Source organism: Corvus hawaiiensis, chromosome 13 (assembly GCF_020740725.1).
Source record: "Corvus hawaiiensis isolate bCorHaw1 chromosome 13, bCorHaw1.pri.cur, whole genome shotgun sequence".
NCBI lineage: Eukaryota > Metazoa > Chordata > Aves > Passeriformes > Corvidae > Corvus > Corvus hawaiiensis.
In genome coordinates this window covers 6724670-7002948 of record NC_063225.1, presented here as the reverse complement: position 1 = coordinate 7002948, position 278279 = coordinate 6724670, and the positions used below count along the sequence as shown (strand labels likewise).

The window sequence follows — 278279 nt, the reverse complement described above, 5'->3', positions numbered from 1 at the left end:
TCAGGGTTTAGGCAAGGCCAGCCTGGCAGAGCGTCACCAAATCCAGGCACAACTCTTTCAGACCAGAAAGTTGCTGAAAATCAGAATATCTGGTGATATATGCACTGCTGAGCTGGAGAGGGAGGAGATGGGTTTATAATGCAGCAGAGAGAAGCAGCACAGATGTGTTGAGAGCGAGAGATACTAATTGCTTACATATTTAAAACAGCATCTTTAGTCTGAATGGGAGGCACCATTAAGCAAAACAGAGCTATTAACTGGGGCCACTTGGAAAGCTGCCATTTTCCCTTCTGTGCACGGCTTTTTGCATCAATTCAAAAGTACAGTGTGATACACTGTCAGTGTTGTGTGATTCCTGCCGAGGTGCCTTGCACCAGGATAAACCTGTCCATATGTACAGGGATGCCTAACACTGGCATTGTGTATGGGAGGGCAGACTCAGCACAAGACTTTTCTCTTTATCTGGATTAAATGGTGGAAGGAATATGTTATGGCCCATGTGCTTTCCTGGGGATTCTGAAACTCTTGTAGAAAGAGGAGACAAACAAATCACCATTACATTTATAGGTAAAAAATACAACGCAGGTGAGCCTGGTACAATTATACTGTAGTATATATGGCAAATCTACACTCCAGTATACAGCTTTCATGATAGAGCATATTAAGGACCCTGGGGAGAAAGTGATTTTAGGTGGTGTAAGTAGCCCCATAATTTACCTTCTGCATAAATCTGAGAAAAGCCTCATTTTCCTTCTGTTTTATTCATCTTGGACTCCTTTTGCCCACCCTGTTCTGGAGTTTCAAAGCAGTGTGACTGGCCTGAGGATGAGGAAACAGGCTTTGAGGTGACCTTGCTGGTGCAGGGACTGACATTGGGGTTTCCCGAGATGCAGCGGGGCAGAGCACCAGTCCCCTGTGATTCAGGAGCACCACACTGCAGCTGGCTTCTCGTACACATCCTCGAGAATACAGATGGAGATATCTGCTCCTGCATCTTTTTCAGCTCCATCCCAGGTGGTGTTTCAGCCTCTTTTGTCTGATCTTTGTGTTTCAGTTGCCAATCACAGTGGCGATGTGCAAGAACAGAAATCTCGATGGAGGCTGAGCAATAAGTGGGGGGATTGTTCAGTGCACAGTGGGAGTTGGTTTGCCTGGACAAGGACTCTCAGGGGCAAGGTCATCCTATCTGCTGAGATGCATCTTCTGCTGAGGAGTAGCTTTTCTTAAAAGACACTCTGGGATTTGGCTCTGCTCCTGTGTAAGTCAATGGAAATGCTGCTGTTAACAGAAATTGAAAAAAAAAATCCTCCTTGCAGGGTGAGCTGAGAGTTAAGCTTGATGCCCTTCACTGGAGAGCTCCATTGCTAGAGGCTCACACAAAGAGCTCTGTGAATCCTCTATTTGGTGTCATCTGTTGCTTTATTTCTCTGAAAGATGTAGGTGAAAGAAAAAGGTCATTCTTTGGCTGATTTGGCTTCAGACACGGGGACCAGGACCTTGAAGTGTATCTGGTTTGAGGTGAGGAGGCAGCAAGCTGGATGGAAGATGCAGGAACAGTGCAGCTTGCTGAATTATTTTGTAATCAATTAACAAGGCTGTATAACACCACCAAGTGTGACTCTGCGACGAAAACCTCGAGATCTTGTTGCACTGCTGAGGGCTAAATTCTGCACAGTCAGGAGTCTTACTGCAGTGATAAAAGGAAATTAATATAATAATACTGACTACAGAGAGGACAGTTTACTCTGCATTCACTCCAAGTCCATCCTTTACAGCATCCTGGCCAGATTTGGGGGAGGAGCAGATAATCCACCCTGATAATGCACCAGTTTCATGCATTGCTCATTATCCTGAACTGCAGACTGCTTTGGAGCAATTGCCATAGTTCCTCAAGTGTTAGTCATTCTGCACATTCAATTCACCATGAATCTTTACATTATTCAGCTTAAACAGGTGCATAAATGTTGCAGGATTGGGTCCATAAGCATCCACAGCCTCAATTTTATGTCTCATTTGTAAGATGGGTTGCAGGAAGATGAGAGCAAACTGTCGCAAATAGACTGTTGTGGTAGAGTAATATATTCTAAAACAGAATAAAAGCTGATTATATCTTCTAGTTCCTAATAATTTGAGGAAGTAATTCTGTATCCAGAACATTTGCAGTAAATACAATAAGGTCTACTTAAAAAAAAATAAAATCTTAGCATAACAGCTAAAGTAACTGCACCAGAACAATATTGCTTTTTCTGCTTTGTAAGGAGAAGAGAAAAGAAATGGCATTTTTACGTTTTCTTTTGACCTTTGAGAAATATCAGGAATATGTAATAGCCACACTCACCAGCAATAGCTCAGAGGATTCAGAAAATAAGAGTTAAACACCTGGGGACATTTACAAACAACTGGCAGAGAGGTGATGAATTTAAGATGTGGGTATGAAAGGCACAGATACACAGAGAGTGCAAAAATAATACATATTTTAAATGCTTTTAATCTATGTGAGAAGCATCACTGAGGTGGGTAGTGACTCCTGAACAAGCAAAGGAGAGGCAGGGAAGATGACCCATGAGGTCCCTGCTATGCTGTGGCAAATGCTAAGACTGGTGCAGCGAGAGGTCTCAGGGGACCTTTCTCCATCAAATTCCTAATGCTGTAAAGCACACATAACCTTTATCGTATCTGTCAGCCAAAATGAGCAAAGTTTACAGCCCGTTTTATACAGCTGAGCACTGCTCTGATGTGACGCACGGGCACAGGAGCCTGTGGTACCCAGGGTTGTCATTGTCCATCGTGTCACTGCTGACACCAAACCTGCCTCTCGCTGCTTTCGCCAGCACAGCCCTCCCACGAAAGACAGGTGACTCCCAAGGGCCATGAAGTGTCTTTTCCTCCCCAGAAAGTTCACTGGCAGGAAGGAAGGATGCTGATTCAGTAGGTTTGATGCACTTATCTACTCCTGAATGCTCTTGCTGGTCTCCACACTGAGCAAGGTATTGGAGACTACCACCCCAGCAGCGCTGCTCATGGATGGAGGATGCTGGTAACAACTCAGCAGCTTCCAGAGCCATCAGTCCCCTCACCTGGCTTAATCTACCCTTGGGTAGATGTTTTCCAGCTGGATCCTGAAGTGGCTATGTCCCTTACTGAAGTGCATTCACCTGGCTCCTGGAGGAGCTCCCAGACACTGGACAAGCTGTTTGTCCGTGGTTGGGGAATATGAATAGGGCTCTTTTTTTTTATCAGCAGAGGGCACAGAGATGCAGCTCCAGCAGAGGGATTTACACCTGTCCTAAAGTCAGTGAATCTGAATTTTGCCACATTACAGGGGTCCATAACTTTCTGTGGTCCATAACTTTCTGTGGTCCATCCCCTATTGAAATGGGTAAAGAAGCATCCCCTGGTCCTCATCTTCTAGACAGGAAGGGAGAGCCTTTACATCATTGGATAAAGAGCCAAAACCCTCCTGATTTTCTCTTTTCAAGGATTTTTGCCATTAGAAGGAAGATGCCAAGTCTGTCATCTTCTTTGTACCCAGAGTGGTGTAGCAGCAATAAGAAAGCTTTGTTGTTCACAAGAAAGGGAGAAGAAAATTAAACAGTATTAATTTCAAGCTCTATTAGGATTTTAAGAAAGTAAAATCAATAGAAAAGGATGGACTCAGTAGGGAACGTGACCTTATCTTCCCAGTGTCTGAAGGGGAAGTGCACACAATAGAGAGATAAAAATACATATATAAAACCAGATCAGTTTCTTTGATGTTGTAAAAAAAAAAAGAAGTTAAAATGCTTACGTGAACTTGCATCACTTGACTGGCATTTAGAAGCATCTTAAAGATAAAAAGAACAAAACCAAAAAAAACCAACCCCAAATCCATCAAGTAATCCCCAAATCGCACCCCATCCATTAGTCCTTTCTATTTCTTTCTCTCCTGCACTAAATTGTAAAAATGGTGTGATCCATGCAATATTTCATCAAATATGACTCGCTGTTGTCAGAGCAAAATGTTTGATAAAAAACAAGAATGATCTTTCTTTTCTTTTTGGTCAGATAAGCTGGTTTGGATTAATAAAAATGCCACATTCACAATGATATCAATAATTTGCATGTGAAAAGCCTTCCACCTGGTAATGAAAACAATTTTTCAGTTTTGCCACCACTAGTCAAGAGAGATAAGGTCTGCCGTCCTCCCCCTTGCAATTAACCACAGACACACAAAAAAGGGAAAAGGGAGAAAAAAGGGAAAAGGCAGGATATGTGTGACAATTGCAAATTGCCTGTTACCTGAACCTGATGCCAAGGAATTGATATTTCCACCTGCAGCTGCACAGCTGGCTCACTCCTACAGCCTGGTCCTGGTGCCTGCCAAGCCGGGCACCTCCAGGCTGGGAAGGCAGAGCTGGGTATGTGTTTACATTAAATTTGTCCACCATGTTAATGGCATTTAGGGGAGAAAAAGCCCTCCCTAAACCAAGTTTGCACCCCCCCTTTGTGGTTAGCAAGCCACTGGGTGGCAGTGCTGTGTGTGCATGGGTGTTTATGTACGCACACATAATAGAGGGGCCTCTCTTTTTGGGGGGTGTTGTGAACCTGGGTATGTTTTGCTCATTCTGTGAAGCCACTGTGATGCCCAGGGCAGAAGGCAGGAGAAGAAAGATGTTTCAGCTTTGAAGAGTGTGGACAATTGCTTCATCTCCATGGGCCTGTGCGGAGCTCCGCAGCCAAGGAGGTGTGAGTGTCCAAATGCCACTCCCAGTGTTGGCATTCCAGACTATCTAAGCTGTCCCAGCCTTTCCTTCAAACCTGCACTTGCAGTGTTTGTCTGGCACAGTAACCAGAGGAACAAAGAAGCCTTTTGCTGATAGTCCTGAAACAGAAAAAACACAAGACTCCTCTCTGTTCTCTGCTTCTACCCTTACCCACATGCTTCACCCTTTTTTTCCCACCTCACAGAGAAGTATTTAACCCAGCAAGGCCGTGTTTTCAGGGACTCAGAAGATGCCCACGTTCTCGGTGTGTATGAAGGATGCACATTTCTTGCACACAACCAGCAATGATTTGAATTTAACAACACATCCCCCCCGAAATAATTCCAAACTGATATATAATTCTCACTTGTAATTCTAGATTTCAAGTGGCTGATAAACAGATAGAGGGTTCAAATGCCAAACTGAGACCTTAACAGTTTTGAATTTTGTTTTTTATCTCTGATTAAATCTGCTAAGACGTGGCATTTCTTTCAGCTTTGTTTCTGCAGCACCTCCAGCACGGTATTCCTGCATTTCATGGCCCTCAAAGCACAGGTCATATTTGACTCTAGTTTTGACCTGTTTCAGGCTGGCAGGTTTGATTAGTCTTGTCCTATACTTGACAGAAAACCAATTACTCTCTACAGCCATGTTGAGGAGGTAAATCTACCTAGTTTGGATAAACAATCTTACACGTAGGATGAAGGAACAAGCTGTGTATGGGCACTGCAAGGTGTGGGAAGGGGTTTCTTGCAAGAATAATTTGAGATTTCAGATTGTTCCCACCTGTGAGAAGTCAGAGTGAAAAAGAGGGCGGGAGGTGACAACACAGGAATAGATAAAGAAAGGGAAATCTTTATAACCCTCCTTTGGGCTGTCCAAGACAGCACTGTTAACCACTCAAAAATCTATCACCTCAGTGAGGAGGCTTAGTGAGGAGTGACCTGAAGCTCTCTTGCTTTTTCCTGGGTCTCTAAGGGTGTTTTGGAAAACTTTGATTGAAATATTTGCAAAATGTGCAGGTTACAACAGCAATTAAAACAACCAAAAAAAGAAAAGAAAAAGGAAAATTCACATGCACACATGGTCCTTTGCAAATGAGAACTTTTCTGCCAGGAAAACACGAGATCTGACAATATGTTCCATTTAGCAAAGATGACAAAACCTAAAACGGTAACATTAAGAATGTAACTTTTTCTTCTCTCCACCTCTTGCTAACAGCTAAAAAACTGCTGTGCAAAAGGCCTTTAATGTGGAGCCTCATTTCAGCTCTAGAAAGGCACTTGATTTCTGTAACTACAGTGACTGTCGTTCTGCCCCCCATCAATAATAAATGCTTTTTTTCCTTCTCTTTTCTGCTAGTATTTCTTTCTCATCCTTCCTGGCCTTTGTGGTGGGCAGAGCCACCGAGGGTATTGCTTAGGCTTTGAAATAAAGGGAATTTTGAAAGAGTAAAGTAGGGCAAAAGGATTTCCCCTGAAGAGCTCTAGCCAGAAGGTGCAGGGAGAGCATGGCCCCCAGGTTAGATCCTCCTGCGAAGCAAGAACGGAACTTCTTGGCTAGGACTCACCAAGAAAAAATCACCTATATTGATCCCAAAACCTCTTAAGGAACTGCAAACACCCCAGTCACATTAGGAGCAGCCAGGACAGGATTTTTTCAAGATCATACTTCCCTTCTGGGTTCCAAAATTGAACTTTTGAATACCTGATCCTCGTCGTGCAGCACCACAGACTTGAAAACCCACCTCTGTGGGAATCTGATTTGTCAGCTCAGCGAGCACATTCCCTGGGAGGGAAAACTTCAGTGCAGCTTGTGCCAAAATGTGATTTTTGCTCTGATCTGGGATCATTAATGTCCTCTGTGGTGAGGAATATGAATGACCTGCTGCCAGATCACACCTAGCACTGAACACCCGCAGCAGGGGGGCTGCATGTAGCACTCCTTACAGGCTGAAGTGCTCTGTACATATGTAGAAGGAGGAAGGAGAGAGAAAAAGAGCCAGTGTGGAGGAGAGCAACCACAGGCATGTAACAGCCTCCCTGACCTAGTGATTTATTTATGGCAGTCCTGGAGGGGAAGAAGCCATACAAAGATCATGAGCCTGCGTGCTGCAGTAAGTGGTGTATATGTGCTTGCGTGTATTTAGCAAGCAAGAGTACAAGGCACAAAATCTACAGAGGATGGGGAAATGCTTCCACTCCCTGCAAGGTTTTTGAATGATTCGAGTCAAGCAAGGGGAGAGGTTTATTTGGAGGAACACGAGAGATTTCCCTTGCTTCTTCCTATAAATGAATTACAGAGAGATTCTTGGTTTTACTTCCTTGACAAGCCAGGGTGTTTCCTCTCCCAGCTCACACCTCACCGTGCCTCACTCTTGGGCTCGCCAGCAACTTCAGGGGCTCTGCAGGGAGTTTTGGGTGCTGAGAGCCCACTCAGGTCTATAAAAGAAAAGGCTCTGCCTGGAATGAGGTGCCTGAGAGAGGTATTTCACAGTGAGCTACTGTCTCCAGGGTAGGTAAAAAACAAAAGGAGCATTGCAGGCAATAGGCCTCCAATACAGCACAAAAAAAGCAGAATCTGTGTCAGCTGAAACCAGTTGCAATGTTCATCGGCCTGACAAATACCTGCTCTGGCAGGTGGGAAGCTTTATGAAGTACAGTATCACACGAGGGGGCTGCACAAAGGTTTACTCTGCACTCACTGATGCTGCCTGGTGCTGAGGCCCTGCAGCCCTGGGGAAGAGCCCATCACTGTGGGCACCATACATAGATGTTATCAAAGTGGTTCTCCTTCACTTCCCACTGGAGTGAGCCCTGATTCCACCAGGATGCTGCAGCCACCAGTGGGACCGGGAGCAGCACAGCAGGGGCTGCACTGTGCATGGGGAGACCAGGGGGAACACGGGGTGTTTGGTAGCACTCATCAGACCTTGCACACCACCAAATATTGAGCCCTAAATGAGAACACAGTGTCACTTTAGAGCTCTTGGCTCTGTTGTCTAAATTAAACCTCATCAGAAATAGGATCTTAAACAAAAGCCTGCAACACCCTCTTTGGTTTCTGAATTTAGCTCCTGCTTCAGCTTCAGGGATTTCAGAACCCTGGTGGCCTGAGCTCCTGGAGATCTGTGGGGACGCAGAGCACCATGTGTCCCAGCTGCCTCTCCAGCTGTGTAAAGCTGAGGGTCTGATGGGTTGAGGAAGGCTCATAAGCATCATTAGGCTTATCCTGTACAGGGCCAGGACTTTGATGATTCCTGTGGGTTCCTCCCAACTCAGCATATTCTATGGTTCCATCAGCATTGACTTGATTTGAGGAGCTGGATTTGATTACTCCAGGAGTGGACTTAATGCTTGGACTTGCATCTCAATCAAACTTTTCTGTCATTCATAGATTCTAGTGGAAAAAAATAATCTCTGTTTATATATGGGAATATAACAATCAATCAAACTTTATAGCTCCTGTTTCCATTCTAGCAGCTTATAACCACATAATAAAAGCATATAATGAAAACATCATAAAAACACACAGTAAAAACACATTCGCCATGCAAGTATTGCCATCTTAACACATCCTGGATAGAAATGCTGGAGAGTTCTTGAGGCTTCTGGTATGTACTAATAGCCTCCATAACACTACATCACACTCACCCTTCCCACTTGAGGAGTGCTCTCTATTTAAACAGCAGTGGTTACGGAAGATGCATGTAAATGTTTGGATTCAGCAAATTAAGAACATGAAAGATCTCCAGAAGAATTTTGCCTTCCTGGCTTTACAAAGTTAGTTAGAAGATTCTGTGAGAAAAGCCTCTTCAGCTGCTTTTGTTGTATTATAGCCCTTATTGGAAAAGCTGCATGAGGTGGGTGTTGCATTAACACTCTTCTTCCCTGTGGTTTAAATTAAAGTTCATCTTCACAGGCAGTCCTCTACTTCACTTGAAGGATGCAAACAGCTTGTTCTGCCTCCCTGCTCTTGCTTCATTTCCCTGACACTTTTCCATAAATCCTTGCTCTAGCAGAGCATGGTTTGCTCACTGTGGAGGAACCAACGCCCTGATCCTGCAATAGGGGAATGATTCTGCACCCTGATAAAAGGTATTGGTCCCTGCTAACTCTGCCTTGCACCCAAGCTGCTGTGATTCATCCCAGCTGACTCTCAGTGTGTGGCATTGACGTACCAGTGGTAGGGCAGTAGCACTCTTGGAGTTCTTTTCCCACCCCATATAGCAGAGACTCTTTTGTCTGGGGAAAGCTGCTGAGGTCAAAGCCTTGTGTGGCTGGCCAGTGGACTTGCCCACTTGTCCCTTCACGTGTTTTCCAAGTTCCTCACGAAGTTATTTCAGTGAGTGAATAAACCAGAAATTAATCATCAGTCCTATCACAGTGACTTTCACTTCAATAGTGCCAGAATAGTCACCTCTCACTTTAATAAGAGCCTCTTGAAATCTTCTCACTTTCAAAGATTTTCATTTCGGTTTGAAGCCAGCATCACAGTAACACTGTGGACCTAATGGCTCAGCTGCAGGTTGATTTTAGTATTTTTTTTTAAAGACACAGATGTTACTGTAATATCTAAGCTGACTGAACCTGTTTATCTTAGAGATTAAAGGCAATATAGTTCCCAGTTTTTCCCAGCTGCTTATTTTGTGGCTTTGGGAAGCACTTTGTACTCACATGGCTTTGCTTTTTTCCTCCATTACTTCCCTCTCCTTTGTTTGCTTGGCACTTTCATGCAGAGAAAGGGCAGAAACCTAAACTGGGCAAATGTGATTTGATCACAGAGCTGGTGGGGGGCAGGTGCAGTCAATCACACTGCCATGAGCGCTCTTGTGTGCGATCAGCTGGAGCTTGTCTGGGGAGAGCCCCCTGAAATGATGCCATGCAAAGATGCCACTCCAAAGCCTGTGATCCAGGGATACCTTTGCATGGACTCCGGATCTGGTGTAGCGTGTCAATACTCCCCCTATAGTTTGCAGATGTGTCAAAGCTAGAGGTTGGTTTACCAAAAACTGCAGATTGATTCAGCCGCAGAGCAGAAATTCCTGGCCCGAGTCCTTCAGTTCCTCTCATGAAACACAAAACCACCATCAGAGGCACTTTTTTTTTTCCAAGTTCTCAGCCTCTTCAGAGACACACACTAAATTAACCTGAACTCCCTTGGCTTCCCTTAATCTTACAAAAATGCGAGACACAAGCAACAGCATTACAGACGAAGGCAGCGAAGCTGCCCCCCTTACCCCAGCTCAGAAGTTGGTCCCTGGGATTTTAACTGTTCCTTTATCTACTGAAAAGGAATGTTGAAAAGTTTAATTGGCATGTAATGAGATAACTATAACAAGTTAATTAGTTCTCAATTAAATTGCGTTTACCATACGTTCTGAATATGTTGTTAGCAATTAACAACACCTAATGAACTTGCAATAGTGACTGAGTTTACAGCGATAAGAGAAATAATAATAATAATTCTCACATGTGGTTTCATAGAGCATTAGAAGCAACAAATGATTTAATAAGTATGTGGTTAAATCATCGTATCTGGTGCAGCCACTGGAAGGGAAACATCCAGGAAATTTATTCTGGCACATCTAGCAGGGTCTGTGAGGAAACAATTGGCTTTCAGGATGGGTCATCTTGGGGAAAAAAATTCCCTGAGAACTATAGGAGAACTGCAGAGGAAAAGGGAAAGCAGAGCTGCAGGATAAGGTGTTTCACTTTAGATATAAGAAATCATGACAAGAAGTTCAGGTTGGACAGGGCTTTGAGCAACCTGGTCTAGTAAAAGGTGTCTCTGACCATGGCCAGGGGGCTGGAATGAGATGATTTTTGAGGTCCTTTCCAACCCAAACCATTCTGTGATCCTGTGATGATTTAATGACAAAGAAAGGTCATAGAAAACAAATGGAATAAGGTGGAAACCCCTGCAGATGAAAGGAAAGGGTTAAATTATTTTCCAAGATCACTTCAGCAGGTGAGTATACTGAGAGCAATTTGTCTCTGTGCTGCCAGTTAACCTCCCCTTAATGCTTTGTGCCATTAGAGTGTCACACTGAACAGGCATTAGAAGGAAAAAACCCTACAAAGTAATTTACATTTTAATGAATTTTTAATTGAACCAAAATCTGTTGTTTCTGTTTAAAGATGCAGTGTTGACTTTGTGGTCTGTGCTGCTGAGAGCCAAGTGGGATCTTAATGTGATAAAAACAATGATAACGCTAAGCTTAATTAGGTTTGAAAGAATCCCTGGTAAAGTGGTGGGGAATAAAAATGTTACCTTCCCACATGGAAGCCAAGGAGGAGGCTAGGGAGAGCCTGGACCACTTGCCCAGCCTGGCTGCCATGAAGCAAGATCCAGAGCTGCTACTTCTTGCCTGTGTAAAGCTCAGCCTGTGGCCTGAGTGGGTTCAGAGAGACAAACCTGACACAATAACTTTAGTTCCTCCTTTTCCTGCCATCAGATCCAGCTTTAATGACTGGCAGGACGGACTGGGGTTTCTCTAATCACTTTCCCCTTCATAACAGGGTATATCAAAATGCCAAAGCCTGGCAATCACACTTTCCATGGCTGGGGCTTGGAGGCATGGGCTCTCATGCCCTTCTCCATCCTGAAGCATGTCCTCAGCAAAATAAACATATCTTCCTCTATGTATCCAGCCGGCCTAGGGCTTGGAGACAAGAGAGCTCACTGCACTTGGATTTAACCAAAAATGCTCCCTAGTATTGAGGTGCATGCATTTGCTCTCTCTCTGGGGTACCTGTGATCCCAATCCACACATTATGAGGCATTTTGTTGTGGTTTTAGTGTCTTGCACGGAGCGATTTGCCAAGCTGACCGTGGCACGCACTTAGCCAAGGAGCTCAGTGAAATGGCAGCGAAGCAGCTTTTTAACACTAGTTGCACATCCTCTACTTTCATCTTTCCTCTGGCTGCCTCTGCTCCTGGGAGGATTGCTCTGTTCATAACATGCTCACAGTTTCGCATAATTAAACCTTGGTTTTTTTAGTTATCATTTATTAGGTTATTGTTGATTTGGTTGTAGCATGAGCACAAGCTGAATACACCCCTCACCTCCACAGAGAGCCCGAGCATCTGACACTCTAACAAGCCCAAATAAAATCACAGCAATTGAAAACAAGCTATGGCAGCAGGTTTCAAAACCTGTTAAAATCACTTTGTGAGCTTTGTCTTCAATATCCTGCTGCTACTTAGCAGGTCCTGCTTCTTGCAGCAATTTGCTCCACTCTTGCTCTGTTATGACACTGAATTCATACTGCACAGGAGTCCCTAGCCTCAATGCTCAACTTTGAACTTTGTATTATATACCATGTTATTTCTGGCTTTTAAAAGTAAGGGTTCCCTTGACCAATTTATTTCATACCTCCTCCTGCTACCATGGGCAGTAATTTGGTTCCCTGTTAGCATGGGCTGGAAGTATATTCCTTTCTAAAGCAAGCAAGTTTGTCATTAAAAACATCTTTGCATGCATAGTGGGTGCAGAACAGTTAAGACCTTGCACCTCATCACATGCCTGAAACTCTCCTTATTTCTAGTTGGAAGCAAGGAACTTTTCACTGCTACATCAATTTTTCAACTGCTGCTGTTTTCGCCTTCAGAGGCATTAAACTCCAAACTCACTTTCCCTACTTTGCTGCTGTATCTGAGCTGCTTCTCTCTGGAGCTACTGAACAGAGAGAGCCACAGCACTCCTCACATTGCCTTGGCCTGGGAAATTATTCCTGCTTGCCCTTCCGTGCTTTGGAACAGCAGGAGCTGTCAGTGCAGGCTGCTGTTGCTGGGTGTGATCAGCAGAGCGGTCCAAGAATAGCCCTTGGTCCTGACAGGGCATAATCCCAGAATAGCTGGGGTGTTAGGAAGTTAGTAGAAGGGGAAAGAAGTCACTGAGAATTTTGACTTTCAAGCAGGGACACCAGGACTCCCAAAGCCACGTGTACTGAGAGAAGCAATGAACTGAGCACAGGACTCAGCAGCTCTTGCCCTCACACATCACAGAGGGGATTCACCTGCCTGAGGGAGGTTATCAGGACCCCTCTAGGCAGGGAGGTGCTGATGCATGTTACCTCTCCCCAAGAGCAGCTCTGGAAGGGGTCAGAGGGTTTCCAGTGTATTGTGGTCTCTCTAAACTCTTTTTTCATCTTGGCCACTGAGCAAGAGCAGCTCTAGAGCTGGAAGGCTGGGTGCAAACCCAGTTAGCAGGGCTGGGAAGCTCTCAGGGGACAGAAAAGATGGAGGAGAGGCCTTTTTACTCATCTCTCTGCTGTACTTGTACAGGAACTGTCACTCTCCAGCCCATAGGAACAAACTATCTTGAAATCCAGGAAACAGCTGTTAAATGACAGAGATGTCTTTGCGTTTATACGATGATCATTACTTAGCTCCTGCAAATAAGCTCCAAGTGTGGGAGGGTGCCACTTCATTTTGATTCTTCCTTCAGAAAGGGTCTTTCAACAAATTGTGTCGTCCTCCCCTTCTTCTCTTCTCTTCTCTTCTCTTCTCTTCTCTTCTCTTCTCTTCTCTTCTCTTCTCTTCTCTTCTCTTCTCTTCTCTTCTCTTCTCTTCTCTTCTCTTCTCTTCTCTTCTCTTCTCTTCTCTTCTCTTCTCTTCTCTTCTCTTCCCTTCCCTTCCCTTCCCTTCCCTTCCCTTCCCTTCCCTTCCCTTCCCCTCCCTTCCCTTCCCCACTCCCTTGCTGTTGCTGTGGGAAGTTAAATGTCAAGTCAATGGAATGATTTTCCATTTTGCCCTGACAGTTGCAGGCTCTTGAGGCCATCTGGATATCCTGTGGCCCCAAGTGATGGACCAGGCCAAGGGACCACTGTCTCCCTCTCAGATGAGCCTCAGTGTGTGCCTGGCAGGTCCTGGTGAGTGCCACAGCAGAGTCTCTGCTTTTGTGATGAGATGAAAAATAAATGAAAAGGAAAAAAAGCTGACTAATTGTCTTTTTGCATATTTAGATGACTATGGCCCAGGTCTACAGAAAAGGCTTTTCTGAAGTGAAGCATCTCTTTGAGATTGTTTTTTTACCATAGCTCTATGTAAAATCTCTCTGCTTCTCCCCCAGAGTTGAATCAGATCATTGATCTTACACTGAGAGCTTTGCCTCTCCCTTTTCACCTGCTCCTGCCTCTGTTCCACATAGCCTGGTAATGATTCTGAGATACAAAAGCTCACTGCCTTCCTCATAATGAGTCCACTTCTGTCACAAAGCCTAATTTTGGGTACCTGGATGGAAAATATTGTCCAGATCCCATTTATGAAAATGTCTTTAATTCTGAAGGAAGGATGATTTTGCAGTTCTATTAAGGAAAAATGAGGACAACAAAGGGAATTTAGTGCAGAAGGGCCTAGAAAAGATATATTCCACATGCTGCAGGCCACAAAACACTCTCCATCTTCTTTGTCTAACTTAATGTCTTCAGGGAAGAATAGGCTCACAATGCCTTGTGCTGCAGGAGGTCTCCCACCCTCCTAAGTCAGCATGTTTGGGAGAGAAAGGTACCTGAAAGATGGATTTATGTGTATGTTGCTGCGGTGGTTTAGGCTGTTGCCTCCTCCTCAGAAGGGCACAAGGACCTGGACCTCAGTTGCACCCAGGCAGGCTCTGGCATCCTTCTTCAAAGCCACCATTGCCACGTGTGAGAGACAGACCTGTTGCAGAAGAGGCTGAGGTGCTGAGCTTTGGCAGAGAGGCAGCAGAACAGCCAAAGGCTATAATGTCTTAAGCTGCTGCAGCAGGAATTCACCTGGCAATGCTCTGTAACCAGGAGGTCCCAGTGAGTAGGTGGCTGCACACCCATGTCCAGCAAGACTTAGGTCAATTGTGATAATTTTGTTCCCCAGCTCTGTAATGTGATTAGGCATAGAAAAGCTGTCTTTCTAAGTGGATGGATATAATTGACACTTACAGACATCAAAAATTCCTAGGAGACTACGAGTATGATCTTCTTTGAATGCAAATAATTCCTAGCACAACAGCCCTGACTTTGGTTAGGCCTAATGCAAATTAATAAGCAAAAGAAATTATATAATGGATGGAAGAACTTCAAAAAAACACCAAGAAAGTAGAAGTGATTTTTCAATAGCACACTTTCCAGGTTTTCACCAAGCTTCAGCTGCTTTTTGAATAATGAAAGAGATGAACAAGTGAAATACATATACTTGAACCACAATCCTAATTGAAATACATTATGGTCAAACAGGGTATGTTCTACAGAGGCAGAGATCAGTGTGATAAAACCAGGAACAAGATGGAATAGCGCTTCAGAAGTGTTTAAAAGCTCTTCCCATTCTGCAGGAGTGGCTCACATTTGCAAAACATTTATTCAAGTCTCGGTTGAAAATAAATCCTCGAACGTAGCTATGGTACTGAGAGGTTGCAGAGTGGCAGTGGCCTCTTTAATCATTGTCCCATTCAAGTCCTAATCAGGGCAGCATATGCAGGAACGAGTGGAAGGAGCTGAGAATTCACCTCCTCAGCAGGGTGAGTTTGTCTGTCTCTTCTTTCTAATTAGAATCTCTATTCAAATGTTAATCAGAAACCCCATGATTAAGGAGGATTAAAGAGAACACTTGGCCATCACTTCACTGATGTGGCTAAAGAGGTTGTTTTTCTTTCTTGTAACAAATAAGGGTGTTCTGCTCCTGGTGGAAGTCAGTGTTGTTTGATTCCACCTTAGCATCAAGGATGCCACCCCTACTCCAGAATGCTGCCGTGATGGAGGGCAGTTGTTTTACTTCCAAGACCTTCTGCCAACCATCTGAGCCGCACTGGTGCTTGGTAAACACTGCTGATGTGTGAGGAGTGATAAGGCACTCGTCCACCACAGCTGAGAGGAATTTAGGAAGTACTCAAGACAAAGATGGCCTGAGAGAAGGTCACAGGAATAATCTCTGCTCCCCTGACGTTTGTTTTGAGCTCACTCTGCGGTTATTCCAGTGCTTTAATAGCCTTCTTATCCTATCTTCTCTGCCAGTATAGGCTCCTAAATGGTTCTGTTTGGATTTTTCTTTAGAGAAAGGAAGAAAAAAATCACTGTCAGGGTAAGATGAAATCAAATTGATCTGAGACAAATGGGAGAAGCCAGTGAAGAAGTAGTCTTAAAACTGATGGAAATGGACATAACCCTGCAACTGGAAGGGACAAAACCACTGGAGAATACACCGGGATGACTCCAGACCAGGCAGAATAGAGATGGACCACAGAACCAATGGGCACTTTTCCACCCACAGTTTCTCTGCTTATTCGAAGGAAAAAGGTGCTACATGATTAGAGACCATGTCCTTCTCCAGTATCCTCTGCTGAGGTGCCTGCCTCACATGCCATGCCTTCCCTTGCCCATAATTAGGAGAAACAAAAAGCTCTCTTGTGTTTGTTTCTTCTGAGAAATAAGATCAGCTGGCATAAAAGGAAACCATTTGTCTAATGGTCTTGTATTTGGAAAAAATCTTTTCAAAGAGACTGTACTGGAACTGGTTATTCTTCCAAATACATGAAATGAATTAATTAAAGGTGACAATTTAAACAGAAATTTTAGTGCATAGTGACCTCATTGTAAGTCTGTATTTTGCTTTTACAAAAAGTTAGCTCCAGGTGAGGCTGCCCTCCCAAATCAAATGTCATAATGTAACCAAGGTCCTAACACAAAAACCTTTCTCTGAACTCTGAGGCCAGGGGAAACTCCCTGTATTTGCATATTTCAGGGGGGAAAAAAAAAAAAAAACCAACAAGAAAGAAAAATTGAAAGCAATCAGCTCATTTCTGATAGAGAATTTGGATGCTGCCTCCTGCATCCACGAATAATCCTCAGCATCCATTAAGCCCTGATGATTCATGACTGACTTCTCCAGCTGAGACACAGGATGGGTTCAGCCCTGAATTGCCCTCCCTGTCTGGAGGCATTTAACTCTAGGGGTGACAACACAGACAGCTGTGAGTATTTTGAGGCTGGCTCTGCTCCGCAAATTTAACTGTTGAGTTCAGCTGTGTTTCTGACAATACCAAAGCAGGCAAGCAGGAATTTAATCCTGCACTCTATATTGTATATGAAATATGATTGTTTGGGCCAAAAGAACTACCAGGGTCTTTAATTCTTCTTGGTATTGTAGAGGAAAGAAAAGTGGTGGCAACAATGGGCTCTGTGTTTGTAGAGTCCTTCCAGGCTGGAGGTTAGCTCAGAGTCATCAGGGGCTTCTGAAAATTAGGGGTTTTCAAAGCATCCAATTCCCATGCTGAGATGCTGTTTGCAGTCAATATCCAGCCCAAAACTTCAAATATCAGCTGGGCCTTCAGCATGCCTTTAGTCCCACTGATAGACATTCACATCTCAGACACCAGCACTGAAAGGATGACTCCTTGAACTAGAATCCTGTCCTATCTAATGGAGATAGGCTGTAATCTTGGGAAGCACATCCAAGCTGGATACATTTGATGTATCCAGCACGGACAACAACAATAGTGGAGGTCCCATGGAATAGACAGCTGTGTAAGCTACACAGACTCACAGTCTACTGACCCATGGCAACATCCACATCCCTCCACTGTCACAGCTCACTGCTACCTGCACTAGGTAGATTAAGCACAGCGCAGCTACACAGAAAAATCTGGGGAGAACTGGAATTGTAGCAAAGTGTGCCAGAGGGAAGGTGAGTAGGAAACAATTATTCGCTGCTCTTGCAGCAGAAGAACAAGGGATCATTACGTGAAGCTCTGAAATTGCAGAGTCAAGCAAATGAGCGTTTTGCACACAGTGAAACTGGAACATACTGCCACAGGATTGCATGGGGGCCGAAAATATTCATGACCAGGAAAACCTGTCAAGAGTCATTAAAAAGAAAGGCTTACACATTGCCTGAAGAAGTGCATACAGTACTACAGCCTGAAGGTGAAAGGGCACAAAGAGATGTTTCCTCTCTTCCTATAGAAAAAGCTTCTGCTGCTGTTCATTGTCAGACAGAAACAAGAGCAAAGCTGATGTTTGGTTCAGATGAGTACAGCCATTTTTATATCCTTATAAAAAATTGTTCTGTTCATGGATTTGTCCTTCCTGGGGAAGGTCAGGATCTCCAGATATCTTTTTGACAAATTTTGGAAACTAATCAGATAATCAAATATGCCTTTGACTGATGCTGAACAAGGAGCGTCTTCTTGGCTGGTGGCAATTAATCCCAAGAGTCCCTCCATAGCCTAATGGATTACCAGGACTCCTAAAGGTCATCTCCTACCAGCAGAGCTCTCCCAGGATAGATGGGCCTCACGTCAGCAATGCCATCCATGTCCTCACACAGCCAGGGAAGCAGTGCCTGCTTCTCCTCACACTCAGGGTCCCCGTTCCTGTCCCTCAGCTCGAGCCAGCAGACTGAGAGGAGCCTGTCTCAGCCTCACAGCTGCCCAGGTCCCTGACATTTTACTGCTGTCACCATGGCCGTGTCTAGGCAGCATAATTCAGCACTCTGCAGAGCTGTCTGAGCCAGCTCAAGCCAGGCAGAGTCTGCACTGTTGGTATCTGAACCACAGGCACGTGGAGCTCCCTGGCACTTCCCACCAATATTTCTACCCACAGGGCTACTTTGGTGTCTCTTGCACCTTTGCTTGATTTTAATCTCACAGTGATGAGGCCTAACATCCCCTTTGCACATCTCTGAGACTGCAAAGAATGACAGTGTTGGTCTGTGCCATCTCTGCACATCTCACTGCCCTCCCTGCCAGCCTCAGGGAGGCGAGGAACGAGCCTGGCAGGACCGACAGTGCACCAGGAGCGCAGACTGACAGCTTCAGTTGTGGCACAGCACCAGCCAAGTCAGGGGCAAAGCTCTGCAGGAACCCTCAGGAGCCCTGCCAGCCTGTCTGGTGCCACACTGGTCCCAGGTAGTCCAGTGAGCATTTCTGGCCACATCAAAAGCCCATGCTTGGAGATGCTGTGTCTGCAGCTTAGCTGAGTCATAGCTTGGGGCAACCTCAGGCCTCTCCTTGTGCTCACTGTGGCCAAGGGTGAAATACTCTCACTAAGGAGCTGGCTCTTCTTACTGAGATTGAGATCACCTGGTGCCACTTAGCTTGGGACACCCAGTAGCTAACTCTAGCACTTTCCTTAGGAAAGAGACTGGGAAAAGTTGAATTTCCTGTCTCTGTATCTTTTGCTTAAAACATGGCTTTGCATCAGAGCCTTTCCAGTGTTGGACACTTTGATCTGGCAATAAAATTCTCTTAAAGCATTTAAAATAAGAACATCACAGAGTTAAAAAACACCAAGGTTTTGATCTGAAATCATTACATTCCCACATGCTTAGTAACGTATTCATATTATTCTTTCTTGCTTCTTTCAGCTAATAGTATCTCCAGAGGGGTTCTTCCAACATCACCTATTTCTTGGCTTGAAAAGAAATAAAAATCCTGATTGATGATTGCAGGCAGACGTGATGAAAGCATTCCAATCAGAGGCACAACCCTGGTGCCTGAGTAATGGGTTTCCCACGCCCACAGGAGGCACAGCACGTACCAAGTGATGAGGTTGCTCTTCTAGCAGGCAAAATCCTGCACCATCAGAGCTACACAAACTGCCACAAGTTCACGTCACTGGACCAAAGAAAGCAAGTAGATAAAATACCTCCCTGCTCTTGTCTTTCCTCTTGTTAACATCCAGGCGGGAGCAGTAGCCTGTTGCAGTAGGTCATTTGTTTTAAGATTGCATTTGGCTTGACAGGGAGTCTAGACTGAAGAGAACTCAGTTAATCTGTCAAATTCCCATTGCTCTTCCATGCATCGAGCAAATCTTGGATGAGCTGGTGCCTCGAAGGTGAAGCAAGGAGGCTGAAGCAGAGGCTTTACTGCAGAGCAACCCAGAGGAAAGGTCCTGGCAGACCATGCCAAGACTCCTCTGGAAGCAGGGGAGGAAGGAACTCATTTTCCTCTGGAGCAGAGCTGAGACCTTTCAGGTCTCAGAAAGGCACAAAACCTTTCTCCAAATCATGAGTTAAAGGACTGGTAAAATTAAAGCTCCTCAGGCTGGTGTGAATGGATAGGCTTCTTTTTAGAGCAAGACTTTGCTTTACAAACGTTATAAAGGACATTTCTGTTTAAGGCACTGGGTCCTACCTAAGCCCAGTGGGACCTAAACTGGGTCCCTTTGCTGCTTGCAAAAATCAGCACTAAGAGAAAACAGCTGCATCTCTTTGTAGTGCCCTCCATGACGCTGTAATTCTCACTCCCAGGCTCATCTTTGCCACCCTCCTAGTGTGTCATTTTTTGGCACCTGCAGGTAGCCTCTGCCATGAAATGCTCACCACGTGGCTGCTTTCTTTTAGAAACATCCATTGCCATAGTCCCAGACAGCTCTGACCAGCCAACACAAACCCTTTTAGGGGTCACCAGGGAATTTGGATCCCCATCTTGCATGCCTGGTTAAGAAACAGTCAGCCCACCAGGTAGAGTGGTTCCACTTTTATGTCAGGCTCCTAACACTGAATCTGTAGTTCTTACAGCAGCAATAATCAGCCACAGAGCCTTGGAAAGACAGGCAGACCAGGTTCATTTTAGATAAGGGAACTGTGAAATATGACAGCATGATAGACAACTGCACGAGGGAGAACTCTTTCCACAGTTAAAGCTTTACTGACAAAATGCTGCAACTTCCCAGCAAGAGCTGCTCAGTCAGCTCCAGAGCTTCATCTGCTGTTATGCCTCAGCTGACACCTTCCAGGTGGGATTCTTCTCCAAGGAAAAGGAGATGGGAAGTGGAAGTTATGACAGATGTAGCTATTTTGGGGTAGAGAGCTCTGAAGGTCCTGGAAGTAAAGATGAACATGCCCATGGCACTGTGAAATCTGGTTAGGGTTTGTATTTGCTTTGTTGGAAGATGCCAAGCGCACCTTCAGCGAGGTCAGGAACAGGGTGTTCATCTACAAGCACCCATCCTCTGTCTTCTCACCCCATTTCTCCCCCCCACACATAAAAATGCACAAAATTTTCTAAAAATGGCCAAAGCCTGCTTCTGAGGGACAGTATTAAGTCCAAACCTCTGGACATTGCACAGGGCAGGGTGTACCAGCTTTATCCAGCTACTCCAGCTAAAGGGCAGCCTGCAAAAACTGCTGAGCACTGGTTCAGGCATGATGCTGGCTGAGAAGCCCACGCCTCTGTCCTGTATGATCCTGGTCATCCCTTCTCTGTGTGAGAGCCAGAGCTGGTGTGTGCTGCTGCACCCCTGAGGGAATGTGAGCAAAAGAGACCATGGAGGCAGCTCCAGACAAAGATTTTTGGCTGCATCTCTGAACACTCCTCTGCCAATGAAATATTTATGATGACATGTTGCCTAGCAATGACCAGATTGCCCTGAACAGGCAGGAGATAAAATATACCATGGGATGTGGGAACCAGGGAGAGATTGTGAAAGAGGGGGAAAAAAATCAAAATAAAACCAACTCCAAATGGGCACGGATTTTGCTGGGCTTAGAACCTTTTACTAGTAAGAGATGAAAAATAGGTTTTGTTCCATAAAGAACTGGATTGGTCAGACTGACTTCACCAGCTAGGTAGAAGTGTACAGGGATAAAAGCAGGCAGTCAGGAAGCTGTTATGTAGCTGTTATGCTACGTTATGTAGCAAAATGGTTTATTTTTGTCACTGCTTGGCGATGTGCGTCCAGACAGCACTGTCCTGTAGTGTTTTCCTTCCTCTCCTTGTCAAGGTGCCAAAGCTAATTAAAGTGAGCTGGGTCTATCTGTGAAGTGGGATTTACTGAAACAAACTAATCAGGAAGGCAAAAATAGCATGTATTTTTGTCATTTGGAGGGAATTGGTTGGCTCAGAAAGAGGATGGATGGGAGAGCCGAGAGCTACCGGATGTCGTCTGGTTTGCCATCTGATTCTCCTCAATCATCCTGCTGTATGTGCAGAGAACTCTCAGGTTGTTTACGTGTTTTTCACCTCCTAGATTTAACCCCATTTCCAACAAGGTGGAGAGCCAACAGGTGAGCCAATAGTGTTTCTGAAAAACAACCACTTTAAAAAAGCTGGTGGTGCATTTGCTTTTTTGGTGGTTCTCAACATAAAGAGGAGAGAAGAGGAAAGAGAGGAGTTCTTTTCCTGTGGAAAGAGATCATCTTGCAACAGCATTTGTTTGCTGGAGCCCTTGCAGAGGCCAGCTGTTAATAGATGGGCTACATGAGCCTTCTCATTCAATTTATCACCAGTCTTGCACAGAATGATTCTGCTGCTTTCACAAGGGCAGTCAATGCAACTACCTCACAGATCTAGAGCAGCCCTGATTGCTTGACCTTCCATTGCCTGGCAGTCTTTATTCTTCCCACATCCTTGTGGGGAAGGGATGCTTGCTTGCTCCATTTTGCAGATTTGAAGAGACGTAGTGCTTAAAGCCAGACAGGAGCTTTGCATCACCCAGCCTAACACGGGTCAGGACAGTTCATTGCTCACCTCAATTCTTTGTGCATGACTGATACCATCCTTCCTCAGAGCATCCCATCCCACCACCAAGCCGTGGAGACTCCTTGGAAAGCTTGATGCTTTTGGTTAAACCTCCTGGAAAACCTGTTTGATTTCAAATCAATGCATATCTAATTGAAAAAGTATAAAATATAAAGGGCAAAGATGGACAGCTGCAGGCAGGTGCATGGCAATGTGCCAGGGAGAAGTATGGGCCCCTCTCAGCAGGGAGGTTGTGGTGCACTGAGAAATGGTCTCCAGAGAGGTCAGAAGACCCAACATGTGATCCTCACTGTAATAATCACTCTGGAAGCACATCCCAAACAAACCCCCAAGTCTATGGAAGGGACTTCTCTGGCCAGACCAGGCGAAGTGCTGTTGGGGGGATCAGTGTTCTCCTTGCCAGGGCTTTGGCACGCTCATGGGCTTTGGTTCCAGCAGGCTCCTTCAAGCATTTTGTCAACAGCTTGAATTTCTGCATTGCTCTGGCTTCATGAAAGCTTTTTCAGCTTTGTCATTTTGACATTTCTCCTTTGCTGGGTTTGCCAGGCAGAGGTGACACAACACTCTTGTCTAGCTCCCAGCACTGTCTCTGCACAAAGCAACCCCCAGGCACCTGCCTGGGCTGCAGCAGTGTTTGCCAAACTTGCAGTTTTTTCCCTCAGCTTTTATCCAAAGCAGCTGCTTAGCTGGGCCCTTGGAGATATTCAGTCAACTGCTTGCACTTTGGGAAAAAAAATCCCTTTCTCCAAGGTGGGTGATCACTGTGGAGCCGTACAAAGGCATTGGGGTGTTTGTGTTATCCTCTCACAGCAGCTTTGGGGACAAGGTTACCTCACTCCCTCCCAGCTCTCACTAAGAGTCAGCGTGGGGGAACTAATTGCTGCCACCTTTAATGGGTAAACCAAGGGCTGTTTAATCTTTGATGACTGAGCAGATCTGGGAAATAAATTCAACAATCTTAAACACAACAAATTATATGGTCAAAAAGAAGCCGAATGCGATGGCAGGTCCATTGAGCTGCTGAAATTGAGGGGCCAGAACGTGACCCTCTCTCCTCCATCCAGATAAAAGGCTGTCCATCAGAATGGGAGTTCAGGGTGGGGCGATCACAGATGGCACATCTGTGTCAGGAGCCAGGCTCATCAATTACCATTGACAGGCTGTCACCAGCGAGATATTCCCCTTGACACAGAATCAGATAATGCTGAGTCAAAACCACGTCCTTCAGGAGACTTCAAAGGCCCCCACTTCCTGCCCGATGCTATCGCTGTTATGAGCAGCTGGAAGGGTGAGATGCAGTGAGAAAGCACCAGCTCCCTTGGGTTCAGTGGCTGGCTTGGCCAGTGATTTGCTGGATGCCCTTGGAAAAGCCAATTAAGTTTTGCTGCCTTGGAATTCTCAGTTATACAATCCAGAGCTGTACTCAAGCATAATTAACTCATGATCTGACCGCAGTTTCGGGCATGTGGTTTGTAAGAAGGAGGTGTGATGGTTAAAAAAAGCAGGAATTGAAAGTATTAATAGATTTTTAGGGCCTGAAACAATGACTGTGCTAATTTATCTATAGAGCATTTGTTAACCAGACCGCAGAACCTCTTCCAGCAGTATCTACACTGCAGGCATGCCTGTGAGTCCTGCCTGTGCATCCAAAGAGATGCTGAATCTTGGCTTAGACATCTCAAGTGACAGAGACTTCATCACATCTGCAGGTCTGCTGTTGAAAGGCTTATTTACCTGCCCCTCTAACACACACCACATTGGCAGTCTGAGCATATCCAGGATCAGCTCCCACTGAGATGGGATTAAAGAGCCGTAAATGTGAGCAATCTCTAACCCAAGTGGAAGGCTGCAGGCGGTGACTGAGCAAGCTCTTTGCATTCTGGTGGATAAACTGAATAGATTAGGGTTTAAGCCACTCACAATAAAGAAGGTTTTGAAGGTCTTAAATCATTCTCCAATTCTCTCCAATTGGAATTCTCTCAATTTTCCCAGCATCTTTCTTTGAGTTTTAGATGCCCAAACTGAAGAAAGGACCAAACTCATCTCACTGACCTTTCATTTACAGGTAACATTTCTGCACTACTTTTAATCTCTTTCCTTATTCATTCATGGCTTATATTTGTCCCTTTAGCTACAGCTTTGTGCTGAGAGTTTGTGTTTGAATGGTTTTCTACTGTGATGCCCTATTTCTATTCCAACAGAGTTTTTGAACACTCTCAGAATATCTGTTTTACAACCTGAGCAATGTTTAGACATAAGGGTAGGATGAATAACTTGATATTTTGATCTAAGATAATGTAACAAGTGCCCCCAAGTCAGTCTGAGTTGGAGAGAGGGAGTCAAATTCACAGCTGGAGTTGTTCAAACAAGACTTGAAAGGATACCCTGGATGGAGACTGGAATTAAATTTCAAGGTGGGGTTTCTGTTGGAGCACATCAAATCCGGCATTAAATGTGCTTTTTTCCTTTTCCTTCACTGTGGCTTTGAGCAAGAACCAGCTCAGGGAATTACAGGCAAAATGTTGCAGACATTTATTCTAAACTTTTTTTTGCTGAAATGGAAACGTAAGGAGGATCCCTGACCTGAGAGAGTAAACCAAAATATAGCCAGGGGCAGGTGAGTGTGGGATACCCATAGAGGAGAGAAGATGGACAGGGAGAACTGAGTTTCACTGGTGTACATGCTACACCTGTTCTTTGCTGGCATCTTATTTAAATAGAAAGTTGCTGTGGGACCACCAATGACCTCCTGTATATCCAATAAGGACCCATCTCAAGTGCCTGGCTGTGGGGTCACAACATAAGAAATTACCAAAAAATCTCTGTGTCACCAGCCTTTGGAAGTAAGTTAGAAATAAAACGTGTCCATTAAAAATCAATTTAAAAAACCCCCGCTGCTTCAACATGATACAGAAATTATGGCTCCAAGGAGCATCCATCAATGAAGCTGTTGTCTGTGGAGGAGGGCAGAAATCAGGAGAAAGGATGCAGGAAAGATGCAGGACAGTGGAAGAACATATTGAGGAATCGTCTCTGGGAAAAAATTCTGTGGGAAGTGAAGGGTTTTGGCAGGTAGAAAAAGGGGTTTTCACTAAACAGAATGTGAATGGTAAGTACCTAAAATGCCAGGACTTGCTCTAATGAAAAAACAAACAACAAACAAACAAACAAACAAAATAAAGAGATGCTTGCAGAGAAATCTGGAGCTGAAAACTGCTTGCTTACATGAATAACTAATTCCGATTAATAAATCCAAGTTAAGAATTCCATTTTCTTGTCAAGTGGATATATCAGGCTAAGTAGGATGGACAGTGAGGAAAGAGAGTGGGCAGAAAATAAAAAAAAGAAGACAGCATACACCGAGTGTGAGGTGTCAGATGGATAGACTAGAGGCTACACCAAAGGAACAACATTTGAGTGTTTGCTTTTGAAGTGAATAAATGGGAAACTGGGGGAATGGAGAAATAGAGATGAGAATTGTCCAAACGAAATGATGGCTGAAAATCAGGAACTGAAATGAGTGGAAAGGGAAGCTGAAGGGAGTAGGGACAAAATCCTATTTGACAATCAGGGAAAGAAAGACACAGTGCTGGCAGAGGTGGAAGGGAGAATTGTTGGCAAGGGTGAAAGGGAAGTTCCTCTGCAAAATCTTGTACTCAAAAATCACGATCAAAGATATAATGAAACATTTCTACCTCTGGGAAAGTCCCTGAGGAGCTTCATACAGACTTTCAGCTGCTGTGGTCAGATAAACAAACATCTTCTGGGAGGTTATGTATTGTATATTTGTATCAGGTGGGACAGAGCTGGACAGAGCAGGAGGCAGGGCCGTGATTTACTGTGTCATACATTAATAGTATCAAATTATGGCTCTGTGGTTATTGGGGTATATGGTGGAGTGTGTTTTACTCCTGGCAATAAATGTAGTGTTTGCCTTGGGATGTCAATCAATAAACTATCTGCCTTAATTGGTATCGATTTATTCATTCATTATAACATTGTACAATGAAAACCAACACTCCTGCATCGTCACAGCCCCTGCAGCAACAGAGCTCTCACCAAACCCGTTTTGCACAGCAAAACTCAGGGTTTCAGATGGGGACAAACCTCTGAAACTTGCGGTGATTCCAGCTCTCCCCATGGACACCAAGGGGCTGCCCTCCATCACTTCTGATTGCTACAGACAAGAGGCTCATGTTCAATTTTGCCTTTTCCATGATCCGCTGCTGAATGGGAAGAGAAAACCTCTCTCTCCTTTCTTTCTACCTCAATTCAGCAGTGGAGAACAAAGCTCTCCCTAAGTGGAGGTGTAAATGTGGATACCCTGTGGTTCCGAGGCGCGTTCGCAGCCTGCAGAGATGCTCAGCCGTGCAGTGATTGGCTTTGCTTAATAATGGTGACAAAAGCTCCTCATCCTGCCAAAGCAGCACTAAAACCTGCCCTGCACACAGGACTGGGTGGCAGGGGCAGTGCTGGGGGCTCATGGTCTCTCCCAGGAAGACACCTGGAGTCTGCTGTGCCATCTGTACAAGGTGAGTGGCTTTCATGCTGCTCTTGGCTCAGTGGGATGCTGCCACTGTAACAACATCTCCTGTCTTTTACCTGGGAGGAGGCAAAACACTTGAGTCAAAAGATTAACTCTGACACAGCTCAGAAGCTGCTCCAGAGGGCAGAAGGGATGCAGCAGTGCATCCAGCTTGGAGAGCATGGGCTCAGGATGGGGTGAGCACTGTTTGCTCCACTATGGCTCGCTTTCTTTTAAGTTAAAAATGATGACTGAAAAGCAGGAACTGTGAAATCAGTGGAAAGGTAACAGGGGCAATACCCTGTATGACAACACTGAAAGAAAAGAGGACTGATGGCAGTGGGGGGAGGAAGAATAGTTTCCAAGGGTTTTAGTTATAATGAATAAATAAAGAAATCTTTTTTTTGCTAATTCCGTACTTTAAACAGTGCTCATATAGAATACCAGGCAGTCCCAGAACTTATGGCATGATACAGAAAGAGGAACCTCTTTTCCTGTCTCGCTGGTACCCTCAGTCATGGCTTTGTGCTTTGTTCTGGGGATGCCTCTCCCAGACAGGAATGTATGTGCTGGCAATTAGAGTTAGCACAGACAATTACACTTCTGGGGTTTCCCTCTCGTCTCACCTCATCTGAGCAAGTCAATTAATCTCCCTGCTTCTCAGTTTCTCTGCCTGTAAAACAGATAATCATGTGGGCACCACCCAGAGTGGCTTAATCGAAGTGCTGGCATCTCCCCTGGCCACAGAGGTACTGTGGATTCTTTATCTGAAGCCAAGTAAAGCGCTGCTGTCTGACTGGTCATTATACCTGCCAAACCAGCAGCAGCCTCTGCCCACCCCTGGGATTTGCTGGGTCACCTCCCAGGACCTCCTGCCTGCTGTGGCTCTGAGCCATGGGAGACCCTGCTAAAAATAGCAGTGCTGGCACTTCATCTCTGGATGCTGCAGTTCATCTATTTTTCTTTTTTAAAGAGCTGATTTTACTGACATTTCTTTTGGGGAAAAAAGTGAGGAAGGGAGAGAAAGAAATAATTCAATTAGAGATGAAAATAATGGCCCCATTAGGCGGTCAGTGCTGGATCAGGCAGGAGGGAGGTGAACATGCAAAGTTCTCATGTTGGGAGGGAGGGTGTGTGGGGTGTGAGGGGCTCCCTTGCAAAAAGTGCCAGCGTGATGTGAGAAGAACAAGGCTGCAAAGGGAAACAGCCCCAGAGTGATGATGGAACTTGCCCAGGGTTGTGCACCACAGATAGGAACAATATCCATCTCTGCTGGGAGGACAGACCACCCCAGATCACTCTCCACAGCTCCCCCACCCTCACTGTTATTCCTCACAACGCTACAGAGCATTCCTCTGAGCCTCTTGAGCAGTGAAAAGCCACCCAGTTAGGTCCCAGGATGAAAATTTACCAACTAAACAACTTTTCTACTGAGGAAACTGCTGCAGACATGCCACATCCCTTCAGAAGGAGATGTCCACTAGTGCTGAATGTGCTGGTGGCCCTGGCAATGGAGACACTGGCCTGTTTGGAGGGGGATGGACGAGCTTAATCCGATTTCAGTTACGCTACCAAACGGATAGCGGCTGTTAATTACTTTAGCCACTAATTATTTGTATCACAGTATAACCCACGACCCTGAGGGGAAAAGTTTTGTACCCCAGTATCATATCTCTTGCATCAACTAATGACTCCAAAGATAGACATGTTTAAATTACAAGTAATTTCTACGTGCTTTGTGACAACTCTCTTTCCAGCATACGGTCTTTACATGCTTCCCATTTTTATGCAGAAAATGTATTGTGTTAAAGCTGGGAGAGCTTTTTATTGGGTATTTTTGGTATGCAATGAGTGCTTTTCTGGCACTAGTCCATCTTATGCCCACTTGGATTTTGAGGAGAGACTAAATGGCTCTGACATGAGTAGAGGAGGGTGAGCAAATGGAAGAAAGCATAATTGGAGCGGATGAACTTTTCAAGGCTCAAAGAGGACTGTAAGAAGAACCACTCCAGAGTTTGGAGAATCTCCACATTTCCCAACAACCTACTCCAAGAAAAAGGCAGTAGGTCAGCAGCTAGTGGTGGGTACACAAGCAGCACATGGGAGCTGTGTCAGGCTGGAGCCCTTCTCTGGAAAATCCTTTGTGCTCTCAGCAAACATCTCCTTCCACACAATACATCAGCCATCCTCCCAAGATTTCAAATTTTCATTGGAAAACCATAGTTTTTTTATGGAAATCAATTGGTTCTCATGATTTGTGGTTTAGGGGTGGGGAAACATCGATTTACTACAAAACAATAATAAAAAATGTCCAAATTCCCACCTCTTCTCATTTTCTCATCCAGTTCCCGTTAGTCTGTGCTCATCCATCTTAAAGCACAATAGGAAGGGTTCTTTTGGGTGGGGTTCATCTTTTTAAAATGCAACCCCAAAACAACATTCGAAAATCAGGTGCTGACGTGTCTGAATGGGCGTGCTGAGCCTTCAGGACAATTTTTGTAACAGGCAGACAGGTGAAAGGGAGAAGTCACAGGAGGATTCAAACGTCTCATAAAACGCAAGAACCAACCTGAGAGCTCACATGGTGCTGAAACAGATGGCTTTCTGAGAGGTAATCTGTTTTCTCAATTTGGTGCTGTGGAAGGCACATAAACATTTCCTAAGGAGAAGATGACTCCTTGTCTTTCGATAAAAGGCACCTGCCCTCCATGCAGCCACTACCTGAACAAGGACAAAGAGAGAGAAAACCGAAAAAAAAAAAATTATATAAAAATCATGTTGTGTTTTTCAAGTCTTTGTTGGAAAAAGGATGTAGAGAGGGTGAATATTCCTAATTATTATCTGAGCAGCATTCACAGGCAGTAGCTTTGGGGAAGCCTGTGGCAGGTTAAGAGAGCACATCAGCAAGCGCACACAAATGAGAAGGTACCTGCTCAAAGGAAAACAATGCATAAAACATCCTGCTTATGCAAATGTATGATGATGACATTACCAGGTGCTGATTAGAAAATAAATCTGATTTGCTCAGGGCCCTTTTTTTCAGCAATCCACTGTTTTTTAAAAGGTGTCTGGTGGCTGTAACCTTGGCTCATTCCTCCATATTTGGCTGTCCCCTGAGGTGAGGTCCAGTCATTTGGAAATCAGCAGAGGAGGGAAGGCTCCTGCTCTCAGGGTGTCCTGCAAGTGAGGCTCCAGGCATGGCTGGTGAACAGGCCAGGGTGGTTTTTGTGCTTGCCACAGAGGAAATGGCTCTTTATGCATCCTGTAATCTGAGTTCCTGCTCCTAAGGATGCTCACACACACATCAATTCCTCTCCAGCCTCGCCCTGAGCCTCTAGTCATGCAGCAGAGGGATAAATACTGAAACAACTTATAGAGTAGGCTGGTTAGAAGTTCACTTCTAGCTGTGTTTACAAAGGTTTAGAACTTTCCTGTTTTCTCTGCAGGGGCAGAGACATCAGGACATGGCAGGAACGCTCCATCTGTATGGGCTGCTGTGGTCCCAGTCACCAAAGAGCAGCACGGTCTCCTTTGATGGCATTCATTTCTAGCAAGATTTTTCTGATAAACGCTGGCCATTAGCACATCCTGCAAGTGCCTTTTCTAAGCCCATCTCTTCTTGGCATCCATGACCTGCAGAGACTGGTTCCTAGCTCCACAAATTGGCACCGGATCACATTAACAGATGGCCCCGAGTACGCGCGTGCCAGGACTCATTATGCACCTCTTTTTTTCTAAGAGCTGTGTATGGACTCTGTCCAAGTATGTGGCAACATCTCTCACATCTGGGATCACGGTGATAGCTCCTTTCTTGTATAACAAAGGTGTGTCTCGTCTGTGATGTGCTCCACAGTCCTCACACTCGAAGGGAGAGAAGCATCTGTCTGACTGGAGTAAACAGCTGTGCATTCCTCTTCTCCAGGGGTGAGCTGCTGGCAGCCACAACAAAACGCAGCTACTGGGATCCATCCAGTCCTCAGTCCACCCCCATCCTTGGTAGCTCTTCCCAGCCAAACACAACCTCAAATGTTCCCTTATCTGATATTCCTGTGGAAGCCACAGCACAGGGAAAACCGGGCACAGAGTAGGAATTTTCTGGCGAACAGCAGCAGGTGGCTGACAATGGAAACGGCAAATGGAGCCTGCAGCCTCCTTCCTTGGTGATACTCAAAAGCTGTGTGGACACAATCCTGAGTAAGGTGCTCTCAGGGATCCTGCTTGAGCAAGGAGGTTGGACCAGAATGTTTCCAGGTCCTTTCCAACCTTACCCATCTGTAAACTTGTGATTTTACTGCTCAGGGTGCATTGCTGGGGTTGCCTCTGCTGCAGAGCTGGTCAGGGAATGTCTTTGAGGCGGCAGCTAAAGGGCACAGACACCACGGCCCCGTCCTGATCCAACAGACACTGGTTTTGAAGCTTTTAGCTTAATTTGCAAAACTTCAGGTCTGTGTTATTTACCTGATGGAGAAAGACTCATCCCTTTGTCTTCCTGAAGATCATCATGACTCTGCTGCTGCCCCTTTGTGTCAACCACAATTTTTTTTCCTTGGGAAAAATATGTTGTGCACTGATCTGTCAGTCACTTCTTCAGGGATATGGAATCTATAAAAAAGAAAAGCCTGGTTTTAAATGACATGTCACACTAAACTGCCTCATTACCTCCAAAGTGAGATGAAATGCATTCTTTCTACGTATTATTTTTTCCCCTACTTCTCAGTATTATTCTTCATTCATGGGAATGATGTTTAGCCTGGAAGATTATAGACTGGTCATAACCAAAGAAAAGGAGAGAAAGATTTACTCCAATCATGTCAAAGGGACCTCAGTGAGTATTAACTGATAAAGCATACACAGGTCTCAGCACCCCCTCACAGCCTGCCTGTGAATTTATCCAGCTTGATAAATGGGAGCAGTTTACAGAGCAGGCAGAAATTGATACGGGAGAGGTTTCTATCTGGAATGCTCTGTATAAATTACTGGATGCTTATCTGTGAGTAATTCCCTTGCATATGCTAACTGTCCAGACACTTAGAGCCCATGGCAAAGACATTAGATAACCTTCGATTCGCAATTGCTGGGGGCAATCTTCAAGCTAAATAAATAGTTCATCTCTTTCAGACCCAAATGATGTATCTGTTTGCAAGCACCACAAATACTGGTCTAGAAATGGATACTTCAGCTATAATTTTTGAGCTGTCCTTCCTTTTGTTTTGTGCCTGCAATTTGTGCCTGCATTTTATGTAATTTGGCAGCCTGCTACTCCTGCCTTGCCTATTTTATCCATCAGGTTTCTAATGTCCCCATTCAGGTGTCTGTCAGGTAGATGGACAGTTAAAAAGATGATTTTTGATCTTTCTCTTTCTTGCCATACATGCTCTATTGAGGCCACAAACCACCCCAAGCACCTTCCTTTATTTGCCTGCTTGGCAATTTTGCCACAGCTCTTCCTTGCTACAAACTTACGTGCTGAGCTGAAAAGGAAATATTTTTCTACTGAGCTTTGCAGTCTTGAGATCAGAATTCATCTGAGCAAAAAGTGAGGCCAGGATGCAGGCAGGGTGAAAATCAAGCAGTCAGTACATAAAGACAAGAGCATTTTCAGCACTCAGACAGGTGAGTGACAAATATCATCCTTTTCTGATATAACTCCCCCACCCCACCCTAACACAGACATTGCATAGTGTTTGTTCGGCATCAGCCGAATTTATAGCTCTATTTTCTAGAAAAAAAATCACTATCTCTGCCTGAAAGTCAAAGCAGATTTTTTTTTCCCCCAAAGGAATTGCATTGGCACTCTCAGCCCATCTCGCAGCCCAGGGCCAACCAAGTGTAAATGAACCAGGAGGAGGAAGTTCATTGCACAAAGAGGAAACTTCAGGCTGCTGGCAGTGTACAGCAGCAGATCTAAACCAGATGGGTGGAAGCTGCTACTTCTCCAGCCACCAAGAGCCAAGCCAGGGATGCCCAGCCTGTTGTCACCCAGCTGCTGAGCCATGGAAAGTTTGTGCCTCACTGTGGGGGTGAACTGGAGCTGTGAACAGCACGTGGCCAAAAGCCACGGTGTGCTGGGACATGAGTCCCACATGGAACTGCTGTCCCTGCCTGGAGAGACACAGCCCTCCATGGAGGACAAGCACAAGACTCAGGGGGTCCCAGCTGCTGCCTTTGATTTAAATCTGCACCTTCAAGCTGAGCTGCAGTAAGTTGAACAAGATGGTCTGTACCAGCTTCCTCACCCCAGCCATGAAATAAACTGGAAATTATTAAAATCTTGAGATACTCTTCACCCAGCAATATTCTTTGCTCTAACTTTTGCTGCCTAACAAGCTGTGCTGGTAAGTCCAGTTTCCCAGTGAAGCTGGCTCTGTGTGTGTGCTGGATTTGTATTTCTCAGCTCTGGAAGAGGTGCTGATCCCATGCCTCATTCTTGGCATTGCCAGGGTCCCTGGCAGAAAGCTGTGCACAGATCCTTCCACAGGGGAATACTTCATTAATTGAGTGCTGACAGTCCTTCTCACTGGGCTTCTTTTCCACATGATAGTCAAACACATAATTTTTGCTCCTGAAAGACATTGCCTGCAATCCTGCACGGCTCGACTGCATCACACAGGCCCTAGCAGTGGCAGAAGGTCTGGAGCTCAGCCTGTACCTCTGGGGAAGGGAGCAGTTCTTCCCAACATGCAGCCAGGATCTTGTACAGATGCAGAGACAGAGATTGTCTTTTGATGATCTTCTTCCACCTTGTGGGTTTTACAGCCAGTGACAGCCCATCTCTGCTGGTCAGAGCCCTTGAATGCTGCAGGCTGTGGCACCATCTCCGGCTTGGCTGCCCTCTCTCTCAAAGCCAAAACTATCCCTTCCTTTCCTCAATTTTCTGTGTGAAAGCAGCACTCAGCAGCTGTCCAGAGCTGCAAGGCACAGCTAAATATCCGGAGTCCATACCTGCAACCAGGGGTATCCCACCCCCAGAATGGGGGTATCCCAAGGTTTTATATGGAGGCAAAACAACTCTCTCATGTTCAATGGCATCCCTGATATTTTGCAAGCTTTTTTTGGCTGCCACTGCACATGGAGCTAATGATACTGGAGAACTGTCAAAACTGAATCCAGCTATGCCCAGTCCAAGCTCAGCACGTGCAGAGATGGCCCAGATTGTTTCTCCCCACATCCATTACGGTCAGTTACACCGGTGCTCAGATTTACCTATTCACACAGATTTCTGAAATCCTTCGGAGCTTCCCCGCTATTGGGATGGCATTTGACTGCCCAGATGCCCAGAAGACCTGAGATCTTCCCCCTCACTCCAGCTGTGTTGTGAGCAAAGGCACAGCTGGAGGGAAGTCCAGTTGGGATGGCTATTGGAGGAGCTCAGCCCTCTTTGGCCTCTTGCCCACCAGTTCTTGCTCCTAAGAACCTGAAGGCAGACTTTACACCACAATTACTTTTTTTCATAAAAAGCTGACATCATTGATTATTAAAGGTCAGTGAAAGGAAGAAATATCTTTGCATTTGTCTCTTTAGCTGAAATCTGGGAGCTACTGCCCATCTGCCAGGGTAGTGCTGGACATAAGCCCAAAGTCCAAACTCAGCAGCAAGCTACAACCCCTCTAGATCTGGCCAGAGCAAATAACATCTCTTGCCACTGCTACATGCCTGTGATTTGGGTCAAATAAACCTTTTGCTGCATGCTTGCAACAATTTGCATGAATTTCTTTAGACTCAGGGTCCAACAAGTGTTCTGTGCAGAAGGGAATTGGGCACAAGTTTCTTTTCTCTGTCTCAGCAGAAACATTTACATTTCCATCTCACAGAAGAGAAAATCTAGATGCTATTTTTTCCTCCTCATGGCTTGTTGCAACAAGGACTCCTCCCTACTACCTTTCCCAGAGGAGAGAAGAGTTGCCTTCATTTCTAAATTTAGATTTAGTGAGTGCAAAATGAATAAGACAGCAGGGGAACCTAATCTGGTTAGCAGAGCAGCAGCAGAAAGCACAAGATGCTTGAGTACAGTGTTGGGCTGTGATTTCCTGTGCTGAGCCCACAGGAGCACTGGTTTTGTGGATAAACAGCTAAGTATGAATTCTGCAGGCAGTCCTTACTGCTGGTGATGACAGCAGAGCTGAATTTGGCCCTGGGCAAACACGCCTTCCTGCTGATCCTGCTGCTTGGATGCTGTTTATGAAGGGAGAAATAGCACAGGCTGGAATATATAAAGTTCTGTGTAAAACCAGCCCCTTGACACAGCTTGCAGATGTACTTGGCTCCCAACAGGCACCCTCTGGCCGTCCCTGCCATCGTCCTGCTCTTGGGTCTGGGAGGGCCTAGTGTGGTGCCTCTCTCCTCCAGTCCTGGAGCACTATAGAGCTCAGATCATTCACTGATTTAAAGCAAAATTATTTGCTGCATTCATTCAACTCCAAGATCCCAAACCAAGTCTATCAGCACACCTCAGTTTTGCTCCAGACCTGATTTTCCAAGTCCCTACTGATACCCTTCACTCCTGACTTGCCTTATCCTTATTATCCTTCCCATCCCTCACACCCCAAAAGGAGAGTGCTGCTGAGCTCAGCTCTCCTGCATGGCTGTACTGATCTGCGAAACACCTAAATGGGTAGGATGTCCTGACTTTTGCAGCTAGGGTTTAGGATTCTCAGAAAATGTTTCCTCCAAGAACCCAAACATTACAACCCCAAATTGCTTCGTGGAGGTCATTCTTGGGGAGTAGCTCCATGAGGAAAAAAAAAAAAAGAAAATTGCCACCATTGTAGCCAAAGTAGCTTCACTGCCCAAAAGTACAAAGAAGAATGTGTACACAGAGACAAAATATTCGGATTCCACTGCAGGGCATTTTAAGGCAGAATCAGCACCTGGCACTCATCAGAAATGGCAGAGGATGGCTCATGATGTTAAATGATCCAGGCACTTGCTTTGGTCTCATGTGAAAGCCGAAACTATCTTCAGAAACCATAAATTCTGCTAATCCTGTGCTGATGCCACCACTTTCTGTGGTGTCCTGGGGCTTCCTTAGAGGTCTGTGGACCAGAGACGCATAAAGGATGCACAGACTGAATTTCAAAAGCATCTCTGCTCCCACAGTTTCTAGTGAAGTCATCTGCAGAGACTGCAATGCTCCAATCCTTTCCTAATTAGATCAGCAGTCTCATCACCTCCTGAGAGGGCTTGGTATATCCTCTGGCTTTTAAAGGAATTCTGTATCAAAAGCAGAGATCCAACAAATTGGAGCCTCCTCAAATACAGAAAGAAATGTAAAGAAAATAAAGAGCTTCCCCCATCACAATTTTGAATAATGACAGCTGGAGAAATAACACTTGTTTGTAAATAACCCATGACCCTTTTCATCCAAAGGGATCTTGGTAGCAAATTAATCAATGCTTTTCTCTGGACATAGAGGGCATTAATAACATGCTTGGTCAGTTTTCTCACTTGAATTTTAACTTTTTCAAGGCTGTGACCACACATTCCCAGAAGAAGAAATAGATAAGGTTATCTTTAATTTCTCACTAAATTACAATGGCCTTATTTTTGAGGGATGGAGCCGATACTATTTATTTTTATACACACTTTATTTCAGGGGATGAATGCAAACAGCACCATCAATTATTCAATCAAGCATGGAGTTGGCAAATCAGCTGCACATGAGCAAACTGCTCATATGACCACGAGGGTCAATGATCCCCCTGTATAAGATATTTCTGCAGTATATAAATTAATACAAAAGGATGGATTTGTGTTTCAGTGTTCTCACATTGCCAGGTGTCACACAGATACTGCATGTTGATTTGTCATTGTTGGGATGAGGGTTCCTTTGTACCAGTGGCTGTAAAGATGACCCTGGATCTGTGGCTTGTAGCATTTGCAGGGTGAGCTGACAGGACAAGGGAAGGGAAACTGAGAAAAAGGAATTGTTATTACTCCCATTTTGTGGGTGAAGAGTGAAGGTCTAAGGAAACAAGGCCAGGTGGAAGCAGGTAAAGGGCCGAGAGGTGACTCCTGTGCTCCAGTCACAGTGTGTGTCCTCTCAAGAAGCTCTACAACTCAGAAATTCGGTGAGCAGCTGGGAAACTGCAGCTCTGTCCTCTCCACCTCCAACAAAATGAGTGGGATTAGAGATGCTCAGAGATAACAGGTGGCTCAGAGGTCACCAGGGAGCCAAATCCTCACATCTGTAAACCCTGTGAGTGATTTCTGTGCAAGCCAAAATGAGCAAAGAACGGTGAAGTGTTTGTAAAGATTTATATAAATGATGCTTGAATGTTTTCCTTGGGGATGTTCCTGCCCTTTGCCATGAATCTTCATACAAATGATATTTTTGTGTACAAGACCAATTGTACAAAGGCAAATGCTCAGAAATACGCATCTAAGTGAGGTTTCACTACAAAGAAATCTTTGTGGTGCATAAAAGTTGCAGTCCCTCAGAGAGAGAATTGAAGAAATACAATCTAGGTAATATATTTTGCAGACCAGAAAATAGCAACAAAAGGCTGGCAAACAGCCAGGTGCCATAGAAATGAACTTGAGGACTGAGATACATCACAGACTGTGTTTGAATAAGGAACACTGTCATAAAAAACAGGCCTGATCATTCATGAATAATACAGGACCAAGGGACAGGTCTGAATTTGTCATGTAAATTATTTACTGTAACTATGAAATGGCCACCTGTCTGGACTTGTTGCAGCATTTGAAACACAGCCCATTTAATAAAAAAAGAGAAAAAGTTGATTAAGCTGAAGAGGAACTTCTTTGGTCCTGCGGAGTAGCTCACTCCCGGCCTCGTGCACTGAGGTGTGACTGGGGGTGGGACCTCCACTGGGCTGAGCTCCCCTCGTTATTATGCTGGGGAGCACCTTCAGGGGGACTTTTTGCTTTGCTCTGCTGGTGAGGTCAGTGATGAGTTTGTCCATGGGGCCCAAGTTTGGGGCCAGGCCACCAAAGTGACCCCAAGGTATCCTAGACCCCTGAAGCCACGAGCAGGATGGTGCCAGGAGGCAGTGGCAAGACCCAGCTTCAGAGAGGAGTCTGGGTTTAGGCTTAGTGAGATTGTAACACTTAATATAGAAGAGTTGTGGATTTGGGGCAGAGATGTCTTGATTTGCAGAGGCACATCCTCAGTGGGATGGAGACGCGTCTGCCAAAGCCAGTCTGACCCAAAGCTGGTGAGACAGCAGCTCTTAAAAACACAGCATCTTCAGGGCCAGCATTAGCAGTTGTTAAAGATGGGATAAAATCTGCACTGGAAGAAGTCTAAAAGACATTTCTCTGGGTTCTGGATATGCCCTTCCATGCCTCCCCCAGCCTGTTCCCACCATCTCACCTCAGTCAGCTCCTCCATGGGGACAGGCAGCTCTGTGCAATCGGAGCTGGAAGACAGCTGAGCTGCTCAGGATCTCAGTGTGGTCTTTTGTTTCTTGGTTTTCTTTTCTTTTTTTTTTTAAACCTTTGGCTCTATAAAGTGCTTCCAAAAAAATCCCAGCAGATCAATAATGAACAAGAGTTACTTCAGAAAGCCACTCGGCATTCTTGTTTAAATAACTTCTTCTACTTCTCAATTGCCTTGTTTTTCCCAGGGTTGTCATAGAGAGGAAGATATTGATGAGTTGGTGGTGTGTGAGGGAGCATGGATGAGAGCAAAGTCATTTACTCTGTTCTCAAAAGCATTTATTTTTGACCTATTTATCTCGTCTGTGTAGCTACAGCATCCCTCTGCTCCTTCATGTCAGTTTGTTCATTGGGAAGAGCATCCTGCAGCAGAAGCAGTGCACAGACATGGTTAATGCTGCATTTTCTGGGGACTAGAGGAGTGTCTGTCATGTTTAATACATCCTGAGAAAGCAGACGCCTTGTAGCAGGCAAGTCAATAGGTTGTTTAGTTAGACACAGCTTCCGGAAGGCAAAACCTCATTTTCACCTCTCTAAAGAAAGGAGAGGTTTTAGGTGTCTGTGCATTAGATCTTAAGAATGTCCCATCAAAACACAGGCTGTTGCAAAGGTTGCTACCTTGTAAGAGAAATGTCTTACTGAAATCAGCAAGGTCTCTGCTCTCTCCTACGAGAAAGGAGATGAATGAAAGCAGGCAGTAGGTTCTAAGACTGCTTTCCCCAGGAATAGCCCGAAACTTTTCTTCCTGGTGCACTGCAGCCTTGTTTGCACTTACCTAGAAAACTGGAAAAGAGCTAAAAGGTGAATGATGCCAGGCCAGGCTGTCTCTGAGTTTTAACCATCAAAAGGCTTCTTCAGCACCAGTAGCATTATGAAAAGTGCAAGACAGAATGTATGATGTGGATCAAGAGCTACCCACAAACTCTAGTTCTCCTGGAAGCTACACTCTCTGTTGAAGACTTTCCTCTGGATATTTTTTCCTGCCCTTGCTGAAACAGAGCTTTATTTCCAACCCACACAACACACTTGTCCTCTTCAGGTCTCACAATTCCTCTGTTCACGCTGGAAGGCAGCACTGCCAGTGGAAGAGTTTTGACTGTAGCAGTACATTAACTAAACATCCTAATTAACTGATTCACCCTTTTATTGTCTCACATCTCCACTATCACTGGGCCTGCTGTGCTCTAACAATGCTTTAAAATTCTAACTTGTTTTTTTCTCCCCTGGCTTTTAAACACTCTCGCATTCCCATCTGCAGCTTTGTATGGGGATACACATGCAAAAACAAATAAACATGCTTCTAGCAGGCTCCTTCTTCTGAACACAGCCCCCAGAAGGTGGCTGCCCTACATGTTTCTAAAGCTTTAACCCAAACTATGACCACATAAATACAGCTACAGTGATACCAGGTAGCTAACAATGGCAATAAGAGAGCAGGGAAAAGAGGGAGGGAAAAGGGAACCAGCTCAAATAATATTTTCTGAAAGATGATCCTAAATGTTATTAACCTGATTCTCCCCTGCCATCAAAATTACACCAAGGGATCTCCAGTTCAATGAGATTCAGACCATGAAAGACCAACAAAATCCTTTCTGTTAACAAGCCCATAAACTAATGGCACTTGAAAAACTCAGCACACCAGGCTTTATGACCCGCAGTGAAATGGATTAGAAGTAATACAAGGGCAAAGAGGGTTCCCTAAAACCTTATCTTTAGCTACAAAGAGTGTTCCTCTGCTGAGCAGGTTTTGTTTTGCAGCTCAGCACCCTCTTCTGTATCTTCAGAGGCATTTGTGGTCCAGCAGCATGTTTCCATAATACTGGAAAAAAGTAAAATAAATCAAACAACTTGTCATTTCAAGAAAATGTTCTGGCTTCATCCAGAAGTCTAGATGTTTCTCAAGCTGCTCTGCTCCTTTCCAGACGCATTTGTAAGTTGTGTGGGTGTTGGCACTGGATGAGTGCTGTTTTCAGTGGGGAATTAGTATATGTCCTGAATGGTGAAGATATGCTTTGTATACACCCAAGGCTTGCAGGAAAAGGTCTCCAGGATTTCAGGTGAAAGCATTCCTAATTAATCTAAGGGGAAGGGTAGCATTCAGCATTGTCTAAGGGCTGCCACAAACACATCACCATATCAATCATTCATATCACTGGCTCAGCAGTCCCTTTCTTCCTGCATGCAAAGGGAGGGTTGGAGAGGTAAGTTTAATTCCAGAAGCCATCTCAAAGACAGACAATCAGGATGAGGCTCCATTCCATCCCAAGGATTTCTTAGACTCCTAGATTTCTGCTTGCTGACTTTCTCTACTCATCTGCTGGCAGCAGCCTGAGGACCTCTGCTCATTTTGCACAGGCCACCCTGCAGCATTTGGGGCACGTTCACTCCTCACTGCCATCCCGAGTCCACCCAAGAATAAGATAAAAATTTCCATCCCCTCTGCTCTCCCATCTCTCAGCAGAAATTTTCCTAACTTGCTGTATAATGAGACCATTTTTATTCTTTCTGGCCATCTCCTAAAGGTGAAAATGGGCCCTCTGCTGAGCTTCAGCTTCCCAGGCTCAAGGCTTTTAATGAAGACCCAAATTCCTTTATTTAAGGCCAGCAAGGTGACTAATGGACTAAACAGCCTGAGAGATGGAGGACTGGCTCTGCAGAAAAGCACCGTGGCAGCCAGCAAGGTCCTTGTGCTGAGCTAATGTTCACAACACCCAGCCGGCCCTATGGACCTCAGGCAGGGAGCAAACTCCCCTGAGCTGCACTTTGTTCTCCTCAAGCAGCTCTTTCACACCTACAAGACCAGTAAAAACACCCTATTTCTACAGCTGCCCTTCAGCTTTATGGATTTTCACTCCTAAAATAAGGGTTCTCCTACAGAGAACTCTGCATTCTGAAAAATCCAGGCTGGAGCTCTGCAGCCTGTGCTCAAAGGCAGTGGGACACGAGCAGGCTCAGCCCCTGAACATGGTGCTGCCAGTCTGAGGATGAGCCCTGCTCAAGCATCTTCCCATCCCCTGCTGGGAGGACCAGGAAGGGAAGATGCAAATTTGCAAAAGAGCAGCCACAAAGCCAATTTTAAAACCAATGTTGGCCTCAAGCTAACAGGAAAAAGTGCACCATTAGCTTTGATTTTTAAATACATTAGTTATTCTCTCAAAGGCTGGATCAATGGAAAAAGGAAACTGAGCAATGGATAAACCTTTAATTGCTTATAAGTAGGATTCATCCTCACACTGCCTGGCCAGAGCATGGCCTTCTGCTGGGTGACTGTGTGCTCCTGCATTCCCTCACAGCAGCTGTGTCTGCTCCCATGTCCCAGGCGACCACTAGGCCAGTCAGGCACTCCAAGTATTTTTCTGGTGGGGTCTGGATTGGCAAAGAGACATCTGTGAAAAGTTCCAGAAGGTTTATGTGCACTTGTGTTTCAAAATAGAACAAAACACTGAATTTCAGAATTTCCACAGAAGTGTAACGTTAAGCAGAAAATATTGTTTGAAGGCAATCAAAATATTTCATTTTGATAAAAGCCCAAATATTCCAATTTATTTTATATGCTGAGAGAATTCAAGCTACAGCTTCCCAAAGAAAACTTGAAATGCTCCAATCTCAACAAGATACTGTGAGTTTGAATGAAATAGCATTGAAATGGAGATATTCCCACAAAAAGTCGTAATTCCCTCACAGGGAATATTCTGACTGGCTGTATGTAGCAGTTTGGTTTTGCATTTTGCCGGCATAGCCAAAGGCATTTGTGTGGAAGGACACACATCTACCACAGGAGCGACAGGAACACAGAAACACCTAACTTTGCCCTGCTGTGAACAACATGGGATCCGTCCCTCTTCTCTGGCTGGCTGAGCAAGGCTCTTCAAAGAAGGTTTGTGGTACAGAGTCACAATCCTAAGGATGTGTTTTATCCATCCAACATTCTCCACTCTGCACCACCGGACTGCTCTTTGCAGTCACACACAACCGAGGGAACACCACAACCCAAAACCAAAACAGGTTCTCCCAAGCCCTCACAGCTCCTCCAGGCCACTCAGCCAGCTCAGGAGCACACAGATCATCTAAAGCTTTGGGAGCTGAGCAAACGTGGTGCAGAGCTAAGATCTCCTGTGGAGCTCACTGCCTGAACACCACAACCTTCTCCACTTGGAGCTCCCCAGAATTCACCACCGGTCACTGCCTTAGATCCAGCTCAGGATGGCCTGGGGTGGGCACAATAACATCAAGATTTACCCAAGGTCCTGGGACACCAAGGAGGAGAAAGATCAGAGAAGGTTGAAGGAGGCAGGTAAACTGATGCTGTTGATGTGACCCATCTGTGAGTCCTTTCTAATTAAAGCAGGGCTCACAGCACAGCCACACAGGGCCCTGTTGCTAATTAGGGAGGGCTGAGCACTGACACATTAGCCTCCCAGTCTCAAAACATTAACTTTACCAGGTGTAATATCTTCTGGGTGACATAAAGGTTAATAATCTGCATCCACAACAGAATTCAGCTCGGTAAATACCCAATTAACCAGATTCTGTCAGAGGTAGCAGCAAAAATGAAAGGTCTAGGACGGCTGAAGGGAGGCCCTGAAATGCTGGGTGTGATGTGTGCTGGTTCACCCACTGTGGGGGACAGTGGGGACCTGCCAGGAATGGACAGCAGACCAAACAGGAACGATTCCTTCAGAGGGAGCTTGCACAAACCTCAACACTACCAGGAGCTGGGCTGAGGGAAAGCAATGAAGTGAAATAAATAAGAGATTCTTCGCTTTCAACATTTAACAAAACATTTTTTTCCCAGCCTTCCTCCCTCATTCCTCCTGAACTATTCTCCAAAGCTCTTGTTGTTGGAAAGTGAATTCAAAGAAACAGTGGTTGGATTCAACTCGTATGCAACAAAATTGGTGGTTTTTTGTTGTTTTTTTTTTGGTGTGATTTTTTTTTTCTGACTTTTAATCTTTGTTTTGCTCACTGCCTTCCAGAAGAGGGAACTGGAACAGGGAAGGATGAAAAATGGAACAAACAAGGAATAACTGAATATTCAATTCAGTTGGAATGCAATTGCCTTATTTAACATCATTTTGTAGAAGCTCAGGAGAAAACTACCCTATGATACACCAGATTTGAAACATTTAAAAATAATGGGTCAAAGAAGTGCTTACTTTTATTCTGACCAGTACAGCAGCTGGAACAAGTGAAGTGTGTGTCGCTGAATCCTCAGCAATGTGTCACCCTCTCGGCCTGATCCCACAGCAGTGGGAGCATTAATGGAGATGGAGAAGCTTCTGCAGCTGCAAGGGCTCAGGGTGCACAGCAGGGCTGAGCCACTTCACTCAGCTGTTGCTATTGCAGCTAAAAGCTGTTTTTTTTTTTCCTCCACAGCTGAACTGACTCAAAGAGTGTGAGACACATTCATCACCCCTAACACATCCAGCATTTTCCTGCCCAAATCATGTTCCTTCTGAGCTCCTCCTCATTTTAGTGTCTTCCAGGTGTTCAAGTTCCTCTGTTGTGCAAGAATCTAGGATGCCCTTGTTCTCTCCTTCCTTTCTCCATTAATTAGACTTCATCTTGGCCCTTCCCCCAAACCTGCTTAACCTTCTCTGTCACAACCACTGCTTCACTGGACCTCCCCTCTGAAGGCACTGCACATGCACAGAACACAGTCACCCTCACTGTCATTTCTAGCAATCTTTCAACGTCAGCATCAGAACCTCCAACCTGAACTCTCAACCCTGCTTTTACTGAGACTGAAAACTTTCTGGGACAGTCAGAACACTAGCCCAGCCAGCCAGCCTGGGAGAACCAAAGAGATCATCCAGTGAGACAGGACAAGAATGAAAATAGTGTTTTTAATATCATTTACAGCAAACTTACAGTATGTATTTCACATCACATATTTCTAAACTGCTCATCTGGAAAATATAAGCTGCAAAAATACAGAACACAGTACTCAAAATATATCGAGCATGTGGCTTCTCTTTCTTTTTTTCTCTTTTTTTTCTTTTTCTTTAAAGTCAATTGTACAGTGAAACATTTCCTTTTCCAAACCAGGTTTTGGTTTACTTTGGAAGTGTTGCTAAACATCTGAAAAATTACCAGCAGTCAAACCAGCACAGTTCAAAGACCTTTCTGAGGCCCACTTTCCCTCGGGGACTGCAGGAAAACAGTGACCCCCAGCCCGAGGCAGGGGCAGTGGCACGTGGGCTCATGCAGGTCCCACGCACCGCTCCAGACTATTGGTGGAGATGCTCTGTGCAGGAAGAACCTTCTCCACAACCCACAAATGCTGCTCTGCCCAGGTGACTGTGAAGGACAGCAATGGTATGAGGGACAAACACCACAGACTGGTCTGGTACAGAGGCAGGTAAATAACTCCTCCAGTGCTGTGGATCTTGCCACAGCCAGGGCTCTGCAGGTGAGGTTTGAACCACAGCTGTGACAAACCGCATGCGGTGGTCTTGTTCTCCAACAAGACAACCAGTGTGGAAGCACCCTCCATGCACTGATGGAAGATTACATCCACACACCAGCTGCAAGCACTTGTCAGAGAAGTCCTGAGCTTCTGAAGCCCAGAGAAACTCCCACCAACAACCCTGCTGAGAGATGCATCAGGATTTGGAGGGCACATGGCAGGCCTGCCTCATGAAAATGCATTATTTTCTTTATTTACACCACAGAGAAAGAGAAGGATGGATAAGGGAGTGGGTTAAGGAACAAAGTAAGTTCCTAATATTCTTATTAGCTAAAACTCCAAGCCCCTCAATCTCTGCCAGAGACACAGAGGAGCCAGCTGGTTAAAGAACAGAACTTCTTTCCCAATCTGCCTTGAATTTTAAGCTCTCGAGTTTGCTCATCTGTAGCTGCCATTAAGGGCTGTCAGGGGTGGGGGATAACCAGGTTACACAGGCAGGGCATGTGCTGCTGGTCAACCCCTGCAGGAGGAAAACACGCAAAGAGAGATCAGCCAAACCAAAACCTCGCTGTTTCTCCACCATGCATGAGGCATGGCCAAGGACTGGCTGGGCAGTCGCTTCTGCTCACACACCACATCCAGAGCTGCTCTCCTCCTGCCTGTGTCAACTGCCCCCACTCCCTCCCCTCTGATTTCAGATGGTGCTCGTGTGTCTCATCTGCACAGGGCAAAAGGAATTTAAAAACAGCCTTACTGCAAACATGCCCCATCTATTGCCATTTATGCACTGCTAGCTCACATGACTCCAAATGTCCCCGTGCCTGGAATGTGATATAAGTACATACAGCAGGGAAAAAAGCATTTCTGCAGACTGCATTTGACTTGTATCAAAATCCTAATGAACACCACGTTTATTGTACTTGATTTACATGGTAGTCACGTATAATATAATACAACACAGCGTTCCATTTGCAGTGGTAGGCACTATGGGTTTTAGAAGGTCACAGCTCTTCCCCTGCTCCATCCCACCCCCTCCTCCCTATGGATGTGGTACCAAAGTGAACCAAGAGCTCCCTGTTGTGCGGCCCCAGCGCTGCTCCAGTTTCCCTCTGAACCTGCTCTGGGATGGCTCCTTCCCAAAAGCAGGTGAGGGAAGCTGCTTTCATACGTTAACACGGAGACTCCAAAACTTTGGTGGTCACAGACCACTGGCAGCCCTTAGCACTTGTCAGGGGCAGTCATGTGCAGCCTCCTCACCACGCTTTGCACCAAAACACCATGAAGGCAACGTGGGGCTGTGGCTGAGCTGCAGCCCCCTAGCACAGGGAATAGGCCACCCGTGATCACAGAGCACCGTTTGGTCGTGCTGCAGTAAGACTTTAGGAAAACAGCTGTGAGCCTCCAAGAGGGATCATCCTCCTCCTCTGATCAGGCAGGAAGCGTCACGGGTGAAGAACAGGGCTCATTTCTTCCTTTCAAGTTCACAGTTAGAGTTGTGAGGCACCAAAAATATAGCACTGTTTGCACTGAGGGGTAAATGCACTGGTACTTGTGCGATGTCAGAGTACACGACTTTCGGGAGCTGAGATACCCGTGGCAGGGGAAGAGGCCTTTTGCTGTCCCACCCACGGGCAATTCAGTTGGGAAGAACTAAGATATGTTAGGCCATATGCAACTCTCTTGATGCCCGAGAGGTTTCTGCTTCTGATCCAAGAGCTGTGCAAACATCGCAAATAAAATTTACACCACCTGCTTCACCTCAATACCCATCTGGTTTTGTCTGGGTTCATACCCTTCTGGTGTTTGCTCTCAGTAATTACTCAAATGAGTGCATTAACCGGTAGGAACACTGGGAGAGGCTGAGAATTTCAAGCATCTGTGAGAGAATGTTCCTGGAAAGTGGACTGGGAGTTGGAAGCCAGCACTTTGGCTGTCCTGGAGCACTGTGTGTCCAGCGGCGCTCAGCCCACTGGCACCGAGCAAGGATCCTCTTACTCAATTCCTAATCACGTATTTTTGAACTAAATATTTTTACTAATGAGAAAATTCCAGCCTAGGTAACTCAAGGAGCAGAAATATCCCCTGTGAGTCTTATGTCCATCCAGAACAAATCCCTGTGTATGAATTACAAGAAAGCTTTTCCAACTCCTCCAGACCACAGATGATACGCAGAAACGACCTTGCAAATACACTGGAGGCATTTTCTTGGTTTTCTCAGCAAGTTGCAAGGAAGAAATAAAAGGGAAAATTCATTCATGAAGTTGCTATAAATTATTTGCTGAGTTGGAGCCAACAAGTTTCTTATTGCTTTCTGCCATATGCAGACACCAACTTTGTGTAGAACAAGTCCAGCACTACAAACTGTTCAGGGTATGACAAATCTTTTCCTTTTTAGGGTTTAACACCCTGCTCTGCCACACTGAATCCAAATATAAAGTGGGGGAAACAGCACAAACTCGTCCCATCCCAAAGACCCCATTCCCTGGGGTCACTCCATTCATCAAACAAATACAGACTGAAGCAAAGCTTTGACAAGCAAAACAACATAAACACTACAAACATCCTAAAGTCCTACTTTTGCAGCCATCTAAATGGATTGCATCCACATGGCTTCTCCTGAATTCCCTGTGTCCTTCTGGGACCAAGCAGCTCAGAGCCAAGCAGCTGTGGCAAGACTGAAGATGAAAGAAAAGCAGTCCATGTTCGAACTCTGCCCCAGGAAACAGCAGTATTGCATCTGAGCAGGCAGAGCTTCCCTCTGCTCCCCTGGAGTCAGGGAACAGACAATGGCCAAAGATTTTACTTGGCATCACTACTTAATAAAGAAGTACCTCACGTCTAAGAACTGCCGAAAGGCCATTTTTCAGCAAAGCAATTGTATTAAGACTCAGATTAGCTAGAAATGTCAATGGAATAATAGAAAACATCGTTTGCAGCCTAGAAGTTATAGATTTAGGGTACATAAGCAGAACAAATGATAATATTCTGAACATATGTAAAACTAAGTGAGACCTGCTGGCATCCCAGACAAATTTAAATGCCACTCAGTAATTCTTGCTACCTTGTATTGGCTTGGTATAGCCAAGCTGTGCTTTGTCATCAGGGGAAGGAAGAACTGTGGCTGGAGAAAGGAAGCTGATGGTCAGTTTGGAAGAAACACCCACAAACCATGGGTCTGGTGGAGGTAGGGCTATCCAGGAGCACAGAAGGGTGGATAATCCTTTCAGGGACAGCGAGTGGCTCAGTTACAATGTTCTTTCTGCCTTGCATCAATCTCAACCAGATAACCATGGCTGAACCTGGCTCACACCAAAGGTTCCCATCTTAATAAACTGCTACCTATGTTCCCAGCAATTAGCTTGGCTGCCAACAAAACAGGTGAGTCACAGCAGCAGTGTGGGATGCTGGGAGAGGTGAACCCAGATTTAGGTAAGAAAAGCCAGAACCTCTAATGCAAATGGGAGCAGGTCAGTATTACTTCTTGTAATCAGGGGTGCTCTGCCCTGTGCACAGGAAGCTTGAGAGCTTTGCACATATTAATCAGATCTAGAGAGAGAACAACAACAAACCTGCTCCTGTCTGCAAACACAGTTCACATGAAATTAGGGGGATAGATGAGCACGGCGGCATTTAAAGGCAGAGCAGGAGTAAGTCTGGAAACCCTTGTGAATAAAGAACAAAGCTGTTATCACATCAGTCCAGTGAAGCATCTGCATGTGTCTTTTACACTGACAACTCCCCACATCACCTGCCAAGAATAAAGCAAACATCACACCAAGAACGCCCAAGTCTGAAGAAAATACCAAGCCCAACACACCCAGCTGAGACAAATTCTCACATGGCAGCAACAGCTGTGGCTGACTCGGGGGCTAAAGCTTCACAGTGCTGGTAGGGTTCAGGTTGTTGTGGGTTGGCTGTGGAGTGAAACTGCTGGTTGTGAGATGGAGTTGCCTTTCTGTGTCCCAGGACCTCACTTACTGAGAAAAAATGTGAGTCTGTCTGAGACACAAAGGTGAACCTTAAGCACATTGCCTCCACTGCAATGTGATGAACACAAAACTCTGATGGGGATAGGAGAGGGTCCAAATCTCATTCATTCCCTTAATTTAAATTTTTTTTTTTTTGCCAGGAAAAAGAAGTCAATGCATCTCAGCCATTTGGAAATACTCCAATCACTTTCCAAATGTCTGCAGACCATCAGTTCAATTTGGAAGCATTTTGAAGCGTAGCTAACTCAGATAATGGAAGCTAATTCCTCTCTGCATCTTTCTCTTCTCACCTTCTAAGCAGGGTGAGACCCAACCACAATTAACAATAGCAGCACTGAGGAGTTCAGTGCATCTCACAGGGGAATGGCAGAGGAAGGTCACTGTTAGCTGAATTGCCAAGAATGGAAGGTTTGTGATATTCAAGTGATAATTCAAGTGATGGACTTTTCAGTCCCACTCTACATCCAAGATGTGCTGGGCAAAGTCAGAAAAATGGATGATTTCTATATGTATTGAAAAAAGGTTCTGGAAATGCATCACCTTGTTAACAAGGATGCAAAGAAAATTATTCCAGTGTCATCTGCACCAGGTTTAGATTGGGGTCCCCTTTTGATTCCACTGGGGCTATGCCAAAGTGGGATCTGTGCAAGGGAAAGGAAACCCCAACCTGAAGTCATGCAAGGCAACTGGTCAATCCCAGAGAGACTGCTGAATCTCAAGTTTGTTTTTCCAAACGTCCCATTCCTTAGCAGACAGCCACGCAGGAACACAGTGCTTGGAAACACCAGAATAACATTTCTGCTGAGACTGAGGCCTCAACAAACCCCTGAATTTCAATGCCCTTGAATATGAAGGAACAATATCCACCATTGGATCTGGACCACACAGCTCAGACCATGTGCCCGTTTCTGTTCCTGGGAATGGGCATCTTTCTAACTCCATCCTTGTTTTTAAGCTTCCTGCACGGTTAAGGCAGTTGCAGGATGGGGGTGAAGTGCTGACAGGTGAAGGCCCATAACGCCATTTGGGAAGCAGAAGGATGTCTGACACCCTTCATTTGTTCTTCTATAACAAAAATTGGGTTTCAGGCAAAAATGGCTTGTGGTTCTGAACCCAAAATGCCTGCTGGTGTGGATGAAGGGTTTGGTCTGTGTATTTTCTTTAAACTAAAGCTCTGTTCTTAAATCAGTACCAAAGCACTGACAGCAAAACCCTTCACGATGCAGGCATCAGACCTAACCAGGGAAAAAAAAAGCGTGGCACTGGGGGCGGGGGGGAAAGCTTTTCAAAAGTTCCATTACCAAAAGAAATAAAATAACAATCATGCAGGAGTTCCAAGTTGCAGCTTAAAAATAACTAAGTAACCTCATTCAACTGCATCTCCCACACAAACTAAGAGAACAAATGAAAAAGGTAAAGAAAAATAAAATAGAAAATGTTATGTGCCCTGTTTCTATAACGCCAGTCAAGGGGGACTTTTGACTGTACCAACAAACCACAGCTTGAGAATGCTGGGAGTTTGTTTTACCTCATGTCAATCAGCATGCTATTCTCCTTCACCTTGGACTTTCAGAGGGGAAAATCATGAAATTGTGAAAGGGGTTATGAAATTTCAAGCAATCAGGCTTTTAGAAAGGTTCTATTCTGTGACATTTGTGTTCTAGTCTGAAAGTGTGTGTAGAGTATAAAATTATGAGCTAACATTTGCAAAGACAGCAGTCTAAGTAATAAATCTGCAGAATGAAGAGAACTGTATAGAATGATTTCAAAGGCTTATACTTGACAATTATATATATTTTATGAGACAGTTATGTACCCTGTGCCTTTTTTGAATTCATTGTTTTATGGATGCAGTATCTCTATTTTAGCAGACAGGATATACTAAACCCATGTAATGGTCTAAAAAGCATCATTTACCACCCAACACAACAATGGCACTGCATAGCTTAATACTTTTTTTTCCTTAAACTCCTTCATCAATTGAGTGATTCTTAACATGGCTGAAACCCAGGAATTAAATATCTGCAGTTACAACATTTGTCGAGTATTTGGCACAGTGGAGTTTATTTGATACACCCTTTTTTCCTGCCCTTATTGTTGCTGAACATGTAATTCTGTGCATAAATTACAAACACACATGTAAAGTCAGTCAGGTGGGAGCAGTTTGATGCACCACACCCATGTTGCAAAGCCTGGATAAGAGCAAAGTCTGCTAAAAAGGTGCTGAACATGAGTGGTGAATTATTAACCCTCTGTAATTGTGCCAGCTCTGGGGTGTCCACTGCCAGCAATGGACAAGGACCTGGGGAAGATCAGCCCCTCTGCCACCTGTGTGGAAGTGACACCCAGCATTTGACTCAACATGCCAGGTTACTTCTCTAAACATCCTCAAGTCCACAACAGCTTCAAAATTCACACAGAAAAGGAACTTTTAATTATGATGCTAACCCTTAAAACCCTTCTGACATTTAGTCCATCAGAAACAAGTCTGGTTCCTGGGGAAAAACTCATCAAATGCCACCAATTTGTATTGCTTCCCAGCAGGAATGTTTTGGAAAACAAAAATATGCATGCAAAGTAAGTCTGACCCCCACGCTTCTTGTAATCAGATGAAAGTTTCCCCATGGTTTCTGCAGGTTTAGGTAAAACTGCATTGCAAGAGCCAAGCCAAATCTGCTCCTGCATGGATGCTTTGTGGGGAGCTGAATGGAAGTTTGAATTGCTCAGTGCTGGCCAGCCTCTGCTCCCATTACCCAGCCTTCCAGAGGAACACTATTCCCACGTGTAAGAGCAAAATGCGGCATCCAGGAGAGGAGATTATTCCATCTTCCTCACACAGCTTCCACTGAAAGTCAGTGGAATTGCTCAGGTGAAAAGTAAAATACCAATTGCGAGGGTTGAAGGATTAAGGTCAGTATCCCTCTCGTCTTGTACACACACACACACGCACACACACACACACACACTTACTTTAAAGAAAACATCCACCACACAATTTCTAGATTGCAAATTATATATATATATATCTTTAAAAACTGGAGAGAACATAAACAGCCTCTCCACATATATATGTATTCACTGAGTCACATAGAATATGAAAAAACTATATTATGTAAATCATCATATTATCTGTAATTCTCCAACTGACAATTGTTTTTATAGAGACACAGTGCATTCATTCTCTTTTTTAAAAACATATTATGTGTCTTCATTGGCTTGGTAGCATATTAGAATGAAGGCGTATGGATAAAAATGCAGAGGATTAAACAAACCCCTTGAGTCACATCATGTTTGGGTGAATTAAACAGGATCCTTTCCCAAACTAGCATAAATAAATCCTCCTCATGGAAAAGTGTCAGCGATTTAAGGGTTAACATAGATTTGAAAATAATTTTAAAAAACATCTTATTAGAGGACTACACAGATAAGTATTTGGAACTCATCCCCCTTTAAAAATGACAGCACGTTTGGCAAGTGTGAGCAAATGTCTTGAACTCTACTGGGTTTGAGATTTGAGCGCAGCTATTCACAGACAGCCACAAAGCTGCAATCTGCGAATAAGCCTGGGCTGGAAGGACTTGGATACCCCTGACAGCAGTGCTCGCCACCGGGAAGGTTTCCAGCAGCTTTCAAGGTATTTATCGTGGACTCGTGGCTGGTGACAGAGTGTGACTGGTGGAAGGACTCCAGCACCGCTCCCTCTTCGCCATCGCAGACAGAGCAGGTTGGAGCAGCACCCAGCCTGGCCAACCCTGCAGGGCTCCACACACCTCATCTCAACTGGGAAAAACCTATTGCTGTTATCACCTTGCTGTTATCACCTGGCTTTCTCTATGCCTCGTGCCCAAGCCTGTGCCGAGCTCTCCGGTGAACCTCTGCAGATGCCCTCCTTGGAAGCTCGTACTGTCATCAAAAGGGCTGGTACCCAGCCACAAGGGCTCCCTGCTTTCTACATCACCCTGCAGGATGTCACAAGTGATCCCACTGAAAGATGCTGTCCTCAAGAATCCTGGCTGGGTCTGACTTTGAGAAAAAGACAAAAGTTTCCTGTGTTGCCGTTGCTGTTTTGCAGTTGTGTTTCTTCTTTCATTCGTGCTCTCTCCTTGTTTTTATTAAAAAGGACCCTTGTATTATTAATATAGTTCACCCCTCCACAGTCACTATAAAACAGACTCCATATTTTCACACCACTCATGATCTTCAAGGTTATAGATAAATTTTGTCCTATGTGGTTGATTTTGGGGCACCGAGTCCCGCCCCAGATTGTCTAGGGTGAGAGTAGAGGCAAAAAACTCACTAGTGCTGAGACCACCTTCGTGGTTCTTGATGTATCTTTTATAGTTTTTCCTCAAGCACTGCCAGGTGGTTGTGTACAGGATGAATGCAAAGGACTTGAGGGCGATAGCAATGCTGACATACAGGTATCTGTAGACCACGTTGTCGTACAGAGCGCAGGCTCCTTGCTCGCCACAGAACGTGCTCCAGAATAGACACGTGGAGTCAATCCCGGCCCCGAAGATCAGCGGAGGTGGGATAAAACCTGCCAAAATAAGAGAGACAAATCATGCTTTTATGATCCCTGTGATAAAGAGAGAAGACGTGACTGCAGTGAGTGGAAAGAGGGTACTTTATCAAGGTTAATAGTGCCAGCTGCAGCCTGTGATTCTAATTTTTAAAGTTCTACATCAGCCTAAATGAAGTCTGTGGATGAGCTTTTAGCTTGGACTTAATGTCTACAGAAGAGATTCCTGCTGATATCAACACGCAGCAAGGATCTTATTCAAGTTTGAGTGGCTTTTATTAAGCTTCTTGTTTGCCTAATGAGACTAAGTGGAGGGGTGAATGAAAGAGGAGGAGGACAGTCTTGCAGCTCACTCTCTGTTTAAACACTGGCAATTCTGCACTTTAGGGTGTTCACCTGAAGGATCTCACAACACTCAAGCACCTGAACAGCTGGGGCACTGAGATCCAGTTCTGGACTGTACCCTGACATAGCAAAAGCTTTCCTCTGGGTCTAAGGAGAAGAAACAATAGCCTCTAATAGATGTCAAAGATGCCCTCTGAAAAGAAGGGAAAATTTCAGAGTGCCATTAAATGAAATATCACAGCAGGACTCTCCCACAGCCATTGCAGCTGACTACCAATGACTGTTTCTCAATCATAGTTTGCAGCAGAGCTGCAATCTTAAAGCAAAATAATCACTCCAGTCTCCTTTAACTAATAAATGCAATGTTTTTCTTCTCTACTTTTCCCCATCCCATAGGGACACTGCAGCAAGCCCCCATTTCCCATTAGCCTGATGGCGATTAGGACATCCACGTTCCAGCTCGAGACTCCCCAGCCAGCGCACGTGCACCGAGTGTGCAGCACTGGGAAGAAAATGTGAACATTCTACATAATGTAACCATTTCTCTACCTTCTGCTGTATTTATGGGCAGAGGCTAGAAGCAAATAAACCCTGAAAAAACCCCTGACTGATAAAGTCACTGCTGTGGGTTAAGACACAGGAGCATTGCATCTACTGAAATCCAACAGCAGGCAGGCACAACACCCCCCTGACAGTATCAATGCATCTGTCTAGGTGCTGTGATGCCTGAGACTCTATAAATACCTGTGAAAGCAGACACAAGGACTGCAGTTTTTAGACAAGAGAGTGTTTAATCTTGGATCCAGTTTCATCATTAACCTGGATTTCCAGGCTTAAAGAAGATACCTTCCTTCAGCTTGTCACGAGCAAAGTAGTGACATTCATGACATGTATCCTAAGACTACAAATAAATTGGCTGTCTTCACTGTTTCCCTGTGGTAACTGAGATCTCTTTATTTTATTTTGTTGATGACTGGAGCTGTGCAGATTTTGTTTGATCTTCCTTTACGTTGATAAATGCAGGAATTAAGAAAGGCTATATGGGCTTTTGGTGCTCATTTTAACCAGTCATTAATAGCACAAATGTAGTAAATAAAACCAGATGATAAAGAAGCAAGACAATCTGTTTGTTAGAAATACTAGTCCCAGTCATCATATCTAAAAACATGTCTACGTTCTGGAAAAAAATACCAGCATCAGCTCTTTGTTCATCATTTCAATGACTGGAAATTCCAGGCTGGGCTGGTTCTGCTCCTAAGTTAAAAGATGCTTTTTTTGTTGAAACCTGTGAATAAATGCACACTCAACCTGGATTTTAAAAATTCAGCTGGGCTCCTGCCACAAACAAGCAAGAGGCTGTGCTGCTGACTGCAGTTTGTGTGCCCAGTGCTGCTGGATGGCACCTCAGGGGTAGCACCCAAATGTGGCAGTGACTGAGGAGCCACCTTCTTTCTGGAATAGCAGAAAACCGCATTTGGATCATAATTTTGAACTGAGAGCCCCTACTTGTTAACACGCTGAGACATGTTGACACAAAGCTTTGGAGACATGCAGGCTGAACTTCAGAGAGAGCTGCCATCCCCACCTGCTGGCTTCAGCTGGCCTGCCTGGTGTCCACGACAATTTGGCCTGGAAAGTGCTCCTCATAAGACTTGAGAAAGGACTTATTTCCCTTGAACTGCAAAGCTACTCCCATGTGAATGCAGGCATGGATGTGGATGTGAAAAACTTTAGCAACCAGTGAGTATTTCAGGTTGTTTTAGCAGAGGAGAGGACAAGAGACTCACAGGAGTGACTTGGTGCCCAGAACTCCTGAGACACGAGCTGAGGGGTTGCACGACACACCAGAAACTCCTCCTGGAACACTGTGGGGTTTTGTTATGTTAAAATAAGAGGCAAACAACATGAGCTTGTAGGAAAGAAACCTAAGGAAGTGCCCTGGTAAGCAGAGGCTCTTCTAGGATGCACAGTGAACACCACCCAAAAAGTGATGCACCCAGGATCTTAAAGGCCTGAAACTCTTTGCCATTCCAGACAATTCCATTCCAAACCTTTGGCTCCAATGGCACTGCTTTACTCTCTTCTCTGGGAAACTGCAGTAATGCTTTTATATGGAGACATTGTTAAGCTGCCCTCTCACAGCAGAGTTCCTATAAAATAAGATAATACATGCAGGAGGATACCAGGAGAATTCAGTCATGTTTCATGTTATTACAGTGAATATTAGAGAGAGTCAATCATGTTCTACCTCTTACTGCAAAGTGTTGCAAAAATTTCTGCTATATATATGTGTATATATATATATATTTCATTGCAGAAACTGTAGGGCTGCATAAAAAAAGGTGCTTCTGTCTTACTGAAATCTATTAGCTACTATTGCACCTTCGGGTCTCATAGCTCTTCCATTTAATTCTCTCCTTTGGTTTGAGAAGCAGCTATTACCACTGTCTTCTTAAGTCAAAGCTTAAAGGTGAACTGAAAAGCTTTTAAAATAAATCAGTAAAGCTATTCTCAAACCTCAGGTTGATAGGGGCACAATTTGGGTACCTTTGCTCACATGGAAAAGTATCTTTCTCTTCATTTTCTGTGCGTTCCAGCTACCTTGCTGATATGCTGCAGGATGTATTGTCTTATTTCATGGGAATCCCGTAGTGACAGAGCAACATATAAAGATTTGAGTTTAAAGTCTCACTACAGCTTCTTTACTGGAATGAAAAGAAGAAATTTGTTCAACTTAAGCATACATGTCTGAGCCTGGTTTTAGAGGAATTCAGGATGCTGCTATCCTTGAGAGGCTTCTCTCTTTTGAAAGGAAGAAACGAAAGAGAAAAATCTCTCCCCTTAAGTATTTTTCCTTTGGAAACAACAGCCCACAGCCATCCCCCTTGCACACTTGCCTGCTGACACTCCACATCCAGCCAGTCAGAGCTGAAGACAGGCCAAAATCCATGAGGAGCAGCACCAGCAGCTAAAGAAAATGCTGCATTTGCAAAGTTTGAACCACAGCTGACCCAGGTCATCCCAGAAACTTCCCTTTGAGTTATCTGAGCTCTGGGTAAGTTAACTTGATGGAGCTTTTTGTATGACTGCAGGTACTGCACCAAAACCAATGGGCATCTAATTGGCTTTGTAAACTGGTCTGGGAGCATCATTTCCTGTTCAGCTAACAGGGAATAAGGTGTTAAAAAAGTAAGTTAAAAAATGAGATAACTTATTCAAAGCAATGTCTGGTACTGCTGGATTTTCGGTCCTGTACTTGCCAGTGTCTTGCTGTAGCCCAAGAGATGGCACTTCAGTCTCCAACTCATTCCTTTGAGACCAAGGGAGCCATGCAGGGAAGGTGCTCCCTGTGCCCTGCTAAAAAAAGTAAATTCCACTCCCACAACATGCAGAAACCCTGGGCGTGAGATGGACCCACACAATGACGGATCAGAGCATCCCTGAATCACTGAGACTAATGAGCTAAAATAAAAGAGCTTAAAAATAGGAGCCACCTCTTCCAGAGGAGAGAAAAACTCCACCCAGAAACAAGCAGCATGTGAGCAACAGCCTGGTGTGTTCCCTTTAATTCATACCTGAGAAGCACATACTGGTCAGGAGGAGGAGCCATGTGCATTTTAATGGGATATTAACCCACAGGAGGATACAAGGACTCAGCCTGTCTCATTTTCCTGGTTTCCTTTCTGTGACACCCAAAGGAAGGGGCAAACCCACCATGTAACACAGGTCCTGTCCCTCAAAGGAGGGTGAAAATCCATATCCCTCTACTTCAGCAATATGCAATACAGCAATAATTCTGCAAGCTGCTGACACGTTAGTAACAGCTACAGAAGAGAAACTGGTTGTGTGGGACCATGGGAGAATCAGTCATTTCTCATGCAACACTGCATTTTCTTCCATTAGCACAACAAAATAGCAGGAAAAGTGCCTTCAGGAGCCTTGATGTGAAATTCTTCATGGAAAGGTCTTGGGCCCCAGTGTGTCAGACCCCACTCACAGCAACGACAGGTCTACAGGGACTAGAAATCAACTTCTTCATGTTAAAAAAAGAGTCTTCCATGAGGGAGCAAAGGTTAGGAGAGAAGGACATACAACTTTTGTACCTACCTAGCAACCGGAGCAGCAGGAAAAGCACCCCCAGAGCGTAGGACTTGAGTTCGGGGCTCACGGTTCTGCAAGGAGGAGGGAGGGAGAGAGAAGAGAGAGAGAGAAATCGATTCCTGTTGCTCTGCTTTGATTAACACACCCCGTGGCCATTCTGTGCTGTCAGCCAGGATGCCACCAGCACCTCTTCAAAAAGTCATTAATGGGGCTTTTCTTCTGCCTTCTCCTGAACTGCCTACAGCCCCAAAAGTAATTGCATCGGTGACAGGTTCAGGAATTAGCCAAGTCATTAATAACAACAGCTAATCTTGTCACTGGATGGGGAAAAATGGAATTCCCATCTCATTAAATCATTGTTTACAAGCTCCCTATCATGTTTTCAAGGCTCCAGATGTTGAGAACTGGAGGGAGAGAAAACTTTTGGTTCTGAAACTCCCCAGGCAAGAACAAGAGAGGGAAGGCAGGATGGTGGGCCAAAAGGTTCAGCCTGTTGATTCAAGCCTCCCAGTGAGAAGTGCTCGACAGTAGTGACTTTAGCATGACACTTTTTTTATCTTGGGAAGACAGTGTTTGCAGTGTCTTCTGCTATGGACACAACCACTGTTGCATTAAGTGCCATCCTTCAAAGGTGCTTTAAAAAAACCAATCACGGCAGGGGTGGTTCTCTGTATAAATACACTGGAGGGCCATCAGCCAAAACTGATAAAACAGAACCAGCAAGAGCTTTTAAGTTAAGACAAGACAATTCTGATCACCCGCCCTCCTTTCACACACTCATGGGCCATACCACATGGGTAAGACCACGCCATGGCTTCTGCATGAAGCCTGTGACCTTGGGATGAATTTCATCAGTTTTCAGGCAGACCCCCATGCTCTAAATAAAGCCTTTTTGCCAGGAATTATCTAACCTTGGAAAAATGTTCCAGTGGTTAATGGCTTGGCTCAAATAGGATTCTACAGTTGAGTGGGAAATGAAGGAAACAGAGCATTAAAAGTTTATTTTAATGAAAAAATAGATTACCACATGAAATATTCACAGTGGGTTTTTAATTGGTGGTGGTGTCCTTCCATCCACTTTTCTGTATTTAAAACCAAAGTCAATCCCCATACCTTAGGGTGCAGTAAAAATTGCTACCTGGAGACATCTCCTTTCCTCACCGACTACAGCAGGTGACTTGCTTAGACAAGACATTTAATTTGTAGACACTGAGCTCATTTTTAAATGACTATGGGAGCTGCCAGTGTCACTTGTCACTGCTCTGGACACCGAGAACACACTGATATGCCACAACTTTCTTTAAGCAACGGAAGATGGCAGCTGCAAGAGAGCATGAGGTGGTATCTAGCTCAGAGCTCTCCCCTGTACATTTGCTAGCTATCAGTGATTCTGAGTGAAGTTACAAATCTGGACATGTGAATTGTTTATTTCCTACAGCTTCCTTCCCTTTGCTTTCCTTATTCTCTGGTATTCTTCTTCCTGGCTGGTGCTGGGCTTATCTCATTTGAAGGCAACACTAAGATGTCTCCATGCAGGATCCTAAAGGTGCTGGCAGCTTCCTTGAACAAAGAACTCTTCAAACTTCAAATTGCTTTTGTCACAATATTTATCATGAGGAATTTGATTTCCCTTTAGCTAGCGGAGATGCAAAGAGAGAAATGAACTAGTAGGTGGAATATCTCATTTTGTATCCTGCAGGGAGACATGCCCTCACAGAGCTGTTCTGTCCAAAATCTACTCAAGAGTGTGTTTCTAATACAGACCTTATTGATTGAATTTTATTGGAATTTTCCAGGCAGCAGAATGGATCTGCTATTTATGCCTCTGGTTATTATTCTCAGTAAGTGACAGCTTGGACAGCTAAGTAATTCTGGATAAATGTGAGCTTATATATATATGTATATCATAAGGTGAAGTGTTCCATATGTCTGGAAATAACACAAGGTCAGTTCTTTGAATAAGCTACTTTTGCCCACCTATTCACATTGGTTTAACTCAGACATGTCCTTCAGACTTCCAAGTTCCTTATGTTCTTGGACTTGGTCCAGGGTGAGGGAAGTTAAACTCCAGTCAGGGAGGTATTCACCAAAGCTAGTCTTTGCCACAGCTTTTCATTTTTCTGTGGTTTCTATGGTCTTCAGGCCATCTCAAAAGGTGAGCCTAAGCCTCTTTCTAAGCCATTATGTGCTGAGAACATAGGGGGGCAATTCTGCCCCTCTCCTGATGCAGCTGTAACTTCCTCGCTTCCTGGATTGGAAACTGCACATCTGTATTTCCATGTTAATCCCAGAAGAACAACCCCTGCCACCATTTTCTGCAATGTCCCTGCAGGAATCTTGTCCACTTGCAGGCCCAGTTCCACCTCACTCCCTCACTTTACCAAAGGAGAGCTCGAGCAATTCCTGTTTTCTCTCTAGCAACTCCATACTGCAGGCTCTGAACTGGGGCCACGCCATGGCTAAGCCAGGTGCTATAAAGTGAAAAAGTGGCTTAGGGAGAAATCGGCTTGAATGCAGGCTCAGTATGAAATCATGGATCTGGGGACAGCAAGTTCGGTGTAAAGGGCAGAGGCCAGGAGCTGCGTGGGACCCTCAGCTCCTTGCAGCTCCTGGCCGTGCCCTACAGTCCCTCCAGCTCTGATCCCATGCCAAGAGCAGCCCCAGCTGATGAGGATGGTGACTGGAGCCCTACCTGATGAGGATGATGACTGACGGCGTCTGCGCCATGGCCCCGATCATGCTGCAGACACACATCACACACAGGAATGTCAGGAAGGCCTCTTCGCACCCAGGGCTGGGGCATTTGCCAGGAACGACGGTGGCGTTTTCGGCAGGGACCGAGGTGAGGCACGAACAGCCACTGAGGTTCTGCAGAGGAGCACAACGAGTCAGGAGAAGGGAGAGCTGTGATCTCCACTGCTGCCCTCTGCAGCAGGGCTTGTCAGCAGCAACGCCTAATCCTCTAATGGTCAATTAAATAACTCCTAAGTGCTTGTTGGAGGGGGGTTTGGAAATAATTTCAGGAGCGTCAGAGCTGACGCATGTTGCCAGCAAGGGAAAGCTGTCCCTTGGCTTGTTTCTTTTCTTCTGCTCCTTTCAAGTCTCTCCCATAAATGTCACCGTGACAAAATTATTACCGAGTTATACCTCTTTGGAGGAGAATAAAGAAACAATCTGTGTCTCTGTGACAAGGAAGATCCCCCCATTATGGTTCTAATTACTTTCTTATTTACCTCCGTCCTCTTGGCTGTTGCAGTTAGACTGAAGTACATTAAATGCAGGTAAATCTGCAGCCCTGTTCTTGGCTGCAGGTTCGGAGCCTGCTTCCAGCACCTCAAACCCTGGGAAGCCGCCACCCACGATGGGCACTGCAGCTCACCCCGAGCTGAACTACCACAGCCTGGCAGCACGGACACTGCTGGACTTCAGTGCACTCCAGGGCTAGTAAATGACATCTGGTTCAGAAGGATTTATGTTGAGCTAAAAGCTCAAGTCAAGCGAGATAAACTTTATCAATATGTGATCAGAAGGAGGGAGGAATGACTGCATTTTGCTTTGATCTCTCCACCAAGTGCAGGATGTGAAGAGAAGCTTTGTTTGCCAGTCACAGATTCAAGGATTTACTTTTTTTTTCTTATTTTCCAACTCGCCCTCCTGAATTTCTGAGTGGGGGATGTCAGTGCAATTAAGGCACACAATACTACCAAGAAATCCCTTAACGAATACAGAATGAAATGGTCATAAATGATTCATGGCTTGTCTTCATATACCCACTGGGTTTGCAGGTCACGTGTTTGTGTGAGGAGTAATGCCATAAAATACAACGTTGAAAAGCAGCTAAATCTCCTCCCCTTCCCCTCTACCATGTGCAAGCAGAAATTCCTTTGCTTTTCTGCAAAAGGGGTCCCCTTAGGACCATACAAAAACACACTTTCTGGTTCACTGCTTTCAAAGATAAGGATCAGCAGGGATACTACTCCAACCTTTCTGACACCAATCTCTTTCTTCTGCATAGGAGTCAAATCATTTTCTTCCAACTAAGTGCACAGAGGGCAAGAGACACCATGGTGCAGAACTCCAGGAGAGCTGGAGCAGACATGCAGGTGCCTTTCTGCTGGCAAGCAATAATTAACGTAACAAATTCCTGTGCTGTTAGAAGCTGACACCTGAAGGCTCCAGAATGGTGACAATTAGCACCACTGAAGTGGTGTTTGCACAGACAACAGGAATTTGTAGCTCCTGGCTCCTACTGCAGTGCACTGCTAGCCACCAGCCTGGACACGGCTCTGTGGATCAAAACCCAGGTAAGTCTGGAAAAGTATATACCTGCACTGAAATATCCTTGGACAAAACTCCCATCACAGCAAACACGCAGAACTGGGTGCTTATTTCCCATGGCTTCTCATCATGGGACATAAAGTACCTGTTTTGGGCAGTGGTGGGGCAGATTCTCCCTCCACCAGGGTGATTTTTTTACAAAGCACAAGGCAGATCCCACCTTCACTGCCTGAAAATTTGTCCCCAATTCCAATTTTTTGACCATTTTGCGTCAAGATGCTGGCCCGAAGCAGTGTGAGTGGTTTGTACCAACTACATCAGCTTGCTTAGCATTGCACCTCATCCTTACCTGGGAGATCTTTGATCTTTTATTACTGACACAGTATGCAACTCACAGACATCAAACAAGGCAACATCAAAGATGGAGTTACAACTTTGTCCTGTGGAGAGGCAACTTTTTGCTACCTGTACCAAACTCTTACAGATCCCCTTGTCTGCAATCCCCCTGCATCCAGCCACTTGTTATCAGAACCTTCTGCTTCCCAGCAAGCTGCACACCCAGATTTCTGTGTGCCTGTGAGGCTACACAGATGCAGAGTTTACACCTTTAACAGCATCCTGAGTTTGGTGTGATTATCCATGCAAATTACCCATGGTTTTAATTACTCATTTTTTAAGCCCTGGCTCTGACAGGGAAGGGACAGGCTGGTACTTCAATGCAAAGCTGTGAGGTGCCAGCACAGTAACTCCAGGCTGGAATTCATGTGTCTCCAGCCAAAATGCTGAGAGAGTCAATGGCTTCAAACAAACAAGATGCACAGTCCAACATGTGGTATGCAAGGGTCACTCCCAGGAATGGCTTGAAAGAAAAGTTCTTGGGGGTGCCAGAGCTCTGCCTACCAGCACTACCTATGGCTTTTTGGATAAGTGCACCTCTGGAATCACCTCAGTATGAGAGAAGGAACGGAGAAGAAAAAAATAACTGAGCTACACATTGCTTTTAGAAATTGTTCACAGAGGAAAAGTGAAGGGAAGCAGTCAGAAACGCACAATGTAGTAAAGTTAAATAAAGCATTCAGAGAATTTTATGTCCCAGTAAAAAGCAATCCTTGGCTCATCACAAGCGTATAACGTTCACAAGACCCTCCAGACAGGACATTACCTGGATTATGGGTTTAAAACTTGGTTTGGCAATTTGGCTTTGCCTCAAGGCCATTGCATGGCCAAACTGGTCCATAATTCTTCATAATGCCCTTTCCAGCAGATGCTATTGCTTCACCTGTTTGTGTTCAAAATGTTACTGCAAAAAACCCCCACAAAACAAAGAGATGAGAAGAACCCCAAGGATGACAACAAAAAGGCCAAATAAGAAGGAATGAGTAAGAGAGAGTGTGAGGGAGAGTGAGTTTTTTGCTGACAGGTTTGCTCTTGCAGAGCAGGAGGTCAGGCACCTGCAGACTGAAGGGGAAGAGCTGAATTTTCATTACCATGCTCCTTCCAGAGGAGCCAGAGCTTTGCTCTGAACTGCACAGTGAGGAGATCGCTCCCATGCTCCAGCCACAGACTAACACCAGCTGTACACTTGCTGAAGGCTTGGTGAACTGGTGAGACACAATTCTGTGTGCCTGAAACAAGCTGGTTCCTTGTTAAAATCATCCTGCTCCCTTCTCAGGTGTTGACTTATTGTGAGGAGGAGGAAGAAGAGGGGAGGAGGTAACACCTTCACGTGTCACACACTGATGTAGATCCTGGCAGGGCTGCTGAAAGCTCAAAACTGTGGTGTTTCAAAGGAATGCCTGCATCTCTGAGGCTGGGGAGAGAATGGAGGAGACAAGATGTTTAAGCAGGACAACCTCAGGTGATCTGGGCAGGGCTGCACAGCCAGCAGCAAGTGTCTGCTCAGCAGCACTCACATGTGCTTTGTCTCCAGGGCAGGAAGGGAGGTTTGATGTCTCCTCGAAGAGGACAGATGAAGCCATGGAGGGATAATTGCATGTGGTGAGCACTGATGTCCCTGCAGGCACAAACAGTCCCTGTGACCAGGCTGACCTCCCACAGACTCCACACAGAAGTGATCACCATGCCTGGCACAGCCCCAGGCAGGGAGCAAGGAAGCAGGAATCCCACCAGTCCCACCCACAGGAGCAGCAGGCACTCATTTTCAGTGTAACCCAGAAGACATTAACATTTCAGCAGCAAAAAATGAAAAAGCTGACTTTTAAGATATTCCCCACATCTTCTTTATACAGAGATAGTTTGGTCTTTAAGAGTTTTCTGAGGGAAATAAACTCTTAGATAGAGAGAACTGAAAAATGCAGAATGTCTTTGGATGGAATGTCTGCTCCCCTGACAACTGCCCTTGCTGCTGCCTCAGAGCAAAGCAAGGAAAGAGAGAGAAGCAAGAGGAATTAAAGGAAAGCTTACACAAGGGTGAATAAAACCAGAATCTGCTCACAACTGTCTAGGAACCAGACCCAGGGAAAGAGCAAGAGGAAAAAGACTAAAAGGATTGGGCAGGGCAAACATGGGCAGGTGGAGAAGAGGGGAGAAAGGGAGCTGCAGGATAAAAGAGAAGCTGGTTCCTCAGCTGGTCCCTCCTGGGCTAGGAATCTCCTGCAGAGGATGTGTTCTGCTACAGGACACTTGTGCAGATTTCCTATCATGTTCCTTGCTTCTGTGCTGAGGAGGAAGACCAGGGCAGGAGGATGTGAGATCCCATCCTGCTCCATGGGTGACCCTGGCCCCTGCTGCCAGAAAGAGTGGGCATTTATGGAGCAGAGTGAAAAACAACAGAGGCTCAGGCCCACCTGAGATGTGAGGTCAGCTTTGGGGGTGCAGCCACTGCTGGCTGTAGATGAGATAGTCTGTACCAGACACGCATGAACCTCACTCACTTGAGCTCACAGAACCGTTCCTACAGGCAAGAGGTCCTCAGGAAAGCCCACTCACCGTGCTGCTGCAGCCAGCAAAGCAGGCAGATAAGTATGTGACCCCATCTGCCCCACACACTGGAGTGAAGGAATCAGTTTGGCATTCACAGTTGTTATTGCAGGGGGAATATGGGTCCAGAGATGAGGTTGGAGTTGAACTGTAAGAGAAAAAGAAAAATAAATTAATGGACAGTGTGGTATCAGCCAACTTTTCCAATTGTTGGCTCACAAAGATGGCTTTGAGGGGGACAGTTAAGGCAAACACATTACAAAAAGGCAGTGGGCAGGCTAGCTGTGTTCCAGCTCTAAGAAATCCAGGCTACAGCCTCTCCTTGGGGACTGGAATGCCACGGCCAGTGTGCCTCTGCAAAAGAGAATCTAATGCAAGGCTTGGGCTGCCCTGTAACCTCAACAAGAAGCCCCAAGGAAACACAAAGAGATGCTGTGGAGATTGCTCTGTATTTTTCTGGAACACTGCAAGGAGCTGACAGGCTGAAGTTGTCATCTAAAGAACTGCCACTGCATACAGGAGCACTCAGAAGGAAAATACCGAATAACTTTCTACAAGTCCTGCAGGGTTATGTGGGCCTCATTTCTCACAGTAAAATGGGCTTGCAGCCACAAACACTCTCTCTTCACCATATCTGTATTTCCAGGCATCTAAAACCTGGTTCTACAAATTCCCGTCAGGGACTTAAATCAATGTACAAAGCAGTTCTCCCTTGGTGCTGGGAGAAACCAGACAGTGCCATGGACCTAATGCTATAGAGGTGGGTAGAGAATTAGGTCTGGCACATTTTGACTCAGTTTGATTGATTTTAGTGAAACTCTGCTGTCATCTGCAGGTACTGAACTCTCACAGTTGAGAGTGGCATGGAAACATCCCAAACTAAGAGCCCCATACAACACTGCCTTCTCTGTGCTTGCTCTATGGTTGTCTGAAGGCCAGCACTGCCTGTCGAGGACAGTAACATGAATTTACGTTGGTAAAGCTCCCTGAAACTCTCTGTGGACTCACTTGTTTCCATAGGGAACAGTAACCCCTGCCACAGGTCCTGTGTCGCAGCCCAGGAACAGGAAAGACACATAGCAAGCTGTGGACACCAGGTTCACCAGCATGGCCATCCTGATGGCTCCCAGAGCAGACAGGCTGAGCTTCTTCACCAAGAGACCACCCAGGAATATGCCCAGACACGCACACGGGATTGCTGTCATCCCTGCAAGAGGAAAAATCAGTTAGCAAGAGGCATGAGCAAGGCCCAGTGAACTACACTGTGACAGGGTTGTACTCTCCAGCAGGCAGATCTGTGCACTGGCATGAGGAAACCTTGTAATGACCAACTGCTGGAGTAGCACCAGGCTGGGGTTGCCCAAAAAAAGGAACAGATGCAAACGGGCATGCTGCTTTGCACAGAGGAAGCGGAATCTCCTGCCAGTTCCCATCCATGCTGGAGGGAATGCCAGACTTGCTGAGATTGGCCCAGCCTGACCTAAGCAGCAGCATCTCTAATGCTTCTTGCAACAGTCAGCACACAAATAAAGTCAAGAATTTTCCAAGGTGTGTGGAGGCTTTGGATGAGCTCTGCTGGTGCAACTCTCAGAAGTCTGATCTTCAGAGACTAGGCAGGAGCAGCATTTGAGAATATAAAATCTTCCTAAAAGAATTTTCTTTAACTGTGAAATGCAAAATCACTGCCAGAAGAGACTCCCATTCCAGTACAGACAGGAATTACCCCACTACACTTGTCTGGGGTCACTTTTACCCCTTTGCTGCAAGTTATACTCCAGATCTCACCCGCCTGAACTGTGCTTAGAAGAGACACCCAGTCCTGGCATTTCTAGACTCCCTTAAATGCCATGTGAGAAATCTGGTAACAACTTTGTTTTAACAAGTTGCTGTGAAAAACACAGAGGTATCCAAGTCTCCTTTCCCACTGTCAGGTCAGAAGCAGGATGTGCTCTGGCTCACGGGTGATGCCCTCTCTGCTGGCCACCCAGCTGTACTCACATGCTGACTGCCCAGCCAGCTCCCACCAAACAGCTTTTCCCCTTCTCCCACTGAGTCAACAGTGAAGCTACTTTCCTTTGCCAAACTTTTAATTTTCAGGAAAGATGGAACAGCCTAACAACTTTGAGATCTCTGGCTGTTGGGGTTTTAGTTTAGTCTTAGGTTTTCCTGTTAAAGGAATTTTCTCCCATATGCATGTTGCTAGGGGACAAATAGCTGTACTTAAGAAAGACAAAAAGGGGAGTGGGGCGGGCCTGGCTACTCTTTTGTCTACACCTGGGTGTGGGGACAGTTCGCTCTGAGCGTCCGGAGAGAGAAGCTGCAGAGAAAGGAGCTGCTGCTGCTTTCTTTTTGGCCGTTCTTTCTTCCTGCTGGAAACAACGCCGAGACCCCAAAAGCCGCTTTCCCTGCCCTGCTGGAGACCGGGCTGTGGCTGCCCTGCCCCGCTGCTGCTTCGAGCTTTCGCTACGCTGTAGCCCTGCTCGCCCTGCCTGCCTGGGCCTCCGTGGTTTTTTCCCATCTGGATACATCTCGCCTGCCACCCGGGATTTGCGTTCGTCCCTGCCGTTTCAGCCTGCTGTTCCTGAGAGTCCGGGATCGGCTGCCCAGCGGTTTGTGAAGCCTTTGTTCCATCCCTTCCCGGGATCCCAGGGCACCAGAGCCGCGGGTTTCCCGAGCTCGCTCCGGAGCGCCCCCTGCAGCCGCGGGGGAACCATCGCACCTGCCCTGCTCACCGGGAGCCGCCAGCGCCCCTGCCGGCTGCGAGCGGAACTGCACCCGAGGGGAAAGGGCCTGACAGCCGAGAAGGCTGGCACTGGGATTGTGATTGCTGTTACTGCCATAGTTGTTGTTGTTTTGTTTGACTGGTTATATACATATATATATAGAGTAAAGAACTGTTATTCCTATTTCCCACATCTTTGCCTAAAGGCCCTTGATTTCAAAATATAATAACTTGGAGGGAAAAGGGGTTATATCTGCCACTTCAAGGGGGGCCTCTGCCTTCCTTAGCAGACACCTGTCTTTCAAAACCGAGACAGATCTTGGCGCCCAACGTGGGGCCTGAGGGCATTAAGAGATAGAGGTGAAAAAGGAATAACAGTTCCTCGATAACTTTATTTTGTGTGCTGGATATTGGAACCTTGTTAGGCAGCACTATGTGGTCTAGTTTACCCTGGTTTGGGTGGCATGTAGCCGTGGCTATATTCTTCCCCTTTGCAGCTCCTTACTTGAGTATGGGTCCTCTGACTAAGGCTACCATTGCTGTTATCCAGCTTGCGTTATGGGTCGAGAAGGTGAGGAATTCATGGGTTTTTAACTTCCTCCGGAATGTGGGCACATGGATAAACAGCTATCACACACTGAGCACATGTTTTTGGGGTTATGTTAACAATGGTACCTTCTGTGAGGAAATGACACCAGGGGAAGTTTTCTCCCAACCCCTCAACCAGTTCTTTGGGCCCACCCCATCAATTTTCGAAGGGTTTAAATTCCCTCTGAATACTAACCATCTGCTGCTGATAGGCCTACTCTATTTAGCATTCAAGGATAAGTTGAGATTGGCTTGGATATCTACCCGGACACCAGCCCCAGAGACTAGAGATCCTGCCCCAGAACCTGACATGGCCCCAGAGAGTAGAGTTCCTACCCCAGAGCCTGATCCTGCCCCAGAGCCTGACACGGCCCCAGACACTAGAGATCCTACCCCAGAGCCAGAGCCTGCCACAGCCCCAGACACTAGAGATCCCGCCCCACAGACTGATACTGCCCAACAGTCCACCTCAGAAATGGACTACCCAAACTGGGTGGGGGTACTGGCAAAAGGGATGCAGGAGATGTGCCAAGAGATGGGTCAGGTGCGCCAGGGGATATGCCAGGAGATGGGTCAGGTGCGCCAGGAGATATGCCAGGAGATGGGCCAGGTGCGCAAGGAGATGTGCCAGGAGATGGGCCAGGTGCGCCAGGAGATATGCCAATTGCTAAGGGAATACACCTCCTCAGCTAGTGAAAAACCCTCTCCCTGCCCCAAAGAGGGTGAGTCCGATGGTGCAGCAGTGGAACCCACGGATGTTACAACCGTCCAGGCTTCAGCTGAACCACAAGGACAACCACAGCCAGCAGCAGTCGCCCCTGTGCAAAGGAGGAAGTATAAGACCAAATCAGTACGACCAGTTAATGATGATGGGCAACCAGGGCCCTCACAACCAGCAGGAGAGCCAGAGCCAGAAGTCATCACTGAGTCCCTGTCGCACGACAGTCTCCGTGCTATGCGAAACGACATTGTGCGAAGGGGGCGTGAGCCTTATACCACCTGGCTGCTTCGGGTTTGGGACCTTATGGGCACAAGTGTGCAACTGGATAGTGGTGAGGCAAGGTATCTGGGATCGTTGACCCAGGACCCAGGTGTGGACCAGATATTTGTGAGGGAGCCAGGGCCTCTCTCTCTCTGGGAGCGGCTCTTAATGAGTGTGAGAGAAAGGTTCATTCACAAAGAAAGAATGCAGGAGTATCATCATAGAATGCAGTGGAAGACACTCGAGCAAGGGATCCAACAGCTAAGAGAGGTGGCAATATTAGAGGTACTCTTTGGGAAGGATGGACAGCATGATAATGACCCCGATAAGGTCAGGTGCACAGGACAGATGATGTGGAACCTGGCAAGGCTAGGGCCATCGCAATACACCACCTTCATTGCAACGATTGATGCTGACAATACCCGAGAAACAGTGGGCTCTGTTGCCAACAGGCTCAGGCATTATGACAGCATGATCAATGGCCCGCTGAAAGCTCATGTCTCTGCTGTGGTCCAGGACCTCAAAGAGGACATGAAGGAGATGAGGAAGGAAATGAGGGAGGAGATGAGGGAGGAGATGAGGAGGGTCAGTGTGGCACCAGTGCGAGTCACAGGCCCCCAAGTCAGAGCCCGTCGTCCCCCTGCTAGAGAGAGAGGGTACACCCCACGAGCTGAGCTGTGGTTTTTCCTGTGTGAGCATGGGGAAGACATGAGAAGGTGGGATGGGAAACCCACCTCTGCCCTGGCAGCGCGGGTGCGTGAACTCAAGGAGGGAGGCACTAACCGAGGGGGTTCCGCTAAGGTGAAGGTAGCCTCAGCCTCCCGTGACCGAGCTGCCAGGTATTACAGAAGGGAGGATGATATGTCGGATCCCCTTGAAGGTACCTCGAGCATGTACGCCCAGGGAAAGAATGATAACCAGGGCTAGAGGGGCCCTGCCTCTAGCCAGGAAGAGGCACGGGAGAATCGAGTTTTCTGGACGGTGTGGATCCGATGGCCTGGCACATCAGAGCCACAAAAATATGATGCATTGGTTGATACTGGGGCACAGTGTACTTTAATGCCATCGGGACATGTGGGGGCAGAACCTGTATCCATCGCTGGGGTGACCGGGGGATCACAGCAGTTGACCCTTTTGGAAGCTGAGGTGAGCCTGACTGGGAAGGAGTGGCAAAAGCATCCGATTGTGACCGGCCCAGAGGCCCCGTGTATTCTGGGCATAGACTTCCTCCGGAATGGCTACTACAAAGACCCAAAAGGACTCAGGTGGGCATTTGGGATTGCTGCTGTGGAGGCAGAGGGCATTAGGCAATTGAACACCCTGCCTGGACTATCTGAGAATCCTTCTGCAGTTGGGCTCCTGAAAGTGGAAGAGCAACGAGTGCCAATTGCCACCTCGACAGTGCACCGCCGGCAGTATCGGACAAATCGAGATGCTGTGATCCCCATCCACAAGATGATCCGCGAGCTGGAGAGTCAAGGGGTGGTCAACAAGACCCACTCACCCTTCAACAGCCCCATCTGGCCTGTGCGCAAGTCTGACGGGGAATGGAGATTGACTGTGGACTATCGTGCCCTGAATGAAGTGACTCCACCGCTGAGCGCTGCCGTGCCGGACATGTTGGAGCTCCAGTACGAGCTGGAGTCCAAAGCAGCAAAGTGGTACGCCACTATTGACATTGCCAATGCATTCTTCTCCATTCCTCTGGCAGCAGAGTGCAGGCCTCAGTTTGCCTTCACCTGGAGGGGCGTGCAGTACACCTGGAACCGACTGCCCCAGGGGTGGAAGCACAGTCCCACCATCTGTCATGGACTGATCCAGACTGCACTAGAAAAGAGTGAGGCTCCAGAACATCTGCAGTACATTGATGACATCATTGTGTGGGGGAACACTGCAACCGAAGTGTTTGAGAAAGGAGAGAGAATAATTCAAATTCTCCTGCAAGCTGGTTTTGCCATCAAGAAGAGCAAGGTCAAGGGACCTGCCCGAGAGATCCAGTTCCTGGGAGTAAAGTGGCAAGATGGACGACGTCAGATTCCCACTGAGGTCATCAATAAGATCACAGCAATGTCTCCGCCGACCAACAAGAAGGAAACACAAGCTTTCCTAGGTGCTATAGGTTTCTGGAGGATGCACATTCCCGAGTACAGCCAGATCGTGAGTCCTCTCTACCTGGTTACCCGCAAGAAGAATGATTTCCACTGGGGCCCTGAACAGCAGCAAGCCTTCGCCCAGATCAAACAGGAAATTGCTCACGCCGTAGCCCTTGGCCCAGTCAGGACAGGACCAGAGGTGAAGAACGTGCTCTACTCTGCAGCCGGGAACAATGGTCTGTCCTGGAGCCTCTGGCAGAAGGTGCCTGGTGAGACTCGGGGCCGACCACTGGGATTCTGGAGCCGAAGCTACAGAGGATCTGAAGCCAACTACACTCCCACCGAGAAGGAAATCCTGGCAGCTTATGAAGGAGTCCAGGCTGCCTCAGAAGTAATCGGCACAGAGGCACAACTCCTCCTGGCACCCCGACTACCGGTGCTGGGGTGGATGTTCAAAGGAAAGGTTCCCTCCACGCATCACGCCACCGACGGTACTTGGAGCAAATGGATTGCCCTCATCACGCAGCGCGCCCGAATTGGAAACCCAAGTCGCCCTGGGATCTTGGAAATAATTACAAACTGGCCAGAAGGTGAGACTTTTGGGTTATCTTCTGAAGAAGAAGAGGAGCAGGTGACACGTGCCGAAGAAGCCCCACCATATAACGAGCTACCAGAGAGTGAAAGACAATACGCCCTCTTCACTGATGGTTCCTGCCGAATTGTAGGCGCTAGCCGGAAATGGAAAGCCGCTGTATGGAGCCCCACACGACAAGTTGCACAGGCCACTGAAGGAGAAGGTGGATCGAGCCAATTTGCTGAGCTCAAAGCTGTCCAATTAGCTCTGGACATAGCTGAAAGAGAGAAGTGGCCAAAGCTCTACCTCTACACCGATTCATGGATGGTAGCCAATGCTCTGTGGGGTTGGCTGGAAAGGTGGAAGAAGGCAAACTGGCAGCGCAGAGGAAAACCAATCTGGGCTGCTGAAGAGTGGAAAGACATTGCCACTCGGGTAGAGAAGCTATCCGTGAAGGTCCGTCATGTAGATGCTCACATCCCCAAAAGCCGGGCTAATGAAGAACATCGTAACAACAAACAGGTAGATCAGGCTGCGAAAATAGAGGTGTCCCAGATAGACTTGGATTGGCAACATAAAGGAGAACTGTTCCTAGCTCGATGGGCCCATGATGCCTCAGGCCATCAGGGCAGAGATGCCACCTATAAGTGGGCACGAGACCGAGGGGTGGATCTAACCATGGACAGTATCTCCCAGGTTATCCATGACTGTGAGACATGCGCTGCGATCAAGCAGGCCAAGCGGGTGAAGCCTCTGTGGTACGGCGGGCGATGGTCCAAATACAAGTATGGGGAGGCCTGGCAGATTGATTACATCACACTGCCTCAAACCCGCCAAGGCAAGCGCTATGTGCTCACAATGGTAGAAGCCACCACTGGGTGGCTGGAGACCTACCCTGTGCCTCACGCTACTGCCCGGAACACCATCCTGGGCCTGGAAAAGCAAGTCCTTTGGAGGCATGGCACCCCTGAGAGAATCGAGTCTGACAATGGGACTCATTTCAAGAACAGCCTTATAAACACCTGGGCTAGAGAACATGGCATTGAGTGGGTGTACCACATCCCTTACCATGCACCAGCAGCTGGGAAGGTTGAGCGGTGTAATGGACTGCTTAAAACCACCTTGAAGGCACTGGGTGGGGGGACTTTCAAAAACTGGGAGATGCATTTAGCAAGAGCCACCTGGTTAGTTAACACTCGAGGTTCCACCAGCCGAGCAGGCCCTGCCCAATCCGAACCCCTACAAACAACAGATGGAGATAAGGTTCCAGTGGTGCACATGAGAGGTATGCTTGGAAAAACTGTTTGGGTAAAGTCTGCCTTGAGCAAAGACAAACCCATCCGTGGGGTTGTTTTTGCTCAGGGACCAGGTTGCACCTGGTGGGTGATGCAAAAGGATGGAGAGACCCGATGCTTACCTCAAGAGGACCTTGTTTTAGGGTGAACTACCCATGGCTCTGTACTTGTATCAATATCAGCATGTATATTTGTATATAATTTAGGTAATGCATAGATTTATATGGTTGTAACATGTTAGTATGGGAAAAAATTCGGGGTGGATAATGTTGGGGTTTTAGTTTAGTCTTAGGTTTTCCTGTTAAAGGAATTTTCTCCCATATGCATGTTGCTAGGGGACAAATAGCTGTACTTAAGAAAGACAAAAAGGGGAGTGGGGCGGGCCTGGCTACTCTTTTGTCTACACCTGGGTGTGGGGACAGTTCGCTCTGAGCGTCCGGAGAGAGAAGCTGCAGAGAAAGGAGCTGCTGCTGCTTTCTTTTTGGCCGTTCTTTCTTCCTGCTGGAAACAACGCCGAGACCCCAAAAGCCGCTTTCCCTGCCCTGCTGGAGACCGGGCTGTGGCTGCCCTGCCCCGCTGCTGCTTCGAGCTTTCGCTACGCTGTAGCCCTGCTCGCCCTGCCTGCCTGGGCCTCCGTGGTTTTTTCCCATCTGGATACATCTCGCCTGCCACCCGGGATTTGCGTTCGTCCCTGCCGTTTCAGCCTGCTGTTCCTGAGAGTCCGGGATCGGCTGCCCAGCGGTTTGTGAAGCCTTTGTTCCATCCCTTCCCGGGATCCCAGGGCACCAGAGCCGCGGGTTTCCCGAGCTCGCTCCGGAGCGCCCCCTGCAGCCGCGGGGGAACCATCGCACCTGCCCTGCTCACCGGGAGCCGCCAGCGCCCCTGCCGGCTGCGAGCGGAACTGCACCCGAGGGGAAAGGGCCTGACAGCCGAGAAGGCTGGCACTGGGTTTGTGTTTGCTGTTACTGCCATAGTTGTTGTTGTTTTGTTTGACTGGTTATATACATATATATATAGAGTAAAGAACTGTTATTCCTATTTCCCACATCTTTGCCTAAAGGCCCTTGATTTCAAAATATAATAACTTGGAGGGAAAAGGGGTTATATCTGCCACTTCAAGGGGGGCCTCTGCCTTCCTTAGCAGACACCTGTCTTTCAAAACCGAGACACTGGCCTTCTGTCAAATTGTATTAAAATTCACTAGCAAATTCCTGTGTTGCTGGGGAAGGCAAGGCTGACTGCAGGGGATTGATTATTTTGGAAAACCAGGCCAAAACCAAAATATATTGATGAGTTTAACAGGAAAATAAACAACTGTCAGGAGAGCAGCTTGCAAACTCCTTGTTATGATATGGAGATCCACCCATTTCCTGATGTCCCAGTTTTTGACAGATCACTGCCAGCTGCCCATCTGGTGAGCTGCGGTCGCAGATCATCCAAGATCAACTTGCAGATATCTTAATTGGGTGCTGCTGATAGAAGGGCTGTCATAAACAAATTGCTGGGCCTGCCTGGGATGAGCAGCAGCAGAAAATAAATGAAGGTCCTGCCATCAGTGTCCTGACAGAGAACAAATGAACACTGAGAAATGTAGAACGTGAAATCATAGCAGCATGGAACAGTCAGAGAGAAGGGACGTTTGAAAGACAACCAAGCTGCACTAACTCAGGTACTTGAACTGCTCATTGCAATCTCGTCATTTCCAGGCCAAGGGGAGAGGAGTGACTAACAGGAGAAATTGGGCTTCCTAACCCAGATGGGGATGGGGTGCAGAACTGCACCAGAACCATGAGAAAAGCAGTTCAATGGGCCCCAGGATCACTTGGCAACCAACTGCAGCCTCAGGCAATCAGATGGCCCATTTCTGTGGCATGCAAGGCTCTCACACTTTCCTATCCTGGCTGTCCCATACCACTTCCCACAAGGGGTTGGGCCACAGGGGAAGTGAGGGCAGCAGGATGCAGTGGAGAGCACAGTCAAGGAGGAGGGATGCTGGAGGTCTGCTCTGGGCTCTGCAGCCATGGCACAGCTGAAGCCCAACCCTCCCACTCAGAGACACATTTCTACATGTCAGACAAGTCACTTCTTGGGCAGCCTAACCAGTGAGACTGGCAGCAGTTACCAGCCATGCTGAATGCTTTTAAATACCTTTGGATGCTGGAGGTTTGGTGCCCCCTGTGGTTACTCACCCAGGAGCTGGTTGGCAGATGAGGTGGTGAGGTTGAACTGCTGCTCCAGGTACTTCCCCAGGAAGGCAGCGAAGCCAGCCACCACCGCGATCTCCATGCAGGCTGCCAGGATGATGCAGGTGAACACGGGATTGGAGAGCAGGTGCTTAGTCACTTTGGGGATCACTAGGAGAGAGGAAAAAGGGAGAGGTGCTTTTGTGTAGACTTTACTTGAGGTGCTGGAGGTGCCTCTCTCCTCTCCTGAAGGGTAAACTCACTTCACATCAGGAGTAATTTCCTGTTCTGCACAGACAGCTGCTTGAAATGTGAGAACACCAAAACAAAGTGGAACACCCAAACAGTGCCATCTAAAGATTCAAGTACCAAGAGAGCGCAAAAAGAAATCACCTGCCATTATTTACTCTTACAGACAATTTTGAAAACTGGAAGAATGAGCAAAATTTCCATATTGCTATTTTGTTTCCCCCATAGGGAAGTCAATCAAAACCTGGCGTGCTCTTTCTTCCCCTTCTCCTTTCCCAACCTGCCCCCCATGAATAACGCTGAGCCAGCTGAAGGGTGCCATCAGTGCTGTATTCAGCATAAACTCTTGCAAGCTTTCAGACACCAATGAACCCAGCTCACATCTGGCTTTTCCTTCCCCTGCCATCCAGATTTGCTTCATTTTCCTATTCCAAACTAGCTCATTCGCTGATGGTCACCTGCTTGCAGCACACAGGGGTGTTCTCACAAGCTGAAACTCTCTGGCTTAACACGGCCCATGGATACCCACAGCACAAGGGTCCTCCTGCCTGGGACAGGCATATCAGTCTGTGTGTTCCCATAACCTAAAGCTTCTCCAGCCAACCAACGCCTTCCATGTAGACCCTCTCATCCTTGTTGGCTGAGAGGGTGGAAGAGGATGCGCTGAGCTGCTCACTGTCTAGGACACACACACACGGCTCTGCTTTCATAATCCCTTGGCTCTCCCCTTCCAAATCATCAGTGTCCAGAATCCTGTTTCCTCCAAGCCTGTCTCAGTTTCCCAAAGGCAAACATGGGTTACCCTACAAAAGGAAATCTGGCTAATGAATCAGATCGCGCGTTTTCTACTCCAGCGAACATTTTAATTATTGTCGAGATAACACAGCTTGAAGAGGAGAGCATCCCAGTACAGAAGAGAGCCTTGCTTTGTCTCAATACCTGGTGACTAATTTCTCCCTGAATTAAATGTGAAAATCATTAAGTTTGAAAATTACCTTGATGTAGTGTAGTGAAGCCTTAATAGACCCCTATTTTCATTTTGAAAATCCACCCCCCACGTTCCCTATGGTGCACCAGGGGCTGGCAGATGATGTTTCTCTGGTGCTGGCTTCTGTTTTCCCTCAGGGATTTTTTTGCACTGGCCTCAGCAGAGAATGCACAGCTCTTTGTCAAAGCTCTGCTTGGGTGCCCTTGGTTCTTTCTTGGGGACAGTGGAAAAAAGGGTTATAATTAGGTTTGATCTAACCTTTTCGGAAGAGGTCACTCCACTGTTTCTATCTCTTTATATCAGAAACGTTTTCCAAGCTATATAAAATTCTTGCTTCCTGAAGATTTACTGAACATAATTAAGGTGCAAGAGGCATAGTACTTTTTAGTAGAACAGGGGAAAAAAGAAAAGAAAAAAGAGAAAAAAAAAACTGTGTGGGAGGAATGGGGATGGGGGAATTCAGACATGGATAAATTTCAGAAGCCACCTGCTGCTTCCTTCAGTTCTTTGGTGGCCACCTACAGAATTTCCCCTTCTTGCCAGGAAAAATATAGAAAATGCAAAGGTGGACTTGGCAGTACTGAGACTGAAAAGCCATATTTAAGGTATTAATGCCTGTTGTGCCCCGGCAGTTCAGTTTGTTCAAGATTAATGGATTCCTTGAGATGTAGCTTTGTGCCAATTTAAATCCAAAGACACTAAGGTCTAGCTCTAACTTCATCCACCAAACAATAGTGATGACAGCCTGCCTTTTGCAGGAGGGAGTTAAAGATCACGGACATTTATTTCTGAAGTTGGCACCCAACCATCATGCACTACCAAGGTCAAAATCCATCTTCTGTGCTTGGGGTGGACAATGAAAAATTTGCAGAGTTATTGCAGCATCTCACACAGGAGAGGAACCCCTCACTTGCCTGGCAGTGCTGGGCTGCAAGTCACAGCACTTCATCACCTAAAGGGGCTACAGGAGAGCTGGAGAAGGACTTTTTGTCAAGAGCTTCTAGTGACAGGACAACGAGTAATGGCTTAAAACTGAAAGAGGGAGGGATTAGATTAGATAGAAGGAAGGAATTATTTACTGTGAGGGTGGTGACACACTGGCACAGGTTGCCCAGAGAAGCTCTGGATACCCCTGGAAGCGTTCAAGGCCAGGCTGGATGGGGCTTTGAGCAACCTGGTCTTGTGGAAGGTGTCCCTGTCCATGGTGAGGTGTCTGGAACAAGATGATCTTTAAGGTCCCTTCTGACCCTCAGTGATTCCACGATCTTTACCTCTCCTCCCTGTGAGTTTTCTGAGACAGATCCTGTCCTCCCCTGCATGCCTGACCACTGTCTACTGCAACAGGACTCTGTACCAGCAGGCAGGTGTGACACAAAACCCAGTGCAAAGAGTGCACAGACAACTCAAGCAGTGTCTGGCAGCCTCCACCATCTCCTCAGCCAGGGCCAGCTTGTTCTCTCTTTCATCTTCTAAGGCAAATGACAGGAGAATCCCCATGGAATTGAATACCCTTTCATCTTGCTACTGCCATTCGTTAAGATCAATCATTTGACACCTGCTGCTGCCTTATATGTCTCAGCTCTTGGGGTGAAATACCTCTGGGAAAAAGATTAAAAGTCAGCAGTGAAGTTTAAAAATCTTTCTGTAGACTAGAGTGACATCCTTTCAGCTGCCTGGCATATGGTGCTGGTATGGAGCAGGAATGGAAACATCTGATGAGGGACAGTGAAGCCCTAGGGAACACAACAGCTAAGGATGGTGCTTCTTCACTGGACTCAATCCAGAAGGAGTCATGGTAAAAGTCACCCTACACCTTACGGGCCCAAAGGTTACCTGAACACTTTGGAGCAGCAAATCTCAACTGAAGTCCATTTGCCAAGTGGGAAAAGTCTTTTGGAGTCCAAAGAGTCTCAAACATCTACTCAGAGAACCCACAGGCTGTACCAGACACAGCACACAGACAGACTCATCCTCCCACTCCCAGAAGGACGAGCTCATTTAACATCCTCATGCTGCTGCACCCGATATGCTCCAGAAACGGCAGCAGAAAAGCGATTCCCACTGCCCTGCCAAGATGCACTGAGGAGAACATGACACCTTTTTTCACTGCTGAAGTATTTTCAACCCAGCTCTTCAGACCATCCATGTGCAGCGTTTGGTCACAGGATCATCCACAGGCTGGGAGGGACCTGGGTGGATATCCCGAAGCTCTCCAACACCCCCCACCAACCCCTTGACTTCTGACCTTCTCACACTCCAGCAACACCCGTGCGTGCCAAGGCATCAAACATCCTTCCCTGTCTCCCTCTGTGGGGCCTCTGAGGGTGACAGGCCAGGGGCTTGACAAACGCACACACTTACGTTCACCAAGTAGCTTTGATTTGTCACTGCACATCGGGGAGTACCGGGGATAATTGGCAACCTCATTACACGAGGTTTAACTACTCTCCAGAAACGACAAACTATAATCATCACGTTGGTGCTTGAAATGAATTGTTTGGAACATTACAATCACCAAGGCCCCTGTTTCTGGTTGGAGCACCCTACAGAGACATGTTTTCAATTTGCAGTAAAGATGAAGAACACAGAAAGCAAAGTAATAAATTAGAGGGAGGTTTACAGCCCAGTCCACCTAGGACAGTGTGGTGAGAGAAAGGCAAAATGTAGCATTGAGCCAAAATACGACTTTCTACTACCCATGTCAGCAGCAAGCCTCAGATCTGAAGAGAAAACAAAAGGCAAAACCTCCACCTGGCTTGAGGAAAAAGGGATGAAGAAAACAGCATAGACAGCAAGAAAATACATTCTGGAAAGAGGTAGCTCCTGTAAAAGAGAATATGGAGTAAGGCAAGAGGTGCTGAAGATATCTTAGATAAATTCAATATGCTGAAGTTCCATGTAGCCTTGGCAAAATTCTCATGAAGGATATGAAGAAAAAGGAAGATACCTAAGTAAAAAGAGCCTTCCTGACAAGATCCAAGCTTGAAGCAGCAGTAACATGCTCAAACATGGAAAGCAAGTCCCTCTAGTCCATCGTCTTCCTTGCAGGAACCACATTTACTCATCTTCAGAGGGGGATATAAACCTCCCTCACCTGTGACACAGAAGTAATGGGAAAGCATTTTTTGGAGACAGGCTCTGCCAGCCTTCAGCTGCTGCTCAGCTTGGGCCCTGAGGTGTGCAGGCTGAATGGTGCTGACAACAAGATGCTGGTTTGGAAACAGCCACGAAGAACCTGACAACAATACCTGCACTCTCACGAAACACAAGCCAAAGGAAACTCAGAGACTGATGGGACTTGATGCCTTTTTTGATCACCTGCCACCTTCTCACCTCAGACCTGGGTTTCTCAGCAAGCCTTTAAGATGTTCGCAGGGGGACAAGACCCAAATCCAAAAAGGCATTGAAGTCTAAACTTGGACCAGAGCCTCACCACTGTGGCCATGAATGTGTAAGATGGAGCCCTCTCCAAAACGTTGTCACTATTGCTCATGAGAGTCAGCAGTTAAAAACTACTCCTGTTAGCCTTTAATCCTGCCCAATCCTATGAACTCCCACTGAGGATTACAGGCTCCCCATGGTCCAGGCCCTCCCTGCACAGCTGGGAGCTTTTGGCCTAGCACTATGTGTCTGCTCCCAGAGAGCACTTTGTGGGAGAGAAATCCCAGATTCAGAGCGGCTCCCCCCCTTAGATATTTAGCAGACTGGTACACAGAGAAGGAAGGAATTGAACAGAAGACAAGGCAGCTGTCAGCTGTACATCCCAGCTCTCCTACACTCTTGAAAATGAAGCTGGAAAGAAACCAAAATGTTTCCAAATCTAGGGAATTTGCAGTTCTGAAATTCATTTATTACACAGCGAGTTTGCTTTCAGTTCCTTGTGAATGAGCTTCTCTTTCCAAACCTGGAGGATTCCATATAAATTTCAACCCTTTTAGGGTTTTAATCTCTTCTGCTAGACAGAGTGGCAGAATGTAATGAATTTCTGTTTTAAATCATTGCAAAACAGAATGCTTCTAGGGCAGAGTGTTTCAGAGGTGTTAAAGATCACACCAAGGAAGCATTCCGAAATCAAATTTCATCAGAACTGGCCGCTCAATTTAATAGACATGACATTTCTGTTAAAAAAAAAAAAAAAAAGGTTTTAATGAACTATTTCCAAGCACGTCCCAGAGCAGGTGGTGTGTCAGAGGCAGCGAGTGAGAGGGCAGATGCTGGACAGACACGAGCAGAGGGCACAGGTGCCCCGACACAGCAGAGCATCTTCTCTGGCCCCAAGGAGCAGAGAGGTCCCCAAGGCACAGCAGAGGCAGGAAAGCAAAGCTTTTACCCCAGGAGAGCAGGGACTGCACAGCTCATGCCTGAAGTTCTCTCACAGACCACACGGAGAGCGCAGGGCTGGAACAACCTTGCCAGGCAGGAGCAAAGAGCAATGGCAGCATTTATCCAGACTTCTGCTGCTGTTAATCCTTCACTTCTCTGTGCTCCCAAATGGATTTGCTCTGCTGAGCTGAAATACTAATTAGGCAAAGCGGTGCAGCAGTCACGTGCCAGTTTAGCAACGGGAAGCAGCTCTCAGGACTGTCCCAAAGCTTTCCTGCCTGAGCTGCCATGCCCCAATGCAGAGCCCCCTGCTGCCTCTGCTACCTTTGATTGCCTCTCCACCTTGTGCCATTCAAAGGCACCACTTTCATTTCAAGTTTGCAGCTCCTCTTAAGAATGTTTCTTTTCCTGGCATGAAAATACCCCACAGGAAGAGATGCCAGGGCTTCCCAAAAGCTGGGCCCTCCCTCCTGCTTAGACCTTGACAGAGGTGTAAAAGATTGAGCATGTTCCTTTTATATTAGTCCTGGCTTTTTTTGCATGCCAAGGCTAGAGAAAAGCCAAAGAATCTCAGCCAGCCCTCCATCTCACTGACTTTCAGCAGAACTTGTGGTGTCTGGAGCATCCTCCCACGTGCCAGCCGTGCCACGTCTCTAGCTGACAGCCATGACCCAGCTCAGAGCATGTCCCCAGCTGACACTACCCTGCTTCCTCTCCTACCATGTCCTTTCTCTTGTGGCAGTCACTGCAAGGGTTGGAAAAAATGTAATAGAAAATGATAAAGCTCATTCGGTAGCAAAAAAGGAGATGCAGTTCATTCTCTAAGGATGTGCTTGATACAGAGGGTGTTTGCATAATCAATCCAGAGAAACAACTCTTCCTCCCCACACTTGCACGAGAGATGGACAATCTGCACCTCCATGCAGACATGGACTTACAGCAGGAACAGCCCTGCCCGGGACAAGCTGCAGAGACAACGCTTGCTAAGAATGAGGCACGGTTATAGCCATACAAACACCAAGGACCATTTCTGGTCCCAGCCCCTGGTACAGATAAGAAAAGCCCAGAAAAGCTGTCGTTGTCCCATCCCTGGAAGCGTTCAGGGCCAGAATGGATGGAGCTCTGAGCAACCTGGTCTAGTGAAAGGTGTCCTTGCCCATGGCAGGGGGATTGGAACTACATGATCTTTAAGGTCCCTTCCAACTCATGCCATTCTATGATTCCACAGATTCTGTTCAGCTTCACAAATGCATGCAAAATCTAAGGCCATATTAGGACAGAAGACATGACTATGCATGCACATATATACTTTTAAGCTCTGTATATAATTAAAAGTCCTTTTTATTCTAGGAAAAAGCCTAAACAGTCTTGACTTTCTCCAAAGGAGAATCAACAAATAGATTACAGATACTAGGAGCTGCCACAAAGGAATGCATACAGATATTCCAGCTGCTACGGAAGTAATGTATACCCACAGGAAGATTTAACCATCACCTGAAACACTGCTCCTCAGGAAGGACGAGGTGTGTTTGCCTTCCCTCATGGAATGTCTGAACATCTCCAGGCAGGCACTTCAGCCACATGACTCGACCACATTCCGACTGTGACAACAGTGGCAAGGGACTTGAAAGGAGATGTCAGCTACCAACCCCGTGTTGTCTGTGACAACCTCAAAGGAATAACTAAAAAGGTCATTCCTTGTCTTATTTGATGTGATGTAAATTTTATTTCAAAGTCCATCTACAAAGAGGCTCCTGGAATACCGACTGATCCAAAATGGGGTTACCTGCAGAGAGAGGACTAACATGGAGGACTGTGGTGCCTCCTAATGCAATCAATACTTGAAGCATATGGATGTGGCAGTTTCATTTCTCTACTTCAATGAGCAACAGATGCTCAGTGAACCCCCCATGGCCTCCCTGTGTGCAAGATGCTCAGCACCATCCTCAGGCTGAACTGCTGCCCCTCCATGCAGCAGGGATACGTCATATTCTTTCATTTTTCTGTATGAAAACCTGCAAGCATTTCCAGTGTGTACTCCAAAAGCTCAGTGGCCACAAGCAGACACTCTGATGTGTACACAACAAAAGCCACAGAACTATTCATATGGACCTACCATGGGAAAAGCCCATGCAAGAGAAAATCCTTGCAACAAAGATGAAAGGATGAAGAAATTAATTTTACTGACAGAGTTTCAAACTATTTATCCCTCTACTTTTCTTTTGAATTTCCTCATCAAGTCAAAATTTCACATCTTTGACCTTCCCTTAATGAACAACCGCATCAACTATTCAAGGCTTTTTTTTTTTTTTTTTAGACAACACTTTTTTCCCTGAAGTCTCTTTTTCCTTCCCACCCGCTCTTCATTCAACTCCCAATTAAGGTGACTGCACAGGGAGTAAGTGATTTTGTCCTCGTTTATCTAAATGCATCAGGCAGTAATGAAACTCGCTCTGCCACAGCAACAGGGAGTGGGAAGCAGCCACCAGTGCTACAGAAACACGCTCTCAGATGAAGGATTTTCCAGCGCAGCCTAGAGAAAGGGTATTTGCCCACACTCTCCCACGAAATGCTGGATCCTCAGCTGACTTTAATTAGAGTCACCTCCATTTCCATCACTGCAGGACATGATGTGAGGCTTTCTCTCTAATTTGCTACAAATCACGCTCTGCCCTGCCATTTTGCTGCTATTCTGGGCTGGCATCTCCCTCTTCCCATTTCAGTTTACGAGCTGTGGTGATGCCCAGCACTCGTTGCTTTGTATCTGGGATTGCACTAAGCTGAAGCTCAGATGCTGGGAGCTCCCAATTTCTTTTAAGTGCCCTTGCTGGCTCGCTCTCTGTTTTGGGAGGCAGATGGGAGCAGGGACAGCACGCTGGAGAGCAGTTCACAAATTGCTCTGGCAACTGTGCTGCCCTTCATTTTTTTACCAACTCTATAGGACTACCATACGTTTCTGAAGCTCTGCAGCTTAAAAAAACCCAACGCCTTCAAGTGGAACAAAGTCTCTCTTTCAAATGCAGACACCACCAGCGATAATTAGAAGCTGGGGACTGAAACTTCAGGCCACTGATTTTTTGGAGGACTTTTGGGGGGACAGAGGACCTGCTGCTGAGCCTCACAGACAACACAACGAGCGTCTCACCTCTCAGCTGCTGGAAGCAGGTCGTGCTGCTCTCCCCATCCAGTGGGTGCCGCAGGACCCCGTTGCTGGGCTTGGGCCGCTCGTATTCCCGCTCGGGCAGCATGGCCTGCTCGCTCTCCCCGGCGCGCTCCGGCCGCGGCGGCAGCGACTGCGGGAACCCGAACATCGGCAGGGACGAGAAGAAGAGTAAGGCACCACAGAGCAGGAAGCCTCCCCACCACGCTCCGATCCACCGAGGGTCGTCCGGGGTTATGTCCAGCTTACCTGTGGGGGGAGCAAACACCAGTCAGGGGTTTGGCCATGGGGAGAGGAAGACAACGGTGTGAGGATCCCGTGGGCTGCAAGGTGGTTGTAGGGGCCTTTGCTGGCTGATGAGGAGCACAAGACACAAGGTGGGAGCCCACAGTGCACCCCGCAGCTGTAGCGTGTAGCCACCAGTAGCCACCAGTGCACAGTGACCTCCACATCCAAGATCACCTCTTCTATCTAGATGGTACATCCAGCTTCTGCAACACCCTGTAATCAGAGCTTCTCTCCAGTGTTTTTGGCTCTGCCAGCTCTAGGAAGCTGCTGTACACCAGTCAGTGTCCCCTGTGCTGGCACTGAGGTTTTGGACATCCCTGTCCCAGTGTGTCACACTCCCCTGACACACCTGCACAGAGAAGCAGCAGCACACACAAGGACACTGCATCTCCATCCCTGCTTACCCTGTTTTCCCAGGAGCTCAATGCTCCCCCTGCTTTGAATTCACATGTCTTTTCAGCAAAAGAGAGATCGGCATTTGGGCTTTAGGGACACCTGTGAATGTGTGGAGGGTGAAACAGTCCTAAATATTGGAAAAGAAACCCACCCACTGCATCAAATGGGTTCAGGAAGGTAGAGAAATAATCAGAAAATGAAGAAAAGCAAAATAAAAGGCAAGGGTATGCTGTAGGCCACCACTCAGTAGAGATAAGGTATAAGAAGGGTCTGAGTCAGTGTGGGGAAATAAAAATAAACAACAGGAGAGGAAAAACTGTGTTCCTAACTGCTGCCTTGCTGCCACAGCCACAAGGGTGCCCTGTGCTGGAGCTGATTCCTGGGGGAGATCCAGGTCCATGTGGTTGGAATAACAAGTTCCTCTGTTCATGGTGACTCTCTGGTTACTGCCACTCTGAAAAATCTGTCTCAAGTGAGGCAATCAAGTTGTCTCTCAAGCAGAGACAGAAGGAAACTCTTTTCTCCTTAGGGAAAATAACATGTAGCTCTCAAATACAGATAAAGTTTGAAAAATAGTGTGGTGGAGGGACTGGATTCTTGTGCTGTCATTTCCTCCTGCCTGAAACGCACTTTTTTCAGGTTCTTGGGAACACAACAGTGTGAACAGTCAGGCAAATCAGAGTCTTCTTCATATTCCCTTCCTAAAATAGCTGCTGGGTGACAGCGAGTGCAGCACCATGCCCTGGCATCCCACACCTGCCCAAAACAGGACAAGGCTCAAGCCCCTGGAGCTTGTTCTCCTTGTGCCACCTTGAGCTGCAAGGCAGAGCCAGCTGCAAAGTGGAAATTCTTTCCCATACATAAATCAACAGAGGCCATGTGTGCCCCAGCTTTTGCATGACAGCAACTGACCACGGCCAAAGCCAGCAGGACCTGGAGCTGGGCAGCTCTGCACCCTCCCTGTGAAGTGGCTGAGCCACAGCCCTTCCAGGCTTCTCAGCAGTAACATTTTACAGTTCTCCTCTGTGGCTCTGTATTTGTCTGGGCTTTTTGAGCTGTAAATACTGAGAGCAATGTCTTATGTTAAAAATGGCCAGAAGACATCAAATTAACTTTTTAGCTAGGTCAGCGTCTTGCCTCTGATGGTAACCAGCTGCAGCTGCCCAGAAAGTCTACAAGAATAAAGTCAGCATGTATTTTTCTTGTGGCTCGGGGGCTTTCTAAGCTAAATTTGGTGTTGTGTTCATTTTTTGTGTATATAAACTTGTCCAATTGCTTTAAAATCCATTTGGAGATTTTTAGCACCTTATGGTGAGGAGTTCTACTGGGAGATAAAGTATTTTGCTATGTACATTCATATTTCAGTGTAAATTATACTAAATGGTCAAATATCTAACAGGTTTCACACAGCTCCTCTGTCAAACAAGGCTTTGGTAAAGCCACGGAATGAAAAGGGGCCGTGTGGTGTTTGACCAAACTGCAGCCAAATGCCTCAGCCATCCCAAAAGATACTTCTTTCTCATTTGATATTATTTACAATTCTTCAGCTGCCATGTGCACGTGAGACCAAAAAAGGCAGTAACACTTTTGCAGATTTGCACAATTCTGTTCTGAGTCCTGCAAGGTTCAACTCCATCCAAATACACCCTGTGACAATGTATTTGCAACATTACAGAGATGAAATGCACCCTCAAAGGGACAAAACCCCTGCATAAGGGTCTGTGGGGTTCAGTGGAGCTGAGAACTGTGGAAAAAGCATCTGAACAACTGAGGAAAGGAATGAAGCATCAGGTTTGCTGTGTTGCCAGAGGGCCGGGGAAGCAACGGAGAACAGCCTGTTACATGTTGCCCTCTCATGGCGAAGAACACATAGTGCAGGTACCAATAAGAGCAGAATTTGATCTAAATGAACAAAATAACAATTTGCAAACAATCTGCTTTAACCCGAGTGAAGTCGAGGTGAGCAATAATTATTTAGTGCTTTGGAGAAAAGCAATAATGCTGTGGGACTGAAGCTACCCATCCAAGCAGGGTCAAGGGCAGAAGGTGCTGGGCATGGGTCTTACTGGTGTGCCTCCATCAGAACGTGGATGGTTCCCCCATGCCCTGGGATGGCAGCTCTCCAGTTTTCACCCCACAGCTCTGGACACAGCTCCCCTGGTATGACAATGCCACAGTGCTATTTCGAGGTGTCCTCTAAGAGCTGGGCTGAAACCCATCTCACAGCAGAAAACCCACAGAAGGGAACAAATTTTAACCACTACAAATCTGTTATTTATCAGGACAGAGCTGAAACCTTTTGAATCCCAGTCTTAAAACCCTTCTAAAGTGATGCTCATACATGCAAGAGGCACTCAAGATGGAATGACAGTTTCCTGCTTATGAGCATCTACATTTCTGTCCTGCTGGTACAACTTCAGCGTATTTGATTTGAAACCAAACCCAGTTCTCCTTACTTGTGTCAATGAAGACAGCATCCACATAGATTTTGGTACAGAAGGAGCCCAAGATAAATCCACAGGCTGGTCCAAATACCAGCATCGTAAACAGGATGCCTAGAAGGAGAGAAAAGAGAAGATTAGTACTAGGCTCTGGTTATTCATTGCAAGTTGTTCTGCTTGTCTCCTGTGAGATGGCATCACCTTACGGATGCCAAATAGATAGGGATAGTCTCTGTGTTGACTGCTCCAGGCAAAAGAGCACCCTAAATGTGTTTTACTTTTCCATATCTCTTCAGGAAAATGAACAGATGGAGGTGTGATAATGCTGAAGGATTTCTATTGAGCTGAGAAGATAGTGCGGACATATGCCGTGTTTTGGTCGGCTGGCTGCTCTAAAAGATGTCTTTACTCAACAGCACAAGGTAAAGCAAACCTGCCTTCTCCCCACGGGCAAGTCTGTCTTTGCCACCTCCAGCTAAAATCCTGGTAGACAGAATTTTCAGACATTAGGGACAGCAAATCTATGAAACGAGCATTGTCACAGACTGCTGGATAAAGTCCCTTTACAGAAGTAGGAGCACTTTTCCAAATCTGTGAAGCCCTTCTCCCCATCAGACACACACGGAAAATATTCATGAAGGTGTGTGGATCTTCCAGCCTCTCATAACTGCTTGTTCTTTCTGCAAAACCTGCATGAAATTGCCAGTGTAATGCCAGGAGAAGAGCTATTATGAGTAAATTACTTATTTGTTTCCATACAGTACTTAGAAGCATTTATTTTCACTCCCATTTTGGCCCTGAAACAGGAATGCTACAGGCACAGTGCCAGCTCTCAATTATCCAGGGAAGAAAGGTGGGGGGACACAAGGATAATCCAGAAAAAGAAGCAGCAAAGATAAAACAAAACATTTTCAAATTAGACAATAAGAACATATTTGGTACCTTCACATTTGGGATAACAACAACATTTGGGAAAAACAACAAAAAGTCCCCCAAGGACCCTTGTAAATGGATTTCTGAAGGGAGCAGGGACAGTCTGAGCAGTATGGAGCAGAGCAAGAGCCTGCTTGTTCCCTCTGGGCAAGGCATTGCTGATGGACTCATGTGCCTGGTGAGGGGGGGACCCCAGCAGAGATGTGCCAGCCTGTGCCAGCACCAGTCTTGGTGTCACTGCACTTCAGAAATGGCCCATGAAGGAGCTTACTTGCATCTGGGTGCTTTGCTCACTCTCCTGATCTCTCTGGGGGTGTTGCCTGGCATCTCAGTGCATTTATAATGCACTTCAACACAGCTATCTCAGCCCTCAAGTTCCTTATCTGGAAACTTTTAATTCCCAAGTTCCCTCTCTGTGCATTTCTCAGGAGCTGGAGAAATCATCAGAGCTGCAAAAAAAGATTCCCAGACCACCATCCCCAGGCAAGGCAAACCTCACCTGCTGACGATGGCTTAGCCAAGCAGAATAAACTGGTATGGTGAGAAGCAACTTCACCTTCATTTTTAAAATGCAGGGTGCAAACTAATTCCTCCAGGTTGCTGGCACTGGGACTTGGCTGGATTAATAACCAGGGGCAAAGCAGAGGTGCCTCCAGCCAGCTGCTCACATAGGAACCCGGCACATTAATGCCTTCATGGCTCTCACCTACAGCAGCACGAGGGACAAACGAAGGTGGTGGGAGGAAAAGAAGTGCCAGGCTGTATGAGCTGCAGTGAGGAGTCACTGCTGTCAGGGCAGCAGCAGGAGCTGCCAGCCCCAGCCCTGTCTCTGCCAAGCTCAAAGCTGCAGCAATGGCACCACACTGCAGCCCATGCTTAAATCAGTCCCCAGGGTCTCTGCCTGTGATGTCCATGTCACAAGTGGACCAGCCATCTCCTCTCCTGCGGTCACCTTGTCCTGGGGTGCTGGGTTTGTGCTCCATGATCCAGCATTAATTGGGGAATTTGTGCTCCTCGAGCAAGAGAGCTGCTCAGGAAACCTGTGCCTTGCTCCTTTGGGGATCTATAAAGCCTCACGTGGGATTTCCCTGGTTACCCGCAGAAATACTTCATGGGATGTGAAATGAGGGAAGAGACCGGCTGGGAGAGCAGAGAAAAAGGGATTTAATTTCCCAGCACACTCAGCCCCATCTCCCCTCCTTCCCAGCCCTGCTTGGGGCTATACAATTTCCAACAGGATTTTATAAAATATCCATGTCACTTTTTTTTTTGTCACTAGATGGCATCAGTGTTTGTCATTCAGCCCCCAAACGCCACGTGGAGCAGGCTGGGTAACAGTGCTGCTCATCCTTGTTCCCAAAACACGATGGTGGTTCCCGGGGTCCTGCAGCCCCATGGAGGATGGCACTGACACAGGGCACTGTTGTCACCCACGTATCTGCCAAATACACACTCAGTCTGTGCCCCTTCCCGTTTGTGTGAAGAAAATCACAGGTTTTAGGACAAACTGTTCTGTAACTGTTAAGTTTTTAGTCACAGAGTTTAAGGAGACAGCATCTAGCAGAGATTGCTGTGGCTATTCTTGTGATGAATGAGACAGCACTCAAATATCATTGAAAACTGAACATTAATTACAAATTTCTACGTAATTATGGTCAAGCACATAAAGACATGCTGGGCCCCATATCATTTGGGGAGATGACAAATGGAGCTACTCAGGCAGAAGGACAAGGGCCAGTTCTACCCTTTAGGCAACACCTTTGGATGCACCAGTGTTGGGTCAAGGAGGGCTGGAAGTCTGCCCCGTGATCTCCAAAGCACAGAGTTGTCTGACCATGTGTGTACAGGGAAAACCACAGAAATGGTGTTTGTTTCATGGAGCAAAGTGCCAAGACAAAGAACATGGAAAAAGATCATCCTTCACTGAAACCAAAAAGGAATTATTTCCCCCTTTTCCCAAAGCAGAAGAGAGCAGGGACCTGTGGCTGGTGATCCAGCAGCAGCAGGGAGATGCTTGCAGACAACTAGCTCAGAAAAAGGCAAACACTGAGAAAGCCATGGCCAGTGTAGGTACAGGCACAGGTGACAGCTGAACACTGCCCTCCTCACACTACTGCATCTCAAAATCACTATGTAAGAAACAAGCCCTGTCCCCAGTTATTAAAATACCACATTTTATATCCTCGTGGCTGCAGGAAGGCACGATTTGCTCTGCAACATCCTCACTAGAGGGCAATGTGGGATAGAGCATCCACTGAAACACCTATCTAACATCTTACAAAAGCTATTAAATTATTATTCACCTCTAGGCTAGCTTAAAAAAACCCTTAATTGTGTTTTATCTTTTTCTGTAGTTTGTCCTAAAATCAAGAAAACAACCAGTTTACCCCATGCCCTTTTTTATCGTTTTTTAAGACTCCAGCAAACTCCTAGGGTTGCAGTAATAGTATTTTACACTTTAATTCACTAATCAAGCAGATTGTGGAAAAACCCAAGGCATGGAATGTCACAATGGATAGTCCAGGGTCTGTACAGAGCAGGAGCATGCTCAAGGATCAATGGAGCATGCTGCTGGGCACAAAAAGTAGGCTATTAAGCAATTGTGGATAGTGCCTGTGGTTGAACATTTACGCAGAATTGAGGACACAAGGGGAAATTAGGCAAGTTAGAATTAGCTTAAGACATCCTTCCTCTTTTGAGAAATCCTGCACAACTGCTACCAACCTGGTTATTAGGAGAACACTTTCCACATCACCCACCTCGTCATGCAACCACAAAGCTGCTGCTTAGTGGAGAAGGAGTTCCTGCAAAAGCCCTCTTCCCAGTGCTGGGGCTGCTGCTACGGATTAAGATGTGCTAAATTTGTGGCTGGCTTTAATACCACTTGCTTCGTTTTTTACCATGTTTCCCTCTGACTTTTAGATCAGTCTGATTTGATGGAGCCAGAGGACACTGATACCAGGAGAGAACACATCAAAGGTCCTATCCTGGCTCCACGAGGCTCTTGGGAAATTCCCACTGATGCCAATAAAACCAGTGATCAAGTATAGGTACTGAAATTTCATGGTATTTTTATTTTTAATCTCAGAGTTGTTTTTAAAATTCTTTCTAAATTATGGCAATTCTTAGAAATACTCCAGAGAAGTGAGTTAAAGAACAAAGCAACTCTCTTGGGACAATTCAAATGTTTTGTTTGGTAACTCTCAAATACTTCCTTCCAGTTTGTGTCCTTTTAGAGCACAATTACATTTCAGTTTGAAAACAGCTAACAGTTTTCAGTTTAACTGCTCTACCCCCCTCATCACTCTCCCTGCCTCCCAAAAAGGCAGGAAAAAAAAAAAAAGTAGCAAGTAGGGCTGCACTGAGAAATCAGAACTATCTTCCTCCCCCATCTTTTCAAATGGAACAATTTGCTAAATCCTACTTTGTCCTGTCAACTGACATTTTCCAGGGGCTGAGGAAAGGATTGGGACAGAGGGAGTATTAGATCTGACATTTTGTGATGAGATTTTATCACTAGTAAGGTCCAAGAGTGATGATGCAGTTTGCCATCAGAGCAAAGGGAAGGAGCAGCAGCAGGTACCACATCTGTGGAGAGACAGTGGCACAGAGATGCTCAGTGAGTCATGCAAAGTGCACAGGAACCCAACTGCAGACACAGAGTTAAAGGCTGTCAGTATTTCAGTAATAAAGACCTGTCCCTTGGTGTTTCAAGTTGCTTTCCAGTAGCAACAGGATCCTGAAACATGAGCAAACCTGTGTTGTTTGCAGGGTAAAACAGGTGAAGCATCAACTCAATCCCTGTAATGAATTAACTGGGGACAGCAACTCCCAGGCTGGAAATAAGGTGTCGAGGGAGACACTGCAAGGCTTGCCAGTCTCACCGAGGTGCAGCCAGAGGCATCTCAGGTACAGTTCACTGAGGAATGAGAGCAGGTTCAGCACAGTCACGGGCTCAGGAAAAAACACACGTGGGCAGCTAAACAACACCAAGTCATTTCGCTTCAAAGCCTCAGCCCTACCAGAGGCTGAGGACATGAGGAAATTTATTTTGGAGAGCTGCCAACATACTCCAGGCAAAGGTGAGCTGGGTAGGTGAGACAGGAGAAGGAAAAGGAGCATCTCCCACAGCGGGGCTGGCTATCAGAGCAGGAACCATCAGCAGTGACTCACACAGTGCTTCCCAACCATGGGCAAACCCCTGGTGCAGCAGAGAATCCTGTTTTATTTTAGCTATGGAGTTGTCACTGGTATCTGCTGGGTCCCCTGGAGCCAGGTTGCTCCTGCCTTGGCATTTCCATGAAATTGGAAAGTGTAGGAGATTATTCACTGTGCTCCAAAGGAGCAGCACGCCTTCAGCAAAGCACATGGTCAGAGAAATGCCTCCTCCCGCTTGCACCATCCCAGGGGACAGCTTTGGTGGGCAAAAAGCTGATCAGTTTGGAAGATGTGGGAAACTTTTGCAAAACAGTTTGTCCTTGCATCAAGTAACTACATCCCTGTAGAGGAAGGGATCAGGGAGCTAAATGCGATCTCTGTCAGCAACTGGGTGTTAAAGTGACCATCACAAAACACAGGTTCTGGGGTGTGTGGGGGAGGGCACAGCACATACCCCACCTGCCATGGCCATGGGAGTGCTGCTGTGGTCATGGGACAGCATCCGGCCAGGAATGTCACCCCCAGGCTCCTGCCTGTGCAGGACCAAGCTCTTTCTAAAAGCACAAAGGGAACTGGCTTTGCAAAGCACGAGATAATCTCAAAACCCTGCTTGTCCCACATTTCCTGCTGCGTGGAGGACCAGGCAGGCCAATGGACAGGGATTACTGGAATATGGTAATTCATGTGCTCTGTGACCTGCCCTTAAAGAGACACCAGCCCAGCACAGCCTGTGGGAACCAAAGGCATCCTGGTACAGACTGGGGATGCTGCATCCTCCTGCACACCAGGTAGCGGCTCTCAAGGGCTTGGGATAAAGGTTCCACACTCACACTTGGTGGGCAAAGCTTCAGTGGGTTTTCTCTGACTTCTATCAGTTGCTGTAACCTCAAAAACGCACAGTAAGGGTAGAGGGGGGCTGCTTGCTACACAGATGGCTTCTTTCCACAGCAAAACCTGCTGGAGTCATCCAGCACTGCCCAGCCTCCCTGGCAGACAGCGTGCCCGTGAGCTGCCCATGCCCACAGGAGTGCAGGGATGCCTACATCCCTTCTCAGCCCTTGGTCTCTCATTCCCAGCTTTGCTCATTTACCATGGAAAGACATAATTTTTCCTGCCACTCAGCTCCCTGTCTACACAACCAGCTGCCCATCACCACCTCCTGTTCCCTTATGGCTCCTGCTTACTTGCACCGGCTGTAGGAAAGGTGAAGAGGTGGTGTTGGACCAGTGGCGTGTTTTGATTTGTTCTGCTTCCTCAGTGCAACCACTGAAGCGAAGGAAATGTTCAAACAGTCTGGACAGACATTTCCAAGTGCCTGCAGCTGTTGATTAATGAGGAATAACGTTGGGATAATTCACTTTAATGTTTAGCCTTTGTCCTGATGGGGATCAAGGCGGTTCCAGCCCTGTATTGGCATGAGGTGGGGAGGAGTGAAGAGGTTGGGGGTTCATCCCATCTGTACAGTAGCACACATATTATTTATTAGTTTTGCCTTCAGGAGCTCAACACCAGCAGACCCCTCAGACACCGATTTAGGGTTGCTCAAGTGACGCCAAAGACAGGGATGGATGTCCTGCCACTCCCAAGGCATGAGAGGCTGGAATCCCTGCTCAGCCATCCCCTTCCCACGGACCATTCACTGCATCTCATTACTTTTCCACCTTTTAACAAATGCTAGTTGCTCCTTGGGACGTGCTGCAAGATGCACAAATACTATGCATGCTTTAGTAATCAGGAACACAAAATGTATTAGAATAAACTGCGTTTTAGTTCTGAGCTCTTCTCATTGATTCCACCGTTACAGCTCACTGCCTGCATCTGAGTGTGCAACACAACACCTGGAGAAAGGTCCGACAGCACTGTCCCAAGACATCCTATTTCTCACTGACAGACTTGCAGCTGCTTTTGGGCCAGTGGAGCAGCTCCAGAAAGCCTGCAAAGCAAAAGTTTTGGATTGAATCTGACTCCTCCCATTTCCATGTGACCATTTGTGATGCGAGAGCCATGGTTTAGTTCCTTCAGCCAGTGAAAAAAATTATTACAGAGTTTGAAACCAGGCAGCCTTGGACATCTCCCATCCTCCCCTCTTCGCTGATCAAACATTTCCATCAATATAACAAATCCGTTTCAGCAGCCTCTAGAATCTGCTCTTGCTTCATGAAGATGTGGGGGTTTAATGCAAGCCACCACTGCATGGAAGTGCTGCAGACTTCCTTATTTACCTCCAAGTTTAATAAGACTTAGTAACTGTAGCTAAGCTGGCTGGGGAGTTTCATTTACTTATCAAGATGCAATAAAAACATGCACCCATGCTACAGACATAACAAACTTCTAATATGATTCCTCCAGGGCTGCAGAGAGAGCCCATGGAAGTGGCCTTCCTCCTGCCCCCTGGAAAAGACTATTTCACTAGTTCAGCACAGTTTTTGTTCTAGCCTATATTTAACATTCAGATGTTAATCCCTGAAGAGGTTGCTTGCACTTGAAAGTACATTACATGGCAGTCTCTCCCCGGACTATCAGGGTCCTTTTAAATATTGATATCCATCAGAATTCAGGATTTCTCTAAGGAAATGTCTGTTGACTTTGAGGTGAAATCTGTTTTCTACAAGCAGGTACTTTGCCTGGTGAACCACCGTGCATTTTCAATTATTACCAAGCCTTAGGTTTGTTTTATCAGCAAATCCCTGTCCCCAGCACTATCAAGGCTACATGTGAAAGGATCAGTGTTATACCAACAACTGACAGTCCCAGGGGATCCTGATGCACACATGGAATGTTTGCAGAGTGGCACAGAAGGGGATTGGACTTCTGCATTTAGGAGCACAAGCTCAGCATCCAGCCCCAGATTTTCCATAATGACTAGGTGCACTTGTGGCAGCTCAAAAGCACACTGATTAGCTAGTTTGTGCCCTCATTCTGATGAGCACAGAAATAAGGAAAACCCAAGCAAAACAAAACCAACACCCTCCCCCCCACAAAAAAGAAAAAACTCTCACAAAACAAAATACAACCCCAAATCAACCAAAAACCCAACCCAGAGCCCTAAGTCTATTGGCTTTTAGGTCCCTCCTTTATCCAGCTGCTGAAACAGGATCACCAAAAAGATGGCAGAGAAACAAATCACGCGATGAAAAAAGCTCCACAACCCTCAAAACTGCGTTTGCAAGAAAACAAAAATTAAAGCAGCCAATTTGTGAGCTCTGCAAGGTAAACTATGGGGATGTGCTCCCTACAGAAATCTTGGGATTAATTTGGTTGCACCAGTTAACACTGGGAACAAACTGTTCCCACTCCAGTTTTCCTCCCCAGCATCCCAGTCCCCTCCTAGGCAGCGGAGGGACCTCTTGCTGCATTTCTCTCCTCACTGATGGGAAGCTGGAAAAGAAATTTGCTTATGCTAATCAATCCCTGGCACCAGTCACACGAGAGCTAATCCACTGGCAGTCTCCATCAGTCTCTGCATATTTAACCAAAGCAGCGAACACTCACAGAGGATTACGAACGCAGTGGCATTGTTGTAGCAGTGTTTTCCTACTTAAGCTGCAATCACTCTGATGCTCTGTCTCTTAATATTTACACACACTCTACACACAAACAGTGTGCAGAATCACATCAGTGCATGCATGCATCCTGGTCACACACTGCCTACGAAAACACACGCACCACACGGTGATTTAATACATCTCCCTGCACTCAGTGCTGTCTCCGCCCTCTTCCAAAATGCTCACCTTCATGCTTGTTATTTCTGTAAACCAGCATCCCTTAAGATAGGCATATTGCTTAATCCTCACAAAAGATTTGTCTCCTTCTGCAAAGGTTTTACAGGTAGTTTGGACATACATGGCAAGAGATGAGAGACTCAGGCTGGGTTAGGAGAAGTCTTGAGAAAGAAGCTTAAGAGTCAATTTTTCTGCCACTTTCTGCAAAAAGGAAACAATGAAACAAACAAAGTATGAACCCATGTCCTGTCCAGTCAGGGGTGTCATGAAAAGCTGGCGCTGAGCGATCTCTGAAAAATAAGGACGAGGCACTTGTTCCACCTACCCTGCTGGCTCACATTCCTGTCCCTGAAACTTGCTTGTTATCACATCAGAAGAAGTCAGCTCAGTTTAAGAAGTGGGTACAAGCACGTTCCTAACTATAGCGTGCAAATCCAGGGCAGGCTATTTACACCCTGACGCACGAGCCCACGAGCCACGGATTCCACACCTTCAACATACGGTGCAAACACACCAGCCGTAGCCGTGGGCTTGAACCAGCAATTTCCACCTTGCAAGCAATTTTCCCTTTGTGCTAATTACCTTGAGAGGCAGCCACCAAAGAGACTTTGGAAGAAAAGAAGCCACATGCTCCAGCGCCAAGTACGGGTTTTTGAAAGGCTGAAGTCACACGCCTTCGAGCTGTGCTCCTCTCCTCCCAGCAGTTAAACACAAACACCTGTTCCACCAAATCCACGACGCCTCTGTAGCTACAGACGGGCAGATTTCCTTGTGCCATTTCCCAGGAATTGTGCCAACTGTAGGTTTGTATGGAAATATACTTTTAGGGCACTTTCCTCTCTCTCTACAGGACTGCAACTCTGCTCTGAGTTTGTTGACTGATGTCCCCTTTAATACTGGGTGGTTTTGATCCTACAGAGGAGTGTACGGATACATTAAAGACCTGCACAAAATTGTTCCCAGCCTTCTCTCCCCTGCTCAGATGAGCTGTCCACCCCAGCTGCGAGCACAACCTGAGTTTGCTCAACAGACATGAGCCCCTTTTGAGGCTCTTGCACATTTTGACCTCTATCACCTGAATTCTGCACAAGTCAGCACCTCCTTATACTCTAAAATACACTAGGGGGAAAAAAACCCCAACAGCTCATACATCTGAGAGTACAGTGAGCTATTCACACATACGATTCTCAGAGCCTGTAAAATGTGAATTTTGGCACTTGGAGGTTGGTGTAACACCACCTTCCCTCTTTATTTATTTATTTTCAGCTGTGTACTGAGTTCAGAACATACACATCACGTTCTTTTGAGGAAAGAGCTGCCAGAACTGCCTCCCTCTCTCTCTAACCTCTGCCTTGGGGGTATATCCCTTCCCACCCCACATACCTTAAATGAGAACACGTTCCATTTCTAACTGAGCTTTTATGTCAATACAGACAGCTTGCTTCTTTTCTTAGCAACGATGAGTGAGGAAGAAAAGTTCAGCTCTGTTTCCTCCCTGCTGGACTTCCTACATGTCTGTCTCACCATTGGAAGAACTCTTCCCTGCAGAATTCCCCACTGCTCCTTCCCACCTCTCACCTGACTGCAGCAGAGGGCCACTGCTGCATTTCCAGTCTTTTTCATGTCTGTAAAAGCATTTGCCATTTCTTTCTTGTGCTGACAGCACCTGGGATTTCAAGACCTTTCTTTCCTCTTAGCATCATCATCCAGAGAAGGGATTTTCCAGGGTTAGAGGACACAGACTCATCAGGTATGGTGCTGGATACCCCAACAGCCCACAGCTCCCCAAATCCCACTCTCCTCCCAGTTGATCAAGCTGTTACACACACATCCATGAGTAATTCTCCATCCCAAACACAGCACCTGCCACAGAGTGTGACGCTCTGAACAATGGGTGAAAAGTTCATATTCCTGCTGTTCAGGCATTTCCATGCCAAGCAAACCCTCCCACTGGCCCACATCACCCCTGCTCCAGTGCTTCTGGCTCAGCTGATGGCTCCCTGGGAACATAAGCAATTCTAACTTATTTTTCTCCTTTTGTTTCATGTTTTTTCAAAAGGTCTTGAAGGAAAAATCCAGAACAATTAATGAGCAACGCAATATATGGTTTGTTCATCTGTGAAGGAAAGCAGGAAGAAAAGAGTGTCCAAAAAGCAACAGTTCCCTAAGAACTGCCTGGGCAGCTCCTGCCCTCCCAAAAGCCATCAGCAAAGCTTTCACTTTTAGCAAGAGCAGTTCTCACACATTTTCAGATGTCTCTTCAAACCTCCCTTTGCTTGGCTGCTGTGCAGGTACAGACTATGCTGCACGGTGGAGGATGACTCGCAGGCAACTGGCACTGGGTAAGCCCATCCCAAATTTCTGAGGCAAGGAGAGGCCTGGGAATCACCAATGATGTCAGGCAAGCTGCTGGGAAGCCAGTACGGATAACAGTTATCTGTAGGCACCATTTAGGAAAGCGCCGCGCTTTCCTCTGCACAATAGATTTAATCTACTCTGGTAATGGCTGAGCTCTCAGGAAGGAAAGGAAATTAAAAACAAAACTTGTGTTGTTCTGCTTCCTCATATTGCAAACGCCATCAGAAAAAAGCATTTGCTCTTGACAATAGTCATTCTTTGCCCTGATCCAAATCTCACTGAAGTTTAGGGGAACTCTTACACTGATCGTAACTGGCTTTGGATCAAATCCACCATTTGCTTCTTAGAGCAGATAAATATTTGTTCTTACAGACGTTTAGGGTGCTGGCCTGGGACCTGCCAGACTTGGCTTGACGCAGGTGTCTCACACCTCCTTCTCACCCACCTCCTCCCTTTGAGGTCCCTCACTGCAGAGGCTGCTCAGCCCTTGGCCATACAGCTCCACCTGCTTCCTTTGGACAGTGGCAGGACTAGGCCAAGGTGTCTCCAAAGCATCCATGGGGATCCCTGTGGGAAATGTGGGGTTGGGGCTTTAGCTGTGCTTTGCTTCTTGGCAAGGCTACTTCTCAACAAGGTCTAGGTAAACTTCTCACCAAAGGAAATTTGGGAAGTCTAAATACATATTATTTATGGGTGGGACAGCACTACGCTCCCACTAAACCTTCCAGGGAAGGCAAGGGGGGGGATCCAGTCTGACAACCCCCTCCAAACATCCCCCCCCACCAATTACCCCATGTGGGGAAGTCTGAGGGATGCCAGATGCCAGTCTGTTCTGGGGGATGGGGAGACTGGCTCGATGCAGGATAATCCCCCCATCTGACTTCCAATGTAATTGTTTAGCAGTCGCTTGCGCTATCAGCACAAACCCTGCAGACTGCATCCAGAGGAGTGTGTTCCTGAGAGAGTGTTATTCAGCATTTCATCCCTAGTGCTCAGCCCTCCTTCCACTTGCCAAAACTACAGGCCACATGGGTTTTCCTGAGGTTTCTTACAAAGTCAGAAGCCGTGGGGAGCTGCCAGCCTCTTCAGGGCTATTTTCATAAGAGTATTTCCTTTTGTGCCACGGAGGACCCTGTCCCTGAAGTCTTTTTCTGCCCAGGGGAGAGAACAGCTGCTGCTATCATTATGGGCTTGTCTCCCTTAATTAAGCATCCACAGTCACAGCTGAAAGATGAAACAAAGCCCTTTTCCAGCCCTTCAGGAAAGGGGTTGGATGGAGGCTCTGGGAGAGGACAGCAATTCTCCCACAGTAGACCTGGAATTGCCTTTTAAGTTGAGAAGTGAATTAAGAGCAGCTGAATATTCCATCTAAAATCAATCACATCAGAATGGCCCAGTTAAGGGTGTTTAGTGGGAGGTCACCCTTGCCTTGGGGAAGCAACCCTAGTTGGCTAGGTAGGATGAACATAGGAAGGTCCATGATGGCCTCTAATTACTGAAACAGATTTTTCAAAATTGTTTCTATTACTCCTCCTCACTGACCTTTCATGAGTTGGTGTGACTCTGCAAGGTCACTCTTCTGGGAGTAATGACTTTAAGGATAAATACTCAATTTCTACTTTGTTCAGAGATGTCCATCTCTGAATTTGCTACTTTTTGATGGGCTTTATGTTTTCAAGATGGTGAAGGCGTGCATTTGTTCTGCCTTTTTTTTTCTTTTATTTGCTGGCTTGGTTTAAAAAAAAATAATTAATTTTTAAATTAATATGAGCATCTTCATTCCAAAATCTTTGGCTTCAAGTAGCTTCTCTTTGGAAGCATCCCTTCATCCTGGTTAGATGAAAAATGGAGCTGCAACCAACCAAATAACTGGCATATCTCTGAGTAGTATTTCTGGTGCTGTCACTCCTTCTCATCTCCATTTCTCATTCCTCTGTTAATGAATTCCTGGTAACTCTCTTATTTCTCTGACTGTTTATTACCCCTCTTCCAGCAAGCACCTCCTGGAAGATGTTAACCCCTTAAGACTGCATAGGCAAATGAGCTGCTCAGAAAATGAAACCGGTTCCAGACCATGCTACTCTGGCTGGACCTGAGCTGGACTCAGAGGTTTACAGAGCTTGTTAGCACCCACATGCTGCAAGTGCTGCCAGCTGAGCTGCCAATGCTGCCATTTCCAAGCCCAATCCTGTGAAGCAATCCAAGTTAAGATACTCATACTTTTAAAATAATCCAGCTAAAAAAACTGCTACAGGGAGGAATTCTAGAGAGCCTGTGACACGAAGCTGGAAATGGCAATTTCCAAACCAGCAAATACAGCTGTCTCTTATCGTCATTTCACAAGGTTTATCTCTACTGCAAAGTCCTGATAAGTGGAATTGGTCAGAAAGCCTTTGATGGACCAGTGTGCCACTGGAAAAATGCAGTGGATGAAGCCAGGAAGCTTTATGAGACTGTGGCTACTTATCCTTACTTTAGTTTTGGGAGGGGAAAGAAAAAAGACAGGATGTTAAAAATTCTCCCCAGAAATTCAAAACGGATCACATTATTATTTTTGGGGCTGAAAAAACACTGTCACTTCTGCGTGATGAATTTCCAGAGTGTGTGATACAGAGCCAAACAGAAAAACCCAAAGAGTTAACAAAACCACTGATCTCTCAGACACTTGGTTCTCAAAACATTCTGTATGGAAAGTTTTGAAGTTTGCCCCTTCTCCCTGCTCGCAGAGGAAGGCAGAGCTGCTCCACGCGGAGCCAGGCCCTCGCAGGCCGCGGAGCCGCCGCTCCCGCCCCGGCGCTGCCAAGCCCCGCGGGATGCGCTTGGCCGGCCCCCACAAACTGCCACATGTTTCAGCTGGTGTGGCTTTGGACGATGATCTACTTTCATATTTTTGGCAGAGTTTGTCGCATTCTTTTGGACAGTAATTACATTTTCCAGGGCAGGCTTTCTGCCAGAGCTTGAAACGATGACCAACAGGCCCTTTTTAACCACCTGCTACAATTCCAGCCTTGATTAGTTATTAATGTGCTGTGAAAACCCATTGCAGAAACCACCCTTTCTGGTTATGTTACCAGGCTGGCTTCAGGAGAGGGAGGCTTGAAAGGAGAACAGGGAAATACCATAAGCAACAAAGACAGAAATTTGGAAGGCCTGAAATCATAGAGACTTTGTAGAACAGTACATGAGTGGGGACCAATTCGTAAGTGGGAACTTGCTTTGTCCCCACTGTTCCCACATCAGCTAGGACTGAGCAGCTGTGATATGATATGAGCAGCCCAACGCTAACGATACCTAAAATTAAAAACAAAACTCCTCGTAAAAATCTGGGATCTTTTTCACCCAACAAGTATCAGGCTCCCATCTTCTTCTTGTGCTATAGCTGACTGTGGGAAACAGGAGGCTTGAAAGCATTGGGTTTCTGCAGATGTATTTTGGCACCTTCTGACTGCTTCCACCCAACAAACACCAGCTTCATGGGCTCATTCAAATTTGACAGAGAGCAGGGGTCTTAAACACACTAAATTATTATGACTGGAATGAATACGTGGTCCTGGAATAGCTCCGTGCTAGCTCCAAAGTAGCAACAGCCTGGCCACAAATGTTGTCTGTATTTATACGTATTGTAGATGCTTATTATGGGGTATCACAGAGAGATTTCGAAGCACAGAAGTTAATCTGTGGGCTGGTAGGATGTAGCAAGTTCATCCTGTCAGGAAAACTGGTCTTTCAGTCAGAAGAAAACCTCTAATTTCCTCCACCTTTTAATTTCTACCCTCTAATTTTCACCATCTCCTTGTTTCCAAAAAAAGAAATGATGGTTCCGTGGCACATGGGGATCAAGCCTTACATGAGGACAAATCACACTGTCTCTTGCTGAAGGGAAGTAAGAGGCTCCTGTCACTGCATATCACACAGTACAGGTACTTTCTTCATTAAACCACAGAAGACAGAGGATTGAGGCACCAAGAGGCTAAGGCATATGACCAAGGATACTCCAAGGGTTTTAGGGAATGATGATCCTAATCTTCCACCTCTTTTCTCCAGAGCTGGTACCCAGAAATGCCCAGATTCCACATTAGATACTTGAAAGTCTGCTCTGATGGATCCCGTCTCATAGTTTGTGCAGTCACCCATTAAAGTGTATGTCCTTCTCCTTTTAATAATCAAGTCTTAATTTAATTTTCACTCATCGAGCACAGAAACAAGTCAAGGGCTTGGCACACATCACAGGCACAAAGGACACAGGTACCTGGTACCTTCTCAGTGCAGCAGTCCCAAAACAAGTAATCACAATTACACTCAGCAGGAATTTCTATTCTCTACAGGTACCAAATTTTAAAAGAAACGTGACCAACAACATTGCTGGTGTCCTGCATAGCATGTAAAACCCAGCAAAACCCCCATTAATCCTGATTTAGGCCCACTTAAATAGCACATTTCTCTGTAGACTTGGCCATGAGTATATATTGTCCAGGGTATATCAAGCTCCCTGACAACTCTCTTACTCCTTCAAAGCCATCAGGATTTCTCCAGCCAGGCTTTCCACAGCATCCTCCCAGCCTCTCAGGCTGCAGCTGCAGGGTGCCAGGGCTGGTTTGCAGCTTCCCTCTGAGTAGATCTCAGTAAAGCTACCCACATGATCTTGATAAAAATTAATGTGAAACTCTGCCATATGCCACCAAATCTGCATCCTGGGGGGGATACAGGAAAACTACAAACTTGGTTTCGTAGTAAAGCATCACCAATGAAATGGCCATCTCAGGGGAACATTCCACCTTCACTTTCAGTCTGCTCTTTTATCCTCTCCCCGAAGTTTTTATTAATAAAGCTAGCACTATGTTTATAAGGATCCAGAGCAGACACACAGAAGGCACTCTGTATGTATTGCGATGATTTCTGCTTTGCAAGGCAGGCATATGTCTGCCAGAAAGCTCCCTGCTCTGCCCTTGCCAGTGTAACCTGAACCACGGGGAGGAGAAGGGGACTTGGTTTTTCACATTATCCAGGTTCTGCTCCTTTTCTCAACTCTAAAAGCATTTAAAGTTAATTCTTCTCATCGCTTTTTTCCTTCACCTGATCAAATCCATGATTTAATAAGGAGATAAACATCTACAGACACCTTGGAGGCTCCTCAGTGCACGAGGAGTTGCCAAGAGAAGAAAAGCACACCACTGCTCACAGCTTTAGAGGCTTAGATTGTTCTATGGAAGGTTTGGCAAAGTAGCACAGAAAAAAGAAAAGATTTTTCCATCCCTGTGAAAATAATTCCTTTAGTCCAACGTTGAGACAAATCATCAGCCCTTGTGATTTATTTTGCCAAAAGAAACATTCCCATGACACTTCACTGAAATTACTGAAACATTATGTGTTGATAGAGGGGAAAAATAGCTACTTAAAGTTTGTTTCATCTCAGTACTAAGTTATATAACAAGATCTTTTGTCTCCACCCAAATAACACAATGTTGGCAATCTCCTGTTGAGTATGTGGATAAATTTGATGCAAAACACCTCAGTTTGAATGAAGTGACCTTATAGAACACGTGCCACAGTAAGAAGTGTCCAGCAGACCTAACCCAACAATCACCCTGCAAGGTTCCCTCCACAAACCTGATGTGCCTTATTTTCCCAGCAGTAAGGTGCAAAAATCGCAAGGGGGTTTCTGATCTGGATGTGACCTTTATGAACATCCTTAAACATGGACGTCGTAGCAGAAAGTTTTAATCACTGCATTTTGGCAGTGCACAAGACTATAGCAGGGCATTTGTTTGAAGGAAACTACCTGGGCACTGAAGTCATAGAGTGTTTTCATCTCCAGTGACTAACTGAAGCCTTCAGGCAAATTATTACACCTTTCCACTTAGGAAAGAGAAAAGTTTTCCTTGACACTAAATGACCATTAAGCACATAATACTAATAGGGGACAGTAGCCATTCAGAATGGCAATTAAAGTGTGTGTGCCACAAAGGACAGTTAGGAAATATGCAATTTTCACAGTCTAAATAAGTTAGAGTCCATCTAGTTCATGGCTTCAGTAAGTGTATCACTGCTCTGCAGTATTACAGCAAAGCTGCTGGGTCACATCTACTTTTATCACCACAGTCAGTGCAGGACTGTTCCCTGGCTTTTGCAAGGGGATTATTTTCAGGTGTCCAGATGTACAATTTTACTACGTGGAACCGAGCATTCATGCTCATTGTTAATACTGAACTAGCGAACAAGGGGAGAAAATGTAGATAGGGAAAAAATGTACTTGATGCTGCATGTGAAAACCACCATTCCTTTCAGTAGCAGCTGTAATACAAAAAGAGGTGCTGACTGACACAGTCTGAAATTTGAAAATCCTTCTGGAGACACAGAGATCTATGATGCTGTTAATAAAGGACCCTTCATCCATCCTGAAGTGACAACACTACACAGGCACTGCTGCCAACAGCATGTTTAATCCTGCCTTTTGAGTTCTCTGTAGCAGTGATCCTGCTTTCTACACACTGCTGGATAAGAAACGTGCTCCAACCTCCCCATCTGGCCATGGCAGGCAGTGAACAGAGCCCTGTTCCCCAAACCACCACTTTGTGCCACCCCTCCTCCTCCACAGCTCACAGAGGAAAGCGTTTGCAGTCCTGTCACAGCAAGAAAAGATAATGTGGAGGGAAACCAGGTTGCCTCTTGGTACACAGAGGAGACAAGCCATTCCACAAACCTTTATAGCCCTTTAATACTGGCATTTGGAGTAACTGGGCTTGCAGAGAAGTCCTGAAGAGAGGTTTTAATTTGTTTGAAAGGGGAAAAAGGAACTTGATGAGATCCATGCTGCACATCCCAGATACAACACCTACAGCTCTCCTCACCTGTCCCTGAGACAGGCACAGAAAGCCCATCCCTTTGCATGGGGGAGCTTGCTTTTGTTTAACTGTTCTCACAGCTTTTGCCATGGGTGATTATGAGACCTGAAAAACCCTCCAGACTCAGCAACTGCACTTCTAATCTCCTGGATGCTGCTCACCCAGCGCCTCCAGAAAAAAACTCCCAGTGAGGACTACTTTTTTTATAACCTGCCAAAGGATGAAGAGGCAACATCACCCAGGTATTAGAGTATTCCTCCCTCATCTGCCTCCAGGAGACCACATCTTGATTGTTTCCCTTGACAGAGAAGTACATGCATCACTCCCTGTCTGATCCCAAATTTCACATGTGACTGTTCCTGAACTGGAAGCAAGCCAAAGGTTTCCAAACTTCTCCCTACCTCATATGCTGTCTTAGGGCTTGAACTTTATTGCTCAGAAAGCAAACGGGGGGGAAAAAAAAAAGAAAAAGTATCAGGAGCAGTCAGAAAAATCACATTTGATACACACTAAAAATCTACCCCTTTCACTAACGAGTGCTTCTCTCTCCACAGAGGTTCTCAGACACATCTACATAAGAGGCTTGATTGAGCTTAGCTCTCTGGAATATGTGTCACGCCAGACCCAAATCACAGCGCTGTGATGTCACGGCCAGCAGCAGAGCTCAGTTCCCAAGACTTGCCTTTTTTGCACCAAAATAGCAGTTAAGCCTGAACAGGAAGTTCTGAAATATTCATAACGATGGAATTAGAGGTAACACTTAATCCTCATTACTCACTATTGGTATTTAGGCAGCATACTGTCTGGCTCCTGAATAATCCAGAGGCAGAAGGCAAAAGAAGTTAATATATGTGAACAGGGCACTGTCATTTCTGAAAAGTGACTCTGCGCTGCCTGTTGGCTCTGTGTAATCTTTGTGGGCAGAGGCAATGCAAATTCCTCTCCCGTTATCTGTCACTGTAAGAAAAATTAGAGCTGGCATGAATAAAGAAAAGACTAGACAGTTCCATCATATTCTGCTTGCAGCTACCTGGAGCCGCATTTACAGCGTACGAGTCGCATCGAAACTCCTCAGATTATTTAAGAACATTTTGGTGCGGGGCTCTCCATGCCTACACCACCAGGTCTGCCCAACAGCAGTAACAAATGTTGCTCTAAGACTTAAGCCACAGATAAATATTCCCTCTCAAGCGCAGCCATGACCTCTTTTTTACTTCTCATTATTCTTTTTGCTAGCAGTCAGGGCAGCTGGCCAAGCTGTCAGTGCAAAGGCATCCTACCTCCTTCTAGTCAAGAGCAGCCAGATTATCAAAGACCTGTTCATATGCTCAGTCACCTGTCTCATTTTGGTTTAGGGACAGATCAGAGGAGCAACTCTGTTTGCTGGGATCAAGGGTCAGCATCTCCTAAATACCAGCTAGAGAACTAAACTGCAGCTGACACAGCAGAGGCTAGAAAGGTCACATCTCTGTGGCCTCGGTTTAGCAACAACAGTCATTTCAGGGGCTGCACATTTCACAGTCCTTGATCTCAGATTATTTTGGGAAAAAAAAGGTCAAAATATTGCCTTTCTTCCCTCTGAAGAAAGAACAAACTGAGAACAGAACACCTACATCGCTTTCCACTGCTGGCCAACAGCAGAGAAGACAATACAAGCCAAGACCCCAAGTTCTGCGGCCTCCCCAGCACCAAACATCTCACACACCTTGTGCTGGGTACCATCCTACCCATTTCTGGCTCTGCTGTATCTTCCCTCTTCTTCTACAAGGACATGAAAGCAGCAGCCAAGCTGAGGGTCCATCTGCCCCCATCACACAGATTTCCTTACCTTCAGCCATGCTTTCCTCTCTCTCTCTCTCCTGGATGAAAGCTCCTGTTTCATCCCACTGCCATGACCAAGGCATCCCACTTCCACTCAACACATTAAAGCCCTTCAAGAATAGAGGTTGCTGCCTTCTGATAAAGCCAGCAAGCACCACGGTTTTGAGCAGAAACTTTGAGTTCACCGTCTATGGTGTCAGAGGGGCGAGGGAAAGAGGGGACATCCACAGAGGCTCTGTACCAATAAAAAAAGGCCTAAAAATGGACTGTCAGCTAGTAAAGCCCTTCAAAGAACTGCAGGAAAAGCACTTCTTACTCTCAGGAGTATAAAGATTCATGTTTCAGTGCTGCCACTGTAAATGAGGACACGTTGGGTACCACCATGTACTTCACAGGTTCTGCAAGCCATCTCTGTGATGGGGTGACAAAGGCACAAGTTCAGGATATTGCCACCACAGAAAGGGCTGTGACGAAGTTTTGACTGGAGCACAGTCACTCCAGCTGGCTTCCAGCCTGCCAGCATTTGTATCCCTGCACTTGCAGCCTGCCAAGGGTCAGAGAACTGATCTCCGAAGCAACCTCAGTGATGAAAGTAAAACCTGATTCTCAGCTTGTGAGTCGTGGCTTGCATCAAGCAAGTTTAAAGGCAGTTCAGCTACCTGTCGCATTGCAGAGCAGCCTCTGTCCTAAAATGACAGGTGATGTGGGTCAGTGCTCAGGTATCTCCATCTGGTTGTGAAATGCTCTACAGATGTGGGAGAGCAGGCAGTGTGACAGCCCTCTGGTTTGCGTAGAGGATGCTGCAAGGTAACAGAGAAAAAAGAAAAGGAGATTCACTCATCAGCAGGCAAGAGTGTCAAACCGTCAGAGCCTGTCCTTTCCACCACTGGATTCTGCCCTGTGGAGACAGAGATCTCTAAGTACAGAACAAAGCAGGATTTTCACCTGTGACATTACAGAAAGAAAAAGAGCAAAAAGCCTGCTGCTTACTCACAGCTCCTCTAGGCCATCCCTGTTGTGTGGGCAGCAAAAGCTGATTGCAGATTGCTAACAGTAGTTGCCACTGCCATCTTCAAAATTGCCATTTGCAACTGATTAATTAATGCTGCCTGGGTACAGACTGTATTGTTAATTAAGCTAAGGGGGACTTTTCAAAAGCAATACTGATGAGTGCTACACTGTGCTGTAAGGGGCTGAACGTGGTTGTCTTTCCCCTCCAGAAACAGGGAAAACAAACAAACAAGTAAAGTATAGACCTGAACAAAACGGGTCCCAGTACATTTTTAAACAGATCACATTTGGTTAATTTCAAATAAATGCTATGCAATTTAATTTCCAGGGCTAGAGGCAAGAATAATACAGTCCTGCTGTGTTGTCTTCATCTGTCTTCTAATAAACTGATTAGAGCCCAACACGTTAAAAGCCCTGTGCACCATTATCTATTATTCAGGTCCCTAAAAGATGTTAATTAACCCGCATGTTCTGAGGAGCTCCATTGTAACACATACAATAGAGAGCCACATGGCACAGTCAAAGCACGTGTTGCTTACTCGTTTTGACTTAATTACATGGGCATGATGCCAGGGTGGTACTGGAAGAAAAAATACAGTATGGCAGAGACAATGTCCAGACAAACACGTCAGCTTACAGTTCATTATTTTACCAGGAAAAAAAAAACAAATAAACCCACCTTTCTCTGTTCTTAGCAACAAAAAAACTCCATGTAGCTTAGTCAGAACTAGGTTATGTCAGGAAAATCTGATACTAAACAAGACAAGTTTGGGTTCAAAAAGCAGCACTCAAAAGAGCTGATCCTACCATGAAGAAGATCTGAAAGAAAAGTTCTTTTTAGGTCAAAATGCAAACTAAAAACTAAAAGAATTGTTGAAGGAGATGAATGGGGTTTTGACTTGGCCCCTGGTCCCTAAGCCACTGAGAGATGAGTGGAAAGACTAAGAAAAAGAAGCCTCTGCATTAGCTCCTGGAGCCATGTGCATGCCCATCACAAAGGAAGATCTGGAGAAGATTCGTTACTCAGACCCCCACCAAGCATATACAAAATAGAATCTTTCAGAGGTTCAGCACAAAATAAAGCCTTTCAGACTGCAAAGTTCAGCATGCCTAAGTGACTAAAAAAATCCTCCTAAGGCAACAAAACTCTCTCTCACCAGACTGCAAGGCTTGGGAGTATGTGATAACTAAGAATTGTATTTCTATTTGAACACGATAAAATAACATGTGTTCAACCAAAAACACTGAGCCACAGCTGTTTGCACTGAAAACTGTATTTCTTCCTAAAATCTCACCCTGAGGTAGACACTCTGCATGGAAAACCTTGGGTCAAGCTCTGAAAGTTGGAAAAGCTGTAAGCACTAAAGCCAACACAGTGCAAAGGGACACAATCAGCTGTAACGCTGCTTGATCCATCTCCAACACTGCAGAGCCACGATTTAACAGGACATCAGGTAGGCACCCAAGCTCCTGCAAAGCCCGAGGTGCTTGAATGGTGTCTTTTAAGCCCAGTCCTCAAACACAGAGGTAATCAATGCACACGGAGAAGGTGTCTGAACTGCTGGTGACTGGTTTCCCAGCGTGGAGTCCCTGCTTTATGTGTTGGGCAGTTGGTGCTGCACTGGTGAGAAAAACACTGTGCTGAACACCCATGCACTGCATGGGTTAAATACCTAACCTGTGAAACTGAGGTTCTGGGTATCAACATAAACCACTGACAGGTGTACACTGATGATTTCGGGCCAGTCCAATAATCAAGGGATAAAACTAACATCACCCCATACAACAGATCAGAGGGGATGACAGGCAGCACTTTGGACATTAAGCTAACTCACCTCTGTCTTGCAAACCTCTCCCTTTTTCTTGTTTTACAACACTTCCAGAAGAAAGTAAAAGGAAAAAAAAAACCTCCACAAAACCACAGACTTTTCCTATAAGGCTTCAAGGATCATGGGCTGGTGAGGTTGCAGGAGAAGCACTGCAATCCCTGGCAGGAACAGGTCCTCCCACTGGATGCACCCAGAGTAACTCAAGCAACTCGGCAGGACTTGGGCAGGAGCACACGAAGCTCTTGTTGGAAGGGGTCACAAACAGCAGCTGGCCCCACATGAGCTCTCTGCAGCCCAGCACCTGGCTCAGGGCCTGCTGATAAGGGCAGGACTTTGCTCAGGGGCAGGAACTGACGCTGTCCCCCAGGGCTTCCATGCTCCGTTTCCCTGCCATAAATCTAAGCCAGCTCCATAAATCTGCTAACACAAACTGCTGGTGGGAGCTATGCAAACACAACACATGCAATGGGGAGTTTGGAGGGAGCCTACCTTTTGTTCATCTCCTAGTGCTGCTGGTATGTTTTTTTAAAGCTGTTTCAGAGCTGCTCCATCTGCCAAGCACTTGTGATTTCAGCCAGCATAACCACCCAGCCACTGGGAGCATATTACTCTGTGCCATACAAGACTTTTGTGGTGGACTTTCAGATGTACATGGTGCTGGGATTTTGTACTTAAGAGCAGAAGGACAATTTTTTCCTTGCTCTAAGGCAAATGGAACTTGAAGACATGACAAAATTTGTAGAAGAATTTAATGTTAAATGAAAAATCTGCGAAGGTTACTTAACTCAATCTGTCCTTAAGCCCTTTTGTGTTCTAGGGAACCAAGTACCAGGATCAAGTTATCCCACGTGAATTTACCACAGATCTCATTCTTTCCTGAAACATAGAAATTTGGAGAGGAAAAGGCAATTTGAGGTTCTCTTCCCACTTATCCTGATGAATCAAAGATCTCTCTTTACCTGTTCGGCTCCTGCTTTCTCTAATACAAATGTTGAGTTCTTCCTGTGCTTCCTCTGAAGTCTGAACAGTGCAGCCTTTAGAGAGAGGCCACTGGACAGATGATGGGTTTGACCCCTCCTTTTTTAAAAATAAAAAGAAAAATCAAACAGAACAACTCAGGAGTTGCTGAAGTAGCTACTCAACAACACAGAAAGTTCCCATCTGAGGTTTATTCTTCTGGAAGAACTGTGAACGTGGAGCAGGTCCCCTGGCAGGAAGGGTTTGCACCAGTACCACCAGGATTTTATTCTATCTTATGTTGACCCTTCTGCACATCCACCCAGCAATTCCTACTGCTGACAATGGCAGTATTTTTACAGCCACCCCGTATCAATGCAGATGCCATTAATATGTCTGTGTCTATCAGTGTAAGTAATAGCACAGTGTTAATTGAACGGCTGAGTGTTCCTTTCATCACACATTAACACTGTTAAAAGTTATATAATTCAGTTCCCAGGGAACATTTTACCATACACTATAAACCACCTCAAGAAGAAAGAAGGCCAAGACAAAGCAAACCAGCTCCTAGCGGCTTTTCCCCTCTTGGAGGGCTGTTATTTAATCAGCTTTTACTTCCATTATTTATCATGTGGAAGCAACTGTGCCATTTCAGTGGCTGTAGCTTAAAATGTAATAAAATATGGTTGTGACACAACAATACCTGGATCCTTCAGCCAAACCCCGCATTTCAGTGTCAGGATGTACAAAATATTAATCACCTGATGCAGCTGCTGCCGCCTTTGTGAACAGAGCATATATTTCACTGCACCCTGGCACATCTCTTCTCCTGAGGGCTTTTATTAAAAAGAGCCTGTGAGTTACTGAACCATTAAGGTTTCCAAGCCAGAAATTTGACCCAATATCCAGGTTTATAATGCTCTTGGAAAATATTTAAATCAACGAGCAGACCCAGACCCTTAAATCACAGCAAAATACCACCCGACACACCATTATACAACAAATCTTTTTTAAGAAGAGGCGGCTGATAAAGCTCAGCTCCTGGCATCATTCTTTGCAATGTTTTATAACCAAGGAGGCCAGGTTCCTACTTACGGATTAGGTCACCAGACAGAGTCAGAAAACATTAGGGCTGACAAACCAATTCTTAGACTTCATCTTTGAGTCATGAGTTTCACAACACTTTAATTAAGGAGAATGTTAGCACAATGCAACTGGGCAGTAGGAACAATGCTTTGCTTGGAGGGGAGCACTGAAGGGCATTCTCTGATGAGGATGATGATGAGGACAATGACCATGCAGTTGGGCTGCCAAGGCTGGGTCAAGGTTCTGCTCTTGCCTTGGCCTGGCACAGCAGTAGCAGCCCAAGAGAAGCGGCTCCAGTTCCTTGGAGCATTGCAGCTTTTGGACAAAGCTCACGTGTCTGTTCAGCCCAGACTTTCAGAAAAAGGAATACAGAAACACAAAGGAGGATCAGAACACTTCTTTTCGTGCCAGCGTCACTCCTGATGAGAACTGGGTCATTCAAAAAGAACTATTTCAGCCATTATATCCAATTACAAAAAGGAATCAGCATCTAAAAATAAAGCTTTGGGTGCCTGGACAGATAATTCACAATCAAATAGAAGAGGCCACCTTCCCCAACATGTTGAATCTCTGCTGAGATGTCACTGAAATGCATCACTAACGTGGGAGCTGCACGCAAACGACAACAGCCACAGCTCCTGAAGGATGACACCACTATACAGGAACCTCATTCTTGGAGATTTTGAAAACAAAGAACTCCACGGCACTTCTGTAATTACTGCTGCTGAACAGAACTTGTCTGCTTTGAATTCACTGGTATAACTGACCCATAAATTGGCCAGATATCTGTTACCTCTCTCCATCATCCCTCCTGTTTAGACATGTAAATGATATATCCACAGATACTCCATCCTCCAAGGACTAAGAAACAGGCTCAGAGGCAAATCAGTCTACTGAAACACAAACCACCCTCTGGCAATGCCTGAGTCTTCCCACAGGCTCCATACTCAGCCTTCTAGCTCTGAAAAAAGTGCCATTGTCTCTCCACAGAAGGATGTCTCAAGGCCACCCTATATCCCAACTTAAGTGGACACTGCCAAGCTAAAATTTCTGGTGGAAGTCAGGAGCAAAATACCTTTGGAACAAGAACGTGGGAAACTGGGTGCACGATTGCACAGCCAGCAATGGGCAGAGCCTCAAAGCTTGTTTGATATATGCAAACATGCCAAAGATCAGACGTAGATTTGAAACACTTGGAATTGCAAAGCTGGATTGAAGTTGCACAAAAATAATCTTCATGGTACATCTTGTTCTTCCTATTTCTGAATGTGATGGAAACACTGCGAGAACAGCCTCTGCCATCACAGAGCAGCATATTGTATTCCCAGGCCGCGCCGCAACGGAAAAGCAGACGTGAATGGAGCAGAAAAAAGCATAACACTTTGGCATTATCACCCCCAGAAACACTTTTTTCTTTTCCTAGTATGCCATTTGAAAGTTTTTTACACCTGTTTTATCCTGAGAGAACTCCTCTTGAGGGCAATTTCACAGAGAGGACCTAAAAGTGAAATCAGATTTGAGAAATTCATCCATGTTGGGGTGGATACCCCACCTCTTCTCCAGAAAAGTGTGGATGCAATTTATCTGTGCAAGCTCAAAAAAAGGGCAGGGAGGACAAGAGGGAGGGTCCCAGTCCAGCTGAAGGAGGGACATCAAACACAATAGGAAGACCAGAACAGCACTGACACTGATGGGGCATCATCAACTGATGGGGCAGTTCTTGCTCACACCTGAGGGAGTGCAAATTAAAAAGCTGCCTTTAGAGGATCATCATCTTCCATCCTTCCCTCTCTTGCTTTTAGCCAAACTCCTTTCATTCCTCTCCACCTCCTTCTGACACACAACTTTTACACACCCTGTTCACCTGTCCCTGTATCACACCCTGCTCTGTGTTCATCCCATCTCCTCAGATCCCAACACTACAAAGATGCTCATTACATCACACTTGCAACATTAGCCAGACTTTCAAGAGCTTACAAGAGGGATTAAATAGCACCCAGTAGATAGGGAGCTGTGGGAAATCAGCAAGTTTTTCACACAGGCCCAATTCAGGGTAATTACTAATCACATGTTCATTACAGATGCAACCTTTTCTGACCCAATTCTAAACAGGCAACATCTGTCTGCCTGCAAAAATGTGCATCATTGTGCTGTGACTCTTGTATGTGTAAAAAGAAGTCATTATGTACAAAAAGCTCCCCTTCTGCTCAGACATGTTTCTACAGATTGGATGGGTTTTGCCAGTCTCTGCCTTCCCTCCTTTGCCAACAGTCAAGGAACTTGCATCACTTGTCACTGCATCTCTTCATGGCCATGGGCTGTCCTGTCCCACACTTCACTGCTTACCAAAAACTTGCCCTTATATTCTGTGGCATGCTCCTTCCTGGGCCTAAAAAGCAGGACTGTCAGGGCTGCTTCTGAGGCTGAAAGCTCTTGAAGGTAGGGAAGAAGCAGAGGAGGGTTGTTTAGCATCTGATCCTTTCTATTCCTCTGCAAACATCTCACAGCTCCAGCCAAGCTGCTCTGTGCTAGCTACCTGCTAATCCAAATTTGCTCACTGCTCACAGGTTGGCCACCTCCTCCAGGATCTGTTCTAACAGATACTAAAAGAAAGATGAAACTAATGTGTAGCCATTTTCTCACTGGTTAACACAGAGCAATTACCACAATGTTCGTGCTCCGTAACAGGCAACAAACTCTTAACAAAGCGATGTTGTACAGAAGGCTCCTGTAGATCACAGCTGGGAGCAGGGCTGAGAGCTTGGAAGCCCTCCTGGTTAAAAATAGGACAGTGCATGGAAGAGGTAGGATTTGTAACTTCTAAAAATAGTCTTCCCTAAAAGGATGCTTTTTACCTTGCTCACAGATCCCATGCGCATCAGGCCTCTTGCTAGTAACAGCTGTTATATCAGGATTTTTGCCTGGTCCGAACTTATTATTTCAGAAACATGTAATCCTAACTTGAAAACTTAAAAAAAGGAAAATATTTACCATAATGACTCGTTCTGAGAACTACATTCACAAATGCTCCCTTCCCCCTACCGGGAGACACATTCCAGGACCATGTGAGCAAGGAAATGCAGTGGCAGTCTCCAAACAACAGGCCTCTGCTTATTTAACAATTTTGGCAAGCCTCTGTTTCCTGATTCGGTGCTTCAGATTTGCAACAACAGAAGTGAGAGATTACAGAGCAGGTTCGTGTGGAGGCTGGGATAAATGTAGGTCGACCAAACTGCATTTCCTATGAGGTGCAGGAGAGCAGTGTTGTCACACCATAATGGTCTCCAGCTGTTACGCCACCAAAATACACAGCTAACACTTAAAATACACGCATATAGTGCTTAACAGCATGTACAAAGCTGGCTCATCTGACAGCAGGTCCTGCAGGGCAGAGTCACTAACACAGGACCGGGTATTTATAGAAAGCACAGAGAGCCATCACTGGGTGACACTGTTTACATGGGGCTGATTCTGCTGTGGAACTACCTCAACTAAATCATACAGGGATGAGCAGGATTAAATGAAACTATTCTCCAAATTCCTGCCTCCTTCTATTGCTCTGCCAGCATCCTTGCTAAACCTGATGTTAATGCATAGCATCAAAGCTGTTATTCCACAGGAGCAAGGAAAGCCCAATCCGCACCGCTGGGCAGTGCAAAAGGGAAGGGAATGTGACCCAGCAGACCCAGCATGAAACTAGCAATGGAGCTGCTGTTCCCAGCCCTGCCACTGGCCCACAGTGCATCCCTGTGCAATGAAATCTGCCTTTTTGTGCTCTAATTTCCCAATCTCCAAAGCCAGGCTTCTCTGTTAAGATCTTTCAGATCCATGCATGTTCAAGAGCTAGACTGGTTTCTAAAACGAGGGCAGCAAAGCCTCAGGGCCAGTAAAGACACAGGGACCACCCAAGCAAAATGCGTGGGTCAGTGGAATTCCTCCAGTTTTCATTTGTCCACAGTAACCAATGAGCCATGATGCTGGCAGGTTGCCACAGGAGTCTGACAGCAGCCGCTAAAAATTATGGGTTTGGTTTTTCCCTTGGTTTGGGCATAATGAAGTAAGAGCACTGAAGGTATTGATCTATTTTTAAGCCAGTGCAGTAACCAGCAACATCTGACAAAAGTGCTGGGCACCACAGATTTCCAAAAGGAAAAGCTGCCTCAGTTTGGACTGCTCAAATGATACTGCCTTTCTCTCTGTGGGCTCCACAGCCCTGGCTACAAGACAGGTAGGATTCCAGAAAACACGAGGTATAAAGGCCACCAGAATTAGTATCTTCCAAAACATAGCTCTAAAGACTCTTTTTATAGGTGCTTTGACTTAGCCTTTGGCAGAATAGGAAGGAAAGACAAATATAAGCACTTCTTTCCCTACTACCTCCTGTGCTGGCTATATTTATACTGCCACACAGATTGCTGACAGGTTGGTTCAAATGTCTTAGTAGGAATACCTGAAAAAGCCTCAATTTTCTCAACAGCCTCCTTCAAGCGACAAATAAAGATAAACTACACACAGTGATACAACTGCTGTGCAACCAGGACTCGAGGTTTGCACTCCTGGTAGACAAGAGATGCATTTGCACTATTTGTTACTCCCACATGAGCTCTAGGAGGTAGCTCAGGAAAAGTTTACCTGGTAGAACTTGCCTCAGGGGTTTATGCTTTAGCATTTTACAGGGTGGAATGGCCTGGGAGCAACTTCAGACACAAGTCTGTCTACATGTTAGTGACAGAGCACTGAAAGGAAAAGCGCTGGCAAAGCTGACGTATTATGAGCAGCTGTCCTGCTATGCAATGTCCTGGCTCCAATGGCCAGTCTGGCAGAGCAGTTTCTATAGCACCTAATTTTACAACTTTGTCCAAGAGCTGAAAGATGGTTCAGGAACAACAAACAATGGAGATCTGAGGAAGACACCTGCAATTGAGCTTGCTCATTGCATTATGTTGGAAAAAACCCCAGAGCTATCAACTCCCATGTGGGAGGAGACATTTAGCAATTCCTCTATACTGTGTAATAAGCTGGAAGAATCAGAGGGAATTTTTGTTGACCAAAGGAAGTAATTGCTTGTTCCTGGGATAGAGGTGTAACTGAGGGCCCATGTTTGTATTTTGAGACTGAAAACAGAGCAGGTGTACTGTACAGGTTGTACTATACCTGTGGGCAGAAACACCTACTGCATCTCATCAGATCCACCACTGAGACAGAAGTGACCATAAGGCATCAATATTCAGTAGAGTGTAAAAAGCAGCAAGAAGATTTCTGTATTTTATTTGCCTTAGTTACAGCAACAGGCAAGTGTTTGGGCAAGCAGCTCTGGTGCCATGCAAATCTGTGGCCTCTCCGTATATCTGAAAGAAAGGAATTTATTAAAGGATACAGTGACATGCCTTTGATGCTTCCAAAGCTACGCTGTCTGCCTCTCTGAATAACTGAGTCATAATCACAAAGGAAACTCTTCTGAAGTTTATTTCTTCTATAATTTGCATCCTGTTTTCTTGCTCCTCTTTTGTAAGTTGTGCTTTGAAAGCACATTTCCCTGCCAGCAGCAGAGCAGAGCTGGGAGGCGAGAAAGCTCCCTCCCACCACCACAAGGATTCCTTGCTCGCTGCCTACGTTGTCTCCCATCGCTGGGCTGACCCTGCCCACTGGTGGGAAGGGGAAGCTCCCTCTCAGAGCTCACCCACTACCCACCTGCGAGGGCTCTGGAGAGATCTCCATTCCCTGTGCTGCACTGCAACACTTGTGAATAAATTGTGCTTCATCAGAAGGACACAAATATAGATGCTTACTGTTGATTCACATGCACCCCATCACTGTTATACTCCTGTGCTTTCCTTAGCCTGGTTTCCAGGAGTGTGGCTGGCCTAGAGCAAACTCTGCAGCTGGCTGAGATTGCTACTCTGAGCTCAACTGTCCGACCATGACAGAGCATTACATTCTTGGGCCACAGTCCTTGCATTTGATTGGAAAAAATAATGTATTTATTTATCAAGATATTTAGTGCATAAGGGCACCGAGGTACAGGTCTATGACAAAGCGTTCCATTTATCTGACACCCTTTACACAGTGTAATGTGCTTCCATTACAAATTCCAACATCTCTCTAAGCCAGAAGTTTCACTTTTGCTCTTTCCAAGGAGCCATGTTGCAGCCCTGAGGGTAACAGGGTGGTCCTACTCTATACCCCAACCCTTGTCCTTGTGACTGTGGCCTGGCAAGATGTGGTTCAAAACACATTCACTGTTTTCTGAAGGGATTTTAAATGTAACAGCATCTGATGCTGACAAATTCCAGGGGAAAAAAATGCAATGGACAGGCATAATTTTTCAGTATCTCTAGTACTGCAGGCCTCTGCTTGAACCTAGAACTCATTTTTATAGGAAGTCTATCAAAACAACCAGAAAACCATGACAGAAAGATATTTCAGTCCTAACTGTCTGCAGTTATGCCCTGCAGGACTGTCTATGCTGACCTTCACACTCCTCCTTCAATGGGCAACCCATGGGCTGGACAGAGCTGTGCCCACCTCTCCAAGATCAGGGGTGACCCTAGAACTCAGTAAAATTGACAACTCCAAAATTATGCCAAGTTTTTGCCTGGGAAAGACAGCTTTATCCAGTTCCTCAAATCCCATTAATGGCTCCTTGACTACAGTCTATGTGTTTAACTCTAAATGCAGAAAGAAGAGGAAAAAAAAAAAAGAAAAAGAAAAAAGAGATTTAAAGAAAAAAAAAAAAAGAGATTTCAAGGTCAAAACTTTGTGTTTAATTTTTTTCATGAATAATGCAATGGCAGCAGTATGACATCGTGCCTTCTGCCCCCATCATGGTTTCTCAATCATCAGAATTCTAAAGGTGTCTTTCCATCTCTCTCCAACATTCATAGGTAGATACTTGACAATTCAGTAAACTAAACTGAAATGAAGGCTCAACAGAGCACAAAATTTGAGGCTAGCTGGAGCCTTTGAACCAGACCATTATGGTATTTTGGGTCAGTGAGTAGGAAAACAAGTTGGGATAGCAAAATGTCAAAGTGTAAAACTGTCAGAAAAAAAAAGATGTCAGAAACAATATACTTTCATTCCTCCCTGAAGATGACTCTGTGATACAATACCAAAATCATTTTACACACCAGAGATCCATGAAGTCCTTTTCAGCTGGAATGGCAGCAACTGTTATCTCCCTCTGGAGTGTGCACATTGAGCTTCGTCACTCCTGATCTTGTGCTTCAAGAGCTGACTTCGACCATGAAATTTTCTTGGTAACACAAAAAAATTCTTCGACAAAGCTAAACTGATGGTTTTGCACTGCTGAGAAAAGGAGATGTGTTTATTTTGATCATTTTATCTCCTCAGAGATAAAACTAAGAATTTAGAGAAAGATGCAAACATCAAATCACAGATCTTCTACATCGGTACCTTGAAAGTTCCAGTATTTTCTTAGCTAGGAAAGACAGAAGTGCAATTTGATGAGCATTCAAGACTTGCAGCAGTGTGTTTTATTTTTTAATCAACATGAAATATAGAAACTACAGTGCCATTCCTATAAATATTCCTCTAAAAAGGTAGCAAAGATACTTGTTAAACCCTTTAGGATAAATTGGCACTCACTCATGTATTAAAATCAATGACAAGAGATAGAAGCATCTGAAGCGATGCATGAAATAACCTGGCTGAAGTTTCTCCAATTAGGCAGCGCTGGGATTCAACAATTAACTTCAGCCATTCATTGTGTGAAGTATCTGGTGTAACCTCACTGTAAAAGAGCAAATAATTTGTAATTGGAGCAAGAATGTGTCCCTTGACAAACAATTATGAGTACATATAATATGAGAGGAAAAGACAGCTTGAAGACTCTTAGAGACTCAGAAAATCATGAAAGATGGAGGGTTTCAGATTTCAGACCCTGATCATCAGTGAACACAAAGGATCATGATCATTCTATGGCTATTAATGGATTTTTATAAAAACACCTGTGAAGGGCTCCTACCAGAGCCCTATGTGCCCATCCCACCACAGTTTAACTGGAGTCTTTGCTGAAAACTTGGTGTCAACACCAGAATAAATCTGAAGAGATGCAAATTTGAGTTTGCCCTGGGATGCCCAGTGAAGGACCACACAGAGCAACATCAGAAGCTGCACATGTGGGGCTCTCCTCACCACCAGATGGAGAAGGACACTCTTCAGGTCAGACAATCTGGCACCAGTGACCATTAAACTAATTTCAAATAGCTTAAAATGACAGCTTTAAGTTAGGATCCATTTTCTTCTGCACACTGACTATAGAAATGAGTAATCTCCTTCTTCAGCTCCCAGGAGAAAGCCAGGACAAATACACTTTGTCAATCACAATGTATCATTCTGCAGCCCCAGCTTCCCTAGAGAACCTCAGCATACGAGCCATTTACTGGACTGGATGGGCCATGAGCGTACACACTGTTGAAAATCATCTTGCATTCGACCCTGAGAGGACAATTGTAATAAATATTTCCAAACTCTCATTTCTGTGGTTCCACTCCATGTACTTCTGTTAAAAAGATAAAAGGTAAGAGAACAAGTGGAGTTAAAATAGCCACTTGCAGGCAATGCCTAACATGATCCATCCAGGTCAAGGATCCTGGAACATAAATACAATGCAACAGAGGCTACAAAATAATGGACTTGATTGTTTTCAAGTGGGTCTTTCTCCCTCTAGGAGAACTGCTGTTACATAAGCCATGGAAATGCAGGGCCCTCCATTAGCAGAAGCAGCCTTTGAGTGAATCTGTTGAATTTAATCTCAGATCTACAAGTCTGCGCTTTTCTCATGCTTATTCCCTAATCTGATATGTTATTCAGAAGGAGAGACCAGCAAAGACAATTGTCAAGTGTTTTCATCGGCAGAAGTGATGCCTTGGAGATGACCTCCACCCCACCTGTAATCACACAGCCTGTCACCCCCTCACTGTGCCAACCAAAGTGATGCCTTCCCAAGAAAAGAAACACCAGGTATGTATCTGGCAATGTATTACAGGCCACTTAACTAAGAGGAAGACCAAACACCAAGTAATCAAGCACGGATGAGTCAGCTGCTGCTTGCAGGTAGCTCACAGGGAACAATTTGGCCAATTCTAATATTTATTATATACATAATACTAATGTATTCCCAAAGATCTTAAACAAATGGAAGAAAATACGTTTTTGCCCCAATTAATTTTGAAGTTGTGGAACTCACTGTCAGGTGATGAGAGCCAAAAGTTTAGATGGATTCAGAAAGCAACTGGACAAAATAAGCAATCTCTCTTCCTGTCAAATAACACAGTATATGTGTGCAGACAGGAGAGAGCAGGGTTTCACTTCCCCTGCTATGAGATGGGGCCAAAGGCAATTCAATGAGGAGTTAACAAACCACCAGCATTCAAAATCCCAGCCCTGGTCAGGATAGGAATTTGAAGAGACAGACACTCAGTTTCTACAACCCAAGTGTACTCTGTTACTTTCTATTTGCTCAACATTTGGCCCATGGATCTTCCATCACGGGGAAGCTCTTGTGCAGCCACAGGAATGTGACAGCACACACAAAGTGGGCTCCTCCTAGTGACCAAGTCTGTATTGATGGCATTGAGTCACAGGTTTGCTGACATCGGTTCTGACAGACACTAGAGAACCCAAGCAAGCCCCCAGACAGCTTTTGGGAACAAAGAAGCACTAGTAATTTTGCACATACACATACAGGTGAGCTACAGGGTTGCAAACAAGCAGTAGCACAGCAACAACCACTCAGATCCCAGTCCAAGGATCCCCAATCCAGTAATTTAGACATACCAGCATGAAAGCCCTTCGAGTGGATTCTGGCTGCAGCCACCACGCCTAGAAGCTCTTTTCTTTGTCATTCCCCTTTAATCAAATGTTTTACTTTGCAGAGACAAATTACATTCCTAGCTTTTATTTACTCAGGAACTGCTGTGACCAAGCAATCAGCTCCAACAGTCTCCTGTCAGGTTTAAAAATGCTGATGGTCAAATAACACAAGGGATGATTCATCTTTCAAATACATCAAGCTGCTTGCAATTGCCCGACTGCTTTTCACACAACAAGGAATGCCTGGCTTAAAGGGTCTGTTATTCACAACAAACAGGGTTCCTCCAAGTGACTTTCCCATACATTCACAGTTGTCCCACACTGTTATATGTAGGCTCTTCTTGAGTTGCATTGCACAGGGGAAGGTATGGAAGTCATACATCAACAGGCAGCATCCCTGTGAAACAGTAAACAGGTTCCAGGAGCAGTTAGATCCAAACACCTTTCCTGTCACCCCCTGCACAAGATGCTGGAGCAGCCTCTTTTTGCTCCCAGCCACAGCAAACTGGAGTCACACACCACAGCTGACAACAAAGTGGGTGAAAACCAGGCTACAAGTTGGCCAAAATTCTCCCGTATCTTATTTAATTTAGAAGAAGTTTTCCTGTAAAAAGGTAAAAAAATAATTTCAATACTGCCTTTTTCCCTAATAAAAACTTTCTGAGAGACAAAAAAAAAAAAATATCAGGAAATTTGAGAGGGGAAGAGTGACTGTCAAAAAACTGTTTCAGTGGCTGAAAGAAAACTCAGTTTATCCCCTTCCTACTACCATTGTGGGAGCATGACGCAATTCACTGGGAGGCCTCAGTCCCGCACACTGGCTGCTCATAACCATTATGAAGAACATCCAAGCTCAAAGTCCCTCTTTCTGTCCCAAGTGCTCCTTCCACCACAGAGGATGAAGCTGAGGCACAAAGATCTGGATAGATGTCTTTGTTCCAGCTGTTCAGTGGATAAAGAAATCAGGGCAGGTAATTAGTGCTGGCAGCTGGCACAAATTTAACTTTTTTTTTTGAGATGTGGACTATATATTAGGCAGGTTACATCTCCATCCCAAATTCAAACCACTGCAAAGGATGCACATCAGGCTGTGGCTCAGCATATTCTCTTAAACTTCTGCATGTGAATAAAGAGGGTTCAGCACTAATTCTTGTCTTTATCAGAAGTCAGTGCAGACCATATGTGATCCAACTTTCTGGACTCAAAGACAGCCACCTGGCACCAAAGCACTGCATTCAATTAGTGTGATGGATTGATTTCTCCAAGAGGCCAAATTAATGCAAAGCATTAGTGTTATCCAGCTTGTATCAGCATCTCACAGTTCACAGAGCAGGTGACACCAGCATGGCAACACTATGAAGATACAGGGAAAATGTGCATCCCTAATGCTGGCCAGCTGGTCAAGCCCACAGCCAAGATTTGAGGAAACCTCGGGAGGCTGTCACAGGACCTGTGCTTAGGTAGGAAACTTCAGTCAGCCCCTGATGTCAGCAGCCCTGACTGCAACCTGCAAGCAAGTCATTTCATTACCCTCTTTCTCTTTGCCCAGTAAACCCCATGCCTTACCTCACACACTGCAGCATCTTGCCAGAAAGGCCACCTTTTCCTTCTGCCATTTATGTACAGACAACACATTTCTCTGCTTCTCATCCTTATTACATGCAACCTTGGGGTCCCATGTTTTGTTCACACAAGAAGTGCTTTCTGCAGACAAGGGAACTGGGTAAATTCATCTGCCAAACCCTCAGAACAGCTGGAACATGGATCCTACTTGAAGAGACTCCTAGCAGGTCACAAAGTTTTTTCAAACTAGAAGCAAAGAGCACTTCAGAAACTCTCACTGCAAAAATAGCCCAGGAGACCCAACTGCTGTAACAGACTCAACAGCTACAGCTTCAAAAATTCAGCAGAATTTTACATTTCCATAAACCTAAAAGCATATTTCTTTTTTTCTTTGTGAAGTCAAAAGTGGAAGCAAACCATACAAAAAGGAGGCAAGGCAGTACAGTGAAGCTCTCCTCTGTGCTCAAGTTTGTAGGCAGTGCTGCAGCAGACTTCACTGTACAAGAACAGTAGACTCTTCTTGTGGTAGAAGAGTCATTCATTTGGGCTGCTGCAGCTTTAGCTGGAGTACAAACATGTACTGAAAACCAAATAAAGAATAATGAAAATAAATCATTATTTTTTAAAAGCTGAAAAAAATCAATTTGCATATGGAATTCGTGTTTATTTTAATTTAAAACTGCGACAGCTGCACCAGCAAACTTATTACAGCCTCTTCACAAACAGGTTCAGGGCAACCAAATGTTAAAATTATGACCACAGACCTGCAAAACTGCAGGTGCTAAACACACACTCAGCGAGCCCAGTTCACATTCAAGAGTAAAGCCCTACTGACATAGCTATAATTTAAAGGAATAACAGATTTCCAAAGAACATCAATAAAAAACATACTTGTTTTGGTTTTGATGGGTACATTGGGCCAGATCTGCAGGTCCAGTAACACTGAGTCTTTTACAATAACTGATGCTGCAAACTGTACAGCACAGAGGCATTTTGCTCCCACCTGTGAGCTCCAGGCTCCCCAAAGTGGCTGCTCCGGTGAGATTTTGTAGCTAGCAGAGCATCAGAACAGACAGTGCAGGAACCAGCTTGGTCCTTTTCGAGGAAATTACTTGGTACCTTATTACAAGAATCAATTCAAGGGTAAATCAAGAGCTGTATCAAAAGCCTGATTTACTGATAAATCGGTATTTTTTTCCTATATTATCTTTATGGCACAAGAAAAAAGGAAGAAAAATAGGAACTAAATAAAATAGGATTTCACAAGTAGAATAATTTACTCAGGCAAGTATCTTAAGAGACACCCATTAACAGAACGGCTTAGCAAGTCCAGCCAAGTGATCACCAAGCCAAGCAGAACAACCCCTAACATGAGGAGCTATGGTGAGGAAGGGAATAAGCATCACTTAAAAATGGACAAGGGAAAAAGTATTGATGGTTTTGTAACTCAGAAAAACATGAGGAAGGAAACATCTACAAATTTACGCATGGGTAAAGGTCACCAAGGCTTCTAACTGCCATGTTTCCTCCTTCCTTCTCCTCTCCCCTGAGATCCTTGCTAAAAAGGAATTTACAACCTCCTTGAAGGGCTTTGTTGTAAAGTGGCTCCTTAAGTTTCCTCTTTTTAGGTTCCTTCTGACAGCCCTGCCATAGGGCATGTTGGAGCAGCACCTCACTGACAGCTGTTGCTCTGGTTCCCTTCTCAAGCTTGCAAAGAGACATCAACTGCATTAGCAAATACAGATGGGAAGGTGCAACCTACAGGTATAACCTCAGTGGCATCCCTTTTATAGGTAAAAATAATAAAAACAGCCAATGTGCAAACTCCACTCCCTGCCTTTTTACAATACCATGTTCTGGTAACACCTTAGCCACTTCTGCTAATCCTTTGTTCTTTGGCAAAATGGAAAGCAGAAGCTTACCTACAGAGATCATAAACCAGAAGGCTTTCATCTCCTGGAAACTATGCACGCCACGAACAGTCATGACTGAAAAATCACCCAATGACTGTTTGCAGAGCACAAAAACCCAAGTTCAGCCTTCCCCACAGCACCATTTGCAGAAACCTCACTCTCAGATGCCAACCCCTCAGCTCTCAGCTTGACATCACCAACATCCCATCTCTCTTTTCTGCTAACAAGATGCCCACATTTCCCTGGCAGGGAATTCTTCACAAAAGAGGCAGCTCCCTACTTCACATGAGACTGAGTCCCACCATCACTGCCCAGTGCAGATGCCACCTTCCAGAAACAGTCTGAGGGCACAGCAGTGACTCCCACACTCAGATGTAAGGACTGAACTAAAACTGGGTTTTGGAGGCAGCACCTGAGTTACGGTCTCAAAGCATTTAGGTGCCTGTCCATGGGACTGGGAGTGTGCTGCTCAACAGCCAGCACCAGGAGCAGGACAAAGAACAGCAACCACAAGCACTGATGTGAAGACAGATGGACAGAAAGGCTGTGGTCAAGGCTGTGGAGAGTGTTAATGGGGACTGATGGGAGTGCCGATGGTTACACAGCAGAGTTTTGCCCTCTGCTGTGGATAACAGCATTGCCCTCTGAGCAGCTCCACTGCCAGTGCAAAACCTGTTCTTGCTCAGGGTCTTGTTGATGAATATTTGCACCCTGGTCCTCCCACACTGGTGCCACGTAATGATGCACAAGCCCAGCTGCTGCAGTGGCCACAGGGAGGGGAGCTCTCAGTCACCCACAAATAAAGTGTTTGTCTTGCAGTTTAGATCTAAATAAGCCATTTGGAAACCTGCCCTGGTGATTCTGGTATTCTGTAGACTCTGTCAAATGCCTCAGTGAGAAGGCAGGTGCCTGGTTCCTATGGATGGGAAAGGTTTGCCTGCATGTGTCTGTGCATACAAGCACGGGATGATCCAGGCAGCCTAAAATAACTGCCTTAAGCACAGGCAGTCAGGGGCAGATGTCTCTGATGACCTTGATACTGAATTTTTTGGAGGTTATGAAAAACCCGTGTTTGAGTCTTAAGTCACTGTGAACCTGAGGAATAACTGGAGAAATGGTCCAGTCAGACCAAACTTACACAACTGTAGATACAGGGTCACCAAAACAAGTCCCTCCACACCACAGGATCTGTGATACCAAAATACCATTACTTTGTCCTCCCCGATCACACCCAAGGCCAAGCTCTCAGCCTCTGGTAATGAGGAAAACAGAGGAAGGATTATCCTCTTGCCTTGATGCACACAGATTTGGGCTGCCATGTCAGTGAGAAATCACAGAATCAATCCACTGCAGTAGTATAATTAAAAAATACTGACTCAAAAAGCAAGTTCAGTATGTGAAGAAAAATATTTGCAGCATGTCAGTGGGGAATACATCACTGCTCCTCATGCACAGAGTAAACGTTATTCCCACCTTGCAGTTCTCCAGCACAAGAATTCCCAAAGCTTCATCCCCTTCTCTAGGAAAGGCAGTGAACAGCACATTAAAATGGGCTGCTGCTCACAAAAAATCCCAGGCAGAACTTCCAGCTTCTACATCCACGTTCATGCACTAATGACACCACAGCCACGTGGGATGTATAAAATTACAGCTCTAAGATTACAGCACCAGTGATGATATAAATAGGTGGTGATGCACAGATGACGACAAAGATGAAGGGTCAGGGATTTATGGTCTGTCAGGTGTTGCATGAGCAGATGGTGGCCAGGCAGCAGCAAAGAAGCCCACAGCCATGCCAGACAGTTTTGTTCCATTCATATCTCAAGCTCCACATCTGCTGTAAGAGTTTCCACTTCCTGAGCAGCTTCCCAGAATTGGCACGGTGGTATTTCCTGTCCACACTATTCAGAGATGAAGCTGCTGCCTGACCTCACACATGGCAAAAGGGACGTGTCCAGACCCCCAGCACGCACTCAAAAGCCCAGTGCTGTGCAGTGACCTACATCAACCAGCCTGGCTACAGAGGTAGGCTGCTTAAAGCTAAATGAAAGGCCTAAAAACTTGAAGATTTGGAGGATTACAAGGGAGATGAGGCTGAGTCAGGTCCTAATCCTAAGTATTTGCCCGATTTTGTGTGCTAAAATGAGATCTCTGTGACACTATGTACTGCAAGTTTTCTTTCTAGTTTGAATTTGTTCCCAACCTTTTAGCATTTGCCACCTCAGCGTCTCTTCTTACCATAAATTTCAGCACTGGAAGACGACACATCACTGGAAGACTAAGCAGTATGAGTAGGATGCCCTGGTTTGGTCCTCTGGATTCAGTGTTATCTTGAGATAGAGACCCGAACATGCAAATCCTCCCTTTCCCTGCTGCTCTGACAATAGTGCTCCTTCATACCAAAAGTCAAAGCAACAATAATCCCCAACTGCTGAGAGAGGTATAAAAAAAAAAAAAAATTGTTTTTTCACAACATCTTCTCGACCAGGTACATGTAGAAACATCTTAATGAGGAAAACCAGGATCTTGAGCTGCATTCCAGAGGTGCTGGCAGAATATTGACTGCTCAAAACATGTAGAAATGGATGCAGCGCCACATGGCATAATCAGTCCTGCCTGACACCAGGCAGTGGTCAAACAGTCCTCGGACTAAGAAAATTTAAATATCTTAATTAGGCACTCTGCTTACTCCCACATATGTAACAGGACATGCAAATGCAGGTCAGTGGCATGGAAAGAGGAGGAGGAAGCTCAAGGGAGGAAGGAAGAGTACACTCAACCATAAACTGCCCAACTAAGGACAAGAAATTTAGAAGTGTGAACTTCAGTTTAAGCATCCTATTTCCATTACATTTTCATGGGAAAAGAAATATCCATGCTCTAAAGGTTCAATTACTGACAGGACAGCATCAATGTAGGAAAAGAACTCAGCTTCCCCGAAAAGTCAGGAAACCTTAACTATGGTTTAAAAACTAATCCGCCACCACCACATTCTTAAGACCCCGATGAAACTCGTACAGGGCTTTAAGGCTTTCAAGGGAAATTTTAGACAGAGCATTTCATGGATCAGACAATCCAATTTAAGGGTTTGTCTATGCTAGAAGTTCACTGCTTTTACCTGCCTGCGGTGGTTAGAGCGGCATCCTGCTCAGCCAGGCACATGCCCCAGTATGGGTGCAGTTGTGCATGTAATAGTAATTGCATTTGTAGGGCTTATTCGCTTTTGTAGGCAAAATAAACCATTCCAAATAAGACAGTGTTTCCCTCAGCCCAGCACTGCGAAAACCACGGGTACAAAAATAAAATTCCATCTCTGACAACACCGTTTTTTATCAGTCCGTGTTTTCTAGTAGGCCAATATCTGAACACTTGCAGAGACAGGAGGTGAGCAGAGAACCAGGAGAGAGGATAAAATACCTCCTTTCCAATTTGCATGGATTTACTAGTGCCCCAGTGGTGATGTTTCACAGCGTATTTTCTCCCAGGAATGGAGCAAATGGGCTGACATCCCACTGTCTTTTCCACCCTGTGCTGTATCACCTCCAAATTAGCCCTACATGGGAATAAACTCTCTCCTAAAGCAAATAAAACATTTCCTCATAGCACAGTAAGTTTTCTTCTAGCTCGAGACTCTGTAATTTCAAATACAAACTCGCTCCCTTTACACCACTTTCTTGACATTTATGGTGTGACCCACAGGCACGAAACAGGATTCCCAATAACACCAACTCTTCATGCAGCTTTGACCCTTGGTCAGGATGTCCTACTAGCAGAGCCCAGATAACTATTTATTTGAGCCATTTTCACATGAGAAAACTTGGTTTCTCATGGTGCAAAATGAAAGGGAGAGTTTGAAGTACCTTCTCTTTCCAAACAACGTTTGGAAATATTTTTTTAATTGCTCCTGTATTTTCTCCAAGATGCCTTCAAAATGAGCAATATCATCTTTTCCAGTCTAACACAATGTTCTGCCCAGAAATTCCAAATGAAAAGAAAAATTTAACAGTAAATAAACGTTCAAAAATATAACCTTTGACTTAGTATTTGGAACCTGCTTTTTTCATCTCATATCTCACCAAGTGACACCTTCATTCTGGAGGATGAAAGCAAGGCAAGCCAGAAACACCACCCTCCTGCTGACTCCCTGCTTTATCCATTTGGTTGCATTATCTTCTGCAACTTGAGGTTTTGTAGGATTGGTGTGTGTTTGAGTCCAGGCAGCATCCTGCCTCCCTCCTCTGCCGTTCCCGCTGCAGCACAAGGGTGCCAATGCTCAAGGAGCAGACAGAAATGCTGGGTGCCACTGCCTAGCCCAAATGCACATCTAAAAGATATTTTATTAGCCAACAAGGTTTCTGCACTTGAGCTGTTAAGCTTATTAATCTTACAGTGCCTTTCCCTCTCCAAACACATCCATACTACTTCTTTTGCCTGCTGCGGCTTCTTGGATCCATGCAAACCACTCTTCCCCAGGAAAACCCAGCCAGCAGGCAACACGTAACCTACAGAGCACCATCCTGCTTAGCTTCCTTCTGTGTTGTTGAACTGCTCTGTGTGTTTGTGGGACCCAGTACACCCTGTTCATTAAATAACATAATTAGCTGTTTGGATCTGCAGCACTATCATTAGTCCACAGCTTAACAACACAGATCAGGGAACACGCAGTTTACAGCCAGTGCGGCTGTGGGGACTCGGATCATGGCTCAGTCTCAGGGCAAGCTCAAGTACTGCAAAAAGCATCCAAGCTTCCTGAGCATCCCAGTTCTGCCTCTGCCACAGAGCTAGATTCACGCACTGCTCACCAGGTAGAATTGCCATGTGCACAAAGGTGGGCTGGGACAGCAGGAGAGCCCAGGCCCCCACAGCAGACCCTGGCACAGCACAGACAAAGGGCTAATTCAAAGTTTTCACAACGAGAGCTTCGTTCAAGTCCAAACTTCCTTTTGTGGCTTCTCCTTCCACCCCATCTGCTTTTGGGCAAGTGCAATTCTTCTTATCTAGATACCCATTCTACATGAGGTTTCATCAGGCTGATGGATGAGGTTTCCTTATCCTCTGCAACCTGCCGGAGTGGGGAACAGAAGTGGCACGTGAATAACGGACACTCAGGAGAGGGAAAAAAACACCAGAAAACCAAGCCAAGGCTCACTTAGCCTGTTTGGGGTTTTTTGTATTATTGAAGTAGGTTTTCATTAGCTGATAAACACTCTGACAGTGCGATTACTCCAAGAGAAATCATCATGCAGAACAAATCAGTACATCCACAAGGCTGTCTCCATTCTCCAGCCTCCACAGGGACCACTTCCCCCATCGATAAATGCAGAAGGAAAGGAGATGTTAATTCTTCCTAGTAATACTTTGCCTTTCATCTGAGATTTTCAAAGCACTCAACACTGAGCATTTGTTTTGTTAATGTTTAGAGGACCCAGGAGAGTGGAGGCCTCATTAGGAAATTGATACAGACAAAGCAGCATCATCCTTGTGCTGAAGACTATGGTCTGACCAGGCTGGACAGACCAGGTGCATCAGCAGAAATGAAGGCAAAGGAACTCATATACAACTATCCCACTGAGGTGATCTGGAAGCCAATTCTGTTGCCCTGAGCTTCAGTCTTACTCAATGGATCAGACTGAACATCACAGCCCAGCTCCCCACACCAGAGGCAGAAAATCCCTATAAAACAGACAGGAGAGGCCAAAAGAACTTTGGTTTCCAGGAAGCTCAAAGAACAGACATTTATTTCCCTGGCTGGCCCTAAAGGAGGTGCCCAGCTATCTCCCTGATAAGCTCAGGCCCAAATACCTGCACAGAGACAGCTCCACCATAAATGCCAGGAAAAAACGTGTGGAAAAGCATATATGTGAAAAACAGCCACTTCTCTTTTCCTTTACAGTGCTCCCTCCCAAAGGAGAATGTCGTGTGTATTACTTGCATCTATAAATAATTTATGTGTCTGAAAGAAAGAAGGCAAGGTCTTACAAATTTAGGTACCATATGCCTTCATTCACATATTTATGTATAGAAATATATATATATATATATATGCACGCACAACACTCTGCTATCCTGGCACTCGGATTTCTACAGACAGCTCATTTCTCTCCCCTCTCCTCTCCTCCTTTCCAGGATCACAGTAATGAAGTTAGGCCCGGCAACATTAGTGAAGCATTTATTTAATCCACCCTTTCAAATTCAACTGATATCTGCCCAGATAATATCAAGAGAGCAGCTGAGGCCCCTTTGTCAGCAGCCTTGAAGGAGTCATAAGCAAGAATATAATAAGAAATCTTATTACCAGCTTGGAGAGAAAGAGAAAATAGGGATTTGGAAGAGACATATAAGCCAAAATTGACCCTAGGCAAATGCAGGTGACTAAGGCTTTCAAATGCAGTACATCAGGAGAGCCCTAAAAAAGGGTTTTAAATGTGTACAATGCACCCAACCAATTAAAAAGGCGTTTTATCAGATGCTGGGCAGCTCTGTCTCTGTCAGGACACAGAAGCAAATATTTATCCTCAGCTGAAAAAAAACCCCAACAATTTAGCTTTCTGTTTCACCTCCAGGACATGAATTTTTTTTCATTCTCTCCCCTTCTGCACTACCAGTGAACAAAAATGGCAATCTTGGTTTATGTATCTCCTCAGAAACACAGAAACTCTTTGCATATATCTGGAGATGCCACCTAAATCTTAAAATTAATCTCAGAAGTTGGTTTCAGTTACAGGATGTTTTTGAAATAAGAAATCTTGAAGAGCAATAGCACTTCATACGTGCCTGCAAAGTAACCTAAGTTACTTTATTTCTTGGAATTTCTTAAGAACCAGAGACATAGCATATTTCATATGAATTATTTATCAAGTATTTCTCACAGAATATTGTGTTTTTGGCAAATTTTGACCAATTTTTATACTTGAAGCTGGATATCACTTCAAAAAATACAAAGGTTTTGTAGCCCTGCAAAGAAGAGACAGCCACATTAAGGAATCGCAAACTGGTCACCTGATCTGATGACCGGAATGACCTGCACAAACCCTTCTGGTAACTATTAGGTCCAAATTAGTGATTCCTTCACCTCTGTTCTCTTCCCTTAAAATAGGGCAGACACTCCAGCATCCATCTCCCAGTACAGTTCCAGTACACCCTGGTTTCACACACCCAAGATGGGAGAGGAACCTCGGCTGGTGAAGGCACAAGGACCCCTCACCACTGCATCTTCACAGCCAAGGCTAAGCAATGCTTTGAGGAAAACACTTTCACTGAGATGAGCCTGAAAAGGCAAAGGGAGAAGCTGATGGCCTGCTATTAACAACAGATGGCTCTCAGTAGCAGATCTTCAGGGGAAATTGTATCATTTCCCAGTTCGGGGGCTTGGAAACCTGAGACACCATGGAGGTGAAGTGGTTTGCCAAGGGGCACTCACAGTGACTCTGCTCCTTCTGATTTATTAATAACTCCATCTACACTGACTCAGCTGGAAAATATGATGGCCTCTAAAGGCAGATGAAAGCTGCTTTATGGCCCAGAAAGGTAACGTCAGTAGAGCATATTTCTAAAACGAAAGTTATATATAAGCACTCACATGTTACAGCTGATCTCGACCCAGAAGATAAAGTCTATTGTGCTTTGCAGGGTGTCCCACCGGAGGCAGAAACAATTATGTTTGCTTCAGTTTGGTTTTTAACCTCAAAAAGAGAACAAGCAGCATTTTAAGTTGACCCAAATACTTGGCTTCACATGACCTATTTCTGACAACGATAACCGCACAGACATCATTTACAGGTCACCGAAGTGTGACGTGCAGGGAGGAGCACAGCAGCTGTACAGCAGCCTAGAACCCAGCCAGAAATATCCTCCCCTTGTGCCTGACCACACAGAATCCAAGGCCTCCTCATCCTCACCAACTTTGGTGCAGAATGGCCATTTCCAATGGCTTCATTAACTGCAGATCAAACATACAGTTAGGACACGGATCCATCTGACCCACTGGCTTGGATTTGACAATTCTTTATAAGCTTGGGACATGCTCACTTGAAGAATCTCAGCCTAGCCTGCATCAGTTCTCCTTTTGATTGAATCTAACACCAATAAAAGATTAAATAAAGTGGCCTCCTCTGCTGCTCTGGCAAAGACCAACTACAAGCAGCAATGGCTGCAACGAGCACAGCTCACCCCTGCACTTTCATCTGCCCATCCAGGGTGGACTGCTGAAGGTGACAATGGATCTGCTCCACATCAGGTTTGGCATTTAAACAACAAAAGGCTCCAATTTGCAATGGAAGTATGGACTGAGACTGCAGGTCTACTAGGCAATGAAAACATGGCATAACCTGTTGCAACAGGGTCGTTATAGGGACTGCTATGCAGCCCTGTGCTGTTCCAGCTCCTGCACCAGCTCTACACCCGTGTGATCACGTCTCTGCCCGGAACACACTTGGGACCTGCGCTGACTTAGTTCAGCTCTGTGCCTAATCAAAATTAAAAGCCTCTTAGAAAGACTGCAGTCTGCCAAGACTTCAAAGGAATGGTTAGTTAAACTGCAGGACTACCTGTAGACCCAGAGGAACAAGATTTTCTTTTACTGTCATAACTGAAAGTCAATGCCTGTGTGTCATGGCAGGAATATGTGTAAAGAGCTCCTTTGCCTCCCCATGTTCTGCCCAGCACTGAAGAGTTATCCCTCCCTCCAGATATATCTCCCTAGCAGTTCTCTCCCACAGCTGCTGTGACAAGAAGGCACTTCTCCAGCCCTGAGGATCTGCTTCTCCTCTTTAGTCTCTACAGTTCAGAAGCACCAGCTTCAAGCGCTGACAGTAATGGTGGATGTCTCCTTTCTTCACACACCCATCCCCAGACCATGCCTCACCAGCCCCCAGCACTTCACGAGGTGCTCCCTGGGATCAGGGAGGAAGGGGACTGCAGACCAGCGTGACACTTCTTATCAATCACATTTGGTCCTGTACGTGGATGTTTTTGGTATTTGAGAAGTTACTGCATTCACTGACACATTTTGATATTCTTCTATTGACATCTAAAGATGAAAATAGATGTAGCCTAACTTTCATGGACATCACTCCATGGGCATCAGATCCCAAAGGGAGGTGACATTTGAGCACAAGTCAGTGTAGACAGTAGGTGCCACAAGCCTCCCTTATTCTGCTGGAAGCTTCATTCCCTCCTGACTTTGCACATCCTTGCCTTCCACAGGAATTCAGCACATGCCCATCCTAACTGGAGCCTCCCTGACCAACTCCAAATTAAATCTAATCACCAGCTCATGCCTAAATATGATTAGTGTCCATGAGTGGCAGGAAAGAGGGAACATTCTATAAAACTGAGATCAGGGCCAGGCTTGATAAAACTTGATAAAAATTATCTCTGGAAATAAGTGCACTGAAACAGGGGCTCCAGAACAGGGTAAAATAGCCTGTTCAGAGCCTCTGCCCTGAATCTTGTCCAGCTGGTATAAAGTTCTCTATACTACACTAGGAGTAAGACGACAGGTAGCAATTTTACCCAAAAAGCTTTAGATGGATGGATGATAAAGCCAATGCAGGAGATAAAGACAGGAAGAAAAGACAAGGCATAAGGAAAAGTAACAGATCAGCTACCACATCAAAGGAGCAGCCCAGCCACGCTTTTCAGACAAAGGATCCTCTGTCATGCACAGTGTTTCCAAAGGCATGGATTGCAAATCTGTGCTGGTGCCACTGGAGCATTCAGGGAAGCCCATTGATACCAAGGAAGACCCTGAGCAGCTGCATACTCTGTCCTCATCAATGGGAACAACATTTGGGAATTCCTGTCATGGAATGAGAAGCCATCACACCTTCATCTACATGGAAGGCACTCAGCCTTACTCTCATGGCCTCCAGAGCTGTCCAGAGAAGAATGCAGTTGAAAAAACGAAAATAAACATCAGCTTTTCTGTTCTGGAATGTGGTTGTTTGCACAGCTAAAATATTTTTGGCCACACATACAAAATTCAATTTAGATGTTCCTCAAGTTCAGTTCTGACAATTGGAGGACTTACTTTTATATCCTGACTGAACCTGTATTTTCAGGGAGGGTTATATTAGTTTTGGCTATAAAATACTGATTATCAGCTGTTGATTGCACAAGCGTGGACAACTATCCTACTTTGCTAAATTATCACTGGATCCCTGGGAAAAGCAAACTTGCTTTTACAGCAGGAAAAGAGACACACAATAGTGTTGAAGTCTTGTCATGACACCAAGGAAAACTGGTCAGAGTTAAGCTGGCAGTCTCTCCAAAGCTTGAGTAGAGCTGAGGTGCCTGGAAATGAAGCAAGGAGGGGCTGGTTTTTTCTGTGCAACAGCTGGGAAAAATGCTACAAGCTTCTTTTCAAGGCCAGCCCTCATTTAACTGAAAAGATTAGAACAAAATCAAACAGTAAGCCACTCTCAAACTGACAGAGCTGGAGGACGACACATGCAAGCGAGCAGGCTGTATGCAAAAATAAGACAGCTGAAGAAGCAATGGCTGTATTTGCGTCCTAGAAAGCAGCCTGGGAATTTAGACATAGATTGGCTCTGCAAAACTTCGGAGAATATCATCTCCCACTTGATCGGCATCCTTTCCCACACCTCTCCATAGCAGAATTGAAGAGCAGGTTTCAGAGGATTGCTGTGACACTACAGGGAGGCAGCACGACAGAAAGGCTCCAGCCTGGATGGCAGAATCCCCCCCCAAATCCCACCCCACAGCCCAGCCGGCCCTCCTACGTGTGAAACCAAACTGGCTGGCAGCTCTGGGTAGAGTTGTAGGAAGCCAAGGAGAGAAAAAACCCATTTATAAAACACACTGTTTAGGGAGAGCTATAGCATCTTACAGTGACACCATTTCACAGAATAACTGATTAAGCCCAGGCAGGATGCAGGAATTCTGCTCCAATCTCATCCTCTGTGCCAGTACTATAAAGACAGAATTAAAAGCAGTAAATAGGACTGCTCTGCCTCTTTGGCATGAAGGATGCCCAGCTGGGGGACTGTGCCACTAACTCATTTGGCACCAGGGAATGTGACTCTTGGGCAGATGACAGCAGCAAAGGCACTGACTGCTCCCTTCTCCTCAGGGCGGGGTTACAGCTGTAGGACCATGGACAGCCCAGTGGAAAGCAGAGCGTCTTTCTTCTGCTCGCTGGATCAAATGAGCGGAAGGATCAGATCGAAAACATGGCCCTCAGCAAGAACTTTTTGGATTTTCTCCCACTTTTACAAGTCTTCCAAATCACATCGAGTGGCACATCTCTGGTTTCAAGGAAGTGCCACATGTTGAAGCACTTCAGGGTTTTTTTGCCTTGACAGCAAGTAGAAAACACATGGATAAACTGAATACCAGTCATTGCCATGCCCATTAAAGCATTTGACAGTATCCTAAATGATAGCATTTCACCACCACAAATAAAACCTTCACTGAACACAGGAAATGTCCAGCCATAGCCCATGACAAGCAATTAGTAGCAGTGGTTTGACAGACATTTCCATCCTATTAGCAACTCTTGCTTTTACCTCTTTAAAAATATTACTCAAAGCCCATAACACCCTGTGAAGTTCTGTAAACAGGGAAAGCATAATTGAAAGAATTCAGCCAGGGCCTTGGAGGAGCAGTGCAACAACTGGACTACAATCCAAGCAATTCTTCTCTAACCCTCCTCCCCAAACATGAGCTCATACTTGGTTGCTGAGGATTCAATAACAATTAATTTTTGCACCACAAAAACCTAGCTGTCTTTGCTGACAGAGCTCCCATTCTGCAAACTATATTATTGTTGTAGAAATGCAAAGGAAAATATCCAGTCAAAAATTAAACAGATTCTACCAAATGCCTCCGCTCCATACAAAGAGCAGATGTTAAAACCTTCAAGTGGTGTCAAAATATCTCTCTCAAAAGTGGCAGGTTTTGAATGGCTTAGTAATTAAAAACTCTGAAGATTGCTGGCTTTAGTTCAGCACACTTCATATTCAGAGAAAGCCTTATTTCTTCCCTCCACAGTGCCAGATATTGATGTACCGAGATATTTAAAAAGGCAGTCAGCCACCAACTTCCATGAGAAAACGGCAAAAAACCAGCAGTGCTAAAATCCCAACATCTGCAGAGACTGCTCACATATCAGTCTGCCTGGGTAATAAAGAGACAGAAATTTGCAAAATCACGTAAACCCACAACCAGCATTCACACCTTGTAGGTGAGGGCAGGGTTTCTCCCTGTGGGCACAAAACAAAGAGCAGAGGGAGCCCAAGCAGGACATGGAAACAACCAAACCCCAATCACCTCAGGAGCCAGGTACTGCCCAGGGGGAGCTCTGTTTTGAACATACTGAATAGGAGGCTCCAGAGCTGTCATACTTTGGCCAAACTCCATCGCTATTTTAAGAGGAGATCTGTGTATATTCCTTACAGGATATACAGAGCATACTGAAGCATGCAAACTCCCCCATAAATATGCTATAGATCAAGGACAAAACCAAGTCCTTTTTTAACACCAAAAATGTTTTCCACACAAAAGCCATGTAATTAATTACAATTTTTTCCTAAAGTGGCTCACACCAAGGGTTAGTCATATACCTCCCATTGACTCTAATGAGAGCCTTATGGTTAGAACAGCAACAGCTTTTTCCAGAACATGGTGGGTGGAAGCAACTTCTATTTTAATAGGCCAAGAGTAGCAAGAAAGACAGAAAATCAGAAAAAAAATTTCCCCCTGCATGTTTGAAAGGGGAAGAGATATGGCATATGTGTTCTTTGCCTCCTATCAGGGACCTGCAATGCATCTTCAAATTAGTTCTTAAAAGCTTTGCACCAAGACAATAAAGTAATTCTCAGAAGAGATGTTGACCTGCTGCTTCCTTTAGGATGAGCAACTTCCACACTGAAAGGACAACACCAAGATACAAGCATGGAAGCTGAAAACACATCTTGGGTTTCAGAAAGATCTTACAGAAAACTATATACATTGCCAGTGGTTCAAGGCTGGCATATCTAGATTACCAGAGCTAGAGAGAAAAAATAAAAAGCTTCTCCAAAGAGCCATCACATTTCAAGCAAACTTGAATTCTGAAATGGAAACTCACCCCCTCGAACCTATACTTAGAACAAAAATCCTTAAAAAGTACAGTCTGAAATTTCATTTAGGAAAACTGGAAACAATCTTGTAACTGGGGATTTTCAAAACACTTCTGAAGCTCCCTAAAATGCCTGAAACTCAGCTGTTTGCAAGCTGACAAGCTGGGCAACAGACATGAGAACTGGGTTGTGAAGGGTATTTTAAAGCAGAGGAGCCTCCCATGGTGAACACCTTTGAACAGGGACACAGGAGCCCTACAAATCCAGAGCAGCACACAGAGTGTGAGCCTGGAAACCCACACTGCTGTAAAGCATGAAAACAATTCAACTCAAGCTTCTTTTTTTTTTGACAGTTCTGTTATTCCACAGGGCCTATTAAGAGTAACCTTAATATTTGCATAAGGTTTCAAAACTCTGTCCAAACATCAGTTAATCCTCTTAACAAATCTGTGAGGTAAGCAAATGAGTATTATCATTTCCATTTCATGGATGACAAAGCTAAAACACATAAAGGAACTTAAGGCCACTATTTCCAAACGAGCAGGTGAACAGAATGAACAAATGAATGAGCAAACAGAGCATCCCGAAAGTTCAAAAGAGATCTCCTCCTCCAAACAATCACATCACTTGCAAGTGTGGTTAGATATTCAGGTTCTTGAAGGAGCAGGGCATGCACACCTTCATGTAGAGGGTGATACTCGACACTCATCTTCACGTGAGAGGTAAATTCTGCTTGGATTTGATGGCATTAGGCAAGAAGCTGCTTGGTGAGTACAGCAAGAGGTGGGTCCCAGGATCTTGCTCCCAGGAAATACTGAAAATTATTCCAACAAGCACCACTTCAAATCTCCCTGGGAATGGTTCACCCCTTAAAACCCAAAGCTCCTATCTGTTGATACACCAGTTATGGCTGGGATGGGATGTTTGAATCTCACCCAGCAGTGCTCTTCAGGACAGACTCCAGTGGTTCCTTCCCCAGGGCAACCGAGCTCATTTTCCTATTGCTGTACACAGCAGAGGTGGTCACCAGTCTTGTTTTCCTATCTGGCTCATTTTGAATATATTTGTAAGGGCACTGAAGTATTTGAGCTGGGCATTTTATTGTCTTGCTCTTATAAATCCAAATAAACATCACACCTGCTAGAAAAATTGATTAGTTATTAAAAAATACAAACATGAGCAAACAAGAATTTACTTTTTTTTTTTAAACACCTTAAAACATGTCCAAAAGTCCTTAATGCCTGAAAGGATAAAACCCCAAAATGAACAGTACACCAGAGGCATCACAGGCTAATTTATATGAGCCAAAAACCTTTTGTACAGAGCATACAGAACTGTGAAACAGGTTTGATCACGGGCCAAGCTGTGTTTCCTGGGCTGGTGTGTGATTATCCAGCATGACTTTGCACTATAGCACAAGGGCACAGGTGTGAGCTACAAGAGGGCGCTGCAGAAAATCACAGGTGAAGAGCCAAAGGCTGAGCATCTTCAACAGAGAAAAAAACCCTGCATTTCAAGTATATGAAGCTTTGAGTTAGGCCAGAGTTTTAAATTGTGGTGACAGGGAGGAGAAGAGTAAATTAATGGTGGTTGATTTTTACTAAGAAAGAACCTCGTACCCTATATGCTTTTATTGCTGACATAGAAACAGATTAGATATATTAAATTGATGACAATGACACTTATCTTGAGAGTCAAGATACGAAGTACCAAACACTGACTTGCTGTCAGAAGCACACAGAGCAACCTAGATTTTCATAAATCTCAGCTGTTGCTCAGGCAACAGCCACTTTTAAACAGCTACCATGCAGAGAGCATTTCCACAAACCCGGCCTGCAGCATCTCTGACTCAGTTTACTTGCTGCAAGCAGGCATGGGAACCTCAGGGTGAGAGAAAGCAGCGTTTCATAGTCCCTGAGTGAGGAAAGCTTCCCTGGGGCCACTGTAAAAGCTGATGCATCCCAGGGAAAAAGCTTTGCTGTTCACTATGTGAGGAATAAACACCCGGATCAGGTCTGTTACCCTCCCTGGGTAGCGGGATGATGTGGCAGGGCTGCAGGGAGGACCTGCCCTGTGGCTGTACAGCTTCCTGCAGTTGCAAAAGCACCACAGACCAGCCCTGCCAACTACAACAACTGACAGACAAGAAAAAGTTCTTTCTGATCCCTGAGGCTACAGAGGCCCTAGAAAACAGCTACCAAGCAGGAGGAGAGCTTGCATTCCCAATTCCCTGCCTCTCGCTTTACTGGAGTGTGGCCTTTCTGTCCTCCAAACACATTAGCTTGGCTATTTAATTTTCCGCCCTCCAATTCTCACTGCCCATGGAGAAGCAGCTCCTTCCCTGCCAGCCTGTTCCCACTCACCTGATCCTTTTGTTTCAGCTCATTATGACTGTCTGCGTGGGAAGGAGAGCTCAGTAAATGAGTACCAAGTGTGTTATTCTCAAATTTTTCTTTACATTTTGTAGCAAGGTGGCACATGTACATCAGCACATTTTCACTTTTCTTGCTGAGCAGTTTGGACACAGCCTCAGAGTTCTTTGGGATGGAAACCTGGTAGCAAAGCTCTGTCTCAGCCTGTTCTGCTCTCAGAACACAAAACTGATTTTTTTTTCACATTTAAATACTGTACCCCAAAAAAGGTATTTCTTGCAATAACCCTTAATGCTCAGTGTATATAGTGGCCTGCTTTGCTCTGCTCACTGTAACAACAAAACCCTCCCATCTTTATTTCTTTCCTCTGATCAAATAGCAATGGAGGTTTCCAGACTTGGACACCATTAAAATCTGTATTCTCCACTAGTCAGGAAAAGGTGCCTGAAGAACTGAAAGGGGTAATAGGGCACAAATGATTTTTAGGTGGAAAGTCCCACAGGTCTGTACAAAACACAGACAAGATTGGAAGCTGTGCGACCTTATATAAGGGCTGTAATTTCAAAAACTGGAACAAGATCTCTAAATAACATTTGCAGAAGAAAAAGGAACTGCAATCAAAAAAAGGACTAAGTGTCCCTCTTGCCACAGGTGAGACTGCAATAGGCTTGCAAAGCAGCCTTAGGCTGAGGCCAGGAGACAGAAGGAGAAAGGGATTCAAATGTGGAGCCAAAGCAAAAATACCCGACAAATGTTACTTTGATTTGCCTGTGCAGCAACACTCCAGTTACCTGGAGTGACCCTGCCAAAGGAGCCCAGCAGCAACGAGGGTTATGGGGAGATGCTGTGGCCAGATTGTCATAGAAATGCAGGGTATTTTATCAGGTTGAAAAAAGCACAAGACAGTGCACGACAGTAAAGCAGCAGCCTCCCTGCTGACCCCGCAGAGGTAAAAAAGCAGAAAGGCAGGGGGTTTAGCTGAAATTAAATAGACAGTGGATTAGTATGGGATTTTTATCCTTGACCTGACTTTCTCTCTTGCAGACAGCTTACACCCAAACACACTGGCAAAAGAGAAACCGTCAGACAAGTAATACAGTTTTGCTCTGGCACAATTAGAGGAAGGAAGGAAGTTATCCATGCTTTACTGTACACAAGGTAAAATTAGTTTCTTGCAGTTATAGGAAAGCTTGTCCTTCCTCCTTTCCCAAAAACACCTAGAAGTACTCAGTGCAGCAATACCAAGTCTTGTACAAGTTTTCTTCCACTTCCTCAGGAATAAAGAAGAAACTAAACAATTAAATTTCTTTTTTCTTTTTAAACTCACATCTTCCACACATCCAAGACTTACATTTGAAAACAAAGAGCTGCAGAGAGCGCTATGAAGGGTTCTCCTCAGCCACTTCAGAAACATGCACATGAATCAGAAATGAGCCCTAGGAAGTTTGCTGCCATCCTTTCATTCACAACAGGAGCCTTTCCCTTCCCCAGCACCTTTTCAGAGACAGAAGCTGCATCAATAACCACTTCATCCTACACTCCAGGATGAGACACTGTGGGCAGGAGTTGGCTTTCAGTTAAACCCCCGTCCGGAGCGTTTGCTGCATTTATCCTCGCAGCAGAGCCTGCAGCCCACCCTGTGCTGGCGGCCTGTATGAGCAAAGCTTGCCTAAAATAGTTGTGTATCTTATGAACTACAAACCAGTTTTGCTTCAAGTGCTTCAGAGACAGCAGCTACTTCAAAACTTCTTCAGAGTAGGTTAAACTTGCAAGGTCAAGTGATAACTCTGGGATTTTTTTTTTAAACTGTGGCATACAAGAAAGCCTCAGGCAGCACTCCTTTTCCTTTCCCCATCCCAATCCTAGGCTGGCTCTGCATCCCAGCAGGATAAGGCTGGAGCAGCCCCAATGCGGCTGTGTTCTGCAGCAGCCACCTCAGCACCTGTTTGGAACCCCAGGGACCAGGAGGACTTTGAGGTCCCCATCTCACCAGGCACAGCAGACTCGTGCAAACGGAGTAAGAGGTGGCACTAGGGCAGCTTTGGGAGGCAAAGCTCTCCAGCTCCAGCACCACAGCGCTGGGAGATGGTGACATTTCTGCAATGTGAAGGCTGATGCAGGTGAGAGGAACAGCAGCAGCAAGGCAGCCCCTCCATCCCATGACTAAAGATACACCTCATTAATTGCTGTGCAATGAACTGAGATTGTCCCTTTTCATAATGTCTTTTAATTTTGAAACAAACCCCAGAAAAACCCTTGCTGCTGCCTTGGAATGTTGCAAGCAAACAAAACTTTGACATACTTCCTTTTGAAGCTTTTTTCCTCCCCTTCTTTTTTTTTTAACCCATGAAATACTGACTTTCTACTCAGTAAGAGTGCTTGATCTTGCACATATTCCCAGCTACAGTCCTTCCTTATCCCCAGCTTCTGTGCTCCTGATCAGTCTGAAACTCCACCAGTGTTTCTAGGATGACCCAAAGGAACAGCACAAAACCATGGTGTGACCTGAATCTCAGCACAGTGTGTTCTCTGAGCAAGCTACACCTGCCTTTCCTGAGAATTTGAAAATAAGGATGACTTTGCTACTCTGTCACAAATCCCTAGCCAATATTTCACTTTAGTGGACTTAAATTGCTCTGGCACACAATGCAGCTGAAGGAAAAATGCTCCCCTGAGCAGCTGCAGCTGCTTGTTTTAAAGCAGAATAATCCTGTGTAGCTCCTCAGGATGGATCACAGGAAACTGTGATTCTGGGATGTTAACAACCCATCCCAAGATGACACATATAATCCTTTGGCCCTAAAACAAAAAGCAAACTGAAGCACAAAGGCGACACGCTCCTTCAGGTTCCGTCATCCTCTGCAAACACAGTCCAGGAAATGCTGTACTCACTTCTGCATGGCAAACACCTCTACGAAGAAGTGAAGCAGTAGATGAACATCCCATAGAAGCATCCTAGTGTGACTCTGAGGACAAAATATGGCTCTAACATTTTTGACAGGGGAGGTAGCAGAGAAGGAGAACTGCACAAGCACTCTTCTCTAGGGCTGTCCCCAAAGCAATGGCTCAAGATTAGCTCACACAAACTGCTGGAGCAGCTTTACTTTCTGGGGTCAGAGGAGGAATTTCAGTCCTTAAGCCATTCTGCTTATGTGAGTCAGATGCTCTTGGAGCGATCTGTGCACACATGTGCATTTTCACATGCAGCCCCTTCCCTGCACATTGATTAGCAGCAGCGTGTTCTGTCCTTCCTGCAGCTCTTTAATGCCAACACTGTGATTGCAACTCAGCCCTGTGGAAAAGAGGAAGCTCTTACAAAGCAGGGCGGAATCGATACATGACAACTATAATTCTCTGCTCAATAATTACACAGAATTTACACTGCTGCGTAGGTTCCCTCCATTGATTTTTACAAAAAAATTTACTGCAGCAGGAATACACGTGTAAGGCTAAGTTTTGAGGCTCTGTCTTTTCAGTGCATTGATTTCAAAATAATAACCAATTTCATACTGTACAATGCTTTAATACCTTCATTCAGAGACACACCTCCATGCAGACCATGCCTCTGCCTACAGTATTCTTCTCCCTCTCCATTTCTCTTCCTTTGTTCAAAAATCCCAGTTTAGCAACTCTTAAGTACTTATCACGGTCTCAGTAAATGAGTCACGTTGTAGAAGGCCTTGGGTCCAACAAGAAAGGACAACATCCCTGGAATCCTGTCAACCAACTCCACCCAATGACACAACAGAGGGGCTGGGAAGACGACTGCACAATTGCCAGAATGTCTCAATGCTAGACAATGCTCAGGCTGTTAATTACACTGTCATAAGAAAAACAAACAAATCCATCCTGATACCAAAAAATCTCTCCAAATGTGTTCTGCAAAACTTGGGAGGCGAGGGGAGGAATTAAGAAGGGAAGAAATCATCGTGATGTCACCATCCAACTCCAGAGCAAACCTGTATCGTATCAAATGTGAACATCTGGCCATCCAGCTTTAGAAACAATAGAAAAGAACCAGACTAGAAAAGAAAGACAAGACGAGACAAGGAAGCCAGAAATATGGAATGGAAATATGGAAGGAAAGAGCCACTGGTTTGGGAACTTAAGATGAAGACAAGAGATGACCGAATTGCATGGAAGAGATGAACAAAACATAACTATTCTGCCAGGGCTTGTGGGTACCCGGCAGAAGATATAAAAGAGATCTAAAAAGAAGAGTTTCATTTGTGGAACTTGCTGCTGCAAGATATTGCAAGGCCTAAAATACAAATCAGCCTAAAGTCAGGTTAGATGAATCTGGAAAGTATAGACTCACTCAATATGGCAATGGTCCAGATGGAGCCTCCAAACCAAACCACTGCACAGCCAGAACTGGTTGCAAATACCCATGAGAGATCATCCTTGCATTCTTCCACACTTCAACACTTGTTGCTGGTTACTATTTGAGACAGGGCACAGGCCAAGAGGGACTCTGGCCACAGCTGTCTCTAAGTTTAATGTAGCACAGAAATCCCTGAGCTACTGCCAATGGCAAAAATCTCTGTGTGAGAGGAAGGGCAGCTCAGAAGCACCCGAAAAAGATGGACACAAACTCCCCTCAATTTCAAGGAATAAAGTCATCATTTAATTACTTCCTTGCTGTTGATGCTGTCCAGAAGGAAAAATGAAGATAGGCCAATAATCTGTGACTGCTTTTCCATAAAACACCAGTGTGCAGCAGCTTCTGTGGACTCAACAAAGATACTGACCTTTCTATTTAAACTGAGAAAGGAAAGTGTAAGCCTTCAAACCAAGACCAGAAGTCTGGACCCAAACTAATAAATCCCACTGGTACATAGAGATGAAGGGTAGGTAGCTATACGGCACTCTGTATTTTCCTTTTCATTGCAATCAATTTCATTTTCTAATTTTCCATATGCTGTAAAGAAACTGTGGTTTAATTCCATGAGAAAACAAAGACAGAAGGTCAATACTGTATAAAAAGTCTCACTTCTCTTGGTTTTCTCTCCTGAGAACACTGATGGTACTTATGCACCATGAATTTCATAAGAATGACTCATTATCTAAATAATGAAAGATTAAGTTTTTCTTCCCCCTCCTTAAACTTCTGCAAGAGAAGGTTTTTCAGGAGTGTGATCAGGGTGACTCATTGTGGAGGGCACAGGGGCCACAGCTGGACATGCAGCGTTCCCATCTTGGAAACCCCTTCCAGGTGCTTTGCAGAGCTGTGCAAAGATAAATGGCAGATTAGCATCTGACATGCTAGAGGAGAGCTTGTAATTACCAGCAAAGTAGAAAGGCAGAGGCAAATAATTGCCTCTCTTCCAGGAGACAAGCATTATAAAGGTTTATTGAGCAATGTTTCTTGGGGTGGCAGTGGCCCCCTTCAGCACCTCCTGCAAACCCTTCTTCAATTTTCCCCGTGCTGGGGCCACTCCAAAGCCACAGGATAAACTGTCACACGAGCAGTGAAAGAACAGTAAGAGGAATGAAACCTGGATCCAGGCTACAGAGTAATAAATATTTATTGCCTTTCCTTTCTGCACATTGTGGAAACAGATGCAAAATGAAGTTCAGTGACTTGTGGGAAGCGAGCCAAACCCAGCTTTGCTGCTGCTGCAAACAAGCAGAGTCACAGGAATGGCTCCTGCTTACCTTGCTAGTGGTGCAGAATCTGTGTGCCCACCCAGGACCTCCTGATCTCTAACATCCCTGTTCCACTCCACATGTACCAGTTCCCCCCAGTCCCACATGCTCAAGAACAGCAGATCCTCTGCCAGGCAAGACAACACACTGACAAGTGGCCCTCTGAAACGCTGGGACGTGGCTGCTTAGTCCTCAAGTATTGCAAAGACACAGTAGCTGTTGCTGTTTTGTCAGGAAGCCAAAATTTTAATAGCTTCTTTTGTCCAAGGCCCAAACATCAGCTCCTCTTCTCATGTGATGAGAACCTCTCTTTGTACCTTCACTCAACGTTTTCAAGGAAGCCTGTTACATTCTCTGAGGCCTTTTTCAGCACAACTGTGCACTGCAGAAACTGTTTGTTCTCTTGTCACACTGCCAGAAGCATGCGAGTACTACAAAAAGCCACACAGAAAAAACCACAACTGCATTTTATTTGCCGGCTTTCATATTTTTTCCCAGATTAAAGGCAAGTCCCACCATCCAACATACAGCTTAAAAAAAAAAAAAAAGGCAACTGCAATAGATAGGGAAGTGGCTTAGGACCAAATGATGCCACAAAGTTTAAATATAATAATCCCAAAATCAAATTCATCTCATATTCAGTAACCTGGCTTCAAAGGGATGGGGAGGAGTTTTAATTTCTATCCTTTCTCAGTGGATTTTCTTCTGTGTAGTCACTTCAAAATTACCACTTCCATCTAATATCTTAAGTTCTTACTGGCTCCTACCTCACAGGGTGACACAGAGACACAAATGGATATTTCCAATTATTTAGCTGATGATGCATCAGGCTGGCATTGAATCTGGAAAACTCTTTGTGAGCAGCTCAGGCTTTGAGCACCCCATTCATCAACAAGGTGGTGAAACTCAGACAAACCCCACAAAAGAGATGGGGTGAGGGAGGAGGATCCTTCTCCTGAGCGGCCATTCTAAACAGCCTCACTAAGAGACCATCAGGGAACAAGAAGTTTGCTCCCAGGACATGGTATTTCTTCAAAGCAAGAGCAGGTGGGGAGACAAAACAGGCTATATGTAAATTGTTCAGGATGCATTTCTTTCCTTAAATAAATGGCTGAAGGTCACCACAGGTTACAAGAGGACATCAGAGAAGCATGAAATGTGAATCAGTTCAAGAAAAGAGAGAAAAACCTGGGCCAGGGCTTGGCAATGCAGACACCAAGCAGGTCTCTGGGCTGGAGAGGAGGAACAGCTGAACATATAAAAGACTTATAAAAGTCTGCAGGTCTCATGGGAGCAGCAGGTGAGACAGGTCAGTGCAGTTTCACATGCTCACAATGGGCCTCTGCAAACAGCAGCGCCTGCCAGATGCTGGGAGCTGCTGCTCTGTCCTCATGCACACTCTGCCCACATTTTCCTAATGCAGTTTGGTTTTTTTTCCCCCTCCTCCATGTCTGTAACATCTCCAGTTGACTTAAAAAGCCACTTTCTTTTTGTGGAAATATGAAAGCTCTCCATTATTCAGCACTTATTCCACATGGATGAAGGTCAGCAGCCTCCTTAAAGAGCTTTCCCGCAGCGTGTAACATTAATAGCTGCACAAAGATGAAATTAATTTCATTTTCCGAGATCTTACTTTTGACACTGAACAAAGTGCGTGGGGTGGGAAGGAACAGGAGTTAACAATTCCTTGCATGACTCAAGGGGAAATACACCTCAGGCACCAGGACCAAACCCCACAGACCATTTCTGCCCTCTCCTCCGGGGCATGCAAAGGACTCTCGGGAGAACTGGTCCACACCGCTCAGCCCCAAATTCCAAATTCCTGAATACTTGTAAGTCATAGCCAGGACCCTTCCGGAGTGACATTCACAACATGTGAGTGTGTTGGCAGAAGACTTGAGGAAGTCTTAGAAATGCTTAGGAGCTTAATGAGGTTAATTACTAGGTAAAAAAGTACTTTAGTCATTAGAAATAAAATACAAGAAACAAACTGTCCACTTAAAGGAGGGGAAAATGAGAATAAATTGAAATGGCTTCAGCATTCAGAGCTTTTGTGAGCCCCATGCCAAACCAATCCCTACCAGCTTTAACCCTTTAAACAACTGACCTTCTGAATCTGGGTGTTTTAGTCTGAGTAAGACATGGTGACACCACCAGCTCTTCTGGGAGTCCTGGTGGGATGGGACATCCCCCATTAGTCACCCACAGCCAGAAAAACACAGAGCCAGACCCGTAGTCATGAGCAGCTCTCCAGGAAGGCAACGACAAAGCCACCAAGGTTATGAGGCCAAAGCTAAAACACACTTGGGGTGAAAAAGGAGAGAGTTTGGCAGCAGGGAGCTGCAAAGGAAAGAAGACTGAGCCAAAGCAATGTAAAGATTAAGAGGAAGGTGGAGATTAAGCACTGCTGTGACCTGCCCATTCTACTGTGAGTTAAGAAAGGGTACAAGGAAATACAACACCAGTGCCCTGCTTCCTGCTGTGCTGACCTGCTCCTGTTTAGGCCACCAGCATCAGATGGTATAAACAGCCCAAAGGAGATTTCATCGTGTAGAAATCATATGCCATTTAGAAGCCCTGGAATTAAATTGACTTTGCAATTCAACAGCAAGCACAGAAGGAAGATAAATAAAAAGCCAATGGGTTAAAAGTCAGGATCTCCCTCAGTGCTGGGAACACAGTTTGATTTTAGCTGCGCTGCACAGTTCGAAGACTAAAGCTTAAGCCGTGATATTAAGGTTCATACGGCTGAGAAGATATTGGCATTTGGGCAGACATCAGCAATTCTTTCAAGCAAATTACAGATACCAAGGGCTGGAAAGTCAGAAGCATTTCTGCTGTGTAAAACACGACATGCCAAGATGCTTATTCTGTTGTAAATGATGCTCCACATGAACCTTGAAAGACTGGGCTTCTTGCAGCTGAAAAATAGACACCCCATCCTCCACACACACAGGTTTTGGTCCAGGTGTATTGATGTTCCTGGCACCTGCTCCCCCAGACTGTGCTCCCTCACAGAGCATTTGGGACTCATGCAGGATCCCAAATTCCTAACACCATGTGGCTCCAGGGAGAAAAATGATAGGAAAATGCCTCTACATTAGTTATAATAAGGCTTGTGAGCACAGACTGGGTGATGAGTGCATTCTGCTAGCGCTGAATACAAATCAGAGGCAACATACAACCACGGATCGCCCGTTAAGTGATCAGCTCGTGTTTGCACTCCCTGGAAAGGGCTTCTTGCTCCTGGAAGGGCATGTGGAAGAAGCGGGACGGGAGAAGGGCAGCCCAGGACACTCTGCCCACTGCAGAGCTCCCAGCAGGAATGCTGCCAGTTCCCACGGCCGGACAGACCGCTGCCCGCAGCAGCTCCACTTTAGGGACCCAGGCATGCCGGGACCCTGCAGGCCAGAGCTGCCCAACTGAGGTTCCTTTTAACCTCACTGAAAATAACAGGCCTTGTAGCTCATGGCCAAATGTTAAATGTCACTTTCATGCTAATTTTCAAGCTTGGACACTAGTGTTTGTTTTTCAGGGAATGCTCCAGGAAGCTTCTGCCTTCTGCACAGATGGGTACAGCCAAGATCTAGAAAGCAACCCACCAGAACTGATGAGACTTGATTTTCCTCCTTATGAAATTATTATATCTGTGATTTTGCTGAATATAAAAGGTTAAGACTTAAAACTTGGGATAATGAAAGCAGAAGTTGACTTTCATTTAAAAAAACCCAACAGAACATTGCAATCACTTCTGCTACACAAAAAGCCTACTAAAGGCATTCCTTTACTCAGAAATTAATATTCAAGTTAAGTATTTGACTTGTTAAATTCATTTTTTGTAAGGCTTGTTTTATTGGGTTTTCTTCCTTTCTTAAACAAACTCCCTCCGATTTGCTGCTAGAAAACCCTGAAACAGTGGAAATAAAAGGGAGCCAGCATATCCTGGTAAGGTTTTAGATCATGTCCAGCTGCATAAGAAGTGTAGATAAACAGGAGGGACGAACTCAGCCAACAGGATTTTGGGCCCATGGGATGGATGTCGTATGTGTAAGGAACGCTTTTTGCCTTCTTGCCATGATTCCAGATAACACAGAGGGCAGAAGAGAAAGGCACAGCTCCTGCCCCATGTGCTCAGGGCTGGATATGCAAGGACACAATCACTGTTATCTCCACTGCACATTAAGCTCTGTGTCACCCTTGAAATTGGTCAGGACCACAAAGCGCTGACGAGCCTTCAGTTTATTAATAATTTGTTTTGCTCCCTAGAAAAATTACACTAAAAATACAAAAGAGCATTTTAATTTCCCTTGAAGTAACTTGGAAAATGATCATTCTGATTTAACTTTGGCATTCTGATTTTTTTTTAGTCGTCTACAACTTCCCCTGAAGGGAGTGGTAAACTTGTTGTCGGTCAATGGAGGTTTACTTGGTAACCAGTTGTATGCAAGTGGAATTAGACCTTCTTTGCCATTTTTAGAGCATCCTGGGGATATGCACAGCATTGCACAAATGAAGAACCGCACCAGACAAATAACAGGTTGCCCACCCAAAAGGGCTTACATTAATTATCTTAATCCAGTAGAGACAGAGCAGTGTGATTAAACAGTCTCTACTGCCTGGGATTTGGCTGTTATCCAGTGGTAATCCTGCACAATCTGTGTTTGAAGTGTGTGTATAAGGAGGATACTCTAACCACCTATACTCAGAATAAAAGCCAGTGACTTGGGTAGGTGATGGCATTCCTAGATGCAGGAGCAGTTCCTGGAGAGCAGCATCTCCAGAGGTGAGCCCAAAGCGCCAAGCTCAGCTCCGGAGTCTCTCCCTTGACTACTGTGAACCCAAGGGCACTGGGGACTTGAAGCTAGGTAGTAACTGTAATTAAACCCCAAAAGCCTCGTTAAGGAAGAGCAGAAGTAGACACCAGAAACAAACCTGGTGCCAAACCCTAACACGCAGCTGTTCCCTATGCACCTGATAGGGGAGGAAGACTCAGCTACACAGACCCTCATTGCAGTCATTCGAGGTTAGATTTGAACTCCCTCTCCCAGAGAGGGGAATCTCTGTACAGGAGGTGGCTCATCCTCCTGCTGCACAGAGGAGTCTGTTCAACAACAACAACTGAAGTGTCACCTCCAAATCTCCCCTTCCTTCAGCTGTAACACAGCAGTTATGAACACAACTGGCTGAAAAAGGGATACTGATTCCCATGCAGCAAAACAGCCTGGGGCATCAGTGGAGCTACAACACACAGCCCTACCAAATCACATGTTTGTGACCAGAAGAAAAGGAGAAGTCCCTTCAGGCAACTGCAGCCACTCTGTGCTGAACAGACAAGTTGTGACTAAGAAGCCCATAACCTCGGCTGGAGGCAATGAGCCTCAACGGCCAATACTGGACCTCCTGCTTCTCTTCCAGTGCCCTCCCACAGAAGGCCACAGGTTACACAAGGAACAGGAGGTGCAGACCCTGCAAAACTGAGCCTGTGCCTGCTCTGTGCCAGCTCCCCACTGCAGCAGTATGCCAGCCTCACCCCAGCAATACCACCAAGTACACTCACTGTCCCCAGAGGCATTGATGGTGGCATGTAGTGTGACACAGCCCCGACTCCGCTCCTGCAGCAAAAGGTGATCTCAGCTTCTGGCCCAGCTGGCAGCAGAGCCTTGGCACTGAGGTGAGGACCCTGCTGATATATTATCCACTGCTGTAACCACAGCTTATATATTCGCTCTGTCTCTGCCAGGCTGTCTCCTGTCCAGAGGCATCTCCAGGGAAAGGAAGCAAAAGCCCCAAGTCACTGCTCGCAGGCACAGGGAGCTCTACCCACGGAGGAACCTTCCCCAGCCCATTCAGTCCTAAACATCACCTTTGGCAAGCAGGCAGCAGTTCTGTGCCACCTAGCACAGCTCCAGAGGGAAGCTGGCAGCAAAAACAATGAATCATCTGCTGAACTTTAACTCATGACAGTGTGAGCGTGGACTCCGCTGTGCTGGATACAGCTCTGAAGGCTGTGAGGAGCAGAACCAGAGGCACAACTTCTGGAATGTGAAGTGGGAAAGGTCTGCTTGTAAACATCAAAATCCATTTCTACACTTGAAACTGACAGAGAAGCAAATCCCTAAATCTAAAGGGATCCACTTAAACAAATTCCAGTCCTCTCACCTGCATCCTTCTGAGACAGAAAGTCTGCAGGATATTGTGGAAAAATCAAGACACTCTCAGAACAAAGGCTGAGGTCCCAACCCTCCTTTTCCCTGCTTTGCACAACAGAAGATGACAAGTGAAAACTGCAGCTCTAGAGAAATGCTCTGTTTCCAACCCTCCCGGACAGAAAGCTGAAGTAGTAACTTCAACATACGCACTCACAGAAGATGATAAACATGTCTACAAGCTATTTCTAAATTCTCAGTCTCATTTGCCAACTGAGATGCTACAGACAGCAAGTAATTTCTCTGTCTCAACAGGGGAGACAGGGCAGAAATCTGTAGACAATGCAATGAAATGCTGCTCAGTCAGGAATCAAAGAGCCAATCCTTGCTAAGTGCCTGAATAACAAAGTGCAGATCACTGCTACAGAAGTCCGGTTTGCAATGTGGTCTTTCGTATCATAGTAGAAAAACCCACTCATACAAGCAGGAAATAATGTCCAAATGTACCTATTCTGCTACTCACTTCATGGTGGGTAAACCCACTGCAATCATAAAACCTCCAAACTTATGGGTTTGCTGTACCTGTCACTCCCACAACCTCAACTCAAAGTGCTCTTTGATGATCTGCTGACAACTCAATTGTTCAAGGTTTGCATTTAGTTTGAAAAGCTCAACATCCCCAGCATGAAACACAACGTTTTCCTTGGGTCAGCAAAACATGGCAAATGCAGCTTTTTTATTTTTCACCCTAACCCTAACTGGGAGAGGCACGGCTCACATTCAAAGGCACAAGTACTCTCTGCCACAGGGCTGGGAATGAGTTTTGCTCTGCAGCTCTGTAACATCATCCAATTCTCAGCTGGAGGTTTTCTAGTTAATAAAATGGCCATATGGGGCATTAAAAAACAACACCAAAAAACCAAAAGCATTTCCTTCCTTTGCAACCTTCAGTCTCAAAAATCCCTCCCAAAAAAAAAAAAAAAATGCCAGCCAAAAAGTAAAGCAGCAGCCAGCGGTACTCTTGAAATTCAAGAGCATCTCCTTTTTTTCCTTAAAAGCCTTTTACCCAGCGAAAGCACTATCAGCACCTCTGATCGGTGAGCTGCGGGCAGAAGACAAATAATGATGGGTTGGAGGCAGCAATTAGCATCTTCAGTAAACACTGGATCTCTCTCTGGGAACAAGGCTTCTGGCACACTCGCTTCCGCTCCTGACACCACCCACACTCACCATCAAAACACACTGTTTATTCACAAAACAAGCTTGCTCTGCAACAGAACGGAGACCGTGAGCAGCCTGTGGTCTAGGAGGAGGCACACAGCAATACCCTCGTGAATCGTGCAACAGTTGTGACCCAGAAAGGCAACGTTCAGCACAGATTCCACTTAGACACCTGATTCCCATGGGTGTCAATTATTTTAAGAGCCTGAATTTTAATAAAAAATGGAGTCTTTGGCTGTGAGGATCCAGGCTTCTGTAGACTTAATGGAGATGGCCCATACCATGTTTCTCTTCTATTGGCCGAGCTCCTGTCTTAACTCTGGTTCCTTCAATATCTGCCCCACCACAACCTTAACACGCTGCTGCTCATGTCAACACTCCACTTTCCCTTTTGCCAACATCCTTATTCTTGCCTCTGCTGAACACAGCAATCGCTCAAGCAGATTTCCCAAATCCTTACCCCATCCTAAGCCACCTCCAACAGCTCCCCAGGGCACTGTAGATTTAATTTCCAATTGCCTTCCTGGGCCGCAGTAAGCAGCAAGGACTTTCTCGAGCATATCCTTAGCCAGCACTACACCTCCTTACTTGCCTCCTCCTTCCTCTGCTCCTCGGGCTCAGCTCTAGAATTTACTGCCCCTCCAGGGCTAATAAAACCCAAACTTGCTGATTTTAAGGCACAGAGTAAGTCTCATCTGTTTACTCAGACTTCAAGTACCACAGGACAGCAAGACTAATTTATTCAGGAAGCTTCACTCAGCTGCTCTCATCTCCATATTAGCACAGTTTTGGGGGGTGCAGAACGTGAGATGAACTCAGGGAGCCACACATGGGAGCATTTTACACAGTAATGCTGAAGAGCAGCACAGCTGCATTTTCACTTCTCTTGTTTATCTGAAATTTTCACTTCAACAGGTCTTTTACGCATTGGCAAAACCCATTTAAGACTGTATTTTTCACCTAATGGGATAGCCTGTCCTGATTTTTGTCAGCTGTGCTAGCCTGTGCCTTATCTTCCCTGCCCCAGCACACTTTCTCACCAGTCCAAGGAATTCCCAGCGCGTTACTATCCGTGATGGGATGCTGCAAGATCAGAGTGGTATCATGGCTGCTAATTCAGCAGATTTTTGATAGGCAGATGCTACTTCTAAGACATCTTTACTCCAGAAGAAGTTTTGTGCCCGCTTCACCACCTTCACAGCCTTAAAACCAAAATCCTAAACATCCAATCAAGAAAGCAACAGTCTTGGGAAGAAAAATGCACAACCTAACTAGGAGATAAGAAAAGCCGCATGGAACTGTGGAATTTGTTACCATTTTGGTTGTGCAGGCTGTGGGTGAGGTTCAATGATGACTAGACAAGTCTGGGATGTGCATCCCTGTACTGCTGGCTCCTGGAAACGAGTTACAGAAGAGTGAAGAGTCTTCTTGCAACTCGCCAACTCCTATCACAGCCTGTGCTGGAAGGGACCTTAAATTCCAACATCCCTGCCATGGGCAGGGACACCTTCCACTAGACCAGGTTGCTCAGAGCCCCATCCAGCCTGGCCTTGGAGACTTCCAGGGACTGGGCATCCACCAGCTCTCTGTGCAACCTGTGCCAGTGCCTCACCACCCGCACAATAAAGAGGTTTTTTTTTCCTAATATCTAATCTAAACCTCCTCTCCCTTTGAAGCCATCTGCCCTCATCCTGTCACTGCATGCTCTTGTAAATAGTCTCTCTCCACTATGCAAAGACAGTGCTGGTCTCAGTTTAAGCATCCAGCTCCTGGAAGCAAGTTAAACATAGCTTGCAGACGTGGAGCAGGCTAGTGCTAGCAGACAAAAAGCCAGGATCTGTAACCCCTCTGACACTGAAAAGAAAGGAATGTTTGCACCCATGGAAGATGCATTGCTTTGCAGGAATGTAGTGAAATGCTTTAGTTCTCAGAGCAATTGCAGAGCACTAGAGCCAGAATTCCTGGGGTCTATTCTCACCCTCTTGCTAACTTGCTTTATAACCCTGGAGACATTGCTGAGTAGGAGTATTTGCTTAACCTAAGCTTAACTTCAGTTTTGTGCCTACTTATAAATCAAGTACCTCCAGGACTCTCAGCTCCTAATGAGGTGTGGTATACAATTACAGAAGAGACTGTTTCCATTTGATAGGGAATTCTCACCAACACATGAAGTTAAACAAGGTTTAAGGAGACAAGAAGTTGTTTTACCAGATAAGGTGACAACTAGGAAACAAAAAGTTAAACATTCTCGAGTATGATTAGTCACACTGGTCAGAACAAGATCCACCAAGCACGAACATGCGTGTGTGAAATAGGTGTTATCTCTCCCTGCAAACCTCTTACCCTCTGGCACTTGTGGGAAACTCTTCACAGAACTCTTACACAGAACCACCACAAATAATTTAGTTTCCTGCAAGGTTGCTTCCTGCAGTCTACAACGCAGCTCGCTTGTCTCCCACCAGTACCGCAACAGCACATTTACAGAGGACATGAAGATGTGCGTGGAGATAAAACAGAAGCGCAATAAAACATCTGTATGCTTGCATTCCAGCAGTGTGAGTTTTTATAGAAAATGGGGAGAGGCAATACTCAAAACATACACACATCTCTACACCACAAAACCAACAAGTGCCCAGAATAAACGAACGCTCAGGAGGAACAGACAGCTCAGGCCAGTAAAACATTAGTCAGTGCTCAAGACACCTCAGAAGCATGGCCAGGGGACTCTGTAGTTCACTTCTTGCATGCTACCACCCCTTTCAGTCTCTAACCCCAGCACAAAGTTTGTAACTGCCTGCTGAGAAAAAGCTCTCTAACAAGTCTTATTCTTTTGATGATCAGTCTGACTGAATTAGGACATCCATATGTTATAGCTGATGGCTAACAAGATAGAGGTGGTTTTTCACCACATGAGTAATTGGTCTCTGCAGCAATTACTAATACACCAAACTTGTCCCAGTTGGCTTTTCCTCCCCCCTAATATTATTTCTTTCGAACTCTAATAAGCAGTATCACTGTCTTGTACAAACAGTTACAGTGGTTTTGTCTAACACTGAGGGCAGGAACATACAGAAAACTGCAGGGAAAAAGTGAGGTAAACATAGGGAGACAGAGAGGAAAGAACTGGTGCACAGAGCATCTTGCTCTTCTACCTGTTTGAACATTCAAATGTTCACTATTTCTATGACCTGCTACCTTTAGTCAGATCCTGCTCCTTGTCACAGACACAGCTTTGTTTGGCTGCACTCAAGTGCTCTGAGGTATTAAGTCAAAGAGCAACATCACATGCTGTTAACTTCTATCCAAGAAACTAAATCTCACATTTTAATTGGTTAATAAAGGGCAAAATTTGAATAGTCTCCTCCACACAAAATCCCTATTATTGAAATCAAAAGGGGGCTTAGTGGGAGCAGGCCTCCCTCTTAGGAAAAGCCAAATACCTCATTAGCAGCATAGTTAATGGAATGGCTATACCTTGGCAGAAAGAAATCGGATAAAAGACTGAGTCCTTTCAAATGAGCAAAGTTTGAAGAAGCAGTTTTGGGACCAGACACCAACTTTGACCCAAACAACCAAATTTTGAGGAAGCAAAGCCAAAAGGATTTGTCCAAAGACAAGGGGGTAGTGTGTAGCCTAATAACCCCAGATTTATGCAAACTTTCCATTTACGCAAAACAAATAAATCCTTAGAGTCATGAACTTTCAACATTCACCAAACCAAGGAAGGGCTTCCACTCCACTGGCTCTTCTCATGGCTGCTAAGGTGACCACAAAGCACGTTGAGGAATTTTATTTTTGTTTTACAAGGTACCCATCACTTGTGGCCACACTTTTTCCTCCAGGCTGCATCAGACAGTCATAGTTAGAGAGGGTGCACGGATGTCCCCACAGCAGCTCTGCCCCAAGTCTCACACTGCTGGGCCATCTCACACCCTCACAGGGCCTGTTGGGATCATGGTTTTGAACTACTACAGGGTCAATTCAGACTAGATATATGGAAGAAACATAGCACATGACACACTGACAGAGAGTTGTGGAGTGCCCTGCACAGTCTCCAACGCCCAGCAAAGCCAGGATAAAAACACACTTTGGCAGCTGAGCGCTGCCAGGCCCTGTGTGTGAACAGAGCCACGGGTTTGTGCCATGGCACTGCTTGGGACTTTGCAAAAGCAAACACTTTTAGGAGCTTAGTCAAATAGCACTTACTTGGCACCTAAAGGGTGTAAGCGTCAGCTTGCCCAGCACCCAGCTCAGACCTGCAGCAACCTCTCCAAAGGGCAAAACAACTTGGTCAAGCCCCTCACCCAGCCACAGGAGAGGCAGTTGTGAAAGAGGGAAAGCAGGAGCTTGTGTGAAAGAGCTTTGCATTCTCTTATACACTCATATGAGCACCTTGTCCTGCAGATAAGTGAGTAACACCCAGCCAGCGTTCTGAATTGTGCTGGCAAAGGGGGAAATTCTGTGCCGTGCCCCACCACAGGAAACAGAGCCCCAGGTGTCCTCAGTGCCAGCCTGTAAACCGTGACCAAAACATCTGGAGGCTCCTTATGTGCAACGAGTCGGGGAGTCTCGGTCAAGTCCCCAGGCAAAGGGCCAAGATTGGCACACACCACTCCTGCTTATGCCATCAAGGAGGCACAATACAGCCTTCAGTTTTTGACATGGGCAACTCACCACCTTTCAATCTATTTATTTTATGAACTTTAGGACTCTGCATATGTGCCATTTAAATGACAAGGGCACTGCACTAAAGAGGCTGCCCCAGGAATGATGTACCTCACTAGGCCCTCCCAGCTGACGACAGTTTAAAGTACATTACAGAAAAAACCCAACATGCTCAACAAATGGACTGATTTTACAAGACCTCAGAGTCAGCAAGTCCCAATTAAGCCAGAACTCAGCTGCAGAGTACACAGAGAGCACAGACTAACATAGAAACAGCTCCCACCCTCAGTATGCTTTCACACAAAGTCATTTGTGTTGGACCCAAGCTTTATTTACTCTGCTCATAACAAAAAAAAAAAAAACAAAAACCCAACAAAAAACTATTAGCAGAAGGTTAAGGTAACTGAAAAAATTGCTGTAAAATAATGGAGCCCAGAGCAGTTACGACTTTGTGCATATATTTGTTTAATTGAATAAATACATCCATTCAGCTACTGCTTTTCACAACAGCCTTCCTGCCTGCAGTGGGAAAGGTTATTCCCATTAATTGATTTGTTACTGCTCTAATACACCCTACACTTGCTTGTGTTTCCATTTAATTTTCCAGGGTATTACCACTAGCACTGTAAAAGGGGACATGTGTAACCGAGCCAGCCCCACTGACACACAGCAAATGAGAACACCCATCCCTCCCCAAAGGGGCATAATTATAAAAGGCTGCAGGTTATCGATGGATCAGTGGGTTAATACTGGGATATCCGCATGAAGCCATGTAATTTAATCTGATCACAGCCCACAGGGAAGACAACCCAGTGAATCTGATGCAAAGACACCTTTCAGTAATGAACAGGCATCACAGCCCTAGCGCTGGCAGCAGCACTACTCGGAGCTCAGTGCTAATACTGTGTCTTTCTCAGCCCATGGGAGACCGTGATAGAAAGGAAAGGCTCTCCAAATCACCCGTAGGAGGATGCATTTACTGAACAAAAGCATTACAGAATTCCATCAAGTCTTTAGGCTAAAAATATTACACACCTATAAAACTGCCTATACCAGCAAGGAGAAAAGCAATTCTTGCTTCTGTGCCCACGTGGGGGTGGACAAACTCACCAGGCAGCTGATGGGTATGGAGTGGGAACAGAGTAAATACAACAGGTAGGAGTCAGCTACAATCCACTACAAAAGACCTCACAGGCTCTTAAAGGAAAAAGAGTAAGGAATGCACAAGGCTGGCAGAGCCTTAGGTGGTGAGCTCAGAGAAGCATGCTCCAGCAAGAAGGGCTAATGTGAATAAAGTACCTATGTTGCTTGCAGACCACAAATGAGCACAAAAGGAAGGAGTGTGGCCATGTGGGAAATGCTGAAGGATTTCCAGCCATGTGAGGAGTGAAAGGATAAGCAGTCAGGATGGGCAGAGCTGTACAGGTGGGTCCTAAAGGCTTTCAGGTGGGTCCTAAAGGCTTTCCAATCAATACACATCAACAGACAGCCTCAAGAGGCTGACAATATGACCTGTACGCTATAAACACACAATTATTCCACTTGTGGTTTAAAAATGTAGGTTGAGACATACATGTCAAGAAATTTGAGAGATTTGGAATGGGCAAGACTGAGCAAAATACATTCCTCCTCCATGTAAGAGACTTTTCATCTGGTAGAGACGAAACTAGCAACCCTTGAACATACAAAATGTTGACCCAAACTCTGACTTCAGCAGCTTATAACTTACCATTAACTCACCACCATAGATACTAACTCTCAGATTTAATTCTTGTCAGTCGAGAAAATGTTTCTCCTCCAAAGCACAATGGCTGCTATCAGTTTGACTGACGTAAGCTAACAAAAGTGATTTCTTCAAATGGACAAATTTATCCCTGGAGACAGCAAGATTCCAAATAGGGCATGTTTGTCTTCCTCTGCAGCAAATCTTGAGTTGGTCCTTAAAGTAAGAGAGAAGGCACCAGAAGCAAGAGTGAGCTTTCTCTCTGTCATCACAAAACAAAAAGTGCTTCTACTGATGCAAAATAAGCCCACCCTAATACAAAGGTCAAAGCCAGCAGGGTCCTGTTCCTCTTACAGGATTAGTCCCATCTAGGCAGATGTGGAAAGAACACACCATTCTCTTGAGTTCTCTTCTTACACCAAGGGTAGGAGCTGCAACGACCATATAATAAAACCAAAATACACACAGAAGAGGCCAAACAGAAGCCCAGGAGATAAGACAGAAGAAAGCAGCTAAACAGAAGCATCCAGCAGAGCTGAGTTATCCATTTTTCCATTCCTGTGCCCTGCCATGAAACAGACCAAGGACAGCTCTATGCCTCAGAGGATGCTGTGCTGAGACACACCCTCGCACACCAGTAACTCAGGAGCACTCCCCAGCACACGCTCCTTGACTCAAGACTTGCCCCTTCTGGGATTTCCTTTAAGCCATTCTTCACGTTACTGCAATTCAGCGAGGAGCCCCAAAGTCATGGGTCCTGAACGTGTGGGGCATGTGCCCATGATGCCAAACACAGAGACAGCTTCAACAAATATAAAGAGAAACTATGAAATGCATTAAAGATCAGCCCAGCATTCTTCTGAATGAGCCTCACAATCTGGCAGGGCTCCTTCCAATACCAATATCAATTTCCTCCATCAACAGGAGACAGAATAATAGCAACTTCTTCTGTTTAATACAGCCCTTAATTGTCCCAGATCAAATACTGGCTCCCAGAGGCTATTAATTCTGCTCTATAGGTAGCCGTGTCCTAGACAAGATGCAAAAACTTTTATCAGCAAATGTTAAATGCAGCAGGAAGGCCAGAAGGTGTGTCTCAGGACTGCTAACAACACTAACCAAACACATGACTGCACTGGTTCTAATGGAACTCACAAAGCACTGCTGGGAGCAGCACGGGCACCAGACAACACTTGCAAGCTCTTGCTTATCTGAGAGGCAGCAAATCCATACAGTCACTGTCAGATCAGGGTTTTTTTCCCCTCTTTGTATCAGCCACAATGCCTCTGATCCCCCTCCTAATGACAAAGTCCTCATTGATTTCAGGAGAGCTCAGCAAGACTGAGCAGAAAAACTAAAAAAGGAAATGCCAAGTGAGTCATTAGTGGGTGGAGGAAAGAACCGTATAGTAAGTAGTCTTCAACTTTTACTCCTTTAAAATAAACAGTGCCACAAATTGAAGGAATCCTTTGACACTGGTGAAGATGGAGCAATAACAAGCCCTGCATAATCTGTAGGAATGATGAATTCCTCCACTAAAAGGGGCTACTTATGCCAATAAGCACACAGGTAAAATTAATCTGCTTGTCTGGAAGTCTCTTAATGGGAGTTGAGATATTAAATACAAGAGGGAAGCAAGCAAACCAGCACCAATTAGAACATTTTCCCAAACTTCAAATAGCTAAGAAAATTCCTTTATTTTTTCCATCTTTTTGCTGCTACTGCCAGCATTACAACCTTTGTGTTGAGCAGGAGCTCAGATGCTGAAATGGGAGGAGATTTTATTCCCCATCATTAGGTTTTACTTGACCAGCAACCTGTTCAAGTGAAAGATGTTCCTTGCCCACTCCAGGGGGTAGGAGCTGGATGATCTTTGAGGTCCCTTCCAACCTAAACTGTTCTAGGACTCTATGATTAACCCAAGCAGGCATGGTGCCGTGATCTTTCTAACCCTGCTACAGCACAAATGCGTTCCCTTTTGAACATACTTTGGTGTGTACTTTCACACACTCATCTCTTTGATTCATTTTGCCCTGGGTTACTAAAACACAGCCCTTTTTCCTAGACCTGGTTACTACAGCAACGGAATCTTTTTGAGTTTGGTAGCAACACATTGCAGGCACCAAAAAAAAAAAAAAAAAATCTGCCATTAGTTCAAGAAACCTGAAGCCGCAAGTCAGCAGCCCATGCAGAGGAATATTCCTGTAGTATCTCACCTGCCTCTCTAATTAAGAAACGCTATGAATCCCCACCTCCTTGGCAGAGCACAAGCCTGAGCAACCTCTGACTTCAAAGGATGCACAACAGAGGTGCACTGCCCACAACCTCCTGTGTGCCTGTCACTGCAGAGAAACCACAAGAGAAATCTGATGGGCTTCATAGCCAGAAGAATATTACACTCCACAGATGTTATTAGTTCCACTAATGATTAAAGCCAAAGCACCACTTTAAACTCCATATGGTACCACATCTGCATTCTTCTGCACACACGAGTATTAACACAAAAAAAAAAAGTTTGGGGGGGTGTTCTTGGGGTTTGGACTTTTTTTTAATAACCAGAGAAGCCTTCCTGTATTGTCAATTCATTGCAAAGTGACTGTATTGGATATTATATTATTACTCCACTTAACTCTTACTCAACTCAGAACAATAAAAAAAACCCTATCAGCACACAGAGTTATTTCTATCCAATTCACTGCCTTGGGACACAAGAGGGTTTTTACTGCAGAGGTGAACAATGACTGGTCCTTAGCTGTCAGGTTCAGAGACTACTGCTAACCCTCAGCTACAGTCCAGCCCAATGCAGCACACACTCAGCATAAGCAATACATTGAAGACGGCACAAACTGGTCAATCTGATCATTTCTCAGCAGCAGCCAGTCATTCTAGAAAGTTCAGCCAGACTATTATCACTGTTATTAATTAGTTCCTGTCCTGAGAGAATGATCTATGACAGATTTGCCCCTAATTTCAACTGAGGGAACTTACCCAAAAACATTTCATCTGGTCACACACAGCCCCCACTGAGTGAGAGTGCTATTATGAGAAAGCAAACTGATAAATATAGCACGGTGACAGTATCCACTCTGCAGTTATTTCCTCTGCGAAACAGAGCAGAATGAAGTGGGTAAGCTGCTCAGCTAGCTTTCTTCTGAAGCCACTGAAAACTGCATTGATGATATCAACAAAAATAATCAGTGAAAGACAAATCTGAGCAAGTAATTCTCAAACAACATTTAAACCAAGCAATCTGACCTCCTCTCAAGTATCCACCAACATGACACTTCCACTAGTTTCTTCTCCATTTATATTCATTCATGTAATAGATTTTTTTCCTGTTAGCTTTTATTTTCACTAGCCAAATTGATTGCAAATTGATAGATGAATTAATCATCCAGTATCTGAAACCCTACTTGTGATAGATAGGCTAGGACAGGGCACAAATTAAACTTCATTGCTGGTTAAGTGTGCATACACAGGCACTCTTCTGCAATCCATAATTCAGATGTAGAAAGTCAGCTTATGATTTCCATAGCTAAAGCCAGAAAGCAAACAACCCCAAAATGCTTGGGGTTTTGTGGTGAGTTTTTTTGGTGTGGTTTTGTTTGTTTGTTTTTAAACTCCACAAGTAGTAATGAACATGGTTAGATAACATCCTTATCTCTACAGGAAAAATAAAAAAGCAGCCTATAGTAAGCAGAAATAATTTTCTGGAAGTATTTTCCCAGCTACAGTTGAACTGCCAACTTTAAAGACGTTATTTTAGCATACAAGATGAATGTAGCTCAGGAAGAAGAAGAATCACTCCTCCTAATCCTTCTCTCATACACCCTCCTCCAGCCTTGTTCTCAAGACATGAAGCATTGCCTAAAAAAATGCCCATGGAACAGACTGAAAGAAGCTGCTGCTCCTCTATATAGTTATATATAATAGATAATCTTAGAATCACTCTTAATTCCAGCTCATCATTTATGGTGTTGGCACAGTTGCTTCAGTGAATTCAGTCTCGTTATTCACCTTTGGGTTGTACAGCAACTTGTATTTCATACATCATCCTTCTTTGTCCAGTGGATCCCTCACAAACACTTACAGAACCAAGTGAAGATGAATAATGACCCAAGGACAAAGCTAAATGCTGAAATACTTTGATTTTACGGCCAGCAACAGAAAAGTAGGGACATGTTTTGAATACACAGACGAAGCTCCAAGTGAAGCAGCAATACATCCAGGAATGCCATGCTATGTAGTGACTTTCCACCAGGCTTCTGCACTATCCCAAGACAGTGAACAGCACTCAGAAAGTCAGCAGGACTGCTTAAGCTTTGCTGTCTATGGCCACACCCAGAATGGAAACTTGATAAAAATGTCTTTGGATGAAAACCAAACAGGAACAGGATCGCTCATTCAAAGTCACGCCAAGATGGGGATGATGGGACAAGTGCACACTTTTGGTTACCAAGACTATACTAACAAGTGCAGAAAGATCTCAGTAATGGCTGCATGCACTCCACTGATTTATTGCATTGGTGCAGCTTATCTAGTAACAAGTCCTGCAGAAAGAGGAATGTGCCAAGCTGGAACATTTTTTCAAAGAAAACTTCACCAACAACATCCTTTTCAAACCTGCTGGGAGGGGGAACTACTGCTGAAACCCATAAGCACTTTACCCCAGTAACTGAGATGTTTCATTGGGTAATCAAAGGCACATTTCACAGCTTAACCATCTGAAAGAATTTTGCAACATGATCACCAGAACCACAAGTTCTACTCCAGGCTCACTGTATCTCAAAATAGACCTCATCAGCTTCCACATCCTGTTCCGTTACACGGATTACATTAGCAAGGGTCCTGCTACAGCATCCTGGGTCACAGCACCTACTCTGTAACTGGCACTTCCTTGCTAAAATGTGACAGTGGTAGTGAGAATGCATGTGTCCTCTCAGTCTCCTTAGACTGCAGTGATCACTCAGACACATGCTTTGGAACAGGAAGAGAACTAGGGTATCTTATGGGAAAACAAAAACAAAATAAAAAAATCGATCATCATCACACATACCACTTGAAAATTCTTCAGCTAAAACCCAGCCATAAGTCAACAATGTAAGAATTTAAAGCAATCTGGGCAAACACAAAAGAAGGAATAAGCATCTGCCCAATCATCCAGTAGTAATCACCAAGGCTGTCAACCTTTACCACTGCTACAATATAAGCAAACAGCATTGTGTTTCCCTGCTGCTTGATGCAGAAACCCATGCCAAGTTACCTTCACAAGCACAGCAGCACACGGAGAAGAGGCCTTGAGGCATCCCTTCCACTGGCACCAAAGAGGGAACAAGAGCCAGATGCCAGCCCACAAGGAAAACCTTCTGTGAGAAGTTCAGAGAGCCTTACCTATGTACAGGGAGGAATCTTTCCGTCTGACGTGGTCATCGATGTAGGAAACTCCCAGGGGCTGGACAGGGGTAGCACCAATGCCCAGGAGGACCTGTGCCCCGATGAGCAGCAAGTACATCATGTTGGTAGCAGTCCTATTCCTGCAGATAAGGTCCGGGTCTGGTCCCTCATCGCTGGTGGACCCGTTGACAGCACACACATCCCTCCCTTCAGCACCCCAGCGTATTTCTCCCGATTCATATTCGTACTGGTGGGTCAGAAATTCAGGCAACGCAGAAAGGAGGGCACCCAAGGCCATGACTATCCCTCCACATCCTATCAAGCGTGGCCGGTGTCCTCGGGCTCCAAAGTAGCTCACGAAGAGGATGAGGGCCAGGTTGCCAATCTCAAAGCTGCTGGCAATGACGCCCACGTCAGCACTCTGGAGGTTGAATCGCCGCTCCAAGGTGGTTAAAACACTCACCTACAACAGAAATCCAGAGAAAATTACATTCCATGCCTTCCGTTCTCCCCATATGTACTGCTAAAGTGTAAATCTCCTTGACTTTTCCTTGGAGCTGAAAACATATCCATCAAGGACATCCAAACCACAGTATAGTAGCTGACCTCCAAGCATGACCTGACTGTTCAAATACAGCCACATCAGAAGGTCCTAATACCAAGTGACATTTCACAGCCTACCACCTGTCCAAGCACACGTCCACTTCCGAATTCCTGTGCCCATCAGTGTGTATTTTGGATGCCTGCAGACACCCATGATTCCACGATTTGTCAGCCTGTCTTTGGGCTCCCTTTCTGTTTGAAGGCAGAACCTTCACAGTGCACTGTCCCACAGAACCATGGCACAAACCACACTGAACTTCACATCCTGCCAGGCCCCCAGCCTTTCCCTTGGAACAAAGTGCAGTAAGGGAGCAGCAGAAAACCCTGCAGATACTTTGCTTGCACAGTACCACGAGGCCATTGAGCCAGTCAGAGACAGCGATGTACAAACAGGCAGTTTGGCTGCACCGAATGCTTTTACTGAAGGATATAAATAAAATGCTGATCAAAGGACTTAAACTGTTTGTGGATAAGTTAATGACTGGGATTGTCACAGAGTATTTTTGAGAAGACAGGCCAATCAAGGTTTACATAGAAGATTTAAATCCACCATGAAGGAGGGATGACTTAAGAAATTGTGGGTGTTTAACACTAAGAAAAGAGAAGCACATGAATAGTCTTCAAATATTTAACATTGCTGCAAAAAGAAATGACCTGTTCTTTGAATTCGAAATGGACAGGACAAGAAGTGACAAGTTTAAACTGCAGCAGAGATGATTCAGGTTAGACACAAGGTGGTGAGAAACCAGATTTTACTGGTAAGGATTGTGAGGCACTGAAATATGCTCCTGGAAAGGCTGCAGAAGTCTTTAACAGAGACTTCTAACAGCATCCATCAGGAAAGACACAGGTATGACTGATCTTGCCATGGGGCAGGAAAATGAATGAGATCATCTCTTGAGAGCTCTTCCAATCTTGATTACATGGTGCAGTGAAACAGAGTGTGGGTTTTCTGCACCAGTCACAGAACTGATCAGAGCATGAAGGATGAACCATCAAGTACCTCACTTGCTGTCAGCCCTGCTCAAGGGGAAAACAGGGTATTCTCATGTCTATGGCAGTGTCCCTCTTACACAGTAAAAAAAAAAAAAAACCAACAAAAGCAGTCTTGAACACATCACAGAAATGCCAGAAATGTTTACCTTGAATAAAAAACTATCTAGTTTTTCAGACTGCAAAAGATGAAGGTATTTAAGATTGTCCTAAAAGAGGCAGGTTTCTCTAGTCTAAAAAAAATGTGATAAAGACCTCAGAGCAGAAGGTAGCCCCTGGATAGAATAAAAATAGCCTCCCACTGGAGGCACTGAAAATCTTTGCTGATAAACCTCACGAAACAGGAGCCAGCCTGACCGACTTTAAAGTATTCTGACAGCAGTTCTTCTCCAGGGGCAGTTTGCCTCTGCTAGGGTACACCAGGGCACAGCTGGACAAAGACAGCCCCATCGGCAACAAAACAGAAAGTGGAAACAACCCACCCCTGCTGCTTTGCATAAGCAAAAGCTCCCAAACCTGACTCTGCTAAGTGTCCAAGTCAGATCTCCAAAACTGGACTGTTTTAATGTCTCCTGAAACTCCAGCCTTCTTCTCATACAGGCAGCTATCATTTTATACTACCAGTGTAATCCTCCCCCATTGAAGAGCCAAGAGCTGAGGAAGGCAGGGAGAAAGAAACCTAAAAACCAAATCCTATGAATAAAGACAGCGCCAAGAGCAGTAATTCTTCCCATGCCAAAGCCAGGTGCGTGGGTCAGAAGGAGAGGAGATCACCACTCTGCCTGCAACACCAGGTGCAGGTCCACGTTGGGATGAACAGCTCCATGACTCACGAGGGACAACGGTGTCCTCTGTGCGAAGGCACAGCACAGCCTGTCCCTGCTCCAGCAGCCTCAGCGAGCAGGGCTGGAGCTCACATCCAGCAGGGACACTGCTGCTCCCAGCCCTCCGTGGGAGCTGTGACAGCCGAGCAGGTGAGCACAGACACTGCTAGAAAACATTATGCTGGTGTTTTCAGAGCAAGGCACGCCAAGGAGGAGGGATATAGGCAACATCCCATTGCCATGGGCAGATCCAACAAGCACCTGCATGACAGAGAACCACAGAATGGTTTGGATTGGAAAGGACCTTAAAGACCGTCTGTAGTTCCAAACCTTCCACCATGGGTAAGGATTTACCATCCACAACAGTGGTTTTATTGCAAGATGTGGTCTAAGGGGGCTGGTGCTGGGGTCCCATGAACACCAATTTTGACAGACTGGGGAATCTCTCCAAGATCAATATATAGCTCTGAACATGCAAAATTATGTCTATGGTGCTCATTTCTGAGCTGTACCTAGATGGAAAACTCATGATTACTCATTACAGCTGTGTAAACTGAGGTAGAGAGCCAACTATTAATGAGACAAGTACAGTAAACAAAATTAATTTCTGATGGAATAATTTAGGCTGGAAGATTGAAAGCCAACAGAAGTGATTTCCCAAGGCCAACTGGTATTAACTAGCTTTGGAAGTCTCCCACATTTTGACCTGGCTGCCAAATTTTAGGCTTTTACCATACATATATACAAGTGGCTAGAAAGCAGGATGGTGTTTAGAAACACATGGGTGCCAGATCTCAAAAGGGTCAGATTTTGGACAGCTGGATTTCAGATACAAAAACCACACCATTTTCAAGTGCAATTCACAGTGACAGAGACAGTAAATTGGTGACAAACCAGGGAACTAAAACCAGAGTCCCAATTCTCATTCCACTCTTATTTCAGTAGGACTTCAGCCATTCTTTCCCTTTCACAAAAGCTAAACCACTCACAGTAGGGAAAAAGAGTATCACCATCCCCTAATAGTTTCTTGCTTTACTTTGGGGAAAAGACTGAAACAAAAGTAGAAGGAGGCCGACAACACAGGGAAAATTCCAACCCTCTTGATAAAAGCTGGCAGTTCCCCTCATTCCTCTAGCCAGACCACACTGCATTTCCCCAGTTTGCTCCTTCTGGCTGTAGCACTGCTACCCAGTGCTACCAGCTCTGCCTTTGCTAAGTGGGTTATGAGAAGCAGAGGGGTATGGTGAAAGAACAAATCCATCATACCAGCCTTGAGCATCCAGAAGAAAATAGCACTCAAGTACAAAATGCTGAGACCAGCATCAGCAGAGTAGCCTCCAAAACTGACAGTCTCAGTCAGGGGAAAAAAAAAATCCCAAAATAAAAATAGGGCTGGGAAATAAACTGTCAACATGCAGATTTTCAGCCAGAGAACAACAGGAACAAAAATGCATTTTATCCAGGGTGGCTGCAGCCCAGACAGCACACTCCAAACTCTTACTATGACATTGGCTGTGACCTTACAAAGACCAACTACAAAACCAGCATTAGCATAGGAGAGATGTTACCTGCATTTATGCAAAATAAACCCCTGCCCATGGCTAAAATAATTCTCTCACCCTCCATGCTCCACTTTTATGGGACTTCCTGCATATAAGGTACAACCTGACTAAATACTTGCAGTTTCCATGTGGGATGCCCATGGTGCCCTTGTAACTGCGGGATAAAAACACCGTACTGCCTGTATTTCCTTTCACAATCCTGTTCCCCAGCAGATCAGCCATTGCCATTCCCAGACACTAACTCTATTTACCCAGAGTTACATAAAATGTTGCAAAAGACAGGTCCTTGTAAAATACTGATGTCATACAAAAAGGCTGTTAAGGATTATAAAAAGTCCCTGTGTGCTGAGACCAGGTTGGTCACTCGAGGGCACAGCTCATATGGATGCTGTTGAAGAGCAGGGATGTGGACCACGGGATGGTGCAGCAGCACAGCAGCTTCAGATGAACAACCTCCTACTAAAACACAGCAGGGAAACACCAGCAGCCCACAGCTGTGAAGCTGCTACTTCCTGACTCCTGTCAACTTACACAGCTGTTTAGTCAGGGATGGAAAGAATCGACTAAGAGGGTATTTATTCAAAAAAAGCTTCTAACCCAAGATCAAAATGCTTACCAGGACACAAAGACAGCACGCAGCAAAACTCATGCAGACAACATAGAGCAGATCATGCGGCCTGACCCAAGATGTTACTGGTGTGAAACCACCCACAGGGCCAGACAAGTCCAGAGCAGGCACAAGGACAGAGGCAGGGCCAGTGTTCTAATCGTGGCACATGCCAGTACCCAGGAAAATGGGAACAGCACTGAAGCTACAACTTCCTATGGGAATGTGCCTGCCTGCTACCCTGATGTGCTCACATCTGTCCCTTAGCAGGTCACTGGGGCTCTGACCAGCAAGTACTTAAACTGCAGCACTGTACACAGCCTTCAGTCGTGCCAGCCTCACTGCCTTTCTCCATGACTCCCATTTCACCTACTCCAGACATCTCCCACCTGGTTTTTAACAGCAGATCCACTGAGATGTAGCTCTGGCATTAGAGAGATCAACCGTGTGGCTGTTGTTACTCCACAGGCTCATGCTCCTCCAGACTAGGTCTATACCAGATCAGTCAACTGGACCACCAAAAACTACACCAGTTGGGCACCAGCACACTTTGCTCATGCAGAAAGCAGGCTGGGCATCTAGAACAGATCACGTAACCCAACCTTCTGGCTCTCTGTGAACACACTGCAACATACAATAACAAGAAGTGATTAAAACTTGTACCGTGCTTGCTTGCACCATCTCCTCCTCTGATTGAGCCACAGCAGGCTGCACACATGCATTTGTATCAGATGACTGACATCAAACAGGCCTGGGCTAAAGGGGCCTCCTAACACCACCCTAAAACACTCTTCGATGATTGAAAAAGGAAAATATCTCACCTAATGCACACAGTGATAAATGACCCACATCAAAAAAAAAAATAAATCAATCACCACCTTAAAATTTTCCAGCCAAAGCAATTTATATTGCAGCTTCTGTAACTAAATCCATGGAAGCTTATGCCATGCCATTCTGGACTTATTTCAATAATACATACTCACATTCATCATTCCTGTCTGTCCCAAATCTACAGACCTTGGCCTTTCTGAACCAAGGTAAATTTGTTTTCTCTATAGGCTGTTTATTTTATATTAGTGCTCAGCAAAAATACAATCCTGCTTCACACTACTGCCCCGCTTTATCACTAAGAAATGAACTGAAGGCTGGAAACACCATTATGGAGTCAGAGACACAGTACATTGAAAATGAGTATCATATTGTTCGCATCTCCAATGATCAAGTCAAATTCACCCACAGAGTCTACAGTTAAGTTCACTGTATTAATAATACTGGGTTATATATAGAAAACACATTGACTTTATGCCTGAAGGGCCTTTTCAAAAGGCTTCTTTTTAATGTAAAATACATTTTCTCAGTTATGTGGTAAGAGATTGGACTTGAAGAGACACGTCTGCAGTGCTACAGGGTGTAAAGTAATTGCCTGGCAACTACGTTCCCAAAGGAAAACAAACACAAACCATCTCCCACAGTCTCAATTACAGAGCTGGGAAACACAAGATTCCTTGAAGAGCCAAAGGGACCATGCCAGAAACGCCACTGCTTCCAGGTGCTTCAGGTATCACCTTGTCCTCTCTTCCAGCAGCCGTGCAGGATGGGACAAACGGGATCCCATCGCTGGGGGCAAGCTCTCCTCCTGTAGAGCTGGTCCCCAGGGGTACAGTCACCCTCCCTCCCATAGCCACCAGGCTCATGCTTCAAGCCCAAGGAATGATGCTGATCCTGTGCTCAGACATTTTCCTGCTCCACAATTCCGGTGCTGAGATGGATCACTCGTGGTTGAGCCAAACTTTTAAAAAGGCAGCCACTTCCGTGGCATTTTGCCCACTCCTTCCCTTTCAGATGGCTGGGAAGAGAGCAACACCTTAACACCTTTTGCCCAGCCCCAAGCAACAGCACTTCTTGCTGCTGCTCACCCCAAAGAGGTAGTGATGGCATCAAGATGTTCTGTCCCGTCTCAGGCAGCTGATCACTTCTTTGAACACCTTTCTCGTTCCAATGAAGTCAGTCAAAACTTAAAATACATTTTCACTGCAGATGCCAACACCTGTGCTTTGGGCACATGAACATAAGGGAAAGCGAAAAAAAAGGCAGCGATATGAACACACCCAAGCTGCCTCTGCTCAAGGCCTGGAAATCATCTCTGCATTGAAATTTGCATTCACATGACAGGGATAATAGATGCCACAGCTGAACCCCCGCTGAAAGTAGGGTGTTATTAGCTTGGCTCTTGCTGCATGTGCCTGTGCTGTTTCTAGGACAGCACTCAAAAACCTGCAAGTTACTGTACTGGTGCCATGAGGAGTTTGCAGCTTGGATCTGTGCCTCACTGGTGTGAAAAATTCATTTTATATTCTAGTGACCAGCTCTGAGGTTACTGACACAGTTCAAGTTAACCATATGTTCAAGGTCAGGATTTTCAGGGCCTGAGAAGAAATGGTATTGCAGCATGCAGCAAGAGAAATAGCACATCACACTCCTAGTCAAGGCAAGGCACATATTTTTGGCAACCTCTTCTCTCAAGCAGAAAACTTTCCTGCCATCTCTTGTAGCCCACTGTGCATCTCCTTCCCACATTTCAGCAGTCACAGCATCCTGTGCCACTGGCCCTTGGCCAACACAAGGCACAAACCAAGGGTACCTGGACACCTTTTGCAGGGTTTCACAGCTGCGCCACAAACACAGCGATGCTCCAGGCTGTTGCACACAGCAAACAGAGCAAAGAGCACTCAGCATCCGTGGAAGATATCCTGTTTGGTCAGAAGCTGATACATCAGTGAAAGCCACAGTTTGTTTCAAAATAGCTTAAACCAGAGAAAAGCCACGTGCCTCTGAAAGGTGAACATGCATTTTCCACTACTCTGGTGAAACTGGGATCCACACTGACCGAACATGTTGCATAAAAACCTAACCTCTAACCCAGGCACTCAGTGCAGCAAATAGCAACGCAGGCAGGGCTGTCAATACCTTCTTCATTTGCTTCCTACGGATCCTGCATGGGACACAATGGGCTGACCCTCTTTCCCAGCTCCCCCGAGGAAGGGAAGGTGCAGTGCCCCATTTAGAGCGGTGTGAACAAAAAGATCACCGGGGTGTTATTTGCAGCTACCCCCTCACGTTCATCATGGAAAGTGAGCCTGAGTTCACCAAGAACTCAAAGCAGACCCAGGTACAGAGCCAGGCCACACGGAACTGCCTAGCGAAACTTGAAAGGCTTTTTCTGTTGTGCTGAAACAGATGCACACCACAGCCAAAATCTAGATTTTTACCCTTTTAGAGTCCCAACCTACAGTGATATGATAATCACAACCACAGACTTGGTGTCCACACAAGCTTTCTGCCTCCAAGTCTGCTGTTTAATACTGACCTCACTATGTGAAGGCAGGTGGTATTTTAGTCCCTGACAAGGTATCTACATAAAAACACCCAGTGCCAGAACCCATTTTTAGCACAAACTTTCCTTGAGCAGCACACTTACAATGAAGCCAGTGGATATTTGAATCCTTACTTATTTTTAAATGTTATGTCATTTTCACTGGCAGCCAAATAACACATCACAAACATGCAAAGAAGCACAAACCTCAACCCTCTAGCTGTATTTCTGCATGCTTTAAAAACTGTAGCACAGAACAGCGCTGCCAGCACATTTCTGACCTGGAGGATGAAGAATTCCATGTGGAGTAAGTGTGCAGCAGCAGGGGCTGGTGAGCAGGGGCAGCCAATCTCTCTGTCAAAGTAAACAGCCAAGGGAAAGCTACTGGAACATCTTTTACACATTCAGAGATGGATCTCTTTTTTTTTCACGTGGCCAGCAAGTAGGTGTACGAAGCCAGATGAAGAGGAATTCAAAGTGTGTAATTTAAATGTAGGCTCCTACAGCACTCCTGGCCACATACAGAACTGGCAGCAAGATTCATACCTGGGTCTGGAACTCCGCAAACTGGTCACCATCATGCTGGGTTCCAGCTGAGAGGAGGAGATGAAATTCATACTGCTGGAAGACTCTTAACAGGAAAAAAAACGTTCCTATATACTATCACATGGACTATGTACTACCACTGGAGAGGCGCGATCCCAAGCTGTCACACTGCAACACCCTCCCTTCTCCACCTCCACAACTGAATGCAGGTTTGCTTGTTCATCTAATAAAACACTTCCGAACACAACACTTCCATGCCTGCAGAGAAGGGTTTTCTACTATAAACAGGGCACTTACCACGCAGAACCCATAATGCAAGCCTGACAAGGAAAGCTGTCATGCGAAGGGCTTCATGTTATCGTAATGTATGATCAAGAGCTGAACTCGGGGCTAAGGGCTACACCCGAGTTATGCCACAGTGCAGATGAAGCAGCAAGGCCCGTAGAGCTGCTTGCAGGAGCATTCCCAGCTGTCAGGCATGAACCAGGGCAGAAATGACACAGGCAGGACACTCTGAGGCAGCATTAATAAAAGCTTTGAAGGAAGAGGAATTCAGTTTTCACGGTTGGAGGACAACGGTGATTGTATAAAGGCTATATACTGGGAGAGGAGCTTTTCTGACAAGTCCTACTACTTTTCTCCTCATCTGCTCTGCCTCTACTGATTTCTCCTGCTCTACTCTCTATCCAGCAGAAAGGATGCCTGGTTGCAGCAAATGGGAACTCGGCTTAGGGAGAAGTTGAGGCTTTTCTCATCAACCAGTACATCAAATGCTTTAATTTACTAAGCCTTGGGACACAGGAAAGGGAAACAACAAAATGGCCAAATTGCACTGCCATTCCACAGCATTTTGTAACAACTCATAAAAGAAATACTGAATTACTGCAAACTTCTGCACGTGGAATTGGGGTCTCTCTAGCACCTAACTAGCAACACCCCAAGCTTGTCCCAGAGCCACATGTGCTGCTTGCTTATCCCCACCTCACACCCTGCAGCCCACACAAGCACTGTCCGTGTCATCCTGCTTACTTGCTAAGTAACACCCTCCTACAAAGCTGTTTACAAACGACTCATTTCTCCTTTCACGTTGTCTCTGTGCAGTGCCAAGGGTACAAACAGGAGCCATGTGCTGGCTGCTGCCAAACTTCCCACTAAAGGGAGAGGCAGGTTGGGAGGAGAGCAAGGAGGGCTATGGTATAAACAGACAAGCCAGGGCTTGAAGGTGACCTTACTGTAGAACAACCAGAGCCTGAAAATCTTTAATGAGCACATGCAAGGAAAACAGAAGTCCCCATCTCTTCTATTTACCTATCAGAGTCTGATATGAGCAAAAGCACAATAGGAGAGGGGTTCCCATGTAAGACCACTGTGCCTACAGCAGGGAGGTACCGAATTCTGGGAGGAATCCATCATTCAGGCACTAGAGAGTGGGAATTGTTTTGCATTCACCATTCAACACAAAGCCAGAGACAGACACTAACTAATGGTTACTGCACCCAACATGAGTGCTCTCGCTTCTCTTTCTGTACTTTCCCAAACTGGGTTCTCTCAACCTCCACAGTCATTTCAAATCCCATGTTTTCATCTCCTTCCAGTTCTTCACTCACCCTTTGCAGACAGCTTCTACATGAAGTTACTTCTCTTTATATTCATTTTCTCCCTGGTTTCTGCCTCCCCAAGGTTTATTAGCCAGGCACACAACATTTAGGCTCTAATTTTGCCCTGCTTTAAAGAAAGCTAGACACCACTGAAGCAGTCTACTGCAGTCAGTAACAGAGAAGGGGAGTTTTCAAAAGCACTTTAGTGGCTTTGGAACAAGGGTCCCATTTTCAAAGAGACACTTAGAGTAAGTCACTTCTGTCAGCAACAGCATGGATCAGAAAACATCCTTGAAAATAACACCCTTAGGCTCTTTCAAAATCCATCACTTACCAAAGAGTAAGTAAAGCAACCCCAAGTAGTCTTTTCCACTGAAGCTTCCAAGAGCAAAGAGCTAAATGTTTCAGCCCTGAAATTTCAGGCAGGTGTGAAGGAAAGAGGGATAGCATTCAGCTGGCAACAAGGCTGCATCATAGGTAGGATCATCACAGGTAGGATAACACAAAATTACCACCCCATTAATTAATTTAGTTCAGCTGATTGTGATAATTGCTAGAGATCTGGTTCAGGACCCTCTTTCATCTCAGTTACCATCACTGCAGCAGCTCAGTGCCCATCATCCTATATCACACGTTGACCATGGAACCTGACAATAACACAGCTAGCACATTTGCTGATTGAGAGAGAAAGCCCAAAGAAGGCCTGAAGATGTCCATGACAAAGCCAGGAAAAGAGCCCAAGCATGCCTGGTCTGCACCTTCACCACGGAATACAATTAAGTGGTTGTTCCTCAGCCAACAAGCATTACTCCATGAGCTAAGCTGTCCTCTCCCAAGTCTGCCACATGTCACATTGTCCAAATGGGAATAAATCCAGATTCCTCTGGGCACGAATATTAGTCTTAACTCATGAAGGGAGTCAGTTTGGACACGACTCTGGAGCCAGCTGCAAAGTAAGAGCTTGGCTTGAAAACATTACCTACATGTGGCAGGACTGTTCCTCTGTTCCTGCTAAGATGCCACCATCAACAGAATCTGCCTTGCCAGTATCGGTTCAGAGGAATCAAGTTGCTGTTCCTCCATCATTTAATCTCTCACTTCCTTGAATAGTGGGTGCAAGGAGGAGGTCAGGAAAATACACAGTGACAGGACTCCCAGAAACACTCCATGAACCTAGTATTTTGTGATGCTGTCTGGATACCAAGAGTTCTGAGCACAATCAGGATGCTGAGAATCAAACTGCAAGTGTCTGAATCTATGCACTATGCACTACAGGGGGCAAATAAAGGAGAAACCAAAGGTCATTTTAGTTTCATTTGCACTTCCAGTGTAGCAAAGTTCTGTGCACCTCTTAAAAATCCCATCCCTTGAAGCTTCGGTGTGATGCCTAACAGAAATCCATGAAAACTTGATCAAGTTCAACAGTAGCTTGAGTACAAGTGTTGGAGTAACCATACACACTCCATTCACGTCAAAAGGGCTAGTTAGCTAAACCAGAAGACCACACTTTGCCACAAGCCATTTGCAGAACATTTTTGTCCATTTTGGCCAACCACTCCCCCAAACTGTAATGCCAGCTCAGAGCAAGTAATTTTGAAGATGAGGATACAGAAGTATTGGTTTGGAAAAATTGTAGGAGAGCCTGGGAAAAAACTTCCATGCATGAGACCATAAAACCTTACACCAAATCCAGAGAGAACTCTGGTAAACATCAAGGTTTACCTCCAAGTTGTTACCCTGCTAACCAATTGCTCACTGGATACCTGCCCACAGATACCAAAGATGAAGTCCATTAATGTGGGACAATCTGGAAAACTTAGATAATGTCAAGGGACCCTGGGCACTGTTCAGGGATAGACTTCAAAAGTTTGCAATCTGAAAATACACGGAGCTGATTCTGGAGGCTGCATCCAGTATTTCCCAAGAGTCATTATATACGACTACAGTAATTCATTAGGGATCTGTTTTAATAAGGAGGCAAAATAAAAATTCTGGCAAAAAGCTTGTCCAGCATTGAATTAAGCTGATCAAATCAGTAAATGCCATCTCAAGTATGGCAGGCTACATCATAAGCCCCAAATGCTTCCCCCAAGAAACGGGAAGAAGAAATTTGAAACTCCTGCTTTCTTGCTAAGAAAGAGCAAGAACTGAGATTAAGTGCAACACAGTAGCCTTGATGCACCCTAATCCATGGAAAACACTGAACTTCTGCACAGGGCCAGCGTCTGAGAAAGCTTGTGCAGTTGTGCCAAATGACACAGCAAACCCACAAAACTGGGCCTCTAGCACATGGCTTGCTGGTGTGGCTTAACTTCAATAGCCATCAAATAACTCCCGAGCTGATTTTGGAATCCATTCATTCACACTGTGGTTTGTCAATGCAGAAGCGGCCTCAATTAAGCAAATTAACTCATGGAAGTGAACAGTTTATCTAGCTCCATGGAATACTTGAATACTTTCAGCCTTCGCTCTCAAGCTCTCTGAAGCCATAGGTTTGAATCCCGAAGACTTTGGGAAAGCTCTTCGGTAACACTAAGCAGCTCCCTTGAGTTACAATTCTTTAATAGCATCAAATACACAGACTATAGAAAGAGAACTATCAAAAACCAAAACCCAACCTAGACTAGCATCATAGCACTGTGACCCAAGGGCTCAAGCAGCCATGTGGTTTTGATATCACATTTTGATATCAAAAACACAAACTTGGGGTCAAAGCACCCCTCTTTGGGCCAAGGCTGGAGAAAACAGGTTCCTGCAGGAACACAGCTGAGCTCAGTGGGCAGTCCTTGCAATGAGCACCTTGGATGAGACCATTTGGGATCACCCAAACAGCCATCACCGCCCTTCACAAACAAGCACCCCTAGACAAGGCATCCCTTCAGCTGAAGCTCCTGTCCCTCAGCCAGCAGCTGCACTGACTTCAGACAGAAGGACCTGCATTATAACGAGCCATAGGCAGCAGGAAACAAAGTGTGCATCTCATGCAGAGGCTGAAAGGCCCATTGTAATTAACTGTTCTCAGCCCTGTACGCTGGACAAGACAAAAACAAAACCCCCAGTTTTCCTTTGCTGGTAAGCCCTAAAAACACTGCCCACTATTTCTCATAAAGGGCCCATACGTCCAGGACTTTCTCTATCACAAACTAGAGCACTTGGCGCAGGCTATGGGAAGGTTAATTCCCACAAAAATCCCATTTTACAGACAATGCCTGCAGGACAGAAAGAACACCACCATGTTTTAGTCACACAGACACGCTTCTCCTTGGGCTGAACCCTGCTGCCCAGTGGGGCACCACAAAAACCAGTGACCGATCAGCTGCAGAAAGGACCCAAGCACAGGGGAAATCATTTACCCAACGGCAGCCAACATTCCTGCAAAGAGCGTGTCAGTGCTCAAACATGATTAATGGTTTACTTTAGCTCATGGTGAGGGTGGATGCTCTCCCAGCAGAGCACAGTGAGGATGTGATAGACATACTCCCAGAGAGCCTAGGGGAAAAAGAAGGGGTAGGATGGGGGTAAGATGGGTATTTTGATTTTTGGCTTTGTTTTAAACATCAAAAGCTATTTTAATTTGCAATAAAAATTAATTTTCCCAGATCAAGTCTGTTTTATCCCTGACAGTAATTGCTTTATCTCAACCCACAAGATTTTTCATCTCATTTTCTGCCCCCACTGTGTTGAGGAGGGAGTGCGAGAGAAGCTGGGTGGGCATCTGGTTGCAGACCAAGGTTAACACACCACAACATCTCACCAAGCAAGGTGGATACCCTTTAACAAGAAAAGAGTTAAAGCCTGAAGAATAACTTGGAGAAAACAGCTTTCCTAAATCACAACAATTACAGCTCTTCCTGCAGCTCAGGGTGATGATGAGAAGCAAGCTGTAGGACTGAGAAACTGAAAGTCTTAACTCAAATTTTTCTCTTTAAAAATCAAAACTGAGTTATAAATTGTTATTTTTCTGTTGTTTCCAAATTACTGGGTAAGAAAGGATCCATCCCTAACTTGGCACCTCAATGCATCCATCATACAACACTCAGACCACGCCAGGATGAGAAGTAAGCATGTTTCCAGCAGATTAAACTCATTAGCAGGGCACAAGAAGCAGCAGGACACCACTGGGGGCATTCCCCCTTCATGTTTTTCAAAGTCATCTTCTTTCAGTCAGTATTTCAGCTTCTCTCTTGGAAAGTTTTAAATGCTTGCCCTCTTCTCTCTTGGCATTTCTCAGTGTAGACAGCACATGTGTTCGTACAGGTCTGGTATTTTTCAGAGGTACAGGGGCTTGCCCTGCTACTGTCCCAAGCAAGGCACATGCCAGTCCTCCAGCAGCCTTTCAGAGATTCCTTTCAAGCCAAAGCGTGAGGTTTAGTCCACATTCCAGCACCAAAACAATCCCAAACATAATCTCTGGCCTCCTGCTAATGATGTGCCAAACTATGCTTGCATGAAGCTGAGAAGTGGAAAGGAGTAGCAACTATTTCATATCCTCCTTTTAGAAATGAAAAACAAGAACTCCAGACAGTCTTTCTGCAGCCCTTCCTGGTAAAGTTCTACCAGAGAAAACAAATACCATTCATTGTTTAACAGGACAGGTTGCAAAACTATTACGTTATGTTTTTTTCTCACTCCCTGTTATTCCTTTGGAGAATTAAAGGGATGAGGTAAATCTGAAACTACAGAAAACTCAGAACTCTGTCCTGCTATGGCAAACAGGCCCACCACTGCTATCCTCTGGCCATGCTGTGTCTGAACATGGGTGCTCCCTGCCAGCTGAAAGCATGAAAAGCTCCATCTAATACACGTTCCAAGAAGACTCCAGGAAAAATACTTACTTTTCACCTTAAACATAAGTTCACAGAGTAATTCCTCTGTTTTAGGAACGCAGAGGGCACCACTACCTGTCACCCCCCACTGTAAAGCAATTCCATACTGTTTCATGCAATTTTCCAGGTATTAAAATGTTAGCTATCACCCTAAAATACATGTATACAACATTCATTTTAAGGCTGTTTCTTCTATATTGACCCAAACCAAATCCTGATTTCAATTCAGCCAAAAGTCTTTCAGTGGGGGACAAGGAAAAAGAAAGTATACCACAAATATACCACTACTTATCTTTCAAAATGAAAAGCGAAACATTTCTGAAAGGTTTCTGTATTCCACACCCACACTACACATCTCTTCTCAACAATCTAGCTTTCTTTCAGTTTCCTTACAGCAGTTTGTAGTTGCCTTTCAAAGAAAATCAAAAACAACTGAAGAAGATGTTGGATCCAGATGCAAACATCAAAGCACCAAAAAACAAAACTGCCATAGTTGCTTCAGAAACTGGGTGAGTCATGAAGACCTCAATACAATTGAATTATCCAGGTTCTGTCAAAAACTTCACTGTCATTTAATAGGTCACCATAAAACTAAATTTTGAGTCTTTTTTCACTTTCAGTAAACTAAGGCATTATGAATTATACAGGTGAACAGCACGGTAAGTGTTTTAAAAGGACACTTAAATATTAACAATAAGACTATTCCAGCAATCCTTGCCCAGGAAACAGATGTAGCATGGAATAACAACTCCTGTGCTCCCACACCGGCCCTCACAGCCACTTATCTAAGAGCCACGGTGCCTGCAAGCATGTAGAAATCATCCAAGTGATAGCTGCAGACACCAAGATGGTGTTAAAATACACAGGGAAATCAGCTGCCTGCTTGGTGAGGAGAAAGGCTACTATGAAGGGAGAGGCAACAGAGGGGAAAAGCAAAAACCAAAGCAAATTCCTTTTCTTCTTGAAAATAACGATGATAAACATTCAAGCAAAACAGAAATAAATATTCTGCTTTTACACCGCAGTCACCTAAAATAAATTACTGTGTTCAGACACTGCTGCAACAGAAGCTCAGTAAAAGATCTTCAACTTCAGTAACAATGGGCACTGTGCAAAAGCAGGTGGGGGCTGCCTGCCTCTCTTCAGCAAGGAATACTCAGGTGGCAAAATGCTGAAGCACATCAAACCAAGAATAAGGCTGGAAAAAAAAAGTTGCTAACTGGAGAACTTAGAAAATCTGATTTTAGTTCTGAGGCATTTTCTAGATTTGCTAAATCCAAACCTGTGCTCCAAGTCGTCACCTCTGTATGATTATGACTGCATCCCTCTTTAACATCTGGGAAAAAGGAACATTCCTCTTCCCCATCCTCTCCAACAGAAACAGCTTGGATGCAGGGACCATCTCTCTGAACACTACAGAATGCTTCCCATAACAGGGCAGAGCCCTCCCAGCACTGATGGGAGAAGTGACAGACACTCCAGAAGCTCCCTGAACAGCCTGCAATCACTATTGATCCTACTGACAGCGTATGGAGCAGGGCAGTGTAAAATCTCTACTCAGTGGAGCAGGCACTGCCATTTGCGTTGCACTGCCTACCTACAGACAGAGAGTCTAGTGGTTGTTCCAAGGTGACCTGGAGATGGGACTCTTGGGGTTCTAGTCCTGGTTTTGCTGCAGAGCTATAATGAAGCCTTGTAAATCAAAATCAGTGGCCCATTTTCCTGTGCAATAGGAAAAATTAAGTCTTCCAAACTTCAGTGGAGCACTTAAAGGAGTTACTACACGAAGTACTATCACATTTATTTAAACTTCTTTGGATGATGCTTAAAATACAACACTTGTAGTTTCATCTGGTGTTGATCAGAAGAAGAAGCTACACTAATTCATCCAAGCTGCAATCTCACCCACTAAATAGTTTGCCATTGTTTGATCTTCCCGTGAAGGAATAGCTGGAGACCAAGGAATCTACAACTAAGGATTACTATACACAGAGGACAAATTCTTCTTGATGAATTGCAGAATAACCCTTCTGAAGCAATAAATTTACACTGCTGTAGCACGACAGAAGTTGGCTTTTGGTCCTTTACAATATCCTGAAAGTAAGGGAAAAGAAAGCCCATGCAAACCTGATACACACCCCTTTCTGGGAAACAGGGAGTATCTGCTCTGCCTTGCAGAGGAGGGGAGGGATCACAGTTCCACTGAGCTCTCTCTGGGACAGGGGCTACAGGACCACTAGAAGAGTCACACTGCATGAAGGTCGTAAGCAAGAATGGCACAGCCCTTCCGACCAACGCATTCTCTGCTCTAATTCAAGATCCCTTTAAACCTCAGCTGCAGGAATACTGTAGGCCATTAAACCCCAGAGAGTCTGTCACACAGGCACCCTGCAAGTGCTAGAGGGATTCTGGAAGTGAAGGCTGGCCAGAAGAAATGAGATATTGGTTTTACGATGGACCATAACATTTCTAACAGGCTGTTTTGTCTTTCAGGGCTTACAACACAGAGAAATGGAAGAACTGCCAAGTTTTCTGCTAAAAAACAATACAAACACTAAAATCAATTAGTCCACATTTAGACACCAAATGCATTTTGCCTTTAAATGCCTTTAACCAAGAAGACATCAGATTTTAAGTTGCAAATTGCACATAATACATACTGTAAGAGATAAGCATGTTATCTCTGTACCGTTTCATCTATTAGTCGCAGATAAAAAACCCCTTTCTCCTAATCAACGTATAAATGCCAGTTACAAGTTTTCTTGGTACTCAAATATGCAACCTACACTGGATTGGAATTTGTTCCTGTAACTTAAATAAAGTTTTTATGTTAATGTGTCCATGCAACACTCCTGATGCACACCCCACAGGAGTCTGAAAGCATCAGAGCCCAGAGCTGGATCTGGTTTCTGCTCCACTCTGCAGTCAAGACCCAAGGAAAAAAAAAAAAATATATATATATATAAATAAAAAGGCTTCTTAGAGAAGAAATATGAATGTAGTCAAAAGAGCTAGTTTAGAATAACTTTCTGTGCAACTCAGCTGCAGAACAGACAATATTCTCTAATGGGAAAGGCATACTAGAAACAACTTTCCAGAAATAACATTGCCAGCAAAGATATATTAAGGGAAAATGAACGGTAAGCAATAACCAGCCAATGCTTGGCAATATTCATCCCCACTAAAATGTTTATTTTCACTCCATGGGTTTTTTTACCCCTTAACTACCCCAGTGACAAATAAATTATGAACATTACAGCTAATTTATTACTCAGCACTGCTGAGGATGGAGAGAAAAAAAAGACAGCAGTATTTTAAAGCTGATTCGTATTCTAGGAAAACAAATACTTTATTAAAAACAATAATAAATTAAAAAGGAAAAACTCCTCTTGTAGTTACGTCTGCCCATCCCTAAGCCATTCAGGCTCTGGTGCTGTCAACCAATCAAAAGCTTTATCAATAGCTTCAGAAACAGAACCAAGCCTTAATCTCTGCCTCAGCTTCCCTACCTGTGACATTTCTCCACCCAGTCCATTCAGACTGCAAATACTCAGAGGGAAATTCTACTGTAAAGCACCAAGCCCAACAGAAAGCACTGCAGTATTCCCAAAAACTGACTTTAATGACATCCTCCATGCAGATCTTGCCAGATTTCAAGGAGGGTTTGACCAGGTACGTACCACAGAACACAGTATTGTATTTGTTACGTTTAACATGGGAGGGGAACGGGCTGAGCACCAAAACAGCTTAAAAAATCCAAGAGCCAAATTCTACTGTTAACCCCTCGCTTCCCAGGTGTTCTACCACACAGGGCCCCTATTTCTGTTTGTTCCACCAGGAACCCTTTGGTGATCAACTTCTGTATTTACCCTTGATACTTATCTTCTTCCTGAAGATGGAATTTCAAGATTTTCATTGATATCCCAAACCCCAGAAGCAATAAAACCACACAGACGGAGCCTGTCTCAGAGACCACATACACACACACACACTCTCACCTGGAGTCACACAGCACTAATTTTACTGCAGACATTTAGTTAAGAGAGTTTTTACAGGCTGCAGTCAAACACTGCTACATGGGCAAAGCTCTCCCCGGGAAGTTAAGCACGGCTCAAAAGTTTTCATTCAGCAAAACAAGAAACAATTTGGCATTTATTCCCACGCAAACACCAATGTACCCTCCTTGGGAGGGACCAATTATTTTCCTTTCCATCCCATGCTCAGGCCAGTCATCCTCTATCACTTGATAAAACACATGAATAGCTGCATTCAAAGCTGTAGCAAACAGAGACAGCTCAGTAAAGCTCTGTAAAAACAGCTCCCCAGAGCACACCACAGAACTGGTTCCCAACGCGCTTCCCATATGCACGCCCTTTATCTAAAGAAGCCCATGACTTTGGCAGATGTTGCATGCTTGCAACTAGGTCAGTTTGAACCAGAGTGAGTCGAGGCTAAAGGCTAGGGAGAGAAATTAAACTGCGCTCCTGCTCCACAAGCTGTGGCTGTCAAACTGAGAGCTCTTTGCCTTCTGCTCAAGCAATGATTTCACCACTGGCTAGGCAAAAGATTTGACTGGCAGGGTGATGAAATGCCTCAGTGATAAACCGTCAGGAGCACTTGGAACGTTATCACCAGTAAAAATATTCCAAAATATAATGCACAGAATAGGAATTCATGGGGAGGGAGGTGGACAGGCAGGAAAGTGTTGCCAAGGTATGTGAATCAGCCTTATCGAAATCCTCATCGCTGCACGGCTGGCACGACTGATCCCACTGCTGCATCCATCCGAAAGGCACAAGGCTTCAGCTGGAGAACGGAGGCTCCAGCCCTTCCCTCCTGGTGCCATCTGCACCAGTCACCCTCAGCTCTTTAATCCACTGCCCAGCGCTGCAGGAGAGCAACCACGGGTGGAAATCAGCTGGGCTTTTAAAAGTTGCTGCGAAAATCCTGACTAACTTCTGCAGCAGGAATCCCTGCAGACTACAAGCAGCATTTTCCCCACTGCCACTGCAGTTGCTGGGAAATTCAAGTTTCCAAAAGCACGCAGGAGTAATTAGATGAAGCCAAATAAATGCATACACAAAACCTTACACGAATATGCAAATAATAGGGTGTATTCAGCAGCCCCAGAAACCAAAGAAGCAGCGCAGGCTTGTATTTGCATAAACTATGCAGGATATGGCACCAAGTAATTTTGGAACATGTGCATTTTGCAAACAGCAAGCATAATAATAGACAAATATTTTGGAACGTGACATTGATCAAATACTCCCTAAAACTTCACATGAAGAACCTCAGAGACACTGCACTATTTAAACACAGACATCTACTACTGGCATCCTGGGGTATTTTCACTGCTGAGTTCTGTGGGAAAAGAATTGGACTTTATATAGATTTTTATCAGCATTTATTATTTATAAAGCCCTGTTGGCAAGCACAATGTTTTATGAACAAATAAAAGTGACTGATCCTTGCTTAAAAACCACATAATGAATGAATGTATACTTTGTACATATATTCAAGCGGGTGCTGCTAGTCGATTGTACAGTGAACATGGAAAAGGGGAGGTTTTTTACATCTCTAAAAAGAAATAACAATAGCCACTTCTAAATGTACTGACATGAAAGCCAAGCTCAATCCAAACTGAGCTCTTCAATCACTCCTGAGAAGCCAAGCCCCTGGCTTGTCTTCTTAACAAGCTCAGTTTCTGCCCTCATGGTCTCCCTGTGCAGAACAAGACAGACAAAATCTGAGGAAACCAACTTGTCACCGTATAAGGCAAAAAAGGGTTTCTTTTTCTGAATTACAAATAACTAGGGAAAGTCACACATGTGGCTAAGGAAAGCAGAAGTATGAATACAGAACTCCCTCACTGCCGACAGGCTAAAATTAGTAGTTTATTCAACTGCCCAGAACTACACACTGTGCCTGTCCTACGCAGCATCTCCCTACTTGTCTGTCTTTCTGTTTGCTCTCTGCTTTGTCTCGCCTGCTAATTTGTCCCTCGGGGAGCAGCCCAGCAGCCACTGCCGAGCCCCGCTCATCCCAGGGGCCTGAGCAAATTACACCTGGGCAACTCTGCAGTGCCTCCACTGATTCCACCCCATGACAGCACCTGAGAGCAGCACTTGGCCCCATGGGACACTCAGTCTGCAAAAACGATTAAATCCTCCATGCTTTCCACCAAGCATCTTTGCTGCTCCTGCTCTCACTCCCCTGCAGCACCTGTAAGCACAGTGCTGGGCAGATTCGCTTTAAGCACAGATTCACCCTGCAATGACAATTCCACATTTGTATCTGTTCATTGTACGAAGAGCTGTATGGTATTTGTAATGACCGCAGATAAATTATACAGGGAACAGAGGAACACTTGCCCAGTGCAGCTGGGCCACTGCTTATGCATGCTAGGGATTGTTTTGAGCTTAGTTTGCTTTTTTTCTTTCCCCCCACTTGCCCAGTTGTCTGTTACTGCCTGTGGATCCGGCTGGCCATAGGGCACACTGTCATGCTGCTCAGGATACAGACTTGGAGAAGGGCAGAGAGTAGAGACAGCGGCACCTCAGTTGAGCTCACCCCTTGGAGGAGAGAGGACTCTGGGAATCGCAGTGCTCATTTCCAGACGGTGGGGCTGGGGTGCGTGAAACACTCTAAAGCAGCAGCAACGCTACTCCGGTACAAAGCATGCCCCAGGAGTTGGGGAAAACAGGAAAATAAATGCTAAACTGGTGAGGAGTGAGCAATGCAAAGGAGTTTGAGGGAAATGCCACACTAGGGACTATTGCTGCTTATCCTACGCTCAAACACCCCAGCGCAGCGTGCTGATACACAGTCCTCTAGCAGATCCATACATTCCTGGCACACCGGTGCCCACTGGGTGACATCACCCGTGGGCTCTTCCTTGGCTATTACTTTGAGGAAGGATTATCCCACACTCGTTCACACTGACAGCTCATTTTGCAAGTAGCTCATCGGAAACAATATATTTACTTACTAAGGTGTTACTCACATAAAACAGGCATGCTCCTGTCAGGCTCCTACAATTAAGTTATATCTCCATAAACTCACCTAGAGTATAGAACTGCTGAATTTATCTCATCAGATGTGATGCAGTTTCCTTTGGAATTACAAGTATGTCTCAAACTAAACTTATGTTTTATTATATGGAGATGAATTCTAATTTCCATTTCATATTAACCGAGACTATTAACCATGGGTAGTTTAGTCACATACCTTGAAAAATTACAGATCACGTTCAGTACAAATTTGCATAAGTAGTTTGAGCATGTGAGAGAAGCAATGCTAAATACTGAATTCAAGTACCAAATGCAGAGTTCTTACACTTACTGTAGAATATATTACGGGTATGGCCTCAAAAAGCCTCAGAGATTATGAATACATTTCTTTTCCATGGAAACTATAATTCTCAAATCCAGCAAGCTATTTTGAGAAATTTAAATCAACTATACACTTACATCTGCTGGAAGCAGAACATTTCCACAGGCTGTACACTTCAAGGCACAACCACAGCCGTATGGACATCTTCCCAACTCTTCTACTACACTTCTGCCTCTGACACCCATCTCACCATGCAGATTTAGTGCTAAAGTCTTATTTGGATTGTTCTGTACCCAACACCGGGACTTTCGGAGCTGCTGCGCTTTGCACCGCTGCATCACTTAAGAGGATGAGGAAAACCGGTAACGCGGGAGGCACGAAGTAAATGCCCCACTAGATTCAGCCGGTATTTATTCAGTGTGAAGTGGAAAGGCTGGCGCTGGAGCCGAGTGCCCGGCCAGCCGCGGACCCGCGCTGGGCACGGCCGCGCTCCGGGCGCTCGGGAGTCCCGCGGACCGGCCGCACAAGTTGGGAGGCAGCGGGTGGGTGACCCCTCGGCACTGCTGAGTCATTTCAGCCGCCGAACGCCGGGCTGCCGTGACCCCCCCGGCCTGGGGGGCTGCCCGCAGAGCCGCCCCGGCGCCGGGGAAACTTCCCCTGCGCTCCGCCGCGCATCCCCTCCCGCGGCTCAGCCCCGCCGGCGCGGGGGAGTACCGGCCGGCCGCACTCACCAGGTACGCTCCCACCGTGCCCTGGGCCAGCATCAGGGCGCACTCGGACACCAGGAAGAGCTGGATGCTGGAGAAGCAGGAGACCTTCCTCCGCCGCCTGCGCTGTCGCGGCGCGCCGGCCCCCGGGAGCTCGCTGCCGCCGCCGCCGCCCGCCGAGCCCTGCTTCCCGGGCATCCTCCCGGGCACCGCCGCTCCGCCGCCGCGGGATGGCGGGCCCCGCGGCTGCTCCGCGCCTTCCTCCTCCTCCGCCGCCTCCTCCTCCTCGGGGTGCCAATCACAGCGGCAACCCGCGGCTGCCTCTCCGCCCGCGGGCTGCTGCCATGACCAGCTCGCCACCGCCTCCGCCGCCGCCTTCTCGCTTCTCCCCTCCCCTCGCCCGGCCGCGCTCCCTCTCTCCGCCGGCTCCGCGCAGGCCGAATCCGCGTCCCCGCCGGCGAGGGGCGGGGAACGCGCGGGGCTGGGGCTGGGGCCGGGGCTGGCGGAGGCTCCGCGGCGGGCGGGGCGACCCCGTCCCGGGCTCCGGGCACGGCGGGGGGAGCGGCCGCAGCGCCCGCCCCGACCCCGCTGCCCCCCGGCTGCGGCCCCGCACCCGCGAGCGGAGGGAGCGGGGATGCTGCCGCTTGGCGCCGGGAGCGGGGATTCTTCCCGCAGGTTGAGGGCAGGATGCCCCCGCATCGACCGGGCCGGCGGCTCCCTGCCAGCGTGTGTCCCCTGTTCCATTGAGCTGTAGGGGCCCCTTTTCAAAGGGAAACGGAGGCCCCACAAAAATTAAATGTAAGAAGAAATGAGCGGCTGGAGGTGACCTGCGTCGCGCTGCCGCTGCCATGTGCACCAGCCTTGGCCGTGCTTCGTGTCCCTGCCACCTGCCTTCCATGGTGCCCTTTGTGGTCAGCCCCACCTCGAGTTCTAATTTCAAGAGATATCTTCTGTTAAAAACCACTAATCTTCACTTCTACTATTACAGATCACATTCCTTGTCAGCATAATTGCAAAACCTGATCTGTTTCACTCTTCACATTCAAATCTAGTTCGTTTCTGGACCCACACTGGGGGCTGCTGTTCTACTTCCTTGTGTTATTAAACTCCGAGCTATGTGGAGCTTTAAATCCATGATCCATTTAGTACTGGGATGCTCATGGCCTTTGACAGGAAGAATTGTCTGTGGAAACACAGGTTACATTTTTCAAAAATACCCATAATTTGCATCCTAAATTTCATTTTCAAAGGTAGAGGAGGCCTTGAAGATCCTGAACACATCAGAAGATACCTTTGAAAGTGGCACTTAAGACCGTTCTAATTTTCAAGGCATAAACCAGTCATCACCAGAAAGTCAAGAGAACTGATATTTTGAATGAGCCCTTTTTTCTTCCTGTACTCTTTTTGAGTTTCTTCTCCCAAAATATTATCACCTTTGGGGGCTTTTTATTTTGCCCTATTTTTACGCGAGTAACCTTAGTAAACGCGATGCTGAAAATCTCTGAGCAGAGTCTCCACCCAGGTTGATGAATCTTTGCTCAGACCAGCTGGTGCACATTGCCCCAGCAGAACTGCAAACCATTGCTTGGAAAGAAAAGGGAGAGACCTGGCACAGTCAGTTGCTGCCCTTTGCTCATCAGCTGCCAACAGGTCCCTCCCATCTTGAACTTTGTCTTGCTACAGCTTTTCCAGCAAGTCTGGGCCACATCAATAGGTGTCAATAATCCAGTCTACCCCAAGGACACAGTCTCCCAACATTAATGGCCTGAGGCATAGTTATCAAACAATTAGTGGGGAGAGCAGTCTGGTGCTTGTAGATGAGTGGTCTTCATTTTAATGAGATACAGATCAGTCCTCCAGACATTGCAAGCCTCACAAGATGCACGTTAGAAACTACCTGAGGCCTCAACTGCCAAGGTTTTTGCATGAGGCCATGAGAAACTGGCTCTTCCATACAGGTTTCTGCCAGTTCATAAGGTGTTTGTTTTCTATCCTGAAAAAACTGGTTCTTCCACCAAAGAAACCCCAAAAAGGCAAGTTTTCCGGAAATCTCTTTAGCCAAAAAGTGCTCATCTCCTTCCTGAAATGTTTATTTAGGCACCTCTTCTATGAAAATTCTGAAGTTGGGAAGCTAGCAAGGTCTCTATCTCTAGATGGGTGAATTCACAGACTAATTCAATTAGCATGGCTAGACCGATGCTTTGCTCTAGGTGGATGCTGTAGTGCGTTATGAACAGGATGGACAAGCTCACAGACTTTTAAATAGGTGAAAACAGAGTGGTGTATCTTAAAATACTTGAACATACAGAATTATGCTAGGGGAAGTCTTAACGTTTCTTGAAAAAAAACAACAGAACCAATACACATTTTTGGGGCATGCTGCTCTTTCCAGTCAACTTTTGCCTGCTCTAGGTTAGATGCTAGAGGCAGAAAAGCTCTGAAAACTCATATAAGTTTCAAGAATATATCTGGAGGCAGAAGTGAACTTTTGCACGTGCTACTGCAGTTACCAATATTCAAGTTGATGCTTTAAAGCTCTTGAGAATATATATATGTAATATATGCAAATGACATCTTGTGTCTTGATCACGTCTTAGACATCCTGTTGGAAGAGTTTGTCCAGGCTGATACACTGCTTGTCTTTCAAAAGGAAAACAGCTGCTAGAAAAATTTGGCTCTAATACTAATTATCTGAAACATCTGGTTGCTTGGTTTATTGCAGCAGAATACAATTTTCAGTTCAGTTTCTGTCCAAAAGAGAATGCCTGGATTTTTTGCTCTTCTTTATGTTGTAAAGAAGAGCAAAACACTTAATTCCTTTAGAAAAATTCCTCCTAGGTTGCTCTGCTGAAAGAAAGAGTGAGGGTCTTGCATCTCCACTCAAGTACATTGGTAGACCTGAGTTTGCTTTTTGCCACCTCTCAACAGACCACATTCCTGAGACATCTCAGTAGAATGCTTCAAGGATGGACAAGTGACCTGGTTGGATTTAATAGTTAATTATTGCTATACCCAAACAGTTTTTCTGGCCTAAACTGACTCAGCTTTAACTACTAATGTGTGGAATACTAATGTTGTTGGATTATCATTAGCCTAGAATGAAAAATGAGTCTATAGCTAGAATAGTCCCATCTCCTCAGGGCTCAGCAGTTTTGCCAGCACAGTTCTCAGCTGTTTCCCCAACCAAAGCAAGCGTTTCCGCCTGCAGTAATTTGCACTAAATATCTTGCAGATACCTTGTCAGGTTTTTATAAACACTCCAACGTTCATTGCTGGGAGGCAGCGTGCTGCCCTAGATAAGGCTGGTCACTCCAATCTTAAACAAGCCAGCTCCCCTAAGACCACCTCATTACATCTTGTCTCTGGACATCTCCTTGCTGAGTTCCTGTGGGCTTTGTCCAGCATTCACCTCTGGGTAACCTTAGCAGGCAGAGTTTTCTTAATCTGTCACCACGCTGAAACAATTTCTGCTTTAGTTCACTTTTTTCCCCTCCTGTTCATGGTTAATATTACTGCAAATTAGCTGTGTAATCGTGTGTCTTGATACTAGGCAGGCATAACTTTTTTGATCCATGTGTAGTCATTGCCTGTGGTATATGGGGTGTGTGGCACTGAAGAACTGAGAGAGAGCTGTGAAGGTTGAGGACCTTAGTGCAGTACTTGACTGGTATCTTACACCTCAAGGGGCAAAAGTGCAAACTGAAAATCTAAGCTGGAACATCAGCAGTGTGGGTAACAGGAGAAGGAACAGGAGAGGATGATTTCCCTTCAGCAGAGCTGGTGGAAACCGCTCCTGTGAAATGTGCCAAAGCAAGCAGCTGAGCTGTATCATTAGGCATCTCTACAATTGCCATTGGAATTGTATTCCCAAACCTTCCAGACATATTTTACAGTCCAGGGAGCTAATGTGTGCCTCACCCAGTACAGCCTTACTGGAGCAGTGTACCTGTTCTTGCTGAGGATGTAGCAGGGAAAGCCAAGAACAGGTGCTAAGAGAAGACAATGGTCTTACAGAAGACCTGTGGTAAATGTTAAAAAAAACTCCAACCAAGGCAGTGGTGCAACCATAACTATTGACTTCTGCCACCAAAACTGCTTTGGATGTTCTCTACAGGGTGACTGCACTTCACTGCTCTCTTTTCCACTGCTGTAGGTCAGGAGCAGCTATTGCAGTCTGACACTCACCCAAGTGTCTGCATCCTCACCTCTCCCCATGGCTATGGTTTTAGACAGGTGTTTGGGCAGCATTGGGGTTGCTCTCCTGCCCTGTGGCCCTGGGTGCCAGCCCAGCTGTAAATCGCTGCTAATCTGACATAATTGCAAGGGTGACTGAGGAGCATCATCGTGAGAGCCGCCCTCGGGCATGCTTGCCTCAGTCTGCCGGGTTGACACTTGTTCTGCCCCTTGCTCTGGCAGAGGAGATGCTCTCACCTGGCTGTGAGGATGTCACAGCGCTGCATTAGGTACAGGAAAATAATGTTCCTGAGAGGTTTGCATTCTGCTCCACTCAAAATCCCACCAGTGAAGTTAAAAATCAGGCACAGCTGTCTCAGATACCAGTCTCTGACTACAACCATTTGGGTTTCTTTCCAGGACAGTGTATCCATGTTCGGGCCAGTTTCCATTTGCTTTAAGCCATTTGGATGAAAGGAGAGCTCATGTGCTGCCAAAACAGATTTGCATGTAACGTAAATCATATCCCCTTGGCACCAGATCTGCCCCCCTGACTGGTCCTGCTTGGTGCATTTGTCTGAGGGAAGGCTTACATATTAAGAAAATAAGGAATAACTTCAGATATGTTCAGAGTACAAGGAAGAAAATGTAGATAAATAAAGAGATCCCAGGGCTTTAGCCAAGAGGCTTTTCCTTGGGATGGCTTTGAAATTATGTTTTGTGATTCTCTGGTGTAAAACCCTGTGGATCAGCTGGTACAGGAGGGAGGAGACAGGAAGGGATTTTAATCATCTACCGGTGTAGAATGGGGGTATAAGTGTGCCCATCAGCCAAGGGTGTATGGCAGTAAGGAGAGTGAGACTGGGGCAGCTTGTGGTTGTATCAGCAGCTGTCATTTCCAAGATACCATGACAATAACAGTTTTAAAGCAATTTCTTTCTATAAACACTTCTGACTTTACTGCCTTGCTATTTTGAGTCCTGCTGGAGACTTGGACTCATTAAAAAGGCATTTCCTTCAGACAAGCAGATTAGATAGCTGTTCCTTCCCCCACATGATGAAAGGACAGGGAACACCTCACTGAAGCTAAAAACTGCAGAAAATTAGGACATATTAGTTTAACAAGAGGTGAAAGTTCACCTTGAAATCTCCATCTATAAAAAGAGTTAAAAAAGAGAGTAGATTCTTAAATGCAGGAATTGGGTGTTTTGTCTGAAATCCACATTGCATAAACCTGGCTCTAACATCTAATTACGATTTCCCAAATAAATGAGACTTGGATCTGAAGGCAGCTGAATAATCTCTAGTGCCACTGACTCCATGAGACCTGAGGGCATGCGACACTTTTACAGCAGAACTAGGCACCCAGCAGGATCATGGTCTAAATGGAAATCAGAATGACTTTTGAATTAAAGCAATGTCATTTAGCAAACACAGTATAATTGTGGAGTACCTGCAAGTATTGACATCAGCCTAACGCCTCATTTAGTAGGCAAGTTAATTTGCAGAATCAGAAAATGAAAAGTAAATTACTGGACAATAGACTGCTGCTTTCCTATTAATCAGCATCTCATAAAGCAATGCTTGTCCAAACTGTAAGTCAATATACAATAAAAATATTTAATTTCTTTATAGTAAGGATGAGACCTTGAAGCTCTAATTCTAGAAGATAATTCCATTTAATCAGTCAAAAAGGGAATGTCATGGGTATTTTACACATTGATGTGCATTTGTGAAACAACTAGGATACTTACTCATGGTAGTAACGCCTTATTACAAATATTCTGCTTTCCTGTCACTGTCACACTCTGGAAAATATTCTTGGCCAGACCCGTCCGTGGCTGATGATGCGGCAGAAGGCAGTGTTCCCTGGAGTCTGTACGAATTCATTGTCCAGGTGGTGGGGTAGCACAAGGAGTGATGGTGGCATCTTTTGTGTAGGAAGTCACACCAAGCCCTCACACAGTTGCAGCTGCTGGTGACACACAGACACTTCTGCCCAACTCTGAGCATCAATATTAGTGGGTCAGCCCAAAGTTCATTGCTGTGATTTCATTTTGATGCCTTACTCTGGGTTTTTTTTTGTGTTAGCTGGACACAATTTGGGTCCTTCTACGTGTCCACCTTGTAATTAACTTCATTTAAAAGCAAAATGTAGCAGAGCTTTTGTATGAATGTTTGTGAAGTTCTTTGGACCAAGGGAGCTGTAAACACTTTGTAAGCAAGTGGAGTTCCACCCAGACACTGAACACTTGTGCCCTGACACTTCGTGCTAGAGGACTTGGTGGACCCAGTACTTGTAAATCAGACTGTACCCTTAATAAAGAAATTGTTTACAGTGATACTCAGTGGCATCTTGAAATCCAGCCATGGGTGCATGGGCTGACTTCTCCTGGAGCCTTTTATTTACTGCCCATGACCACATTCTCAGTGGATCCTGCAGTTTGGCATGAACACTTTCAATCAAACACTGCTTGCTTTCAGCACAGTCATATTTTTTCTCTAGACATAATGTAAAGCATGTATTTGTCTCATGATACTGGTTCCTGGGTTTATTGAAATGACTGTTGTATCTCTTTGAAGAATAGATTTTATTAACATCTCTGAGCTGGTAAAAACCTGGCTTAGGGTTTTTCTGGGTTAGCTGTTTCTTTCCAATGGAAGAGACTTTCCTGTGGTGATTTTGTGGTGAATCTGTAGTACCAAGGTCTCTCTAAGACACACTGTAGTCACAGATGAAATGAGCCAGTGTGGAGGGTGTTCCGTCTCTCAGGCTGAGGTAAAGGTGTTCACGGGAGAGTGGGAAGCTGAATGACGATAGATGACAATTAAAATAGTAGCCTGTGTTTTCCATTAAAGAATCGAGGCAATCAGCAAACACAAAGTAGGACAGTGCAGACAGAAAAGGGAGGAGCTGCACTGACAGCATTGTGATGTTGTGGAACAGCTCCTCAAAACAAAAGCAACTCCCATAAATGAGAATTTTTATTGCTTTTTTTTTTTTTTTCTTGGCCAGAACTGAGTTCTCCCACCCCTTCAACTGATGCATGACCCTAGTTCAATTCAGTAAGTTCATCCTAAGAGCAGCTAACAGTGTTGTTGGGTGTTACCTTATATACTTATGTAATTTCAGTTGGGTGAGCTTGATGTAAAAGAACACCCTTTTGTCACCTTAGCTGTACCAATGCCTCTGGGCACCATAAGGTCAGTCACAATCTTTTTGGCTGGACACATAACCCTGAGCTGAGTTGTAATCTTTTAGGTTCATACTGATTAGTAACAATGTATCTTTGAAAAATGGCAGCAATATGAGTATATAGTGAGCATTTTGGCCAAAATTAAATGTTTTTCTTCTGTCTTGTACTCTACTGTAATAGCCTGTTAGAATTGAGTTTCAGCATTCTTGACAGCATTTGGTCCTCAAAGGTTTGCACACAGACTAATGGAAGCAAGAAGGAACTTCAAGAATGGAATTGAGTTTTTTTTAAACTTATTTTATTGAGGGTTTAGTGGTTTATTGTGCTTTATTGGTTCAAGCATTTAGAATTAACAGAATCCCTATATTACTTCATGTCTATGTGAAACTGAAATGTCCTTACCAGCCTCTTGTAGTAAGTAATGTCTGAGTACACAAACTGATATTTAAGGCAGTGGTCATCTGATATGAAGACTTGAGTGTGAGGGAAGCCTTTACTGAAGTCATTGCAGAAGACTGGCTGAAGACCTTGCAGAGCATTCCTAAGGGTCTGCAGGCAAAACTTTATCCAAAGAGCACCAGAGTCCTTCTGCATCCTTTTCATCCCTGTGGTCCTAGAGGCTGAACTTCCCCTTACGAAGGATGCTTACAATGTCTGGTATGAAGGAGTACAATATCCCTGAAGCAATGATAAAAATGCAGGATGGAGGAATGCAGGGGAGAGAGGAGTTGTTGACCTCCCTGGAACTTTGCTAAATCACTGAAAGATAAAGGGAATTCACTTGCTCCTGGCCTGACCTCCAGTAGGAAAACAGGGCAATGAAATGGGAGGTCAAAGAATAAAACCAAGTTATTTGAGAGTGCCTCAGTAAGGCAGCAAAGAGTTGCTCTACTTGACCTTGAAATAAGCAAGGCCCTCAAGGAAAAAATGTCCTATTCATTTACTTACTGTGAAGCAATGGAGCCCATATTTTGGCTGATGTAACAGAACAACTCTCCTGTAAAAAAAAGTCAGGGTATGGGAAAGGAAGGTGTCATTAAAGGAGATTTGTGAGCTTGTTATCTTGATGCTTCTCAAGCCTTGCCTGATGCTAATTCTAGAGTGTTCAATAAGCATGGAGAAAATGGAGCAACAAGGAGAGGCAAAGCCTGACAGGTTCTTAACAACGTTACGTTCCTGCTCCACTTTTCATTGCTATTTTAAAAAGAAAATAATTGGGTTACAGGAAATATCCTGAAAGCTCTCAGATGAATGTTTGCTGTTTGGGTAGAGTGGCCTGCTGGTGAGCCCTCAGCAGTTATTTTTCATTGAGAAAAAGACACAGTTTCTATCTCCTACATTTTTGCAGTGTGAAGGGCTGTCCTCAAGCCAAGAATGGCATTCTGCTAATGCTGAGGGGGCAGCAGTGGCGATTTGGATGCTAATTATTATCTCACAGCAGAGAATGGGATGGCTAGTTCAAATGGATTGAAAAATAAATAATCTCTCACTACTCATTTAAATGTCCTTCCCCTCTAAATCAAGAAAGTAGTTCTGGTTTTTTAAACTCATGATGGGACATCAAGAGATGGGATTCACTCTGCCACTAAAATTGTTCATCTTCCCAGTGGAGACCATATGCACTTACACAGGAAAGTTACAGACAGGACCTAATCTAGAGAAAGAAATGACCTTGAGATGTTGTTTTCAGGGATATTCCCTAGAGCTCAGTGGGATCTGGTGCCATAAAGACACCACAACCCATATTGACACCACAAGGATGGGAACTATTTCCCACAGCCTAACAACAAACACTTGAAACTATCATTCAGGATCTACCTTTGCACCCACACTTTAGCTCCCTTTCTAACTTTCAAAGACCCTTTTCTGAGAGAAACATCCTAACTGTCAATTATGAAGGATATGTTTGGCTGCATAATTAGGATGAAGGACAGTTGTTTGGAAGGCCACTATTGTTTTTATGTATCTATGGTAATATAAAACTCTCCTGTAAATCAATCATAAATGTCTCTTCATTGATTTATGACCAGTATGTGAAAACTGAGAGATGGCTTGAATGCAGATTTTGTTATAAATTAGTTCCCTGAATTTTTGTCCCAAATGCAATAATTTACTATTATTAATAGTCTGTGCACATCGCATTGAAGCAAAATGGAGCATGGCAGCTTAAGACAACCAGTGTACTCAACCAAACTTCCTTGCATAACTTCCTCCCCGTGGACATATATCATTAATCTTTTGACAAGAAGCATCTTGATTCTTCTCTTTCGTACAAAATTAAAAATGCCTTTCTGGAATAGAGAACTGAAGTAGTACATCAGCTGAGAGAATGAGAATCAAGGTCTTTACAAAAGATACAGCTTTTTAAATATTCAGCTTTGTTGACTTACATAAATTGCAGCAATGCCTACGTGGTCTGTTTTGGACTGAAGTTCTGGAGGTGCTGCTTTCTCCTGAACCAAGGCTCAGTCTCAGCTCTCCTCTATGTGGAGATTGTTTTACCACCTGGACAACACAATATGATAATGATTATTCAAGAGAGTGACTGTCACCCCAGTCATTCCATTGTATCAGCATGCCTTTTCTCAATCAAGCTGAACAGACCCTCCGTGAACTATTGCTGTTGTTTGCTTGAGAAGAGCTCATTGCCAGAGCTGATCAAAAGAGATGCTTCAGCCAAAATAAATACACGTATTTCTGTGCAACTCAGCTTTTTATGTCATTTTTCATTAAAAGCAGTATGCTTTGTTCGCTGGATTTTCTATCAGAATTCTCCTTTCAGTAAGTGAAAACTACAATGACAATTTTAACAGCTTTATCTATAATTTTTCTCTGTGTTTTTCTGGGAAGGTCAATAAAAGTGTGAAAATGTGTCCATTTTAAGTTTCAAAATGAAAACGGAGACATCAACATATCTGTCAAATTGCTTGCTCTATCTTGATTATTTAGCCAGCAGAATGCACCTTACCGCTCCTTGTGTGTTATGAATCAGCCTGGTAACACTGACATTACCACAGTTTTCACATCCTACAGAGCTTTTTGTGGGTTTAGGTTTCCTAATAGAAGCATTAGAGGGACACATTTACATGCTGGCTCTGATTTATGAGTAGGTTTTATTTGTGGGGAGATTAAATTGTGGTAGGTTGGGTCTGTTTGGGTTTCCTCAATAGCCTCTGAGTAGTTTTAATACAGGTAGCCCTCACAGTAAATCAAGTGTCCCAGCTGATTACAGCAAAGTGAAGCTGTGACTCATTACCTGGTAGAGGAGCCTTTCCTCAGACTGTAACTCATTAAACTGAGGGAGTTATTTATGATCCTTGCAGCCACCCCAGCTGATGGTGTCGTTTAGGAAACCCGGATGATCCATATGGAATGTGAAATATTTGATGGTTTGTAGATAACTCATTAAGGTCTGGACAGATTCAAAGTATGCTTTCCCGAGGAATGCTCATCTGGGTGATGAATGTGGCCATCACTGGGCTCCAGAGGTCACCTGGAAGCACAAAGAATGTCCCCTGCCTTTGCCCAAGGTTGAGGTACATAAGGTTTTCTTGGAAACTTGTTAACTCTGTAACCTGCAAAGTGTAATGAAGAAAGGATTTTTTTTCCCAAGTCAAGCATGTGAGTCCTGCAGAAACATCACAAGAACAAGCTTCAAACTGGAGTTGTCAGGAGCGCCGCTGAAAGAAAGACGTTCTTGAGCTTAGAAGCATGGCAAATGCAAGCCTGAGGGCTTAGACACTGCCCAGGCCTTGCAGAGTATCTGAACCCAGGCCTAAGGATGGGGTTTACAGCAGCACTTGGGTCAGTTTATCGTCTCTCTGTTATTCAGCATCTGCAATATATTTCATTACGCTTCTGTCTTTCTGTCACTCTTTGGTGTCTGTACTAATGAAGTTATCAGTGCTCACAATCATTCCTTGAATTCATTCACCATCATGCCATTCTTGAAAACTCATGGCTGCACCATCATGTTTACATTTCAGCAGCAAACCCAACCCCCAAATCCCTCTGTGTCCACCAGCCAGCTGGACCCCCTCTCCTGAGCAACCATGCAGTCATTCCAGGAGGATCCTGGCCATCCTCTTTGAAATATGCATTATTGTCCCTTGGACACCAGTCTGTCACTTGGATGGCAAGCAGTCTGAGACAAGGGCTGCACTCGTGCTTTCTGTTAAGTGGCTAATGCACAGGGGAGGCAGAGGGGGATATTAAATAATAATGACAATAATAATACGTCTGATAGAGTTCTGTTCCACTTTAGCACTAAATGGAAAGCTGAAAGCCTCCCTATGGATCTTTTCCATCTCCTGCACCAATGGTTGTAACAGATGCATCAGTTTAAATTTATGACTTGCATGACAAATAAGACTGATACATGTGTTTAGGAAATCTGTGCCCAACTGGCATGTTTTGATTAACTGCAAACGATGACACTGCCGTGTCTGTAATGCAACTTATAAAAGGCATAGATGTGGTCCACTTTTTTAGTTGGAGCAAGACAATATAGATCTGTTAATGTGATGTCTGTCCTTTACCTCCAACTTTATGAAAACCTTATGAAATAAAAATAAAAGCAATGAACAAAAGAACTTTCTTCTATGATTTTAAAAACGCATACAAACAACAAAGAACTAGTAAAACCCAAAAGAGGAACGAGGAAACACTGAAGATGAAAACCACTGATCCATTTAAACACAGATGAAATGATTTGACAATGTACTGGAAAGGAATAATACACAGATACAAGCTATTAATTTCCACTGAGGGTCAGCCTGGGAGCTTGAATGGCACCTAAGATTCAGGTTAACCCTTCACAGTGGGGAGGATCTCACCATCAATCACAGCTTCTTACTCCTCTGGAGGATGTTGATACAGCTCATGTAATAACTGCAAAATGTTTGGACAGGTGATAATGTTTATAGAAGGGAAGGATGGTTTGGAAGGTAGAAAGAGTTCAAAGATTACAAGGAAGACTAACAAATGGAAAAATTAGCATGGAAAAATATCGATCCTTTCATTTATTTCTTACACATGGAGGACATTGAGGGGTGAGACTGGTCTCAATGGAAAATAGTTTGTGCTATTAGGGCCTCTCATGGGAGCAGAGACCTTCCAGCTCATAGGTCAGCTGCTTGTATTGCAAATTCCCTGTGGGCTGGGCTCTCCTGGCCATTTTTAATATCTGTGTGCTCCCAGAGTATTTGAGCATCTTCCATCTTGAGTGTAACAAACATGAAGCTTTTACAGGACTTCACAATGTCACTGGCTCATCCCTCATTTTGAGGTTCAGACTCTCTGCTCTGTGCTTCTGGAGGAGAATGAAGTTGCTGGGAAAAGCTGTGCAAGCAGTTAATGTGAGGAATTTCAGCCTTGATACCTCTATTCTGAGCACTCCTTCACCTAAAACGGAGCATTTACCTCCTCTCAGCTGCCTCTGCAGGAAACTTTTTTGTCCTTGTCCTAAAAAAACCCCCAAACATTAAACTGTACAACAAATCACTACACTTGTCCACATGGAACAATAAATGCCACTCTACTCATACCTTACTCCTTCAACAACCCTTTTGCCAGTGCTAGAAATAATGATGTGAATACCTCTATATCAGCGTTTTCTATCATGATTAAGGTTATGCCAGTCACCATAAAGGTCACCATATGATAGACTACAGACCACAGGCCCCCACAAGCCAGCGTGACTAACACATTAAATAATGGACTGCAGCTTGGTCAAGTGACTAGTGTAGTGTGGGAAATGAAATCAATACTCTCCCTGGTGAGAAATGATAGAAATGAGCATTCACCGTCAGCCACGTTCAGATGGCTGCGAGTCTGGAATGCCATATTTTCATGTTTATAACCTAGATGTTGCCTTAAAAATTGCCCTGAAACTCAGTAGTAGTGGCAACACTGAGCACTTATTCCTCCAAGCCTTTCTTCAACTTTATCAATGTCCTTGATTTTTGAAGCACCAGTTTCCTCCCTGGAGGTCTTGACCCATCCTGCCCCAGCCATGAGGGTCCTGCTCTGCCAGGCACCAATTCCAACAGAAATAACTGTACTAGGGAAGATTCAGCTTGTTCTGCCTGTTAAAAAAATACCCCCAACAAAACTGTTGTAGCTGTTTCAAGGAGATTGTATTTCTGTCCCTCACAAGAGAAATATTCCAGGTATAGAGAGATGCATTTTAATGACTCGCACATCCTGTGGGACAAAAGCCTTTATTCCCCCCAACCTTTCTCCCTTCCCAATCTTCCCCATGTTTAACATGTTCATTACAATTATAAGTATTATTGTTATCCTTGTGGATAGTATTATCAGTATATTTTATTTTCTTTCACTTATTAACCTGTTCTTATCTCAACCCACGAGTTTTACCTTTTTCCGATTCTCCTCCCTATCCCGAAGGCAGGACCATGATATACCATGTTACATTTTGTTGAATTGGAATTAAACAGAGATGTTTCTAGAGGGAAGGTTGATGTCTCAGTATCTTCTCTATTTGGTCTTGAAAGAAAGTTCAATTTTATTCTTCTACATTTTATTTTTTTTTCAAAGGTGCATCAGTTGAACAAATGAATAGGCTTTCACATCGATCTATTTGTTTACAACAGGCTGGTCTTGAGTTCAGAATCATCACTGTCTAAAAAAGCATTGAAGTTGTAGTCATGAGTATTTGAATGTGTTTTATGTGCAACCTTCTGGTCTTGAAAGCAAAAAGAAGTGCCTCAGCTCCTTTAGCATATGTGCTCCTTGAATATCTATTTTCCAGGTCAGTCTTAAAAGCAGCCTGTTCTTTACAAGAGCAAATCCAATATTGAAGCTGTTAAGTCCAGGCACCCGCTTAAAACTTGGCCCTGTCTGAAAAAATAATAAGAAGAAATAAAATTGTATTTGTGTAACCTTTCTGTAGAAGAAGCTGCTAATTGGTACGGAAGTCAGTGCAAAGAAGCACTTGGAAGAAGCATTGATTACAAATCCCGCTGGGATATGGCTCGCTAAAGGTCAATCACTCCTTCTATTAATTGCTTTAAAAATAAGGTTTGGAGAAAGCTGCCTATGAAATAATTGTGGGATTTTGGCAATCCCTGTTGTAAACTATGGCAGTGCTTCCATTGGTTTCAGGAGGAGAAAGTTGTGCCACAGCTTGGATGGGGCCTTTTATTCCGCTTGGGTTTGTTTGTAACAAAATTGGCTGATGAAGAGGTGAGCGTGGCAAAGAAGTGCCAAAACCACAGGTCTTGTTACTGACTGCTGTACAAAAACACATTCATTTCAAACACCTCAAAAAGCGCAGGAGAGAAAATTAAGTCTGGGTATGTTTCATTTCTCCAGGCAATTTTCCTTCCTGGGTTACACGAATCTATTCTTTTTGGTTGTTTAATAAAAAAAGTCACAGAGTGTAATTGTTAAAACAAGCAGTGGGAAATGCAACAGCCGGACAAGAAATTACATGTCTTATTTATCTCCACTGAAGTTACTCCTCCCGGGACTGGGTGCTGGTGGAATGTATTGCATTGAAGCATGTGCCTCTGATGCTGGGCAGAGGTACTTACCCCAGCTCTGCAGCAGTTTCCTCTCCATTGTAAGTCCTAAAGGTAAATGCTAACCCAGGTCTGAAATAACCTATGAATCTTGCCAGAGACTGATGCCCCTCTGCGCCCTTGCTGTTAATGCTGAGGCAGAAATGAAGCAGGTCAGGCAAAACTGGAGCTCTGTGGGTGGCCTCCTGACTGTAGGAAAAATTAAATCAAAGCTCAAGGAATAGTTATCCCTGGGGAAGAAGGTTGGTGCTTACAAGTTTTCTCTGTAGATGCCTGAAAAACTGCCCAAGCACGATGCACAGTGCACAGCCCCAGCACAAGGAGCTTTGGCTGAAATAGAGATGAAAATAGATAAGACAAGAAGAAATAATGTTTGAGTACGTTTATTTCATGGAAGTGGCAGTATAAAATCAGATCCTGTTTAACCAGATTGGAATTCTTCTGTGCAATGATTTAGCAGCATGCTGATGTGCTGATAGCATTTGCCATCAACTTCGCTAAATGCTGGTACATGGTGCTCCAGTCCTACAGAAATTCACTCGTTTTCACAGATAGCTATCCAAGGGCATCAAGGCTCTTCTTAGATGGATGGCTTCTTCTTTTGAGGACCCTAGCTACTATTTTGATCAGCACAGTGTAAAAAACCCGAAGGGAATTTAAATTAGATTTAAATTATTTCTTCATTTTGCTGTCATTATGTATATTGGGAGGAAGGGGAATGGGCAAATTATGAACAATATTGCAATTATACCTTCAGAGGGTTTGGCTTATGTAGGGCAACTGGGCCAACAGATGGTGAAAGCAATTTGATGTATAAAAGTATGAAATAACTGATCTGGACAAAAGGATTAAAGTTGGGTGTGGGTATAAATTGAACATGGATCATGAAAAGTATATTAGACTATTATGGGAAATCACTGAAGCCTGAGCACAGATGCTGTGAGCAAATCAAACTGCACTGGCACAGAAATAGAAACAAAGACAAAAGGTGAGAGTGTTATTGTTTTAGTCCTTTGTCAGTTGTGCAGGCTTTGATCGGCTGGAAGGAGAGAGCTGCCTTGGGGGAGAGGTGCTGAAGGATCTGGTCAGGACCAGAATGTTCACAGGGGTTGGGCCAATTTGCACGACAAACTACAGGGTGATGTGCTGATTTTAGAGAAACACCTTTAAGGAAGGGCTCCATCAGGGCATTGCATTTCTTAAACTAGCATGGAACAAGACAGAATATCTTATTAGTGTTGGCAAAAGGGCCTGGATGAGGCAAAAAGGCCAGGCTGCTTCTTTCAAAGATAGTGCAAGCACAAAATAAGTAAAATGAGGACATATGTTTGAGAGTACTTAATGGGAAGCACCAAGTTTTCAGTTGATAATAGCCACTTAATCAAACAGCCTTCTGTAAAGTCCTTCTAATCCTAGCTCATCAGCAGAAGCTATGCATCACTGGGGTATTCCCAGGGCAGAAGTACAATTCTGCTGACAAAGAAGACTAAAAGATAGCAGGAAATTCAGGCAGTGCTTCTGTCCGTGCTGCTCACTCTCTAAGGGAATGTGTGCACCAGACACGGGTGAGTTGGTTGGGATCCCCAAGAAAGCTCTGTCCCAGCTGCTTCCCGGGGTGGGCTGGGCACGGCACACACCAAAGTGACTGCACAAATTTGGGAGTCCCATCCTGCATCCCTGCTCCACCCTGCGTTCTGTGCAGCAGGACAGCCTGGCTTGCATATGCCTCTGGGATGTCCACATCAAGCCAGCTTACACATCTCTGTTGAAAGAAGGTGTTACCCTGCCTCAGGTGGGTGTTGTGAGGAAGCTGTCTGGGCTGGCAATACAATCCCTCCCTGTTTTTAGGAAAGAATGCCTTGTGGTATCCCCTTACTGTGCATGGTACTGCAGAACTGACAGCAGAACACCGGCTGTGGGTATCTTTTGCTGTGATCCAGGGGGAGAATTTGGGGGTCTACCACTGGACAGACCCATACAGAAGGATCCCTGAAGGATTCCCCAGAAGGGAAAGGGAAAGTCTGTGGGATATTGAGTTGCTACGGTAGCTCACTATTGCTCTGTGTATGTTCAACAAATGATAAATTGAATATGCTGCAGCAGAAAGCCATGACCAACCCATCTGTCCAAACCCAGAAACACTCTCATGTTCACTGTAAAGCTCTTCTAACAAGTGTGGTGCCATGGAACCCCACTGATCTGAACTTTCATGGCATTGCCTTCCTACCTGGGGAGGATAACAGCATATGGCTGCCCTGGACCAGCAGGACATCCCAGTTTTCCTTATTTCCTAGCTGGCTAAATTGCTTTTGGCTGGACATGTGGTGGGTGGAGGATTGCTTCAGTTGATTTCCCACCCATAACCGAGCGAATCAACTCATTTACTCTTTGAGCTCCCATTAGCAGAACTGATAGAGGGGTGTGAGGAAGTTCTTGTTTGCTTTTTCATCCACTCAGTCACACAGTCCAAAACCAAATTAAATCTTCACCCTAGAAATGTGTCCTATTGTGAGAGGCACTTAATTCCTGCAAGGCCCTTGGAGTGCTGAGGAGTCAGAACAGCACAGCCTGAAGGGCTGAAGCACAGTAAAACCCTGACTTTGGGATTTAATGGCAGAAATAGAAAATAAGAGTGTTGGAGAAAATCAGTTTAGAGGAAGTAAAAATGCATTTTTCAAAAAAATAGTTTTCTTCAGCTTTGGATTATTTACCATTATAAACTTTTCTCTCTGTTAAAAAATCACTTCTAGGTCAATTTTTCAGTAAAAATTCCTGTCTCAGCATGAAGAGACCAGTTTTTTCAACTTGGAAACATACCCCTGCAACTGGCATGCCTGAACTGAAGTATGTTGTTTTAAAAATGTGAACATGAAAATTAGGACATAAAAACTGCTGCACTCACTTTTTCCAGTCTGTATTGTTAGCCTAAGTCGGCTCACATGCATTGTCTCACTCCATCTGAATTGCTATTTTTTAGGGAAACTTTCTTGCTGAAAATAAGTCAGCTGGATCCTTCTCTGGACCAAAAATCAAGGTTCTGATTTTGTTTTGTCTTCATCTTTATTCCCTTCTTTTGGAAATTTTGGGGCTGGTAGACCGGAGAAATTTTCTAATTTGTTTGACCATTGTTTACTCCTTCTCCTCTCCCTGTCTCACAGATGATCTCCACTCCCCCAGATCCTAGAACCTGCCCCATCTGGAAAGGATGCGTCAATCTGGAACATGGGCCAGCAATATATAAGCCAGGAGTAGGAGTAAAGTTATAGTAATTAAGGCGGAGTCCTTAAGGGATAGATTAGTGTTAGCTAGCTTTGAAAGAAATTGCAGGAGTGTGTTCCGACCTTATTAGTAGATATTCCCTGGGTAGAGAATATGTAAGATACCTGAAGAGTTAAGCTGAAAAATAAAAGCTTCGGCAAGGGCTACTTAGGTCTTAGGAAGGACAAAGAAGGATTTAATTTTGATTTAGTCTAGTGAGAATTTTCTGTTGGAGAGATTCTACCTGCTCTCTTTGCTCTCACAGCAGCATTCCCCAGCATGCCAGCTCCTCATCTCTGTCTGTAGGTGGTACATATAGATCATGACAAGTACAAGCCAGGCAATGATATGCAGGACAGAAATTCCACTGTTGTCACTGAACTGAGGCTGAGGTGCCTACACCAACAGAGAAAACCTGCTGCATGGGTGCCAGAGCAGGTACTGGAAGGACTTTGAATGGCTTACATGAGGCATCAGAAATGAAGCAGCAGGGAAAGGCTGGTGGCTCAATGTCCAGCAGACCAGAACTTGTAGCAGAGAAAAAATAGACAGTTGTTACATTGGACATGCAGGCTCTCACTTAATTTCTGTCCCTTCATCCTGAATTTGGAAGATAAAATAGGATGTAGCCCAGAAACTGTGGGCAGTTCTTGATCCAATGTCTTTCTCCCCCTAGGGAGGTGCTGAGGAGGGCCCAGTGGCAGCAAAGCCATGCGGATATGCTGCAGACCCTGAGCAAACAGCCAGTCCTTCCCCAGCCCCAGGGAAGGATGCCAGCGTCCTGAGCTGGCCTTGCTGCCTGGACACAGCTAAAGCCTCTCAGCATGCACAGTGTGGATGCTTCTTTAGCTCTCTCTTTGTGCTGGATTGACAGTGTCCTTGTCTCCAGTGTAAATGCCATCCTGTTCCAGCAATGCCATGTGTCCCAGTCCCGGGGGAGAGGCTGGGCACGTGCTGGGCACTGTATGGGGTAAGCAACAACGAGTGTTCATCCCCAAAACGCGGAGGTGGGGGGAGCAGAGGAGAAGATGTGACCTCAGCAGATGCTCAAGAAGGAGAGGGGGAGGATGTGCACTGCAACGAACCAAAGTTAGCACAAAAGAGAAAGTGTTAGCCTTGTCAGGGTAACAAATGCATTCAAATCTGGACTGGGGGCTGACAGCAGCTCTGCTCTCCCAAATGCCTCAGCACGCTGCCCTTGAGCTCTTCCCTTCAAATCACTGCACCTCAGCACTGCCTCCTGTGCAACCCCACAGACCTGTCCTCCCCCCCGAGCCTCTGAGTGTACATCCCCACTGTTCTGGTCCTTGTTGGAACAAGCAGCGTTCCTGAAGCGTTCTGCATCTTCACAGCATTTCACAAACTCCAACATACATCACCTCTCCAGGCCAGTCAATGCTCTTTGACAGAAATTTTTGTCTTGAAATTTTAGTAGGAAAGGTTGAAATAAAATTATGTTGGCCCAGTGCATTTGCTGGCAGAAATCCAAATCAAGTGTGGAAAATCCAAATTGGGTATAATGAGAGGGGAGGATTTTGTGCCCATACTGTTGGTGCAAGAATTCTGGTTAATTGTTAAGAGTTGCTTATGCAATGTTTCTTTTTATCCATAGACAATGTCTTGCAAAATGTGACTCTTTAAAAAATATAATTAAAAAACCACACAACTTTTTGCCTGTGTTCGGTATCAATAAAATAGTCTATACAATCCTACATGACCATACTACCTGATGTCAAGCCAGATAAAGCACCTGTCTTCCAGAAGAAACAAAATGTTGTCAAATCTATCACCTTTAGCAAACAGAGCAGCCTTTTTTTCCCCTGCTGTCTCATCTCTGAAGTACCTCTCGCCTGAATGACTCCAGTTTTGATGATTAACCAGCCCATTTTCAAACACCTAGAAAATGCCTTTCCCAAACAGGGAAGGATCTGGATATTAACTCCAGCAGTGTTGTGCTCAAATACAGACCCATTACTGCTGTTTGTTAATCATCTGAGGTGACAGTGTCTGAAAACAACTGCACAGGGACTCTCTTCAGGGTTTACAGATGTGTTTATAGCTTCTTCTGTACCTTCAGTGAAAAGCAAAATCAGTGTTCATTGATACATGAAGTCTTCAGGCTTCGTTTTGGAGTTTTCTGCTGCAGCATAACAAGATGTACCAAAAGCACTGTTGTGTGCTCTGCTGTACCTCCTCAAACTCCTCTTCGCTGGCAGATCAGATGGATGGGGGGCTGCAGCCATTTGCATTTTTAAATAAAGTCAAACACTGTAAACTGGAGCTTGGCTTTCTACAGCAGTGTGCTGAGCAGTTGATTTTGGTTGCATTTTGAGAGGCTTGAACTCTGCTCCAGTCTATTGCTGTCTCTTTTCTGAGCGGACTCCCTAGTGCTCTAATAAATATTAAAATCATGGTTGTGCCTTTTCTTCAGCTGAAATTTGGATTTAGCTGACAACTGGCAGAATTTTCGCCAAAGGTTTGACAGAATCATAGAATGGTTGTTGGAAGGGACCTTAAAGACCATCTGGTTGTAACCCCCATGCCATGGGCAGAGACACCTTCCACTAGACCAGGTTGCTCAGAGCCCCATCAAGCCTGGAGGTAGTTTGGGGTCAGGTTTGGGGCAGGTATGTAGATATGAGGATATGCAGACAGAAAGATCTCAGGAACCTTCAGAAGCTCCGCAAGAAGCAAACGGAAAATAATAAAATAAATAAATAAAAGCTAGTGAACAAGTGCTAAATTCAGAGAAATGAGAATAAATGTGTCCACAGGGGTCAACACAGGGAAACCCCACATAACTGGAGGGATGTTCCTGCCCTTCTCCTTTCACCCCTTATTGTTTTGCAGCCACAAGAAATTATCCTCCCCATTCCCCAGGCTGAATTCAATCTCCCACCATGTCAACAGCTGGCACCTCCTTGGCACTTACAGAGACATTTTGGGCACTGCCAAGACTATTTGCATTGCTAGAGGAAGGATTATTATCCACTGAATCAATGAAACCTGTGTCAAACTCAACTGTCCTCCCAATATTCTGAGCACTTTACCTCTTCATGTGTCTGAGGGAATGGGAGCTATTTAGTGTCAATGTGGCACAATCTCTACACCATTGCTGCAGGTTTTGTGTGCTCTAGGTTGGAGTCACCTGAATGGGAACCTGAAAGAGATGCAATAGATGTTTGAACTTGTTGATGGATGAATTTTGAGCTGGTGAAGTAGAGAAAAACACCCTCCCTGTCTGGAAATGTATGGACAGTCACAAAGGTTAAAAATTCTACGGTGGCGTCATTTGGGCTCGAGTTATAGAACAACTACAGTGTTAGAGGTGTGTGTGGAAATTTTTCAGGTGAAAAAAAAAAAAACCTCAGTGAAGTTTGCAAAAGTTCCCTTTCCAGTAATGCTTTATCCAAACACATCCTCACACATGCTACACAAGTTCTGGCAGTTAGCCTCCTGAGAGGAGAGGGCTGAACACATGGCAGGCACCATGTGTGTGGAGTATACTTTGCCCCAAGCTGCTTGAAATCCCAAAGATTTCCAGAGAATTGCAAATGTTGCACTGTAGGTTGGCCCTACACAGTAATCTGAGTTCTGCCTCCAGCTTCTGCCAGTATTTTTAAACAGGGCTGGAGCAGCCCCTATCTATAAATACTCTGCTTCTACACCAATATTTGAGATTCCAGCTGATCAAATTCTGTCTGTTAGGCCACTATTTTGTTTATTATGTATTAATGCTTTTCAGTACCCATTTAATTTCTTTTCCCTCTTGTCATTGCTAGGTGGCTCTTGCTAGGACACATTCAGACTATGGATATTTACAGAAGAAACCTGTCTTTTTCCCAAACCAAGAGTCCTGTAGCTCACAGCCTGCAGCATTTCCAGGATGTGAAATAACACAGTCAGCAGGACAACATGTCAGTCACTAGCACAGGCCAAAAATAACACGTGTAAGGCCAAACTCAAAGGGCTAGAATGGTGCTCTTAGAGCAGATGTTTAAAAGCTCTAGGCTTGTTAGCCAGCCTGGACCAACTGCAAAAAGCCTTTGGGAAGGATTAAAACTCTTGGCTAGTACACACACTTCTCTGTTGGAGGCACTGGAGATATGTTTTACTTAAAAATAAAAGTGGTAACCTGGGCTGAAGTCTTGCTCAGAGATCTCCTGAGCCAGAGATCCTGGCACCATTCCTGATTTGGGCCAAGTACTCATTAAGGGCAACAGGAGTTTGATCTCAGAAAGGGCTAAACAGGGGCATTAGTGGCTCAAGAGAATCTTGTCTTAAGGAGGATGGGGTAGAAACAACTGCTCGAGAAATGGAGAAATTCAGAAAGTAAGTGAGAATAATAGATGGGAGGTTTTATAAGTGTAAAAGACAATATCTTGGAAAAACATCTGAAGGAAGAAGACCTCAAGATTCCTGGTTGACATAACCCCAGTGGCAGCACTCAGCAATCCCAGCCTCACTTTGCATCTACTCCAATGTCTATGGAAGCACCAGATCCTGCCACATTCTCTGCAGTGAACAGGCAATAGTGATGACTTTGTCTTTTTTCCCACTCCATCTACCTGGTATCCTAAAAACATTCCCGGACAAACAACGCATCCACCTTTACTGCTTCTGCCATAGCCTTACTTCTGTACGTTCTCTGGCTACAACACTCTGTCTTTGGCTTGTTACCATGGCAAGAAGGTGCCCTTCTGTGTCATTCACAGTGAGAAACCAGAGGCCCTAATGCTCCACATAACAATTTTATAGCCTAATGTGTGAACACACATGAGCTCATCGGGAAGGAGAAAGCCAGCATTCACCCTGAGCTGCGGATGATTTCCTCAGTCATGAAACCTTTGGCCAAGCAGCACCACTTTTTTTTTTTTTTTTTCTTTTTTCATCATCACAAGGAAAAATAGCATTGAAGTTTTTCCCAAGTGCCAGATTCTACAGGTAACAGGCTGGGAGTTATTACAGGTCTCATTAGTCTCCATGGCCTCCTTCCCACACCTATAAAGACCAGCACATTATAAAAAGGGTTAGTTGGACTCAACAGTGAATGAACAATTTAGCTGGGTAAAGAACAGAAAAGAAGTACATTGGGGTATTATGGTGGAGGAAAGCAAAATAAATTTATTTCCCCCAGCCTTAGCTGAAATTAGATGAGTGCTTGGATTGGGTACCCACAAAGGGAAACCCCATGGTGGTGTTTGCTCTTGGTCCTATGAAGAACAAAGATTTTTTTTTTCTGATTAAAACCAACCTCTGTAGTATTACAAATTCCACCCAAAGTTACAGAATTATTTTTTGTTCTATCTGGCATAGCTATGTGAGAGCTCTACCAAGGGTAGATCAGAGAAGGCAGGGTATTGTAGAGCTATTTTCTTTCAGAATAAGGCAGGAACTGAGAAATTATCTCTGTTGTGTCTGAAAAGATTAGGTTAAGTGCTGGAACAGAAATCCACTGAGGAATTAATTTGTAGACTTTGCAGAGAGTAAAGAAATTAAATCTAGCTAAATGAGTTACTCATATTTTTTCCCTTAACAGTAGTAAGCATTAAATCTTGAATTGTGAATACAGTGAGGCACTGACACACCATCAGTGTGTTAACTGGCTCATTCATGCTGCAGCAAGGCTGTGGGTAACAAGGAGCTTTCATTAACAGCTGATCTAAAAAGGAAGCAGTTTTAGTCAGCATTGACCTTTTCCAGGCACTCCTGTAACTTGTTTGAGCTGGGAGGGATGTCCTGGGATACCTGGTAGTACAGTCAGGCCAGGAGGTCTGTCCCCTGGTGGTGTAGATTCTAGGAATGCTGTCTATGGATTTTACTCCTCCCAATGCATTGGCTCTGGGTTCTTGTAATCATCTGAGCTACCTACATTATTCTGATTGGTTTGGCACCTGGAAAAAATTGCTTTCAGGAATAAGGAACCAGCAGTACAAGGTGGTGCAGCTGGTGTCATTCTAGGAGTGAGAAAGAAGGCTGGCAGAAAACAAAATTTTGACCTATATAGAGCAATCCATCTGTCCAGGGAAATATTTCTATATTTCCTAGAGTCAGTTTCTTCCCCTGTGGTGTTCTGACAGAAATTTTCAGTGTTTTTACCAAAAGGATATTTTTTTCCCCCTGCTAGAACGCTTTTCCCCAAGATTATTGCCCCAAGCATGGTGCTAGGGAAGGCTTAGCCATCCAAACTTGCCATTCTCATGTGGTTTTCAGCAGCCTCCTGGGAGCTCCCTTAAGGGTGTCCTGCTCAGTCATTTCATTGCCTTCCTGGCTGATTTTTTCCCTCTTTTCTTTGCCTTCCAGCTGCTTGCAATTCACATGAAGTATTGTATTAATAAACAGACCTTTCCCTTCACCAATCAGACAAACATATGGGATATGAAGCAATAAATGACAAAGCAGCCCCCCATCTTTCATACCGTCATTGGCCTTCATGTCTTGCAGGAGAGGAATTTCATCCAGCTGGTTTCATCGTTGTTGAGTGATCTTTAGTATTAAATGCAGGGCAAAAGCTAAAGATCATGGCACCAAAGTCCTTTGTACGTAACGTTACAAATGACTTGCCTGCAAACGGAATGAAATGTCAGAAGATGATCTCAAATAAATGAAGATATCACCACAACCACTCATGTGGAGCACAGTGTCCCAGACCTTCTCTCTATTATTACAAAAGCACTCACATTTCAAAAGAGAGGGGATTTCTTTTCTCTTCCTCATAGGGGAAGCTGACGCTGTAGAATTGAAAACACGATTGTGGTGTATGCTGTGTGAGAAGCAGTCACTTGCTGCCTTGGAAACCTTGAAAAGGCCGTGTCTCTGATTCTAGTTTCTCTTTTTCTCACCCTCTGATTATGTAAGCCCCACTCATTTAGGTTTGGAATCAGCCTGCTTTTCTTCCTGGTATCCATTGCACCATTAGGCTGTTGCAGTGACAGAGTAACCTGGTGGGAGGGTAAAAACACCTTATGGGTTAATGGAGGAAGCGGGATGTTTTCCCTGGATGAGCATTGCTGTAAGTGGGATACAATGGAAGACATTCTCCCTGTCAATGGTGGTGCCTGTGCTAGAGCAACAACCACCCCTCCCCTCCCTACATCACGGGGGCTGAACTGGTAATTTAGATGTAATTAGGTACCTCTGATTCCGTTTAATGGGGCTCCTGATAAATGGCTCTCCTGCCTAATTGGTACAGTTACCATAGGAGGGACTGGCCCAAAGTGTGAAGCAATGCAGGCCCCTAACTCCCACTGAAATCAATTACACTGAAATCAATGAGAGTTAAACAGCTGAACAGCTTTTAAAATCTGGCCCTCAATGCCCCCCAGGGCTATAATTTATCAAAACACCAAATAAATAGCATGCCTGGTTGATTTCGATGGGTGTGATTGGTTTATAGGAGTTATTACTGGAAAGCCCCCAGCTTTTGATACATGTCCCCTGTTATTTTTCCAGAATTTCAGTCTGTTGATGCACAAGTGCAAAGCAAATGAGTTGAGTTTGACTCTGTTCCAGGAAGTCTATCAGGTGGAGTCCAGCATATCTTGATTTTGGCCATGATGAGGAAGGGGATAGAGGATTAGACAGACCTCTGCTCTCATCCCATGCAGCCATTTATGCAAGTTCTTATCAGGGCAATTGCTGTGGGGAAAAAGCTCTGCAGTCTTTGCCCATCAAAACTCTCCTGAACATCACTGGGCATAAAATCAGCAGTGACCTTGAGGATGGAGCCTTTTCTGCACACAAAACCAGGAGACTGCCACGAGTGCTTCATTCTTCAAAAGATAATTCGATTAGGGTGTTCTGGTGCTTGCTGGCATGGCCTTATTGCTCTGTTACAGCTTCTAAGCAGGGTACCTTATCTCTTTGTAACTGTTGTGAAGTGCTTCACTGTTCTGCATGTTGCTGTGTTTCTCAGTAGTACCAGATATTAAACTATGTCTCAGTCCCTACATCCCTGAGAAATGGAGAGTTGCACCAGGACTGCTACTAAAAGGGCATTTACCTCTGCAGGCATCAGTATTTAGGAGTATTCTGCAGTGAGTGGGACGTTAATCAATATCTGCTTTATGTCCCAGCAGTGTAACACACGACTGTGGTGTTTGATAGGTTAATCATGGGACATTTCAGCCAATATTCTGTCTACCCTTGTATTTCCTATGCGTGTTACTCCTTTGGCTTCAGGGTCTTCTCAGAGGTGTGAGTTGAGAGGACATTAGAAATTCTCTTTCCTGATGTGTGGGTTGGAGTGCAACATGCCAGGTAGCCTTGGAGGATGACTGTCCAAGCTCACCTTTTGGAATCCCAGAACCTCCAGGATGACAGAAGTGTCATTTATATACTCTGATGGATGAACCGAATTTCTTCATTTACAAGGGTGCTTTCATGGTGCCTCATAACCTGTCAAACCAGATGTCAAGTGTCAGTCTTTCAGAGTGTGACAAATAATTTCCGTTCTGAGATGGCTTTATGTTGCTGATTAGACTGTTGATGGGCCATCAAAGACATCAAAGACATCAGATTCTGGCATCTATTCTTGATGACAATATGTAAACTCTTCAGTGATCTACATATTGGCTCAGGGACTGACTTTGTTCTTTCCTGCTCAGAACAGCAGTATTTCCTCACCCCTCCAGCGAATGATGTATTTTGCACATTTTATTTTGTGGTGCAGCTTGGTCAAAAGGCTTGAAGGTGTGAAAGAAAAGTAGCAACAAAAAGTTGCATCACTCATTCCCAACATAACTTGTGTTGGAAGTGTTTGTATTGTCCCAGTTAAAGATGCCAGCGCACACTTGAGTTTGTCACTGTGTGGCACGATCTGCTCACAGCTGTCCTGCCAGGGGCAAACCAGGCTTTTATCTTCTCATGATACCCCAAATTGTTTTTAATTGTACCAGCCACGTAGTTTGCTCCAGCCTAGAGCAAGGCACTAAGGAGACAGTGTGGTTAGTACTGAGGACCTGTTCAAATGCCAGCTGCAATAGAGGAGTCCCCAAAATATTTGTTGAATGGAAGGCAGATAAAGGTGCAAGTAGTCTCTAGCTGTATTGCTTGAAAAATCAGAACACTTCATTCCATGTGAGAAGAGATGCAGGTCCTTGGAAAAGAGAGAGACTCCAGTCTCTCTGGAAATCACTCTTTGAGTTCCTGCTGAAATACTCTATGCAACCGGTACTTAGCTGCTGCCAGGAGCTGAGATCACAGTTCACCTGGCTTTATTTTCACAGAGGTGCCTGGAAGTGGCACATTTCAAACAATAGCAGTGTATGTTTGGACCCACATACTTTTCTTTCTTTCCTTCTCCACCCTAAATTTGTTTATGCTTCCTCAAGACAACAGGCATGGTCTTGCATATAATTTGATCTGCTATTCCACAAACAAATGTAGGTCACACTCTTCCAGTGACAGCAACTGAGAGGTATCCATCAGTATCTTGCCTATTGATGATAATTACACCTCTGTGAAGTTCCTTCAGATCCTCCCAACCTGTACTTACAACAGACTCCATGTGGTGCCTTCTCTTGTCTCTTTTTTTTGCTCCTAAGCTGATGCATTTCTGACGCTGGGAAATGGCTTGGTGAATTTCTGTATTTCCTAGAATGACCTTGCTGGCATTTTGACCACAGTATGTGAAAGACCTGAAATGCTTGCAACCCTGTAAAAATGAAGTTAATAAATATGTAAATCAATCTATGTTTATTTATAGCCTGGCAGAACACAAACACCCAGATTCCAGCCAAAAACTCTGTGCTATCTATGATTCCAAGTGGCTTAACACTTCAGAATTTCAAACACTGGGAGAAGATGAACACATACAAGAAGGACTTTTTTTTATTTTGTTTTTAAAAAACCAACTAAATTACCCATAATTTCCTTTCTTTATTCTTTTTACTTATATGTTTACAGGGCACTAAGCAGCACAATATTAATTACACAGAGGTCATTCAATAAAAGAAGATGTATCTCCATTCCTCTCCATGGCAGTTCACAGAAGCTCCACTCAGGTGGGAGTGGAGCACATGTTAAAGGTGCTGCCATGAGGGCCACTATGTATGTGTGAATTTATTTAATTCTTTATTATAAAGTATGCCTGGATCAAAGGATTACTCCAAGGAGTGAAATTGAATCAGCTTAAAAAAGAAGAAAATCAGAAGTCTCAAAATCAATGCAACACAGCCCTTTCAAATCCTGTTTATTTACTTTTTGTTTGTGGGTGGTATTTCCTTCATTCCCCATCAATCATGCCAGCTATTGATATTTTTTCTGTCAGACACTAAGAGTATCAGACTGACTGACATTATCTGTCTATTGACTGCCTCAGTTTTCAACCTTGTTGGATTTGCAGCCCCCCTGAGCATTTTCCAACTGAGGAATTTAAGCCAACTGACATGGATCATTAGCTTGAGTTACTCTTCTTAGACCTGTCAGAAGTAAACTAGAAACCTCAGAAGCCTTAGGTAGATAACACTGATGTATAGGATAGATATTTACATAACACCATTGATGTCTCAGGTATAACTCGTCTCCAGCTGGATGAAATAATCGATAAAAAACCTGGCAGAAAATTCAGAAAGAGGTTGTTCTGGGCATTAGGAAGCCAGGCCCACAGGTGGATCCATTTTCTGTCTCTCTGGCCTGAGACAGAGTTTCTGAGGGGGCATTCACCCACTCAGGAGGACAGTAGCGATCCAGGCATCATTTACACCCTGGGTGGGTGGATAAGGATATAGGACAGCCCCTACAACCTCTTGCAGGCATGGGAGATGAGGTAGGAGACTCTAGCTCAGGTGGATCCAGTCTCTATATTAAGGACTTACCTCTTGGGCTTTATTACACTTTGTTTAGCACCTGAAATCATGTTGGAGACATATTCTCCTGGGTCCCTCACTTGAAACTAATAATACTCTCATAAGCATGCTAATTTAATGTGTGCTGCCAGCCACTCCAGGCAGGCACCACCTGATGTGCAAGTTATGACTTGCAAACACTTGGGGACTTAATTTTCAGAGGTACCTTTGCACCATGGAAATCAGCAGGACACCTCATATTGCTCATTTTTGTCTTTACATCATTACTCAAATAAATACAAGAAAACCGTGTAGTCATGTGTAGAGACTCAGCATTTCTACATTGCTCAAATGTCAGTCAGATTTGCTACCTCTGCTAGACTGAAGAGTTTTTTCCCAGTCAAACCTACAAGCTGAAACTTCAAGGGAGATCACGTCCAACAATTTGATTCAGGTTCTTCACAGTCGAGAAGTTCAAGGGCATGTGGATATATGAAGTTGTGTTGGTTTAATTGATAGTTTAACCTAGTTTTATCAAACTAATTATGGTATCTGTGAAAGTTTACTTTTCCTCTATTTCATTTAAGATTAAATTGCTAAGTAGCTGATTTAGGCTAGAATATGATAAAAAAATTTCTAAGCAGAAAAACTATCTTGATATGGTAGGGAAGAGCTCTGCAACTTGTATCTGTCTTGGTTACACTATAGAAATTTGTGTGTAGACTAATCCTGGGAAGTTTAAGAGCCATTCCTTTGTGGATAGCATGCCTCAGTGATGAAAGAGGAAAGATGCTGTCCGCTCGTGTTCCGAATGTTCTTATGAGGTGTTAATGAAGCATTTCATCCTTTAATGGGACCGCTGGGATTGCAGTTGTCTATATTTTATTTTAAGTGTTGTTCATTTTCCAGGGATCAATACCTAGTTCCTAGAAAAGATACAAAAAATTCCAGTAATGTAAGGGAGATAATTACTGTGTACCTTGAGGGCTGATACATAGGTAATGAAATATCCTCTGCAGTGTGAGCCAATTTTAAATTCTCCACAACATTGAACTTCCTTTTCAAGATGCAGAGCAGAAAGAAAAATCATGGCATGTAACATAAATATCGAGACAGAAGCGGGGCCCAGTAACTTATTATGTACATGTTTGGGACTCAACCAGTCATTTAACAGCTCAGCTTCAGTGGTGCTCTGGCAAGTGAGATAAAAACCCAGTGCAGAAGGCAATCTGAGAGGCCACTAATATCTCAGAAGGTGATGCCAGGATTTGTTGCCTCCTACTCTCCTTGATCTTCTCCAGGAGAGACTTTGTGTTTATAGAAGCAGAAAGTGTACCAGACAAGATTTTTTGGCAAGATCTTGCTTGGGTCGGTTTGATATCCAGTTTCCATTACTTCAGGGCTTGGCATGAACAAAAGCTGCAGAACTTAAACGGTTTACAATCCACTTGTTGCATTTTTAAAAAACACATATATTTTCTGTGCTGTAGCAGTCTGGTTTTAATTGTCTGGATATGTTTTAGTGCAACAGGCTCACATGGAAAATTTTTACCCAAAGAGACAGCTATAAGAACAGATCCAGAAAGTGCTATGGGAAAAGCCATGTTTTCCATGTGTCATTGCTGAGTCCTGTCCCCAAACCAGGTTCATCTCTATCATCTGACTCTGTGAACTTTCCAGTGTCATATACCAAATGTGCTTTTCCTTTCCTACCTCAAACCATCTGGAAAAGCTGTTCCCAGCTGCTGTATAAAACATAATAGGACAGACTGGGAATTTTCAGACAGACTTTTTTCCCCTGTGCTGCTTTTGGCTGGAGTATAGCTCATTTTCTTCACAGTAGCCAGCATGGGGCTGGTTTGGATTTGTGCTGTTGATAACTCAGGGATGTTTTGTTCTTGCTGAGTGATACTTAGACACAGCCAAGGCCTTTTCTTCTTCTCACCCCACCAGTGAGCAGGATTGGGACACAAGGAGTTAAGAGGGGACACAGCCAGGACAGCTCACCCCAAGTGACCCAAGGGATATCCCAGACCATATGGAGCCATGGTCAGTGTATAGAGCTGGGGGAAGAAAGACAAAGGGGGGACATTCATAGAAATGGTGTTTGTCTTCCCACATCATCATTACATGTGATGGAGCCCTGTGCTCCTGGGGATGGCTGAACACCTGCCTGCCCTTGGAAGTGGGGAATGAATTGCTTGTTTTGCTTTATTTGCACACACAGCTTCTGCTTTACCTATTTACCTGTCTTCATCTTGACCCACAGGTTTTCTCACTTTCACTCTTGATTCTCTCTTCCATCCCAGTGGGTGGAAGCAAGAGGCTATGTGGGGCTTAGTTGCCATTTATGGTTAAACCACAGCATTCCCCATCAAATAGTTTCCAATTCAGCAAAAAAGAAGCACCTCAATCTGCTGACATTCCCATGCAAATCCACAAGCTATTCAAACAGACCTTCCTTACCAGCCATGTCCAAACCCTGCCTGGTTTTGTGTCGGGCTGGCGCATCAGAAGGCCTTCTGGCAGCTCTGGTAATGCTTTGCTTGGCAGCATCTCTATATTAGAATTGTTTTTATTAAAAATTATGGCACACACCCCAGAGCGAGAACTTCGGCCTCTGAATTATGGTGCTGCACTGATGCGGTGGCTGCGTTTTTGTAACTCCTGTAACAGGATCCTTGTACATGTGGTTGGTAAAATTTTTTGTAAAGATTTTCCCCAACCACTTGAGATTTCAGAATTGGACATATGATTTTCCTACACTGGTGGTTTTTTTTTAATATTAATAATTGCCTGATTGTAGTTGACAATGTGCTGGATACTGCTCCACATATAGCGAGACAGAAGAGCTTGTAAGGTGTGAAATGAAACTAAATGGGTATGGAAATACAGCAGAGATATGGTCTGCTCCTCTATGCTGGGTTTAGAAATAACGTGGGTGTGATAACCTGAAAGGAATCCTGTCCCCCCTATTTCTGGATGACAAATGAAATAATGGTGTTCTCTATAGTGTTCTAAAAGACTCAGCTTTGATCCTACCAAACTGGGCTCATGGTGACAACCTGGCATTCAGGAGAGAATGGGGGGGTCTGTGAATTCTGATCATGAGGGCACGTGGGTTTTGGTGCAGTCCAGGGCATAAAAGGTGGAAGTAAGAAAATCTAAGACAGGTTTAGTAAGATCCCATCCCGGCCTTCTCCAAAAAAGGCAGAGCCCCACCACAGCTCAATGCTCTGCATCATTTCCCCCCTTCCTTTCTCCTAGCAAGGTGAGCTCTGTTCCTGCTTCCCCACAGGGGGAGATGCAATACAGCATCTCTTTTAGGCCCAGAGATGGTTTCTCATTGTTGTCTGTGAAAATCAGATGATTTGTTCCCCTTTGTAATGGAAATAGCAGAGCGATCGCAGTGCTCCAGCAGCCATCCAAGCCCAAGAGGAGAACTGGCAACTTCCCCCTGACATTTCCAAAACAACTTTCTGTATTTTCATTGCTAAATGATGCTATGGACAGAAGCCCTGAGACCATTCTTCCTGTCAGTTCCAGGGATGGGCAATTAATCACTAGTGATTACAGGTTTTTTCCTAGCCAATAATTGCGAGGCAATTAAGTTTGGGGAAGGGAGAGCAGGGTGGAAGCGTGGATGGCTGTGGAGAAGGGCACCATCAGCCCCTGGCAGTGTTAAACTGTCCCACATCACCTGTGAATTTCAGTTATCAAAGCACTATATTTTGATACACAGTAATTATGCTTCCACCTTGGTTTTCATCCCTTGCATTTGCTGCTTCTATTGAATTTCAGGCATTATGTGTCACGGCTCAGAAAGACTTGAGAAATCCATTAAAAGCTTCCACAAAGAGAGCAATTTTTCAGACAAATGTACAATGAAGAAACTGGTCTCTTCTGATGATTAATTCCAGTAACTATTCATCAAGTCAGGTGCCAGACTTTGCAGTAGGGTAGGAACATTAAGAGCTGTGATGAGTAAGGTCTTCTAGCCCTGAACCTGTGAACTAAATACATCAGCAAACTACCAGGCAGCAGCTAGCAGAAATACAACATTAGTTTTAGTCACTGTACTGTTAAAGCATGTATTTTCACTGGCAGGCTGCAATTGCCAACCCTTCATAAATCTTTCCATGGAGCCAGTGCCATAAGCACCACTGGTTTAGCTCTAATCCTTTGGGTTGTTGTAATCTTTCACCAGTGGGATTTCAGTGATCCCACACCCAGACTGTGCCTGGCTGATGTCAGTGGGAGTTTTGGACAAAAACACTGGAGAGGTTTAGTCAACCAAATATGTAGCCAAGCTGTGATAACTTCTAGCTGTAGATAGGTACTGGTGGTGAATGTTTAATCCACAGCGACACACAGTACAGAGATCAGGAGTTTATTGCAGTCACTCTCGTGCAGAGCTGGTTCAGCAGCTCAGGCTGTGCTTTGCACTGGAGAGCAGCACTGGTTCCTTGCTTTGTGTGTCATCAGCAGCATGGTGACCCCCCAGTATCCAAACAGAAATCCTCCTCCTTGAAATGTCACTTCTTGTCTCTCTCTACTGGACTTAATTTTGTACTGCAGAAAGGGATGCCCCAGATTTCCAGCTCAGAGTATCCGTTCAGTCAGAGCTGGAGCTGGAGAATGGACTTTTTGACTCTGGCTAGGATGAATGATCTGTTTGATGAAATGTTTTAAGTACGCGTGCTGTAGGGTTTTCTCCCTTTCCTTCTCCTTCCCAGAAAAAGGAGCCACAGGGAATGAGGCATCCTGCCAGCCTCTGCTCCTGAGCCTCCTGCCCTGATTCCACATAAGCCAAATTCCCCTTGAAGTTACACTTGGGTAATTCCATTGAAACAAATAAGATTTTTACAGTGTGATCAAGAAGAAAACTTACAATACAAGTATTTTAACATAGACTTACTTCGTTCTCTTTTTTGCTGGCAAAAGTTGTATTTAGAACATTCTCTTTCCTTTTTGCTCTCATGTGGGTGTACCTCTTGTGAAACTTACCATTGTTGGAAATGTCTGTGAAGAAAAGACAAAAAAGAGATAAGCTGAATTACTTCTTTTTTTCTTGCCTTAAAAATTTCCTCTGCGGAAGAGCTTGCAAGAAGTGTAAAGAGAACATGAGATTTTAATGCTGCCTTTAGCCACATGTAATTATAAAGTAAAGGTATGGGTGCCTTTAGGGTATCAGCCTAAAAATGAATGGCATTGCTATCAGAGTGGCAAAAGGAATGTTAACTGTTCCCTAGTGATGGAGACCCAAGATAGAGAGAAATTAAATGATGTCTGTGAAACGAGGAGCACATGAGCACACACACTGGATCACAGAGAGCTCTGGTCACCAAGCCGTGGATTGGTACATGGGCCACTGGCAAGTCTCTATTTGTAGTTAGCCAGCTGCTACTGGGAATAAGCCAAAATACCCATTCCCATCCAGAAGACTGTAGGAAGCCAGTGTTAATCTTGAGCTAAACTGCTGTGTTTGATCTCTAACTGCAAAGAAAGGTTTTGACATCATGTTGATCCAAACCATCTCACCAGCAGAAGGCACCTTGTACAGAGACTGTGTGTACATTAGAGCCCAGCAGAGCCACAGCCCCAGCAGTTGCTGGGTACTTGATTGGAACAACAGCAGCAGGACCCTCCTCATCCAAATTTTCACATGGGAGGGACCCTGCATGGCTTTGCTGAAGGCTGCAATGTGGCAATCACACTGCTATCAGAGCCCAGGATAACCAAGCATGGTAGGAGGAAGAAGAAAGCAATTACCCATGAAAGAAACCAGCAAGAACAGGGAAGTTGCACACCCCTGTTACATTCCCGTACTCACCAGATAAAATTAACAGTAAAAAAGAAGTTCTCACAGCTTTACAGCTTAGTGCACAATATTGAAAATGGTTCTGTTAATTTAGAATAAAATTTATAATTTTAAATTCCAAGTCCTGGAACGATAACCATGCAGCAAAATCAATCTTTCTTTGCTGTCTAAAGTTTGAGAGCTATAAACCCCAGGTAATCATCAGCTTTCTTGATGTTTATTCTTAATTGAAAAAAGGAAGATCGGGCTTTCAGGAAAAGCAAATTCCATCTCCTTCCTTAGAATTTTATGCCAATGTCTTTCTTCTACTTCTCAATATTAATCTGTCTCTAAAAAGTGAGATTATTTGTTTCTGAGGATCCAAGGATATTTTTTCCATAGTCTGACCTGAATTGGCACTGTATTTTATAGATCAAGCTCAATGCAGGGCAAAACCAGCTCATTTTTCCTAAAAGTTTATCCTTTCTTCCCAGCACAGTAGAGCGTATCTTTTGCAGCTGAGCCATGTCAGGCTTTATCCTGGGACTTCTCTGAGTTTGCCTCTGGTTGTCTTATTTGCTTTCTTGCTGACTTGTTTGTTCTTCTGTGAACACAACTCTTCATACTCCTCATTCTTCATCTGTGAAATTGTCTTTAAAAAAACAGCATTAAGAGGACATTAATATAGTCCAGTCAAGTTCTCCGTGTTAAGAGATGCCTGAGTTAAGCTTGCCTAAGCTATCCTAATTCAGTCCCTTATACATGTGTTCCTTCTTCTACAGCCTATAACCCTCTGTTCACTATTTCAGTGGATCTCCAGGGAGGGCCCCATCTCAGGCTGAGACTGGGAAGCTGTGCCAGCAGGGCAGTGCTAATTGGAAGACGACAAATGTTTGCTGATGGACCTCTGATGATGGTCGTGATCCTGGATCCCTGCCGTCTTCTAGGATGACCAATTTATTTAGGCTGACTCAGATAATTAAATGCATGAGTAAATTTCTCCTCACTCAGCCTCTATTCTTTCCTCATGAGACTGCAGGTCTGTGAACTTTCCTTGCATTGTGTTGTCCCAGAATTACCTATTTTCTTCACTTAGGAAGCGCCAAATAAAGTCAACTGAATATTTGATATCTGTGAAAACTCACAAAGGGGATCTGTCATTCAGAATACCAGTAGCTATTCCCTACCCATGATGGAAAATGCACTACCACGTACAGGAGACACTGCATGAGCAGATCAAAAGATCAGTATTTGATCTCAGGAGTGCAGTCAGTGAGTCCATGCCAAATGCTTTTGGCAGATTAGCTCTTGCTTTGAGGAACACAGCCTAAACACTTTCCTGTAAGATCAGGGAAATAGTGCCATGATCATAAAACATAACCTCGCTGCTTCCCTGTTTAGCAGCTCTCTTTCCACCCTAGGCACAGACACTGCCTTCATTTCAAAGATGGTGAATCAATGGAGATATGGCCTCAGTTCCAGCAAGCAGACATTGCTGGGATGGCATCCTCAGGACTCTGTCTGCTCTGCTCAGAGCTCCAGTCCAGAGCTGGAGTAATTTCCTCAGGGAAGAGGAGAAAGAAATATGCCACCTCTGCAGAGCTCTAGTGACAGAGCAGCATGCACACCTGTGGCGCCTGGGTACATCTCTCTGCCAAGAGCTGCTCAAACCCCCCTTTCCTTACTGTGCATCACATGAACTTTGCCCATTGATTTGCAGTAAACTCTGAAGAGAGGAAGAGAGAAGCTCCCCATGCCTGCCAACCCACAAGCAGCCCCTTGCTCTGCCTCCCACCAGCCATACACACACCAAGGATATTCCACAGACATTACTGAGTGAGCCAGAGAAGGAAGATGCTTGAGAGGACCCTGTAAACAGTTTACAGGAACAAAAGAAGGGAATTCAGCTCTTCAAATAAAATAGCCACCTAAGAGAATAAAATTGTACATTAATTTATTTTGGGTTGAATTTCTGTACAGGTTTATGCACTTATTTTGCCTCACAGAATCATTTCAAGCATCATCAGTTCTCAACTAACAGGAGGTACATTTCTACCAGTGTTGGGAAGTTCCTCCCAGCTGCACCAAAGTGTTCACAAGCCATCACTGGTCTTACACTGCAGTCCCTGCTCACAGCCAGTACCTTCTGCTACTCATCAGCTCCTGATCATTTTCCTTTTCTGCTGCTGTTGTGCTCTTACTTCTTCTCCAGAGGTACCAGAACATCCATGGGCAGCAGGTGCTGATCTGAGCTGAAGTGCTCTGGAGGGACCAGCACAGGTGATTGGCAGCAGTGAGGGTTTGAGATTGCCAGCCTGGAGCAAGCTCCTTTCAAAGTCCCCTGTGCCCACCCTGCAGGCTCCCTCTCTTCATGGTGACAAGCAAAAACTGATGAGAACAGCACTCAGGTCCTCTGAGCCACAACCTTCCTTCTCCTTCTCACTGCCTGGTTCTTACAACCAGATGGACTTCAACGTCCTGACACTTCCCTTCCAGCAAAGAAAAACGCTTAATATACAGAACCCCTGCACCAGCATTTTGAGAACGTTTTCCAATAAAGTAAATCAAAAATAGAAGGAAATTTCCAACTGATAAAATTGGCCCAGCCTGTAAGTGCTGCTGCCCTAAAACAATCAGTCATACCTGGGAGCTAAGCTCCCATGAAAGGCAATTGCATATCTGTGCTGGTAATGCTTTTTGTCACTGCAGTACGTCTTTGAGGTACCTCCGGCCCCACTATGGCTGGTTTAACATAATCTTTTCTGATAGCAAATGGGAATTTTAGCTGCAGTCAAAAAGGCTTGGCAGTGTTGCTTTCATCTTGGTACCATCCATGCTAAAGATATAAGCAGAAAAATATCACTAACAGTACATCAGCTGGGCTTATATTGTCACAAAAAATTCAAAAAAGACACTACCACTTTCTGATGACACTGTCACTAAATCCAGCTACCCTGGAGCATGATTATTGAACACACAGCCAGGACAACACTGAGGATAACAAAATGAACTTGCAAGAGCTACTCTTTGAGTAATTCTGAGTCATCACTGATTATCTGCTGCACAATTGAGGAAGGAAACAAGCAAAGCCACATTGATTTATACTCCAGATGCCACATACTCTGCCAGGCTCAGGCTAATGTGGCTATGTTGTCCTCAGAACTGACTTACAATCAGGAAAGAATTTGGATTAGCACGTTGAGAAATTAGTGCTTGCCAAAAAGAAACAAAGTAAAAACTGGGAAAGGCACTATTTTGATCCATTTTGTGATGTGACATTTTGTAAGTTCTCTCAGAAACAGTTTGGTGTTTGACATCTGATGCTTTCTAAATATGTCGCTGTTTGTGGCATGTTCAGAGAAAACCTGTAATCATCACAACCTCTTTAATGGAACACAATGAGATCTGACTGTAGCAATAAATCATAACTCATCCGATTCTATTCTTATTGATTTTGGTGGAATAAAGGTTTTGCCCAGAGGAATAAAACCACATGAATACTTTGTTAGCTTCTCATCATCTCTTTCTCAATTCATTATTACTTTGCTTTCTCCTTTGATGACTGGTCATGGAAAGTAATTCAGTAAATAATTCTGGTGATGGATTCATCTTGTTCTTCTTATATATGAGAAAACTATTTGTGATGCACCTACAACGAGATTAGCATGGGTTTTAAATCTTACCAGATTTGTAGACAACAGGATATTTAATCTCTTGATTGGCTGAGAAAAATATATATTATTTACTTTCAGGTACAAACATTTCCATCTGCATCAAAATTTACTTGCTGGAAGGCTCCATGTGTACACAGTGCTCCAGGGACACAGGCCATGGAATGGCACAGCTTCTTATATTAACTCTTTCTGGTTATCTTTAGCTTGACCCTGCCATCCCTGTCACAGCTCTATTCACACATATTTCATGAAACTGTTGAGGAAATATCAGGATGTAATAACAGAATTTTGCTTCCAAAATGAGTTTCCCAGCAGCGAGGAGTGATGCAGCTGGCTGAGCTAGAAGTGATGGCTGCCACAGTAAACCTATTTTAATTTCCTCCACAATTTCTTTTTTCACTTTACTGGACTTAATGCTCTGGCACAGAAAGACAGATTGTTGGGAAATAGGCTCAGGTAGCCAATGAGAATGTGGAATGGGTTTGATTAGGTTTCTATTTAAGGAGGATATTATTTGGGAAATTGAGTCTCATTCCTAGTTAGAGACTGATGCAAGCTTATCAGCTGAGAAAAGATTTAGGTAACATTTCAACTAAACAGCTGGAAGTGGTACAATAACCCTTGATTTTAAAGGAATAATTGTTGCATCCAACTTAGACTTAAAAACGGAGAAAAACAGACTTACAGGGCACAGAAAAGGAAATCTCATTTTGTTTTTAATTTGAAAGCAGCGAGGAGAAAACATGATGTCCTGTAGCTGTCAGTGGGATCTCAACACCTGAATCAGAAAGACTTCAAACACTGTCACGAAGCAGCAGCACCAGTTCTGTGCAAACCTGTGTCTCTTGGGTGAGGAAGGGAAGAAGAGGCATCTGGTACTTCCCTCTCCCCATTTCCTACAGCCTGCCACAAACCCTCTTCTCTGCTGGTCAAGACAGAGGCCATGTAGATCAAATGAAAATTAAAAGGTGAGTGGTGCACCTTTGCTTATCAGTTGTCACCCCAGATCTGGAGCATGGGAAAGTCTCCATCAGGGTGCAATCTGTCTCTCAGAGCCTGTGATTCACCAGGGAATACATTGACATAAGGAATACCCTAAAAGTACCCCACTTAGCCCAGGTGTTAAGCTGCAGGTGAGCAGTTAAGAGGAACACTTTAAAGCAGAGCAAAAAGATTTAGTGATGGAACTTCCGTTGACATTAAATCCCACACACTGCTTTGAAAATTTACCACCTGAGAGCTACCTTAAATCTATAATGCAGTAATGGTATTAAACAAGGCAGGGACATTAAAGCACTGGGTTAAATCTTGGATTTCCATAATGCTATAAAATGGGACAATAGCAAATCTAGTGCTTGGTCTTAATTAATTATGTGAGAGGGATATGCTGGACTGACCAGCACTGTCATAGGCAAATTGCTTATTAAAAAGGTTACGATCTTTTCTTTTCCTTCCTAAATACCTCTTAAATGCTCCATCAGCTCCATCTGAATAGACAGCCGGTACATCATGGAGGTCACTTGCAGGGAAGTGTTCCCAGGAAAAGCAGGACCAATCTTCCTTTCACCCAAGGGAATCAAATGCTGTTTTCATAAAGTAGAGAAGACCTGCTAAATTCTTTCAATTCTTTAGAAAAAGTTGTGTTCTTTTTCCCTGAGAAATGCAGTTAAGATTGGTTTAAAGCTTCTGAGAAGCTTAATGAACCGTGGCTATGCCTGTAGCTTTTTCCCATTTGAAAACTTTTGTTGCTAATTAACTTCATTAATAGTACTTAGAGGCACAGTGGCCAATATTTACCGAGCTCTGGCATTACTGCAAAGCACCAATGGAGTCAGTGGCTCAGCAAATAGATTCCCTGCAGAAAACTACAGAGCTGAACTCATCGTGGTCAGATTGTTTCTCCTCTGTGTAAAAAAATGAAAACCTCGTTGATGCCGTTGTTTAAAAAACCACTGTGGTGTTAAATGAATAGACGGAACTTCCTAATCCTGCTGGGGTTGTTACTGCGAGCTGCATTCCCACAAGGAATTCACAGTGTGCACAGGGAGCTGGCTGCAGGATCACAGCCTCGAGCTGGACAGGGCTGTACAGAGCAGGGACCCTCAGTGCTCAGAGGAAGATCATCCCTTTCCAAATAAGCCCCAGACAGAGAGGTGCTTGGTGGCACTGAGGGACTGAGGAACCATGGCTGGTGTGGTTCTCGATGCCTGGATGACTTCAGCATCCATCCAGCAAAGTTGTTGACATCGTAGTGTCCACTGGGCAGTCACTGAGTGCATCCCCTGGGCACAGTGGGATGGGGGGTTTTAATGAGACCACCCTCACAAAAAGCTTCTGCTTTCCTGCTCAGCTGAAGAGGGAGGTGCACCAGACTCACTTTTCCATGACAGAAGTGCCCTCTGAATAGGCAGAGAGGTTTCTTGGGCACAACTATCTGAAGTCCAGCTAACTGGACATCACTGCAGCAACTAACTGATCTGGAAAACTTCAGAACTGTGTAGTTGTTACAAGAAAAGTACCCAGAATTATTTCTCCAAAAGATTTTCACAGACTTCTTCCTATTCTTTCTTTTCCTCTGTTTTTTTGTTTTGTTTTCTTTTACCTCTTTCATAACCTCTTTTATTTACAGTGCATCCTTCAGGGGACACTGTTGAGCCATCCACTATAAATCTAAAATATATACATCTAGATTGGTATATATGGAAATAGATTAATCTCTTTGACTTATATTTCTAGTCAGTCTGTCCAGATTATTGTGCTCTACCAAGGGAAATCTCCTGAGCTGAAAAATGTTTAAACTATGGGTTGTTTTTTTAACATCGTAAGACCATTTCTATTGGTATGATGGCTCCTAGATGCTTCTCTCCAGCCCTTTTGGCTTTTACTGCACTGACAGGATTTGAGTAGGTTCTGGAAGCTGCTAGGAGAAGAATTGCTGAAAGCCCCTGGGAATATAATCATCTCTTTCTGGTTTTGATACAGCTCTTCTCTCTCTTTTTTTTTTTTTGGCATGAGAGCCCAAATCACAGGGGATTGCTGAGATGGTGAGACTGGAAAAGGAGGAACACCTTAGCAGGCAATGGCTGCAGAAGATTTTAAACACTTTTCTTATCTCTGTGCTGTTATCTACAACACCAGATCCTCTTGGGTTTTGTACCAAACAGGGTCTCTCCCAGGAATTCATCCCCTGGTGTATTATATTGTGGATGGCTGAATTTCCCTGAAGAAGTTAAGACTTTCAGTCTTATTGCCCATGAGGATGGGATGTGGGATAAAGCTGGAAAGAACAGGGGAAAACATCCTGTTGGATGACATGGTTTTGGGCATTGCTGAGGGTCCCTGGGTGCTGATCTGGAGGAGTTTGGCTCAGCCCCTCAATCTCCTGTGTCCTCTGCAGATGATAATCTGTGCCTGCAGGGCCATGTCAGCATTTCCCAAGGTCCCTTAACACTCCCTGCCACTGCAGCTGGGATCATATTCCACTCCTGCATGAAAAGCAAAATAGGCCTGTACACAAATGGAAGGTTGGATCTCTGGGGAGCAATAAACCTCCGAGGTTTGCAGTGGGTATAAACACCAACACCCCCCCCCCCCCCTTTTTTTTTTTGTTTTGCTATTGTGAAAAGTTGGAAGGGTTTAATATTTTTCTTTTCTTCTGCCTGTGTCAAACACATTAATAACTTAAACCTCAGGGTGCATGCTGGTACTTTCTTAGGCAAGAAGGGAAAGATCAGTACTAAATACAGTTTGAAATAATCTAAGAGGTATGTGGAAGGAAGAGAGGAACAAAGCAAATGACAGTAAAGTATTGAAATGGACTACAAAAGGGACTGAAGAAGAGTCCTTATGCAAAAACCAAAAGGGGGAAACACTTGAGCTACCATCTTGGGGCCCACTTCTGCTCCAAATTACCAGAAAGTTATTCTGCAATACTCTGCACAAGGCTCCTCTTTTCTCTCTGTGCCCAGTGGTGCTGCAGACTGCTGGGAGCAGGATGGGTCCACAGCTGTCAGGGGAAATGAGATGAGCTGCTGCAATCACAGGGGCTGAAAATGTGCCTGATGTAAACATCAGCAGGACATTTGGTGCACTCCTAAGGCTTTTCTATCACTGGCCAACCTCTGTGGGCTGTGAACAGGTCTGAGGCTTTGGAATGGGTTAGCCATCTCTAAAGGGCTGTAGGGGTTTTATCCACTTCAGCTCTCTAAGCCTTTAGTGCCAAATCCTTGTCCCTTGTAAGTCTCCAACAAAATCACCAGTAGTTTCAGTGGGTGCAGGATCGGGTCCCTGGAGCACTTTAAGTAATTTAAACCACTCTAAATCCTCGAAGCAGCTTAAGTGATAAGCTACTTGTTCCAGAGTTTTCAGCTTGCAGACCGGGCTTGTAAAATACTCCAGGCAGCTCATCATGCACTTGACTGTGAGCACACCCAGATGCATTGCTTTGGAACACAGAGATAACGTGGTGAGACCTTGCTATCAAACTCTCAAAGTGTTTTACTCCTAGAGAAAGTGGGACTTCTGTTATTTTTAACGATAGTAAATAACTTCCAACAGCTACCAGATGAGATGCTGCTCCCTGCGCTCAGGCAGCGGAGATGGTGCCAAAGGCAGTGGATTCAGACCCTGCTGGTGATGCCATTTGCTGCTATATTCCTAACCAGTCTTTGTGATTCCAGGAGCACCAGAAGCCCTTTATGTGCCCCTGCTTTTGAATGATGACTGGAAAATAAGATAAATCTGGGAAACACTTCACAAAACCCCTTCTGTTAAAAAGTCCCTTTGCATGACATACTCCACCTGCAGCAGTTGCAGCCACTTTGGAAGTCCTAGCAGATCATCAAGCAGCATTTGGACAGGACTGCTGCAAACAGGTAATTGTCTCAAAAGGGAGGTAGTGGAGCCAGACAAAAATTTCACTGCATTCCCATCCTTTCATTTGCGTGACAGCACCTGTTTCACACTTGTCTTTTCATCTATTTTTTGCAGATCTGCAAATCAAGGCAATTGTGGCCAGGCCTAGTCAAGGGGATATTTTAGGGAACTTATTAAGGCTTGCTGAAATCACAGCAGTTTGCTACTTAAGGCATAATGAAAGTGACTGAGATGTCTGAGACTTTAGCCAAGCTGTCTCCCTGGAGATGGATGTTTTCTTTCCCTGGTGAAGATTCAGTGCTCCTGCAGTAATGTGGGAGGCACTGATGGTGCCCAGCTCCTATCTTAGAGAGCTCTAGGAGCAAATACAAAGACTGCAGCTCTCCACTGGCTACCACAGCATGAAATCTTTGCTAGCTCTGTTGTACAGCACCATTCCTATGCACCATCTCCTAGTTCTTCCGTCTTCTAGCCCATCTCTGCTCCACTGCTGGTCCAACCTCCTTTCTTCCTCTGACTCCTACTTACTTGAAGACACTAGAAAATTACCTTCCAATCTTGCATACTCCTTTGCTGCCCCTCTTTTTCCCTTTCTCTTTCCTTCCCGTCATACTCATCACCCTCTGCCTTCCTGCTCTCCTGTTTTCATCAGCTTCTCCCATGCAAACTTTTTGGGTGCATAGGTAAATATCATATACTGAATTACAGCTGCAGACCAGAGCCCAAGACACTTGGGTCTGATTCCTGCCAGTGTTCATGAGCTTTTGTGACTCAGCCTATTTCTGATGCTCCTTCCTCATCAATGAGGTAAAGCTGGAAAAAATATAAATAGGGGCCATGTGTTCCTTGGATTCAGGGCACCATATATATCCAGGCTATGATTGCTATTAACCTCTTCTGTGAGAAGTTGAACTGGCCCAATTTTCTAGTGAAGACCACTGGCTGCCCTTCTTGGCTGTAACATGCCATTTTTCCTGAATTTATTCCCCCCTTTTCCCTCCCAGGCTGTGATGTGTTTGGCACAGGAGCTGCAATCCATGCAATATTATCATTAGGCAATAAACAGTGTCAGTGAATGATTTAAACCCAGGCAGAGCTGCTGATATTGATTTTTTTTTTTAAGCTCTGTAAAGAATTGCATGGAGGTTTTTTTTAATGGGAATTCTTAGGTCATCCATGGGGGAATCTTCAAAACTACCCCTCTACAACAAGTTGAATAGTGAAGCTTTTGATTTTCAGAGGCTCTTTTGGGGCTCCATGCCCTGGGCTGCCACTGCCAGCAGCACTGGTAGGGACAAGGCACCAGCTCTGGGGGTGTAATTTCTCTAATTTCCCCCCTATAATGAAAACAAAACTGCTGCCATGCTGGGAGGAGCAGAGAGTAGAGCCTGCAGAGGAGATGAGGAACAGACTGTGCAGACACTGATCGATGTTGTAATATTGTCTGCTCTTCTCCCCGGAGTTTCATGTGCTCAACAGCTCCTGGCAGAGTCCCTCCTCCTCTCCTGCCTGCTTCCTGGCCCAGTGATCTCTCTCCTTTCCTTCCTCACTTTCTTCCTGTCCTCTGAAGCCATCCCTGCTGGCCTGATGTTTCCAGCCCTCCACTTTCCAATTCTCATGATATCTCCACATCTCATTAGTCCTTCAAGACAGAGAACATCCACCTGACCTTCCTTAACAAGCAAACCTGCCCTGGTGGACTTTACTCTGGGTGAGGAGCACTCACAGCTCTTCAACTCATGCTTTATACCTGGTGCCTTCCACCCTTCAAGCTCACAACCTTTCAGGAGGTGAAAGCCTCCACCAAAAACTGATAACAAGCAGGCTGGTTGAGGGAAGGCTCTTTAACCACCACTGCTATGTCCATAGCACTTGTCTAAGTGGGGTGCCTCTTACCCTCTGACTCTTGTCCCTAAAGTCTAATAAAATAACAAGAAATCCACTTTTCATTCAGGTGTTCTCTGTTCAGATTAATTTACAAGGGGTTTTTTTTCTGTGCAGAGAGATAAAGAAACATTGCAGAAAAATGCCAAAGTTATATGTTGGAATTGGATCCCCAACCCTTACTAAAAGTCAGCAAAACTGGTGCCTAAGAGTAGTTCATGTCTTTGAAACTCTCTCCTTTTGATTGCAGGAGAAGACAAAAATTAGTGTCTCCTCCTGCATTGAAATGTCTTGGTGAAGAGAGAAGACATCCAGCTTTCAACACACCTTTGTGACTTAAGAACAGAGATTTAGAGACCAAATCTCCTTTTAACAGTCATCTACACACCTCCAGGTCCAGCTTGGAAAACTGCTCAGAAGGTGCCTCTGCACGTGCAAGCCCCTCATCCTACACAGCTTTTGGAATTGAGAATTTAATGCACTGGAAAGCAGTGATCCTCTGGGTGTTGGATGTAATCTCACAGATGCTGTCCTTTACTCCAATGAACGGCAAAAAATAAAAATAAGCTCCTTTGCAGAGTAAGATATCTGAAAAGCAGGCCTAAACCCCAGACTGTGAGCAAAGCCGGTGAGAATTTGAGTTATTCACATGTGGAGAGAGGAGCAGGAATATGGGAGCAGGAAATGGGAGCAGGAGAAGCCCCTGGCACCACATAAAAGAGGAGAGACCTGAGTCTCTGTGGCCAAAGCCACTTTCAGTTCCCAGGGGTCACTTGAAAAGAAGCCTTTTGTAATATGAAGTTAATTTAATTAATCTTGAAACAATCAGAAGAAAAATCACTGCCAGCTATGTTGCTTTTAAATAAGGATTTCAATGGGCCAAGATTTAGCATTCTTTATAGACCCATCTGCCTAAAGGCCTGTATCTTATCTGATCATTTCCATGGCAACAGCTCTGGGATTAGAAAAGGATGAATGTTTAGGAATAGTTGCTGGAATTTCATGGAAGATGATGAATTGAGGATTACTTCACTACCTACGTGTTACCATGGAAATGCACATTTACAAATTGCAGAGGATTTAAACCCCCACCATTATTAGTACAAATTTGGGCTGCTTTTTGAGAGAGCTCCAGGAGCAGAAGGTGCTTCTCACCTCTCCAGCCCCACTGAGCACACACACAACTGTGGAGTGAGAAAGGAAGGGGAAACAGGTGTCAGGCCTTGGGCCCAATTCCTCGTACCTAAAAACCTCCTAAATGAAACCCAGGCAGAGAAAAAGGTTAAAATTAAAAAAAAAAAGTGTACTTCACACACAGAAAAGTCACAAATCAAAAATACCCCACTCCCCCTAATACATATATTTAATGGAATCTGGTAAATGGATGAACAGGGTTTTGAATTACCACCTGTGACTTCATGACTTAGGAGACTTTCAGCCTTGCAAATCTAAGGTAATTTTTAAGACTGCTTTTATTGCTTTTGTGAAATTCTTATTTTAAGTGTGAAACAAATCTACACAGTCTGTTTTGTAAACTATTGAGAAAATGTTCCATATTTTAGTAGCCTGCTCTGCCCTATCTCTGGGACCAAAGTAGAACTTGAGACTAACTCTTACTAAAGCTTCAGAAAACACAGTTCCCATCTTTGAAGCCCAGAGCAAAAACAGAGAGAGAAATATTCCCCATCCATACATAAAACCGTGAAAATTCAGAGGGTCAGATAAATAACCCCTGGAAATTCTTTCATCACAGATGCACTTGTTCTTCATAGGGCCTGAGGAAGCACCTTACCATACAAACAACTACAAATACCAAAATAAAGAATGGCATAATAACTCCAGGAAGGCTGCTGCAGCTGATCCATGAATTTAATCTAAAGGGGCCAGAGCATCTCTGAAACAAAACTGAAGATCTGCAGCATGTTGAGAAGGAAGCGTTACTCATTTTATCTTTTCTATCAGGAAACATGAGTCCAGAGAAACTACCCTGAGGGTCAGCAGCCTGGCTGAGGATGCAGCATTACACAAAACTCACTGGTATTTGCTGGTTGTAAGCCTTCAGTGAGGGATGGGCGTCATAATGATGGATGGAGTAGTGATGCTGCTTCTTGGGGGAGAAGCAAAGGTGTCCTCTAAGGAGCTGTGTGGATGAGACAGCTCCAAAACAAATTCATCTGCACTGACAGTCCTGTCAGCAGCAAGTCTGTATTTAGACTGACATCCCCACTGCCTAAAACTGGGCAGAAACACCCAGGGCAAGGTGTTCCTGAGCGAGGACAACCTGTGTTCATCCAGCCACTTCCTGGCACTCTGTTATTCCTCATGGCCTTTCACAGATCCTGAGCTTGCTGCAAATACACCATGATGATCCAATAAGCTGTGCTGGCTGTCTTAGTGACCTGGAACTGGGATGAAGGGAGAACAGCTTCCCCATGGATGGCAGAAGAGGCACATCAGCTCACACCCTCTGCAGACATGCCTGTGCTGCATTTTTGGTGTTGAGAATGAGTCAAAACCCAGGAACACAGAGGCTCTGCAGTCACATTCCCCACTTAATCTTCCTATGGCAGGGTGAAACACGCAGTGGTGACCCAGGCATGAAGTTAGCTGTCATTTTTGGAAAATGTCATGGTGTGGATCTCATCTGTCCTTTGCACTGAGGAGGTCACTGCTAAGGCAGCACCTTTGCAGAGCTCAGCATCCTGCCAAACTCACTGGTGTGTGGAGGGGAGACCCTCGTCCCTGGGTTTAGTGACAGATTTGGGTGTTGACATTGCATTACACCTAGCAACAATTTCTGATTTTTTTTGCCCTGTTCTCCCTTCCCACTTCTTTCTTGCAATCTTTTTGCTTTCTTAAGCTACTTCTTTTTTCTTTCATTTGATTTTTTTTTTTTTTTATATGAGGCAAATGAATCATGGGCTGTGCCTCTCTGGGAAAAACAGGGGGCAGATCTCCCCGCTTGCCTGAAAGCCCTGCTCCCACCCCTGCCACATTCAGCCTCCTGCAGACTTTCTCACAAGCAATTTGGAAATTGCTGGAGCAGTCAGAGCTGCAAAGAGGCAGCGAGGATGCATGGCATCTTCCCAAAGGTGAGAAAATCTGAAGTGAATCAGCTGTTTGGAAAACCTCCACCCTTTCCTCTAAGATAAGCCTCACAGCTGGACATAGAACCAGACAATGAAGGAGAACAGCCTGGCTGAGGTGGGGTTTCCATCTGCCCTCGGTCCTGACCTTTGGGAATGGCATTTCCCAAGGGAAAGGCCCCTGGCTGGCTCCACTGCTCCACTTGGATATGCTCAGACACCCCCAGTGCACTAGGGCCAATGAGTTACCCCAGAATCCAGACAGCCACCAGCACACTAACCCACTCCCTGCTTCAATGCCGCTGCCACAGCTCACTCTGCAGAAACTGTACAAGATTTTAGGTGTCCAGGAGGAGAGAAATCCTTTCAGCAATGAGGTTTTTGCCCGTGGAAATGGGTGGGTGCCGGGCACCCCACACCCACTGCCGGGGGGAAAGGGAGTGAGCAGCAAGAAAAGTTCGTTGCACGCTTCTCATTTGCCAGCTCTATTTTCGGCTGCTACAAGCTGGAGTGCCACAGGAAAAAAAAAAAATAAGCCTCATTAAAACTCAAGCAATGAGATTCTTCTGATTTTCTTAGCAGTTTGATGACAGTTTCTAGCTGCTGAAGTTTCAATATTGCAGAGCAATAAAAAGGATATTTTGAGGGTGGGGGAAGCAGTCAACAGCTTGAAGAGCTTTTTCCTCCAGTCCTGCACAGATAAAACATTTGTAACTTTCCACACACAGGAACCAAACAGATTTCAATTACTGAAAACATTGGCTTTGAAATCAATGAAACCAAACCAGGAGGCAGACTGTCCTAGGGATGAGGGGGTTTCTCTACTCTTAGCAGGGGTTTGGAACCAACCTGAATCCAATCATGACATCTCCAGGACTTCTTGAAGTCTTGGGCAAGGTCCTTCATGTCAGTGTGCCACACTGCTGCTTGTAGCACAGGGACAGTGACTACTCTGCACCTGCCCTCTGCAGTGGGACCTCAGTGTCACACACACACCCCCTCCATAAGACAGTCAATCCTCCCTTAGTTACACGCTGATAAATAAGCAAACCTCTTTTTTTTTCCCTCTGACTTGTTTTGTGCAGAAAAGTTCTGGGATGAAAATACGCATTTTCACAAGAAGAGGTGATCAAATACCTCTAAGATGTTTAACCTTGGAAGATGAAAGAGTTCCCTAGCTGTTGTCACCTTCCCTAAGTCGTTATCAGAGCAATTATATGTGATTTAGTAGTTTGCTCTGTTGCAACACAATTTTCTATATTGTCTGAAATGATAAATGGAACTGCAGACTTGGCCCCTGTATGACTTCTTTGAATCTGCTGCATGGGACAGGTGAGAAATATTGCAGCAGGGTAAAAAAAAGGTGCAGGATGATACATGGGAATGAGCTGATTCCTGCAGATTTCTCTACATGTCCTTAGCAGTCAGGAAATTATCAAGAGGGCAAGAAGTTATCCACAGGTGAAACAGGAAAGCTGTCTCTGCCACTGTTGAACAGATAGGATCAGGGTGCTGCTTGGGCACAGCATTTCTCCTTATCTGCCCTGTATTTCTGAGGCAGTTTCAGGGATTTGTTTGTTTTTCCAGTCCTTAGCAGTTTGGAATTTAAAAATAACTCCCAAGTTCTGTTTGTTCCTTTAAAGTCCTCAGGACACCACTAAGAGCTTTGCCCCTCAGCCAAAAGGGCTCAAAATATAATTTTCTTTTCTACTTTTTTTTTTTAGTGACATGACATTCTTTATGTATCATAACTCCAGGATCTGGATCCCACTACAAATTTCAATGCTCAGGATAAAACTGTTGTGGATTTCCAGTTCTGGTAACCTCAACCAAAGAGAAATCCCTCACTGAATCACCTGGAGACACCCAGCAATGCAGAGCAGACAGGGTTTGGTTTTGGAAATAACAAGGAGACACTTGGCAGGAAAGAACAGCCACCTTGATATTTACAGCTTCAAATTTCCTTCTTTCAAACACAGACCTCATGCATCCCACTGCAGGTTTCCCATACTAGTAACACTCCTACAGATTTTGGATTACTGCTGCAAAAAGTCTCACCACCACAGGAATGACTCTACAGTATTTTGAGGTCCTTTACATCCATGCAGAGAATCTGCTACATTTAGACAATGACATTTTGTCCCCGCATGACTACACAAGAGTGGGGATACAGAAGCCAGGGACTGCAGGGAATTGCCCTGTTCACTGATGCAGTACAGAGCCAGCTTATAACTCGTATGTGAAAAGTCCCTGTTCAGTTCCTGGGGAGAACAACAGCAAAAGAGGATATGGGGTTCAACACACCCCCCAGGAAAGCCAAAGCATACTGCAGTTTGCTTTGGAGTGCTGGAGGCAAATTGAAGAAATGAAAGACAGTAATAAGGGCTCCCACTGAAATGAATGGCAAAGCTCCCGGTGACATAAGGGATGCTCGACTGAAAAAAAAAAAAACCAACCTAAACCTTGCTCTTTTTGTTTTCTCCTTTCTATACAATTCCAAAATAGCCCTAGGAAGTAGAAGAAACACGACTCAAAGACAGACTTTTCCTCTTAAGGCCCAACTTCCTTCCTTGAACAGTTTGGAGAAATGTCAGCTACACGTCTCCCTGAGCAAGGGCTTTATTTGAAGCTCTCCTATTGTTAGGAAAACCCCACCAAAAAGCCTGTGGCCTCTACAGCAGACATCCTGAGTCAGGCAGGTCAGGCACAGAGTTCAGGAGTTTGTTCTTTTGGAATGCTATTTTATCCAAGAAAGCAGGATGTGAGATTTACTCTGTCCTTTTTCTCTCAAGCAAGACACTCTGCAAGATGATATTCTGAGAGAGGCAGTAAGTTTAGATGCAAAACCCAGCAGAGGCAGTGTCTTCTGGCACAACCTGTGTCATTTGGGCTGCCAGACAGGGCAGCCTGAGCCTTGCTGAGTGAGGCTGCCCAGCAGCAGGCACAGCCAGGCTCCACCTGAAATGAGAGAGGGCAGGAATACCACAGTGCAGACATCCCCAGCTGGGGGTGAGAATCCTCCAGGGGTGTTTGAACAGCTTCAGACAGATCCACTGAATGAAAAAAACAAAAGCAGGATTTTGAAACAAAATTTGGGATTTCAAGGTTGAACAAGTTCAAGAGCTTCTAAGAGACCTGGTTTGGGGTGAGGACTTTTTTTGGTGGGAACGCTTAAGCCATTTCTGAATTATTACTAAAATACCTTCCATTTTTGCACTGAAAACCTAGATTTAAGTGATGTAGAAACGTTGGAAGCCCTTGAACAGTGTCTTGGAGCTCAGATGAAGACAAGAATAGCATTTCAGCAGGCATGCAGGGTTTTAGAGATTACAGGGGTTTCCCATTCCTCTTCCAGACAACTCATTCTTTTCTGTATTTATTACTTCTGATGTCAATTCATTCTCCTAGTCAGGCCAGAAGGCACATCACAGGGGAGCTGGAGCTGCTCTGAAGGAGCAGCAGCTGGAAACCATGGACTGATTCATCTCTGCACAGGGAATCCCCAGCATTTACATCTCTGAGACTAAGCAAATGTTAATTTCCACAGGCAGGTTAAATTCCCCATAAGTTAAAAAGACAAGTAATATACTGTCTCAAGGGCTCTAATTCACCTGGAAGTATGAGACCAAGCAGAATTACACCAGTCAAACACAAAGTGCTGTTTCCATTTTCGCCCAGCAGCTCTGGTCCTTTTCTCATTTTATCTCTGTTCTCGTGGGCTTCACAACTCTACCACAGCTCCACAACCCCACTAAAAAGCAACATTTTATCCTTTAAAGAGTAAAATCCAGTTGGCAGAATCCAGTATTCGTAGGAATAGCAAAATTAAAGTCAGATGACCAAAACTTCCTGAAAATGTACAAAAATCAAGAAAACTTCATGTTTTTCAAGTCATAGCTTACTCCAGCTTGCTAGGTTATGTCCCCCTCTACTCGAGATCATAGGCAAGCATAAGGATTCTGTAAACAAAATATCACACTGTTCAAGCTAAAAATGCTATTCCCAGCCAACAATGGTCATTACAAGCTCTGAGAAAAGCTGGATCATCATAAAATGTGCCCAAAGGATGCAATAACAGGCTTAGCAAAGGACACCAGAGAGAACCTTAAGTCTTAACTTTCCTGAAGTTGAGAAATCCCTAGGAGAATCTGCAGTGATGCTATTATCCAAAACAATCCCAAATCACTTGCCTAATGCTGGTAATTACTGTTCCTTTTGATTTATAAGGTGTCTCACAGGCTGTGACAGGTCAAGGTCACTTTGGAGTGATAACATGCTTCTAATTGCAGCAGTTTGTCACTTGAGGAGGAGCAGAGGTTAGCTCAGGATAGCAAAACATCACCAAATTCTGGTGTTTGTGCCTCTTGAAGGTGCCATCTGTCTGTCAGCAGAGCTGTGTGCAGCCGCTGCTCTTCCCCTGCAGGCATCCCTTTCTACCAGCATCGAGGTGTGGGCATTTGACAGATGTCCACAGGTCCCCCTGCTGCTGTGCAGCTCCTGGAATGCTCCAGGGACACCTGCACGGGGTGTGACTTTGATGGGAACAGACATTGTACAGTGCTAAACCTCCAGAGGCCACCTCTGCCACTCTCACTTTTCTTTAACATAACATCCTCTGCCTCTTTTTGTGTCCCTTGGCACAAAGCGAGTTGGAAATTAAGAGTCAGATGCAGTTCTGTACCAGATGCCTTTCCTTCACATCCCAGACTGGATACCTGTTTAAGGTAACAACTTAGGAAGGGTCTTCAGCCCTTTTTCCTACTGCCCTGCGGAGTTTGGATGCTGTGAACAATCAGTTAACAGACAGATTAAAGGAATAAAAACCTTTAAGACCAGAGCTGCAATCAGCTGAAATTAATTTTTAGCATCAAGGGTTTAGCTTACTGTGAAATATGGACATAACACAGCAATGCATCTCTCAGTCCTTCCCTAGATCTGTATCAGGAGAAGAGAATTCCTTCTTCCTCAAAACTGGGGCTTTTGGCTTTGCTCCCTGCAGTAGATCCCTTCTCCTTGCTGTGGACCTGAAGCATAGAGCCAGAACATCTCAGGGGCTCCAAGAACAACTCCAGAGGGTCAAAAAAGCTTTAGTACAAAGATAAGTCATCATAATATTGCTGAGGTACTGAACAAGCGAACAGTGGGATTTTTCCTTTTCACATCACTTTTCTAATGCCTTTTTTTTTCCCCCTTCCTAGAAACACATTGCAAAAGAGAACAAATATACCATTCTCACAGCTGAGGTGCCAGTCCTCAGCTCTGTTATTTAGAACTAATTTTGTTTCATTTACATAAAATTTTATGAAAGGTAGTTGGAGCTTGGGACAAATTGGAAAAAAAGCATTTATTTTCCTGTTTACAGCAATTTCTTTTCCGAACACTCACTTGTGTTTTTCAGTTGTACTGGTGCCACGCTGAAGAAACATGAACATTGATTGCAAAGAAGAATTATCTGAGCTTTCCACAGCAAGGCAAATCTAATGCTGAGTGTAGGATTTGTATCTATACAACAGCTCACTTAGACCATATCTCCTTGTAATGCTGTACAGAGGGCTCAAAAACTTCCTTCTGGGTGGGTAGAGAAACTGAGTCATGTAACATAATTGCTATTTGACTCTGTATGCAGCAAGGCATTTAATGAGATGCTTAAGCTATTCTGTTTCATAAAGCATTTAAGATGTCCTGTATGGGATAAGCCATCAAATTGTCAGTTGAAGAATGTATTTTCCAAAGCACTGAGCACTTGGGAAGCTCCAACTGAAGTCAAGTGTGGCCTTTAAGATAAATGTCATCTTTTTATTTCCAGCCTTGTATTTCCACTGTAGTGAAGTGAATAAGTGAAGGCATGCTAAGCCTGGCAGGGTGTACCCAAAGTTTGAAGGCAGGGAAGAACACCACCAAGAGAGTCTCAAATGAAGGTGTAGAAAGTCTGCTATCCACATAAGCACAAAGGGCTTTTTCTGATCTGAACGGTGACGTGAACCGAGAATCGTAGAATATCCTGAGTCGGAAGAGACCCACAAGGATCAAAGTACAACTCCTGCCCCTGCACAGGACAGCCTCAAAACAGGAAAGAAAAAATGAAAAGCAAAACTCCTTTTTACCAGGCTTTAAACCTGGAAAGTTCACTCCAGCTTTTCCTTATCCTGTCAAGGCTAGCAGAGTCTAATTCGGAAGTTACATCTTTCAGCAATCTCGTATTTCCTTAATAAGCACCACAGGGTGATGGACCTGTATAGCGTAATAATGTTATCTCTGAGGTGGTAACTCCACAGCTGAGCACAGCCTATATATCCTCTTCAAAATGTCAGGTGGGTAAAATACCCCCAAATTATATTTGTCACTACCGAACAAGACAGTGTTTGCACACTTGGGAATAAAGTGAAGGCAATTAACTTTTCACACACTTGGAAAGATGTTCCACTGCCACCTGATTACTTTATCATCATTATTTTTAGCGGTAGAATTATGTAAATAGCAATATAGAGAGCCCAGAGGATTCTGAAGATTCAGTTTAATGACTTGTAATTGTTTAATTGGACTGTAAACTGGCCTCTGTGGGGAGTTGAGCACAGGTACAAGTATTCACATCCCCACCAAAATTTGCTAATTGCCAGCTTTTGTGCAAGCAACAACTTCTAAGTTCTCCCAGCAGCTCAGCACTGCTGAGGATTGAGCCTGCATGAAGTTTAGCCAAGGAATGGATTGCAGAGCCTGTAGCTTCAGATGGGATGTGCAGGAATTCACTGGTACAGAATCCAACCACAGCCTGCATGCTGTGAGCAGAGGGCAGCATGTGAGGGGAAAAGGCTATTATTAGTGAGAAAGGAAGAGGTTTAGCTCAATTATGTCTCAAACTCCATTGTATAGAAACATCATACAGTTATTTAAAAAAGGAGGAGCATGCTTAATCCAGTTTCTGGGATATGTACCCAGTACTTTGGAGATGTGCTGTGACAAATCCAATTCCAAACAGAACTGGAGAGGTATTTCCTAGATGCTGGCCAAGAGCCCCCTAAAAGAGAAATCTTTAGCTTCACCACAGAAGCAGCAAGGATCTCAAACCACAATCTCAAACAGGGGCAGGGTTTGCCTCTGAGCTCAGGCAAGTCCAGAGGCAGCACTGAGCTTGCCTCCAAGCACAGGAAGACAGCCCAAACCATCTTTTCTGCCCTCCCAGAAAGGAGGAATGGGGCAAGGAATAGGGCAGCAGATGTCCAGAGAAAAAGAGGCAGAGAACCTGAGATTATTCCTGCAGCAAGACTAACTGGCTTGACAAATGAAACATAATGGAAAGTGCCAACTCTGCTCCACTCTCTGTCCACCTCTCCCCTGCTCATTTCATTTGCCCTTCTCCCTCTCAACAAAATAAAATGAAATGCATATTTTACTGTAAGCTTCTTTACAGTGAAGGCTGCAAGAGGCTTGTGGACTTCCCTCGGGGGAATGAGCTAACCAGTGATTGCTTCATCCTTTAATTCCAAAGGCCAGAGACTTGCATTTTCAGTTTCCCTTTATCCAGGGTTTCTTATTATGTTCAGATTGCTCCTCCACACCCTTTACTGAGTGACAAGCATGTGCTGCAAGGTGACAGACAGACACCACATCTGTGGCCAGTGGCAGAATGAAACATCTCAAAACCTGCTTTGCAAACAGAAAGATATCGATGAGTTTCTGGTTTGTCTGATAAGGTTTGTGTTTTTTGAGCCATACAGCTGGGCATCTCACTGTCAAATGTGATTAAAAATATCACTCAAAAGCACCAAGGGTAGCAAGAAGTCAGGTGGGGGGTTATCAACATCCTGTAACCAGTTTTTATTAAACAGAAAACAGAGCTGATAGTTACATTGCTGATGGTGATGCCATGATGATTTTTTGCCTTTTCTTTTATACCCCTTTTATACCTTTTTACAACTTCTGTATTCTTAGTGCTTTTTGCCTACATTCTTGGACTTGTTTGTCAAACTGAGAGATTAAACATTTTAGAAGCTTCCTAGCTAGGGATCAGTGTGCCCCAGATCCCAAGGTCCTCTCCAGAACACGTTCTGTAAACCAAGATAGAACCATCCAGGGAAAGGTTCCTTGGGGACAGGGGCTCACTCAAGCCTCTCATTGGGGAATTTTTGATAGATCTGCTAATTGGTAAGACCTATAATGTTATACCAGATCTTTTGTGGGATAGGCATTACAGTGGGCATTGAGGTGCATTCAACCTGGACATGGTGCACCTAAGGATCCTTAAAATAAATACCAAGGTAAAATCCCCTTTTCCCTTCTATCCGTGTTTGACTCTTGATTTTAAGACCAGGAAAAGGCATTTGTGATCTTCCTGGGACTTTATGGACCACCCCCCCCCCCCCCCCCCCACTTCCATCACCTGGTTAGATAGGACAGGGCAAGGGAATTATGTCATAGGGATATAGGATTTTGATCCTTGCATATCTGCTTCTCCAGAGAATTTTCCTTTTCAAACTACCCATCTTTGCAAAGTATACATTAGCTCCTGGTGCAGCCTGACTGAGGCACTTCAGAGCCTCACAACAGGAGGCTGCAGAATCCCTTCCCAGCAGGGACCAGCTTCCTTCCTTTCTGTAGGAAGCAGCATCACAATTTTAATAAAAGGAAAACAACCATAACTTAATACCATTCAGTGTGCCTTATCCTTAAATCCATTATTGGCCAGGCAGGCCAAGCCTGAGGATAGTGTGGCTCCAAGACAATCAAGAAGTTTCCCTCTGAAAATTCCTGCGACAGACTTCTGGCTCTGAGCTGAAGTGTTGACAGAAGACCATTGCCCACTGCAATGCCATAGGATGTCACACATACAAGCCATCACCTTCCTCTCTCAGTCCTGATTGGCAACACCTCCTCTTAGCAGGTGAGTTAATTATCCGTTAACCTCTAGTGAGAGATTGGTCTTTTTTCTCCCTTTAATGTATCAGAGACCTCCATAATTTATTTCATTCAAGAGTAATAGTCTCAGGAGTATTTTGAAGGGGGAAAAACAGAGTATTAGAAACTCTTGCCTGTCAGACAATACTGTGCTGAGATGCAAGTTCTGAGATAGAACCACTTGAGAACCAGCATTGGAGACAGTGTTAATTTAAAAGGACACTGTAGTCCAATCCTGCACAACAATTATGGACTACATATAAATGTATGTACATTTATAGATATACACACACAATGAAAGTGTAATTTTACAGGGGTTATTGTATTTCTCTGTTGACTTGAGTCAAGCAGAGGTCAGCATCATGTGCTGTCTCCAGAAGCTCACAGGCATGGCATAAGTATGCAGAGGGGAGTTCTTATTGAATGTTCTTTCCATAATTAATTCTCAAAAAAATTTTTGTTGCCTGATAATCATGCAATTATTTGTAAAACAAAAAAGGAAGCTACAATCAAATTATATTTCCATGAATTGAAGATGCAATGTATCTATTAGTTTATGTTTAAACAATAATTGAATATGTAAAGAACTAATCATTGTGATACTGAAAACATCTGCAGCCCAAAAACTGAAATCTTTTGTTTGTGTACAGAGAAACTTAGACTTCCCCTATATGTGGGAAGTGTTTTTTAAATTCCTTTTGGTTCCCCCTTTAAACATGTTGTAATTATAAACATATTGGCTTGTTGTGAGTTTTAAGGAAATAACAATTTAGCAAAGTCCAGAAGATTTTGCTTCAAATTTTCAGGCCTTTAAATATTTCAGTCAGAATATTGGAAAGCCCATGAAAGCCCTGAGCTTTTTTCAGCCTTCACTAACACACTCCAGCCTGACACTCAGTGTAACCGAAGAGACTTTAAGCAGCAAGGGCAAAGGAAGGACACCATCCAGTAAATATGTAGAAATGTGTTCTGCCTTCCAGCTCTGCTCTCTCCCATGGCTCTGGACCTGTTAGACACAGCTGAAGAGCCAAACTTAGCTGGAGCCCACCTGGCTCAGTCTGGATTAATGCCACAATCAAGCCAGGAACATTTCCCCTCCAGATTCCTTTCAAGACAGTGAAAACATTGTGCAAATGAAGAGGCCAGAAGTGAAGTTGTTTGGTGGCCAAGCTAACTCCATTTGCTTTCAGCTCTCAATTACAAGCAGCCCATCCAAGAGCCAAGTAGCAGGAAAAACAAAAGCAGCCAGCCAAACCCTGCCACCAGTTTTCAGAGTATAAATCCTGAACGAGTCAACAGATTTATACCAGTATAGTCCCTTTGTGAATGATCAAAATAGGAATAAAAGGCTGAAATCTTCCATCCATTTCATCACTAAATCAGAAACAACTTGGGTGCTCATCACAATGATGCTCCACATTAACACAGCAGAGGATCTGCTCCACTTTGTGTCCCAAGCTCTGTAACACCCCCAAAGTCCCCACCAGCTGAGCCTGCCAGGATCCCTGGCAAGACTCACAGAGAAACCATTTAAATGAAATTATTCTGGTCTCACTAAGTGAAGGAGGAGGAAATGGACAGACTGTGCAGCCATGCCCTGCCTCACCTGTGCAAGCCTTTGAGTTTTAGCACCATTTCCTGATTTGTTATTGAGCTCCTGACCCAGCAGAAGCTGCACTAGAGCAGGAAAGCACTGCCCTAAGAGCATTAGCATTAAGTACTACAGGCACTACAATCACCCAGATCCTCACTCATCAGCAATGGAGTGTAACTGCGAATTCCTCAAGGTTTTGTGGCTGCACATGTGCTCTGATTTCTTACACTAGGCCAGCACAGCTGCATTTCAGAGAGCAATAAGCAGAGAAGTAATGAGGGTTATTCCATTTTTCCATCTCAGATCAAACCTTTGATCATTCTAGCTTAGGACAAAACTGGCTCACTGATGCAGACTCTCGATATTTTTGGTCAAACACCCATGATGCACCATCTTGCAGTGTTTACACAGAAGCAGGCCTGCATGGCAAGGCAGTTCCCTGAAGCATAAGATCTGATTAACCTCGTTAGCATGCCTTGCAGAGCTGCAAATGTTGTTAGACATCATGAAGTTATCCAGCCCTATTTAAAACCCAACTGGAGTATTTGGCCTGCTGACCTCCCCCAGCAACAAATTCCACAAGTAAAATTAAGCACAGCTTTCACAGCCCAGAGTGGCTCAGTCCCTGATGCCAGCCAGGAGCATCTCTTTGAGCTTCACCTGTGGGAGCACAGGGTTTCTCCTGCCACTTTACCTTTCCCCACTGAGTCCCCAGACAGTCTCCATTTCAGTCCTTAAAAGCTAAGTCAGTCCAGACTGTCATTAAAATTATTAAAGACAATAGGCAGCACCATTACAATGATCACAAACTGCACATTCTTGGAAGGTAAACACGGAAGAATTAAAAGCATTATTCTCTGAACCCTCTCTCAAGGGTTATCCAGCATTACTGGGGCTGATGTAAAAGATTTCATCTGCACTGACATCCAAGGAAATACAAATAAGACCAGGCACCCTGGTAATGTGAGCAGTCACATGTGTGTTGACTTAACTGGTATATAATAATGAATTCACTACTGACAAACTTCAGCTCTGCTCTAGGTGGAGACCCAAGCAGGTGCTTCACCAGGCAGAACAGTAGACTTCACCTGAGAGCTGGAGAGTTTCTGACCTAAAGAACAATCCTAGAAGTCATAGGAAGTTCACAGCTGGGCTTGATCTTAAGGTTCTTTTCCAACTTAAATTATTGTATACAAACAGTGATAGAGGACTGCAAGCACTAAAAACACTCACAGCTGGACACTTCCACATAACTAGGAGCCAGTCACTCCCCAGCTCACTGATTTTCACTCCACAACTTCCCCACCGATTTGCCCTGGATTCAGAGCTGCCTGTTGCTTTCCCTGGCTCACAACAACAATAAGCATTCAAAGCCCCTCTGCTGGAGGAACACACAGTGTCAATTACAGCAACATCATCCTTCTTAATCAAGGTTAATTTCAGTGGGTAATATTTTTCTCTGTTGGAATATTGTCAGGTGTTTTTAGATCTCCAATTTTATATAAATTTAGCCTCTGAATTCTCAAGGAGAGAGTTGCTAAGGTAACCAGAGCCAGCCATATTGCTGTATGTTCTCCCCATGGAGCTTCATTAGGGCCAATCAGTCATTTCCAGGGTAATAGAATATGTTGCTTTCAGAGATAAGGATACAGCTTTTTATAGTGACAGAGTATTTTTATTAAGCATGTTAACCCCTTGCCCTCTTAAGAATCAGGCACTGGCCCTTTCCTCAGAACTGTAATACCCAAGAAATGAGATTCAGGCAGACTAATTGCTGACAGTGGAGCACCTACGGCCAGATCAGAGGAAGTCAGCATGCCTGGAGTATGTTGCCTTGTGATAAGGAAGCCAGGGGTGGTTGGGGATTGTTTTCTGCTGGCAGGGAGCCAGATCAGCTTTATATCCCAGTAGCCAGGCACAAAGCCTGCTTCTGAAATAGATCTGACCTGCATGAACCTGGGGGTTTGGTATATATATTTCTTGTTCCAGTCTAGACATACGGACTACCTGCTATGTTTGGTTTCTCATGTGGGCATCCTCATCTTTCACATCTAAGAGCTACTTTACACCTGTTCACAAAATTTATTAGCAGCTACTTTGGAAGACTGCTTAGAAAAAAACCACTGGTATCAGATCAATTCCTAGAGATGAGACTCAGATCTACTTTCCCCAAAACCTAGAAACATCCCAAATTTCAGCTAGCTGAAAGCAGCACAGCCAAGGTCTGCACATTCTTTAGTCAAAAAGACTCTGTCTGTTGTTCTAATTGTCCCTGCACCACTCATTAACTATTAAGACCAACTTCAGAACACACATTCTCATTTCATATGCATGCTAGCTTCCAAAATTCATTTTCTCCAAACTTTCCAGTCAGTACTAAGGAAACACCACTGTACCAAACAGCTGATGTTTGTGTGAGTCACACTTGCTGATCCATCTCCTCAGTCTGTACCTCCAGCATGGAGGTGCTCTAACGCTATTTCTTCAACTCTAAGTACCAACACATTAATCCATGTGCCTCTTGCTCAGGAATAGTATCAAGAACACCTGAGCTGGACATGTCTTGACCTCACTTTGACAGAAAAATTTTGAAAAAAATAGTACTAAGAAAGAGAACACATTTGTTCCTGAAGTGGTGAAAAAACCCCCAACTTACTAGCAGCTTTGTGCATCTCGGTGTTCATCCAGCAGGACTCCCCCAGAGTCCTGCCTGCAGACCAAAAGCTGCAGTCATAAGACACCAGAAACCCAAAGGAAAAACCTTCCCCTCCTTCCTCCTCCATTAATCTCTCTGGAGGTTCCTCCTGGTGCAGAAAGATACAGTTACACCTCATCACTCCTGCTCTCCTGAACATCACGTCCATATTATTGAATAATGGATATAACACTGCAGTCAGGGAGGACAGCACCTGTCAGCTGATACCATGTTTATTGTTTTCTTTTGAAAGAGGCCATTATTGTAGTCCTGTAGCAGGTTCATTTACAGACAAAGAGAAGCTTTACTTAAAAGAGGCAGGATCTTTTGTGCTGGAGAAGTAGAGACAGCTGGGCACTGGCATATTTTTGTCATCTCATGATTTTTTCCTTGCTGTTATATATTCACTAATAGGATAGGAAAAGTAATTATGTGGAATTTGAATAAAATTAATGAGATAATAGCAATACTTTTTAAAAGATTCCTGAAAAAAACCCCAGCTTTTGCAGCACAGAGGTATTTAATAATCATTTGAGTAAAAACTCAGCTTGTATCAACTGTGAATTCATGTTGGGACAAGCACATGGAAACAAATGAAATTCAGAGCAATCACCACACTTACATCTGGTTTGAATGTTTCTTTGAAAAAGAAGGGTAGGGCATGAACGCACATTTGAATACAAGAACAGCAGCAGTGATGGATGACACCCAGACAAAAAAGCAAAATGGGCAAGGTGTTTTATTTTGATAATGCTTTCCTTTTCTTTTGTTCTTCCTTATGACATTGTCTCACTTTCCTCCTAAAAATGGAACCTGCCCCTATAACAGAGACTACAAAGAGCCTACAATAGTGAACCTAAAGCATCATTCCAAGGGTCTTAGCAGTCCATTTACCTGTACATAGTTGTCCCTGCAATGGAGGACAGGAGTGGTGTGTCCATTTGCAAGGGAAGGATCAGCTCCTCACCCCTCCTCTGACTTCCCTTGAGGTCAGTCCTGCAGCCTGCATGGGGTGGGCAGTAAGGAGGGTGAAGATGAGCACCTTTCCCATGGCTTCTGCATCCCAGCACAAGGTGGGAGACAGGGCTGGCAAGATGTGGATGCAAGTTCAGTACCATCCCACCCCTCTTTCAGTTTTCCAGAGGCAAAACCCACCAGCAAAGAAAAGCTGAGGCATCTTCCTCATCAGCATTACCCGTACTAATGAGAGTGTTTAGCTTGCAAAGCTTGGCTGCAGCTGATGTAACACAGAGCTCGACTCAAACAAAAAACCCAGCAAGCTGCAGGGAAGGTGCTCCCAGCCCAGGCTCCAAGGGAATACCTCTCCATTAGTAATCATTTAGCACTGAAGGGGGAAATTAGAGAAAGAACCCACCCTGCTTTAGTCATCGATGCTCAGCTCCCTGATACAATAGCTACCCAGGTTCTCTTTAGCTTCTTTTCATCAGTATTCCACTGATCTCCAGACAGGCATGGAAATCCCAGGCAGGCTGCAGCTGCTTGTGGGGAGCAGTTTTGTGAAGTCTCCACTCCCTAGGACTGTCCCCTTCAATAGCAGGTGATGGCTTTTCTGCTTTGCAAACCAAAACACCTTTCTAGCAAAGGAAAAAATAAAGCAATAAGAAGGTAAATTAACCCCCTGCAGGAAAAATCTGTGTTCCTGGGCCTGAACATCTGCCTTTTAAATGCTCTGTGAAGCAGCCAAGTACTATTATGAGCATAATCAGCCTCAGAAGCTTTGTAGGGTGAAGCTGCTTGACTTGAACTTGAATCCTCCCATGAAGCCCTCAAAACTCACATTTGAACCTGTTACTGTCTCTTCACATCTTCCTTCCCAACCACCAGCACTTCACATTTGTCTTTTACCAAGGGCTCAGTTCAGTGCCCACCTAACCCCATTTTCCCCCCAGGACTGTTGCCTCCCACCTGAGGCACTCTTAGACATCCCACACCACACCTTGGCTGCCTGTTGTAGCCCCTTTGAAGCAAGGATTCCAGGCCCCTAAAGCTCCCTTCCCTGCAAAGCCACCTCCCCTCCAGGCTGCCTGCAGACTTTCCCGTCAGCTATAATATCTGTTCATCATAAGAAAGGAACCCAGCATAAATATAAGCTAAAAAGTAGCACTTCAATACAAAATGCAGCACCTCCTACCCCTCATTTCTCCTCACCCCATCCATCACAAAAACCCTTGGGACAATAGGATGTTCTTTGCAGCTTGATGCTGTGGATCAGGTAGCAAAGCTCACTGTAATGATGTGATTGACGTCAGTTATCTTGGAGAGAATACCCATTAAAAGGGTTTTTTTTCAGCCCTGGCACAAAAACAAGTCATCTCTAATTGCAGTTATGCCTTACCAGCTGGGAGAAGTGTACAAAATCTCACTGCTTTTACCATGTGAAGATGATTTATCTCATGAGGCCTGAAAAGTAAGGTGACAAAGATAATAGCCAAATACAGGCAGAGGAGAAGACAGAAGGGTTTTGAAGAAGTTTAAGTCTTTGGAGACAAAGAAGAGAAAGTAAACTACTCTGTTATGCTTCCTCTTTTCCAGATGTGGAAGTAAAAAACCATCCCACTTTCTGGAGCTCTGCGTATCACAAATGCAGCTGCTTAGGCACTGTTACTCAGCTAGCAGTTAAGAACAACTCAACAACTGTTTAGGATTTTGAACATCCTTCAGTCCTGCTGGAGTTAACATCATGCTGATAAGCACCAAGAAAGTTTGAAGGTTTATTCAAAACTTGCCCAAGTAAATTATCTAAAACTCCTTTGATCTGCAAGCCACAGCAGGAAAATCATAGCGAAATCAGTTTTTCTTATATTCCAGCATTTGTGCTTCTGGCTGGAATTAGAAAAATGCGTATCAGCAGAGCCTCCTCTAACCTCGAAATATGATACCTGTCAGAATAAGTGCCACCTTAGGCCACCCTCTTGTGGCCAGGCATAATTTCGCAGCAACCTTGTCCTGCTTTTCCCTCTCCGTCACTCTAATGGCTCCCACTCCTCCAGCAAGGGGAGTTACTGAACTCATGCTTTGGGTTCCTTCATGGATCCCACCCCGCTGCAAAATGAGGCTCCCGAGGAGATGCATCAATTCCAGCAAGGGATTGTATATTAATAATGCCCGTGCTTGGGACATCAGATTCCCTGGGGGAAGGTGAGTGGTAAATGCTGGGAGCAAGGGGAATCTGTGCTTCCCTTCAAGCACATCACTGCACCCTGAGCCAAGCCTCACCACACCACCCCTGCCAGCTCCAGAGAAGCCAAGCTGCTCCTGCCTTAGCTGGTGCTTGTGAGCAACCTGCTCCAGGTCAGGATATTCCATGACTGCCAGCACACATTCCACCCTGCAGCAGGGCATTAGGCTGTGTGAGGCAGATCTGCTCCTCTAAAGGCTCTTCAGTATTGCAGGATGTGCAGCCCCTGAGTCAGAGTCAGTTCAGTGAGCTGATCTGACAGGAGGAGGAAGAAAAAAATGAAAGTTGTCATCCAGGAGATCAGTTTCTTGATCTAATTTGCCCTGAGTGGATGAAAGAGAAGCAGTGGGAGGGTGATGCTGAGAGCAGGTAGGAAAAGGTGGTGGCTGCACTTTTCTGTAGCAGGGTCCTGGTTAGAGGCAGCATCAATTCACATGCTAAACCTCTGCCAATGTGTGTTTTCATGTCTGGATAGCACAACCAATGCATACCCACACATCATAAATACATGCCTTTAGCCAAAGCAAATTAGACTTTAAGATAAACAGCCCTTATTTTTGTTTAAATCTGTTTATGTACTTTTGTAGAGCAATACCAACACTTCAATCCTCTGCACAAGATACTTATTAATAGCAACAAAACCAAGTAAGCAAGGCAGGAGGAAAAAAAACCCAGGGTGTTTTATTGCATCTAATCCTCCTTTTGCATCATTCATATTTATACAGGCCAGAGACTGATTTTCTTGGTCTGCCAAGCATGGCTGATAGATACACTGCAAACACAGAACAGACCCTTGCTCACAGCCAGGTTCTTCTGTGTCTCACTAGAGTGCTTTTGTTTTATCTCTCTCCACACCTTTGCAGCAAGACAAAAGATTACAGCTCAGATGGGTGGGCAATTGTTAAAGGAAGGAGAACAAAATAAGCAGTCAGGCCAATCTGAGAAAAAGATGTAGGCAGAGCTAAGGCATAGAGACATCTATGTTGGATTTAGGCACTAAGGACCAGGTAAAGCATTTAGGCACTAGCAGCCACTGGAATAGGGAATTAATGCCCAACTCCCTTTGAAAAATATTAAGCCTTTCCCAAAATAAAGGGGTAGAGAAAGGAAAAACTTTGTGATGATGATAAAAAGGGTGATGTTGCATGACTCAGGACAGCTTTTTGCTCCCTAGTACTCTTTGCACCTAAGGGGACATCTGGACCAGGGCCCTGCAAGTAGCCAGAGCTCCATAAACGCCACTCCAGTCAGAAATGGTACCTCAATGCAGTGGTGCATGCAACTGGGACCTTCTCGAGTCCATCCAGCAGCAAGGTCTGAACTTGTATCTAAATTCATGTTGCCTTTTTCTTGGTTTGCAGTTACTCACCCAGCTGAGATGCTCTCCAAGAAAGCCTTAAAATAACGTTTTATTTTCCCCCAGAAGCAGTAATCCTACCTTCTTTTCACCTTTTACTGCGTATCCTTATGTGCTCAAGGCACACACAGTTTTTAAATACTGAGTCTTTAGGAATCTGAGCAGCAAAAAGCAAAATCCTCTTCAGAGGTGTGTAACTCAAGATGGCCTCAGTCTGATTTTGCTCTGTGTTTGATTTAAGCCCCTCCCCAGACAACACAGTGAGCTGCCTGGTGCTGCAGAGATGCATAAATCTGTTTGTACAGGACTTGGGCAATTGCTCAGATAAAATCTTTGTCAATACTCTCTGTTGTCACAGCCACCTTGCATGCAGAAATAAGTCCTCTCTCACTGGCCCACCTTTCCCTTTGCTATTATACCTGCTGTAAGGATAGAGCACCACGTGCTTTAAAAGAGTCTACTGCAACAAACTTACACTCCCAAAACCTAAATTCTCTGAGAGAGGGAGAGAAAAAAGCTAAGCAAAAAAAATCTGATGCTTTACACCTCCTCAGTGCCCTCTCAAGAGCCCCTGACGCCAGTGGAAATTGCACACGTGGAGCAGAAACCTTGGCTCTCATGTCAGGAGGCCAACCACACCAAGTGATAACTCTGAGGGCAGCATGTCCTCAGAGGAACAGATCCAGGATTTTCCTGGTCCAGGGGCAGCAGGGCCATTGTAGAGCAGGCTAACAGGATGCTCTGCAGAACAGAAGTAAACCTGTGTTACACCATTCTTCCTCTAGACTTCATTACTCAGGATGGAACATGGGGTCACTTTTCCTGATGTGAAACACAGCTGATTCTGTTGGCACTGTTAGTGTCAACTCCACATGTAGGGCAAGCAAGCACAGGATCTGCTCTCTGCTCTGTCAGGATCACCTCTTTAAGGGCTGAAGACTCAGTCTTCAGGAGCAAGCAGATCTCCCTGGGAATAATAGGAAGGAACCACCCAGTAGAGAAGTTGTTCAGGCCTAGATTTAACATAGAAATATATTTCCTATCTCCTCCATCTCAAGTGCCCAGAAAGCAGACACCATATCCATTACCAACCAGCCCCAGGAAGATCCTGCCTTCCTGTCTCTGTCCTCAGGGAAGAGCAACTTCTTAAGAGGAAAGAAATATTGATACTCAAGAGCTATAGCATAAAAATAACTTGGGCAAAGGTCTCTGCTTTTCCCTCAAATTAGGTACTTCCCATTACACTGATTTGTCCCTTTTGCCAGGTCTCACATTCTCATTTTTCTTAATTATTCCTGACAAGTCAAAAGAGCTATGAGGGCTTCCATAAAGAAATCTAAAAGAACTTTCTCATACTGAAGAAAACAGGTTAAGTTCAGCAGGCCTGCAGGCTTTGCTGCTAGGAAGGCAGGGAGGGGATGGAGGAATTCCTGCATTGCCTTGTAGCACCAGGCACACACTGTGAACATGAGACCTGATCCCAGTTCTTTAGAGCATTATGACATGTGGGGAGATAGTAAAAACAAGGCCCTGGCACCAGGTCATAGCTCACTCCTACCCACAAGAAGGACAAGAAGGTAGTGACAGTCAAACTGGCTTCACCAAACATCTGCCCTGATAGCATGACAGCCCAGAGTGGCACAGAAATCCCAATCCCTGGCTCTCCAGTCTAAAAATATCCATTCTCTGGAGCTACTTTGGTCTAATTTGCCAGGGGCAAACTGCACCCAGCAGCATTGGGGCAGGCGGGGACTGAGCACATCACTCTCTCTGTCCTGAGCTTGTTAACACAGGCAGGCAGCACACACAAATCAATAGGCAGTGTCTGAAGTTTCACAGCAGGTCATCATTTGATCTGGTAATACATCTTCTATGGTTTATTACTGGGGACAACAGAAGTAGAGGGAAAACACAGTTTTCATCCCAGCCATGACCAAGGGATTATAGGGAAAGAATGTCCAGAGTGAGGGACTGAGTTATTTCATTAGGGCACACATTAAACACTGATTTTGTTCTCTGCAGGAGGGATGCTGTCCAATGAAAATGTCAAATCACAGCAATATGAATTCAAGAAATAAAGTAACCTGGAAATAGGGAAAAGGATCCTAAACCAGGACTGTTAAAACACTTTGGAACTGTTACCAAAGAGTACCAATCCATGTCCCTCTTTCCTGCCCCTTTTGAGCTGTGGGGAGAAGTAGTAAGCTGTCCAACCCTCTAACTTTGCAGCTTCAGTGGAAAGCAAGGGTTGTTAGCCACCCCACTTTCCATGCTGTTGCTGCAGCCCCTGTACTTGCATTAAATTGGAGCCACAGCTGGGCAGTCTTTCCCCCCTTTGCTACCCCAGAGGGTTTCAGTTCAAGGTTGAAGTCACCCACGTGTCACCCTCCCTCACAGCAGCAGCCTACCTGGCAGAGTGTGCCCAGCCTCTAGAGCAGCCCAGGATTCTAACCCCACTGAAGCCTTTAGCATCATGAGGTTCTCACTGCTGTTGCAGTTGAGGGCTGATAGGAGTCAGATACAATTTCCACATCAGCACACTGACCAAAAGCCCCTTGCTACTCAGTTCAGCCCCTGTTAATACTCTTCCTACAGACTCTCACTCAGGAGCACACACAAATCCCAGGGAGGCAAGGCCCTCCAGCAGCACCAGTGCTCACACAGTAACAGCACATAAATGCTCAGCTGCATGGTGACTGCTGCTGTTCCCAAATTAACCCAGCATGGGCATTACCCTGAGCTGAGAATAATCCTTCATTTACTCTTTTAGCCTTCCCTCAGTGCAGAGGAAGGCACAGAGCCAGATAGAGAACAGGTAGTTCCCCCATCGATACCAAGAAGAAGAAAAGCACCAAGAAAGCACCACTTTTTTGGAAAAGCTTCCCAAACTAAACAGGAGCTACTCACCAGAGGTATAATACAGCAGTCCTCTGCTCTCCCTAGCACCCTCCTGTCTACTGATGCTCCAGAGATCACAGCTCTTAAGTGGTTACAGGTTCTTTTAAAAGCACTGTGGTGTGAGCTGGTTTCCTCCCTCCTTAATTGAAGAAAGCTGGGGCAGCACCTGAGACGAGTCTGTAGCTGCTTCACAGAGCAGATAGCGTCACTGGTCCTAACAAAGCCAATCAGGAGTGTGAGTTTTCCAGAGGGGTTGTGGGTGATATCCCTGAGAATGGCAGAGACAAGAAGTTATTTTCTTTTATACAATTGCCCACCCCCACCATTGAATTTTTAGATATGATTTTTTTTGTTGTTGTTTTTTAAATACAAAATGCTTTATGATCAGTGAGCTGGAGATAAAGAGTTGAAATCTCTGTTTGTCCAATACCTGTCCAGAGAGCATGGAAATCCCAGACATATTGCTGACACAGCAAATCACATGGACCCATTAAAGTGCACAAGCTAGATTTTAAAGGTTTTGGGAAATCATGGCAGAGGAGAAATTTTGACCCAGTGACACCTGAATCAAATGATTTCAATGTTTTGTCTTACACTTCTCTTAGAAATTGCCACAGCAAATAAAAATATTATAAAGAAATTATCTTCCTGAAGTGTTTGCTCTGAGTTTAATGGAACTCCTCTCATTTGGAAGGTTTCCTGGCTATAAAAATGTTTGCTAAGTCCTAACTCATGGTCTATGGCTATTGCAAGCTGCTCACTGTCAGAAAAACATCTCTCCCATTAGTGAATAACCCAGAACCCTCACTGAATCAGTTTTCATCTCCTCGTGTGGATGCAGTGAGAGTTGTTGGGAACTGGCACCACACATATGAGAACACAGATGTCCCAATATTCCTCCCAACAGGTGGGGAGACATTTCACAGACTGATGAAGACCTAGACATTGTAACAGTATGAAATTAATGAAATATTTTTATTAACTAGGGTAGAGGCTTTCACTCAAAGGAATTCTGAAATGCCACACCCAGCTTGTATGCTAGGGATAGTGTGAGGAAACACAATTTTTTACAAGTTTTATTGTCTCTGGAAAAGGGTTTGTTGTACAAGTCTGTGTGTGTGCATAAAGGTTTATTCCTTATTTAGTTCTTTAGGCTGCTTTTAGCGGGAGACACTTTACAACCTTGTAATATTGTGACCAGACAGCTGGACAAATACCTTACCTTGGGAAAACCCCAGCTGGCATTTCCTGCCTCCTCGCTGCCAATAAGCAGGAAGTTTTCCCAGGCTGGTTCTCCATCTCCAAAGCTGCCTCCAGCCTTGCACTGCTCACACAGAGCTGCAGAGGAGCTGCAGACCCATGTGCACTAGGGGGTTAACCAGAAGCCAGGCTGTAAAAGCAATTCCAGCCCTAACTAATCCCATCCACTGAGCTGTGAGTCTGTTCCCAAGCTTTCCCAGCACAGCTCATTGCTGCATGTGCCTTTATGTTATAGCAGAGCACTTTATCTTTTGGCTGAATTTTTGTAGGGCTGTTGAATATAGTGATGTTTCAAGCTGCTCTGTCCAGATAAAGGACTGGGGCTGGACTTCTTGAAAATGAAGGATTTGTGTCCCCAGTCAGAGTGGTTTTCCTTCTGGCATGTGCTCAAATTGCCTGTAACCTGTGAGAGCAAAAAAAGTTTCCAGAATAGGATGCCCTAGATTTTATCATCACAGCTTGATCTATGCAGTGGCCTTTCTGCTGCTGACATCAACATAGTCTCAGATATTTAGGGATGGTCCTTTCTCTTCCAGGTTCACTCCCCTGGGACTTTTCTGGCTCACTGTTGTCTTGGAATCTCCCTGACTCCTGTGCCTTCTGGACATCTCCTCTGTTTGTCACGCATGGGAGCTGCCTCAGGGTAGATGTCCTCTGGCCACCTTGTACTGGTGCAACTGGAATAACCGTGCTGAGGATGCTGATGGTCAGACTCTGATCTGTAACTGGGAAATACTGAGGGACCCAGGAAAGTGCTGTGAGGGGGGAACAGGCTGGTGACTCTTTCTCACCCAGTTGATCTGGATGCTGAGGACCTAGATTGGCTCAGAAAGCTCCCAAAACACTTTTTCCACCTTCTTATTCCCATACCCCTGATTGCATCTTAGTCATGGCTGAAAATGCTGCCTTCCTTTCCTCCCCAAATATTCCATTTACTCTAACAAGACATGGATTGCACTTAATTGTTTATCTGAAGCTGTAAACTGTTTAAATGATTCATCCATTAATATTCAAGGTGGGTGCTGCTTTCACACGTTGCACTGTGCAGAAAAACAAGAGATGCACGTGTTATTTTAATGAACCAATAATTACTGCTCATAAAATGTTATGAAGGTAGGGCACACCACTATTTATTAGATAGTTATTTTAGGTTGTTTTGCTTAATTTGGTGACAAACACTGGATTTTATCTGTGAGAGGAAGGTGCTTCTCCCCAGCCCATTGTGAGTTTGTTTCTGGTACCCTACACAGAGAGCGATGCACTGTAGCATCGTTAGGAGAGGCAGGATGCCAGCCCAAAGTACTGATATGCAGACCAGCATTTTGCCAACCCAGCCTGCAAATAACTTTGTCCAGACCCAGTAGTTTCTGAAAAATAAAAAAGGGAAAACCAACCCTGATTGCTTTCTCAGGCACAGTGCACGGCAGCTGGACAGAAACTGTCTCTCTTGGCAGAGCATCGTTTCAGCTCCACTCACCCTTTCCTGTGCTCACTCCACACACTTGCAATGGGACACCTCCGTGTCCTGAACAAGAATCAATTCATCATGTGAAATAGGAAGGCATGAAGCCCACTCCCAGGAGTAATTGCTGGGAACATGGGGATTGAATGACTAAAGCCCCATTTAAGTGACAGGAATTCTGCCTTTCATTTCAGTGTGGCCAGGATTTACTTGCAAGAAAAGAAGGGAAAGTTCCTAAGATTTCATTCAATTTGGATAAGTACCAGCAGTTTGTTTGGTTATCCCAGAGCCTTTTATCTGCAGTAAATACAAAAAGAAAAGGCCTTTGAGAAGACAGATTGAGAGGGTGTTAAATAAGTTGTTACCCTTTCCTTGTTCCGAGTGCAAGCAGACAGTTTTCATGGATAGAGGCTCTAAAAGGCTGCCTACATGTGATCAAGAAGTAAATTGTGTTTAAGACTTTAATGATGGAAATTTAACTTGCTGCTTCTGGCTTACCCTGGCCAAGCCAGTGGATCGATGCACGAGGGTCATGCATTATTTCAGCTGAAGTGCTGTTGACAAATGATGATGAGTTTGCAGAAAATTGTTCAAGAGACATTAAGCAGCTACACATAAGGAGTGTTTTTTCTTTATAAGAACTTGCCAAAATGTGATTCTGAGAAGCATGTGCTTCAGTGAAACTTTGTCTCCTGACTTCTCACCTCCAAAAGTCTCCAGTTTTTGCCCAGAACAGAACTCTTGTGATACAAACAGTAGTCTGTTTCAGTGTAATTCTTCCCTGCTCTGGTGCCAGAGAGGTTTGGTAACAGCCAGGAGACTGAATCAATATTTGCAACAATTACAAAGGAACTTTACCTTCAGGCTTTCTGAGTTCAGCTGGCTTTTAAATTTGTCAGAAATAATTCTCCACCATCTCCTTGCAGGTTTTAGCAGTAGATCTGAACATAACAGTCATGTGGAATAGGCAGGTGGTCCAAGCCCAGCTACCTGTGCAAAGGTGACTCTGGGTTTGCATGATGCCACTTTGAAAAAGAAGTACAGGACTTGTGAGAACCTGAAACGCATCTACGTAATATCACTTCAGTCAGGTGCTCTGAGCAATGAATATTTTCGTACAGCTAATTTATTCTCCTTAAAAAATGTCCTATGGGAAAAAATATCATATGGTTGATTGTTCATGAACATTTAAAGAGTTTCCTATCTGGCAATTCTTTCTCCTCCTGACAGAATATCAATCCAGCCATTCTGTCAGCTCCCGTGCTTTAGTTTAGTTACTACCACAGTTACTGCTACAGCAGTAAAATTTATTGATCAGACATTCTTTCTTTACAAGGTAGAAATGGAGGGCTGTGACTGCTCATTCCCTCACAGCATGCAGTAACTCTCTTTGAAGGTGAAGAGCTTTGAATGTTTATGGAGCTGCAGACTGTGTTTTCCAAACTGGATGCTAGGAATGACAACCAAAAAAAGATTAATTGAGCAAGCAGGAAAGGAAAAAAAAATAGTGTTGGGGTCTCACTAACCACTGTTCAGATATTGTCTGCTCCTGACTAGTGTAGAACTGGCAGTGAGCTCCATGGGATTCTCCCTTTCCCTCCCTGCTTTAGCTGACTCTGTCCCTGCTGCACAAGCCCTGTGAGGTGGCTGGAAAAACCCATTTGTGTGAAGTAACACAGCTGCAGAGTGGAGCCATTGGGGTGAAGGTCTGTTCTGCTCCCAAGGCCAGGGGGCTGCTTTGCATCCTGACCCTCAGCACCACCACCATCCCCAGCTCTGCTGCCGTGCTCCTGCTGCCGGCACGGAGAGCGGGAGGGAGCGAGGGGCACTGCTGGCGTTTGGCAGCTGTTGTCTCATTAGTTCTCCATTAACTATCAGGAACAACATGTGACGCATTCCTCTACCCCTCTGGCTGTCAAAGGTATTAAAATGCCCAGTGCCATCTGACTGGGAATGCAAAAGGCAGTGGTGGAAAGACAGGACACATTAAGCAACTCAGAAACCGAGGGGCCAGCTGGTATCTTAAGAGGGTGTCATTTGTAAGGCACAAATGGGTCTAAGTGAGCACAAGGGAGGCTCTGACCCTGAGCACTGAAGCACGTACTTCTCTTTAAGCAGTTAGTAATTCCACTAAATTCATTGGCAACAATATTTTTGACCAACTCTTTTCTGTGTCTAATGTTCCCTAGATAAAAAATAGAAGTGATAATATCATCTTGCCAGTTGTTGAGGCTTACAGGCTAAATATGTGCAGAGTGCTTTGAGATAGGAACCTAGGAAACAGGCCCAAAGGGGACTCCAAGGGTACCAAATCTCTTAGGCACATCCACCACTTAATATCTTTGATAAATTTAGCAAGCTCCATCCTGAAACCTGTTAAATTTCTCATCCAAAGTATTTTGGCTAGCAAACTATTCACAAATGTTACCTTTCTGAGGATTAGAAGCAGGGCTGTTAGTGTGGGCAAATGATGAAAAGAGAAGAAAATGCGTTTAGGAAAAGATTATCAGCTGCATTATGAGCCAAAAAGAACAAGTGTGCTCTGAACAGTCCATTTGCTTCCTGCCTGCTCTGGGCATTGTTTCCCTGTCCTCTTCCATGGTTTATGTCACTGTTCTCCCTCCAGCCGTTACTGCCCCATTACTCCTTTCTGTTGTCTGCAGACACTGCTCCCTCCCCACCTTCTTCCTACCGATTTTTGGATCCTCTCCTCCTCCACCACCTGATTTTGACTATCAGAAATCCAGTACCCCCTTATGATCCAGGAACATGGGCTTTTACCCTTTTGCACAGAGCTCCTGGAACCCTGTCAGCATTCAGCCACACCCCCAGGCTGGGGTCAGGAAAGCCTCTGGCTGCAGAGAAGACCCTCTGCATTCCAGGAGATAGCATTTCTTCCATTCATGCTGACTGATGGAATGATCTGTATGGGGGAAATGGAGAGCCCAGTGGAGGAGTGTGGGAAGAGTGGCTGTACCAGCACCCCCAGGCTGTCAAAAACCATCAGGATGATGGTGACTGAGCCAGTGTTGGGAACCACGAAAGCAGGAAGGAGCCAAACATGCAGCAGTAGAATATTATTTTTCTTCTCTTTTCAGTAATTATTTCCTAGGATGAGAATTTGCTTCTGCTCAACATTTTAAAATTGAGGCCATTCTCTGTGCAGCGGTCACAATCTGCCCAACATTCACATCTGACAGTGGGGACAGGACCTGGTTTTGGATATCATCCATCAATGACAGATCCACACCACCGTGTGATGGAGGGCAAGGCAGGGAGGAAGGAGGGGGGGAATGGGAGGTGCAGAGGGCTGGTAAACAGCACACAGAAATCTCATTTTCAGTTGCCAGCTCAAAAACAACCCCAGCTTGCTGTGGCCCAAAGCCATTTCCTGTTGAGTGTAATGACTTTAGTACTTGCTCTGCACTTATTAGACAGGCAACCAAGAGAAAACAACAGCAAAAAGCTGTCTTTGAAAATGAAGCAGGCATTGCTAACAGCTGCTATGCATCTTAGTCTCCATTTCCCCCTGGAAACAGATCCAGCAATTAGCAGGACACCCGCATCTTTCATGGAAATTAAAAAAAAAAAGTTAAATAAACTCCAAACCTGCTTCTGTCTCTCTGTGAACATCAACAGAGGGAATGAAGGGACCCTTCAAGCCTATGTAGTCCAGCCCCTCTGCAGTGAGCAGGGACATTTTCAACTTGATCAAGTTGCTCAGAGCCCCATCCAACCTTGCCTTGAATGTCCCCAGGGATGGGGCACTGGGCAGCTCATGCCAGCGTTTCACTACCCTCACTGAAAAAAACTTCTTCCTTGCATTTAATCTAAATTGACCCCTTCTCAGTGTAAAACCATTTCCCCTTGTCCTCTCACAACAGGTTCTGTTAGAAGCTTTTTCCCATAAATACAGGTTTGTGCCCAGATTCTGAGTTCACAACAAACCCACTGGCACCCCAAAGAGACAATTTGCTCCTTGGCAAAAACACCATGACCACCCTGGTGTGGAGCCCTCCCGCAGCAGCAGGAGCCGCCCTGTGGCAGCTGAAGCAGCTGAATTCTCCTGCAGTCGGGAGAATTGCAGTCCCACAGCTGTCTCCTTCCTGCGTGGGGTTGGATCAGGACAGTGAAGCAAAATACCCTTAATCCCGACCTGGCAGTGTTTGAGGGAGGCACTGTGTGTCTGTGCAGTTTTGCACACAACACCTTTACTTTTTCTCCACCTGATGAGCTCCAAACTGGCAGCCAAGAGTGACGGTGGATTCTTTCTCATCAAACAGCTGTGCTGGCAGTGCTGATGAATGTTTCAGGATAACTAACATCCTCCTCATCTCGGATTCCTCTGCACCTCTTAGCCTGTTCATGTGGAAATGGCTTAGCCCTGGATTTAAGCAGCACTTCTTCTGCAGACTCACTTTCCCTGGTATTTGTCCATGTTATGGCATGTATCCATGTGAAAGAAAAAGTATGTTGAGGGTAATGGAGCAGAAGGACAGAGGGTCATCATTATTTTTTTAAGCTGCTTCGAGGATTCCAAAGAAACTACTTCCAACTGACAATTGTGTAGGCATTTTGTTGTGGCTGCCCTGTGGGAGGAAGTTTGGCTCCACGACACCTTCCCCTCACTCAGATTGCTTTCGCCTGAATTTTAATGATCCAAAAGACCCTTCAAACTTGAGAAAGATAAAATCAACAAAATGTTTAATGTGGAGAGATGGCACAGGATGACCCTGAGTGCTGCTCTTTGTGGATGAAAATTGCCTCATTTAAAGTTTTTCAGTTTGTGGACCTCCCCCAGCAATAAATTTGGTTTCCTGTCTTTTGCATTCACTTTAAATTTCAGGAGAAATTGGCTCCCACAATCAGGGCGGGGAGATGGATCTGGACTGATTTTTTCCACAGACACTTCACAATCACCAAAGAGAGGTGTAGCTGTAGATCTTTTTCCAGCAGCACAGATCAGCTTCTCCATGAAGAGGAGAGCTGTCATGATGAATACTGAAGCTTTCATCATTACCAAAACATCCACAATAGTCCTTAATTCCTTCCTAGCTGAAGAGGTGGTGTGTAAAGGACTGGAGCTCTTCAAGTGATGAAATGATATTTTGTCCCCACCAGAAAGCAGCTGATAATGAAATAGAAAAGCACAGACCACAACATGCTGAACATCTGCATTTGGATTTTAATTCTCCATCCCTTTAGAATCCTGTTTCAGTGTTGTCCAAAGGGAGGTTAAAAATTATGCCTTCTTTTATTATGTCTGTGAGTTTTTGGCAGTGAGGAGAGCCTGTATCTTGCAAACTGATGTTCTCTCTGATGTGAGGAGTTTGGCTGCTTTGGGCTCTTGTAACTGCATTTGCTTTTGCCCCAGAAGAGGCAAGAGCAAGGGAAAAGGACTCATCTTTCTGTTTCAGGTGATTGGGAGCTAATCAAATAGGCTGGGACCCTGCCCAGAGCTTTTCATGGAGACCCTGCCCACCCAGGGCTTGGTGCTCTCCTGTTCAGTCAGTGGGATGATCTCTACCACATGATTCCAAACCACTTGAAATAACCTGTCTGGATCCCTTACAACAGAAGTCTCCCATATTTTTATACATTGAAATACCATAGAATAGTATTGCAAAACCTGCATCCTGAGGGAAAATGATGGAAATAGAGACTTTTCTTCACTGCCAGGATGAAACTCACTGACTCTTATGATATGTCCTGTTTTTCTCAGGACTGAATCTCCTGCAGATGCATGATTAGACAGAAATCTCAGCTACAGAATTCCAGAGAAAAGCTTGAATTCAATGCTACGGTTTAGGAAGCAGAAGGTGCACTAAAAAAAAGTTAAAATATCACACTTCCTTGGAATCTGACTCATGCGTTAGGGATGGTAGATTCTGGAAATGGTTAATTAGTAAAAACACTTGGGATATTTTCAGCTAGAAAATCTTCTGTGCGAGGATCACAAAGGGCTAGGGTTTAATCTAATACACAGCAGCAGTGGGAATCATGCTCCCTGCTGTATTTCAATATCCAGTGAGCCATTGCTTGGGTGTGTTTGGATACCTCCATAGCCTTGCACCTATGAAGCACAAGGTGATTTACTTGCCTCTAAACTTGATTAATCAGTACCTGTGGAAGGCACAATGGATTTCAATACATTTTGTTGATATATTAAGTGTCTTTTTTTGGTTTTTACTCATTTTTGAGCAAGTGAGTACCCTCAATACTCACTGCTATTGCATTTGGTTAACTGTGGTTCCTGCCTATAGAGAAATCACACAAGTGCTGAGCACTGGACCATTGGTTCTTGGGTGTCCTGCACCAGAATGTCCCTCCTCACCAAAGGGTTGTCCAGCTGTTGTTGAGAGTGGTAGTTAAAGATCAAAAGAGATTCACTAAATCTTATTTCTATTTTCTCAGAAGAAGTTCTGTGTGAATAATCAAAAATCTGCAAATGCAAGAGACTCATATAAGAGGCTGAGTGACTCCCAAAGCTTTGGATCAATTAAAAAAGTAACCAAACCCATAAAGAATGGGTAAAATAATTCTACTCTTTTCTATATAATATCAGTTTAAAAGCTAACTGGAGCAAGTGAAATAGGAAACAAAATCTTTGACAGTTCATTCCAGAGTTACCCTTATGAAACATGAATCCTGTCATTTATTTGCCTTGTCCTTGATAAATACACACAAAAGAAGAGAAGATTTTACAGCAGAAAATATCAATAATGTCTTAAGGGAGTCAGGCAAAATGGGTTTGTCTATTTACAAATCAATACATAAAACCCTCCATGAAGCTGGTACTTATTAGACTTTGATGCCTGAGCATTACTGAGGGTGTCAAGGGTTGTTCTCTCTGCTGTGTAATGGCACAGAGAGGCAAAGCTGCCCTGCTGTGCTGGATTTCTGGTTTCCCACGTGTGTCCTTGTGCCAGCACAAGCCAAGAGGCCCCATGGGGTCATGGGCTGTGGAGGTGTGCTGAGCACTGCTCCTGATGGGAATCCCACAGGGATATTCTTTGTCTACCCTCCCTGCCCCTCCATGCTGGTCATTGCACTCAGAAGTGAAACAGAAGAGCTCCAGCCCTCCTGACATCAGCATTTCCTGGAATATCAGCAGGATTTTGTAGAATGCTGTTTTCTCCTCTGCTGTATTCCCTAGGGCCTGGAAATAAGTGGGAAAGGCTATGCAGGCTCAACTGGGACAAGTGAGGTGGGTCAAGACAATTACATGAAAACACAGGGAAGATATTAGCTGTAAACTCTGCTTCCACTTCCCTCAGCGAAGGCCAAGATCTGTCCCTGGAAAAGGGGTACTTTTATATCCATGCATGACTTTAACTGAGAAAAGATGCCCAGAAAGCCCAAGGGCATCCCTCCTGCACTTACCAGTACTTGGAAATGTTTCCCAGAAAAGGAGTGAGTGAAGATGCAGAAGGAGAGATGATGCCTTCCATTAATCAATGGATCAGAGCAGTTGTGGAGCAGCAGAGGAACAGCAAAAGACAGGCAGCCCTTGTGCAGGGCTGAGACAGCAATGGCAAACCACATATACACAGTCACTAAACACAGCCAAGACCCCCAGCATCAATCTAAATGCTACAGTTACGAAAATATTGCCCTTAACAATTTGAAAACGTCACTTGCAGGATGTACAATTAACCCTAAGAAATCAGCCAGAGAAAAACTGATTGGGTAGAAAGTCCATAAAATGGGGGTCAACACCTTTTCTGTTTTCTCCATCAGGATTTAAAAAGACATAAAATCAGGAATATAAAGGCCAGCAGCAAGAAATAAGACTTTTTTTTTTTTTCCAGCCAGCAGTAAACAACACACATCTTTCAGAAAATGAGACATGTCCCAAGGAATTTTAAATGGATCATTGCCTTTTATGAAACATTAGATGTGTCTGGAAGTTAACACTGAAAATTAGAATGCAGAGAATAGACAGACCACAGAAAAACATCATTAAGTGCAACGTATTGACTTTCCTTTCACAGTGGGGATAAGAGCATTATTGTTTAGGTAAGTGAATGGGAATTCAAATGGGAGACCAAAGCTACCTAGTTTTGGTTTGGTTTTTTTTATTTTACAAGATGAAATTTGCTGCAATGTCCTGTATTACTGTATTATGCATTAGTGCCTGGAGGAAAGTTTCTCTCTAAACAAATAGATGAAAATATTTTGAGAGAGATCACAAAGAAGCTTAGAGCAATGAGCAAAAACCAAATAGGCAGTGTAAGCATGATTAATTTGTTTCTGCCCGCTCCTCCATTCAGAGAGGGATGAGCTGGGGAAAACATGGTTTATTTGCAAAAGAAACAGATTTCTATCATGAAGAGAATGGGGGAAAAACTGCTTTGAATTCTTTTTGTTGTCTTTTGTGCAACAAATTCTCTGACACAAAGATGTAAAACTTAAATCTCCCGCATGCTGGAATGCTCTCGCACTGCTATTTCCAGCAGTGGGCTGTGCTCAGATGTCTTTGTTCTCCATATCTCTCTTCCCATCTTTGTGGCCTCTTTATTTATGGTCTTCTACCTATTAGTTAACAAATTCCTGCGCTACATGAATGGGAAAGACTGGATCTCTGATAAAGGACTTCTACGAGCAGAGGTAGTGCTGGTGGCTAGTTCTACAAGGTGCTTCCGAAGCAATTTACGCCACAGCAGGAGCAGCCTCAGGTTAACATCCTTCTTTTGAGTCTTAGATATTGCTGTGCACGGTGCCCGGGTTAGGGAGATGAGGTTGGAAGGTGAAGGCTGTCTTGACTCTGCCCTGCTGGCACAGCTGAGAGGGCGGTGGGTGGTGGTGAGAGGTCAGGGATTGACTGCAGTGGTACAATTCCTCAGCCTGGTTTTGCTGCTGAGCTGGAGGTGTAAGAACCATGCCCTGAATGCAGGAGCAGGATCTCAGTGGTTTCAGGTGACCTACTTTCCACCCACCCCTGTTCTCATGAAGAAGAAGCTGTGGTGTCTGACTTGGACACACTTTGTGTGCAGTCTGGCTGCTGAAGGAGTTTACCTGAATCCAACCCTCAGTTTTGCTGTGCTGCTGTTCCTGGGTGAGCAGTGGAGATGCTGCTGCTCCTTCTGCTGCCCAATGGGGCCATGGGCTTCCAGGGCAGCAGCAGCCCCATCTCCCTGTTCCTCAGGAGGGACCTGACCTCAGTGTCATTTTGGTCTCTTTTAGAGCTTTGTAACTATTTTTTGTCCCTGAGAATAAGTCCTGATTGTGTTGATGGTAAGTCCAGCAAGGGCAGCTCCTAGATGAATGGGAAAACATGTAAACACCAAAGATTTGAAGACAGTAAGATTTTTCTCAATGTTTGTGTGCTTTTATGAAGTGCTGAACACTAGTAAAATTTTTATTTTAAACTATATTTAACCTGTATAGGGTGAGACAAAAAGAGGTTGAATGCACCAACCACAGGACTCTAGGTTATGGCATTTTTGTTCTTCAAATCCCAATGTAACCAGCTCTAAAGAAAACAGAAACACTGAAAACAGTTTTCTGGGGACAAAGTGCATTGCTTATTGCTCGGCTGTGGTTTAGGAGTCTGCTCCCTTTTCCTTCCCCCATTCATTGCTAAGTTATGTCTTCCCTCCTGGTAATTCACAATAAACACCTCAGGGATGGAGGGAATGATTGAAAAAACAGGAAAACATTTGAAAGCCTTGACTCACTGCCAGCAAACCACCTTCCACTGCAGTTAAATATCTGTTTGCATTTGAATATTTGATGGAATCTGCTTGAACTCAAATGAAACTATTGCTGGGAGAGAAATAATGCTACGGCAATCTATAGTAATGATCTGAAGTGGTGCCATTTGCAGCAATGGCCCTGCTATGGCTGCTGCATTGTAAATGAGACCACAGAAGCACACAGAGCCCATTAATGACAGGGAGAAGCCTGCAGGGAGCTGGGCACCAGCAGCTCCAGGAGGCCCTCAGCTCCCATCCTCTGTGCCAGCTGTGGAAATTTCCAGTCAGCCCCTGACACGCAGGTTTTGCCAGCCCCTCATGCCTCCCAGCTGAGGAGACCCTGAGAGCCTCCCTAACCCATTCCAGTGTGCAAAGACTGGGATTACTGAAAGCCTGGTCCTTCTGCAAGGGGCACACTGAGGAAGAAGTGGAAAGGCAGGATTTCCTCCCTCCTCTGATGGCTTCTGAAATGAGTTTGCCTGCAAACCACAAATCCCTTTGCTACTGAGCAGTTTCACTCTCCCATACTGCGATGGTTTTCCCTCCTGCTTTTCTCATACAGCTACCACAGTCAAGGATGGATCAGTTATAGACTCCCTCGCAAAACATAAAACCCCAAACAAAATGAAAAATTCACTTGACTTAGTTGAAGATTCTAAGATTAAACCTGGAGCTAAAGCCAAACCAGAAGTCATCTCTGAACTCTGCAATGGCTGAAGATGTGCATCATTCACTTCTAAGCTGGGCGAGATGCTACAGAGGTCACTGAACCAGGGGAAAGCACAACTGGTGAGGTGACAAATGGTGCCAAAATTCTTCCTCAAAGGAAAGAGGAGCCAAAGGAGAAGGGTAATCACATCTTTCGAGCAGCTGGCTTCACGCCAAGGGAAAAAGAGATGTTAGGCTGTCACCACTTCCTGCAGCACTGCTGAAGGGGTATTGGCAGGGAGAAGAAAGCAGGCCTTGCCTCACAAGCTCACCTTGATCTTCTGGGTAATTGCCTTTCCATGAAGTGTCACTTCCTGCTGGCTCACAGGTGCTCCCATCTGTGTTTGCTGCCTGAGCACTTGATACCACCTCAGAGGGGGTGGTTGTGGAGGTCCTTTCATTGAGCTGTTGCCAGGCTGAATGCAAAAATTCTCATTTCTCCCGTCTTTTCTCCCTGCCTCCATTCCATGCATGGCACCACCAGTTAAATAGCTGGGAAGAAAGGGGGCTCTTCCCGTTTGGTTTTTTTTATTGGCACTGCAGATGGATGTGGGGAGTTTTCCACTCCAGCTTTCCCTGGATGCAGGAGAGGATTTAACCAGCACAGTGACTGCCCAAAGGAAGATGATCTTACCTCACATGGCAAAGAGCTGGTACTGTACCTGGAGAGAGAGTTCATGAATAGGTTACTTACAGATCTGCTCCTTGACAGGCTTCCCTGTGTCTTCTTCTGAATTATCAGGCTCTGCCCCTCACCTGGCAGGGGATCTGAGATGAGACAGGTCCTGGTCTAAGCTGATCTGGCTATTTGGGCACTGGTTTCCAACAGCTGAGGCCTGCCATCAGAACCAAAGAATGATATTTCTTTCAGCAGTGACCATTTAAACCCAAATTATTTATGCAGGGAATTTATAAATTTAAAGAAGAAATTGTTAGTGGATCAGATTCTGAGAGGTAGCATTTACTCATGACTTGCAATACTGATCTCATCCTTGTGCTGGCGTGTGGGGTGTTTATTCAAGCTTGGCCCTTGAAAAGGGTCACCAAGCCCCTGTCCCAGAGTATTTCTGTTTGCTTTCAATTGCAAATGAACATTGTATAAGGACTTAATCTCTAGTTTGCCTTGTAGAAATTGATTTATCACTTAATAACACCCTTGCTGTGATGGGGCGAGAGCAGGCAGAGCCTGAGCAATAGCTCTATTGTGCTGTCAGTATAAATTAGGGCTAAAGATGGGGGTTTTTTAACCACAAGCTTTGGGGTTTCTGTGTTTTTTTACAAGTGCAATTTTCAGCTGACAAAAGGCTTCTTGCACAACAGATTCTTTCCTGTTTAGGGTTTCATCCCACACAGTTTTCACAGCCTTGCTGCCCTCTGAATCTCCTGCAGGCAACAGCATGCAGAGGAGAGGGGATCAAACTACAGGAAAGGCAGAGCCTGCTTTCTGCGCTGGAAATTGCAGTGTACAGCTATTGATGACAATTATAGGGAAAAGGCTCATTGATTTACACTCAACTTTCTGAAAAATTGAGGTTTCAATAGAACTAGGGAAAGGAAAAAGTAATTAACTAAGACATCTGTTCTACTTTATCTGTTTTTAGAGAGGGTAGAGCTGGCTTCAGGTGTCTGAGAGTCAAGTTAAGCTCCAAGACAGAGTTAAGTCTGAAGAAGGAGCTTTACTTCTAAAGTATAGACTGGATTATTTTTACTAGGATCTCACCCCAGGCTGAGTAGCTGAAATCTGGAATGAGCGTGCATCAGCTCTGTAGAGATGGCCTTGTCCTTAAACAGAGGTTCAGATGGAGCCAGGAGTAAGAGCAGGGTGCAGGGACCATGTCTGGGTTTCATCATTTGGGAATAGCCTGAATGTGCTGTCGATCTCCTCCTCTGTAAGGAGACTAAAAAGATGATACAGTGAGTAATGCTCAGTCAGTAATATTGAAATTCCAGATGCAGATAGATGGAGTGGTAGCAGCTCTATCTGGAGCTGAGAGTTCTTATCTCCTGCCTGACTGCAGATGGAAGGATCCTGCTGTAGCTGTTGGTACAAGCTGGACATCCAAGGGAACAGGGAGTGTCACTGTTTTCATGCAGAGGAGCAGAATTAATACAAGTGGTGGCTATGAATCAGGGAGGCCAGGTCTAGCTCAGGGGTTTTCCATGTCTGAAGACTCCTGCCTCTTTTTAATTCTGCATCTTGTTAACATCAGTTTTGTCTTTTGCATTCAGCTTCTGAGAAGCTCCCGTGAATTGTAGATTCCATAATCCCTGATTTCACCCAGTCCGGGATTTGAGCATGGCATGAACCAGCTTGTAATTCCTTTGGCATAAAGAGAAACTCTATAAAATTATATTAACCAGGGCTTATGGGGTTAACTTACTATGGCATAAAGACTCATAGAGGAGAGGAAGATTTATTTATAAGTTAACATTTTTATATACACACATGCATATATATATATATTCATTAACTTGCTAGAATGTATATTGGGAGCATTTAATACATTCTTCAACAGCTGAGAAATTTCTGTTCAGCTCACGAATTCATCACCACAGTGAGTGATAATGAGCCTTTTGCTGTAGGATGCAAATCCTACAGCATCCCTGTATCCCTGGTGAAGGAGGGACTAGGAAACCAGGCTTTTCCTGATGTTAAGGTTAGACAGAGAATGGAAAAAATAAATTAACCCTTGTCATTTCTGCTGTGTCTATAATGAACCATATTAAATTTGAAAGGTAGAAGTATTTTTAAGAGAAACTTAATTACTATTAATCACAGATATAATTGCATATTTATTTGCCATTATTTCGCAGTACTTTTGGGATATCTTATTTCACTACTTAGTTAATTCATTTGTAGTAACATCTCTTCTTTATTCTTGTAATGATTCACGTCACAGTGATCTTGGAAATATTTTTCAAAATCACTTTGGTTGTCTCAGTCATGACTTGCCAAAACTTTTGCACTCAGTGCATATTCTAATCTACAAATTAACATTTAACAAGCTTTCAAGGTCTTTTGTACAAATAACAAATAAAATGGGAGAGTGGAGGTTCGTGTGTCAAAGTAACTTGCTTTGTATGGTGGAAAGAAGAGGGCAGAGAGAGCTGCCCAGAAAAGCAGCCTCTCAGCAGCATCATTTCTTGCTGTTTTGACCACTAGTGACCAAGATCCTCCAAAATCGCACCTTTCTTCCTGTCTTATTTTTCAAACAAAATGCAAATCTATTTTTTAAAGAGAGATTTACTGATCTTTATGATCTTCCCCTTCTTTTCCATTTATTTTGAAAGGAAAACACTATTTCTTAATAATAATTTAAAAATTAGTTATGTTGGAGAGATACAGATCAGTGTCTCAATGAACAGTGTGGTATTCTGAACAAGGAAACACTGACCACATGCAAATTTTTTTATCCTGTAGGTGAAAGAGATATTTTCTTTTTTGAAGTTCCCCGTTGCCTTAAGAACACTTAAGAGAATATTTCCCTCCTTGCACTGTTAGGACAGACATTCCAAATCTATCAAGCTGAAGGGGAAACTTCAATCTTTCATTAGCTGCTGAAGAATGCACCACACCATCTAACTTCAAACATTCTGTCAAAAATACAATTAAGCCATCTTCTAAGTAAAAGTAATGATGTCTTGTATTTTCCCAGATGCTTTAATCCCCGCAAAGAATGTATTTCAGAATTCACAGCCCTCCTCCTGTCTCCCTTTATTAAAATAAAGTTTAAAAAAATGCCATGGCTGCTTTGATGAGATTTATTTATTTATTTATTTCTGTATCTTAGTGTTTATCAATGAGATCATTTTAGTATAGAATACGTGGCTGGGTCATGTGCATGTGTATTCATGAACATGAGTCGGGGCTGGAATTTCTTTCTCGAATCCTTGAAGTGCACCAGTCTCTTAATGCCACCCTGCAGCTTTGCAGAACAATTTTAGCCCAGGAACTAGGGTCTCCTTTGTTCAGCTGAAATTCAAAATGTGCTTCAAACCCTCCAGGTACTGCAAAAGTATCAAAAACCCCTCCAAACCGGCAACAATCTTTTTTTTCCTTCTTTAAATACGGGAGGCCTCCTGTTTTTAAAAATTAACACTTTAGGGACAGGGCTGTGAGTGCTCAGTGGAGAGACCTGAGGGGACAGGAGTTGGCAGCAGGAGCCCTGCAAGGCGTGGGCAGCACTGGGAGTGTCACTGCAGCCGTGCTGGGTGTTGGTGCCCAGCCCACACGCCCGTGGCATCTGTTCATCTCTTCATTTCAGCTCCTCTCTCCCTGCAGCCCCTGGGAGAATGAAGCCTTCATGCAGGCAGTGCTGGAAAATCAATATAAAGTATTCCCCCTTCTATTTTATTTATTTATTTGCTTTTATCTTTTTTAAGGGAAGTTAAAAAAAACCCGTCTCTTGCTTGTTTGTCCCTTATGAGGGATTTTAAGGTAATCTTTCATCAGCTTTCCTTACCACCACAGGAAAAAGCCTCCCTCTCTTGCATTCTTACTTCAGGCAACTGAAGCATGAAATGGGAAATCTCATCTGCAGTGGAGAGCAAATGTATAACCTTACTTATTAATTTCATGATCAGCTGAAGACTTTGATTTATTGGACAAGACCAGCCAGAGTGTTTTTGAATAAAAGCAAGAATAAAGACTACCCCTGGAGAAGGTTGCTGAATATCTTCTTATGATTATTTACACAGAGATGCAATGAGAAATGTAGTTTAAAATCAAAACTAAAAACACAACAAAACACTACAAACCCAGAATCCCTTGTGTCTTTTTCCCTTCTGTGGGAAGTTTGAAGGGCTCTTCCTTTTTATTTGCCAAGTCTCTCATCATGGCCTTGGTCACATCACATTCCAGCCCACGTCTTGACCTGCAGATTGTGGAGTTCTGTACCTTGGATCTGTTTGATTTAGCTAAACTTGGCTGCCAACATGATGGGTTGAGACTCTGGAGTCCCAGCTTCAAGGTGCCTTTGGCAAAATGAGCAGAATTTAAAGTATTTGCAAAGTGCTCTCATAATGCTGGGAGCTCTTGGGCACTGTGGAAGTGTCTGGTATTTTCTTTGCAAATGGAATTTGCATGTATCTGAACATTTAAAATCTTGCAAGAAAAGGTGAAGTCACCACAGCCAGGCAGGAGACAGACTAAGAACCTCACATTTATTTCACTGCATTTGGGAAACAGAGCACATAAGCACTATCTTTCAAAAATCTACATTTTCCTCTGATCTAGAGCAAACATACACTGAACCACTTTCATATAAATTACTTTAAACTTGAAAAAACAATAATATATCCAGGAGAATGGTGAAGGAGTTCGCTATTGCAATGCTGGAGCCTGAAGTCTCAGGTATAAAATCAGGAGAATAGTAAATGTAGAGAGATGGGGCAGGCATAGACATTGGCTTGGGTGGGTGCATGTCCCAGAATGATGTTCCTGCTCTGTTTCCTTGGGGCTTTTAGTGGATTATCTACTGATGGATATGTTTTCATTAAGAGTGGACATGTTTTCCAACATCTGATCTTCATCCAGATGTTAATTCAGAGAAATATTCTGGTCTGATTTATGCAGGGGAGTTGGTTAAGATCACCTTGACAGTCCCTTGTGGCACTATAATCAATAAGCCTTGCCAATAAATCACACCACTGCTCCAGTCTTCTCCATGGAACCACACACGCAAAGGACATGATGAAGAGGATCAAATCTAGCCCTGATCTTTCTTCAAAGCTCCCTTTTTGAGAGGACATGCATGTAATGAGGGATTCACCCACCCCACTTGACCCACCATTTAATCAATTACTGGGGAAATACAGACTGTCCTTACGGATGTGCACATATGCAGATCTCCTGTTTTATGCCTGTAAGGCAATTAAGCTCAGAGGTATAAACCAATTATGCTTTAAAGTTTCCTTTTTCCTTAAGGGGAAGCCTGTGGCATTTAAAGATGCACATTTAGAATCTTAAAGCCTTTGTTTTTGGTGATGTTTAAGGGATGTGGGGCCAGAGGGTTAACTGAGTTAGATGGCTTTTCAGTCGGCATCAAAAAGAGCAGGAATGAGTCCCCGTTTGACAGCTTGGAGATAAACTGTAAATGTGAGACATAATTTATATGTATTTTAAAAATTCAACAACAACAGCAAATAATTCAAGGGACTGTAGCCAGCTGGTCTTCCTTCTAAAACTGGATGCGGCAAGCGGGGAGTCTTTGCACAGCGATGATGACATGCAGAAGCCTTCTATATAAATTTATACATTTATCAAGCCTTTGTGGAATAATAAGCTACAATCTAGCCAGCCTGGGGCAGTCTGCTGTAATTGTTATGATTTGTTTTCCAGATACAGTACAAATTCCTTGGTAATCTTTCCTGAATTTTAATAAGGGGAAGGGAAGACTTAATTAAAGAATCCTTTGTGCACTTCTGTGGCGACTGCCATCTGCGAGTGCTTCATTCTGGGTCTTATCTCCATCGTACAGCCCCCAGCTCTGCCTTTGTGCAGGGTGCTGCTAACTTAGACTCAAGGGGTGAAATACCCACGCTGAGAGGGTTTTGGGAAGCATGAACCACTTTGGCATCTTTAGTGGAGAGGCAAAGACCCTTTGATCAGCCCTCCCGCATTAGAGGGTGCTTAACGGCATTTATTTCAAGACAAATTAGGGAATACCCAGTTTACATATGAAAGAATCAAGAAACTTTTTTTTTTTTTTAAGTGGTATGTATAACGTAATTGACTTGTACCAAGAGTAGTCTCTGGTGTCAATAAGGCCTTTTGTATCTTGACATAAATGGGCTTTTATTTTTATAGTGAAATAGGGAAATGTATCTACCCAGGGACGCTTAAGGCATATCCCAGAAGCTGTCAGTAAAGAGGTGAGCTTCTCAGATGCAGATCTGTACAGACAAAATTGATAATTTATTCGGAAATAAATCCTCCCCACCCACAGTTTTGGGAATAAGCATCTTTTATAATAGGAATTTTTAATTAAGGCTGGCTGCTTCAGCTTACAAGATCCTGAAAATCCAAATAATATGATGGATTTCTTCACAAGTATGACCCAGAAACTGGCTGGATTTCAGAGCAGGATGTGTCTGACCACAGGCAAAGAGAATTCTAGAAGCTAACTCTCCTTGACTTGACGCAGCAAGGGCAAACTCCAGAGGCATTTTATGGAGCCCTTTCTCCCGCCTTGCTAGTATATATTCTTATGTACCTTTTGCTGTAAGAAATTAAATGTTTGGCCAACATCTCATCCTTTCTGTTCTGTTAAATCAGACCTGGTGTAGTCGTGAAAGCTTTACTAATTTCCTCTCTTTGTAACGTTCCTACTCCCTTCTTTCCTATCCATCTACCCTACATGCCTGTGGGCTGAGAAGCTGCTTCGATATGGGAATCCTCAGCACTTCAATTGCAATTGCACTGTGAGTTCTTTCCTTCCATCCCTTCCTTAATCCCCCTTAGGAGCAGCCAGGATGTAATTATTAATCAGTCACTGGAGAGTCAGGAATGTAATCTCTAGATAACATCCATCCTACTTAAGCCTGCCCTTAACATGAGTGTTGGAGAAATGTCTTGGGACTTTGTGTCTTCTGTTACATCTTGATATGATCACACAGGATTCCTCATGGGAGTGGAGAAAAACACTGGCAGACCTGATAGCCAGGGTTTAATTTCTTCCTGTCTGACTGCACACATGGTGTGATGCCATTGCTTTAGCTGATGGGTGTGTAAAAGCCTGAACTGTGGACGGAGGGGTTAATTTGTTAAAAAAAAAATTAATGCCCTAATGTCTTTTTCCTCTTCTCCTTTTATCCATTTACATCAAAACTCTATCAAGAAAACTACTCTCCTCTACATTTGGAAAAATTCAGTTTGTATTTTATTTCTATTACACTTTTGTGTCCTTTCAGCTCTGTTAGCATAGATCAAAACAATCTAGGAGCATATGTTCCTATCAGATTTAATGTGTAGACTTTCTTAAATCTCTCAAAAG

General features: G+C 44.8%; 1 protein-coding gene and 1 long non-coding RNA gene across 2 annotated transcripts; both read right to left on the bottom strand.

The window, feature by feature from the left end:
- Positions 1–43949: 43949 nt before the first annotated feature.
- SLCO3A1 (solute carrier organic anion transporter family member 3A1) lies at positions 43950–188643 on the bottom strand. Its single transcript, XM_048317680.1, has 10 exons — positions 188269–188643; positions 165268–165733; positions 87004–87102; positions 83849–84112; positions 75150–75314; positions 65715–65913; positions 64716–64854; positions 60181–60356; positions 57495–57559; positions 43950–53060 (listed from the first exon to the last, which is right to left on the bottom strand). Exons 1-10 carry the CDS (start codon positions 188440–188442, stop codon positions 52681–52683), a joined length of 2127 nt encoding a protein of 708 aa, XP_048173637.1. The 5' UTR covers positions 188443–188643; the 3' UTR covers positions 43950–52680.
- A 13280-nt stretch (positions 188644–201923) lies between these two features.
- On the bottom strand, positions 201924–213173 carry LOC125332886. The gene is made up of 3 exons (XR_007206649.1): positions 213097–213173; positions 212836–212980; positions 201924–202475 (listed from the first exon to the last, which is right to left on the bottom strand). It is a non-coding gene; the product is annotated as an uncharacterized LOC125332886 (long non-coding RNA).
- Positions 213174–278279: the final 65106 nt, after the last annotated feature.

Bases quoted from the DNA above. Each gene is read 5' to 3' on its own strand.
- SLCO3A1 (XM_048317680.1), bottom strand. From the start codon at position 188,442: ATGCCCGGGAAGCAGGGCTCGGCGGGCGGCGGCGGCGGCAGCGAGCTC. The intron at 87,103-165,267 runs GTAAGGCTCTCT...CTCTCCTTCTAG, and splicing joins AGATTCCTCCCTGTACATAG to GCATCCTGTTTACGATGCTG. The intron at 64,855-65,714 runs GTGAGTCCACAG...TTTCTCTTACAG, and splicing joins ACTGTTCCCTATGGAAACAA to TTCAACTCCAACCTCATCTC.